This window comes from Perca fluviatilis, chromosome 1 (assembly GCF_010015445.1).
Source record: "Perca fluviatilis chromosome 1, GENO_Pfluv_1.0, whole genome shotgun sequence".
NCBI lineage: Eukaryota > Metazoa > Chordata > Actinopteri > Perciformes > Percidae > Perca > Perca fluviatilis.
The window spans coordinates 45,633,315-45,891,297 of record NC_053112.1 but is presented as its reverse complement, the minus strand read 5'-3'; the positions used below and the strand labels follow the sequence as shown (position 1 = coordinate 45,891,297).

Sequence of the window (257,983 nt, the reverse complement as noted above, 5' to 3'; positions counted from 1 at the left end):
TTTATTTCATAATGCCACATGTATTTATTCCCCTCTCTCCCTGCCTCCCTCTGACTCTCTGTCTCTACCCGCCGCAGACAACTTCGCCCCAATCGAACCAGCTGAGGAAACAGACTTTCAGTTCACGGCTGTAACGTTACCGTTACGCCACCGTTAACAATCCCAAATGTTCTGTTGCTGATCTGGCAGAGAGTCACCGGCGGTTCGGGATCAGATCATGGGGATCAGACCTCCGGTGCTGGGTCTATTCTAATATTAGCTGCTGCTGCAGCTAGCTAGCAGCTAGCCACCAGCCCTGTGACCTCGGTCCCCGCGGTTCGCCCCCCAGTGCTGACTGACTCTGGTCCGTCTGCAGAGCTGCGTTACCCGCTCTAGCTGAGCTGGGAATCTGCCGCGCTCGTGATTTATTCATATTTTATTTTATTTGCAGATAGTGATATGCTATGATGCACTGATGTCAGGCAGGCTTGCTGCTGCTTTTAGTCTGAGTCTGTGAGATAACCAAACTTCCTTTAAATATAACGTGCATATAAATAGATGGAATAAATAAAAGTCCCTCGAAATACATAGTAAAACATACATGTATTTAGGCTATTGAACTATTATGACTAAAGCCTGTATTTCATGATCTATTTCATAGCCATATGTATATTTATGTAAAGGGGGGCAAAAAACGGAAGTTAGGCTACAGATTCCCTCAGCAGCAGCAGGGACATTCTAAAACGCTTAACGTGAAAAAGCTTAACTTTAATGTACCTAAACAATGATCAATCAAATATCAGTCAGTTATCAGTCAGATAACGTCCATAACGACTTTGGTTAGATTTTTGATCACTGTTTATAAACAGTGATCAATTATTTTTCCTTACAATTTCCCTTAATGAAGCAGAAACCCTTAATGTCAGCTAACGTCCATAATAATTGTACTTTGGGTTAGATTTTTTAGTTTTTCAGTGGTTATGAGGAGCAATATGAGAGAGAAATTTGGTAATCCTTGATCATTGCTCATTGATCATAGAGCGGGTAACGCCAGCTCTGCAGTCAGTCCCGGGGAGCGAACCGCGGGGACCGAGGTCACAGGGCTGGTGGCTAGCTGCTAGCTAGCTGCAGCAGCAGCTAATATTAGAATATTAGACCCAGCACCGGAGGTCTGATCCCGAACCCCCGGTGACTCTCTGCCAGATCAGCAAGCTTAACGGCAACAACAGAAAGTTTGCTGGGATTGTTAACGGTGGCGTAACGGTTACGTTACAACCGTGAACCGAAAGTCTATTTGCTCCGCTGGTTCGACTCTCTTCGGGCGAAGTTGCCTGCGGCGGGTAGAGACAGGGAGGCAGGGAGAGAGGGTAATAAATACATGTGACTTTATGAAATAAAATTCCCCCCAAGGATTATCAAGAGTATAGCTAGCTAGGTTTCCAAAGTAATTTTGGCCTGGGCTGAACACTGGTAGGCTAGGCTGGCGCTGTTGCCTTGGAAATGACAACATCCGGTCTCTGAATATGAAAAAACAAGCCTTTTTTCGTTTCTGTTTTCGAGTGATTTTATTTTTGTTATATAAAATAGAAAATGAAAATCACAGCATATTTTAAATTTCTTCCATCCCATTTCGACAATGAAAAAGAAAAAACGCATTGTATTTCAATTTCAAATGTCGTGTTTTAAAACGAAAATCAAATAACCATTCGTTTTTTTGTTTTTTAATACCTGTTTATGAAATGAAAATCGAATGAACGAAAAAGTACACGGACCACATCTGTTATGTTACTTTCAGTTACGCATGTGATGCAGAATCTGATGTTCCGCTTAGTAAAAAAAAAAGAAATTGCAGTTCACTTTTATTTTTAAACGGGACACAAACCCTGGCCTCCTGGGTGAAATTAGTTTGAGGGTGTAATCTGTGCAATCAGTTTGATTTGATCAGCTACATGTGGTTGAATCTACCATTATTGGACCAGTGGTTCAATGTATTGTCTAGCCTATGGACAGGAATGCTAGATTTTAATTACGAAAAAAAAAAATGAAATGAAAATCAATGAAAATGCTGTCATTGTAATGATCAGCACTGAGAGACCAGAAAATCATCTGCCTTGACTCTGACTTAACTGTAAAAACATCTCTTGACTCTACCTTGTTTGCCAGCATAGTGAAGTTCTGCTGTGCGTAGCGGACCACGTCTCCCACTCTGAAGATAGGGCAGTAGGTGTTGTTGACCATGTCAAATTTACATTTTTTTAGGTACTCTTCAGGGATGGTAGTAGGAAAGTTCCCTCTGCACACATACAGACATATCATCATATGAACATGTCATACCTCAGTGTCATCATTGTCATTATCATCATCATATTTAAAATCATTATTGTCATACTTGATGTAGTTGAAGGTTGGAAAGCGGATGCTATTCTTAATGAAAATGGTGAAATTCTCCACTTCCATCATTGGTGTACTTAAAGAGACGTGAAGAGAGGAACATAGAAGAGGAGAAAATACAGATAGACATACAAACAACAGTTTTTAAACAGTAAACATTATTTTTAGGGATGCACCGAATCCAGGATTCAGCCGAATATTGACCCTAAACAATACACAGGCTGTTAAAACATTTGGTATAAAACATCTGAAAGAATATGAGTTGTGCATAAAGGAATCTACAGACAGCAGCCAAAATGCAGCAATTTCAGGTACGGCAAAGGAAGGACAGTCACTGCTAACAACTTGTGTGCATCGTCCAGGCTGTCAGCCGTTCTCTCAGCAAATGAGTCTCCCTAAAGTGGAAGTGAAGTGACCGAACGGTCGGCTGCTGCTCGTTAACTAACGTTAGCTTTCTACTTTCACCCACCCAACATGCCTTCATCATACACTGGTTAGCGAAAATTTGCCAAACAAAACTGTCACTCATCTGGTGATAGCAATGTGTTTTCCTACAATGTGAAAAGAGCGTGTGAATTCAACATTAAGTTGCTATTTTTGAACAGGCAGGTCATGGAGCTTGCTTACTCTTCAGGCAAAGGTATGCCAGAGTAACCCAGTGTGAAGGGAGAGCAACTTCAGATCAGGAAGGATGCAGAAGTTCCAAGGACCATGGTCAAAACCCAAAGAGAGACTCAATGACTGGACTTATGGCCTTAGGAAGCACAAAACACACACAAACACACACTGCCTAGACCACTGCTAAAATTCCTTGCAGGGTTGGAACCAACTTTCCCGCCTCCAGCTGGGTCAGCAGAAACGACAGGAGGCCACACTCCGTCAGCCTGATTTCTTAGAGACGAGGCTGGAGAGAGCGGAAGAAGGAGATGCGTAAAGCAGACCCTGATTCCATAGGTGGCAGCATAGGGCCGCAGGAATCGAACCTGGGCAAGGACTGAGCCTTTTTACATGGGGTGCATCCTCAACCAGGTGAGCCACCAGGGCACCTTCCTTTACTTTCATGCAGGAGTGTCCCAACCCAGGGGCAGACTGACATTCCTATGGAAAATAAGAGTAGACACCGTCTGTCCTATTGTCCCTAGCTGAAGAGACACCCAAGGGTGGAGCCTCCACTCATTACATTACATGTCATTTAGCTGACGCTTTTATCCAAAGCTACTTCTATCCGAAGTGCTTTCAACTGTGAAGGTTCAAACTCCAGACAACAAGTAGTAAGTGCAAGTACATTAGCTTTAAATAAGCAAAGCTACAAAGAGACATATGAAAGTGCAGGTTCAAGGTTTTACTTTTTTTTTTATATATATATTTTCTTTTTTTATCCGAGGTGTAGTCGGAAGAGATGTGTTTTTAGCCTTCGTCGGAAGATGGGTAGGATTTCGGCCATCCTGATGTCGATAGGGAGCTCGTTCCACGAATTAGGAGCCAGGACAGTGAACAGTCGGGATTTCGTTGAGTGATTAGTTCTCCTTTGCTGTGAGGGGGCAGCAAGCAGGTTGGCTGATGCAGAGCGAAGTGGGCGGGTTGGGATATAGGGTTTGACCCTGTCCTGGATGTAAGCTGGGGCTGATCTGTTCATGGCCCTGTATGTAAGTACAGTACTAGTGTCTTGAAGCGGATGCGGGCAGCAACTGGTAACCAGTGAAGAGAGCGGAGGAGTGGTTTAGTGTGAGAGAACTTGGGGAGGTTGAAGACAAGCCGAGCTGCTGCATTCTGAATGAGCTGCAAGGGTCGGATGGCACATGCAGGTAGGCCAATCAGGAGGGAGTTGCAGTAGTCTAGACGTGAGATGACTAGAGCCTGAACCAGAACCTGAGCCGCCTTCTGCGTTAGAAGGGGACGTATCCTTCTGATGATATGCAGCATGTATCTACATGATCGGGTAGTTGCAGCAATGTTGGCAGTGAAGGAGAGTTGGTCGTCAAGTGTCACACCCAGGTTTCTAGCAGTCTGGGTGGAGACTACCACAGAGTTGTCAATTGTTATAGTCAGGTCTTGGGTAGGAGAGCCCTTCCCTGGAAGGAAAAGGAGCTCAGTCTTGTCGAGGTTGAGTTTCAGATGGTGTGTGGACATCCAAGAAGAGATGTCAGTCAGACAGGCCGAGATACGTGCTGCTACTTGAGTTTCAGACTCAGGAAAGGAGAGAATTAGTTGGGTGTCATCTGCGTAGCTGTGATAAGAAAAGCCGTGTGACTGAATGACAGACCCGAGAGAGTTGGTGTACAGAGAAAAGAGGAGGGGACCCAGGACTGATCCCTGAGGAATCCCAGTTTTGAGTGGGCAAGGTTCTGAGCTAGATCCTCTCGAAGTTACCCGGTAGGTTCGGTCTGCCAGGTAAGATGTGAGCAATGAGAGCGTAGAGCCTGAGACACCCAGATTCTGGAGTGTCGAAATGAGGATCTGGGGGTTCACTGTGTCAAATGCAGCAGAAAGGTCCAGAAGGATGATGATGGAAGAGAGAGAGGTTGTTCTAGCGATGTGAAGCTGCTCAGTGACAGCAAGGAGGGCAGTTTCTGTTGAGTGACCAGCCTTGAAGCCAGACTGATGGGGATCAAGAAGGTTGTTCTGGTGGAGATAGGTAGACTCAAGAGTTTTAGATAGAAATGGAAGAAGGGAGACGGGTCTATAGTTATTTACATCAGAGGAGTCGAGTGTTGGTTTTTTGAGTAGTGGGGTCACTCTTGCCTCTTTGAGAGCGTCGGGGAAACAGCCAGTTGACAAGGAGATGTTAATGAGATGGGTGAGGAAAGGAAGGAGGTCAGGCGCAATGGACTGGAGAAGGTGAGAAGGGATAGGATCCAGGGGGCAGGTGGTTGGGCGGGCAGAGGTAATCAAAGTAAGAATTTGATTTTGAGATAGAGGGGTGAAAGAGGAAAGAGTACTGGATGTGATGGATGGTAAGGTGATTTCAGGAGGTGTGGTGGAGGATGAAGAACGTATGTCATCTATCTTTTTTACAAAGTAGTTGACAAAGTGGGTTGGTAGGAGGCAGGAGGTGGACTGGGGGAATCTAGGAGATCTCTGGGTGTTTAGATTTCCGCCATTTCCTTTCCGCTGCCTGTATAGTTGATCTTTCAGCACGTACTGAGTCAGATAACCACGGTGCTGGGGAGGACTTGCGAGCCTGTCGTGAAGTAAGAGGGCAGAGAGAGTCGAGAGAGGAGGATAGAGTAGAGAGTAGAGTGTCTGTGGCAGCGTTGGGAGGCATGAGTAAGAAAGAGTCAGATAGAGGGAGAGTTGATAAGGTACATGCCGCCAGAGAAGAAGGAGAGAGTGAACGAATATTACGGCGGACAGGTACGGTGTCTCTTGAGATATGGTTGTGAGCTTGGGAGAGTGGTAGAGAGTAAGAGATGAAGAAATGGTCTGAGGTATGGAGTGGAGTAACAGTGAGGTTGGATGTAGAGCAGTTCCTGGTGAATATGAGATCTGGGTGGTTGCCAGCTTTGTGAGTGGGTGGTGAAGGAGAGAGTGAGAGGGCAAAAGAAGAGAGAAGGTGTAGAAAGGCAGCTGACTTCTCTGTCTGGATATTGAAGTCACCCAGAAGTACCAGCGGAGGGCCAGTTTCAGGGATGTTTGAAAGAAGGACATCCAGCTCCTCCAAAAACTCCCCCAGAGGACCTGGTGGGCGGTAGATAACAATGATGACTAGTTTTACCGGATGCGTTATGGTGACAGCATGAAGTTCAAAACAGAGTGGAGTGAACTGTGGCAGTGGATAGAGAGAAAATCTCCACTTGGGGTTAATGAGTAGGCCTGTACCCCCACCTCTACCAGTAGGTCTGGGTGAGTGGGTGAAAGAGTAGGCAGAAGAGAGACCAGCAGGGGTGGATGTGTTGGTTGGTGTAATCCAGGTCTCAGTGAGAGCAAGGAAGTCAAGGGATTTCAGGCTGGCAAAGCCAGAGATGAACTCAGTTTTGCGAGTGGCAGACTGGCAGTTCCACAGGCCACCTGCAACAAGGTGTTGTGTGTGTGTGTGTGTGTGTGTGGAACGGGTGGGATAGGTAAGAGAGGTGGGGTTGCGGAAATGTTGCAAGTTAATCCGTGGTTTGTAGTATCTCCGAGAGGAAACACGGACAGGAATGGAGAAGCAGCACATTTCAGGATAAAGATACCGAGCAGTGTAAGTGAGATATGAGATATCGAGCCCACTTAACTTCCCACTGAGACTTCTGCGTAGACTCCTTTGTCTTTGTCCTCCGAGTCTTGAGAGTTGTTAACCTCCACTCCCAAATTCACACTTCACACTCACTTTAACAAAAACCACTAAATTTTGTCTAGCAACACAACCAATCCAGCAAAAAACACACAGCAGCAGTAGAAAGTAATACACAGCAGCAGGAGAAAGTAGAAGAGTAGAAGTAGAAGAAGCAGCAAAAAAACAAATAAAGTAAGTACTTAATTTAATATCTAGCTGTCCAGTAGTCAAATTCCTTCAGCAATCAAATGCACTCCCATGTGTGCGGTCCCCCTCACAACACGATGTCTGCTGCTGAGTTAGCAGCCCGGCATATGCACTGCTATGAGCGAGCAGAAGAGGGGATGTGCCCACAGCTATAGCCTGGTTGCCAGTTTGCACATTGGCTGCCACCACTGTGGCTGTCGATCGTCTTTGTCAATCTTGACAAAGACGATGACCTCTCAGTTCAGGGCAAGATCTGGCGGAGTGCTAGGTGAACAGATATAGCTCCAGGGCAGAGATATGCTGAGTCACCTAGAGGCTGTACCAACGGCCGCTGACCCTGCGGCCTTTGTGGACAGCACCTCTGTGGAGACCAGCTGGTGGTAAACTACTGGTCGCAGCGCACTTCTTTGCTATGCTTCACCAGCCAAAGGATCCATGCCTCTATGAGACCAACCATGCACAGGTCTCAAGAAGAGGAGAGTGAGGAGAACTATCTGGATGTCCTCAGTCCCATGAGGTGAAGGCAGAGCCACCAGTCAACCTAAGAATGCGGCTGGAACTGGCAAAGCGGCATCATCCTCAGGACGCATGAGGACGCAAGCAATATGCCGGTAAAGGGAGACACACGGGAGGACAAGCAGCCGCTGCAACCGGACTCCCGAAGACAGTCAAAACCGTTGTCATGTAGGCTATGTTGTTTGCAACATGGGAACAACAATCCATGGAGGCTGCTCACAGACAGGCTCCTAACTCAACAGGTAAGCAAATTCACCATTGCAACCCACAGTTTCTGTTGATGAGATTGTCTGCAAACACGTAACCATACTCCTCAGGTGGAGATCAAACAATCAGTGATTCCATGCCAGCACAGGTGCTTTATAGGAACTAGCATAGGGCGTGGCCGGGAAAGCTGGTGTGTCTTATTTTCATTTTCATTTCATTTTTTATTTATTAAACAGGAAAAGATTAAAGACAATCGGGCCTGACTCAGTGTAAAACTGATTTTCAGCAGGTTCCTGCTCTGCAGAACATAAACACCATATACACAACAAAAACTCCTAGACAAAAACAGTCACAAACACACAGACCAGGAGAATGAGCAACAGGGCAAAGCCATAAAGCTGACTTAATGGTCGCAGGTAAACCTCTCCATTAAATAGCGAGCAAATGTTAATTTAAATGATGTTGTTGACGTTAAGGTTCTGATGTGCTGTGGAATGTCATTCCAGACTTTTGTGAGCACATAGAAAAAAGATCTCTGTCCATAACAGTTTCTAAAAGCCGGTAAAGGCAGAAGTCCATTTGTTGCAGATCTCGTAATACGCTTGGACCTTGAACTAGGTTTTGGAACCAACGTAGACAGAGCAGCTACAGTGTGACCATTTAAAATTTGATAATACAGTTTTATCCCAAGGCTTAATTTATAATTCTCAAATGTCAAGGCATTACACAGAGATAGTGCAGTACAGTGGTGAGTCCATACAGGAAGCCTAACATGTAGCTTATAGGCTTTGTTATACAGTTTTATTACTGGTTCAAGAATCTCATTTGTTGTAAGTGACCAAACAGGTAAACAATACGACAAAGTGGACATAATGATGGCATCAGTGTTGGGAAGGATACTTTCAAAACGTATTTCGTTACAGAATACAGAATACATGCCCACAAATGTAATTTGTAACGTATTCCGTTACGTTACTCAATCTGAGTAACGTATTCTGAATACTTGGATTACTTCAGGATTACTTCCACATTGAATTGCGTTTTATAAGTGTAGGAATGCAGCTATCACATCCAGCTTACTAAACAGGCCTATAATGGTGTGTTCTTTTCATTCCAACTAGCTGAATGTGTACCTGAACAAGCAGATAGATTATTGTATTGGTAGTCCCGAACTGCATACTACAAAAATCTAACCGCAGTCTTGCTACCACGAGCTAATTTTAGCTAACGTTAGCTAGCATGTCAAACGGGGCTAGTCTTTAAACGGCTCTGGAGCTAGTAAATCAGCACGTAGGAGAATGTAAAGTCGCACGTCAATTTTAAAATAGCAAGGTGACCAGTAAAACTACAGCAGACGACTACCCTTGGCTAATTAAAAAAATAGCTTAGCCTACTTTAAGATGCTTCTTCAGGTTGGAGGTGGATTCTTTGGACGCTGAAAGGAGGTTGGTTGCTGGCAAGCACAGGTTGCACTGCACAGTTATATTTCATTCTCCCTTTTCGTTCTTTAATGTGAAATGCTGTTTGAATTTCCAAGATAGAAACTTATTCCTGCCCTGGCTCTGTCGTGCCGGTTCCGACTCCATTGTGACTGATCACGCAAATAGCTATTTTTTTCGATTTCATATCGGGGCTTCTGGAAAATGCATAGAGTTGCCTTAATTTATTCAGAGTGAATAAACTCGTGAAACAGAGAAGTATCGTCATGTAATCCATTGATTTCAACAATGTAACTGTATTCTAAATACCAACGATTTAAATTGTAACTGTAACGGAATACAGTTACTCATAATTTGTATTCTGAATACGTAACGCCGTTACATGTATTCCGTTACTCCCCAACACTGGATGGCATGAAGATAAGTCTTTGAAACAGAAAGCAGCAAATATGGTCTAATTTTACTATAAACAAATAACTTTTGGTTTAACTTACTGGTTAGGGTTCGGACATGCTCACAATAAGTAAGATGTGAGTCAAGAGAGACTCCAAGATACTTATAAGTGGATACAACTGAAAGTTTTTGATTAAAGAAGTATTCATGTACCTGACCTCAGGGGGATCGTCCCCGTACATATGGAATATGTAATGGTGGAGAGATAGTCTCGATACGATAGAGAACACTGACAGTGAAGCCTTGTAAAAAGTTCCGTGAAGCCTTGTACAAAGCTCTCTATCACATGCACAGTATCATCTTACGTTGGGATGGTGTCGATCTCGGCAGGACACCATCCTCTTATCTCACACCGCTTGAGAGTGGTGTTAACAGGAACACATTTCCCTGTCAGAATTCCTGAGGAGGAAAAGAAAAGCTTATATGCAAACTGCAAAACCCCCCAATAATGTAGGTTCTAACATGGTGATTCAACAAATATACAATACATATAATAATAGTAATAATCATGAAAACAAATTAATCAAATACTGATATAATAAGAGAAGAAAAAGAAACAGAGAGAAGATCTCACCATAACTTCCTGGCTTGTTAAGGTGCTTTGTGCAGTTACTGTCGTGGGTACAAGTAAACTTCTTCTCACTCTGAGTAACACACACACACACACACACACACACACACACACACACACACACACACACACACACACACACACACACACACACACACACACACACACACACACACACACACACACACACACACACATGTAATGTTAAACAGGGCGTTGTAGGGACAAACTCACTGAGAATCATCAAAGACCAAAAACAGAGCTAACAGAGAGTAAATCTGCATCCATTAGGCCAGCAGAAAATGACTCGCATTGAATACTAATGTTGCTCAGTGTCTAAATTTACAGCTCACAGAAATTTAATATGATATAGTCTCTGGCTATTGTTTGATATGCTAGTGTTTGCAAAATGTTGCACATTTCAGATTCATTGTTAGCATTCTTAGCACACATTACATTACACATAACTTGGCTTGTTTACTATATTATGTGAACGTTGTGGTCAACCTGTCATCCTGCCGAACCACGTTCAAAAATGTGGCAGTTAAATAAAGCATTGCTTGATAGTCTATATGAAAAAAAGGAACAAATAGTCAATTATTTTTATTAAACAGCCAATTCTATTTTTTCAGGCATTTTTAGGCCTTTATTTCCACAGGACAGCTGAAGAAATGAAAGGGGAGAGAGAGGGGAAATGACATGGAGCAAAGTGCCGCAGGTCAGAGTCAAACCTGCAGCCGCTGCGTCGAGGAGTAAACCTCTATATGTGCGCCTGCTCTATCAACTGAGCTAACCCAATAATATACTAACCCTGCCACCCAAGGCCATTTGTCGAGGCTGAATGTGCCCCAATTTTTTTTTACACATGCTTAGAGCAGACAATACCTTAGCAAAAGTTTATCCAGGTCCTTTTGATACTTTTTGGATCTCAATTTCAAATCAATTAAATTGTATTTATAGTATCAAAGCATAATAAAAGTTATCTCAAGACACTTTACAGATAGAGTAGGTCTAGACCACACTCAATAATTTACAACAATTTTGCGAAATGATCATTTCAAACCAGGGAGAGGTGATGCAGGTTTTAAACACTGGATGGATAAGGGATTGAGTAAAATCATAGACGTGTAGTGAAGGCACTCTGATGTCATTTCAGCAGTTAATAGATATGTATGACCTTCCAAGAAAGCACTTTCAACATCTATTCCCAAATTAAAACTACCTTGGTGCCTTCACTGTCCACCATTGAACATCTCACAGTAAACAATTTATATGGTAGAGGCCAGATGTCTATGTATTATATTATATTATTATCATCAGGTTCTACAGAAAATTCGCACTCATATTTATCAGCTTGGAAGAACGATCTACACCTAGATATCACTGTAGAGTTTTTTATACAATTTAAATGGTTACTTAGGACTTACATTACACCAGTTAAACTACACCATTTTAATCCCAATATTTCTGACGATGGTATTAAATGTAATGAAGAAAGTGGAACTCTTTTGCACTGCATGTGGAGCTGTCGACAACGTCAAACATTCTGGAAAGAGGTTCTCATGCTGATTTCTAAACTGACAGAGACTGCTATTCCTATTAAAGTAAAAATATGTCTATTACATATATACCCTGAATGTTTCCCAGTAAGCACAAAGAAACAGAGACTTATTCATTTTTACTTAATACAGGCAAAACATGTAATTGCACTGAAATGGAAAGATACCATGCAACCTAATATCAGCCATTGGATTGGGGAGATGTCTTGTAACCTGACTTTGGAAAAACGTACTTACTTAGTAAATGGTCAAATTGAGGATTTTACGAGACGTAGACCCCTTTACTGCAATTTATGAAAGACTACATAACTGTGTGTGTGAATCTGTACTCCAGCACAAAATATGGAAAAATTGTAAATGTAGGAGAGCATAGGATGACTGTATTATTTATTTTAGTTTTTATTTATCTATTTTTTTTAAATGTGACTTATACATACGTATACGAGTATACGTATGTATGTGTATACAGGTATATATGTATGTGTCTGTGTATATATTTATGTATTTATACCAGCGTTTTTGGGTTTTTTTTGTAATTCGATTTATTATTTAGGCCGAGAATGTTGTATTACGGGGTTTGAAGGGGGTTCAGTGATCTTTTGTTCTGCACTTTAAAGAGAAAAATGCAATGAATATATTTTGGAAAAAACAAAATCATCTGAAGTGGTTTTGCTCAGCTTTGTGAAGCTAGGTTTGAACCCGTGAATCGCCGCTTATGGCTATATTTTTTTGAACCAGTTGTAATGATGGTAGAAATATTAATAATGGTGAGGCACTAATAAAGGTAGTATTGCAGTAATGGTAGTGACAATAGCTGACCTCAGGACAGTATCCTTGGACTTGGTTCTCTGTAGTAATCATTTTGGTGATGATGCAGAAGACTGAAGCTCCCTGTGGAAAACACATAGCACATCACCATCACTGTATCCTACTATCAGTCATCCATCCATCTGTCCATTCATCCAACTATCCGTCCATACCTGTGTAGGAGTGACGTAGTCTGCAACATCCATCACCTTGTTATTGTAGATTCCAAAACCTTTGACCTTGGTCATCACTGAGGATTCAATAGCCGTGTCCCTCACCTGGTAGGCCTTCTCATTGACAAACACCCACCTGAAGCACACACACACACACACACACACACACACACCAAATAACAAATGTGACATTGAGCTAAAACTGAAACGTTAGGCCTGTGCCTAGGGCCAAGCTGATAGAAATATTAAAACATTGTCCTGATCAAGAACAGAAAATGTCTAGTGTATTGCTTCTCTCAGGGGGGGGCGACATGCAGCAAAGGGCCGCAGATCAGATTCAAACCGGGCCACTGCCCAGGACTCAGCCGGGGTGCACACTCTACTGGGTGAGCTAGAGGTCACCCCTCTCAGACCTCATTCTAAGACGCAGTGGAGCCAGTGGAGTTATTCACTGTGAAGTAGTTAATAGGCTATTAAGCTGTAGCTGCTGTCTGACTGCTCACTGTTGTCGCCTGCTCTTTACTTAACAAGCAGTGACCTGAAAGGAGCTTTGGTGGTTTAAAGATTTTTAAGTTAATTTTTGTATGGCATCTACCAGCTGGCTGGGAGGTAATCTTTTACTTGCTCTGGCAGATGCATCTGCTCCAGGCCCCCAGGAAATGCGCCGGGCTTTGGCTTTAACGGCCAAAAAGCGGAATTTCAACTCCCGGCCCAGCATGTGATGCCCTCTGGTCCAAAAATACTTTTTTTCCCTTAGACTTACATGGCAAAAGACACGTCTGTAAATCAGTGGATAATTTTTTTTGGAGTGTCACAACCCCCCGCAAAATTACTCGTTACCATCAGAATTTGATCCATTCGGTCCGATATCATTTTGTCTAGAAGAGTCCCACGATTAAATAATTTATTCCCCATTCAAGATAGCGCAGCGCTAAACTGGAAGAAGCCTGCTTGGCCAGCGGAGGTCTCCAGTGCATCTTCTCTATGGGCTGCACAGTGCGAAATCTTCAAGCAATAGGCTTAAAACACTCTGTGCTGTCTTCACAGGCAAACGAATAGCCCAGTGTCCCGCTGTGAAACACCAGACACAGGAGAACTGCAATAGGCCTGTTGGGAATTAGGACGGTACAGATTAAATTATTAGCAATTATCAAAGATATTTGATCAATATATGTTATGAATATGTGTATTAATAACTTTATCAAATTGACAAATAATCGAACAGGGCACCACCCTGGAATCAGGGGCCAATAACTGAATTGTGAATACATCATCACAAAATTGTGTTCTCTTAAAAATACAGATATTGATTAATTTAATAGTATATTGATGAATGTGTGTGTGTGTGTGTGTGTGTGTGTGTGTGTGTGTGTGTTTGTGTGTGTGTGTGTGTGTGTGTGTGGGTGTGTGTGTGAAGAAGAGAGAGAGAGATAGAGAGAGAGGGGAAGATGACGACAAGCTCACGTGGGTAGCTAAGCCATGTGAGATCCAAGATGGCGGATGAAAAACTGTAAGATTTGAGGCTCTTTAGCACAATGCACAAAATGGCTACTCGAGGAAAGGCACAAACTGCCTTCTTAACCCCAAGATGGCAGATAGTGAAACTTTGTTGCACTATCACGTCACTAGGGGTGTGTGTGTATATGTGTGTCTGCGGTGTGTGTGTGTTAGGTTAGTGGTCAAAAAAAAATTCTACCTCTGGTGACATCTGACTTCTGGCAAGCAGTATACGTTAAATAATCTCTCTTTCAGTCTACTTAAGAGCTCTGCTGCAGTGTTACGTTGCCGCAATGCAGTGTTTCAACAGGATCCAGAAAGTGTTACAGGAACACTAAAATAGTTCACTCCAGCAAATGAAACTTTTAAATTAAATACAATCAGAAACCAGTGTTTTGGTTCAAACTTAACTTCTCATGTACGTGTGACTTTTCTGTATGAGGGGCCATTTGGGACATTATTCACAATTACCTCACATATGGAGTTTTATTCCTATCTTTATTCAAGAGCGCGTTCTTTCAATTTGAGAGCATTTCTCATTGACTTCACGTTTAGATTTTGTAATAATTTTGCTCAAAATCTTGTTCTCACAGTCAAATAGCCACAGCTCACGCTTGGATTTGCTGTGCTTCTGCTCAAACTCATACTCAGGATGCCTCTGTACACTTGCAAATCTTCTCTCAGATTTCTCCTGCAATCTCGGATTTTTTGTGTTACAACCCTGTCAAAAAACTCCAACCATTGCTAGGTGTACTGTTGACCAATGAAATGATCCCTGCCCTGCTACTCTGTAACCAAGTTTATTTACCCCTGCCATTCAATGCTTTATGATAAGTACATATGTCACCAATGTGCCCAGAATGGTCGACGCACTTTCACCTGCACCAACCAACAAACGGGAGAAAGGTTTGAAGTGGGATATATCAAGTTACGTTCACAATTACGAGGGTGCGTAGCATAAATTAAGCATATAGCATATGGTGCATATAGCCTAGCTTGATGTCTGTAAACGAATAGTTTTTCTTTGTAGAATTTAGCTAGATTGAACGACAGATGACAGACAGTATGTGTATATTTAATGACCCCCATTTTGTATTTTTTCTTGTTTGGTTAACCCTGGGGATTTGGCTAATTTTAGACCTGTTGGAGCCTATAGTAAAACTTAAACCGTAATATAACTGAAAGAGCACAAGAAAGTGGATTGTTTGTGGTGGTTTTTGCATCACTGCTGTGTGTTTATCTGTAATTGTTCTTCATTCATATAAAATTAGTATGAAAATAAATGAATTCATATCAGTCTATATAAAAGGAAATACAATTTCACTACTATAACACTATTTAAAATATCACAGTTATTTTGTATTTTTTACCCTAATGAAATAAATACAAAGTAAACTGAACAGAAAAGAACAAGTATTTTGTTTCAGTTTCTCTTCTTCCAGGTGGAACTGAAGTACCCCTGTTGAGCTGCATCACAGACACTACAAACAAACACTGTGTTGTTCCAGTCAGCACATTCCTCCCAACTCAAACTCCCAGTGGTTCCCCCAGTAGTCACCTGTGCAGAGGGAAGGAAGCAGTGGCACGAACCAAGAACCAGGGCAAGTCTGAGAATAATGTCATTGTACTATAATTCAAATACTACAACTACACTCACATCATGTTACATACACGCATCATTTCTTCATCTTGCTTAAATTCACAGGATGTCAAACCACGCCCGGTAGAGAAAATGACTGTGATGTCCACAAAACCAAAGCAGAGAAGGTAAGGTAAATGATTAGTAATTATGTTAAAGTAAGATATGTACACATAATATCTTATGGGTTGATGTCTATGAATGTTGCCTCAAATAGGAGCACACTATACAAAGACAACAGTGGAGAGTTGCTGGATCTGTCTGTCCTCAAAGTGCCAGAGATCTACAAGGACTTCACCCCCGTTTCTGCACCAAGGGTATCCTTGCAAGTTGTTAAATGGCTTTAATTCCTATGAAGCAGTATACTTTGCCTGTAGGAATTACTGTAGCAGGAACATTGATATTAGCAAACAGATGAACAAGGTAGTACAGGTGAGTTGGTGAGCGTGGTTATGATATGATCTCAAATAAAGATAAGCCTATTGTTCACAAGAGGGGAAATTCAGGTATTGCAACACAAAATAAGAATTATTAAATTAAATAGGACGTATATACCACTAGTATAAGAGAAGAAAATAAACTATACAAGAACAATTAACTCAAATTTAAAGTTATGAGGTAGTGGCAAATTAAAGTGAGCAGCAGTGTGACTTTTAGCTTTAATGGTTGGTGATATGACTCTGAAGCCATGATGCAGCAGCTGAACAGTGGTCGAGTCCTTCAGCCCCATCTGGAATAAAAGAAATGAAACAAAATACTTGTTTTTTTCTGTTCAGTTTGCTCTGTATTAATAAAAAAAAAAAACCTTTTTAAAGGAGAAATCCAGCGCAAAATGAACCTAGGGGTACATAACACATGGGTACAGAGTTGACCATTCTCTGGGATATGTTTTCATGCTAATCGAATGTGACCAGTTTTAGTACAGTACAGTCTTTATAAACTATCTTTTTAATAAACTGTCTGTACACTTAGAAAGTGTAGGGACCCTCATTATGCTACCATGGAAGTGTGGTGATATTTTGAGCCTTGTTAGTGGTATAGAAATAGCGATTTCATTTTACTTTTGCGTGCCCCAATGACTGCTGGACTGAATGGTTGCTGGTTGGTGCTTATCACAAAGCGTTGAACGGCAGGGGTAAATGAACTTGGTTACAAAGTAGCCAACCGCAAGGGACATTCTAACTTAAGGCTAATGCACCCTTAATGGGGCAGGGATCATTTCATTGGTCAACACTACACCTGGCATACTATTGGTTGGGGGGATTTTGACAGGGTTGTAACACAAAAAATCTGAGAGCGGAGGAGAAATCCGAGAGAAGATTTGCAAGCGCACAGAAGCATCCTGAGTGCGAGGAGAAGGGCAACAACAACATATCTGAGTCCAAGCAGAAAGTTTGAACACAAGCACAGCAAATCCAAGCTCGAGCAGTGGCTATTTGAGTGTGAGAGCAAGGTTTTGAGCAAAATTATTACAAAATCTAAACGTGAAATCAATGAGAAATATTCTCAAATTGAAAGAATGCGCTCTCGAATAAAGCTAGGAATAAAACTCCATACTCACACACATACAAGTGAAATGCTCTCACACACTCTACTGAAATGCTTTCATACACAATACTGAAAGATGATACTCTCACATACTATACTTGAACCTCACACACACAGACACACAACTGAATCACTCTCATAAACACTTTTGAAACACTCACACGCAATACTGAAACGCTCTCATAAACACTACTAAGTACATTTAAGTAGAGCGTGTGAGAGCATTTCACTTGTATGTGTGTGAGATAATTGTGAATAATGTCCCAGATGGCACCTCGTATTTCAGGCTTGTCCTTTTCCAGGTAGGCCCAGTTCCTTTGTCCTCAGATGCTGGCCTGCTCTCCATTCCCCACACCAGACTCTGTACCTTCGGAGACAGAGCCTTTAATGTTGCAGCCCCATCCCTCTGGAACACCCTCCCTGCAGCTATCCACAATGCTTCATCCCTGGACAACTCCTCAAACACCACCTGTTAGGCCTACTAACTCCCTTAGCTTAGCTTAGCCCCAGTAATTCTGTATAGTGTCCTTGGGTTTCGTGAAAGGTGCTATATAAATCAAAGTTATTATTATTATTATTATTATTATTAAAAGGGTGCTTCAGGTCTCATGTTGGGCATGTGGCCTTTTGTCTAGGAGGTCACATATCTGAGGAGATTCTCGTTGTTTAAAAAAGGGATCACACGCTTGTAGCTGGGTTGGATCAGGTTTATGCCTCGACGCAGAGGTCCAGGGTTCAAATCCGACCTGTGACAATTTCCTGCATGTCTTCCCCCTCTCTCTCCCCTTTCTCACCTAGCTGTCCTGTAAAAAAAAAAAGAAATTAAAAGCGGAAAAGCCCCAAAAAATAATCTAAAAGGGATCACACTGCTTCAGTTCCAACCGGCCATACACAATCAATCAATAAATAAATAATTAAATACATTTGTGAAAATACCATGTGTGTTACCTGTGTACTAATATATGAAAATCTGTGCACCAATTAGCCATTTTTGCTTTAATGTGTCACTAATTACCTTTTAAAAAAGTCTAATAAGATCTAACAAGATCTGACAGAGGGAAACAAGGATGGACCCCACTTTGGATTACTGTACGTTTTTTTTGTAATTTGTTTAAAATTACCTTCTAATAAAGTCTAATAAGATCATACAGTGAAAAATAACGATGGATCTCACTTTAGATTACAGTGTTCTGGTCTAATATGTCGCTAATTACCCATTAATAAGGATGCAACTGGATAATAAAGCTACAATGTCCTGGAAGCTTTCATGTTACTGTGGTCCTGTAGTGACATGCATTAAATGTTATGATGTCTTAAGTGGTATGGGAGTAGAGCATCGATGAAGTATGCATTTAGTATATATATATATATATATATATATATATATATATATATATATATATATATGCTCAGTTACTGGGATTTTCATGCACAACCATTTCTAGGGTTTACAAAGAATGGTCTGAAAAAGGAAAAACATCCAGTATGCTGCAGTCCTGGGGGGACAAAATGCCTTGTTGATGCTAGAGGTCAGAGGAGAATGGGCTAACTGATTCCAGCTGATAGAAGATCAGCTTTGACTCAAATAACCACTCGTTACAACCGAGGTATGCAGCAAAGCATTTGTGAAGCCACAACACGAACAACCTTGAGGCGGATGGGCTAGACCAGCAGAAGACCCCACTGGGTACCACTCATCTCCACTAAAAATAGGAAAATGAGGCTACAATTTGCACAAGCTCACCAAAATTGGACAGTTGAAGACTGGAAAAATGTTGCCTGGTCTGTTGAGTCTCGATTTCTGTTGAGACATTCCGGTGGTAGAGTCAGAATTTGGCGTAAAGAGAATGAGAACATGGATCCGTCATGCCTTGTTACCACTGGGCAGGCTGGTGGTGGTGGTGTAATGGTATGGTGGATGTTTTTTTGGCACACTTTAAGCCCCTTAATACCAATTGGGCGTCTTTTAAATGCCACAGCCTACCTGAGCATTGTTTCTGACCATGTCCATCCCTTTATGACCACATCTTTCGGGGGCGGCCCAAAAAAAAAAAAACTAATGTAGTATAACATAAAGCTGTTCTTTCTGGATGAGTGCACCAGAGTCACAAAGTTCGAAACATGCAGAATAATATTTCTGGTAACATGCTACATGCATTTACTGTACTAAAATGGCTAAGTGCTTGGTGCATCTTAAAAAAGCTACAGGCTAGGCTTGTGTCGGCCTGAACAAAGAGTGGACACTCTTTGAAGCAACCCAGTCTGACCGCACACATTGCTTTGTCGCTAAATTGATTGGTTGAGTGATAGCAAAGTGGTAGGTTCAGGAAGAGTCTTGTCAGTCTTAGTGCATATATGTGCAGCAGATGGAAATTCAAAATGAACTGAGAGGTTCCAGACTAACTTGCATTTGTGAGTTGGTCTGGCAATGTCAGGCTATACGTTGATATCAGGAACTCATGGAAGCATGAACTACATGAGGAGGTGATTGGTGGGGTATGGTTGGAAGGGAGATAAATAACAATGCTCCTTGCTCCTCAGCTGAAATTTTAAATTCAGACAATGTTTAAAAAAATGTTTTCCTAATAGTACAACCCGGTCTCACGCCAAAAAATGTTTTCCTAATAGTACAACCCGGTCTCACGCCACAATAACGAGACGGTTGGGGTTAGGAAAAAAAAGAACGGGGTAAGGAACCGTCACACGCGGGACAAAGGTACTGCCACACGCGGGGCGCGATCCCCGGTCTCCGGCGTGAAAGTCCTGTGTTTTATGACCCATCCACCCACCCACCCACCCGACCAACCGCCCTACGCGGACTTTCGCCTTATCAACTACTCGCTACTCGCTTTCGTTATGGAATCACGAAATATGCTTCCCATTAAAATGCATTGCTTTCAATTTCGTAATCACCACACGAAAAAAACGGAATTTACGTAACCTGTCCACGACTTAATAGATTACAATAACGTGACTATATAACGACCTGGCATGAGACTGGGCTGAATAGTATAACTGCTGATCAGAGTAGTAACCCATTAACAACTAGATTAAGACAAAAGACAAGATCAGAGTAAGATGTAATGTCTATGTTTAGTTGTTTCACACACATAAATACAAATCACATTAAAATATAAGTACATGTAAGGGTGTGGTCGAAACCTCTAAGTGCTCATAAAAAATAAACACCAAAAGGACATACAAATGGTAAAATATAATAATAATATAGTATTAATAATAATAATAATAATAAAATATTAGTGTTCAAATGTTTCATATAAAATATGTGTAGAATTATATTTAAGAATAGAAAAGAAAATGTTTTTGACAGTAGGGCATTTCTAAGTCTCTTTGTGTAAATAGACAATGACACAGAGAAATCAATTAAATCTACATTCTTTTTTTCATTCCACAAGATAACTCCATGAAATCTGATAGAAAACTAACCATGGGATTTAATAAATCAGTACAACTATAGCTGCTGGCTTTTGAAATGTATTTGTAATTAAATGTACCAGGTTCATTAATATAAAACCATAAGTGGAAGGTAACCATCGTTTAATCTTTGTGTCCGTATGCGTGTGTAATGCCGGTACCAAACTACTCACCACTTATATCAGAAAAGTACAAATTGCCAAAAGAAAACAAAAGAAAACACACATGTTGTGGACAAAGATGCAACTTTTGTGAAAAATTACACTTTGTGCTTAAATGTAACACGTACAGTCAGAGACTCAAAAGCATGTTTGACAGATTGCAAGATTTATACCCGTTTGCGTATGTATAGAACAGGAGAAGTTGCATGTATATATGCCAACCTGAACTTCAATTTATTTAAATTAATCCTAATCTTGCTAATGATTTTAATGATTCACTAGACATTGTAATACAACCTAACCTAAAAATGACTGTCAACCAATTTTTCTTTTTTAATTCATAATTTTTTTTAACATTAGTTTCTTGTAAATAGTAAAAGTGTCAATTAATCAGGGCAGGTGCGATATATAAATCAATGCCTTATACATTACATGAAATATGAAAAATATAAAAATTAAATTTCTGTACCTGGCAGCTGCTGTTGTTTCATTAAACCAGACCAAGTAAATACTGCATAATTCTAAAATAAACCAGAATGAAGGGTAATACTCACCCAATGAAGTAAGTAATGATGAGGAGTTGGACGACACGGTTGATGATGCCGATGGTCCAGCTCTTCACTACCACTGACTTGGTGGTTTCATAGGTCAAGAAGTCTTTTATACAAGACCACATCCTAGCAGTATGTGTCTGAGTAAGTATAATAACAATATGTATTTGTGTATGTGGTAAGATTTAAAGGAATATAAAGAAAATGTATGGATTGTGAATATAAAGGCTGAAACTAAACCCAAAATGAAGCAGCTGTTAGTGTGTGTGCCTCAATTACAGATTTCAGTCCACAAATGCTGCGGACGTCTTCATTATTATTTAGTATTGGAAAAAGAAAGAAATCGATATTTCAAGTCCAACACTGAGAGCAGTATCCAGATAGCCAAGAGCTGTATCTCTTCTTCACGGAAAAGGTAGAGCTGTAAAGAAATCCATGTTGCTCAGTGACACCAGTCTTCAGTCCATGCTCACTTCCTATAACTTCATGTATTATGTTGACCAACTGGCCAACAAGTAAACAGCTTTCTCTTTCTCGTCTGTCTGTATCTCTCTCTTTATCCACTCTGCCTATCTCTTTCTTCTTTCCTCTTGTTTATCTCTGACTCTGTTTCACCCCCTCGATTATCTACACCCCTCCCTCTTTCTGTTCATTGCACCATGCACTAAGTGGTTAAGCATTCTGGGTTCACAGTCAAGGGGGGAAAAACAGCAACTGTTGAGTGTTGACTAAATGTAGGACAAAATCATCTAAAATCTGCTTTCAGAGGTATTAAAATGAGCTTTTTTTGTTGTGCAATTCATTGGTTCCCTGAAAATGAGCGACAATGAAGATACCATTGTGAAAAGTTTAAAGATTTTTAACTAGAAGCACTCAATTGTTACTTATTGGGAACAATTTAAAAAAAAAAGATGCTGGTGCTCAGAAATAGATATGGATACTCAGCCTTATAGACTCATAGTGCAGGTAGAGATTGAAAGTCCATTTGATTGTGGTCGGTATGCATCATTTTGTTTATTGGCTGTGTGATAGCCTACATTGGCATGCGTGTGTGTGTGTGTGTGTGTGTGTGTGTGTGTGTGTGTGTGTGTGTGTGTGTGTGTGTGTGTGTGTTATAATAGGATTATACAACAGCTTGGGTGAATAACCAATTCTGATTGGTCAAAGGGTAGGCATTATTTCTCAGTAACTGAACTTAACTGACTGCAAAGGAGACTGGTTGATGAAAAAATCCACCAAAATAATAAATTGCCTTTGTCACATATACATTTGTTCAGTAAACAATGTATGTCACTATATTGAATTTATATAAAAAAATTAGGCAGGAGTGTAAGCATGCTCAAAGTAAAATTAATGAATTAACCTAATGTTAAAAGTAGTGCCCACCCGTGAAACCCTGTGCCCCATGGCTGATAAATGTGCCCAACGGCTAAGGTCCAATTTTGGTAATCCCAGCTGAATCCAGCTGTTAGCTGGATGTATTGTTACATTGCTAACATACTGATGCATAACTTTAAATCAACATGAGCCATTATTCCATTGCTATCATTTCAGATGCAAATCAATTCTATGATAAGTATTTGATGATTGAAAGTGCATTATATCCATTATGTTAAAGCTAGAATCAGACCTCATATATCAGTGTCCACATCCGAATACACACCACAAACCACATCCAGGAGATCACATTTCACACTAATGCAATCACAGCTGTCTTCAGTCTAATGCCACCTAGACTCTCTGAATACCTCCATTAAACACAAGTCACTTATGATGAGTCGATAATGGACTGCAATTGGATGAGAACGAGGAAGTGGTAAAATATATATTTTTTTTATTTCTCTTTCTTTACCGGGGATGAGGTGATGGGAAATAGGAGGAAAAAATGGAGGACAAAGAAATGAGGGGGACTAACTGAGCAAAGAGATGGGTTTACTCACACATAAAAAGGAAGCCAGCACACACACACACACACACACACACACACACACACACACACACACACACACACACACACACACAGTACTACAAATGTATCAATAGCACAATTTATACACATGTATTACAGTACATAGCTTTGTTGAATACTAATTCTGATTGGTTAATCATGCCATTCTGTGGTCTGTTATTTCTGTATAACTATTTTTTCAATTTAATTTTATTTATAGTGTCAAATCATAACAGGAGTTATCTCAGGACACTTTACAAATAGAGTAGGTCTAGACCACACTACACAAAGACCCAACAATTCCCCCCCAAGAGTGAGCATTTGAGGCGACAGTGGCGAGGAAAAATGTCCTTTTTACAGGAAACCTCGGACAGTCCCTGACTCTTGGTGAGCGGCCATCTGCCGCTGCCGGGTTGGGACACAGAGACACTAAATAATTATAGCAGTTGGTATGATGAACAGTTGCTATTATAGTAGCAATAAAGATATCAGACTGTTGCTAAGTATAACAGGACGTTGCCATGGACAAAGTTCTGATCATAAACTCTGGCAGATTATCGGGTTGACCTTAACTGGTACCGATACCGGTACCTGAAATTCAGTTCCGTTACCCAACTGTACCTTTTTTCGGTACTTTCCCTCTGTTATAACAAAAAAATTATTTCATTTGTAAAAATAGTTCCAAACCTATTTATCCTATTTACTTTACATTTAGTTATTTCTTACACTGCACTGTAACTTTAATTCTTGTATTTGTATCTTATTCTATTTTAGCTTTAGTTTTATTTTCATGACCGTTTTTAACTGCTCCGTCCGCACATCTGCGTGTGTGTGTCGGAGCTACGCTCTCTGTCAACATGCAGAGAGGACGAATAAGCTTGCGCTTAAACGCTCTCAGGTACTGAATTTTGGCATCGTTTGATTTAACGTGAAAAGTAAAGTGTGTAAAGTGTACCCTCGGTAGTAGCGACGTAATTCGGTTGGTACCCAATAAATTACAGAGTTCGGTACCCAGCCCTAGTCCTGACCGGGCAGGTTAGGCTTATTTACCCAGTGTTGAATACTGGAGATAACAGTTGGTGGTCTTTAAAAGTCTTTTCTCATGATATCTCCTTGCTCGCTTCATTTTTTTGTTCAGAACAAAATATCATAAGTTAAGACCAACCTGACTGACTTTAATCAAGGGCAATTTGTTGTGTGCTGTGGCAAATGGGAAACATGAAATGTTCATGGCTGTGATTTACATATTCATAATACTGTATTCACGCTTTCAGTTAAACTAACCAGATTTTTAAGATCATATAATTGCTTAAAAAACTTTTAAACACTCACACACACACACACACACACACACACACACACACACACACACACACACACACACACACACACACACACACACACACACACACAAACTTTAGGCCCCTGGTTCGATTTGGTGTCACGGCTGGTGTGATCCATGGTTTTGGTGTTATCATGGTGTTGTAGAGTATTATGGACAGGTACAGTTGGTACTGTGATAGGAAAACAGGGCATTTTTAAAGGAGTGGAGAGATAGAATGGATTGAATGTTTACCGGTAGATTATTCCAATCTGAGGGGGCTTTAAAGCGCCCATATTATGCTCATTTTCAGGTTCATATTTGTATTTTAAGGCTGTACCAGAATAGGTTTACATGGTTTAATTTTCAAAAAACACCATATTTTGTTGTACTGCACAGCTCTCTCTCACTGCTGCAGATCCTCTTTTCACCAGGTTTCTGTTTTAGCTACAGAGTGAGAACTCTTTTCTTCTTCTTCTTCTGTACTATCTTTGATTACACTCACACATGCGCAGTAGCTCAGATGTAGATCATGTCAGCTAGCTAGCTCCATAGACAGTAAAAGAAAGGTTGTTTCTTCAACTTCGGTCAGTTCCAAGGCAGGATTAGCTGGGAGACTTCTTCTAAAAGAAGGCGCACATGTAAGTAGTTCTTTTGTAGATTATGGTGAATTTGTGTGTGTTGTAGCAGTGCTTTGCTATTGAGAACGAGGTAGTGGTTGTGGTTAGCCAGCTCGTTTCAGCTTGTGATGTCACAAGCCGTGCAGATTTTGACCAGCTCAACCGGAGACTGAAGGCAGGACACATTCAGAAACCGTATCTCACTCAAAAACAGCATGGATGGATTTCTTTGCGTGTGGAAGCACCAGAGACACAAAATAACACTTTAAACCTAAAGGCTTTCTTAGCTGTAGCGAAAGATACAGCATGGACAATTAAAAAAAAGTTGTGTAGAGTGTCTCAAGTGGTAGGTAGAGGAAAAGGGTACCATAAGCTGTTTTAAATAACTAGGGTAATTGAAATGTATACATTTATAAATAAGCTGCAACCAATGCTGATGTCTTCTTATTGAGGGTGATGGTAGAGCAAGTTTTCATACATAATACAACGATGAGTAGTGAAAAGGACAACGATGAGTAGTGAAAAGGACATCCCAGAACAAATCTACAGATTCAGATTCAGAAACAACATTGAGAGGGAGCAGATTAGTGCTGGTTGCAACCTGATATACAACATCAGCATAGTCCATAATTGGTAAGATAAGTTGTTGCACAAGTTTCTTTCTAACAGTAAGAGAGAAGCATTTTCTGGAGCGGTAGAGAACAACAATACCAAAGTTTATTCTTTTTAAAATATAATCAGTATGATACTTAAATGAGAGCTCAGAGTCTAACCAAAGTCCAAAGTATTTGGTGTGTTCAGCTTTTTGCAGTGAACTACCATCAGAACATGTAATTACACATGTGTGACCTTTTAATTTGGATTTGATGGTCTGTGGAGTTCCAAAAATCATAATATGAGATTTGGTTTTATTAAGTAGTAATTTATGAGCCAGTGTTGTAGGCTATCAAAGTCAGACTGCAGAGCTGATTCTATCTGTAATAAATTAGTTTTGGAAGTGTATAATACTGTATCATCTGCATAAAGCTGAACACAACATTCAGAGCAGATTGATGAAAGGTCATTAACAAAAATAGAAAAGAGAAGTGCACCAAGAGTTGAACCTTGAGGAACACCTTGTTGCTGAGTTAATATATCGGATTTGCATCCTTATATCATAACACATTATTTTCTGTTATGGAGATAAGAATTGAACCAGAGTAATGCATTGCATGACAGACCAGCAGAGAACAGTTTATCTAAGAGCAAGTAGTGATCAACTGAGTTGAATGCTTTTGTTAAATCAATAAAAATTGCACCAGTTAGTTGACTGTTATTAGATGCGGAGAAAATATAATTTGTAAGCTTTAATAGTGCGGTGGTTGTGGAGTGATTTGATCGAAAGCCAGATTGGAAAGGCGATAAGATATTGCACTTATTTAAATAATGGGACAGTTGATCGTAAATAATTTTTTCAAAAACGTTTGCAATAGAACAGATGATTGAAATTGGTCGCTAATTATTGGGATAAAGAACATCACCGCCTTTGTGAAGTGGAGTGATACAGGAGCATTTCCATATGGCAGGTATTTCACATGTAGACAGACATTAAAGAGATCACATAACGGATACATAATGATATGAGATGATCATTTTAGAAATCTGGCTTCAATGCCATCCAACCCAGGACCACTGCTCACTTTTAGAGCATTGATTGCATTTTCTACCTTCACAGGTGTTATATGCTTGAAAGAGAAACTATGACTGGGCAGGAAATTGTTTAAGTGGCAATCAATAGAGAGATTGGGAACTGTAACTGAAGATACCTGGGAAAAATGTTGATTGAACGCTTGTGCAATTAGTAGTGGGTCTTGTAAAATGATTTTATTGACTGTGAGATTAGTAGGTGAGGATTTGTTGGATGTATTAATTCTATCTTTAATTGTATTCCAGAACTGTTTAGTGTTTTTAAAGTCATGTACAAGGGATTTCTTATAATAGCTAGATTTAGCATTTCTGGAAATAGTTTTGCTATAATTTCTCAATTGCCTATACCTTTCCCAGTCAGTCGGAGCTTTGGTTTTATGAAAGTTATCCCAGGCATTATCTCTCTGTCTAAATATACTTTGGAAGATGCACACCCTTAAAACTAGCGGTTTTTATGGGAGTGTGTTTATCTATAACGTTACTAAATTAGTATAGAAGTAGTATAGAAAGTCCCATGCGTTATTTACATCTGGAATAAGATGAAACCTATCCCAATTAATTAAAATCAAGTCATCAATGAAATGGTTAATATTCACTTTCTTATATTGCCTAATTCTAATTAATATGGGTGGTAGTTTTGGCAATTTAATTTTCCAGATGCAATATACAATGGCATGGTCACTGAAACAGCCGGACATAATTCCTGCTTTAATGAACCTGTTTGGATGAGAAACCAGTATACAGTCAAGCAGAGATTGACCCCGGAGGGTAACACGGGTAGGTTTTCTGATAAGCTGGGTTAGGTTTAAGTTTCCAAAAATGTTTGTTTCTTTTGAGGATTTATCAGTCCTGTTCTTGTTAAAGTCTCCCAATAAGATAATTTCATTTCTGCACCTAAGTGAATTAATAGTAGAGATGATACTATGGGCTGATATATGTGCCACCAGAAACTGAATTTGAATCATTTATATTTGAATTTGAATTGCTAAACTTGAATAATTGCATTGAAAAACTGAATTTGAATCACATAATTTGAAATTGTATTGTTTAATTTGTATCATTGCATTTAAAAATTTAATCTGAATAGTATAATTTGAAATTGAATTTATTAGTTTGTAACTGAAGTCCAATAAAATTTGATCTTCACTGAAAATTCAACTCTCTATATATCCTCACATTCAGTTCTCACTATTCGGATTCAGATCAGCAAATTCAATTTCAAGTTACTGAGACAGACATCCGGGTACTTGGAGGATGAAGGAAGAGCAATCGAGTGCAGATCGATAGGTAGAGTTCAGTGGCGCAGGAATAGCACTAAAGATGCCAAACTGTTTTTGGATGTTGGAACGAAAGAAATGACAAAAACCAAACAGCAAGGGATAACAGTTCACAGGTGAGAATGTGTTTTATGATATATATGCAATCTGAGCTCCGGCGGCAGTGGGAGGTGGAGAGTTTGTTAGGTTGTAAAAAGTTAAAACCATGCTTATGTTTTATGTTTTAAATAATACATTGTATGCTGCAGTCAGGTTATGAAAATAGGAATGGAATCTAGAATAACTACTAAGGTAAAAGCAGCTGGTTATTTCTCTTCCCCTCTCTTCCTGTTTCTTGAAGATAGATTAGGTTAAAACCAACTATTAACATATGAAGAGAAACGTCTCTTTGAGTCTCCAACCTCCTGGTGCCAAGTCTGGGTTAGAACAAAGGAAATGCAAACTCTGTAAACTTGAATATAATCAGCACTACCAAGATAAATGACCTTTGTCTGTGACCTGTAGCAAACTGGAAATCAGAGGTGTGTCCTTAACCTGAGAGACATCTGACCAATAGTGGAAGATTTCATTTGAGGAAACACCCAGGTGTAGGGAATAAATGTGGGATCTGGAGAAAGATTCGGGGCTTCAATCTGTGACCCCGCAAGGGGAAGCATGTTGAAGTCCGCTGTTTACAGTGTAGCCTATTGTTTTGTCATGTCGCATGGCTGCAATCTGTGTCCCCACAAGGGGAAGCATGTCTGCAGTCTGCTGCTGGCAGTGTTTTATGTTTTAAGTTTGATTGTGTTTTGACTGTCGTTTTCATCATGTTGTTTTATTAAACCTTTTGCTTAACTTTCAATTCGACCCCAGCCTCTCCTTCCTCCAGAAATCAAACGAACACGTCTTTTAGAGATTTTCTAACAAGTACCATGGCCGGCGGCAGCGTCTCTTTCCCCGGGCAGGAACACCGCTTCGTCTCGCTGCTGCGGCGGTCCCCGCTGATCCATATGGGACCGGCCAAAGACAGAGTGGTGATCGGCAGGATCTTCCACGTAGTCCAGGACGACCTGTATGTAAATTTCGGCTGAAAGTTCCAATGCGTTTGCCGGCGGCCGGCGGACGGAGAGAAGCTAAAGCGGGGCAGCAGAGTCCGTTTGCGGCTGCAGGATCTGGAGCTCACTGCCCGCTTCCTGGAAGCCCAAACCGACACCACATTGCTGGAGGCCCGGGCCGTACTGCTGGGACGGCTGGAGGAAGGGAAGCCCGGGAGAACTAGAACCAGGACTCAGCGGAGCGGACTGTCACAGCCTGAAGTTTAAATCAGAGGTTTCCTAAAGGGAGTCTGGCGGGACTCTGACTGTGGACGACGAAACATGATTTTAAGTCTCGTTAAATAAATAACTACAGGCAGAAATAAATGAATGAATAGTGGAGGAGTGAGCCTGGAGTGGACATTTCAGTCTGTTAAACTTCACTTTGAAGCAGAACCTCTTAGTTCAGAAGGGTGAAGTTTCTGTTTGGACTCAGATCTGTGAACTGATTATAATAAATATTCTTTTTATAAACACATGAATTAGTCTGTTTGTTTTGTTTGTTACTGCACATGATGATAAAGTGACACTTTTAAATCACAAACAAAACTAACTTTAATATGTGTATAAACGCTCTAAGGAAGGAGACACACGATCAGATATTAGAGTTGATTAAAAATAGACTCAAATAATAATTTACTATTTTGCGTTTTAATGTGGAAACATCTTGTATAAACTCAGGAGACTTACATCACATTGTATTGCAGGCTTGCTGATGTACAAAGTAAACCAATGCAATTCAAATGTTTAAATTAATTAACATGTATTCTCAAATATGGATAGTCACACTATTGTAGCAAGCTACGTGGAAGAAGTTGAAGAGCCAGAGATATAGAACTCTGTGGAAGTTTATTCAACCGCTACACACACGCGATACACAGAGGTCATCAACCTAACCCAGTGTTTCAGTCATGGTAACAAATGTAACAAAGATAATGTAAACAAACATGAGCACATTATCAGGACTAAAACCTAGGTAATGTAAATGCATAACAAAAGAACTAACAGAACATCATTTACCCACTTAAACTAAACACTTAAACAACACTAATAACCTAGTCCCATGATGCTTTGCACTGCCGTGCAGAACAGTCAACACAATGGCATCCTTTAATGGCAGCCATTACGCTATTTTGCACGCAGTAGGCTAGGCTAAGGTAAGTAGCGATAGTTCATTTTAAGTTTACTTAAGTGGAAGAATGTGACTAATAAACCTAGGCCTACTAACACCAGGCATTACATTGTGAACATTGTGAACAGGTAGATTATATTATCTATGAGTCTCTGGGTCAAGGCGAGGCTGTGCTCCAAAACGTTTGTGCTGGCCGAAGAGGAGTCCTGTGTATCTGCGCCACTGAACTCTACCTATCGATCTGCGCTCGATTGCTCTTCCTTCATCCTCCAAGTACCCGGATGTCTGTCTCAGTAACTTGAAATTGAATTTGCTGATCTGAATCTGAATAGTGAGAACTGAATGTGAGGATATATAGAAAGTTGAATTTTCAGTGAAGATCAAATTTTATTGGACTTCAGTTACAAACGAATAAATTCAATTTCAAATTATACTATTCAGATTCAATTTTTCAATGCAATGATTCAAATTAAACAATACAATTTCAAATTATGTGATTCAAATTCAGTTTTTCAATGCAATTATTCAAGTTTAGCAATTCAAATTCAAATATAAATGATTCAAATTCAGTTTCTGGTGGCAAATATTTCAGCCCATATGATACAGTCAAATGATTCCGCTGGTGCAGAGGGAGGTCTATAGATGTTACCAATAGTTATGTATTTATTATCATGCAGGGATATCTTTAAAAAAATACACTCAAAGTGAGAGGGCTTAACATCAGGGACAATTAACAAGTGAGAGGACAATTAACAAGTGAGAGGACATATATGTGGCTACACCACCACCCCTGGAAGCTCTATCAGCATTGTAAATGCCGTAGTCTTTGAGATTTATTTCATTGCTACCTATTCTATCGGTGAGCCATGTTTCAGATAATGTAAATACATTTGGTTTGTATTGTTCAATCCATGCTTGAAATAGGTCCACTTTTGGTAGGAGGCTTCTTATATTGAGATTAATTATTTTTAGTCCTTTAACACTATCCAGTGTGAAGAATAGAGTTTAGAGACTGACCAATGACAAGATATGTCAGAGCTAGGAAAATCCAGATAATCAGATTGCAGATCATAAGATAATAATAATCAGAAATGTTTAAACACACGGACAGAACACACAGGCAAATCATAAAAGAACAAACACAAACGCACACAGAAAAAAAGAAACGAGAAAAAACAACAAAGAGCAACCCATGGCCCCCTGAGCAAAACACACAATTTGCGATGTTAGCACAGGTCTGAATGTAAGGATAAACTAAATATGTAGCAAGTGAAACAGAAAGAGAAAGAGTGACCATATCACTAAGATGCCTAATGGACAGAAAATATTAAATCAAACCGCCATGTAAATAACAAAAAATAATCAAACCATGGCATGTGACTGTTATTTCCAAAACTGTAAGTCTCATTATCATTCCCTTGATTTTAATGTAAAGCCAGCAGTTAAGACACACAAACGCGCGCGCACACACACACACACACACACACACACACTCAGATTAGATTATAGAGTAAGTGATCTATCTGGACAGAGGGATAAGGGAGAGATAGATAGGGAAATATACCAAGGAAGATGGCTGCAGAACAAGTCAAAAAGATTTGTATTGATTTTGATATTTACAAGAGAAAAGAGAGAGAGATAGAAAGAAAGAGAGAGAGTGTGAGAGAGAGAGAGGTAGGTTGCTATTGTCCTCTGCCTTCCTGTCACCCATTATCATCATAATCATCATCATCATTAGGTTAACTTCCATCACCATCATTTTCATTGTAAAGATCACATCTTACATGTCTATATTATTCAAGCATTAGCCACAAAGATCAAGCCAGTACACTTTGTCTGGACCCTGTGTCCACTTTGTGGAAGCTAATGGGAAACCACATAAAGAATACAGTAAGTAAATGTCTTCTTTTCACTGGCTGATGGGTTGAAGTGGTGAAGAGTTTAGCCATAGCTGCGAACTAAGTGCAGCTCTCCTGATAGAGCCTCGTAGAATAATTATCCACAACTGCAATTATTGTGCTTAATAAATTAAACTGCCATTGTTATAAAACAAAAGCAGCAACAACAGGCAGTGCTGCTGCTCTTGTCATAAGACATAGTTCTACAGTGATTTTGTGTATGTAACATGCTTGTCACCTTAGGTCCTGATATTTATCTTATATATTACTAAAAAAACACACAAAACTTGACTGGGTTGGGTCAGATATGGGTTGTGTCTAAAATCGGGAATAATGGGTTATGGATAAAATATTTTTTTCCAGACCCTGAAATTTGTTTTGGTTCCCATGAAGCTTTAGCACAGCGTAATAACTCATTCTTAACTGTTGATTTTGCTCTTGTCTATGATATCTAACAACACTTTCTTCTTATGGCATATTTCAAAAGATCTCTTTAGACATCCCTCTCTACATGTCTAAAGAGCTCTCTGCCATTCAGCAGAACCAGGAGACTTCTGACATACTGTTGAGCAGGTTAATATTCAAGGCTGGATTTTTTTGTAATTGGTGTTCTTACAGATGTCTGTGTGATTTGAATGTCAGTGAATTTGAATTTTCTTAGTTCTGGAACGGAAACATTTCTGGTTTCACTTCAGCTCTCTATAGCAAGAAAGTTATTTTCAACTTGTCTTCTATTGGGGGGGCCTTTAAAGCTGCCCATACACTATATGATAAACTGATACATAGCAGGCATACATTCTATAATGGCTGCAGTAAGCTATTGCCTTTGTTTACAGTGATAATGTCCTCTAAAGAGAGGCAACAGAAGCAAAGAAAAATAACTGAGAGAACAAAAGGGAAGTGAAGCTGTATACTTTGCCTTTAAGAGCTGTCACTATATATACACCCTTTTCACAACAGACATTTTAAAGTGTATCATGAAGATAAGCACAGCTTTAAGTATAACATTAGCAAAGGCTCTGCCAAACAAATATGTTTGCCTCACATTAGGCAATGTCTGTAATTCATTAATTAATTAGTCTGTTAATTAAATACAAATTCAGTCAATACAAAGTAGTTTTAAGTCTCACACGACCAACTCTGCAGTCATACAACCATATATATATATGGAGATATATATATCTCCATATATATATATATGAATATATATTATTGGTAGGCTCAATTGGTACTATATCTCCATATATATATATATGAATATATATTATTGGTAGGCTCAATTGGTACTAAGGAGCCCAAAGTGTGCCAAGAAAATATCCCCCACACCATTACACTGCCATCCTCAATTGTTGATATACAAGGCAGGATGGATGCTCATTTTGTGGCACAAACAACATGAAAGCAAGCATCCATCCTGCCTTGTATCAACAGTTGAGGCTGGTGGTATATACAGTATATATACAGTGTATATAGAATTATATAAAATTACTATTAGTCATATTGGGATCATCATTGCCTAATTAGGATCTTTTGATTTGAATGTCAATCAAGGACAACATTAAATGACCCATTTCCTTCTGTACCATGACCTATTAACTACTGAGACAGGATCTTCTGGTAGCTTGTCAGGTTTGCTTTGGGGATTTATAGCATTCCTGTTCCATTGATAACTCTATTTAATCTTTTATAATGTAGAGATATTTGGTGTTGTGTATTGTTGTGCAGGGGGGAGGGAGGGTTTAGTGGTCCTGTTGTTGTCTGTGGTCTGTCTTCTGTCTGTCTGTCTATCTGATGAGCTGTATGGTGCAAGAAAGGATCAATAAATGTCTATCTATCTATATAAAATGGTACTGTATAACTCTATAAGAGTATTATATGAATAAGCTACTAACAATATTAGATTAGTATTTAGTAGTCTGGATCAACAGCAGTACATTTCCAGGATAATTGCCTGACAGCCTGTGTGTCTCACGTGCCGGTTGTCCCTCGCCTTCCGCTCTGTGTGATGCCGTTTTCAAAATCCGTTTGCTTCGGGAAACAGCAACAAACTTCGAGCTAGCAAGCTACACGCTGAAAATGGCAAGTGAGTCAAGCAGGACCATGGCAGCAGCTAAACCAGATTTAGATGCCCCCCCCAAAAGTAACAAACCTTACTGGGAAATGAATGCACACAGATGGAAAGAGATAGGAGCTCAGTGTGTCAAAGGAAGTCTCCCGGCAGTCTAAAACTATAGCAGCATAACTAAGAGCTGGTCTAAGGCAAACCTGAGCCAGCTCTGTAAGGGTTGGTAGATGAATCCGAAAACTATGAAGAGAAGCAGAGTTAGGCTGCGTTCACAAAGCCTGCGTCGGCCGACCAACGATCCGGCAAAACCACTGGTCTTTCCATTCATTTTGAATAGGGGTAGTGCGCTTAAGCCGGTTACACACTGGATGCGTCGCGCAAGCGTGTCAGCTGCGTGGCGTGTCCGTTTATATTTCGGCTCCCATGGTAACAGGTTAGAGCTTACACACTGCCTGCGTCACACGTGCGTCTCAGGCGCGGCTTGAGCCACGCCGAAAACGCGTGCCTGCTAGAAATAGGACGACACCTATTTTTCAAGCGCCACGCAAGCGTGTTGGAAGCGTTTCCAGGCAAAATAGAATAGGAAAAAGATGTTTATATGTCATTTTGACACAAATACATATTAATAAATGACATGTTGATGTTTGAAAGCCTCTAGGTTTTGATATAAATTCAGATATAAGAACGAAATATTCTGTAGCCTATTTTGCCGACGTTGTCTTTGCTGTAATCAGATCAGTATATATTTATGTTTCAAACATGGTATTTCATTTTATCAATGGGAAACATACATGTGTCCAGACAAGGCTAGCAGCAGCAGCGCCGCGTCAGACACGTTTCTGGTGTGTAAAGACGTAGAAAAATCCACGCCGCTGACACGCAACAGAAACGCCACGCTCACGCCACGTAGCCAGTGTGTAACCGGCCTTACGGTAGGTTTCCACACAGCGAAATTTCGCTTCGCTCTCATCGAGGATGAATGGAGACAAAAATTGCCCTGATTGGGCGAAATGAGAGTGAATCGCAGAGGCAAGCGAAACAAAGTTGACGAAAGTTTAACTTTATTCAAATGAGAACCACTCAAGAACCAATCAGCTTTGGTTTATGTTTGGAGGCGGGAGTTACGAAAAAAGTCTGACCAAGATGGCGGAGGGTATCAGAGCTGTATCATGAAAATTTGTATGTGATTAAAATGTTTCTACATGAACATTGGTACTTGTATCAACACAAATTGTGATTTATTTGACACACAAACTTAGTCAGGGCACATACACCACTAAATAGACCACTGTATATGTTAGTTTAAACACTCAAACTTTTCAGGTAGCCGACAGGCCAATCGCTAGCATGTTCGGACATTGGATTTCATTGTAAGCATAGCAAGGCAGCTAGGCTACTTGTGCATTTGTTTGATTAAATGTTTTGTTGGTGAACATTGACGCTTGCATCAACACGGATTGTTGTTTATATGTCACACGAACTTAAACAGGCCAAATACACCACCAAATAGACCACTGTAGATGTTAGTTTATTTTACTCAAAATTATTCAGCTAGCCGACAGGTCAACCGCTAGCATGTTCGGACATTGCATGATGCAACGATGCATCACTGCCCGAAAGAAATTTGGAAGAAGGTTGCGACGATTGTTGGTGCTCCCGGTGGGTTTACGTTTTGTCGTTTTGAACCGTGAGAGGTTGCAATTGCTTTAACATAGGTTGTGTATGTATGTGTGTGTATAAATAATTTATATATGTATGTATCATGTTCATTGGAAATGCGAGGTACATGCTCAGGGGGATGTATGACCTGTAAGGACAGTGAGCATGTATTATATATAGATATTTTATGATCATGGGTTTCCTGGCACCCTTCGTGGAGAGCAGGGAGATGTCAGGACATTTCAGCCAGCTCCGCAGAGGTGGTACAAGCAAGTCGAGTGTGAGGAGAAGGCGGGTAATCACAGCTTAAGTTCACCTTTTACAAAATGGTGTATGATGCTGAACAGGAGAGTCTCCTTCAGTCCGCAGTTTAACATGTAATGTAATATCAATATGAAATAAATGTATACAATTATTTTAATATAATACTACTGTTTCCTCATTACTTGTACTACTTACCACTACTACAGTTTTGGAAATCACATTTTTTATGATAAACGTACTGTAGGTGTCTCTTAAAAGAGCCTTTTGTTTGTTTTCATGCACTATGGTTGTGGTTGTGGTTGTGGTTGCCAGTAAACAGAACCCTATGCATTGAAATATTCAGAGAATGTGTCCCTGACTCGGAAGGTACTGTAGCTCTGCAGGCGTTGTTACTGCCGACTCAAGGTGCCTCCCGGAGTGCTGCTGATCCTCCGTCCTGCTCAGTTGAACTGGCAGGCCTTCTCGTGTTTCTCCTCCCTGATCTTGTTAGCCGGATGAAGTTGTGGAGGATACAGGTGGCCTTCACGCATGCCTCTGCCTTTGCTGGGTTGACATCAATGACCTGCCTGTACATCCTCTACTGGCTGGAGGGGATACCAAAGGCGCACTCCACTGTGAGCCTGGCACGGCTGAGACGGTAGTTGAATGCCCTCTTTTCAATGGTGAGGTTTGAGCCGGGGAAGGGTTGCAGCAGGTTCATACGAAGAGGAAAGGCCTCATCCCCCACAAAAACATGTGGTAGGCGGGCCATGGTGCTCAGCTCCAGCGATAACGCGGTCCTCTGGCAGGTCCAAGGTGCCATCCTTCAGGGCCTCACCAAAGGGGGAGTTGTTCAGGGTCCCACCGTCATAGCTACCCACATCCACCACCCGGAACAAATAATCTGCAACCACAACAGCAAGCAACACGATAGAAAATGTGTGCTTGCAGTTGAAGTACAGAGAACCTGAGTTGGAGGGGGCCTGAATGACTACATGCTTCCCGTCAATGGAACCCAAGCATTTGGGGAAATTCCACTTGTGGAAGAAGTCATCAGCGATGGCACTCCTGTCCTCCTTGGTTGGTACGGGCATGAACTCATCCACCAGGCAGTCCCATATGGCCTGACATACCTCTCCAACTATGTCGGCCACAGTAATGCGGCCCACCCTGTAAGCGTAACTATATATTATGCTATAAACATGAGCATTGCACGCTATTCACATGAGTAAATACACCTTTGATGCAAAACTACATTACTAAATGCTAAATAACAAACACCACTGCACCAACAGTGAACATGGCAGCTTGGCATAGAAAATTGCAAAGGTAGAAACAGTGAGCAGTAGCCTCATAAACGTATTGCATACACTCTTAAAAATACTGGGTTATTTTATTAACCCAACCACTGGGTTGAGGCTGTTTAACCCTGTATTATGTATATTCAACCCATATTGGGTTACTTTCAGTAACCCAGTAGCTGGGTTAATGGTTTTGGACTGTGCCTTGATCTGAATAACCCAACCAATGGTCATTTTAACCCAGTGGTTGGGTTACATTCAAGTTTGGGATCCTCCTCCAACGGTCTTTTTCTTTTCTCCGAGGCGGGAGAACACTTTTGTAAACACTGAAGGTTTGTCATTTCTCATTTTTTTAGAAAACTACCTCTGTCTTCAACAGAAACGTGAGCTTGCTAGTTGTTAGTTATAATAATAATCATTATTTCCATAACGGGACAGCCTGTAGAACTTTACATTACTTTGCCGAAAGCAACCGTACTGCCCCTCTAACGGCTACCACTGATGCTAATTAAGCAAGCAGCTAGCAAGCTAGCAAGGAGTTGCTTACTACAACATTGCTTCATTGCAGTCAAACAGCAGACTTTAGCTCCGGTTACTGGTTACTTACTTGATCTTGATTCATTGCCGGATAGGAGGAGCGTTTTAGCTCTGATAATCCAGTTAGCAACAGTGATTTCTAGCTAACTACGATTCATGCATGCTATAAGGCTAGCGCAAGTTCAAGTATGATAGCGCTAATGCTAGCTAGTAGGTTAATATTGTAGCATGATACCTAAGATTTAAATGGAGACTATTTCTAATTCTCTGAGGGAGTGACACATAAACAGTGCTTTATAAACATTTGTGTGTGTGTCTGGGGCAAATCACGAGACAAATTCACTATGATATGAAGTATTAGCTAGCTACGTTTTAAAAAGATCGCTAATGCTAACCGCTAGCTAGCGCTAGCTAGCGCTAATTGCTGACTCATCCTGTAAGCTAGCTAGTAGCTAGTACAGAGCGAAGCATTGAAGGTGCATTGCACGCATTCTGTTGACAAAGTAATTTGTGTTTAGTGCAGTTAACACACTGTAGAAATACCACATTGTGTTTTTAAGTGATTATGAAAAGACCACTAGCTAGCTAGCTAGCTACATGGCACTAGATTACAGCAACTTCGTTATATTTTCACTAGACAGACTGACAGACTGCAAAATACACTTGCATACATTGATTGAACATTAACAGATCTTGTTCTTCTCTCCTATAGCGATTGAATATGGAGGACTTTGTTAAACTAAAGTTAACAGAACGGCAACTTCTTGAGCTGATTGACACTTTTGCAGGTAAATATGTTATATTGTTGTACTATATGCCTATTATTAATATTATTGAATATGTCAACATTAAAAAAAATGAGTTACCCTATCCTCATGCATCCCCAATGAAGTTGTAGGCTACACAATACTCCATTTTGTTTAGATGTACAACATCTTGACATGTAAGAGCATTATGTAAAAGAATCCAACACTCTATATGTGCCACTGAAGACCATGCCTCCCTAAACAGAATCCCATTTTGATTACCCATTGTCACCATTGTAGGTCCCTGAAATACCATTTCGATAGTGACAGAAATTCCACAACTATAGAAGGCAAACAATTGGCATGAGGTTTTATTAACCTTACCATGGCCACAGAATTTATAGTTTAGCTACCTCTTATTTTACCACTACACCTCTGTCTACCATTGTGCACAGCAATACTTTAAATGTAATTTTCTTATTACAAAATGTGCTCTCAATCTCACACACACACTTTTTCTCAATCTTTCTCTCTCTCACTTATCTTATTATTTTTGTTTTGATGATATATGATTTAATTAATTATTCTAAATCTCCCCCTCTCAGATTGTGCAGGACTTCGAGGTTCTTCATAAAGAGGCATCAGACTAAATCTTTGACCTGGAGGAGGTTCAGCGAGAAGCTTGTTCATGCGGCCCAGTGGGAGGGGTAGAAGCTCCACGTGCAGACAGAGACAGAGTCTTTGTCTCAAGGTAGAAATTATAACATCAACATAACCCTTAGATTTGTATATTTGGATTTGTGCATTATTCGAGCCATAAGCTACTCTATGATAATAGATAAATAAACTATGATAATACTTATGTCAAACTATTTCCTTTCTTTACAGGCTCCAAAGACTACATTGCCCTGATGGTTCTGCCAGGTCTGATTCCACCTGCAGTCTTCAGGATGGGCCGAAAGGCCGTGAGGACTACAGTGTCTGACGCCATGAAGGCCTTCATCGATCTTAAGCCTGTGAGTAGTCCTAGACTCACACAGCCCCTTGGATCTAGTGATGCAGGTCTTTTAATGTAAAATCTGTTAGAAAACATTAGCTGTCAGCTGGTCAGAGTCTTTGTCATTCAAGTACTTATGGAATATTATTATTTGCAGGTCGGAGCCAACATGGTGGAGTACCTTCAGGCAGCAGAGCAGACCAGGCCATACCCCTGCACCCTGGTGTTGGGAGGCGAGGACTGCTGCTCTCAGCCATTCACCGTTCCCAGTGGGCCGGCCCTGGAGCACGACAGCGTTGTCCAAGCTGTACGTTTGTGTCAAATGTTTTTATGTGTTTGATATCAATTTCCCAAAGCAGTGTTTCTCTGCTTAGCAGTTCCTCCAGAAAGAATGGGGGGGTGGTAGTAATGTGGCCCCATGCGTTTGTTTTTTGGAAATGCTCATGCGATAAGGAATTTCTCTCTCTCTCTCTGTCTCTCTTTCTCTCTCTCTCTGTCTCTCTCTAATATTTAGGAGGAATATTAGTAGGAAATGAATTATTGTTAATTGTTGCTTGGTATTAGTCCAGTTATTTGATACTCATTTTTAAATGAGGTAGGGATAATGTGGCGCCATGCATTTCTTCTTTGGAAACGCTCATGTGATAAGGGAATTGGACTTGTTATTGTTATTCCAGTTTTTCTCTTTAAATGAGTAAATTAAATATTGTTCAATAAAATCAGTGACATTAATGAAGTGTATGCATTGTCTGTTATTAATAAATAATATATAGGAATTTCATAGATGAAAGAATAACTAAATGAATGGGTCAAATATCAACCCAACAAGGGGGTCAATTTAACCCAATATTTGGGCTGGTGGGCCTGACCCAGTAATGAGTTGCATTAACCCAACATTGGTGTCAGAATGACCCAGGCTTTGGTTAGGTGAAGCAACCCCTTATACTGGGTTAAAATTTCAACCCAGTTCAAAAAGTCAAAACAACCCAGCATGTGTTCTGTCCTATATTGAACCAGGTACTGGGTTGGGAATAACCCAATTTGGGTTATTTTCAGCCCAGTATTTTTTAGTGTGTACCATGCTACACCAATGTCATAAATGTCGTGCAGTAAACAGAAAAATGTAAAGGGCACTCACCAAAGACAAATAGCGAGACGCTCAGCTGGCCCTATAGATACGCGCATCTGAGTGTCTGGCTTGGTGATCCGTGGCCCGTTCCGGGAGGGCAGATTATCAAATTGCTCATTGGTGAGCCTGAAACAACCCTGGAACAGAAGATCGTGCAGACGCAACTCCTGCACCAGTCGATGGTACTCGCCAGTGCTCCCACGATCCTGAAGGATCGGAAGAACCCAATGCATGTGCTGCCGCTGCTGCCGCTGTCGCTGTCTTCTCCGCCAATAAAGAAGGGTGAGACCCAAAATCTTGCACACCTCATATTGATCCATGTTGATAACGAAGATGGCAAAAGTTTTGTAGACCTATCTTTTATATGCATATACCTGTAGAAAAGTATCACTTTAGTTGTAGCACTTATACCTGTATGTATTCTGGTTATACTGTGTATAGTTGTTGCATTTATACCCTGGGGCGTATCACAACATTCTTTGCCTTGTAGAAAGGCATTTTCTATGGGCCCCTCCCCGCATACACAGCTATTCATTCTAGCATCTTTTTGGGCCCTCCTCACATGAGTGCCCTAGGTACTCAGTCCCCTTTTTAACCCCAGTCCGACGCCCCTGCTTATACCTGTATGTATTCAGGTTATACTGTGTATAGTTGTAGCACTTATACCTGTATGTATTCTGGTTATACTGTGTATAGTTGTAGCATTTATACCTGTATGTATTCAGGTTATACTGTGTATAGTTGTAGCATTTATACCTGTATGTATTCAGGTTATACTGTGTATAGTTGTAGCATTTATACCTGTATGTATTCAGGTTATACTGTGTATAGTTGTAGCACTTATACCTGTATGTATTCAGGTTATACTGTGTATAGTTGTAGCATTTATACCTGTATGTATTCAGGTTATACTGTGTATAGTTGTAGCACTTATACCTGTATGTATTCAGGTTATACTGTGTATAGTTGTAGCACTTATACCTGTATGTATTCAGGTTATACTGTGTATAGTTGTAGCACTTATACCTGTATGTATTCAGGTTATACTGTGTATAGTTGTAGCATTTATACCTGTATGTATTCTGGTTATACTGTGTATAGTTGTAGCATTTATACCTGTATGTATTCAGGTTATACTGTGTATAGTTGTAGCACTTATACCTGTATGTATTCTGGTTATACTGTGTATAGTTGTAGCACTTATACCTGTATGTATTCAGGTTATACTGTGTATAGTTGTAGCACTTATACCTGTATGTATTCAGGTTATACTGTGTATAGTTGTAGCACTTATACCTGTATGTATTCTGGTTATACTGTGTATAGTTGTAGCATTTATACCTGTATGTATTCAGGTTATACTGTGTATAGTTGTAGCACTTATACCTGTATGTATTCAGGTTATACTGTGTATAGTTGTAGCACTTATACCTGTATGTATTCAGGTTATACTGTGTATAGTTGTAGCACTTATACCTGTATGTATTCTGGTTATACTGTGTATAGTTGTAGCACTTATACCTGTATGTATTCAGGTTATACTGTGTATAGTTGTAGCACTTATACCTGTATGTATTCTGGTTATACTGTGTATAGTTGTAGCATTTATACCTGTATGTATTCAGGTTATACTGTGTATAGTTGTAGCACTTATACCTGTATGTATTCTGGTTATACTGTGTATAGTTGTAGCATTTATACCTGTATGTATTCAGGTTATACTGTGTATAGTTGTAGCATTTATACCTGTATGTATTCAGGTTATACTGTGTATAGTTGTAGCACTTATACCTGTATGTATTCAGGTTATACTGTGTATAGTTGTAGCACTTATACCTGTATGTATTCAGGTTATACTGTGTATAGTTGTAGCACTTATACCTGTATGTATTCTGGTTATACTGTGTATAGTTGTAGCACTTATACCTGTATGTATTCAGGTTATACTGTGTATAGTTGTAGCACTTATACCTGTATGTATTCAGGTTATACTGTGCATTTTTACCGTTGCTATTGTATATTTGATTAGTCTTATTGTACTTTTGACTAAACACAATATCCACAAATGAACTAAACACCTCCAAGGAAGGTCAAGATGCTACAAATACAAACCTCTGTATGAAATAGTGATTTTGTTTAAATGTAGGCTACTTTAGTAATCTACCAGGGATACCATGGAGTGTAATTAGGTAGACATACCGGCAGGCGGCAGCAGAGGGGCCCAATAGTCTCGAGTCGGCCGTAGAGACAGAAGAAGAAGAAGAAGACGTCATTGTTTTGGTCGACTGGTTTTGCTGCAGACTGAATGAAGAGAGAACATTTTGAACAGGGCGAGACATCTCATTTGATAGTTTAAATAACCAGGTAAGATCTATAGACTAAAAGAGGACCCTGCACAACCGCAGAAACCTTTAGCTGAACGTTAAATTGCCCACGCTGAAACACGTCTATATTATTAGCATAACGTTAGCGTATTTATTGAGACATCTGATTGTTTCCTGCAGCTGATTATCGATAAGTAACCTAATGTTTGACATACTGTGGCTCCTGTGTCTGTTTTAAAGGCGGCTGGTTACGTTACATGATTGTAAAGTTGTAATAACACTACACGTTCTTCCAACCGAAGAAGTGCATGACTTGTGGAAGAAGAAAGGCGTGGCCGTAGAGGCGATCCAAAGGTTCACACGGCAGTAAACATTCTAATAAATGGTCCGATCGGCAGGCCGAGGAGCATTTCATACATTATAAACATTCATAATACATGTATAATTAACCAGATTTCTGAGTTGAATTTGGTGTGACCTTATGAGAGTGCAAATTCGGGACCAGATGTGTGTGTGTCACTTAAAGGTCCCATATTATGCTAGTTTTCAGGTTCATACTTTATACTTACAAACTTCACTTACTGTATTTTGGGTTTCTAACATAAAGTGTTTACAATTCAATTCAATTTTATTTATAGTATCAAATAATAACAAGAGTTATCTCAGGACACTTTAAAGATATAGTAGGTCTAGACCACACTCTATAATTCACAGAGACCCAACAATTCCAGTAATTCCCCCAAAAACTCCCTCTCAGGAAGAAACCTGGGACAGACCCAGGCTCAAAATGTCAAATGTAACACTGTTTAATATGATTTGTTTTTAAGATTGAAACCAGAAGTAGTATAGCCTTTGCCCAGACAAAAGACTGTACATGGCCCAGACATGTTCAACATAAGAGGTTAATGTGAATGTTTTGAAGCAAATAACAGCTAATTAAGCAATGCATGATGGGCAAAATGTTCTCACTTAATTATTGCTTAATAGTTACTTATTATTAAAACGTAATAATTGACAAGTACCTACTGCTATGCAAATTAAAGCACTGCCCCTCCTGGTAGCTGAAACGGGTAATTGCATTGTTTCAAAAATGAGTGGAATAATTACTTCTGACATAACCAGATATTTTATAAATACTTTAAAAACACAAAACAACTAAATGGGGATAGATAATACATCTGATTTTATATACTGCTTTAGTAAAAATAATATTTTTATTAATAATATTATTAATAATAATATTATATAATAATAAATAAATAAATAATAATAATAAATAAATAATAATAATAAATAATATTATTAATATTGAGCTGCCTCTCACCTGAGACCATTGTCGACGCATATGCAGGACGCAAAAAACAATAATTTGTTGCACTAGTCGGGACATCTTACCGTGCCAACGTTACAATAAAGGTTGCCTAAATGCCATGTATATAAATTTGCTGTCAGCTTACTAATTGAATGCGCGTTTTGTGTAGATTTGGACTTTGATACGTTTTATTCCACTTTGTTTAAACGGCGAAGTTAACCTCGTTCACCTGTTTGGAGCTGACTGGTGAATATGACGCTTGTATAGGCCTTGCTGGATACACCGGGACTCTGTTTGTGGATCTACTGATCGCTGTGGATGACTTGTTTTCATGTCATTGGATTACGGCAAAATACGGATCTTTTTTCTTAACGTGTCTTAACGTTTTATGGTGCGATTGCGCTTGGTTTCTGCGTTTGGAGAGGCATCTCAACAGACTGGAGGTCCAACACTGATTGTTCACTGTTAGCCTACATGTTAGTTGAATTTAAGTGTCGGGGCATTCAGCCACCGTCTGTCTATTGTGCTCCAACACAGCCGTGCCCACGGGCGTCAGTTTGGTTTGAAATGTGCTGGGGACAGAGACGCATTCGGAGGTACATTTCCACAAGTGCTGGGTACAATGACGCATACGTTTTTTTCTCTTTCGCGCAGGTCAGGTTTAATGTACGTAAACAATGACCAATGATTACCAAATTTCTCTCTAATATTGCTCCTCGTAACCACGGAAAACTGTCAAAAAATAGAACCCAAAGTCCAATTATGATGGACGTTATCTGACATTTAGCGTTTCTGCTTCACATTTTCAGCAGGGCAGCGGAGCAGCTGTTGGTTGACTCCCAACGGTTCTCATGGGATTTATAAGTCCTAACATGAAAAAGCTGAACGTGGTTTAATGTACTTAAACAACGATCAATCATCACCACGTTTCTGGTTAGATTTTTTGACAGTTTTCAGTGGTTATGAGGAGCAATATGAGAGAAATTTGGTAATCATTGTTTAGGTACAAGCTTTTTCCTCGCCATAGCCTGTCAAGTTCTTTTGACAGGCATAAGTGTTCATTTCAAGATATGGCCATGATAAATTTGGTGATCGTTGTTGAGGTACATTAAACCACGTTAAGCTTTTTGACGTTATGCAGAACAGGCAGCGTTGTGAACAGAGAAGCGTGCAGCCTGCGCAGCAGCAGAGCGGCTGTCTGTACCTGCCCTGTGGGGACAGAGATTGTTGTGGATTTTTTGCATCTGTCACTCAAGAATTATATGTGTTATGGACTTCTTTTTTTAACTAAATTGAGCTCGAGGTTTTAAATTGTTACAATGTAAATTCAAATCTGCTTAAAAAAATAAACATATGTTTATTTAGCATGTTTGTTTTGTCCATATGTGATAGTGCTGTGTTCTCAGTTGCTACAATTTTTTTTTGCCCCCCCTGGCTCGAATGTCAAACTCCGCCTATGGTCACAAGTCAAGTCATACACAATTCTTAAATCTACCCCAGTATTTTTCATAATCAGTTTAAAACTTTTAAAACTTTTTCATAAAAGTCTTGTTTTATTTTAAATATTGCAACGAAACTGTTGCAGCAAACACGACTTTACAGAGACATGTCTTAAATGTTATACTGTTATGTAAATGCGTAATTTTATATTCTTTTAGGGTGACTTTTTTACCATCTGTCTAGAGACTGCAGATGAAAAATAGCCTTCTGGCTAACTCTGGCATATTGACAGAAATGTTTATTAATATGCACTGTCTCTGTAATAAACTAAATAAAAAACAAACAAAAACAAACATATATCCAGTTAAGGTGCTAGGTTTACATCAAGCTAGCTGAGCTCTACAGAGACTGGCCCACGATAGGCATAGATAGGATCTAACCACTGCTGCTCATCGCGGGCTTGCCTCTTAATTTCAATACCTTGAAAAAAGAATATGGCCTGGCTATTACATTAGTATCAAGTCAAGTCCTTTCAAGTCATCTGTCTCAAGTTAAAGTCAAGTCTCAAGTCTTGAATACAAAGTCAAGTCAAGTCATTTATCAAGTCTCAAGTCCTCAAATTGGCGACTTAAGTCGGACTTCAGTCAAGTTGTGCGACTCGAGTCCCTAACCTCTGCTAGTCATCGTTACAATCCCCCCCACTGTTGTACATCAAACATCTGAACGTTGCCAGTTATTACTAGAGAAAAGAAAGGTGGTAAGGCTGTCTTTGGGCTGGGCATATTTTCCCATTCCAAATTGTTAACATCCTCTCAGAATAAAATGATTATTATTTGATTTGAAAAAAATCCCCAAACTTTGAACAGTAATGTAGAGCATAGAGTAACATGTATGGCTGTGTGTATGTTTTAGATCAGTCACCATGACAACCAAGCGCGGACTGATAACTGATTCATTCAAGGTGGTGAAGAAAGCGCGGAGGGTGAAACGAGAGAAGAGGCCTTCTCCTCCTCCTCCGCCACAGCAAGGTGAAGAGCAGCACAGTGTTTGTGTCATTGTACCGTATTACACACCACTTTGAAAAACAGGCAGTGAAATCCAGATTTCTATCAGCATCTAGCATCAGTTTGTAAAAAAAGGCTTAAATAAATTTTTTCATTTTCACATTTTCCATTCTATATTTTAATTGTGTTACCTTCAGTTCCAGGTAGCTTTTAAAAAGGTATTTTTCAACTGATACATACACATACTATGTGCCCTGTAAAATTCACAACGTCACCAATTTCTGTTATAATTAAAGCAGTGTTTACTTATCTTGAAGGTGAAAATGATTGGTCATTAGATTTTTTTGTAGGTTTTTTGTTTCTGGATATTATTAATGTTAGAGCAGTGTTAGAGTTCTCTGATACTTTGTTGGGACATACAATAGAAGTGACCTGAATTCTCTGAATCAGAGGCTGAGACTGAAACGGTCCGAGAGGAGGAGCTGCAGAGGCTCAGACAGTTTGACCTGGACTGGAGATTCGGGCCCTGCACAGGTACCGTACCTACATATGTGTAGAATATCTGCTTTTGGAACAAGATAAAGGGGTTTCAATTTTGATATTATTCACTACTTTGAATTTGTATACATGATTAGAATCTTTGAGTAGGCAAAATGCGTTAACAAATGTATACAAAATATAGTGTGGTTGATACTATACACCATGTTTTCATATGAAAAAAAGGAATAACATTTTTTACTCAGGCTGAAACTAACAATAATTTTTTTCATCAGTTGATCTCTCAAGGATTAGTCAGATTCGTCGATAAATCTACCGATAATTTTTTCGATAAATCTATTGATTATTTTTGAAATCCTTTGGTTAACTAACCAATAAACATAACTTCTAATAATCTTTTAAAACATTTTATTCAAGTAATGTTATATAAAACAATATTGTTGTATATAATACAATACTACAATTCAATACTATAATAATAGTATTGATGATAATAATAATAATAATAATAATAATAATAATAATAATATTGTAAGTCAAGTTTATTTATATAGCACTTTTCAAAGATGAAAATCACAAAGTGCTTCACAATAAAATGAAATACAATAAATAGAAGACATAAGAATACAAAGGAAAACCTTGTTACATCAAATCATAAAAAAGTGTAGTATTGTATTATTATATTATATCACAGTAGTGTATTGTATGTATCAGTGTCTACAATGAATTAATGAAAATAATACAATAAAATATTTGAGAGTAACAATATTTGTGACTTTGTTTGTGTAATGACAACAGTCCAGCCCGCAGAAGTGGACTTATCAGATGTGTCGTCCGTCTGTCTGTCCGTCTGTCTGTCTGTCTGTCTGTCTGTCTGTCTGTCTGTCTGTCTGTCTGTCTGTCTGTCTGTCCGTCTGTCTGTCTGTCTGTCTGTCTGTCTGTCCGTCTGTCTGTCTGTCTGTCCGTCTGTCTGTCTGTCCGTCTGTCTGTCTGTCTGTCTGTCTGTCTGTCGGCAGAATTAGGTTTATCAGTGTTTTAAGCCCCCAACGTGTCTAGGGTTAGCTAACTAGGATTAGGCAATGGTTATGATTATGGTTATGGTAAGGGTTAAGGCCGTTTTATGCTTCTGCGTCGAATCGACGGTGTTCCCCCGCAGACCTCTCTGCGTCCTGACGTGCACCTTTTGAAAAATGTAACTATACGTGGCAGTGACGCACGTCTCTCGGCCGTGGCTTGGTAGCGTTGCATTTCCCCCCGGCTCATGTCCTGGTTCTCCTTCTCCATCAACAACATGAGATCCAGGAGAGGGTTCACTTCTCCTGCTGCAGTTGCCCCCGTGGGCCAAAAAAAAAAGACGCCCCCCTCCCCCTCTCTCTCACCCCCCCACCCCCCCCCCCCCCCCCCCCCCCCCCCCCCCCCCCCCCCCCCCCCCCCCCCCCCCCCCCCCCCCACAAAAAAAAAAAAAAAACAAAAACACACACACACACACACACACACACACACATGCCGGCTCGACGCACGCACCAGCGCACAAGTATAAACACCAGGCCACTTAACGCAGGCTACGGCGAGAGCTCTGCATGGAGCCTCCGCAGAACCATAAAACCAGCTTTAAGGTTAGGTGCCATGAAGTCAACGGTCGCAGCGCTGCCTGCAAGGAGACGTTGGGGGCTTAAAACACCAGCGAGCCAGAATTACAGAAAAGCTACTGGCCTGATTTTCATGAAACTTTGTTAAAGGTTGAAGCATAGGCCAAGGAAGAACCTATGGAATTTTGGAGCGGATCCGACTCATGGGGCGGATACACAAATTATTTTTCACTTTTGTTAACATTGCGAGATAGGGCGTTTTACTGCTGCATTCATGTGGTGTCAGATTAATCTGCAAAATGGGTTTCTGACTGGGACAACTCTCACTGCATTAACATCATCAGATAGGGCATGCCTTGGTGGAGGTCGGCGTGTCCTTCTAGTCTGCATTGTTTTGGGGTCTGCTTTATTTGGGAAAGGTATAGTTGAAGGTGTGCAGAAACAGCTTCAAACCACTGAAGAATGGCTCATATTATCTCTTTCTGTCCAGGCATCAGCAGGTTGCAGAGATGGGAGAGAGCAAAGCTTAATGGTCTGAGCCCACCCAAGGAGATCAGAGACCTGCTGCTGCAAACACACACTGACCCCGAGTACAACCGGAGGTAACACACACACACACACACACACACACACACACACACACACACACACACACACACACACACACACACACACACACACGTTCCCTTTGGTGGCATCCCCAGAGTATTTAAAGGGATATGCCATCGTTTGTTGAAATAGGGCTCATCACGGTCTTCCCTAGCTGTAGATAGATAGATAGGTAGATTTTTTTTTTGTTGGCCCACTTTTACTCACAACATGCTAACCGGCAACATAGGACTCCATTCACTACGCTAAGCTAACTAGCGGCGGTGCTGCCGGTGTTGCACCGGACTAAAACCCCACCTATCTACAGCTAGAGGAGACCCCACCTATCTACAGCTAGAGGAGACCCCACCTATCTACAGCTAGGGGAGACCCCACCTATCTACAGCTAGGGGAGACCCCACCTATCTACAGCTAGGGAGACCCCCACCTATCTACAGCTAGAGGAGACCCCACCTATCTACAGCTAGAGGAGACCTCACCTATCTACAGCTAGAGGAGACCCCACCTATCTACAGCTAGAGGAGACCCCACCTATCTACAGCTAGAGGAGACCCCACCTATCTACAGCTAGAGGAGACCCCACCTACTACAGCTAGAGGAGACCCCACCTATCTACAGCTAGAGGAGACCCCACCTATCTACAGCTAGAGGAGACCTCACCTATCTACAGCTAGAGGAGACCCCACCTATCTACAGCTAGAGGAGACCCCACCTATCTACAGCTAGGGGAGACCGGGATAAGCCCTATTTCAACAAATGGTGGCGTATCCCTTTAAGAAATTCCACACTATGCTTACTTTGTATTACCTCCTATACTCACTATATTAACATCCACACAAAAAGCAGGTTTCTGGGAGAACTCAGGTTATGACCGTTCAGTCTCTCCTTTCATCCTACTTGTATACAACATTACATTACATTACATGTCATTTAGCTGACGCTTTTATCCAAAGCGACTTACAATTGCTATATATGTCAGAGGTCGCACTCCTCTGGAGCAACTAGGGGTTAAGTGTCTTGCTCAGGGACACGTTGGTTGATGTATCGCAGTACAAGTCCAAGAAACCAGATTTCTTAACTTCCTACCATCTATTAAATCCCAATCCCTGTGTCCCAATACCCATACTATTTAGTATGCCAGAAAAGATTTAGTATATGTCTCAATACATAGTATGTCAAAAAATACCAGGCTGTCCTACAGCATCAGGTTGGATTTTGCAGCATGCAAGCAGGCATGCTTTTTCTGGCTATTCTGACCCACAATCCTTTGCGCAGCATATATGAGCAAGAGGGTCAGAGTCTGAGGCACAATGCTATGAAGAAGTAGTATGTCATGGTATGTACATGGAGACGAGACATTGCTCTAGGGGATATGAGACCGCCCCACCACCATAAGGTGGTGATCCCTTCTTTGAGATATTTTCAATATGATATAATATCAATGAACTCATTTATAAGCTAAGACCCATGGCAGACATGCATTAACACAGGTTGCCACGCATCACTTACTGTCAGTACTATCACTATGAAATGGAGAATGTATCATGCTATGAAAAAAAGATATCCAACTCTTACTAAGGCTGATTATTACCTCTATGCTTTCTTAGTACTGACCAAAATGTGTCAATAGCCCTAAGTATCAAACGTTAATAGTGTCCATAAAGAAAGCCTGCTTGGATTCATATTGTTCTTTCATTATTCTATGGTCTCAGAGAATTACAGCAAATCATAATCATGATTCATTTTAGTCTGCATTTAATTTAGGCAACGCAATTCATGTACTGCTGAAAAATGTGGAATGATATTCAGCCCTAACTCTTGGAGACACAGATTCATATTCATCAAGTCTGCATTCATTTGTTGGTAATGATTGTGTTCTTTGTCTTTCAGCCTATGGAGCGACTATCCTTTGTGAGGAAGACATTGTAAGAAAGAGAAAAGCATGCAGATTCCAACAAAAGTCAAATTTATATCACCTCAAATCACACATATGTCTCTGAGGGATTTACCTTCTATCCTTAAGCCCCGAAAAACTCTAAGGCCGGCTTCACACTGGCTGCGTGGCGTTTTCTATGTCTTTACACACCAGAAACGTGTCTGACACTTTATATCTGCATTTATATCAAAACCTAGAGACTTTCAAACATCAAAATGTCATTTATTAATATGCATTTGGTCAAAATTACATATAAACATCTTATCCTATTCTATTTTGAATGAAAGTGCTTCCAACATGCTTGCGTGTCGCGTGAAAAATAGCCGTTGGTCCTATTTCTAGGATGCATGTGTTTTCGGCGCGGCTCGAGCCTCCCCTGAGATGTGCCTGAGTCACGCAGGCAGTGTGTAAGCTCTAACCTGTTACCATGGGAGCCGAAATATAAACGGACACGCCACGCAGCTGACACGCTCACGCCACGCAGCCAGTGTGAAGCCGGCCTAAGTAAAAAGATTTCACAGGGGAAAGATATTTCAACCTGGATACCCTATGTCCCTGTGTTTTTGTGTCTAAGTGACTGATGGGAACAACCTCTGACATTGGTCCAGTATTAAGCGAGACCGCTGCAGTTGGCAGCAGCGCAACAAGCTGCAATGTAACACACCTTCAATTTACGTCCACTAAAAGTGCTCGTTTTGCCACTAAAGTGCTCAGATTATTGTTCTAAATGTCTGACAACATTATGGAAAGGATCCCCAAGGAGGTCAGCCTTTTTGTTAAAGGGTAAGATCCTTTTTGTTTAAAATGAAACAGCCCCTAAATTGCCAGACTTCATTCAAATAAACGGTCATTTTATCATCGTCGACAAAAACAAAATGAAACAATCAGAAGCTGTCGTAGTCTGTCTCTCTTGCTCTGGTTTGGTTGAAATAAACCTTTAATTCACCCATTTACATGTGAAAATATGCTGGCTCTCTACACGCTAAAAGTACTGATTATTTACATGGAGTCTGGTGGGTTTTGGGATGGTGCTTTAGGGGCTGTTTCTGGTTAAACAGAAAGGATTTCACTCTTCCAGGTTCGAGGGTCCAGGTTGAAAAATACTAAAATTACCCTTTAAATGGTAAGAAGAGCAACGGAGGAGGAATCCCTCTTTCAGGATGGAGAAAGAAGAATGACAGAACATCCAGTTGTGTTTTTTTCTTGCAGATGTACAACCTTGTCTTCTACACACAGTTTGTATTAAAACATATTTCATAAAAAAGAATTTGACCGAATTACTGGCTTCTTCTCTCTTGCTGTGTATAATGGAGGGGTTGTTACCTCACTGTTGACACTGTAGAAATGAAATTGTGAAGGAGACATAAATGACAAAGAGTTCTACATTCACACGATTTGCTACCCTCTGGTATCTCCCATGTGGTCTGCACGCTGACATACATTTGTCTCAGTCTTTTTATAACTGACCTAACTTAACGCAGTCTCTCTGTTTTACTCTTAACTATACACGAGGTAGTGAATGAGTGTGTTCCACAATGCTACCTAGAGATAGTCACATTGGAACGCATGTCTACGACTTCTCGTAATATGTTGGTCTCTCTTCATATACTGTATCTAATCTATTGAGAATGCAGTTGAAAAAAGAGAATGCACTTTTCACTTCTAAGTGAAAAAGTTAGACACTGTTTTTATAAATGTTATTCTTAAAAATACTGATTGTGGAGGTTACTGGCATCAACTTTGCAGCTTTCATTTAAAAAAAAATAAAAAATGCCTTTCAGAAATACAGTTCACAATGTTTTTTTTGACAGATGTACACCAGAAGGAAAATTAGGGCTGCCAGTTACACTTTTAATGTATTATCCCGCCTCCAACGCTGTTCGATTGGTGTGCAGTGTCGTCAACCACTCAAAGCTTAAAGCTGATTGGTTCGCATGTCGATTAGTTGAGCGACAGCAGACGCACCGCCCGCTGATTGATCGAGAGCTCGGTGACTGGGATCTGAGGCGGGGCGCTGCTGTAGTAAAGATTCTAGTGGGCGGGATTTGAGAGGATTCTACAGGTTGATGTGTTGCGTCAGTCTGATTCCTGGACCTCTCATTGGTTTATTCTTAGCTGTTGGATTTCTGCATTGTCAAATACCGTTAATGACGTTCATTACGGGGCAGCGGCGTCAAGGTAGACAGAATAAGCCTCGATAATACGAGAAGACAGACGACTTTTATTTATTTTTTTAAGTCCAAAATCTGTTGCTGTTGGAAAAAATACAGCTGGCATTTACCGTCGTGCAATAAATAAGGAACTTTCCAAAAAAACTGAAACAACCACTGTCATGAACTGTGCATTTAGATTATATCACGCCATGTAGTATTTCTTAAGAATATTGTTTTACTTTGAAGGTTAAGACAGGAAGTTGTATTTTGTGATTGTTGGGTAGCTTAGCTAATTTGATCGGCTGTTGCGTTGTTGCCTGTGAGCTGAGTAGTGACCTACAGACAGTACTGCAGCCAGGACAAGGATTAATAATACCACATTGTCTGTAAAGAAAAATAGTCTTGAACCATATTTAGACAATAATTTGCCTTAAATAAGCCTTAATTTCCTTAACAGACAGCATTTTTTTACCGCCGTTTCAATGGAAATATCGTTTTGATGAGTTTTCACTCATGAGCGGCTGTGACAGTAACGTTATAGCTAACTTAACTAACGTTAACTTAAGCTAGATAACGTTAGCCTGTTGTAAAATCAAATTGTCAAATTATTTGTTGCTGCTTTTTTCGTGGCCGTGGGGAGTTGAATCCAAAACGCATGGTGCTGTGATATATCCTGTTTTACTAAAAACTGTAGGGATAGTGGACAGACGTCACACTCTGGTAAGCAACCTGTTCATCTCCGGAGGATTAACGTTATAACATAGCTAGCTAGCTAGCTAGCTAGTCATCCACAGAGACGTAACTCATTAGCTATCTGCTAGCTTGTGGCTCGAAGGCTTTACGTTACCTTGTTGTACCGTTGTGATTTTTCACCTGTCATTTGACATATGGCGTATGGCGTATATTGCAGCCATGTAAAATTGCTGGCAAACCTAGCTAATTCGTAAGCAACATGTCTCTGAGTATCTTCTTTCATCCATATTACCAGAATTATCAGAATTTAGGAGAGGCTTCTGGTAATAACGGCGACAAAGTTTGTAACCTTAACCCAATATTTTATGTCTAACGTTAAGCAAATGACCGGAAGTGTCATCATGATTACTGTTGGTAACCAATGTATTACCATAACATTAGTGTGGCTTCTGTGCAGAATGCAGCAGGGGCGGCCGCTCGCTTCTATTTCGCAGATGCAGAAATTGGCATAACGTTAAGTGATTTTAGGGCGAGCCTCTGGAGTAAATTATCTTCAACACAGGCCCACTTCTTACAACCTAACTTCAGGCCTTTACGAATCATTGAGAATAGATTCTTCAGCATAGCATCCGCAATAAAGCACGTTAACCTGTCATTTATGTTAAAAGTTTTAGAATTATTCCAAGCTGCTTGCTTACACACGGCCACATTGGTGGGAGGGGATAACGGGGATCATATGGGGATAACAGGCAAAGGCTTTCCTACCGTTACAATGTCATTTAAATGGGCAAAACTAGCATACTAGATGCATTAGATGTAAACTACACCGAATTTACGTGTTGTTCAATTTTATGCAACACAGGGGGATGTGTTTTCAGAGCCAGCTCACACCCTATGGATAGGGATTTATGTCTCTTGGGCCTGTTTGTCTCTGCAGGTTCCAGTTTGTGTGGTTGCTTGGCTATACAGTACATGTCACTCCCCAGCCAACTAGTGCTGTAACTGTGTGTCATTTTTACATTGCATTACAACATATTTTCATGTGTGAAAATCACTGAAATACTGCCTTTTTATTAGATTTTGTAGATTAAGTTGTGCTTTATCTCTGATATGATAAATAGGACTTATAAGAACATTAGTCTGAGGAAAACACTAAATCTTTCAGAAATATGTTTATAATAATAATGTATCATGACAATTGTAAAATGTAATGTAAAATCTACAAAAAATGATGGACATTAAAGTGAAACATATTTGCTGTTTGCACGTTCAATCTAAAATATTGTCAGCTAAATTAAAGCCATATTATCTCATTTTTGGTGTATAGAATGATGATAATATACACTACAAACTTGTTTAATCCAACCGCTTTTCTTACTTTCCTCAGTACTGTCTCTGTAAGTTTGTAAAATAGGGCTTTGAAGACTGATCGTGATATTTTTGTAGTGTAGAATCTTATCGCTGATATTGCTGTTGCCTTGTGTTCTCTCTCCTCCCTCCCTCCATAGTGATGGATAATGCCCATACTAAGACGGTGGAGGAGGTTTTGGGCTTCTTCAGTGTAAATGAGTCTACAGGTCTGAGCTGTGAGCAGCTGAAGAAGAACAGGGAGAGATGGGGACCCAACGGTACAAATGGAAATCATTTTTCTCTTTACACTCATTTAATGTCTTTAAAACAAATCAACTTTAAATTTGTAGTCTCATAAGAGTAAGTGTGCCATAGATTTCATCCATCTTTTGTTTATTAAATTAGAGATGGCCCGATACTGTGTTTTGCTTCCGGATACCGATTCTGATTCCTGAACTTGCGTATCGGCCGATACCGAGTACCAATCCGATACCAGTGTGTCATATATTTTATTATGTTTTAACACAAAACTGTATACTACTATCCCTGTATGGATGTGATATTATTTCTATCTTTGTTGTCGGTCTGTCTCAGGTTAAACTCTTTGTGAAACATGAACAAATACAAACAATGAATGCCACAGAACCTTCTGTTATTATGCAGTTTGACAGTCAGTTATAACGGAAAAAGAAAATAAATAAACTACTTTAACATAGATTTTCTTTAGGGCTTTATTACGTGGTATCGGATCGGTGCATAAACTCCAGTACTTCCCGATACCGATACCAGCGTTTTATACTGGTATCGGTATCGGTACATCTCTATATTAAAAGACACACTCTGTGGACTTACTACACTTATTACTGCTACTGCCAATACTAAAAATGACAACCATCATTATAATAAACAACATATTTATAAAAGATCATATTAGACTATATTCCGGTTAAAGGCTTAACATATGCTACAATTGTATTGATGAAATGTTCAGTAAATGTGTACATGGATACACATTTACTGGACAGTGCTGTCAGTCTGCATCATATCCATTATATATACAGTACAGGCCAAAGGTTTGGACACACCTTCTCATTCAATGTGTTTCTTTATTTGCATGACTATTTACATTGTAGATTCTCACTGAAGGCATCAAAACTATGAATGAACACATATGGAATTATGTACTTAACAAATAAGTGTGAAATAACTGAAAACATGTCTTATATTTTAGATTCTTCAAAGTAGCCACCCTTTGCTTTTTTTGATAACTCTGCAAACCCTTGGTGTTCTCTCAATGAGCTTCATGAGGTAGTCACCTGAAATGGTTTTACCTTCACAGGTGTGCCTTGTCAGGGTTCATTAGTGGAAGTTTTTCCCTTATTAATAAAAAAGCAAAGGGTGGCTGGTTAAATTTGATTATTTTCACATTTTTGTTAAGTACATAATTCCATATGTGTTCATTCATAGTTTTGATGTTTAAAAATCTAATAAAGGAAACGCATGAATAAGAGAAGGTGTATCCAAACTTTTAGCCTGTTTTTATTTACTTGTATATATATATATATATATATATATATATATTATATATATATATATATATTCTATAAAGCGGTACTGTATATCTGCATCATGTTCAAGTATTAGCAAGCACTATATTAATCTAGTCCTGCTGCAAAAAAATCATATGCACATTGTAATATATTAACAGTGGTGATGATAATGTAATTCTTTTTCACTTTCTTTCTAACTACCTTTAACTCTGCCTTTACTCGCAGAATTGCCAGCTGAAGAAGGTAAGCTATCTATCTATCTATCTATCTATCTATCTATCTATCTATCTATCTATCTATCTATCTATCTGTCTGTCTGTCTCTCTTTCTCTATCTATATATCTATCTGTCTGTCTCTCTTTCTCTATCTATATATCTATCTGTCTGTCTATCTGTCTATCTGTCTGTCTCTCTTTATCTATATATCTATCTGTCTGTCTATCTATCTATCTATCGATCTATCTATCGGTCTTGTCTGTCTGTCTGTTTTCTTGTATCCTTTTCTGTTCCTCTTCTTACGTTGTCTTTCTTTCATCGTCATTATCTCATGTAAATCAAAGTGTCTTTGTTTCTTTCTTTTGCTCTGCTCATTGTGGTCCTTGGTGTCTCTTTATACAGGGAAGTCACTTTGGGAGCTGGTCCTGGAACAGTTTGAGGATCTGTTGGTTCGAATCTTGCTGCTGGCTGCGTGCATCTCCTTTGTAAGGAAACACAACCGTGCACAACCACAAGCAAACACATACACACTCACATATACCAGTAACGGTAATCTTTTCAAATATATAGAATTTGTATGGACTGTGTATTTGTGTGAACTAATACATTAGTTTAACCCTGCTCTACACGCACACAAATGAAATGAGTGTTAATAACACAAAGCCACATTCAACACAAATCTTCACCTCTCTCTCTGTCTTGTCTCGTAGACCCTGGCTTGGTTCGAAGAAGGAGAGGGAACAATCACAGCCTTTGTTGAACCCTTCGTCATCCTCCTCATTCTCATCGCCAATGCTATTGTGGGAGTATGGCAGGTAAACAGTTGTGTGTGAGCAGGTTTTGTGGATTGACAATCATATCATCAGATCAAGGCAATTTCTTAGACCATTTCATACTATTAAAGAATATTTAAAATGGTTTTATGAATTGTTTAAAACTTCTGCTGCAATAATCCTCTAATTTCCCAAGTATGTGTTTTACGTTTGACAACTATGATGTAATACAAAATATCCTAAAACTGGATTTATACTGCACTTAGTCTCGCATTGCCAGATCTATATGATCCGTGCTGCGGAGTAAGGTCTGGCTCCTCCGCACATGCTTTCCAGGAAAGGAGAAAAAAACACTCTGGGTTGTTTGCATTACTTTAAACCAATCACAGTCTGGTTGCAGAGACGGTAACGCCGGCTACACACTGGATGCGTGGCGTGAGCGTGGCGTTTCTGTTGCGTGTCAGTTGCGTGGTGTTTTCTATGCCTTTTCACACCAGAAACGTGTCTGACGCGGCGCTGCTGCTGCTAGCCTTGTCTGTACACATGTATGTTTCCCATTGATTACTGCATCAAGCAGTATACTTCCTGTTAAACATAAATATATACTGATCTGATTACAGCAAAGACAGCGTCGGCAGTATTGACGGCAAAATAGGCTACAGAATATTTTGTTTTGTATTGGCAGGTGCAATATTTGAAAATCGATAATTATTTATTATTTTTTTAAATTACATTTATATCTGGATTTATGTCAAAACCTAGAGACTTTCAAACATCAAAATGTCATTTATTAATATGTATACGTGTCAAAATGACATATAAACATCTTCTCCTATTTTGCCTGGAAACGCTTCCAACACGCTTTTGTGTCGCGTGAAAAATACACAACAAAAACGGACACGCCACGCAGCTGACACGCTCACGCCACACAGCCAGTGTGTAGCAGGGCTTTGACTCCGAACTTTGTCATTCGAATATCATTCGAATATTTAAAAAAATAATGATATTCGAACGAATATTAGCCAGCCCTTAATATTCAAACCTGTTATGGGCATTATTTTTTGTAAATGTGTTTGCTTGTAAACGTTGTTTTCAGTTCAGATTCCGAGGCTTTTTCAAGCATTTCAAAATGTAACTACATGTCGCGGCGACGCACGTTTCTCGGCCGTGGCTCGGTAGCGGTGCATTCCCCCCGAATTCTCAAAGAAGGCAGGCTGGACCAGGGCCAGGCCAGACCAGGGCCAGACCAGGGCCAGACCAGGGCCAGGCCAGCTCAGCGGCGTCTTTCTCCCGTCGCGTTCCGCTGTCTCTCCTACCTACACCGGCGCCGCACCCTGTCCCTTCTCCCCTTCCTACCTGCCTGCTCAGTGCTGCTGCACATGAGGAGAGAACACAGAGGGGGGGGGCAGGGCTGCTCCTCAGTCACACAACAGAAGAGAGAGGTGACTGTTTCGGCTGCCACAGGAGAGAAATACATGGCGTGCTCGCTGGACAATACTGGCGACTCTTTTTTATTTTACAGAAAGTCGCTGTCTTTTCTACAGAAAGTCACCAGATTTGTCGCTAGTCGCTTTTGTGAAAAAAGTCGCTAAATTGGCAACACCGCCCACACACACACACACTGGCTCGACGCACACACCAGCACACAAGTATAAACATCTGACCACTTACGTAGGCTACGGTGAAAGCTCCGAATTTCCTGTCGAAAGCACACTGTTTGTGTTTAATCCAGGGTCTGACTTAATTTTTTTTTAAACTGAAGGCATTTAATGGTCAAAATATTATTAATAAATATTCGAATATATTCGAATATTAATATACAAACGAACTTTGAATATGATTTTTGGGCAAAAGTCAAAGCCCTAGTGTGTAGCCGGCCTTACTCTGCAAAATAGTCTCTGGAAGGAACTTGTTTTGGTGGAACATTTGCACACCGCAAAAGAAAACGCCACATACAATATTAAATGAAATTAACTGTTCACACAATACAATAACGTGAGCTATATAAATCAGCTGGATACATGGTTTATTTAATTATTATGCAATGACATCATTAGACTTCGAGGACGATGTGTGCGTTCTTCATTCTTTCTAAACTTCGCTCAGTATTTTGATGTCAGGAATGTGATTTATTTTATTGACAATAGCTCAGGGAAATCTCCAGCTCCCGGGCACTGAGCTTTCAGAAAAAAGTGTCATCCTGAACAATATAGCCCTGCTAAGCTTTCTGCAGTCCCATTTTCCTGGGACAAGCTGTGAACATAGCATATTCAAAGAGTCATTACCTCTCCCACTGCCAACTCTTAGTTACAAAACAACTGGCAAACTGTTTGGAGATTGCAAAAAGGTTGTACAATACAATGGAGTAGGTGAAAGTGTTTGTGCCCGTTACCTACGACTTACACACAAATACCTCAAAAGCCCAAAAAAGTTTGTCACAATGAGTAAGGTAATGTTTTTCCACTTTTCTAAAACTACTTTTTACAACTTGTTTATTTACTAGTTATTTATAAAAATAACTTAATACTGCAATTTGTTAAAATTGACAACACTATCAGAGCATGCCAAAATTATCTGTGTGTCTGAAAATACCCCAGAGGGTTAAGGATGGCTACAGGGCTATTTCCCATTCCCCATTCCCCATTTGGGAAATCAGATCACGCTGCCATTTTCCTCATTTCAAAATACAAACAAAGAGTCAGACAGGAAGCCTGGTTGACATGAGAGGTCAAATGCTGGTCTGACCAATCAGAAACTACGCTGCAGGATGTGCTGATTGAAGTGGACTGGGACTTGTACAGCTCTTTGTACGGCAAACTGGTGGACGATTCTGTGCCTACAGTAATTCTCAAGACCTTCCCAAGTTATAAACTGTGGGTGGATAAAACCATCCGTGACACACTGAAGAGGCACGCCGCTGCATACAACTCAGGGCTGGCTTCTGGGAACATGGAGAGAGTGTCCGATGTCCTGCGGGGACTGGTGAAGGAGGCTAAGAGGGGATACCCGGACTTTCAAGCAGTCGGACGCCAGAGGCTTATGGACAAGGAATAAGGACAATAACGGACTACAAAGGAGAAAAAAGGGCAATTATAAGTCTTAGAGCATGACGGCAATGCCGGCCCTAGCCATTTTGGTGCCCTAGGTGCCCTCTGCTGACTAACTCCATCCTCACTGTATCAGAGGGGGCTGGCCAGTCAGCAGGATCTGTAGGTGCTGCAATGACGGATCCAGGATGAGTTGCACATGTTCATAACTGATGTAAATTTGATAGAATGATATCAAAAATCTGGCTGCAGCTGTAACATACAATTACAGAACTCCTGCTTCAGACAACATAGCAATGTATCAGAGACCACAAACAATTGCTGAAACTTACATGCTTCAGAGAGCGATGTAGATGTGAGATCTGAAGGCCCCTCTCCACAGGCTTCTAGGGGCTTCTGCAAGTGTTTCCTGAGTGCATCAGGACAGATATGGAGTAGATTTACATTTTACTTTACAAGCAAAATAATGTAGCTGCAGCAGACAGCAGAGGACACTGGGCAAACAACTGCTGCAGCCTGCACACTACTACTCACACCAGTGCCATGTTCAACATAAATAACTTGCAAAGACAAGTAACATTAGGATAAGCATAGTCTATATCGAGGATGTTTCATTTCCGGGATTGTTCAGGTGCCGCCGGAAATTCCGCCGGATGTCTGTCACCATACCCTTTCTTTGTGTTGGCGTTCTGACCTCCGGTGGATTTGTGAGGACTATGGTTAACTGCTCCTCAGATCTCTGCAGGGTAAATCCAGACAGCTAGCTAGACTAACTGTCCAATCAGAGTTTTCTGTTGCACGACTAAAACAACCTTTGAACGTACACATGTTCCACCAAAACAAGTTCCTTTCCGAGGCTATTTTGCAGAGGCACCGTGGCTCTGTCCGGTGCTTAGCACCGCCCAAGACGATTGTGATTGGTTTAAAGAAATGTCAATAAACCAGAGCACGTTTTTCTCCCATCCCAGAATGCCGTGTGATTCCAGGAAATTGAGGCTGTGTCTCATAGTCAACTTAGGGCCCTATTTTAACGATCTCAAACGCAAGTATCAAACGCAAAACACAAGTAGCTTTGTGGGCGTATCTCGGGCGCTGTTGCTATTATACCGGCGGGATAAATGAGTCTTGCGCCCAACGCAATGGCGATGTTGCTGCGGCCTCTCGGGCGCATCTCCTCAAGTCTGGAGAGGATTGCTGCAGCCATGGAGCGTGGGCCTCCAAACGCACCACCTGCTCCTGTTGTGCCCCTTCCTCCTCCCCCCACTCCATCTCCATCCACCCGCTCCACCAGGAGCACATTGCGCATTTCCACTCCCGGACCCTTAAGTGTCAGATCCCGCCATTGCGTGCGTCGCATGCCTATCGGAGGAGGGAAAAATAATTAGTTCTTCTGTTTAAATCTTTTCAACTTTTCATTTTCCGTTTGTATTTTTTTTCTTCAATTACAGTTTGCTATTGATTTTTCTTTTTGTCAAAATGTAAATAAAGAAATGTCACAAAGACATACTTTCCGATGTTTTGGGCTCACTCTCACTGAATCACGAGGTTATGAATGCATTGTGATATTTTTGCAATGTAGTCTAACATTAGACCGAGATACTTTGCTTACCTCACTATGGACGATGAAGCTCTTCTGTCAGAAAAGCTCTCCTCTCCCGTGCTGCTGCTGGGACATTTGGGTTAAGTGGCATCGGCACATGCAATTCAACATCACGTCTCCTTAAGTCTTCTAATATTTCCTCATTTATGTCATCAACACATCCATGATTCATGGAAATGTTGTGTAAAACACAACAAGCCACAAAGAATGCTGCGACTTTTTGAGGACTGTATTGTAAAATGCCTCCTGACCTATCCAAACACCTGAAGCGCATTTTCAGTAATATTTTTCCTTGTAATTATGTATGGTTTGCAAAAATGGGAACTGCTGCGTCCGTGTAGATAAGAGAAGCAAAGAAGCACACACTACATTATGGCCAAGCATGCGCCCCTAAAATAGCACCTGAATAACACGCCACTGATTTTAGACCAGGTTTTTTCTGGTCTGTGGCGGAATTGTTTTCTGAAACAGCAAAATAGCACCAGGGAATGTTTGCGTCGGTACTCGCCTCCTCTTTTTGCTGAACCGCCCCCGGGAGCGCAAATACATTCCCTAATTTACCGACTTGAGTCTGTGGAGGGAAAAGTCCGCTGTGTGTTGGTTGCAAAATAGGAATGATACATGCCTCGGTGTACAAAGTCAATTGAGCTGGGTACAAGATAGGGCCCATGGTCTGACATTGCCAGACCCTCCTCTGTAGCGCTGTGGAGGAAGGTCTGTCAATGCGAGAATAAGTTGACTATGATAAAGTCATATTTTGGGTAGGAAGGTGGAGTCCAAAAGGTTTATCTAAATCAGCACATACCATTATCTTCCTTTATCCTGTCATCTTGTTGTGTCTAGTTTCGCATACACCGCTTATCTATTCTGGGATACGTGTCTTATGGGATTTCAAAACTGTACAGTAAAAAAACAACTGTTGAACTATTTTGGGTTTTAACAAAGACCAAGTCAAGGCAAGTACAGGTTTTTAAAGTCCGTTGGATGTTCTTCTGTTTCTTGGGTTTAACTTCTGTGTTTGTCATCTTCTCTGCTCGGTGGTGTGATGTTTGGATTCTAACATTTAAATGTTCACAGAGAATCAAACAGAAGTAACTGGTCTGTGTATGTGGGTTTTCTGTTCTGTTCATGAACTCTACCATTCTCCGCTTTTAAATCACTGCTGAAAGTGTCCATATCTCAAACAGAGAACTGACCTCACGTTCTATAATACGTCCTGTCTCTCCTTCCCTGCTGTCTTTGTCTTCACATGAGGGCAACCATGCTAGAAGTAAATTTTCCATCAACAATTGTAGCTTCCACATCAACAGTTGAAAGAAACTCATACAACATCTCTATGTTGCTGTGTCCTCCAGGAGCGTAACGCAGAGAATGCAATTGAGGCTCTGAAGGAGTACGAGCCAGAGATGGGCAAGGTGTACCGACAGGACAAGAAGAGCGTTCAGAGAGTCCGAGCCCGAGACATCGTTCCTGGAGACATTGTGGAAGTTGCTGGTAAGTAGACAAATTGCACAACAAGAAGTGACAAATGCTCTTCACCCAGTTCATTCAACAACTCTTGAGTGTGAAAAACTCACCCATTGAAGGCTGTTATGTATCTAGCAAAAGTTGGTTTCCTCCTTCAAGGAGTAAAGGAGATAGGTCTGGTGCTATCGATTATTTTAGTAATCGAATATTCTACCGATTATTCCATCGATTAATCGGATAAGAAATACTTTGTAAGAAATACTTAGTAAACAGCAATAGTAAATATTTATTATTGCTGTTTACTAAAAAAAGGGAAACCTGTCGCTTGTATATATACAAAAGACAGGTTTCCTTTTTTAGAAAAAGCAACATTTTTTATTGCCAAATTCCAAGACCCTTAAAACAAAAAATACATTACAGTAGTACATTTTTGGAGGCCCAAATGTTAATATTTTTCACCCCATTCCCCTTCTCTTTACACTGGATATGCAAAAGAGCTGTTCACTGACCAGAGGGTAAATGTGACTGTACGAAGCTTACAGCAGGGCTATTCAACTACACTGTTCTGGGGGACACATTTTCAGAAGCCTAATACACAGTGAGGAGCATAGATATATCCATGGTGAGGAGAAAGAATAAAGAATGCATGATGATGTCATTCACGTGCATATTAAGTAGCCATGCTGAGGGGAGGAGCCGGTTTGGTTTTAGCTTGGTAAAATCGCTATTAGCAGAGTAGCATGCTGTAGGCTAGTTGTGTACTACATGGCTATTAGCAGAGTAGCATGCTGTAGGCTAGTTGTGTACTACATGGCTATTAGCAGAGTAGCATGCTGTAGGCTAGTTGTGTAAAACATGGCTATTAGCAGAGTAGCATGCTGTAGGCTAGTTGTGTAAAACATGGCTATTAGCAGAGTAGCATGCTGTAGGCTAGTTGTGTAAAACATGGCTATTAGCAGAGTAGCATGCTGTAGGCTAGTTGTGTACTACATGGCTATTAGCAGAGTAGCATGCTGTAGGCTAGTTGTGTAAAACATGGCTATTAGCAGAGTAGCATGTTGTAGGCTAGTTGTGTAAACAGCGCGGAGGACGAGAGCAGCAGCCGTTAGCTACCTTGTGTCGGGTTGGCTCCGTGGAATGGATGAGTACACTGGAGGTTTGTTACAGAGATGATGGAGCAGCATGTTTGGAGCTTAAAATGATCCCAAACTTTTTGTCGTTTTCTCTCGCCTGTCTCTTCTCTTAGACCCTCGCTATTTTCGTCTTCCTTCATTTGTAATCTGGGCCGTCAGTCTTGTGTTTATATACTGTCTGTGCTTGTGTTGTGTCCGCAGAAGCACAAACCTCTTGTGCGCTAGTAATAATCCTCCGTGCGGAAACACAGTGAGCCGTACAACCTTAATTACATTGATTTAATGAAGCTTCGAGGCAAAGAATTTTGCTACGAGGATTTTTTGTAATCGAATTATTCGAGTTATTCGAGGAATCGTTTCAGCCCTAAAAGCAGATTTACGTCTCGGGGATTCCAATGGTGACATTTCAAAGTGGAAAAACAAAGAGTCGTAGAAACTTCTACAACCAGCCCTGCAGCATAATCCATCAGCCATATATCGGTCAAACTGTATTCATTTACATTTTGAATGTGAAATTATCAGCATACAGAATTCCACACAGAAGCCATTGCATGGCAACAGGATGATCAAAGATAATGTGAAAAAAGAAATAGAGGAATGTACAAAAAAGTTCAGGATATACAGTTTGTACAATGTACTTTGTTAGTGAAAACAGCTGCCTGCTGTGGCTGGAATTAAGGTTGATGAGATCTGCAGCTTTAAATCTATTTGATATTACAGTAAACATGGTTCAATATGTCGCTGTTGAGCTACCACTTCTGCCTTATTTATAGCCCGGACATTTCCCAATAGCCCGGTCTGCTCTCAACATCCATTAGACTAGCATTTGTGATTGTTTTTTAAAATAATCTCTGTCAGATCTTCATTCAGGATCTGCAGGTCTTGAGAAGACTTAAAAAGCATTGAATTCAGTTTCCTTCAGAAAAAAGTCTTAGAAGGTTTAGAAAATGCTTATTTATTTCAATTACAAAAACAATCTTTTTCCTGCTGTAGGGAGTAATGTTAGTCATAAAATGTTTTTGGATCCACTAGCGGGCCGGGAGATGTTACACACAAGGTTATACTTAAATTAATTCATCATTTGTTATTGGTTAATCCATTTCATGCTGCTTCTGCGGATCTAGGTTGCGTTAATTAAATTAATTATATGATAATAAATGATTCTTATATACTGCTGGGAAGTACTGAATAAAAAGTGATTGAAGTATGAATCATTCTTGGCCATAAACCTCTGGTTTTCTATCATTCTTACGCAGAATTAATAAATTGCATTAAAATGTCTTTAAAAGTCTTAAATGTAACATGAATCCTGCAGATTCATGTGTGGTAGAGTCATTTTTATTTAAGAAAGGTAAGGCGCTCAGTATGCAAAATTGGGAGCCATCAATAATGGAAAATTGAAGCCCAAACATGTTTTTACACACATGCTTGATATGCTAACAGTTTGTCTGTAGTGCTGCATTGATCTTGGAAATAATAATAATAATAATAAACTTTATTTATATAGCACGTTTCTTTAACCGGTTTACAAAGTGCTTCTCCAACATAAAAGATCTTCGGATTCAAATACAATGCATTTCCACTGCAGTGTTGTTTAGACATGGTTGAAATAGCACCGTGGCATCTTTTGTTTAGTCATTCCTGGCATCTTAATCTCTGCCCTCTCCTCTGGCTGTTATCGTCATGGAAACCCAGTGAGGCACACAAGGCCTATTTTTAATAGTATGGTAATGACAAATAAGACATTCAAGTCAAAGGTCTTTTGTGTAAAGCTTTTTCATCCACTTAAAGTGCTTTTTGACTGTTGCCATTTTCGTGTTTGAGTGCGTGTAGAGTTTCAAGGTGCTTGTGACTGCCACTGTTAATATTCAGTGCTCTGGCTTCTTTTTTTGGGCCGGTTGTGTAGCCACTGATTTGTCACCAATGTGACCGGTGATATTAGAGGAGGTGGAAAATCTAACCTGGTTAGCAGCATTGCTCACAACATCTCTAAGGGCTTCTGAGCATTTCTCTGGTGTTTTCCTGAACATCTGTCAGTGCCCTTCCCCCGGTCAAAGACGGCCTTCGGGCCGATCGTAAAGGTCCACTGGCTTTTTGAACATTTAACAGCTGAAACGATTAATGTGAAAAATTATTTGTATTTAAATAAACACGTTTAATCACAGATAAAATCATTATGAACATTGTCAGCTGTAGTAACACACCAGCACAAACACACCAACACACACACACACACACACACAAACACACACACACACACACACCACACAATTTTATCTTGACCTAGTAAGAAAACTGTTGAATCCTCCAGATACCCACTGCTATTTCAGGCTGCTCAGAGAGAGGAAACAGGGTTAGAAATATGTGTTTGTGTGTGTGTGTGTGTGTGTGTGTGTGTGTGTGTGTGTGTGTGTGTGTGTGTGTGTGTGTGTGTGTGTGTGTGTGTGTGTGTGTGTGTGTGTCCTTTTGTCTGTGGTAAAAGTATTCAACTTCCAGAGCATGGGAACTCAGTGACACTAATCAGAGCTGGAGGCTGTGTTTACTGTAATGTAAATCACGGTTATATTATGTTTCTGACGTTTGTGGCCAAACATAATATAGTGACCAATATGACTTTTTGGGTACAGCCTTACATTTTTTTAAATGAAGCTGCCAGTAGTTTGTGTAAGCAATTTGGGATGATTTTATGTACCTGTATCCATCATTATTACAAAAAGGCAAATTGATGTGGCTACTGTTTGGTCCAACAATGTATCCTTGTCCCCCTAAAGGTTCCTCTGCAGACCAGGCGATTCAAACAGTATAGCCTTTCGGTCAGGGGTGGGAATCACCAGAGGCCCCACGATAGATACTATTACGAGACTTATGTCACAATACAATATTATTGCGATTTATTACCTTTTATCCAATTTTAAATTATGTCCCCAAAGGAAAAAAAGTGTCATGCCAAAAAGTGATCAACCGACAAAAATTGATTGCTGATCTACCCTACATGCAAATGACGACACAAACACATGATAGATAAACGCCCAGGATCTTGGGCTCTTCAGCACGTGGTTTTGTTGCCGGTTGTGCACATTTCTCTGGCTGTTCTGCATGATGTAGCGGCTTCCCCAGCGGGCTGAGCCTGGCTCCCTGCTCCCCTCGCCCAGGCCACATCGCTATCTGGATGCGTGACGGCTAGACGGGAAAAAAAAGAGACATGCCGAATCCGTAGATGAGCCGCAGCCAAGCCGAGCTGCGCTTGATAGAACCGCGCTTATAGAATTTTAAGATTGCTCCACTCTGTAGGCCGTTAAAGGGCAAGTCCATTATTTCTTTGGTTCTTTAAGGTTTTTGTATCATTCTGTAGCTTCCCAGTAGTGTTCCTTATGTATTTTAATTCAAACTAGGGATACACCGATCCGACTTTTTCAGTCCTGATGCCGATGCCAGGGCTTTGTGTATCTGTCGATACCTGATACCGATCCGATACTGTTTTTGAATTAATAATAAACTGTATACCTTTTCCACCTTATACCTTATAAGGTGGAAAAGGTATATGCGGCTCCTCTCTTGAGCACACGTTGTTCTGGTGTATCTCCGGTCTTTATTCATCCTCTAGCTAACTTTCTTCTCTATAAATTGAATGTGCAGTAGTGACCGGAGCCTCTCCCCATGCTACCTGGCTAGCTAGCAGCTATAATGTTACCCAACATTCGGTGGTGTAGCTACATTTGTAAATGTAAAATTATTAGTGTTAAAAACTGTTTAAGTCACAAATTGTTATGTGTTTTATCCTTTTAAAGAAAGTTAGATGTGGGCTATTAATTGTTGTGTTATAAAGTTACTACCATGAGTGAGAAGGGTACGCAGTTAACAGGGGTCCCAGTGCTGCGACGGAGGGGAAAATGAAACAAACTGGATCGGCCTGTGGATCTGTTAATTTTTCCGATCCCCGATCCAGCTATTTTGTCAATTTCGGGGCCGATATCCGATCTTAATATCGGATCGGTGCACCCCTAATTCAAACATTTATATTTTGCTCAGTAAGTATGTCTTGGCGTCAAAATAATGTTTTTGCAATCCCTTCTAGAAACCTTTTCCCACATGACCTGACATAGGTTTCTGTATGATGACATTGCTTCAGTACAGTAACAGTACTGTACAGTACAGTACAATAACGGTGGTCGGCACAGCCCCAGTTTAGAGAAGCAGACAGGAAGCTAGGTAATACTACCGTGCACTGCTGTGGACGCCACTTTAGAGTGGATCCAAAAGTCACAGAATAACACAATGAATCTATCTAACTGATCGAGGCAGCAAGTTAATGGAGTGGTGGCTTTGAATAGAACAATTTGTACTGCAGTGGACAGAGGAAAACATATTTTAGCTACCTAAAAAATGCCGCCAGACAGCCCTTTCTGACGGGGAACTGAAACCGTTATATCACTTTCTTTAAAGCCACCAGACTCCTTTTACAAAAACTGTAATTTCACCTTGCAGAACACGGGAGTTGCTGGTCTAATGTTACCACTGCCTAATGTGGCATCCATGTAATGTTCGATTGCTTAGCTTCTGTGACGTTATTTCCAAACTAACACAGCTAGCGTTGATTCAGCCAGAGCTAGCGTTCATATTATTCATAGCCTTATTGATAAGCGTACTGTGGTAACCTACATCGGAAAAGATCGCAGATGTATTCGGCATCTAACAAAAAGCCCTGTTTTTTTGGTAAGAAAAACATGGCTAAGTGTGATGGAAGGTTGTGATGCCTTTGAAGATGTTTTCATTTTAACCAGCTTGGTGTGGAACTAAGAATTCATCCTCCTCTCCTGCCTGGGAAATGGACTCGAAAAAGGGTGCCAAGCTGGACAACACTGATGCAGCTGGACAAATGACCCCTTCTATCCTTAATATTACAGCTGTTTCCAGAACACCAACTTCCACCTAAATATCTGTAATTAAATGTTAAAGGTGCCCTGCCACACATATTTCATTACTTTGTGGTAATGTCTGTCTAAGTCTAAAAATGCCTTGGTTTCCTTGTTTCAAACCATTCTAGCGTGGTATAAAAAGCCTGCAGGAAGACTTGGCTCGATTTGTGCCAGTTCTCATTAATATTCAATGAGCTAAGCTGCTTGACTCTGATTGGCTAATAGCTAGCCAATGAGAGCCTGGCTATCAGCATCCTTTACCCAGCGCAACTGGGCGAGCTCATGAATAGTAATGAGGTCAGTTAACACCCCGTCAGACTGACCAGCTTTTGTAATTGGCCTGATTTCTCTGCTTATTTCTTTTCAGTGGCTAGAGCTGACAGAGGAGGTAGCAGTTAATTTTCATATTCACGACATAATACAAGCACATACGGACCTAACATATTTCAAAAAATACAAGTAAAAACGGTGTTGTGTGGCAGGGCACCTTTAAGACATCAATAGGCTTAGTTTATGCTTTTCAACCAATGCTTTTACATGAAGTAAAATACAATTGATGTTGAAAGAAAGCAAAAGGCTAATATGTCAGTGCAGCCTTTCTTTCTTCATTTCGCTCCCTGTCCTGTCTGGGTTTCTCTGACTCACTCACATATGTAAACACTTGTAAACAATTTATGAAAGGCTGTGCTCCTCCAAGACAAAGAATGCTAACCTTTCATGTGTGGCAATATATCCTTATTTGCATAAAGCAGGCATGATTATTTCACTTCTGTTATATACTGAATGGGACTAGGTTTTGGCTCGTATCCTGGTTAAGATTGTATTCAGGAAAGACTGTTTACCTTTAATAAGGTGCTCTCTCATGTCCACGTACTCACGAATTAACAGAACAGAACCAAATCAAAAGTGAAAAGGTAAATTAAAAAATTACTATAGCAATGTTCACAACCTGCAGCTTGGACAGGTGGGAGAAAAGAGAAGTGCTTTGCTTGTAGTGTCTGACGTCCAGGACATTTGAAGTAGTTTTGATTTAAATGGAGTGCAACTTGTTTGCTTTGTTTTGTCATGCAGAGAGAGTGCTTTTAACCCTAGCTGATGTGTCAAATCATCATCTTCAGATTGTTACCTTTGCATGTTCTTTAATAATGTGAAGGTAGGAGAGGGGGAAGGGAAGCCAGGCAGCATTATGATACATAATCTGTGTTTAAGTGATATAGAAGTATTAGATTATGTGTAACTGTACTGTTTTAGAGGCACACTTCTTGGCAGCTACTCGTGGCTAAGTGTTACAAAGTTTTTACAGAGTTGAAAACACCACATTTGTCCTCATCTAAACTAAATATTTTACTATATTAGGTGGTGATGGTGCAGTGGATATGACACAGGTGGGAGATCTGGGTTCGATTCCCACTGCGATACATCAACCAATGTGTCCCTGGGAAAGACACTTAACCCATAGTTGCTCCAGTGGCGTCTGACATACCGTATATATAGCAATTGTAAGTCACTTTGAATAAAAGCATCAGCTAAATGACATGTAATGTATGATTGGTCAGTCAGAGCAATTTTATAGGTGGTGATGGTGCAGTGGATATGACCCATGCCTTTGGCGTGGGAGATCTGGGTTTGATTCCCACTGCGATACATCAACCAATGTGTCCCTGAGCATGACACGTAACCCATAGTTGCTCCAGAGGCGTGCTACCTCTGACATATATAGCAACTGTAAGTCACTTTGGATAAAAGTGTTAGCTAAATGACATTTAATGTAATGTAAATACAAATGTAAAATTAAGATATGTTTTTCTGTCTCTGTCTCCAACACCCTACAGTTGGTGATAAGGTCCCAGCTGACATCAGGCTTACGTCCATCCGTTCCACCACTCTGAGAGTGGACCAGTCCATTCTGACGGGGGAGTCCGTGTCGGTGCTCAAACACACAGACCCTGTACCAGATCCCCGAGCTGTCAACCAGGACAAGAAGAACATGCTCTTCTCTGTGAGTCTCAACAGCCATATCTGTCTTTTCCTAATTCACATACACTTTATTTTATTTATTTATTACATTTATACATGTAATAGAAGTCGACCGATATGGGTTTTCTCAGGCCGATGCCGATCTTTTGTAATCAGGGTCGGCCGATGGCCGATATATGCTGCCGACTATTTTTGGCCGATATTTGGCTGATATTTGCTTGTTTTTAACCTCTATTTGAAAGATAAAATTTAACACTAATAAGTACTTAAGATACACAAAATTTCTCAACAAAAACATTTATTGAACACTTGAACACCAATCTGCACTTGTATTCTTACATTAAACATGTAGCCTATAATGTAAAAACATATATTGTATAAATAAACAAAACGGGTGAGAATAAAGAAAGAAAATTTACTTAACTTTGTCAAATAAACTTTTCAATGAAAAAAATAAAGTTTAGTGCACTTAGCAGCATTTATCAAACATCTGAGAACAATAAAATAAATTGATCATTTTAACAATAGTAGTGCTGACACACAGTAGCAACCAGCAGCATTTCTTTGTTTTAGGTCTGAAAAAAAATTTGCATTTGCCCTTCCCTGGTGTTGGCTGGGTGAAGCGCTGCCATAAGGGGTTAGTTTTCTTTTCAGCCTTCAGACTTAATGACTAAAAAAGGGGGGAAATACAAGGTTAAGTTAGTATTTTTGTATAGTATCTTCTTCAAGTCATTTTATAGATACGTATAGATATAAAATCAAAATTTTTTGTTATAAATCAGCTAATAATTCAGTGCATTGTAAGTGATACAAGGCTAAAAACATTTCTATCATCTTCCCAAAAACTGTCCCGAAACATGTATTTTTGGTTTGTTTTGTTTGTTGACAGACAAAGCCAAATGGACAAAACCTAATAAAGGGGGGAAAACAACTTTAGGCCATATGGTCAAAATTAAATGATTTAATAATAATGTAATAAATATAACTTATAACAATAACATATTTCACTAGTAAATTGCTGTTGAACGACAAAAACAACCACCATGGCAAAAGGGTATTTTACAACAACTTTGAATGCACCGTGACGCACCGTCTGTGTTGTTCTTCAGACAAGTAGCTAAACAACGGCAGCAGCACACTGCTTAACATCCTGCTGTTGGATCCTATACAGTGAAATAAATCACACTTTACACCGTTTAGCTGTCAGCATTTTAATCGTGTTTAATCCATCAGCTAGCTAACGGTAGGCTAACGTTAGCTGCTGACGAGTGTAATGTTAACTAGCGTCACATGCTGCGATGTTTTTGTTATTCTAACATTCGTTTTCGGAGCATCAGAGAGCAACGCAGGGATATCAGTAGCGCCGAAATGAGGTACAGAAATCTGCGTTGCTATTCGGTCCGGTAGATACGGGTCGTTAAGGCACAGGTGCCATATTAGCAGCGGGTCTACTCTGTACCAACCCTAGCAACGACGCTAGCAAAGCAAAGCCAGTCCTTCACTAGCCTATGGTGCGGTGGTCTCTTTTAACTACAACTTCTTTCTCTGCATTGAGTCGACAACCCTCTCAAATATAGACACACAAACAGAACAAATAATAAAACTCTCAGATCCACTGTATGTGATTGCAAAATTCTAGCTTAATTATTGTGACATGACAGCTATCAATATCCAAAGTCGCCTCTTCATGTTTTTTCTCGAAGTTAGCAGTAACATGTCATACGTTTTTCATTAAATATATAGGACTTATAAGAATGTAATCCTTACCGTTTTCTCCGAGTAACAGCTCCTTCCTTAGGCGCTGGATGAGGTCTGCTCACTCTGCTGGTAATTGACTCTAGGGGCAGCGTGCGTCGAACACGTGTTCCACAACAACAACAACAACACCAGGCTGCCCACAGATGCGCCTGCCTATTAATCGGCTTGATATTGGTCGATTATGTAAAAAATGCAGATTAATTGGCCTACCGATTAACATGTAATAATAAAATAAACATGTAACAAACTCTTAATATACAAATTCTTAACAACAACATAAATAAATGTTACATGTCCGAAAAGGAGTAGGATGAAGTTTTTATTATCTGGTCTTTATTATCCTACCCCTACCCCCTCCATAACTCAAACAATGAAATCATAATTAAGATGTATACAACTCAAAAAACCTATCCCGATGCAATTATGTAAACCAAACCTGAACCCACTTAAAACTGCTGTTTGGCTTTCTACTAGAAGTAACAAGAGATCAAATCCTCCAACCTTAAAGTGTTCATATTATGCTTTTTGGCTTTTCCCCTTTCCTTTATTGTGTTATGTATCTTTTTGTGCACGTTATAGGTTTACAAAGTGAAAAAGCCCAAAGTCCACCCCAAAGGGACTTACCATCTCCAACAGAAAACACTGTTCACAAACTGCTCCAAACAGCTCTACTGTAGTCCAGCCTTTACTTCAGAGACCAACGTGGGTCACTTTGTAACACATGTTATAATGCTCACCTAGCTGCTAGCATGGCACGATCTCATACTCTGCAGCTGACTAGCTAGCAGTACTTACTGCGCATGTGCGACTCCAAACAAAGATGGAATAGAAGTGGGATGCCTCACTCTGTAGCTAAAACAGAGAGCTCAACACACAGGGTGAAAAGAGGAGCTGCAGCAATGTACAGTACAACAAAAATATGGTGTTTTCTGAAAATTAAACCATGTAAACCTATTCTAGTACAACCTCTAAATACAATTATGAACCTGAAAATTAGCATAATATGAGCTCTTTAAATACCAAATCAGGCTCTTAGATCATCTCAGCTAAATTTGCTGGATGTCCCTCGAACCCTCTATAAATCTTAACCCCAAATCTTTGGAACACTCTCCTCTTATCATTGCGATCCCTAAACTCCTGTGAAGTTTTTATGAAACAGCCGACCACATTTCAGACAGGCTTTTGGTTAGCGCCAGTCATATATAACAAAAACAATTACCACATGTTCATCCCACCAACCATTCCTCATCCCTGTACCTCTTACAAATAATTGTTTTTGTAAATCTTAAATTTATATTTGTATATAATTATATATAATTTATATTATACTCTGAATAGTGGTTCAAACACAAGGTTTGCTGTTTTTATTGTTATTTTTTTTAAGATCATGTTTGGCATTTTTAGGCCTTTATTAGATAGGACAGCTTTAGACATGAAAGAGAGAGGGGGGGAACGACATGCAGCGTGGGCCGCAGGTCGGAATTGAACCTGCGGCCGCTGTGTCAAGGACTAAGCCTCTGTATATGGTCACACACTCTACCAGGTGAGCAACCCAGGCGCCCAAACACAAGGTTTTCTTAAATGGAACTTTCCTCTTAAATTATGACCCCCTCACCTTTTTTAGGTTTTTATATGTAGCTTCCCAGTGCTGTTCCTTGCGTAATCAAATCCAAACGTGTGTGTGTGTGTGTTGTATTATATCTCTGTCAGACCTCAAAGACTGCTGAGTCACTCGGTGGTCTGCGATCAAAGAACTGCCAGTGATGTTTTATTAATGAACATCACTCTGACAGGCTACACATCTGCATGTTGTCTTTGTTGGCATGGTTATCTGAGTGCTGCTGGACTGAGTGTGACTTCACACTCTGATGTGGAGGAAAGACTTTAGAACCTCCAATTACAGGAGAGAAATAAATCTGTACACATAGATGTATATAAAATAAATAGATATATATATTTCACTTGGACAGCTTTATGTGGTGCTCTGGCCTCAAAACATCTGACCAAAGGACTACAGTTGGAAATAAGCCAGCTAGTTAACACTGGCACATTTACAGAATAGTTGATTACTGTAATGTGTGTTGTCCTTATGAACAACATTTAAAAAAAAAAAAGAAGAAATGTGAGAGCATAAGAAAACACATACAGATTATACTGAGCATCTCTTCCACTGTGTATTGCTGGAGAACTACAGAACTATGTCTCAATATTTGTTATGATGAAAATAAGTCTGACAGTAAAGTTCATTACCTTTGCCCAGGGTACCAACATAGCAGCGGGCCGTGCCATTGGGATTGTCGTGGCAACAGGAGTGCAGACAGAGATTGGGAAAATCCGAGATGAGATGGCCTCCACTGACCCCGAGAGGACCCCACTACAACAGAAACTAGACCAGTTTGGAGAACAGCTTTCTAAGGCAAGGACGTGTGTGTGTGTGTGTGTGTGTGTGTGTGTGTGTGTGTGTGTGTGTGTGTGTGTGTGTGTGTGTGTGTGTGTGTGTGTGTGTGTGTGTGTGTGTGTGTGTGTGTGTGTGTGTGTGTGTGTGTGTGTGTGTGTGTGTGTGTGTGTGTCATATCATTGCTTTTGATACTTTATAATCTATCTAACATGAATATACTGTATCTGTGGTACTACCTCCCACTTGTTTTAACCTGCAGGTCATCAGTGTGATCTGTGTGGCAGTGTGGGCCATCAATGTGGGACACTTTAATGACCCGGTCCATGGAGGCAGCTGGCTGCGAGGAGCTGTTTACTATTTCAAGATTGCTGTTGCACTGGCTGTAGCTGCCATACCAGAAGGTCAAACATCTTCTCTATCTATCGATGCAGAAAAATCACTTCTTACAGATGTTTATTTCCTATGTTTTTTTTTTATAATTGGAGGGAAATGTTTTGTCAGTGAAGGGACCAAAATATAAGTGTGTCATTTTTAAAGACACTAAGCTGGCAAAATTTCTAAGCTGGCTTTCTTTTCACTCACTGTAAATGTCAAAAGCTGGATGTCAACATTTTCTTTAGCTGAACTCTAACAAAACAGAGATCCTTGTCATAGGGTCCAAGCACATAGCAATACAAACTCTGGCCTCGGCTGGTCCCCTATTGGTCAACATCAAGCCTGTTGCAAGAAATCTTAAGTTTTGAGTGGCACACCACAAAACTGGTGTAATCATGCTTTTATCATCTTAGAAATATATTTCAAAGAACCCGATCCATCTTAACCTTTAAAGAGATGTAGACCATTTTACATGCCTTCATCTCATTACGCCTGGATTATTGCAACAGCCGTGAACCAAAAAATCTGTGAATCAAGTCCAGACTGTGCAGAACTCAGCTGCTAGGCTTTTAACTGGAACCAAGAGACGTGATCACATTATTCCTGTTTTAGCCTCTTTACACTGGCTCCCAGTATGTTTTAGAATAGATTTTAAGATTTTACTGATCACTTTTAAGGCCCTTTATGGCCTCGCACCTGACCTCCTGGTATCATACTATGTACTTTTGTCTGTTCCACTGAAAACTAAAAAAGGATGGCTCTGGAATGAAGATATCAGGTCAGCTGGGTTGTGTTCTCCTTTAGGTCCCTTCTTAAAACATATTTTTATTAGAGAGCTTTTCCTGATTTTGTTTGAGCTTGAATCTCCTTTTATTTCTTTTAAAAATATTTTTTACTATTCTTACCTACAGTAAGTAGTACTGTACAGGTATTTTTTTTTTAAACTGATGTTTAATTACTGGTCAGTTTTATTTAGCTTTTTTTGTGAAGCACTTTATTTATTTATTTATTTTATTTTATTAGTTTATTTGTTAGGGACCATGTACATTTCAAGCTCTGTACCAAAGTTAGCTATACAGCTAATTTACATCTGTGGTCCCTGGACTTTGTAACATGGTTTTTGAAAAGTTCTCAAAAAATAAAGAATGTTATTATTATTATAAATAACCATTGAGCCCTTGAGCAAAGCACTTGAAATCAAACAGCTTGCTGGCAGAAAAAAAGGAAAAGCTGTTAAAACTCCTTCCTTCTCCTAAAAAGCGTTCTCATCACCATTGTCTGCCTGTTGTGCTTTCAACCAGGCCTACCAGCAGTCATCACCACCTGCCTGGCACTGGGCACCAGGAGGATGGCCAGGAAGAACGCCATTGTCCGCAGCCTGCCATCAGTGGAGACGCTGGGTTGCACCTCTGTTATCTGCTCTGACAAGACAGGAACTCTGACCACCAACCAGATGTCAGTCTGCAGGGTAAGATGTAACATCAGACTGATACATCCACCACTGCTATGTGGGCCAGTCAGCCATATTTAGCTCTTATACTGTATGATTCATATGATATAGTGTTATTGATTATGTCTCAGTCATCATGGCATTGAAGAGTAATACAGTACATGAGGTTAGCATCCACAAGCAGGCCACATAGTTTCAGTAACTGGAAAATCTATAGTTTGCTAATTGAAATCAACAACTAATGGCTTGTCATACTAAAATTAAATTAACAAAGGGTTAAGTTTACTAACATTCTATCAAGACATAGATGTACTGTAAATGACCATGTTAAAGCCAGTATTTTAGTTATGGCAGAGTGCCAGCAGTTGCAAAAAAAACTCCTGCACACTGTTCCACACATTTGCAAAGATTTAATAGCTGGCAACGTTTCAGTACTAGACCTTCATCAGGCAAATGGTATTACAATAGATACTGAGAAGCCATCTTTTGTAGGAGGTGAATGTGGGTCTGCACCAGTCACTTAGGCTATTACATTTATCTTTGCAAGTTAAGGCTCTGACACACCAACCCGACGGCCGACCTTTGGCAGAAAAGGCATTCGGACTGACTGCCTCCCCGACGTGGTCAAAAAGTGCCTCTGAACACACCGAAGCGACGCCGACTTGATCGTGCGTTCTGCATGTGCACGAGACGTAATACGTCTCTATAACAGCAGGCGGCGCTAATCTGTATTGTCGCCAGAGATGGGGACTCGAGTCTGAGACTCGGACTCGAGTCGCACTTAAGTCGCACGAACAGCTGACTTCAGACTTGACTTGCGACTCGACCCAAAAGACTTCAGACTTGACTCGGACTCGAGCTTCGAGACTTGTCAAAAACCTGTTTACATGCAATTATTGCTTTTTAAATCTAAATGGATTCATGTATTTCTATTTTCTTTTATTGGCGCATATACGTTGGGGAAATGTATGACGAGCTGTATGTCCCCTGCCCTTTGCCATAATGTGCAACGTAACACGTGCGCTATGCCTTATGTGCACGCACTCACATATCAAAAAATGCATTGACGATGGCGACACCAAGTCCTCCTGGAGTTGTGCCTTTGGTCATTAGTTTTGCTTTCAATAACTTTGTAAACAGTGGCAGTAAGCCAACAGCTAACTGCAAGGTGTGTGGCACCGAGATAAATGATGGCGGATCAACAATGGCGAACTTCATCAGGCATCTCAAAACGCACCCAGATAGGTCAGTCACTTGCTAATGTGAAAGAAACGTTACATTTAACATATATCGTCGCAGGTAACAAGCTATCCATTGCAAAGTGTTGTGCTAATGCTGGGAACAGACAAATTATATCTTTATAGTTGTATCCATATGATGTGACAAACTTTGATTAATATTTCACCAGGTCCGAGAGCTAGAGGGATGTGTTAAAGGTCCCATGACATGGTGCTCTTTGGTTGCTTTTATATAGACCTTAGTGGTCCCCTAATACTGTATCTGAAGTCTCTTTTATATAGACCTTAGTGGTCCCCTAATACTGTATCTGAAGTCTCTTTTATATAGACCTTAGTGGTCCCCTAATACTGTATCTGAAGTCTCTTTTATATAGACCTTAGTGGTCCCCTAATACTGTATCTGAAGTCTCTTTTATATAGACCTTAGTGGTCCCCTAATACTGTATCTGAAGTCTCTTTTATATAGACCTTAGTGGTCCCCTAATACTGTATCTGAAGTCTCTTTTATATAGGCCTTAGTGGTCCCCTAATACTGTATCTGAAGTCTCTTTATATAGACCTTAGTGGTCCCCTAATACTGTATCTGAAGTCTCTTTTATATAGACCTTAGTGGTCCCCTAATACTGTATCTGAAGTCTCTTTTATATAGACCTTAGTGGTCCCCTAATACTGTATCTGAAGTCTCTTTTATATAGACCTTGGGGGTCCCCTAATACTGTATCTGAAGTCTCTTTATATAGACCTTAGTGGTCCCCTAATACTGTATCTGAAGTCTCTTTATATAGACCTTAGTGGTCCCCTAATACTGTATCTGAAGTCTCTTTTATATAGACCTTAGTGGTCCCCTAATACTGTATCTGAAGTCTCTTTTATATAGACCTTAGTGGTCCCCTAATACTGTATCTGAAGTCTCTTTCCCGAAATTCAGCCTTGGTGGCAGAATTCCAGCCACTAGAATTAGAACTAGAACTAGAACTAGCCAGTCCCACAATGAGCTTTCCTTAGGATGTGCCATTTCTGTGTCTGTAGCTATTGAGGAGGAGAGAGGGGGGGGCAAGGTGGAGGGTGGGTATTTTAAGCGAGAAATAGGCCATGCAGTTGCTGAATCTGTCTTCGTTTCAGATTGACAAAGGTCAGTTTAAAAGATTTTCGTCAGATTTTGAGAAGCGTTAGTCACGCTCATCCCGCTCGTTATTTCCGGGTTAGCACTCCACCATTCAGATTGGTCATTGAGTCCAACTGCCCGCCGTCCTATTCAACATGTCAAATCGGCCCAAATGACGGCCGACGGCCCCTCTGACTGACGACGGCACGGAACACACCGAACAGACTCGAGTCACCGACCTCACCAGACTGTCCGACGGCCGATTATCAGGTCGGTGTGTCAGGGCCTTTAGACAGTGTGCGGCAGTTTCATCTTTCTAGCATTGGTGCGGCACAATCAGGTACAGGACTTTGCCACATACATTTTAGAATGTCCATGTTAATCACCAGGAAGGTGCCCTAAATTTAGTGATGGCTGGTATAAAAACCTGAGACTCATGAGGTGGAATGGCCTGTTGGAATGTGGAACTAACTTCAAATGTGATCTTCTAATTTTATTGTAACTAATAACTAATCAACTACTGCAATGTCTGTCCATGTGTGTGCACGGGTGTGTGTGTTTAGATGTTTGTAGCAGACAGTGTGTCAGGGGAGAGCTGCAGCCTGAGTGACTTCACAGTGACTGGATCTACTTACGCCCCTGAAGGGGAAGTGTGAGTGTCTTTAACCCTTAACCCCTGACAGTCTTTGGATAGTGGATGGATATGGATTATGAGAGTCCACAATGTATATCTTCTTCCTTCATTTTCCTCCCTTTTCCCTCTTTATTTCTTTATTATGTATTATTATTGTTTCCTGTGTCATGGCCTGTCCTTCTGTCTTTATAGTTATAAGGATGGCTCAGTGGTGAAGTCCAGTCAGTACGAAGGCCTGGTGGAGATGGCCTCCATCTGTGCCCTGTGCAATGACTCATCACTGGACTACAACGAGGTACAGTAAGACACGGCTGCAGCGACCGCTCCGACCATCACAGATTACCATATATGGTGCTGGAACATTTACCACTGGAATCTGATACCACTAATACCGTCAACAGCATACATACTTTAACCTGTGTTCTTTTGGGCGTGCGTGCGTGCGTGCGTGCGTGTGTGTGTGTGTGTGTGTGTGTGTGTGTTTGTGTGTTTGTTTTTTCCAGGCAAAAGGTGTGTATGAGAAGGTTGGGGAAGCAACAGAGACTGCCCTTTGCTGTCTGGTGGAGAAAATGAACGTGTTCGACACTGACCTGAGAGGATTGAGCCCTGTTGAGAGAGCTACAGCGTGCTGCTCCGTAAGTGTGTGTGTGTGTGTGTGTGTGTGTGTGTGTGTGTGTGTGTGTGTGTGTGTGTGTGTGTGTGTGTGTGTGTGTGTGTGTGTGTGTGTGTGTGTGTGTGTGTGTGTGTGGGATCCATTATGTTGAAACCTTTTCCATGCTTTCATTTCTCTATTATGTCTCGCTACCTAAGAGACCATTAGAGAAAGCGACCCGACCATTTGCCGCAAGGTTGTGTGGCGGTGGAGTGTGACTTTAATGGCCCATTTGTGTCACATCCTGGTGTGTTCTTCAATCCCCCGATGTAGCACAAATAGACTTTATGTGTTACAAATAAATAAGTAATAGTAAAATATATGTATAGAGCGCTTATCACGGGTAAAAATCACTAAGTGTTTTACATAAAACATACAAGATGATACATTAAAAACACAATACACAATTGAAATTTCAAAATAATAAATGAAAAACAAAGTGCCAACCGGTCAACCAAAAGCCTGTTTTAAAAGGTAGGTCTTAAACTTTTATTTTTAGTAAGTCATTTAGTAAGTCCACAAACACAGCAGACCGTAACGGAGGAGGCTAGGAGTTAGGGACTCAGAAAATTGATCACCACGGGTCTGTTGTGTTTTCAGATTTTGAGAAAGGAGCGGCTTGGTCCAATGAAGATTTAAAGGTCCCATGGCATGGAAATTTCACTTTATGAGGTTTTTTAACATTAATGTGCGTTCCCCCAGCCTGCCTATGGTCCCCCAGTGGCTTGAAATGGCGATGGTATAAACCGAGCCCTGGGTATCCTGCTCTGCCTTTGAAAAAATGAAAGCTCAGATGGGCCGATCTGGAATCTTCTCCTTATGAGGTCATAAGGAGCAAGGTTACCTCCCCTTTCTCTGCTTTGCCCTCACAGAGAATTTGGCCCACCCATGAGAGAGAGACATCATGGCTTTCAAACGAGCAAAGTGGCAGTTGGTCAAGGCCACACCCCCACTCTCCACCTTGCGCCCTCCTCTCTCTTTCTCAATAGCTACAGACACAGAAAAGGCACATCCTAAGGAAAGCTCATTGTGGGACTGGCTGTAGTGGCTGTAATTCTGCACCAAGGCTTAATTTTGGGAAAGAGACTTCAGATACAGTATTAGGGGACCACTAAGGTCTATATAAAAGAGACTTCAGATACAGTATTAGGGGACCACTAAGGTCTATATAAAAGAGACTTCAGATACAGTATTAGGGGACCACTAAGGTCTATATAAAAGAGACTTCAGATACAGTATTAGGGGACCACTAAGGTCTATATAAAAGAGACTTCAGATACAGTATTAGGGGACCACTAAGGTCTATATAAAAGAGACTTCAGATACAGTATTAGGGGACCACTAAGGTCTATATAAAAGAGACTTCAGATACAGTATTAGGGGACCACTAAGGTCTATATAAAAGAGACTTCAGATACAGTATTAGGGGACCACTAAGGTCTATATAAAAGAGACTTCAGATACAGTATTAGGGGACCACTAAGGCCTATATAAAAGAGACTTCAGATACAGTATTAGGGGACCACTAAGGCCTATAAAAAAGAGACTTCAGATACAGTATTAGGGGACCACTAAGGTCTATATAAAAGAGACTTCAGATACAGTATTAGGGGACCATTAAGGTCTATATAAAAGAGACTTCAGATACAGTATTAGGGGACCACTAAGGTAGAGCTGAAGATCTTTGCCCGAACCCGACGGGACCCGACGGGTTCGGTCGGTTTGGTCTTAATTTCTATTATTTTACACGGCTCGGGCCGGGCTCGGGCTTGCGCTTCGGGTTGCATGGTAAATGAGCGGTCAGCTGATGCGTTTCAATTAGCGTGAAAATGGATCCTGAGGAGATGAAACGGAGGCTGGTCTCTGGAGGACTTAGCCGGTTTCTTTGTTCCAACTTCCAAGTGGCCGATAGCCTCCGATAGTCATGAATAAATGATGTTAAAACATGTATAAATGACTCATTTTTTACGAAAGACAAAGAAGCTGTGTGCGTGCGGCGCAGTCTCTTTTTTTCTTTCTCTCCCTTTTCCGCGGAGTGGTGTGTGTGCCCGCTCGCGGTGTGAAGCGCGTGTCCGCGCTATTCTCCGACACTCTAATGACTGCTGATAGACGGCCTTTTGTACAGTCGGACTGTAAACTGGTTCGGGCTTTTAAAAAGCTGTCAATCAAAATGTACTTGTCGGGCTCGGGCCTTTTCAGGCCGTACTTTTAAGGCCCGATTATAGCTCTACACTAAAGCCTATATAAAAGAGACTTCAGATACAGTATTAGGGGACCACTAAGGTCTATATAAAAGAGACTTCAGATACAGTATTAGGGGACCACTAAGGCCTATATAAAAGAGACTTCAGATACAGTATTAGGGGACCACTAAGGCCTATATAAAAGAGACTTCAGATACAGTATTAGGGGACCACTAAGGCCTATATAAAAGAGACTTCAGATACAGTATTAGGGGACCACTAAGGTCTATATAAAAGAGACTTCAGATACAGTATTAGGGGACCACTAAGGCCTATATAAAAGAGACTTCAGATACAGTATTAGGGGACCACTAAGGCCTATATAAAAGAGACTTCAGATACAGTATTAGGGGACCACTAAGGCCTATATAAAAGAGACTTCAGATACAGTATTAGGGGACCACTAAGGTCTATATAAAAGAGACTTCAGATACAGTATTAGGGGACCAATAAGGCCTATATAAAAGAGACTTCAGATACAGTATTAGGGGACCACTAAGGTCTATATAAAAGAGACTTCAGATACAGTATTAGGGGACCAATAAGGCCTATATAAAAGAGACTTCAGATACAGTATTAGGGGACCACTAAGGCCTATATAAAAGAGACTTCAGATACAGTATTAGGGGACCACTAAGGCCTATATAAAAGAGACTTCAGATACAGTATTAGGGGACCACTAAGGTCTATATAAAAGAGACTTCAGATACACTATTAGGGGACCACTAAGGTCTATATAAAAGCATCCAAAGAGCACCATGTCATGGGACCTTTAACAAAAAGATTTAATAACAAAATAGCATGACAAGGCGGTTCCTTTTCCCCACGTGGCTTAGGACAACTTTCCATTGGTCCTTCGTTGGCGCAGTCAGTCATGTCCATGCCCCTGAGCGCATCCCATTGGTTTTTTTCGTCGCCCAAATGAGGAGGGCGCACTTCTAAATCCTTGTGTGTTTGAGGTTACTCTCGGCCATAGATGAAAGTCTTATCATGGGCATGTAAATAATTTTCAAGCGACAGTAACTAACATTCTTTATGCTAATCTAGTCGGCACACCAGCAGGGGTCGGCTCCAAGACAGATACACAAAAGGTTTCTTCCTGCCGTGTGACAAAAGAACCTACCTACCTTTTGGAGAGCAGACAGACATGATTTCATTAACTTGTAGAAGCTTAGGAATCAGTATGAAAGAGAAGGATATTGATTGGGTCTAACAGTATTGATACAATTCTTCTGCCTAACCCAGCTGCCGCATAAATTGTGAATACATTAAAACACAAAAGTACATTGACATCAAAGATCAGCATTGTTTTAACATTTTTAAACTCTACAGGTCTACGGCGTCACCGAAACTATGTGTTTTATGTCATATTTAATATCTAAACATCAGTACAGTGTAGAGACTTACTTTTTTTTGTTTAGAAGCAGAAATATGCTCAGTTTCAACAAGGTCCTCTAACAATTGTAGGCCATCCAGAAGCTTTTTTAATCCGTCATTGAATTACAGTGTCTTTGCTAAATAAATAAATAATTAGGAATCCAAAAATCAACTCATGTAATCTTCGATTTGCTCCACGACCTTTGAACCCAGCGCTTGCCGTGTTTTTAGATTTGTAGCTAACAGCTGCAGCTTTACATCAAGCCCTACGCTGTCTTTGTAGTCCTTCCAGAAGCCTCCACAATCCGGCCAAAATGTCAGTGACTTTTCAGAGACTTTACAGGACTTATTTCAGAGCGATAAATCCACAACTGAATGGCTATTTAACGGCTATTTAGTCATATTTTTGTCTTGAAATAAAACAATTCTCCGCTAGCTGCAGACAGAAGGCAAGATGGATGCTGACTGATGGCTGTATCGACCAATAACATGCCGTTTTGTCAGCTGAGAGGGCGTTTGATCAGCCAATAGACAAGCCTAGCGGGAGGGACTTCTATTCAGTGTGTGTCTATTGGAAGACGAAAACAGAGGACAGGAGGACCCCTGGAGGTTGAAATGAGTGTGATTTTTGCCTCAGATGTCCGATAGCAGACAGACTTTTCTGGGAAAAATCCTAAATAGTTTTATATTTGTGTTAGTTACAGAGTTTATTTGTTGTGAGATTCTATTTCCATTTAGTCTTTTATTTTGTCTTTATAGTCATATAATAATGTATACATTAATGTGACATCCTTGCAGCATACATATCCTGATAGAAAAATTATGTCTTTAACTTGATTTTGCATAACAGGGTTGAGGTTATAAAAGCAACGTGTTAGTGCAAACCCTATGGCGCGTACCACGTGTGTGCATATTTCGACAGAGTGACAGTGTGAGTGAAGAAGTAGATAGAGACAACTAAACGGAACGACTCAGAGAAGCGAAAGAAAAGTTGTGTCCTGTTCTCTTTATTTATATATTTTATACTGTCCAACCAGTAAAACATGTCCTTTTCTGTAGACATTTTATTTATTTATTTATTCATGTTGTAGCAGTCCATTATGACAGTCAGTTGAAATAAACCTTGTGTTGTATTTGTTATGAATCTATTTTGATGCGTTTTCCCGTAACTTTGGTAATTTTGCATATGTTTATAAATATCGAAATTAAAATCGATATCGCAATATTCATAATCGATATCGCAATATCACATTTTGTCAATATCGTGCAACCCTAGTTGGCACATCTGCATGATACAAATCTCCCGTGATCGCGCACCACCCACCACCCTTCCTCCACCGCCCCTCCTCCACGCAGTAGCTTGTAGCCAAGGAGGACACGGAGGATAAACAAAAAACATGACAGACTCTTCAGAAGAGGTCATTATCTGCACTCGAGTTTCTGCGTGGAAAGTTGCCTGACTCCACCAGTTTCTGAACATCGCCATACTGAGAAATCCAGAGAGAGTTGTGTGGAGCTGATAGTCTTAATTAGCTGAGTTACAGAATGTAACGGACATTCATCTATCTAATAAATCGGGAAGCCTCTGAATGTGTGGGTGTATGTATGTGCGTCTGTCTTTGAAATATCTCATGAACCGTTCATCTATCTACTTCCTACTTAGTTTCCTGGGTACCCAATGAACTTGGGGTTTGGATTTTGGAGCATTTGGAGCAATTTGGACAGCATTGGATATTGGATATAACTGTGAATAAAACTAAAAGGCCGAACATAAAGGTTGAGGAAAAACTGAAAAGGAAACTGCAGGCGCAGCAGGCTGTTGACACGCTCTGCAGCAGCGTGGGGGGGTTTTACTGGCTTTGGCACGGTTACATGATTGCTGGATATACCAAGCAAACTTTTCTTCACTTTTCTGGAGCACAAGCGCATAGCTGACAGGAACATTGTGTTGAAAAAGGTGCTACCATAACGCTGGCTCTTCCATGTCTACCCTTCACAATAAAAGCCCAGCTTAAATTCACTTAGAGCATTTCGCTAAGAGGAAACTCAATAAAAAGCCATTTTGCCGACACTAAATATCAAACGAAAACCAGCACTATATCGTGTTAAGTTGCTGTGAGCTGTAAATGCAAGACCATGTCGGAGATGACCGGGCAAAGACGGCAGTTTTCATCAGACTCACCCACCCACTTAATTAAGTGTGCTGCTTTGAACATTACCGTCGGCAAAATACACCCGCAATTAAATCTATTCTTCAACGTTAACCATCAAGCCACTAAGCCTGCTTGGAAATTAACACCTCTGCTGAAGTGTGGTGCCATACCGTTGACGAAAAAGACCACTAAAATGTGATTGAACAAAAACACTCTTTATTTGCATTGCCTTTCACCTTTTCTTCCACCCTCTCTGTCTGTCTGTCTGTCTGTCTGTCTCTCTCTCTCTCCCTGCGCACACACACACTCTCAAATTCTGCAGCCGGTTGAATGTGAGTCTGTCTCTGTACTTGTTCTGGTGGTTGATGAGCGTAGATATGTGCTGATTATCTCATAACGGGCCAGGTGGGTAGCGCACTTCCATGAGTCATGAGGCTAAAGTCTAATTACTCCACATTTTCATTTTGATATTTTGTGATTACATTCTGAATCTGCAACGTTCTCTGTCAGGTAAATGTAGTAGTACAATGTCTGCCTCTGATGTAGAAGTACAGTGTAAGTCAGTAGTAGGCTATACAGTGGAGTTGCATATTAAGTGGTTTGGGTTTCTTCTGTAAGTAATTTTGGGGTACAATTTGGTTCTGGAGAAAGCTTCAAGCAGCAATACCAAAGGCCAAGCAATCGACCCGTTCCAAACATTTTCAACAGGCACCGTACTAGTTAATATAAAAAAGTTATGCACTAAAGCTTTAATGATACAATAATGTATTAGTTGATAACTAATCAATTAATCTTTGCAGCTGTATTCTGTACTAAAAATGAACTGTACATACTGACGTTTTGACTGTGTATTTTCAGGTGATTAAGCAGCTGATGAGGAAGGAGCTGACCCTGGAGTTTTCCAGAGACAGGAAGTCCATGTCTGTCTTCTGTTCATCCAGTAAACTCACCAGGTCTGCCTCTGGAGCCAAGATGTTTGTCAAGGTGTGTTCCACACTACTCACTATAATACAATTGGTCATTCCTCTTCCCTCCGGCGTCTAATCGTTTCCCCCTTCTCTCCTCAGGGAGCTCCAGAGAGCGTGTTGGAGCGTTGTAATTATATCCGGGTCAGCGGTTCTACTCGTGTGCCTTTGAGCCCAGCGGTCCGAGAGCAGCTCCTGTCCACTGTGCGGGAATGGGGATCGGGCCGAGACATGCTGCGTTGCCTCGCCATGGCAACCAGGGACACGCCCCCTGACATCCATGGCCTCAACCTAGAGAACTGCGCTAAGTTCGCTGACTATGAGGTGATGATGATAACAGTGATAAAATATTCTTAAAAAAAACTGTATCCATATCATTTTTCACAAGTATGAAATTAAGATATAGAATATTTGCATTGTCAAATCTTGCTCTGTCTGTTAAATGGGAATTGGAAGCTCTCCTCTTTCTCCCTCCCCAGTCGGACCTGACCTTTGTGGGCTGTGTGGGCATGTTGGACCCCCCCAGGAAAGAAGTGCTAAGCGCAGTCCGAATGTGTCGGCAGGCTGGCATAAGAGTCATCATGATCACAGGTAACGTGTACAACCACGCACATGTCTAAATGTATACGATATGAGTGCACACCTTTAATACACATATGCTTAACCACACAGATACTGTACAGTTTAATCTCAGAAATATACCAGATAATTACAACGATAGAGACGTTGAGATTTGCATAATGATGTTGATTTAAATTGCAATTATTTTGTATTATTTACACTTGCAGGCTTGTGTTATGTGACATCATGGTGTGATGTGTAGGAGTTTAATCTTTAGATTCCAACTACTGTTCATAATCTACCGAGCTAACTGCTACTGTAGCAGTGGATATGACACATGCCTTTGGTGTGGGGGATCTGGGTTTGATTCCCACTGCGATACATCAACCAATGTGTCCCTGAGCAAGACACTTAACCCCTAGTTGCTCCAGAGGTGGCAACCTCTGATATATAGCAATTGTAAGTCGCTTTGGATAAAAGCATCAGCTAAATGACATGTTTAGTATAGTATATCTGCACCCCGCAAAAGAAAAAACCACATACAATATTATCTGAAGTTAGCTGTTCACACAATACAGTAACGTGAGCTATCTAAATTAGCTGATACATGGTTTAAACGTTAAGTGTATCGCAATCTTTACAATCATTCCCCGAAAGAACCAAACAGGCCTGCCTTGTTGCACAATCCAAATTATCTTCAAAACTCGAAGGTTGTTGGTGTTGTTTCCCGCAGCGAATGGATTTTGAGATTTTTTTTGTCATGTGTGTGTTATTGAAGCATCAGCTCAGGAGCTGAACTGCAGTTCCTCGAGTAAACACTTGAGGCGAGTCATTCCCCATAGACCCCCATGTTAAAAAATCCAAACTTTACAGAAAAAATAAACCTGTATAGCATGGTACAAAAAAATGTTTTTGGTCTCTATATCTAATTTCCCCCTACATGATAACTGTACGGGGAGTGAATTTCTCTAACCAGTTTAATTATATTAAGGCTTAAAGCCAGGTACTGTTACTATCTCATTAGAATAGAATAGTCTTTATTGTCATTGTACGTGTACAACGAAATTGCAGTCCTCTCAGTGCAAAACATCAGTAAAGGGCAAAGCAGCAAAATCTACACGTCTACACAAGATAAGGTATTTTGGTATGAAAAAACCTGCATTTTTAATTTAACCAAGCATCCTCTATCATAAAAACATGTCCAGCATCTTTAGCAAAGCAAACCACTTAAAGATGGGATGGAAATTCAGCGAGAAATGATTATTTTAATTGTGGATAAACCTCCTGCCTCGATAGACATACATGAATAAGGTGGCGCGACATGTCCGTCCCAAAATGGCGACCGCGTCGACTTATCGCTCCAATGAACAGCAGCGGCCAATGCAGTATCTACGTTTTATATATCTATGTGGCTAACCAATACAAGCATTAACTGCACGATGAATCACTCTTTCTTTTTTCTCTCCAGGTGACAACAAAGGGACAGCCCTGTCTATCTGTCGGAGGGTGGGCATCATCACGGAGCAGGAAGAGGAGCATGAGAGCACAGGGGCCATCGGGGGCCTGACAGGGCGGGAGTTTGATGAGCTGCCCCCTCACCTGCAGCGCGAGGCCTGCAGGACGTGCCGGTGCTTTGCCCGGGTGGAACCGACACACAAGAGTCGTATAGTGGAGTACCTGCAGAGCCTGGATGACATCACTGCCATGGTGAGAGAACAGTCTCGTACTTGAAGTAGTGTCAATAACCATTATACGCAGCACCACTGCTCCTGTGATATCACTGAATATCCCTCCCTCTCTCGCTCATGGTTTCAGACAGGTGACGGGGTAAACGACGCGCCTGCATTGAAGAAGGCGGAGATCGGCATTGCTATGGGCAGCGGCACAGCGGTGGCCAAGTCAGCCTCTGAGATGATCCTGGCTGATGACAACTTCTCCACCATTGTGGCTGCAGTGGAGGAGGGCAGAGCCATTTACAACAACATGAAACAGTTCATCAGATACCTGATATCATCCAACATAGGAGAGGTGGTCTGGTTAGTAAAAGAGCTGATATTAGTGAATGCAGAGAACAACGTGATATCATGACGAAATGAAGAAAGCAACAGTTGGGTTTAGGAAACGTGACACAAGGGGTCTCCTGGGTGAAAGTCCTGTGTTTGACCCATCCACCACCGCGACCAACCTCCCTACGCAGATTTTTGGCCTTTCATACTACTCGCTACGGCGTAAATTGACACGCAATCGCAAGGTAATGTAAGTCGCTACAAAGCGATTATGCGTCTTGATAACACGCCAATAATGGCATACGATTATATACGAATTGGCTTGTCATACATATGCCCCTTTATGAGATCAGTCTGCAGAGAAAGTGGTTCACTAACTTTAATTGACAGAGACATTCAGGGCCTGTTTCCACCTGGTATACTGGTATATTACTCCTGTATATTGTAAAAAGAAGGGACGTAGCATCAGTGACGTCACCTATTGGCATGTGGCCTGCTTCTTTGAAGCCCTGAGTCTTGTTTTTTTGCAACTGGATGTGATTTTTGATGAGAGAGGGGAGCATAGGCTAAACGCTAAAGAGGGAAAGTTGCAACCCTTCTGAAGCGCGTCATTCAGTGGAGATTTTACCAGTGGGGGCCTCCATGTCCTGGCGCCGTTCATCTGCATGTACGGCAGAACATCTGCAGACTTTCGCTTAAGATACCAGCTAAAGCTAGCAGTAGCTAGCTAGCTTGGTTTGAAAAATGCTGAACAAGACATTTTTAGGCGACCAAATGATCCAATCAACTTTAATGAAGTGAAAACACACAGTGAGCGTGCCAAACGTTGACAAGATGAAAACATGGACAACACCCAAAAACAAGTTCACTGCTATTTGAATGTACACAGTGCCATGGTTAGCATTGCTAAGCCTCTATCATGATTGACAGGTTGGCACCTTAAAGCCTTCCCTGCTTTAAAAATATAAATTTAAAATAAATGGGCCATCATTTACAAATTGAACATTATGCTGTATTGAAGAAGACCTGAAACTAGTGATTGAGGCCATAAACTCATTATTAAAATGTTAAGGTTGTTTTTTTTTTTTCTATTTTTTTCATAGACTATATAGAAACCTTTTTTCCAACCAGTGGAGTCTCCCCCTGCTGGAAATGAGATAGAATGCACTTAAGGCACTTTCGCATTGGCTTCACTTTTCGGCCCGGAAGTTTCATCCATCATTTTTACATTCTGTGGTTTACACCTGGCAGGAGAATGTGTCTCCACATGCGCCTTGAGTGACCACTTGTGATCGGATCTCACTTCCCTGCTCTATATGTAAATAAACACGTATATCTTTTTTTTTTGGAATATAGGTGTGTGTATGAAATATTTTCAATAAATACGTATGCCGCTCACAGTCTTTAATAAGGCTCAGGACACTTTCACACTGCTGGGATTGTGGCCCAGACCAAGTTCGAATTTGGTCTGAGTGCACGGATCTCAATGCGTTCTGGGTGCATTCCCACCTGTGCTCAGAGGTGTCCACTTGAGATTTTAATACCAGGTGGAAACAAGGCTTTAGTTTATGGATAATATGGTCCTCTCACTGTTACCTTCTCTTCTATATTTCCTTCCTTCCTCCTCAGTATTTTCCTGACAGCTGCACTGGGCATGCCTGAAGCGCTGATCCCAGTCCAGCTGCTATGGGTCAACCTTGTCACCGATGGTTTCCCAGCAACAGCTCTGGGCTTCAACCCTCCAGACCTGGACATCATGTCCCGCCCTCCCCGCTCCTCCAAAGAGCCTCTGATCTCCAGCTGGCTGTTCTGTCGCTACCTCATCATCGGATGTGAGTCATAAGCCTGGGACGGAATGACATCATCAAATCATGATCACTAATACTACCACATACTATACACACAAAAATCTCTAGATTATGTATTCATCATCAGAGCATCTTACCTGTTAGACAAGATGTCCTGCTGCTACACAGAATACTTACCAGCCTTCTCTGCAGGTTATGTGGGAGCTGCTACTGTCGGAGCTGCTGCCTGGTGGTTCATGGCAGCCCACGACGGACCCAAACTTACCTTTTATCAACTGGTAAACACACACAGTATCTCCCCATCACTACACCTCTATCATGCTTCTCATGCTCTGGTCTACATTAAATACTGTAGTAGAATGGACACACTGGCAGTCACACAACATGGGTTAGCAGTTAAAACCTTCATGTGACCATAAACATGATATTACATGTTGCTAAAAATAGTATTAGAAATTAGGCAAAAAAGAGATTAGCTTCATGTTCATTTCAAACTATCAAGCAACTTATTGACACACTCACAGCTTATGTTTGTTATTGATCATTTTAAGTTTTTAAGTAGAATTAGGTTAATAGAAAAAGAAAAAAATGATTTATAAAATCATGGCAACAATTTTTTAAAAGCTTAGTATTCTATGCAAAAAAAGTCATGTATAAAGGCTTTAGGCTGCCCTACACATTATTGTAGGTCCAGTTTAATATGCAACTTAATTTTATACAATATATGTAGTAGGGGGTCCCTGCTCCACCTCTCTTTCAGTTAAGGGGTCCTTGGCTTAAAAAACATTGAAGACCCCCTGCTTTAAACCGATCACAATTGTCTTTGGCTGCGCTAAGCTCCGGACACAGTGACGGTGGCTCTGCAAAATAGTCTCGTAAAGGAACTTGTTTTGGTGGAACATTTGTACCCCGCAAAATAAAATAATTAAATGTAGTTAACTGTTAATGTGAGCTATTTAAATTAGCTGGATACATGGTTAAACGTAATTTCCCCTCTTTACAATTTGGATCTTTACAATCATTCACTGAAAGAACCAAGCAGGCCTGCCTTTTTGTATGACCCAAATCTTCTTCAAAGCTTGCTATTTTCAGCTTTTAACTTGCTAGCTCGAAGTTTGTTGTTGTGTCCCGTAGCGAAGGGATTTTGAGATCGGCAGCACACAGAGAGTGGAAGGCGAGGGACGTAAGGCTTTATCCTGGACATGTACTTTCCTTGACCCAGACTTGGTCAAACTTAAAGGAGCTGTATAACCCGAGCTTTGCTTCCTAGTTTTAAGCTGCTCTGTCCCAAACATTTTTAATTCCACTGTCGCTACAATACCTGAGTAATTAGCCAGAAAAAGAATATTTATGAAGTAAACATTGAACAACTGAATAAACAAATCTATGCTGATAGTGATAAATCTGTGATTAGCTAATACTGACTGATAATATTGGCCATGTATGGGTCAGACTCAGTTTAAGAGATGTGCACCTGCAGGATAATCACTGAACAACAAGGTGTCAATAATGTTATTTCCCCGTTTGTTTCCTCCACAGTCCCACTACCTGCAGTGCAGTGAAGGCCACGCTGAGTTTGCTGGTGTCCAGTGTTCAGTCTTTGAGTCTCCTTACCCCATGACTATGGCTCTGTCTGTCCTGGTTACCATAGAAATGTGCAACGCCTTGAACAGGTAAGAATTAAACAAACACATTTACACACTATACCACAGGAAGCAAAAGATGTCCTCTTAAAATGCACTTAAACACAAGAACACACAAAATCAGTACAAAGAGAGGGAGGCCTAACGTCAGACACAGCACTGCCGCTGTTCAGCTTATTTCTATCACCAGTGTAGCATAAAAGCAAGGTGGAGTTAGCTGTTAAATCAGTAAAATTGAACAACTCAATAATCATAACACTCTTGTCACAGCATATGAATGCGCATTCCCATTGACAGTGACAACTTTGTTCAGCTCATTTTATATAATATAATATCGTCCAGAGCTGTCCTGTTTGAAACAGCTGTGTGTCGCCATGTCAGTAGCCGCATTTTGACCAAAGGTTCTGGGGTCTTACGGGTCTTACGGGTCTCCAGGATGATTTTGAAGTAACTTGAAGGTTCCAGCCCATTGTTGTCTGTGTTTTCACTTTGGTCTAAAAAACCTGTGAAGATAAGGCAAATTACCGGTAGTCCGCTGACGTATAAGCAACATGACTGGATGAGAGGCTTCTGGTGGTCACAGGGGTAAACACTATGTGATGTGATGTCCAAATGAAGCTTTGTGAAGCATATTCTTTGTCTAAAGTGTTGAAAAGACAAGGAATTGCCATTCCTTTACCCTTTTTCTTTAAACAAAGAGGCCATCTAGTGGGGTCAACAAATACTACTAATAGTTCATGAAGCTTTATTTGGACATCATTAGTAAACACACTGCCGCCCTGCACTTCAATGTGCCCAACAACATAGATTTTGTCTCACTGTGCTTAAGATCGTAACAGCTGAGAAACCATTAGGAAATAAGGGTTTATTTCTCTCATTCAAACATTCAAAGCACCGCTGTGCTCTCTTTCTCGCCCGCCCGGGACACATCTCTGCAACCTGCAGTTCAGTGCGGCGCTGGCTCGCAGCTCGATCTCTCTCTCTCTTTCTTTTATCCTGTCTTTCAAAATGAGTCGGGAAGCCAACTGCAAAAGCATAATCTACATAACATACTTTTAATGCTCTTTTAATGTGTAATCGATATGAGAGTACTTCCTTGTTGGATTAAATGAAGCTGTCGGTGAGTTGAAGCAGCCGCGCTATGTGTGTTTGTCCGATCAGTGATGGTCATTTCTGACAACCCCACCCCGAAGGCTTCTGTACTTAGTACTACCCTCCAAACAGTGGCAAATAATGCCTCCAGAACAAAATGTAGACCCTGGTCGAAACACAACCAGTTCCTCAGAAGGGGAAAGTTTCTGTGGTCGAAAACGCGGCTATTGTCTGTAATGGTTTGGTTTTTGAAGGCTCTAGATCCAGAATAAAGATGAAGCTGTGGCAGAGAGAAAGTGTGAACAGTAAAACTGTGCTGTCCAGTCTTTCAGAGAACCAGTCCCTGCTGAAAATGCCTCCCTGGTCAAACCCCTGGCTGGTCGGGGCCATCTGTCTGTCCATGGCTCTACACTTCCTCATTCTATATGTCGACCCACTGCCGGTAAGCATGCACGTGTCATATATCTGTTCGCAGACACTCCTTATCTATCCAGGGCTTAACAATTCTCCATGCCCTCTTTCTTTGTCTTCAGGTGATTTTCCAGATACGCCCTCTGTCGTGGCCTCAGTGGGTGGTGGTGCTGAAGATGTCACTTCCTGTCATCTTTATGGACGAGGCTCTCAAGTTCCTGGCCCGCAACTACATTGAGCCAGGAAGCCAGATGCAGGTCAGGAGACATGCCCGACAGTGTTTCTGTTAAAGTGGACATATTATACTTTTCTGTATTTTCTATCATATCTACAAAGTTATAAGGTCGGATTTTCATGTTAAATGTGACCAAAACTTCAAATAATGAAGTAAAAGATGTCCTCTTAAAATGCACTTAAACACAAGAACACACAAAATCAGTACAAAGAGAGGGAGGCCTAACCCTCTGCCGCTGTTCGGCTTATTTCTATCACCAGTGTAGCATAAAAGCAAGGTGGAGTTAGCATGCTTGCTAAATAGCCGGACGCTGATGTTAAATCAGTAAAATTGAACAACTCAATAATCATAACACTCTTGTCACAGCATAGGAATGCACATTCCTATTGACAGATAAGTGACAACTTCGTTCAGCTCATTTTATATAACCAGTGTTTTAATGAAAGCCTGGTGGAATTAGCAGCAGGCTAACTTAGTGGAATTATCAGGCTGTAATAGTTAGCTAATTTAGCTGAAATTATCATAGACCGTAAAAGAATGGACACAGCGACGCCATAGACTTCGAAGGAGACCAGTGAAGTCTCTTTCCCGGTGCTGGCTGAGCGTTACTGAGCAGCCTCCAACTGAGCTTGAAGACGTAGATGTGACGTGAGCAACCTGTCTGAAAGTGTGAAGTCTTCTGGTAGCTGTGCCGAGAGAAATCTCAATCATTCCCAATCTTACAGAGACGGATAGCGTAGGTATATGTAAGGAGATAACATAGACATAGGCTAATTATTGCTAACTAAAATGCTAGTTATTAGTAATTAAACTTAAACAGCTAATGGAAGTCCAAACTGCCTGCGAGCTTCTCCTGACTGTACAGTAATTTCTCTACTGTGTGACAGTAAGTCGCGTGGTTATTACACAATCGTTAGCCTATTTTTATAAAAGCGTCTGCTACGGAGCAATAATGTGAGGTACAAGGTAATGGAGCCTTTTATACATTGTTGTGTTTCTTTAGAAATAAACAACGGACAAATAGAGTCTTTAAACACTTAAACATGTAAAGTTTTTCGCTGTCAAAGTGACGCCAAAATGAATGGGAGTCAATGGAATGCTAACGGAAGGTGATGACTTGTTAGCCTCAGAATCTCACCATAGGAGGTACGCTTTCCGGATGCTCGCTTACCCCCTTGGAAATTATGTATCATGGCAACGCATAGGATCTATTCATTGCCACGAGTAGCCAATCACAGCTAGAAAGGGGCGTAACTTGAAGCAGGGGCGTAATCTGAAAGGGCGGATCTTGAAGCAGGGGTCAAAACTTGAAGGGTCTTGTGGCCTGCAAGCCGCCCTTGGAGCTTAGATTCCAGGAAACCCTCAGGCCAATCAGAGCAGACTGGGCTTTGTCGGAGGGCTTAAAGAGACAGGTGCTCCTACAGAGCATCTCATAAAGAAGGTGAATACAGGTGCAGCAGCCATGGGCAGTATGAGAAAAATAAAGTGTTTTTTTTTTTTAACATTAAAACATGTAAACATGTACTAGTACAAACACAAAATAAAAGTATTATCCTGAAAATGCTATATATAGTAGTATAGTTGTCCTTTAAAGGGAGAAAATACAGGCACAGATGTAAAACGTTGTTGGGCTATTTGTCCCATAACATGTCTTCTTTCAAACTAGTGGAAAGAAAACATTTATTTTACTACACTTTGTCTATTTGTGTCTGTAGATTTCTCCTAAATTCACAAAAAGTTAGCATTAGATAATGTCTCATTTGCATATACAAACAGTAGAATGTCAGAAAACATGTGATACAACATATCTGATACATATCTGTTAATTAAAATGTTCAAAAGTTTTTCTCAAACTGTAATCCAAAAATCTCCCCTTCAGTAGCACTTACATACTTCAAACTTTCCACTTTGATTTCCAAAATTCCATCTGTAAAAACCTTTGACTATAGTGTAATATGTCAACAAAATGAAACAAGAATTTCGAACCTGGCTTTATCCAGTGTTCACACTTCTGTGCTGGAAATGTATGCAAATTAGTCCATATCTGACAGATGAATGCCTAATTTTTATATTTAAACATAACATTTTCCTGAAAACTTGTACTACTAATACAAAAAACACAGGGCCAGATGTACTAACGCTTTTGCGCCCACTTCAGGCGTATTTGTTTTGCAACGTGCGCGTAAAAGCATGGCGAGGTATGTACAAACAGTCCGCGCTGAGGTAAAATCGCAGACTGCCTGTCGCCGGAACTGAAAATGGCAAATTGCGCTTTTCCGTGTCATGCATGTGCATTCACGGGAGGGTCAAGGGGACAGTGGGAATTTCCCATAAAGAGATGGGAGGGGACGCGTAAAGTGTTAGGCTGGGCTGTTCGGATCCAAGAGCAGACACAGAAAAAGGTCGGAACAGGTATTTGAGGTTTATTGAACAAAAAAAGAGTAATGCAGGTGCTGGATATGCTCTGGGGCTGAGAGCGGGCAGACAGGTGAGAAGCAGGTTCCAATAAAAAAACAAGTTGGCTCAGGCAGGCAGACTGGGCTTCCAGGGCTGTAGCAGGAATCTGGACACAAAAAGAAAACACAAAAAGTCAAAACCAGGCTTGCAACAGGGATACAAAAAAAAAGGCAGTCTTTCGAAAACACTGAGGCTGGCCGTAGTGAGTGTTACCACTTGGGTGAACGGACGATCTGGCAGAGACTGGTTGGAAGGCCTGGGTTTAAGACAGGAGTGGTGATTGCTGGATGTGATTCAGGTGAGCAGGAAGCCACAGGTGTCCTGACGAGGAGGGAGAGAGAGCCAGGAGCGCCACACCCACTCAGCACAGGACAGACAAGACCAATGTCAGTACCCGATCCGTTCCACCGGCACGATCCGTTCTGCGTATGTGCAAGATGACACGTATGCCATGACGTACGCGCAGATAATAATACTGTTTTAGGACCTGCCTAATCTGTTCCACGCTAGCCTCCACCGGGATAGCTAACAGCTAATTTGGCTAACCGCTAGCCAACAGCTTTCAGTCTAAAATAACGCATGCGCATCGTGCAGGCAGAACAGACAGCTAGATTCTGTCTAAAATAACGTTAAGTCAAACATAATGGGAAAAGCAGGCTACAGCTAAATTAAGACTTTACAAGACAAGTATTGAGTGATTGTATTTTAAATGAGCACAAGTAGAACTGACGTAACAGCTGTTATATATGTTAAAGGGGTGATAGAATGCAAAACCGATTTTACCCTGTCATAGTTGAATAACGACAGTTCGGTGGGTAAATAGGACATACATAGAAGCTCAAAGTCCCACTGACACCCCTTTACTATGAAAATCTCATATTTTGAAACTGCCGCTGAAAACGGGCGAATCCCAACAAAGCTGAGTTGCTTGCGTAAGCGTCTCAAAATCCGGAACCTTAAGAGAACAGTCACGCCCCAACATTTACATAGGCTACACAACTGACCTGAGATCAGGTAGTCTTCTGAATCTAGCTAGGTCACGCAGATCTCTGCTATTCCATTACAAAATTCACTTCTGAAACTTTTTTATGCGAGAAATCAACCATATAAAGCTCAAATATGGGCCGCTTTACGAAAATGGATGGCTAATTGCAAATTTTCTCCGACTGTGTGTCGGAGTTTAGTGCCGGTGTTGGTGCTGCCTGGGTTGCGCATCGCGCCCCTGACCGCAGTGTCAGCGAAGCTTGTTCCCCACGCAGTCTTTTACCGCAGCCCGCAGGTTCCAGTAAATCTTATAATGGGTATGTGTGTTGAGTTATTTAAACAAACAATCGGAAATAAAGCCTCTTGTCCGCGAAGTCTCATTGATAGAGCCGCGTGAGATGGAGTCCATCAATGAGAGCTAGCTAGCCTCCTCCTAACTCTGACATTCACAAAAATACATTCAATTGAACCGAAATCGGACAAGTGTTAGCTAAGCTTTGTAAGACCTTGAGGAACCTGTAATATTCATGCCGTGACGAAATTCAAACTGTAAATATACTTTAGTTATGCGAAAGTGAGCAAGCTGCGGTATTTCCCCATTGTAATGAATGGCACATATAGAAAGCAGCTGCTTTCCTACAAAGACGCCTTGCGTTCATAAAAATGCCTTAAAATCAAATCGGACACAACGGTTAGCTTTATAAGACATTGGGGAATGATGTAATATAAGTGGCGTGACGAAATTCAAACTGTAAATATAATTTAGTTATGGCGACAGTGTAGCTAGCTAGCTGCGGTATTTCCCCATTGTAATGAATGGGACATATAGCAAGCAGCTGCTCGTCCTACAAAGACAACTCGCGTTCATAAAAATGCCTTAAAATGAAAGTGGCGTGACGAAATTCAAACCGTAAATATATTAGTTATGCCGGCAGCTGGCCGCGGAGCCCCGTAGTGCAGTATCCACAAAGGGTGACTTTGTCCTGGGTATGGAGCCCAGCAGGCTGCCGCTTTCTCGTCCGACTGTGTGGAGCTCCTAAAGTCCGACACGTCTTACCAAATTTGCAATTAGCCATCAAATTTTGTAAAACGGCCCATATTTGAGCTTTATATAGTTGATTTCTCGCTTAAAAAAGTCTCAGAAGTGAATTTGGTAATGAAACATTGCAGTGTCTGGAATATGAGATTCTGTCGCTTCTCTAATGTATGTGTATTGGGGATTCGCTCAACCAATCAGCGCGCGTCTCTAATATGTGCGTATGGCAAGTCACTCAACCAATCAGCGCGCAGCTCATCTAAATATTCATGACCATACCATATTTGGAAGAAAAGCTCTTGTTACAAATAGGGCCAAAACACAGGGATGCATAAGGGCCAATAAAATATCAACCAGGCCATTTTCAGCCCAACCAATGTTACATAGCCCATTAGGAGATCATAAGGAACAGTGTGAAATACCCTATATAATCATTCTATCACCCCTTTAACGTTTATTTTCAAGTTTTATTTTGAGGGTCTTTTAAAGTTTACATGCTGTCTCAGCTAGCGGTTAGCCGAATTAGCTGTTAGCTAAACTAACGTTAGCTGGAGGCTAGCGTGGGAACAGATTGGATAGTGTCGTAAATCCTGGTACCACAGCGCATGCGCGAACATCTTGCGCATGCGCAGAACGGATTGTGGAACGGATCGGGTACTGACACCCAACAACAAGGGAGAGGGGAGAGGGAAAACAGACCGCACCATGACAATAAAGTGCACCTAATTATGTATTCCACGGTATGTACAAAAACCGCCCGTGAAAGCGCGTCTCTATTTTGCGGTGAAAATTCACCGCCTCTTAAAAGCAGGTGTAAACCAGCCACAAGCAGGTTTCCTGGCATATGCCTCCTGGTGAAATGGCAGCAGTAATCCGAACAAGACGAAGACATAGGCCAAGGAGACGAGCTGAAAAGATTTTTGCCACAAGGATCACACTTTTTCAGTTGAGTGAACACAAAATCATTAAGCGTTACAGATTAAGCAGCCAAGCAATATTACAGTTAGGCTTCTGGAAGAAATCAAAGATGACATTGAATCTCCAACTCAGCTCAGTTCACATTCCATTCCAGCAGTTGTTAAACTCCTCGTTACATTACAAATATTGGCATCAGGATCATTTCAAACAGTCATAGCATCAGCAGTGGGAATATGGCAGTCTGCACTCAGCCGTATCATAGGACCAGTACTTAACGCTTTGCTACAGCGCAATCTACGGTATAGTGGGCGGAGAAAGGCGCTGATTACCCGATGAACTGCAGGTTTGGTAAATACGACGTAAGCTGAAGCATCACAGCGTGCGCTTTCTGCGTGTTGGCCATGGCGCTGATCACGCTCCATTCGCAAATGTACGTACATCTGGCCCTCAATGTCTTGATGTAAGTAATCAACTTGGGAAGTTTCATGGTTGTTATCTGTTAGTTCAAATATTTTCCCTATTCACTTGCAGTGTCTCACCTTAATGTGCAGCATTGTAGTGGTCTGTGTCTAACCCTCTCCTTTGTTACAATCAATCTCTCAAAAAGACACTGGAAGAGGAAGAGGAGCAGCAGAGGACGGGGGCTAGCAGGGGATTGGTCAGTCAATCACTGAAGGGCGTGTCCTGGTCCTTTGTCCTGATCTCTGCACCACTGGTGATCTGGATCTTCAGCCTGGACTCTGACATCACCAACATCTTCTGGGAGTGATGGGAAACAGAGGGGGGGCACTGTGGGGGAAAGAAAAAAAGAGAGAATCTAAAGAAGGACTGTTGGAACAAAATGAAGATTGGGTGTGTACGGGTGAGGCGAGGTGAGATACGAGAATGTAAGGGAAAAAGAGTGAAATATTGAACCAACAGACAATCAGAAAACAACAACAAAGAAAGAGCATCTCGTCCTTAATACTAAAAGGTGCTATGTGCAGCATTTCATTTAAATCCCATAGCTTACTTAGCCTGTACTTGTATGAGTTGCTCAGTTTGTCTGTCCAGCACTTAGAGTGAAATATGTCTCTGACATGATATCTCTAAAGCTGTACTTTAATGCCAACATAGCATGCTCACCTCATTCTAAAATACTAAAGGTTACATGATAAATACTAGCACGTGAGCATGCTGTAATCTGGTTTTTTCAGATGGGGGACATGATGTAGATCATCAATGGTTCCCAGGTGAGTTTCCCTCTCAGATTGTTTCACTCGGGTTGCAGCTATTCAGAAAACCTTCACACACTTTGTGTACAGTTCTCAGTAAATACTAGCTTATAGTCATTCAAATTAAAATATTAAGTGTTAGTATATTCACTGCTATAACGAACAGGCATAAGTTTACCGTGTTGAAAGCTTCGACATGTTTCATAGTACCGTAGACGCATAGTGAAGCGAACCGAAAGATTAGGCACTTTGAAAGTAACAGTCAATATATTTATACCATTATCAAGCGTTGTAAATAGCAGCATCTCTTCAAGCTGTATATATCGAAGAGTTGAGAACATTGGGACAGTTTATTGAAAAGATAGATAAGAAAGAAGCCCGCTCGCTGATACATAGCTGGCCGCCTTGGCAGCTACTGTCTTCATAATCTATCTTTTCAATAAACTGTCTGTACACTTACAATGTCTCAATGCTTCGGTTAACATGTAGGGACCCTCATTATGCTACCGTTGAAGGGTGCTGCTATTTTGAGCCTTGTTAGTGGTATAAATAGTGACTTGTTTTTACTTTCCAAGTGCCCCGAATACAAGCGTTGCAATCTAATCACCGGTTCGCGCTAAAGCTAGCTGAAGCTAGATAGACTTCTGATTACTATGAAAACATGTCCCAGGGAACGCTCAACACGGTAAACATGTTATTAACCCCTAGGTTCATTCTGCGCCGGAGATAGTACTTTAACTAAATCAGAATGCACCAACAAAACTTTAGAAATGTCTTGTGTAGTAAAGACTTTAATAATATGTAAACCTGTTGCTCGGAAACATCTGTAGCGCTGTCCAATCAAATACAATCAACAGGAAGTTGCAGCACAAGCGGTCACATGACTACTCAACCAATTACGTTCTATATGAACAGAGTGAGAAATGGGCGTGTTCAGGGTTAGCAGGATTCGTGTACTTTAGAGTGGGAGGGTAATATCTGCTTAAGCTAACCTAACCAACCATATTCTGTGTGTGATTATTGGCATGACGTTTTGTAATGTGACATATATTGTGTGCTTTTGTGAGTCTTTTTTTCAGTTTTCAATAATTAAACATTGTTTTGTCTATATCCCATTACCTCTATTACTTTTCAGTCTAAACGGGTCCAATATTAGCTCAGTCAGTTAGTGGCTGGAAATATTTAGTAACAACTCATCTCTACATAAGAACTACTTTGTTCGGTGCAACCTGTTTTAATTTAGCGATGCCTAGATCTCCGCTTGGTGAAAACATCTGTTCTAACAAGGCTAACACTGAACTCGGGGAGAGCTGAACGTAAACACTCCTTCGAAATAAAAAGACGAAGATCAGAAGGTCAGAAAGATAATTTGTTTAGCAGAAATATGTTAGTTCCTTTTTTATGTTTCTTGTTAAGAATCCCTCTGTGGTCCCGACCTCCAGGTTGGTAACCACTGCTGCAGAGGTGTCATCTCTTTAGTCATTCTAACAGCATGTTGATGATTTATTGGTGATAAAATGCTACATATAGCACCTTTTTAGAAGAAAATGTCCAGTGAAAAATGTGTGGATTTGATAAAAAAACAAAAAGAAGTGCTGAGTGGTCTTGAATTAAACAAACAAACACACACACACACGTTTGTTTCACTACCTTTATGGGGACCTGTCTTTGACATAATGCATTCCCTAGCCCCTTACCCTAACCTAAACCATCACAACTAAATGCCTAACCTTAACCCTTACCCTAACCCTAACCATAACCATCCTAATTCTATCCCTAACCCTACAACCAAGTCTTAACCCTCAAACAGCCCTTTAACCTTGTGGGGTCCAGCATTTTGGGCCCCACAAGGCTGTGCAGACCCCACAAGTATACTGTATTCCCCGGTTTTTGGACCCCATGAATATAGTAAAACAAGCAAATACACACACACACACACTGTAATTCAGCAGTAATAATCTGTGATGAGGCCAGATGACTAGATGTACAACCGTCTTCATGCTGCAGTGCTAAAATATTCCGTTGCGTTATTGTTAGAACTTGCGTGTAGATACTGTACATGAGACTAATACAAGCATTTATCCTGTGAAGGAAGACTGTTAGCAGACCATTAACAGGGTGCATGTCAGCGCACGTCACATAATTTGTAACACATTTCAGCCCAAATCCATCCTGGGACTATTGGATTGTGCAGAAAGGCATCATTTCCTGCAGAGTCTGGGCTTGAAGTGGGACAGGTGTACAGTAAAGCTGGGTGTCTACAGCTTGTAAAAGGGATCACATGGAGTACAGTTCATCATAGCATCTTAAGTCCAGTCATTCTGCTAGATCTACATTTCAGTATCCTTTGTCGTTTCTGTTGATTGTTACCGACACTGAAAAGCTGAGAAAGTCTTAAAGCTAACTTGACTTGATGCCCTGAGGCTTCACAGACCCACTGAAGCTGACTTTAAGCCTTCACAACCGGAGAAATAAAAGGTTCTATTCATGTTTAAACACAGTAGAGGTTGTTGTGAACTCCCAGGTACAGTACTGCTACATGTATGTCAGCTAAATGGAGTAATATGGTTCTTTATGTTAGGGCTGAATACAGACTTTGTTTAGTTGCTTACACCTGTGAGTCTGCCTCTGTGATGAAATGATTTCAGATGATTTCAATTTGTGATAGATAGATTCCTGATGTCAGCCTGACAGTGAGTCAGTATTTCATTTAAACGTGTTCTTTGTCAAATCAGTGACCTGTCTGCCATTTCTCCACTGATGCCATTGTGACATCTCACTCTGTTTGCCATTGAGGGGATTTTTATTTTTTAATGATGTAGTTACAATAACTTTTGTCGTGTATCAAATTTGGGCTCCTGTTTGGAAACAAAATCTGAGATTCAGAGAATAAAGCCATCATGTTCCAAAAGTAAAGTCATAATTTTACAAGAAAAAAGTCACAATTATTTTATATGAAGTCACACTTTTATGAGAAAAATTGCCATGTCTTTATCAGGTAAAGTCACAAAACGTACAACTACTATTTATACTTTCCTCTACGCGCTATACAGCTGTTTCCCCTGGACAGGCGACAGATGTTTATTAGACTGAGCTCACTTAGCCAGATACTAGCAGAGCGTTTACATATGGAAAAGTGTGACTTTATTCTTGTAATATTGCCAATTTTTTTTTTCAAAATTATGACTACTCATAATAGAATGTCTAGTTCTCATAATTCCATATTTCTCATCTGACTTTATTCTTGTAATATTATGACCTCATCTCATAAAAGTGCTACTTTATTCAGAATTTAGATTTTATTCTCACAAAAGTGTGACAGTTTTTTTTTTTTCTCTAAATATTGCACCTTTATTCTCGAAGTGTCTGATTTATTTATTTTACTAGAAGTGGCCCAAAAATAGCCTTTAGGATCTTTATGATATCATTAAAAAACATAAAGCATTAAAGTGTTTTGGAGGTGTTAAAACAACTAACCTTTTGTGAAAACAGGCAGTTTTTTTTTGTTTTTCTTTTATTTGAAATTGTCTTTTAGTCACTACTACTACCTGTTACAGTAATTATCCAAACCATTAGAAATATGTTGCTTCTTTGCCAGGCCTGCCTCTTTTTGGTGTTTGATTGATTTCTCACATGATAGCTTGAAATTGCAAGAATGACCTTTGTTGCAATATAATATTTTGGTTTTGATAACATTAAGGCAGAAGAAACCTGTAGATGAAAATGCACTTAGTATTGAGTATTTGCTTTCTATTTTCATTATTTATTCATATTTTATTTTTCTGCAAGGGTTTATTATGCCATGACATTATTATTATTATTATTATTTTATGTTAGCTCACAGCCATGTCTATGAGAGAAAAATGAGTGGAGGGTGTGTATGTTCCAGACTGTCACAATGAATCAAAAGTTGTTCATGACTCACCTGTTTAAAATAAAGGTTGAATTGAAGAACTTATACAAGACTGTTTTCTCTTTTCTTTAACTATACCTCCTTCCCCTCTCATCCTCTCTGTTCCCTCACCATTTTGTAGATTTTCTTTGTATCTTTTTTTTCTTGTTCTACTTCCATCATGTCTGCTGCTCCTGTTACAGCCGTACTCTGTGGTCAGGACTTTGACTATTTTGACGTTACAGGAATTGAAAATATCAGTGGTGGTCAGACGATTCCCAGCATATATCTCAGTAATCATGTTCAATAACTAATTGCTGCTGTATGTGATGACTCAGCACAGCTGTTTGGTTCATGCGTCATGCGGGAGCATGTTCACGCACTGCAGGCCAGATCAGTGGAGTTCTCAGAGGGTGGGACGACGTTACTGCTTGGTGATAGGACCCGCTTAGTGTAAAACTGTTTGGAGGCATACTGTAGCTGACCACATGATGGGGCCAGTGAGCAAGTTACCAGTATGTCAGTGGAACTGGTGCCAGGTGAAAAACCTTCAGCTCTTCAGGAACAGAAACACTATAAGCAAAGAGTTGGGGGCTGAGAAATATATTTCTATCAAACCATCAGACCGTATGAGTCCAGAATGTTAGACACAAGTTTTGCATGGCTTCTGGTCCCTTAAAGGGGTTTGTGTGTGTGTGTGTGTATGTGTGTATGTATGTATGTATGTATGTATGTATGTATGTATGTGTGGGCTTGTTTAACTATATTCGTGGGGTCCAAAAACCGGGTAAGGGTTAAGGTTAGGCATTTAGTTGTGATGGTTAAGGTGAGGGTAAGGGGCTAGGGAATGCATTATGTCAATGAAGGGTCCCCACAAAGATAGTGCCACAAACCTGTGTGTGTGTGTGTGTGTGTGTGTGTGTGTGTGTGTGTGTGTGTGTGTGTGTGTGTGTGTGTGTGTGTGTGTGTGTGTGTGTGTGTGTGTGTGTGTGTGTGTGTGTGTGTGTGTGTTAAGGTCAGTGGGGTGGGCGGGCGAAACTTAAGCTCCATTTATAGACATAGTGTACTTGGAGAGAGAGAGAGAGAGAGAGAGTCAATGTGAGGGCACATGTGCCAGTGAATACAGCTGCCACACGGATAAGACACTTTAAATCTACAAGGAAAAGAAAGAGAGAAAGATTAAACTCTAAAACAGAATCTAGAACTTTCCCCTGTTGGGAAACAGAAACAGCAGTGAAGAGAGCGTGTTGAATCATCACTATATCGACACACATTATCTCCTGGAGGAACTCAACTTATAAAGTAAGTGACTTTAAACATGATGCATGGTTGTTCCTCCATATTTTGCCACATGTAGACAAATGTGACGGGGTCTGCTCATAAACCCTGCGGGGGAGGATTCATTGACTCGACTGCTGTTGCTGAATGGGATTGGGAGGTACTGCTGAGGTGGGGTTATGTTGTCAGAACTGCACTGAGATAATATTGTTCCCTCTCCTGTCAACCACGACCATCTTGTCATTGTTTGTTAACTGGGTTGAGTCATATTGTCCAATATATCATTTGCAACATTTGAAAGCTCTATGTGAGCTATACAAATTATTGTGATGGTGAGATGCAATGATATGAATGAAACATGAAGCTATGAAATATTTCTTTTGTATAATTCAACTTCTGGCAACTCATATTTGTTAATGGGTGAGTGTCACTTTGACATGGAAATGTGCATTTACTAACACAACTGAGAAAAGGTATTAGCATAGAAGCATATGCTTTTGACATTTGCTATTTTGACATTAGAATAGTCCATTCCAACTGAAGTGGTATTCATTTTATGATATTTCTGAGTTCACAAGGTGTGACCTATGTTGTTGTCTATCTATTTGTTGATCTTAAACATACAATTTAAAGGTCCCATATTGTAAAAAGGGAGATTTCCATGTCTTTTTTAATTTTAAGGCGAGACACTACAGGTGAATAGGGTAAAATTTTAAAATAATAGATATCACCATGAAACTTCCTCAGTTGATTACTTACATAAGTATATAAAAAAAATGTATTACAAGTTTTTGAAATGTGTATGTTTAATTATGCAAATTAGGCATTATCTCATTAAATATGCGTGATTTTGCATATATTTTCGGTAGATAGATCTGAACATATGATAAAGCCAGGTGCAAAATTATTTTTTCATTTTGTTTACACACAAGATGAAAACAAAATTACAGAGGGATTTCAGGATATCTGCTTTCATTACCTAGAAAATCCAAATATACTGTCCATAGCCTTAAAAAATCGATTTTCGCTATATTTTTTTGCTTAAAATGTCACATAAATCAGGCCAGGAATGATTTATTAACAAATCCCTCTGTAAATATCTTCAGAATACTGCTAAGTGTATAACTGGAAAGTTTGGTGTCCATAGGTGCTACATAGGCTGAGATGTTTATACTGGAGAATGACAAAAACCTCATTTTGAGAAAACGGCATTTAAAGATTTAAATAGGGGAATTTAATACATTTCTATTGGAAAAATTGCTCAAAAACAGAATAAATGCCCAGGCCCTTAGTAATAATAATACAGAATATTTCAAGCTCATGAAAATTGATTATTTAATAAAATGGCAGGCATATAAGGCCTACAAGTGCAGTAACTCATTGAATTAACATTTGCGTATCATGCACAAAGTTGCCAACAAAACCCACGCTAGACAGTTGTATGGACAGAACAAGACCAACAGTAGATGTCACAGCTTTCTAAAGTCTAATTGTCCACTCCAGCACCATATGTAGGCTAGTTTAGCTATGCTTAGACTCTTGAGCCTATGTTTTACACTGGCAGTTGTGACAGTCTCAGCTTTCGAGATCCTGAGCATTTCAGTTTCTCTCGTTGAATTGACCATCACAACTGTGCTCTGAAGCCACAACTTCTCCATAACAGACAGCATGGCAGAGGCACCTTCATCAAGGTGGAGATGGCCATACTTAACAGAAAGCATGGCAGAGGCACCTTCACTGAAGGTGGAGATGGCCATACTTTCTGCTGCCTCAAGCTTACTTTCCCCACAAAACAGTCCCCTCAGTCAGCCGATGGTGAAGCTAACTAACCAGGCTCCCATCAGCACCGGTTCATAACAACACAACAGAACTAAACTAATTATGAATCATTCAAAAGACCAATATTTAGAACATTGGAGAAAGCAAAGAAAGTAGACTCAATTGTTATTTGACCACCAACTAGGTCAGACAGACAGGTCAGTGAGAGAGAGAGAGACAGGCTCAGTGACCACCAGCTGGGTCAGACAGAGATACTCTTCCTCCTCCACTGGGAAAAACTATCTTCACTAAGAGAATTACACCTTGGAAAAATAGCCAAAAAAATGAAACTTCGCAAAGTTAACACCAGAAAAGAAGCCGGAAATTCTCCTAGGAGAGAAAAACATGGATCTGTCTGCCACAGCCTGAGGGACTCACAACCACTTAGGATCCCAAAATTATAGATTTGTTTAGTAGCCTATTATATAGTAATTATATTATACAACCATTTGAACTGTTGTTTAATGTAATTGTTTTGTAATATAGTGTGTTGTATCGCGATCAGTACAGTGTAGTATATATGTGACACATAGGACATGTAGGCTATATGACTTTCTGTAAACTGCTTTGAGAGAGAGAGGGTCTGATTACCTCCGCTGTCTGAAAACTCCTGTTTTCTGAACGACAGTTTAAACATGGACGTACTATGTGAAGGCATTTCATCATATGCGGTCTTAGTGTGTAATCCCCTGGGTCTTCTTGCTAATAACAACTGTTGTATCTTCTCTGAGGTGATTTTCGACCGTTTTCGACGCATTTATTTTGACATTCTGAACTACCGCGGAAATGTCAGAGCGCGTCACGTGACCATTCTAAGCGAATCACGTTGTCAGGGATTGTCATCAGCCAATGAGATTGCGCATTTAGCGCCAAATCCCCCCTTTTACTTTCACGATTGGTTGCTGATGAAAAGGAAATGACCATATTTGGATCCGACAGCATTGTAGAGGAGAGAGAGAGCTTTCCAACGGTGTATGTGATGACAGGGTGCAGACAGCGATCGCGGAGCAGCGGGATGATTTAGAACGCCAACTTTTGTTGAATTTAGGAGAAATCTACCGACGCAAACTGACAAAGTTTATTAAAATAAAGACCTAAATGTGTATTTTTGACTTTTTATCACCTAAAGTCTGAAAGAAGATATGTAATTGAACATAAATAGCCAAAAATCTCAAAATTGACCAGTGAAAAAAAAACGATGTTTTTGCCTGCCGTGTCTCGCCTTAAAGCAGGTCGAATGAAATACTGTGAAAGTATCAAAATGCTCAAGGACTTCCTTATGGTTGTGATGTCACAACTATACTACATATAGGTAGAAAGTGCCCGATCCAGTGCCGTTACAGTCATTCCCAAGGACACTGATCAATCAGAGCAAAATGGGCTTTTTCGGGAGGGGGCTTAAAGAGACAGGCGCTAAAACGGAGTGTTTCAGACAGAGGGTGAAGGAAGGTGGGTTTATCTGTGGACTGCAAGAGAGGGGCAGAACTTGAAGTTGTCCAAATCACACAGAACCACACGAGATGTCAAAATGAGATGTTATGCTGATGAAGTGCTTTGAGAAAGTGATTTTCCTGCACATCAAAGACAACTTCCCAGTCTGCCTGGACCCATTCAGAGCCAATAGACCCACAGAGGATGCCAACTCCACTGCCCTCCACTCAGCCCTCACACATGTTGAAAATAACAACACCTTAAGTATTGCAAGTAGTTTATTTTAAAATGTACTACTCTAGTACTGAAAGTAAAAGTACAAGTATTGTGTTATGTTTAGTTTAGTTTAGTTTATTAGTTTATTTGTCACGGACCATGCACAGTTCAGGCCCTGTACCAGAGTTAGCTATACAGCTAATTTACATCTGTAGTCCCTGGGCAAGGGAGATAAAAAGACAATATAGACAATACAGACAATACTATCAAAACAGATAGAAACTTAACAACAAACAACATATAACAAGCATTACATCACATATAAACCAGTATACAAAATATACCTTCCAGCCAAGTCTTTAAGGACATTTTAAAACTGCTGAGACTTGCACAATCTCTAATGTAAAGTGGGATTAAGTTCCACTTTTTTACTACAGTAAATGAAAAAGCTCATTGACCAAATTTAGTCTTCCTAAATTGAGTGTAACAGTCACCTCTTACAGAAGCCCTGGAGACCCTTACATTGTTTGTGCAAAATGACACACATTGCTTGAGTGGGGGTGGTGCAAGATCATGGGTCAATTTATACATCAGGCACATGTCTGCAAAACAGAGAAAACTGTCAAAGGTTAATAGGTTGTGTAACATTCCTCTTGATAGAGAAATGCATGCCCACTGTTTTGCTTATATAAGACAACTGAGAGTTAACCAGCCTGATACTTTGTTTAGTACTGCAGTAAGATTTGCTGCAGCTTGTTCTCTAGTTTTTGCATGGGTATAGATAACTATCGTCTGCGTACATTTGGATGTGGACTTCTGGGAAAATCAAAGGCAGGTCATTAATATATAAATAAAATTGGTCCTAAAATAGATCCCTGAGGAACTCTAGTAGTGCAGTTAGCAAAGGAGGAGCATCTATCATTAATCCTGGTGCACTGCTTTCTAGAATCAAAATAAGACTCCATTCATGTGGGAGAGAAATTAATCTTTGACAGTTTGGATAACAAAACATTATGATTTACTGTATCAAATGCCTTCCTAAAATCGAGGAAAACAGCCCCAACAACCCCTCCATTGTCAAGTCTGGATTTTATTTGCTCAATAAAGTAACAAGTAGTTGTTTCTGTGGCATGATGTTTCCTGAATCCAAACTGCATCGGGTGCAGTCATGGCCTTGATTTAAATAGGCTAGCAACTGGTCAGAGACTATCTTTTCTGTTACTTTGGAGACAACAGGGAGGATACTAATAGGTATATAGTTGGTTGTATTAGTTGCATCTCCAGCTTTAAAGACAGGGGTTATTACTGGTGATTTCCAGGCATTGGGAAAAAAACTTTGTTTAATGGATAGATTTACCAGCTGACCAATTGGAGTACAGAGGGTGCTTCTATACTTCTTCAGGAATGCACAATCACAATTAAAAACATCTTTAGCCTTAGAGTTCTTAAACTTGCCTAAGATTTTAGTTATGGAAGATTCTGGCACTTCGGAGATGCTAAACAGTGGAAGATTATCATTTGATGGTGTAATGACCTTCCCTCTTGGACCAAAGCCTTGTGCCAAATCTTGAACCAAATCTATAAAATAACTATTAAACACAGAAGAAATTTGGTCTTTGTCTTTAGTTAAGGTTCCCTGTACTTGTAATTCAACCTCTTTATCTCTTTTTTTGGTGTTCTTCTTTAAAGCTCTATTGATGTTTTCCCAAGTTTGCCTACTGTTCCCTTTAGAATCATTGATAATATCAATAAAAAGCTTTGCTTTTGCCTTTCTCAATTCATTTACATTTATTTCTTTATTATGTAACTGTTGAAAAGTTCTCCTATGATGGGCTAACCCTGACTTAATTTCAGTTTTCAGTGCATGATCCCTCTGCTTCATTAGATTCCATACTTGTTCATTAAGCCAAGGCAGATTTAGCTTTTTCCTAGAATGTGTAACACTTTTACTAAACTCGCTTTTAACGCTATTAACCTTGGTCATTAAGCTCCTAGAAGCAATCTCCAAGTCCTCTGTGGACAGGATCTCAATCCACGTTAGTTCATTGATAAACCTCTTTGGTATAATGTTTAAGACCTTTTTACTTTCTTGCTGGTATATGAACCTTTGTTTTGTTAGTTTCCGTGATACCAGTGTCAGATTATGATCCGATAGCCCTATCAGAAAATCAAATGTTTTAGTTATTCTTTCTGGTTTATTACTAAATATGAGATCAATGTAGTTATTAAAGAAAGCAGTCAAAAGTTTGAATATCATTTTGCTTCATTGAATATCATATACGCTTCAGTACACTTGGTCGGTGACACGTCATAGCTGGGGGCGTGGCTTGGGGCGGAGTTGCCGTGGGGGAAAACAATCCCTTACCCCTAGTCTCGCATTGCCAGACCTTCCTCCACAGCACTGCGGAGGAGGGTCTGGCTAGTCCACAGAGCATTCTGGGATGGGAGCAAAACGTGCTCTCACAATTGTTTTCGGGCGGCGCTAAGTGCCGGAGAGAGCCCCGGTGTCACTTCAGAAAAGCTTTGGGAAGGAACTTGTCTTGGCTGTTTAAGTCTTCCAACAGAAAACTTAGATTCGACAGATAGTCTAACTAGCTGTCTGGATTTACCCCTGAGATCTGACAAAATGTCAGGGAGCAACATTTGTTTATTTTGTTGTGATGTGAAGCAACGCATTCTCATGAACAGGTTCGTATGATATTGTACGAAAAGTTACGCACACTAAAACGTATGATATCATACGAAAACTAGGTGACCGTGCTACAGATCGCAGTTGCTAGCTGTTTTTAGCCGCTACAGAGCTTCATGATGCCGGCTACAGACCTCTGTCACAACTCGTCAAATTAGCGGCATTTAGTAGATGTGTTTAACCGCTACAGAGCCCCGCATACCGGCTACGATGCTCCGCATGGTGTGCTCCGCATGGTGCTCCATCAGGTTAGCGGCAGTTGGTGGTTCAGTTACCCGAGAATAGGCAACTTTGCGCCGGGTACAGAGCACAGCGAGCTGCCGGTCGTTGTTTGCTGGTTCAGTTACCTCAGAATAGGTGACTGTAAGCTGGGTCCAGAGCACCGTGAGCTGCCGGTCATTTCGGCGGAGATCACAGTTAAGTTTAGGCAAGAAAAAGTGAGCGTTATGCGGCGACGGAAGTTAAGTTAATGCACCAAAACAATTTGTTAAGTTTAGAAAACACTACCAAGGAACACGCATTTCCTGGGTGATAGTCTTTTCTTTTCCCCAGGAAGTTAACTCCACTCCCTGGCTTGAAAGTCCTGTATGTTAACACCCATCCATCACTCTGACCACCTCCCTACGCGGCTAGTCGCGTTCTTATATAGCAGCAGTCAATGTGGTGCGCACAAAAAAAAAAATCATACGAATTACAGTGCTTATCTTTTCGTACCTTTTGAACGTATGGTTCATGACAACTGCCTGTGTGAAGCCATCTCGGAGGGTTACTGAAAAGCCCCAATCAGACCTGAGTTTAATTTTTTAAACCTGCACCAAGACAACACCGGCTTCGTCTGTCTATTCGGCAGTATATGAAACTTAAGATCAGGATTTGTTTAAACTTATAAGAGGTGCAATCGATGGGAGCGGGATATGGGTGCGTCTATTTCCGAGGAAGATTGGGATCAGGCAATCCGAAGGATACACTCCTCTTCTGTATGCATGAGACATTGTGTTATCCAGTTCAAAGTGGTCCATCGCCTGCATTATTCCAAAGAGAGATTGTCGAGAATTTATCCAGAGCTTAATCCAAAATGTGACCGATGTACACGGGAAACTGCTGACCTATTCCATATGTTCTGGTCCTGCCCGAAATTGACTCCATTTTGGAAATCCATCTTCGACGCTTTGACTACTGTGTTACACTGCTCGCTTATTCCTTCGCCTCTGATTGCCATTTTCGGGGTTGTTCCAGCTGGTGTGCACTTGAGCGCCACCCAGGCAAACCTTGTGGCCTACTCTACTCTGCTAGCCAGAAGACTTATATTGTTCAAGTGGAAGGAGGCTTCTCCTCCTGCCTTTGCACACTGGGTTCGGGAGGTTTTGCAATCACTGAGAGTAGAAAAGATCCGTTACACCATGAGAGGATCCACTTCAAAATTTTACTTGACTTGGAGGCCCTTTTTAGACTTTATAGATGGGTTGGATGCTCGGTTACTAACCATTAGGGATGAACATACAATCTGATTTCAGCTGAATATCCTTCAACCTCTTTTGCTTGCATTAGCGCTCTTGCTGCACTTAACTTGATTTTTATTTAATTTAAATTATTTTATTTTTTTTTTCATTTCTATTCTTTCTCTTTTTATTGTTGATGTGTGTAACCCTTGGTAATTCATATTACTCTTGACTGCCTGCGACCTGGGGGTGGGACGGGTGGGATGGTGGGAGGGATTTTGTTCAAATCTATACGACCTGTGATTGCTACATAAACTGTGCTGTTTATAACTGGAAAATGAATAAATAAACCTTGTTTAAAAAAACTTATAAGAGGTGCAGAATGCCACACACCAACTTTTTGGCATTGTACCAAGCAAAAAAACAATCGTAAATGTGACAAAGAGTAAAGATCAACCGCTAACAAGGTCTACACTCATTCATTCGAAGGGTTTGTTTTTCCCCACGGCATAAAAGGAAATGACGTTTTGGTGAGCGTTCCTAGTCATGCCGGCCAAGTCTATGCGCTGTCACTGTCAGTTTTAGTTCCACTAAAATGTACATTGCAATGCAATGTTTAAACAGTAAAAATCGGTATGAAGCTTTAGACACGTAGTATCAATGAATCTTTTTTTTTAATCATTTATGATGTGATTGGTCGCACTAATGGAACATATTATTGGAGATTATATGTTAATATTATGAGTGAGCAGCTTATGGTGCAACTGTAGAATGTAGTTTGAAACTGAGTTTGTTAAAGTGGCTATATGTAACTTTCAGTTTGTGTTGATTTTAGCGGCCGCTTTGGACTAAAGCGGTAGTGTTTTTACCACACCCGCTGTCGTAAAGGTCTTTTCTTTTCGTGCTGTATTGCTCACTGTATTAGCGAGTTAGCATTACGGGGAGGTCATACAGTTGCGATGAACAGACAGAAAATCATGCATCATTGCATTTCAAGTGTTGCGTACGGTAACTTAGCCTACTTTGGATGTCTCGTGAGATAAACCTGGTATCACTGTCACTGGGTCACGAGCCAATTAAAGCATTAATAGATTGTTGCAGCAACCAACGTAATAATAACTTTTTTAATATAGCGCATTTCATGATACCCAAGAATGCTTTGCACAAGTATAACGTTACAGGGGGACAGGAGAAAAGAAAATAGTAGGCCATAACTACAGCAGATAACTTCTAAAATAACATTAAAATACAATTAGGCCTATATAATATATAAAGACATCTCCTGCTTCCTTTTACCTGGCAGAAATCTGTGACCCATCAGAATGTGTCAGAAGAGAAGGATGAAAGTTTGATTTGGGGGCTCTTAAATGACATTGTTATGAAGTCTCAGTGATTTGGTCAAAATGGGTGTAACTGTTGACTTACGACATTTTGTATTATGTAGCCTATTTGTCTTAAACACACACACACACACACACACACACACACACACACACACACACACACACACACACACACACACACACACACACACACATGTTGTTGTCAACTGTCCACTTGATATTAAAACGTCTTTTTTTACTTGTCTTTGAATCGACCTCATCTTTTTTCTGGTTGCTTGTTTCAGCCAGCCTCTTCACCCCAGGAATGTGCCGCCGCATTTTTTTTGCATGTAAGTTAGATGGCACCAACATTTGGTCTAATCATAACTGGTCTGGCAACCCAAAGGCCAGTGTTTTGTTTCCAGATTTGTGTGCATGGTGCAAAATTTTGAGCATTAAACACTTCATTTCCTGCATTCAGGTGAATTTGTATGCACCTATGAATTTCTACCTTTTTCTGAAACAATTTATGCTGGAAATATCTTTATCTAAACGGAAACATAGATTACAATCCAAATATAAAAACATAATGGAAGATTTAGCAGTAAGGTTCTCAGACATTCTGTATTGCTTTCAACTATTTATTCTCCTGTAGATCAACTTTTCTAATTATATCTGAGTCAGCACACATGTAGCCTATAATTTACTCCTCCCTCCTCTTTTGCGTCTTTTGTTGGGGAAGTAACCTCCTTAAATGGGCATATGACAATTATTCACCTCAATGATAAATTAATTAATTTTAATGAATTAATAAACCCCTGGACTGTAATATTTCAGATGTGTTTGAGCAAGATTTCTGCTGCATGTCCAAAACTTTGTGCACATTCCAAATATATCTCATCTGTGCTCTCTGAGATTTGGAGGAGTCGTGATATTTTGAGAAAAATAAAGTGATAATAGGCTATTACAAGAATGGATTTGGATTTTGGATTTGTTGAAAGGCTGCGGCCATGACTGACAGCTGTAGTCAGGAGGACCCACGAGATCTCGCGAATTCACGTAGAATAGAACCACAAAACCACCACCAGTTAGTTTCCATCCAGAGGAGTCGAGGGGAAACAGCTATGAGCTGTGTTTTCAAGGTGTAGTGCAGGAAATATGATCCGCTGTGAGCACGGGGGTATTTTATTTTAAAAATTAACCGGATGTTTTATTTTGTTTCTGTGCTTGATTTCCTGTCCCGCACTATCTGAATAGTGCTGGTTTGCTGTGGAGCTCTCCGGCATCCGGCAAAAATAGAAGCTCTGCGTGTCTGATCTGCTCCGGAGGGCTGAGGATCGCCGGAGCTGGGACGGAGTCGGAACGCAGCCGCTATGCAGCCAGTGGAAATACACCCGCTGACTTTAATGGAAACCTGATGACTCTGCCGCCGTTCCGGAGCCGTTCAGCAACCGGTAGAGCGCACAGGTCTGCTTCAGAGCTCCGTGTGTTTGAGTCCGACCCATAGACTGGAAACGTCGCGTCACGGGAACTTCAAACTAAATCATTAGTTTGAAATTTTCCCCCAATTAGGAAATGATCGACAATAATCATCAATTCAATCTAATAATCAGGTTGACAGGTAAACGTGTGGCTAAGGGGGGCGCCCTATGATCATGTTTAATAAACATGTTTCATTTTGCTTGTCATTCTAATTCTATTATTAATGAGAAGTAGACCTAAGGGCGACACGGCTTTTATTGTGAAGCAACTAGCCTACAGAAAGTATTTCTTTTTCATTCACGGTACTTTGACACACACACACACACACACACACACACACACACACACACACACACACACACACACACACACACACACACACACACACACACACACACACACACACACACACACACACACACACACACACACACACAGCTCTTTGGATGACATATCTACCCCAGGAACCCAGAATTATTACAATTCACTGAATAGTGTACAAAGTGTTTGTGTGTGTGTGTGTGTGTGTGTGCGCGTGCACGTGTGTGTGTGTGTGTGTGTGTGAGAGAGAGAGAAAGGGGGGGTGGGGACTACTATTTCTGTGGTGTGCGAACACATGTCTGATACAGGTTGAGTCACTGCTTTCCAATGCCTCTCTCTCTCTCTCTCACACACACACACACACGCACATACACACACACACACACGCATGCACACACGCACACACACACACACACACGCACACATACACACACACACCACAGAAGTTCTGAATTGAGTTTATCAAATATTTACACACTCACAGCTGGGAAGAACACAGTGTCCATTGATTTGGAGTTCAACATGAATGTTTCTGTGTGCGTACGTAGGTGTGTGCACATGAGTTAGACCAGTGCATGACATCTGATAGCTCCAGCTCCAGCAGATGGTCAAGTGGGGTCAGCCTCCTCCCAGTTGGGAGACATTCTAATGTAACAGTGATGGTGTTTAATGAAGAAACGGTACTCTCTCACACACACACACACACACACACACACACACACACACACACACACACACACACACACACACACACACACACACACACACACACACACACACACACACACACACACAGAGTTTACATTCAGTGTTTTCACTAAAACTAATTGTGTGTCCCTGATGACCTAACACTCAACATTTACATTTTACAGTTAAACTTACTTTTTACATTCTTTAGTGTTCAATCATATTCAGGTGATAATGGCACATTTTTAAGATGTCCTATAAATATTAGATAACTTTGATATACCAAGTGGAAGGAAAACTGTGGGTTTTCATTTTGTAGTCAGACTAACCCCAGGCAAACATATTTGGAAAAGAACAAGAAGACAAAATAAACAGTGAAATGATTACCCAAACAGCCATTACAGTTCACAGACTTCCTGGATCAATTTTGACCCAATTTTGATGTCCAAACTGAACCATGGTCTTTATTTTGTGAGCCCACTAGGAAGGAACAAATTGCAATGCCTCAAGCCCTTTTCTTTAAACTAATTATTATTATTTTTTTGTGATTAACAATTAACAACATATAAAACAATACAATTTGCAACAATTCTAAACAATCTGGAGGGGAGTCCAATAGAAGCTATGCATAATCTTGAACTGCAACGCTCGATAATTTGAAGCATTCTGGTCAGCCCTACTTAAAATGTAAATATAGTACAAGATATGTGCAAGGGAGTTAAATGTTATGTAAAAGGAAACTGTAATGTGACACTCAGATAGTAAAACAGTGTGGTGCAAGTAAGGATTTGTTGAACTTGCTGGTTCCTCGCAGAACTTTGTTTCTAGCCGTTTGGTGGACTAATGTTTCCCTGTTGTTGTGTGTCTGCAGCTGTCATGGCTCCCAGCTTGGCCCAGGCGTACAGGAGGAGGTGGTGGATGGCTGTCACAGCCATTATAGAGAACCTGCTCTTCTCTGCTGTTTTGCTGGGCTGGGGCTCACTGCTCATCATGCTGAAGAACGAAGGCTTCTATTCCCACATCTGTATCGGTAAGACCACCATCCAAGCAGCTTGTGGTCATTCACAGTCAGATATGTCAGACATTCTATCCTCTCTGGGATAGTTTGAAAGCTGCAGTTTCAAAAAAAATACATTTACATTGACATTTTGACTGCACTTCTGGTGCTACAGTACATGTTTTGGTGTCTGTGACTGCTGGTGAAGACATGCTCTGACTATTGGTGAAGGCGATGTCTCTGGTTCTTTCTTAAAGCAACACCAAAGCACTTTTCCTCTTCGGTCCCCCTACAGGTTGGAAGGGGAATTGTCCATTACCGCTGTCGTATGTCTCATTCGAACTACAGATCCGCTACCCGATCTGGCAAACTTGCATAGTGCGCTTATAGCCAATAGAGGGCCGCAAAGCGAATGAAGAAGTGCCGTTCACCCTGTTACGAGTTGATGAACCACTGAAACGATTTTGGAAACATTATTTTAAGGTACAAAATAATCTTTGGTGTTGCTTTAATATTTCTCTTTTAGATACAGATAAAAAATTATTTTGATTTGTCTGCCAACAAGACTGCCAAGAGTTTTTGTTCCAGTCTTTGTATCTTGCATTGTCCCTGACCTTTTTTTCTATTAACTATTTCTATTAAGTATTAGAGATCAGACAGGATGCTTCTTTTAATATACTTTAAATGGACAGTTCACTCAAAAAAAACAAACGATAATGATATCTGTATTGCAGATAGTTTTGAATTAATGTACCAAGGTTTTAACACCCAAAAAGCACAGCTTTAGCTCAACAGTCCGACCAATAATAACTTATATAATTACAATGTAGGCATATCCAAACAAAATCAACAGCCACACCCCTTAGGGCCTCAGTTAATGTAAGAAATGAATTGCAGTTAAACAAATAAACCACAATTACATAAAAATATTGTGATTATGTAATAATTGTTACAAGTCAAACTTTTTAGTTCCGGTTAGAACCCGTGCAGCCGCATTTTGAATTAACTTTAGTCGCTGCACAGCTGATTTTGGGAGGCTGATTACAGTAGTCTATTCTGCTTGTCATAAATGCATCTCTCAAAGCCATATTTTGATAGAAAGCCCCTTAGTTTTGAAATGTTTTTAGATGGGAGAAGGCTGATCTTGTGAGGTGATTGATATGGCTTTTGAAATGTAGATGTTATGGCTGTGGCTAAGACCCAGAACACGGAGTATCACACACAGACACGGAGGAAAACGTTTAGAATGTCTTTAATGAACGTCACAAACAAACACTCAGCAGCCTGAGACAGTCAGCTGCGCTGGTGGAGGAGACAGGACTGGAGCGGCGTGGGCAGAGCGTGGCGTGTCCAAAAACAACTCTCACAGGGTTCCAAACGAGGAGATGGAAAATTTGAGGAGCGAAAGGCCGGCGGCACAGCAGTCGTAGGCACAGGTCGAGTGGTGTAGGTCTGGATGAGAAGACAAAAACAAACATAGGTAAGCGGAGCACGAGGGACAAAACATGAGGCAAAAAACTTGAGAGCACAATTCACTGGGAGCCAAGTTACCACTTTGGTAGCTGTAACGATCTGGCGCTGAAGACAGGTTCCAACCAGGTCTAAATACTGCAGCCGTGATGAGAGAATCAGCAACAGCTGAGCAGAAAGAGATTGCAGGATAGCCATCAGCTGTGCAGGTAGGTGGATCGCCCGGCCACGCCCCTTGACCTACTTTCAGCTGCTCCAGAAACAAGGACAGACACAGAGGACAAGGAAGACAACACACACACCCAACCGCTCCCATAACAGTAGATCACTGTCTATGATTACACCCAGATTTCCAGCTTTACTTTTGTTCTGCTGAAACAGATCTAAGATGATCTGCCATTTTCTGTCTGTGAGCCTATCCTGTCAGGGTCCTATCCTATCGTCTTAGTAGTATACTGTGTTTACTTTGGTTCATACAGTATATTGTCTTGTCTATTCTTCTCAGTGCACCAGAGATCGTTTGGTTCTCTACTTTCAACAGTTTAATAACAGTTCTGACTTGTTTTTTTCCATGACCTTATCCAGAAAATGAGACTGTCGACACCAACGTGACTTCAATCAAGAGTGTGGAGTGGCAAAGTTGTGTGGAGCAGGAAGAGATATTGAACCTCGGCTTTACCATTGGCTCGTTCCTCTTGAGTGCAGCCACTTTACCCCTGGGGATCCTGATGGACAGATTTGGGCCACGCCCAATAAGGCTCATTGGCAGGTGTGACAGACAGTCTTTCTATGATTTGCTTTTTATCTGAAGACGAGAGTTTTCGACATATTAAATGAAAATTACATTAAAACCACACTATTATGTGCTCTGACACCCTGTGTATATTCCAGTTCATGTTTCGCAGCCTCCTGTGCAATGATAGCTGCCGCTGCATATGACCCTGAAGGTAAGACAACGCATCAATACGCCATCAATGCACACTCACTTCCTGTTGGGAATGATAGACAAAGGTACAAAAAATAAGTTAATGTGCCATTAAAGGGGCTGTACTTGAAATACTAAACAAAAACAGTGGGCTGGGATTGCCTCCACACGGCTTTCACAGACACTTACCCAATACGTAGTCTCGCATTGTCGCATTGCCAGCTCTATCTCCACAGCGCTGTGGAGTACAGTCTGGCATCACCCCCGATATATTCCGGGATAGCAGAAAAAACACTCTGGGTTGTTTCTATTTCTTTAAACCAATCACGAGTGTCTTGGGTGGCACTAAGCTGTGAAAAAAATTATAATTTCCCCACTGGGGATCAATAAAAGTATAAATTAAAAATGTAATTAAAGCTCCGGACGCAGCGCTACTGGCTTGGCAAAATGGTCATGAGAAGGAACTAGTTTTGGTGGTAAACCTGATTGAGTTGTGACTCACTCGGCTCTTTAACCGGACTCGTTAAATTAACTCACGAGTCGCGAGTCTCTAGTATCATTAACTCGGATCAGTTGAGTCCTACTACAATTCAACCTAAAATGATAACAGTGCCACACACAAACCTCTTGCAACATTAGCTACTACTAGTCCTAGCCATCTTAGCTGCAAAAAGCTTCATTATTTACAATTTCGTAGTCAACCACAACTCCACAAGTCAACTCAAGCGACTGAGTCGGCAGAGACAGTCCGAGACAGGTTATAGGAACTTCCTGACCCGCAGACATTGCAAGCTCGCCTCGGCTCGCCTTGCAGACAGCTCATGAGTTGTTGATGACTCGTGAGTTCTCTCTGGAGTCAGTCAATCCCACGCATCAGTCGGCTACGTTGTCATGAGTGGATCTGACTCAGACGAGGGAGTGAAGTCTCTCCTTCGAGCTCAGGGTAAAGCAAATCCACAACAAAAGGCATTCTTTCACTTCTGAAATAACATACAATGTTCTGCACGTAGCCTAGCTAGGCCTACTGTAGGTATGGTGTATAAATGTAGTGTATTAAAAGCAGACAGTCCAAAACATTGCAAGCTCGCCTCGGCTCAATACTGCCCCCTCAATACTGACTCAAGTGATCCAAGTGACTCGCAAATCCCGGATCAGTTTAGTGAGTGAATCAGAATAACAATCAGCTGTTTGCTAGGCCTATTTGGTGGAACATTTGCAACCTGCAAAAGAAAACGGCACATACAATATTAAATGAAGTTAACTCTTCACACAATACAGTAACGTGAGCTATTTAAATTAGCTGATACATGGTTAAACCTAATTTTCTCTTACCAGTGTATCGCCGTGTGTACTTTGTCCACAGTAGTGTGGCTACATTTCCAGGATAATAGCCTGACATACGTCGGTCCGCTCTGTGTTGCGGTTCTCAAATTCCCTTCGCTTTCAGAAACAACTAAAAAAGTTCGAGCTAACAAGGTACACACTGAAAATTTACAAAGAATATGTTTACAGCATTTCCTCTCTAACTGTGACGTTTTGGGACTGATTGGTGGGATTGCTGTGGACGAAGTACACACAGAGATACACTGGTAAGAGATAATGAGGTTTAACCATGAATCAGCTAATTTAAATAGCTCACGTTACTGTATTGTGTGAACAGTTAGCTTCATTTCATATTGTATGTGGCGTTTTATTTTTGCGAGGTGCAAATGTTCCACAAAAACAAGTCACCATCGCTGCTTAACGCCACCCAAGACGATTGTGATTGGTTTAAGAAATGCAAACAACCCGTAGCATTTTTTTCCTCCTATCCCAGAATGTATCTGTGATGTAGCCAGACATTACTTCACAGCACCGTGGATATAGGTCTGGCAATGCGAGACTATGGACACATGCACTTACATGCACGTGCGACTTGACCGGATAGCTAATCAAAGAACAGAGAAACTCAGATACTGTAAGAACACACACAGAGTGAGTGTGACTCAATTCTCTGGTCAGGACGCCATTACTCCACTATATCTTTACATAGCAAATATTTGTTAGCTGTTATATTAATATTCTGAATGCAGAGTACAGCTCCTTTAAAGTTTCATTATAGTTTATGGTAATCTTCATTTCCATGTGTTCCTTCAGTGCTGTCTGGCCTCATCTTCCTCGCTGTCTCCTTTAATGGCTTTGGAGGAATCTGCCTGACTTTCACCTCACTTACAGTATGATTGGCACTCACACATACACACACTATATTTTTCAAGCTTTTTAAAAATGATTATTATTACACATAAACAATAATATTATCATATTTTTTCAAACTTGCTGAGAAGTGTCCAAATGTATTCATAAGTGAACCAGTGCTGATGAAGGTTAGTTTTAAAAAATAGGTCCTCACACTGGAAAATAACAACTTACTCTCTTTAGTGACAAAAACGCAATATTCACCCCAATCTGCCATTCAGCTCTATAAAGCATTTTTCAACATATTGTTTTGTTTTTACACCCTGAAACTGATCCATCTCATTTCCAGCAGAAGCTGTAGTCAGCAAAAAAGGTTCTCATTAACCCACTGTACACTGCCCAGCACCAAATAGCAGACTAAAGAAACGAGAGACCAGATGGTGAACATAGCGGAGAATTTAGCAGCTTTCTTAGGTGGAGAACAAGCTAGAGTTAAAAGCTGGTCTGTGTCTGCCGGATGTGTAAATAGTTTGCAAAACTTTTCACTATAACATGTTTTGCGTTAACAAAGGTCCATAAAATGTATGTCAGTGAATGCAGCATTAACAATGTAAACTGCTTCTTTAATTTTTTTCTTATTTGTAATTGATGACAGCCTAGAAACAGAGCCGGCCCTAGACCTTTGGGGGCCCTATGCAAAATTTGGTTGGAGGCCCCTTTGACCATTTTAAGTAAGGCCTAAAGAAAAGCAATGACTACCTAATAACTATACGGTACATATTATTATTATTATTATTATTATTATTATTATTATTATTATATCTACTATGTTTGATGTCTAACAGAAATAATTATGATACCACTGAGCTGAGTGGCAGTGAAAGACTGAACACACACTGATGAACTTGCTGAATAAAAATACTAATAAAGTGATTTTCACTGACCAAATATACATTTTTAATTGACAACAGTTTAAGAGGCACAAGCATATATATAATTTAAATTAAATAGAGCAAATAGAATAACATTTAAATAAAATATTATATAAAATAATAAACAGAACATTCAAATGTTAGAATTTTTCAAATAAACAAAACAATAACATCTAAAACACCACAAACAACATCAATAGTAACAATAATAATATATAACTGGCAGTTGTGACAGCCTCAGCTTTCGAGATCCTGTGTATTACAGTTTCTCTTATTGAATTGACCATCACAACTGTGCTCTGAAGCCACAACTCCATAACAGAAAGCATGGCAGAGGCCCCTTCACTGAAGGTGGAGATGGCCATACTTTCTGCTGCCTCAAGCTTACTGTCCCCACAAAACAGTCCCCTCAGTCAGCCGATGGTGAAGCTAACTAACCAGGCTCCCATCAGCACCGGTTCATAACAACACAACAGAACTAAACTAATTATGAATCATTCAAAAGACCAATATTTAGAACATTGGAGAAAGCAAACAAAGTAGACTCAATTGTTATTTGACCACCAACTGGGTCAGACAGAGATGCATTTCGTCCTCCACTGGGAAAAACTATCTTCACTAAGAGAATTACACCTTGGAAAAATAGCCCAAAAAATAAAACTTCCCAAAGTTAACACCAGAAAAGAAGCCGGAAATTCTCCTAGGAGAGAAAAACATGGATCTGTCTGCCACAGCCTGAGGGACTCACAACCACTTAGGATCCCAAAATTATAGATTTGTTTAGTAGCCTATTATATAGTAATTATATTATACAACAATTGTAACTGTTGTTTAATGTAATTGTTTTGTAATATAGTGTGTTGTATCGCGATCAGTACAGTGTAGTATATATGTGACACATATGACATGTAGGCTATATGACTTTCTGTAAACTGCTTTGAGAGAGAGAGGGTCTGATTACCTCCGCTGTCTGAAAACTCCTGTTTTCTGAACGACAGTTTAAACATGGACGTACTACGTGAAGGCATTTCATCATCTGCTGTCTCAGTGTGTAATCCCCTGGGTCTTCTTGCTGATAACAACTGTTTTCGAGGTGATTTTCGACCTACTTCTTTCGACATTCTGAACTACCGCGGAAATGTCAGAGCACGTCACGTGACGATTCTGAACGAATCACGTTGTCAGAAATTGGCATCAGCCAATGAGATTGCACATTTTTAGTTAAATCCCCCCTTTTCCTTTCACGATTGGTTGCTGATAAAAGGAAATGACCATATTTGGATCCAACAGCATTGTAGAGGAGAGAGAAAGCTTTCCAACAGTATATGTCATGACGGGGCAGGCGGCGATCGCGGAGCAGCGGGATGATTTAGAACGCCAACTAGCTAGCAGTGCCTCTGCTGGCCACGGGGCCCTTTGCAATTGAAAAGGTCGCTTAGTGGCTGGGCCGGCTCTGCCTAGAAACCTACATTCAGTCCTCTTTGACATTTTATAATTGATGCAGATGAAACACAAGATATTTAGTGTCCCTATGTCGAACTAAATGAGGCAATCTCAACTCTGACAGACTGATCTGTGTACAACATCAGTGCAGGGGAAGCTAACCAGTCTGAAGTCATGAGGCGTGGCCAGAGGTGTAAACGCTTGAAGGTTTCAACCTACAGAGCACAGCAGCAGCGTTCTCTGACCCCGGGGATTCACTGTGGACTCTGTTAGGTCCCGTACACCTATCTATAAGCAAAAAGTTTACTATTCTTGTTCCAAACGTGTGTGTGTGTGTGTGTATGTGTGCGTGCGAGTGTGTGTGCTTTTGACTGCTTTGAGTGTACCTGGGATTATAAACACATGTTCATTTGTGTGTGTGTGTGTGTGTGTGTGTGTGTGTGTGTGTGTGTGTGTGTGTGTGTGTGTGTGTGTGTGTGTGTGTGTGTGTGTGTGTGTGTGTGTGTGTGTGTGTGTGTGTGTGTGTGTGTGTGTGTGTGTGTGTGCGTGTGTGTTTTGCAAAGCAGCACATGCTGTTCCATTTGTTCTAAATTCTGCTGCGGCCTCTCAGCCAATCCAAAGCATGGGAAGCCAACACACCCTCCCACCCCTTGTCAACACCACTCTCTCTTTCTCTCTCTTCCCACTGCCTGACATGGACCATGTCCCGGACTTGACAGGGTCATTCCATTCTTACTGCTTTCATTGCTGGTCTGGTGTGTGTGTTTGTGTCTGGTGTTTGTTTGTGTCTGCAAACACATGCTCTGTGAACTTTGATTAAGCAGGTTGTACTATAATAAACTGACCAGAGCCAGCACTTTTTTTATAATCTTCTGAAATCTTATCAGAATCAGAAATACTTTAATAATCCCAGGGGGAAATTATTATTGTTATAAACTCCAGATATAAAAACAACATATATTATCCAGACAACATATATATTAAAAACAAATGTACAGTAGTAATATATAAAAGATCAAATGTACAGTATTATGTGCAAAGAGTGCAAAAAAAAAAGAAATGATTGTCTATGCTTGAGATGATTACAGAGAGGGGGTGTGTGACTCTCCGAGGGAGGCGTTGTAAAGTTTAATGACCACAGGCAGGAATGATTTCCTGTGGCGCTCTGTGGTGCATCTGGGTGAGAGGAGTCTTCTGCTGAAGGTGCTCCTCTGCTGGGCCAGTGTGTCGTAGAGAGGGTGGGAGACATTATCCAAGATGGACTGAAGCCTGGACAGCATCCTCCTCTCAGCCACGGTCGTCAGTGTGTCCAGCTCCTCCCCCACGACATCACCAGTTTGTTCAGTCTGTTGGTGTCTGCGACCTTCATCCCACTGCCCCAGCATGTGACAGCGAGGAAGATAGCACTGGCCACAACAGACTGATAGAACATCCTCAGCATCTTCCGGCGGATGTTAAAGGACCTCAGCCTCCTGAGGAAAAAGAGTCGACTTTGGCCCTTTTTGTATACAGCCTCTGCATTTCTAGTCCAGTCCAGCTTATTATTTAAGTACACCCCCAGACACTTATACTCATCAACAGTGTCCACAGGAGCCCCCTGGATGGAAACAGGGGTCCCAGATGATTTCGCCTCCCTCAGATCCACTACGAGCTCCTTCATTTTTGTCACGTTGAGCTGCAGATGGTTCAGCTCACTCCAAGTGACAAAGTTGCCCACAACAGTCCTGTATTCATTCTCATCACCCTTTTCAATGCAGCCAACTATTGCTGAGTCATCAGAAAACTTCTGAATGTGGCAGGACTCAATAGTGCAATAGTTGAAGTCTGAGGTGAAGAGGAAGGAAGAGAGGACAGTCCCCTGTGGGGCCCCAGTGTTGCTGACCACCCTGTCAGACACACAGGGCCTAATTTACTAACACTAGCGCAGTTTGCGCTGCGTCTGTTTATGCGAGTTCGGTAATAGCGCACGCTATGCTTCCACATTTTGCGTAGTATTTATCAACCCTGACACCCATCAGGCAATCAGCGTCTTTCTCCGCCCACTAGACCGTAAATTGCGCTGTAGCAAAGCGGTACTTGTGCTACGATACGGCTGAGTGCAGACTGCGATATTCCCACTGCTGATGCTATGACTGTTTGAAATGATCCTGATGCCGATATTTGTAATGTAGCGAGGAGTTTACAACTGCTGGAATGTAATGTGAACGCTGAGTGGGAGATTCAATTTCATCTTTGATTTCTTTTTGGGTGGAACTCCCACTTTCCCCACGACCCTCCCACGAACGCATATTGAAAGCGCAACTTGTCTCTTCTCGTTCATGTGGCAGACAATCTGCCATTTTACCCAAGTGCGCCCTGTTTGTAAATAACCCGCATCGGTTACGTCCGTCTTTGCGACCAATTAGCGCCTGGAAACAGGCGTAAACGGCTTGATAAATCTAGCCCACAGTTCTTTAGGTGTACGTACTGTGGTCTGCCCGTCAGGTAATCAACAATCCAGGACACAATGGGGGCCTCCACCTGCATCGCAGTCATCTTCTCACCCAGTAGAGCCGGACAGATGGTGTTAAAAGTACTGGAGAAGTCAAAGAACGTGACTTTTACGGTGCTCGCAGGCTTGTCCAGATGAGTGTAGACTCTGTTCAGCAGATAGATGATGCTGTCCTCAACTCCCAGGCTGGGCTCGTAGGCGAACTGTAGTGGATCAGTGAAGGGCCTGACCATAGGCCTTAGCTGCTCCAGGACGAGCCTCTCGAAAGTCTTCATGATGTGGGACGTCAGAGCCACCGGTCTGTAGTCCTGAGGGCCGCAGTCTGTGTGGACATTGCAGTCCACACAGAAATTTATGTAGTCAGTGATGCACTCTGTGAGCCCATCAATGTCCTCCCCGTGGGGAACACAGAGTGCAGGCCAGTCCGTCACTTCGAAGCAGCCCTGCAGTGCCTCATAAGCCTCCTCCGACCACTTCCTCACTGTTCTTGTGGTTGTAGGCTTCCTCTTCACCAGAGGCACATAGCAGGGTTTGAGGTGAACCAGGTTGTGATCTGACCTGGGGGGGAGAGAAGAGGAGATGTATGCATCCTTAATGTTAGCATACATCAGGTCCAGGGTCCGCTCTTCTCTGGTAGGACAGCTCACATATTGTTTCAAGTCGGCAGAACTCTATCCATGGTGATGTGGTTAAAGTCTCCTGACATGATGATGAGGGCACTGGGGTGTTGGGTCTGTAGTTTGGAGATGGTGGTGTGAATGATGCTGCAGGCAGACGTTGGGTTTGCAGAGGGAGGGATGTACACAACAACGATGATGACATGTGGGATCTCTCTAGGCAGATGGTATGGACGGAGTCCAATGGCCAGCAGTTCAACATCCGGTCTACAGAGCTGTTCTTTAATCGTGATATGATCGGAATAACACCATCTGCTGTTTACTAGAACAGCAAGCGCTCCGCCTTTCCACTTACCGCTCTCGGTGCAATCCCGGTCCGCCTGGACAGTGTGGAAGCCATCCACGGAGATGTTCTGGTCCGTAATGTCCCTGTGCAGCCATGTCTCTGTGAAACACATCAGACTGCACTCACGGTACTCCAGGTGGCTCCGCGTTAGCGCCATTAGCTCGTCCATTTTGTTGCTAAGGGACCGTACATTTTCAACAGAGGGGAGACAGGGCTTAAATTTTCTCCTCTCCATATGCCCGTCCCATCTCGAACCTCTTTTATTCCCCCAACGTTGCTTCCCTCCTCTGCATCCCCGGTTCTCAAGAGTTCAGGTGGTATATTAGCTGGTCTGGCCACAATGGCGGCCGGCATTATCGCGACTGGGGCATAACACCCCTGTTTGAGCCCTGTTACTACTGTAAAAGGCCCAGACTCAAAGCCGCTGTTGCTGAGAACTGTGGCTGACATGCCATCATGTAGTGACCTCAATATTCTGATGTATTTATCATGGCAGCCATGCCTTGATAGTATGCTCCAGAGAGCCTGGCAATCCACAGAGTCAAAGGCCTTTGTAAGGTCTATGAAGGCCATGTACAAAGGCTGCTTTTGTTCACTGCATTTTTCCTGCAGATGGCGTGCTGTGAATATTCGGTCTGCTGTACCTCTGGATGGGCGGAAGCCACATTGAGATTCAGGAAGTACTTCCTCAGACAGTGGTACCAGTTGATTGACATGGACACAAGCAAGCACTTTGGCTGTTGTTGATAGAGTGAGGTTGCTCTGTAGTTTCCACATTCAGCCTTGTCCCCCTTCTTAAATATAGTCACTATTAGAGCATCCCTGAGCTCTGACGGAAGTTCTTTTTCCCAGACCTTGACGAGTAGGGCATGGATGTGAGTTCTCGTCCACCCTTCAAGATCTCAGCTGGGATACCATCTGGACCAGTGGCCTTGTTGTTGTTTAGGCTCCTAATGGCATTTTGGACCTCAGTTATGGTGGGTGGTTCCCCCATGTCTTCTCTGATGGGATTGTGAGGGGCTGATGCTACCTGGTTCAGCTATGCTGTCGCAGTTGAGGAGTTCCTGGAAATGCTCTTTCCATCGGACGTTAATGGTCTCATTGTCCTTCAGCAGCTCCTGCCCGTCCTTTAAGGGCAGAGGGTTTAGGCCTTGGTGGCTTGGGCCATAGACAGCCTTAGTAGCGTTAAAAAAGCCTCTGGTGTCACTTGAGTCTGCCAGTCTCTGAATTTCCAGCAGCTTTGCTACATCTTACCGTACTCGCAGGGTCTTAAAAGTCTTAAAATTTATATTCTCAAAATAAGGCCTTAAAAGTCTTTAATTTTCCTCACAAAGTATCAGATTTCGTTTACAAAGGTCTCAAATTATTTCTTGTCCTTTCATAGGATTAAATAAATACCGTAAAGTCATAATAAATGCTTTGTGTGTGTGTGATTTTACATTTTACTTCGTTTGGTGTGACCATGGATGTATTAAGGGGTGTACCTTGGATGTTATACGACAGTACAGGTACTGTTTACGTTTTTCTTTACGCTCTTGACCGTGGAGTGTGCGCGGTGTGTGCATGATGTATTAAGAGACACATGGATGTATAATAATAATGGTGCAACATGGGCAAGCTCAGGCCAGAAATCCAAGCTCGTGCGCAAATCAATCAGTTGTCAGGAAAGGAAATAAAATGTCTCACACTGTGCTACCAACAAGCTAACATTAGCATGTCTGAAGAATGGGCAAGTATCTGAAGGCTGGCCACAGAAGTGGACAAATTGGCGGACGAGGCGAAGGGCAATGGGGCTGAGGTTTCCACCACAAGCGGATCGGTGTGCGAGTCAGTCTAGCGCTAATGAAATGGGGGAGCTGGAAGACCAGCCTGCTGGTTCCTGATCAGCTAGCAACGGAGAGATATAAGACGACGACAGTGTTGGTGGCCTTTTGTAGGGTATCTTTGAAATGCATCCAACATGCTAACGCACATTTCACAGCATCACCCAGATGTGCCAATCACCAGGGTAAGGAAAAAACTAACTGGAGCCCAACTCTTTATCCCCGCTGCTTTCAAACAGCCTTTAGCACAACGGGACCAACTCAGTCTCCAACTCAGATTGAACACTGATGAGAGAATTCAATTCGATTCAATTCAATTTTATTTATAGTATCAAATCATAACAAGAGTTATCTCAAGACACTTTACAGATAGAGTAGGTCTAGACCACACTCTATAATTTACAAAGCCCCAACAATTCTAATGATTCCCCCAAGAGCAAGCAGTCAGTGCGACAGTGTCGAGGAAAAACTCCCTATTAGGAAGAAACCTTGGACAGACCCAGGCTCTTGGTAAGAGGTGTCTGACGGTGCCGGTTGGGGATGTGATGAACAGTGGCGATAATAGTTACAGTAAAGATAATGGAACACTGACTTCAAATGGTAGTCGTTGTAGTTCATGTCATATCAGGGCGCTGCGGGGCGTTACAGGATGTAGCGTGGCACAGCAGAGCATGGATGGACGTAGCAGGAAGTAGCAGGGTTCAGCAGAGCTTAGCAGGGAGTGCAGCAGGACCACGGCGACAGCTGCAACCAAGATCTTGGTGCCAACGTACTCCAAGGAAATATGCTGGGTGAAAAAAAACATAAGGACTCCGGGGAGTAAACTCCTCAGAGCTAGGTTAGTGACAAGCATTTCTGGGACGGGATGCACACAAATGGAAAGGGAGAGGAGAGAGCAGCTCAGTGTGTCAAAGGAAGGAAGGAAGTCCCCTGGCAGTCTAGAACTATAACAGCGTAACTAAGAGAGACAGGTTAAGGAGAGGAGCCTGGTCGGGCTTAGAACTCTTCCCTGCCGGATCGGACTGTACTTGCCTGCTTCCCTGTACTTTTGTTATATTATTAATCTGACGACTATAAAGAGAAGCAGGTGGCCGGGCTAGGCGGACGCTGCAAATCCTCACTCCCTTACTATATGCTTTATCAAAGAGGAGAGATTTAAGTTCATTCTTAAATGCGGTGACGGTTACTGCCCCCCGAACCCAGACTGGGAGCTGGTTCCACAGGAGAGGAGCCTGGTAGCTGAAGGCTCTGGCTCCCATTCTACTTTTAGAGACTCTAGGTACCACAAGTAACTCTGCATTCTGGGAGCGCAGTGCTCTAGTGGGACAACAAGGTACTAGGAGCTCTTCTAGATATGATGGTGCTTGACTATTTAGAGCTTTGTAGGTCAGGAGAAGGATTTAAAATTCAATCCTGAATACAAAGAATACAGGAAGCCAATGCAGAGAAGCTAATACAGGTGAAATATGATCTCTTTGGTTCTTGTCAGAACACTCGCTGCAGCATTCTGGATCAGCTGGAGAGTCTTAGGGGACTTATTTGAGCAACCAGACATTAGGGAATTACAATAGTCCAGCCTGGAAGTAACGAATGCATGGACTAGTTTTTCAGCATCGTTTTGAGAATATATTCCTAATTTTGGCAATGTTACGAAGATGAAAAAAGGCTGTTCTTGAAGTTTGTTTTAGATGGGCGTTAAAGGATATATCCTGATCAAAAATAACTCCTAGATTTCTGACAGTAGTGCTGGAGGCCAGGGCAATACCATCCAGAGAAGCTATATCTTTAGATAATGAGGTTAGGAGGTGTTTAGGGCCCAGCACAATAACCAGTTTTGTTAGAGTTTAACATCAGAAAATTGTAGGTCATCCAGGATTTTATATCTTTAATGCATGCTTGAAGTTTAGCTAACTGACTGGTTTCGTCTGGTTTGATTGACAAGTATAATTGGGTGTCATCTGTTTCCTAATAATATTACCAAGAGGAAGCATATATAAGGAGAATAGAATTGGTCCAAGCACTGAGCCTTGTGGAACGCCATGGCTAACGTTAGCGTACTTGGAGGATTTATCATTAACATTAACAAATTGAGATCGATCGGAGAAATAGGACTTAAACCAGCTTAGTGTGATTCCTTTAATGCCAACTAAGTGTTCCAATCTAGTAAGATCTAGTAAAACAAGTATGGAGACAAGTCCTTTGTCTGCAGCAGTTAGAAGGCCGTAATTTTCACCAGTGCCGTCTCTGTGCTATGATGCTTTCTAAATCCTGATTGAAAGTCCTCAAATAAACTATTTATCTATAGTTTGCTAAGACCTCAGGATCGAGGGTGGTTTTTTCAGAAGAGTTTTTATCACAGCTACTTTAAATGACTGCGGTACATAACCTGTTAATAAAGACATATTGATCATATCTAGTAATGAAGTGTTAACCACGGGTAACGCTTCTTTGAGTAACCTCTTTGGGATGGGGTCTAAGAGACAGGTAAATGGTTTAGCTGAAGATACCTTTAACATTAATTGTTGAAGGTCTATAGGATAAAAGCAGTCCAAGTATATGTCAGGTCTAGTCGCTCCTTCTAGCAGTCCTGCGTTTAAAGGTGAACCGTTAGAAGTTGATGGATTTTATCTCTAATTGTTGTTATAATTTTATCATGAGAAGAAACCCTTCACAGTAATGTCAGAGGTTTTCTCTGGCCCTGTCAGGTCAGCTCCTCGGGAATGAAAAGATTGCAGCATCTTAATATGACACAAACGGGTTTTCCGTATATGTTCAGGCGTATGGATAACATAATCGCTGTCTGAAACTTTACCTTCCACCATGTAAGGACCTGAGAACCGGGCGGTGAAAGCAGAGCCAAGTGTGGGCAGCAAGACCAGCACTTTATCACCTGCTTGAAACTGCCGCTCCACAGCCTTCTTGTTACACAGTTTCTTCATGCTCCACAGACAAAGACAAGCATGCCTCTTGAGCCTTACCGACTAACTTGCACTGCAACAAGATAGCCCACACGTCTTTAGGCCACTGTAAAGCAGCAGCAATATGCTCAAATGCACCAAAAAAACTTCTACCTCTGACTCACGGAAAACAGGAACCAGTGAAATGTGCTCACCCACGACAGCAGAACTGGGAGAATGCGTGCCAGCATTGGTAACATTACGAGCAACTCCTAAACCCGCCTGTATTTCTAACTGACGCATCTTTAATGCAGTCTCCGCATCCAACTTCTTCAACTCTTACTCTCTGCGGAGCTGAAATCACGTTCCTTCTCATCCCTCTCTATCTGAAGGCGAATTAAGCACACCTTTAACCTGGCATCCAACTTAGACCCAGGAGTTGACTCTACAGACATCAGTTAATACTGTGGTAATGTGACTGGCTTTCGTTCGGTACCTACATGTCGGACAACAGGAGTAACATTAACGGGCTGATCTGTCACATCATGTGCACTCACCTCTGGATCAGGGCCACTCACAGGTGCAGACAGAGAGAAAAATCCCTGGCTAACGAAACCATCAAACAGAAAAGCCTTTAGCTCAGCTTTTCGGAGGGAAACGGACACAGAAATACCGTAATATTCCGCAATCTCATGAAGATCATTTTTTGGACATTTATCAAATTGACCTAAAGTCGGGTCAGACACAGACGCATTTAGAAATCAAAAGCTGGCATCCTCTTCACAGCATAAGCACAATCACGCTGAACGCTAAGTTTAATGTTCGATATTAACCAAGGGAACCAAGGAAAGGCGGAAACGCTTCAAAGTTAACTTAAAGGATGTTTATGTGTGTAACAAAAAAGAACACCACTGGCCCATTAGCTCTGGTACACTACTGGCTCCTCTCGCTGGCTTCCACTGAAGCTCCCCTTTTCAGACTGGCTCAGCACAGACTGGCTCAGCACAGCCATTTAATCAATGGAGCCCCCTACTGGTCTTAGTGACTGGTCCAACAGTCACTACATAACACCCTCAAATACTGAAGAATTTCTACTCCTGCATCACTGAGAGCGTCCTGACAAGGAACATCACTGCTTGTCACAGAAACGTCACAGGACCGCAAGGCCCTGCAAAGAGTGGTGTGTTTGGCTAAACATACAATAGCCTGTGCCCTACTCTGCCTAAAGGATATTTACACTAGGCGCTGCAAGAAAATGGCTAGTAGAATCATTAAAGATCCAAACCACCCAGGAAACAGCCTTTTCTCCCTGTTGAGGTTTGGAAGAAGGTACCAAATAGAGCTGCATGATATGAGGAAAATATGCGATATGCGATAACATTGTTGAATATCCCGATAACAATATCACTTGCGATAAATAAACAGATATTAAAATGTACTCCGTACTGCATTTCTGCTGCTTTCTACGGTGGCCGGGAAGTGCAATGCAACATTACAAAGAATGAAACACTTTTACATTTTGGAAAACAAAATAACATTTTAGAAAACAAATTTACATTTTGGAAAACAAAATAACATTTTAGAAAACAAATTTACATTTTAGAAAACAAATTTACATTTTGGAAAACAAAATAACATTTTAGAAAACAAATTTACATTTTGGAAAACAAAATAACATTTTAGAAAACAAATTTACATTTTCGAAAACAAAATAACATTTTAGAAAACAAATTTACATTTTAGAAAACAAATTTACATTTTCGAAAACAAAATAACATTTTAGAAAACAAATTTACATTTTCGAAAACAAATTAACAAGATGCAAAACACTTTTACCAGTCCCGAAACAAATTTACAAATGACAGATTCTTCACGGAAAGGGAATGTACCACATACCGGAGTGATGAGGTTTTGTATACATATGTCGCCTTGACTACGGCAGTTATGGATCGAATGCGTCAATAGAGCCGCCATCTTGGAACAGGGGAGGCACTGCCTTATATACTGTCTATGGGCCGTCCTTAATGCATCAGCGTCAATGTAGGCAAAGGTCTAACGGAAATAAAATCACTATAAATCGTCAAAATCTCGCGTGCGATGTTCTAGTTTTTTTAAACAAAAGACAAAGAGACTAATTAATGTGTTAATACAAAGAATATTTATTATAATCAGTTCACAGATATGAGTACAAACGGAAACTTCACCCTTCTGAACTAAGAGGTTCTGCTTCAAAGTGAAGTTTAAACAGACTGAAATGTCCAGGCTCACTCCCCACTAATGATTCATTTATTTCTGCATGTATTTATTTATTGCCGAGACTTTAAGTCGTGTTTCCTCGTCCACAGTCCGAGTCCCGCCAGACTCCCTTTAGGAAACCTGTGATTTAAACTTCAGCAGGCTGTGACAGTCCTCTCCGTTCAGTCCTGGATCTGATTCTCCCGGGCTTCCCTTCCCTCCAGCGGGCCCAGCAATACGGCCTGGGTCTCTAGCTGCGTGGTGTCGGTTTTGGCTCCCAGGAATGGGCAGTGAGCTCCAGGTCCTGCAGCTGCAGACGGACTCAGCTGCCCCCTGCTGCTAGCCGATCCGGCCGCGGCTGTCGATACGTTCCCTGTGTTTCCGTCAGGTCCGCGTCATATAAAAACTCCAAACACCGACCACACGTAAAGTCACCATAAACTTCATTTCCGCCATATACTCACTCACAACAACACAAATTGACTGCGCTCACCAACAACACCTCATCACTTCCGGTATGTGGTACATTCCCTTTCCGTGAAGAATCTGTCATTTGTAAATTTGTTTCGGGACTGGTAAAAGTGTTTTGCATCTTGTTAATTTGTTTTCTAAAATGTAAATTTGTTTTCGAAAATGTAAATTTGTTTTCTAAAATGTTATTTTGTTTTCTAAAATGTAAATTTGTTTTCTAAAATGTAAATTTGTTTTCCAAAATGTAAATTTGTTTTCTAAAATGTTATTTTGTTTTCTAAAATGTAAATTTGTTTTCTAAAATGTAAATTTGTTTTCTGAAATGTAAATTTGTTTTCCAAAATGTAAATTTGTTTTCTAAAATGTAAATTTGTTTTCCAAAATGTAAATTTGTTTTCTAAAATGTTATTGTTTTTTCAAAATTATTATTGTTTTCCAAAATGTAAATTTGTTTTCCAAAATGTAAATTTGTTTTCCAAAATGTAAAAGTGTTTCATTCTTTGTAATGTTGCATTGCACTTCCCGGCCACCGTAGCTTTCAGTATTATGCTAAACTACAACAAATTGCTTGTTGAATTAAAAAAAAAGTAAGACATTTTTTTCTAACATTCTTTTATTGAACAAATTGAATTGAACGTAAAAGGCGCCACTGAAAAAAAGTTCAGTCAAATGTAACCTCAGGCCTTCTAGTATTCTAAATGAAGAAACTGCCTTAGACATATATGTATTAATTCACTCGAATTATACCTTACATGTGACAAATAAAATGTATTGATTGATTGATCGACTGGGATATACTATTGGTGACATTCTAGAACAGAAATGACCAGCCATCTATAAAATCTAATATGAGCAGTAAGTTTAAACTGAACATGAAGGCCTGTAGTGTGAACAAAGCTGGGTGGCGTGTGCTTTGTGATTGACAGCACTTTAGCTGCGTCTATAGTTAGAGTGAAAGTCTGTAGAAACACACACACACACACACACACACACACACACACACACACACACACACACACACACACACTCCAATCTACATGGCCAGAGAATGTTCACAAGCACATACCCACACGCCAAGTTGGTATAACACAAGGATGGGTGACATTCACACAGATGGGCTGTGTGTGTGTGTGTGTGTGTGTGTGTGTGTGTGTGAGATGTGTGTGCACTTATGGCGATGTGTGTGTATGTGTGTCGATATGTGTGTGTGTGTGTGTGTGTGTGTGTGTGTGTGTGTGTGTGTGTATAAGAATACAATAGCACCGCCTTCTGGTTAATTTCATCTAAATTTCAATTTTATTTATAGTGTCAAATCACAACAGGAGCTATCTGAGGACACTTTACAGATAGAGTAGGTCTATGTTGTTTCATAGAAATGCCTGAAAGAGGGCAAATTTCATAGCTGATTAATAGATTTCAGCTGCAGCTTATTTGATCACATTTACTGCTGACTGATGGTTCACATATTCGTTTGATATTATAGAAGGTTCATTTCTCTTAAATGTTTCTCTCTGTCATGTAGCTGCCTAACATGTTTGGGAATGTACGATCAACCATCCTCTCCCTGATGATTGGCTCTTATGCTTCTTCAGCTGTCACCTTCCTTGGTGTCAAGGTACACATACGCACGCATGCACACACACACACACACACGCGCATGCATGCACAAATCTACTTGAACATCAAATTTTAATCAGCACAGAATAACTTTTCAAAATAATCATCACAAAAAATAATTATTTAGGATTGTTTTCGTCAACTTGCTTGATTTCAGTGATGGCCTAAGCAATTGTTGCATATACAACGATGAAATATGTCAGGTTTACAACATGCCGATGTGCACTTATTTTTTGACAAATTTTCCTTCTTGCCCTCTCTTCTACTCATTCATATTATCTTTCCTTTCTATGTGTCTCTCTCCTACTGCTCTTACCCCTCCAGTTGATTTATGACCTTGGCGTGTCGTTCCGCGTCATCATGTGGGTTTGGTCTGGTATGGCCTGCATGGTCTTCATTAACTGCTTCCTAAACTGGCCTGCTGAATCCTTCCCTGCACCTGAAGACATCAGATACACGTCAGTGTACTCTACATCCTGTAATCGCATGAAAACACACCCAAACACAATCATCCCTAAAAATCCCTTTAATCACCCCTTTCTTTTAGGTTCTATATGGGTATGCACATTCAATTATGATTAAAACTATTTAACACTCAAACAATATTTAAAAAGCTGTTATTTACACAAAATGTGTAGGAAATGTTCATGAAATTTACTGAGCACCTTAATGCTGACCCCTTTCCATGTTGGACACTCCATGAATTGAACGCAAATGTTCAGTAAAGTAACCATGTGTAGAAAATGACTTGTCTTGCCATTGGCTTCTAAGGGCTGAAGTTATTTTAGATGTATTATACATTCAACCTCTTTGACTTTTCTTGGCAGTAAAAAGGTGAAGCTTAGTGGAGTTGTGACAGAGGACAAGGTGACTGGGGACAGGTACATCACCCATGTGACTGTCATGGAAGACATGATGGGACCTAAGCAGCCAGAACCCCAGCAGACAGACTCCCCAACCACAACCCAGGGTAAGGAACATTGTGGTCGACATTAAACGCTTGTTGTATTTACATTTATATATTTGTGTTAAACAACAAATCTGGAGGTTTCTCCCAGAATTTCTACTTCTCATCAGAATGGAAATGTGTAAAACACATTTAGATGAGTATATGACACAAATCCTCTGTTTTCTGGTGCAAAGTAGCCAGTTCCAATTTGTGTCGGGCTGGCTGCTGTTAGTTTCTTGGTTTGGTAAAATGAGTGAAAAGACCTGTGTATGTGTACCATTGAGTGTGGTTGCATTGATCATGCAAATGTAAAGAAGACTCGAGCAATTTAGTATTGCACTTCTATAAAGTTAGGGATTCACAGAGACAGATTCTCTAAAATAATGTTAAAGTTAGTGCGGCAAAGTTACAGCTCAGCTAAGGAGGACAAGCCTCTCAACAACCAATACCTTTTGAAATGATTCTTCTACTATTTTACTATACTACTGTTTTTTGTGAAACAAGTTCTTTCAGTGTGGTGTGAAACTCCCTCAGGCTTTAATTAAAATCACTAATCATTGTGTCATGCTTTCATTAGTCTCAGCCACTTAATGAGAGTGTTTCAAGTAGGTTCATTGTTGGTAGTGAATAACTGTACGGTGAATTTGGATACTGATTCAATGAACATTAGGACACTGATGTACAGTATGAGTTCCCTCCATTAACCTCTGAAGTTCTGTATGGTAATAATGTGACTCCAACTCCAGGGTTAGGTACAAAAGTTCCATAAAAAAATAAAAGAGAAACATTCTGCATTCTGGAAACTGAACTCCAAGTGAACTGTAGCAATTGAGCTGAATTGTTTGAGTCCCTGGAAACACATTATCTCTCTCTCTCTCTCTCTCTCTCTCTCTCTCTCTTTCTCTCTCTCTCTCTCTCTTTCATCAGGCTCAGTGCCACTCTGTCATTCTGTGTGCACTCCCATCTTCCTGTGGAGTATCATCACCATGGCAATGACCCAGCTGAGGCTGATCTTCTTTATGGGTGCAATGAACAAGATGCTGGAGTTCCTGGTCACCTACGGCGACCCCAACCGTAAGAATAATAACCTACATGACTATTTGTTTTAAAAAATTGAAATACCCCTTGGTTGAACCAAACAATGACAAGAGCATCAACATTGTATGGTTTCTTTTGTCATTATAGGTGAAGCAATTAGAATAATTTCATATTGACAAAAGCTGACTGAAGAGTGATGTTGCCATGCACTAACATTGTGTTAAAGCATACGTGGTGATCCCTGACCTGAAGCTGTTGTCTGTTTCAGCTTCTGAAGAGCTGCAGGAGGAGGTGGAGGAACAAGGTATGAGGCAAGATGCTCAGTGTTAAGAGTGGACAGGCTGTCACTGGGCTAAGTGCAGTTACTACAATGTTTTGACTGATGTTTCCAGTTGTATTTTGTGTGTTTTGTGTGACATCTTTAAATCTTTACACCTTTGAGAGAGCATTTGGAACCATTGGAAACTAGAAATTATTATTAAAGCGGACATATTATGCTATTTTCTGTCACATCTACAATGTTATAATGTCAGATTTTCATGTTAAACGTGGCCATAACATTTCAAATTCAAATACTGAGGTAAACGTATTTTAGAGAAACCCCCGTGAGCTAAAACATCCAGATTTCCAACTGTTTTAAGTGTTACGCAACTCTAAATCGGCCTGCTATGATTGGTTATCTGCTCCAGGTAGGCAGGACTGGAGTGTTTTTTTTTTTTAACCACGCTACTGTGGTGGTGTTAACATTGTCGCATGTAACTACATGGCAGTAAAATGTCATTTTGGCTGCCAGTGTTGTTAAATTCTCCCCAATTCCGGATCACATTACTCCTGAACATTCCCGGTTATATAGTTTTTGGTTAAAAAGCCTTTATCTGTGATTATTGAATGTAGAAAGTGCTGCTATATTCTATTAGTGTCTAATAATGCACCTGTCAATACAGAACAAAATATTCTGTAGCCTATTTTGCCGTCAATACTGCTGACGTTGTCTTTGCTGTAATCAAATCCGTACAGTGCCTTGCGAAAGTATTCGGCCCCCTTGAACGTTTCGACCTTTTGCCACATTTCAGGCCTCAAACATAAAGATATAAAACTGTAATTTTTTGTGAAGAATCAACAACAAGTGGGTCCCAATTATGAAGTGGAACGAAATTCATTGGCTATTTCAAACTTTTTTAACAAATAAAAAACTGAAAAAGTGGGCGTGCAAAATTATTCAGCCCCTTTACTTTCAGTGCAGCAAACTCTCTCCAGAAGTTCAGTGAGGATCTCTGAATGATCCAATGTTGACCTAAATGACTAATGATGATAAATAGAATCCAGCTGTGTGTAATCAAGTCTCCGTATAAATGCACCTGCTCTGTGATAGTCTCAGAGGTCCGTGTAAAGCGCAGAGAGAATCATGAAGAACAAGGAACACACCAGGCAGGTCCGAGATACTGTTGTGGAGAAGTTTAAAGCCGGATTTGGATACAAAAAGATTTCCCAAGCTTTAAACATCCCAAGGAGCACTGTGCAAGCGATAATATTGAAATGGAAGGAGTATCAGACCACTACAAATCTACGGCGACCCGGCCGTCCCTCTAAACTTTCAGCTCATACAATGAGAAGACTGATCAGAGATGCAGCCAAGAGGCCCATGATCACTCTGGATGAACTGCAGAGATCTACAGCTGAGGTGGGAGACTCTGTCCATAGGACAACAATCAGTCGTATACTGCACAAATCTGGCCTTTATGGAAGAGTGGCAAGAAGAAAGCCATTTCTTAAAGATATCCATAAAAGTGTCGTTTAAAGTTTGCCAAAAGCCACCTGGGAGACACACCAAACATGTGGAAGAAGGTGCTGTGGTCAGATGAAACCAAAATCGAACTTTTTGGCAACAATGCAAAACGTTATGTTTGGCGTAAAAGCAACACAGCTCATCACCCTGAACACACCATCCCCACTGTCAAACATGGTGGTGGCAGCATCATGGTTTGGGCCTGCTTTTCTTCAGCAGGGACAGGGAAGATGGTTAAAATTGATGGGAAGATGGATGGAGCCAAATACAGGACCATTCTGGAAGAAAACCTGATTGAGTCTGCAAAAGACCTGAGACTGGGACGGAGATTTGTCTTCCAACAAGACAATGATCCAAAACCTAAAGCAAAATCTACAATGGAATGGTTCACAAATAAACATATCCAGGTGTTAGAATGGCCAAGTCAAAGTCCAGACCTGAATCCAATCGAGAATCTGTGGAAAGAACTGAAAACTGCTGTTCACAAACATCCAACCTCACTGAGCTCGAGCTGTTTTGCAAGGAGGAATGGGCAAAAATGTCAGTCTCTCGATGTGCAAAACTGATAGAGACATACCCCAAGCGACTTACAGCTGTAATCGCAGCAAAAGGTGGCGCTACAAAGTATTAACTTAAGGGGGCTGAATAATTTTGCACGCCCAATATTTCAGTTTTTTATTTGTTTAAAAGGTTTGAAATATCCAATAAATTTCGTTCCACTTCATGATTGTGTCCCACTTGTTGTTGATTCTTCACAAAAAATTACAGTTTTATATCTTTATGTTTGAGGCCTGAAATGTGGCAAAAGGTTGAAAAGTTCAAGGGGGCCGAATACTTTCGCAAGGCACTGTATATATTTATGTTTAACATGGTATTTCATTTTATCAATGGGAAACATACATGTGTCCAGACAAGGCTAGCAGCAGCACCAGCGCCGCGTCAGACACGTTTCTGGTGTGTAAAGACGCTCACGCCACGCAGGCAGTGTGTAACCGGCCTTATCCTGAAAATGCTATATAATAGTTGCTCTTTAAAACACATGGCAATTTTTGTTTTGAGAATTACAATAAAGCATTTTGAGCTGACCTGTTCAAAAATATTGCAACGACAACCACTTATTGTTATGATATATTCATCAGTTTGACAATAAGCAACATGTGGCTGAGGTCATGTCCTTGGTGTCATTGTCCTTGCCATGGATTGTAAAAATAATGGACGAAGCTTCTGGGTCTGAAAAGTGAATCCAATGCGAAAGTGCCTTGACCTGCATTCGATTTCATTTCCAGCAAGGGAGGCGACTCCATTAGTTGCCTCAATAAACATTTCCCTAACGAGTTTATGGTCTCAATCGTTAGTTTCAAGTCTTCTTCAATACAGCATGAGTTTTATTTAGTAAATGATGGTCCCATTTATTTTAAAATAGACTATAAAGCAGGGGACGATCATTGTGTAATTTCACTTGATTGGAACATTTTGGTTGCCTAAAAATGTCTTGTTCAGCATTCATATTGGGAAATAAAATCTCAAAAATACTTGACATCAGTATTTCTAAGATAAGATAATAAGTACTGTTTGTAGTGGTTTCAGTCTGTTTTCCATTTGCTTTTCTCCACATGTTTCTATGGACTTCACTCTCTCTGTGTCCTCCCCAGTTGGTTTCTACTCATCTATCTTCGGTACAATGCAGCTGCTGTGTCTAGTGACCTGTCCTATGATTGGCTACATAATGGACTGGAGGTTGAAGGAGTGTGAAGAAGAAAATGCAAAGACATTAACAGAGAATAGGTATGAAGAAGGTCCAGTGGCGTGTCTTTGGGTTTAGGCATTGTGTTGCTATGTTTACATTGTTGTAAAGCAGCCAGCAACATGTATTGTATTTATTAGGTTTAGAAGGTGTATCTTGAAATTCAATACTCATATGCCATTTTTACATTGAAAGAGTTTTTGGTGGCTGTTCATACTGGCCCTGAAGTGAGCCCTACCTTGCCTACACTGTAAAAGATGAAGGAAACAGCACATCATACTTCTGCATCTTGGACTCTGTAACATCCACATATCCTCCTTAGCTGTCAGCCTTTTTTGACGTTTGTCCCCTTCAGCCAATCAGAATCCCCAAAGAGAGACAGAAAGATCCAGAAACTGACCAATGCCATGAGAGCTTTTACCTTCACCAACCTCCTATTGGTCACCTTCGGAATAATTTCTATGATTGACAACCTGCCCATACAGGTTAGAAAAATACTGTACAGGAATACAACGTATTTTACATGTGTGCAGACACAGATACAAAAAAAAAGACAGTCACCCTTTTGACGATCATTTATTAATCTGTTCTTTCCTTCTCTATTAGGTGGTGTCATTTGTTCTGCATACCATAGTGAGAGGATTTATTCACTCCTGCTGTGGAGGTCTCTATGCTGCTGTGTACGTATCACCACTGGCATCCTTAAAGCTGCACTAATAGATATTTTTAATTAAACCAGAAAATTACACAATTTTACATAATGCGCTATTTCACATTTCCTACACTGTTTAACACAGATGATGACTTGGCACATACATGTTCTGTTATACTGCTCAATTCCCCGTCTGTACGGTATGCGCTGTCAATTTGGGCAGCTATGTTTGCTCTGCTGCGTTTATGTTTGGTAATCCTCCCAGAAAGATACTTGAGATCCTGCAGGAAACCCTAAAAACCCTGAAAACCCTGAAAGCCTGTTCTTGACCAGTACCATCCCCTCTGAATAGAACTGGGAAGCGTCTTCTCTGATAAGCTAGCACTTAGCCAATTCTTCCTGGAAAACTACTCCATGTTAAATTGTTTTACCAGATGTTTGGTTTATAACAATATCCCATGGCAAATGTTGTAGATGTTGTATGTTTCGTAGAAGATGATCCACAACATTCATGCTGACGACAGTTATTTTCTTTAAAATAAATACTTGGCAAATAGACAATCAAATTGCAGCAAGGCAACAGGTAATCAGCCTCACTTGGCATTACATGTGTGCCTTGTTCTTCCATTGCTAATGTCTGCTTTCCAGCATTCACACCAACTGTACTACTACCAACTATAGTGGAGTAGAAATATAAAGTAGCATAAAATGGAAATACTCAAGTAAAGTACAAGTACCTCAAATGCTTAAGTACAGTACTTAAGTACTGTAAATGTACTTCCATGGTTCTGATTCGGTGCAGGGTGTCCATTAAAAAGTGATTGAGGACAGCTAACAAGGAGTTCCTGTAAAACGTTACCGTTCTAAAATAATGCGCTACATCAAATGAAAACAAGACAATCTGGATATGTTATTAGTCCTTCAGTGCGTTGTCATATGAACACCACAGGATGGCGTTAACACAAAAGCTGTAAGTAAGTTAAACTGCCCCTCTGAACTTACTTTGCTTCCCAGCGATCATCTCTCATCCCGTTCGCTGTTCAACTCGCTACTTCCTATTTACTGGAGCAGTGAACGTTTGCATTGCACAAGTAACTTATGGGATGGGAATGATTGTTCCAGGTGTTAGTCAAATCCTTAGGTGTTACCAGCGAAAAAGAGCAATTTTTTGAAATAACTTTAGATTTTGATTGTAAAATGCATTAATATATAAATGGTCTTCAAAAGTGACCATGGTATAAGTGGGTGGACACCTCGTCGGCCATTAACCCGCTAATACCATGGTCACTTGCCACATTTTTTTTTGTCCTATTGTGCTAGGTTTACAGTTTTTTCATTGTGAATAAAGACAATGATTGGGGAATAGACATTCTTTCTCTTTTGTTATTATTCTGATGCGTTAATCATTTCAATCTCCCTAGGTACCCAGCCAACCACTTTGGAACACTGACAGGCATGCAGTCAATGATCAGTGCTGCTTTCGCTTTGCTTCAACAGCCACTGTTCATACTGATGGTGGGACACCTCAGTGGAGATCCTTACTGGGTAGGGAGCACACACACACACACACACACACACACACACACACACACACACACACACACACACACACACACACACACACACACACACACACACACACACACACACACACACACACAATCAAAGAGAAGACAGGAGGATAACATGTTTGTTCCATGCACTGACATGTCTCTCCTTACAACAGATCAATTTGGGCCTTCTCATCTGCTCCCTGGCTGGCTTCCTGTTGCCAGCCTATCTGTTCTATCACCGTAGAAACCTGATCAGGGTAAAAGCAGAGCGTGATAGGTTGGCTGCCAGCCAATCTGACAAAGAGAATGCTCCTCTAACCCAGTCAGATAGTGGAACTGCTAAGAGCCAAGCCAATGGGCTTGCAGCTAATGATTACACACACAATGGGCATACTGTTCAAGATGATTGATCAAACAGGTTTTTTTATGATTACTGTTTACTCTATATTGAAAACTATGACATCTAGCAAAAACAAAACAATACCAAATTCAAACATATTGAGCAAAGTTTCTTTTATCTTTATTTAAAACAAACACAAGTAAGTACAGGTTTTAGCCAGCAATAGTACCACACCACAGCAAAGTTTAATACTCTTTGACTTTTTTCTGATTCCATTTACAAATGATATGTTAAGGTGGCTTAGTCGTTCACAACATGGATTTTAGTTAGTAGAGTTTACATGCTGTTTATTGGGGTTTACTTTCCCCACAAACACCATCAATTGCCCTTAAATGAGCCTATGTGTACATGTGATGGAACAGGGAACTGCATGCTGGGAAAGTTTCCAGTCCCCAAACCCTTGACCCAAGCATTAAAAGAACACGGCGACTTATTGGGACTTTAGCTTAATCACGGTATCCCCCAGAGTTAGACAAGTCCATACATACCCTTCTCATCTCCGTGCGTGTTGTAACTCTGTCTGACGCCCCCACTGCTAGCCTAGCTTAGCACAGATCCTGGAGGTAACCGGCTCCATCTAGCCTACTGCTCCCAATAAGTGACAAAATAACGCCAACATTTTCCTATTTACATGTTGTGATTTGTATAGTCACACATGTACAAATAACAAGGTCACATGAGACACAGCCATCTTCTAACCGTATACATACTGGGAACTATATTCTCAGAAAGGCGAAGCACTGCTACTTGGGCGGAGTGATTTGCTCGCAGCACCTGAGAAGCCCCGTGGTGAGGAGCAGAGAGTAACAACGGTGCTTTTCAGGTGTTGAGCTAATCACTCTGCCCAAGTAGCAGTGCTTCACCTTTCTGAGAATATAGTTCCCAGTATGTATACGGTTAGAAGATGGCTGTGTCTCATGTGACCTTGTTATTTGTACACACTGTGACTATACAAATCACAACATGTAAATAGGAACATGTTGGTGTTATTTAGTCACTTATTGGGAGCAGTAGGCTAGTTGGGGCCGGTTACAGAGTTACGGCACGCACGGAGATGAGAAGGGTATGTATGGACTTATCTAACAAGGGGGATACGGTGAGTAAGCTAAAGTCCCAATAAGTCGCCGTGTTCCTTTAAGTGATGAAAGAACATACAAATTCAAGGACCATATTGTGTTTATAAGTGCATTAGGAAGAAATCTCTTTATAGACAGTAGGTATGATTACAGAAATCAATGTTGATATGGGCACCTCACTATTACTTTAAAGCAGACTTAAACAATTGGGAACCTGCCCTTAAAGGTTAATAACTGCAAATGACAAAACCTATTATGATCATGACAAAAACTTTTATCTCAAGATAATGTGATGTTTAAAGTGAGACTATGTAAGAAATACACATTCTCCCTCTACAAATGGAAAGTTTAATTCATAAATGTTGAAACACACTTTTGCTCCATTTAATACATTCAGGTGTTTTGCTTCTCTCGCCTTACTTGGTCCGGTAAGACTAGTAGCTTTGGCTTGCTAAATGTTAGCTAATGTTCCAGAATTTTGCTGGATATTGCTTTATAATCAGTAAGCCACTTAATTGACTTTACTCTTCTTCAAGTGCAATTATTTTGCAATTGCCACTTGTGGTAACAGTGGCTACCATTTCCCAACTATTACAGTCTAGCTTTAAGTTGTGGTGTTAAGATAATGGACCTAAACATAAGCAGCAACCACAGCCTTTGTGCTTCCATATTTAACATAGCAAACATACATACGGTATATGTGACAATTTGACTTGGTAGTTTTTGAACTTTGAAGTAGCTACTTACTGAATGCAGCACACTTGCGTGATCAATAACATGCAAGTAGTATTGCAAATAATCCCTCAGTGGCTATTAAAGGAATAACTGAATAGGAGATTGATGTCACTCTCATGTCTGTGTGTTAAAGTGCTCATATTATGTTTTTTGGCTTTTTCCCTTTCCTTTCTGGTGTTATATATCTTTGTTGTGCATGTTATAGGTTTACAAAGTGAAAAAGCCCAAAGTCCCCCCCAAAGGGACTTACCATGTTCAACAGAAAACACTGTTCACTAACTGCTCCAAACAGCTCTGTTGTAGTCCAGCCTTTACTTCAGAGACAAACGCACGTCACTTTGTAACACACGTTATAATGCTCGCCTAGCTGCTAGCGTGGCACGCCCTCATACTCTGCTTCTGACTGGCTAGTAGTCCTTACCTAGCTACTGCGCATGTGTGACTCCCAACAAAGATGGAATAGAAGTGAGATGTCTCACTCTGTAGCTAAAACAGAGAGCTCAACACACAGGGTGAAAAGAGGAGCTGCAGCAATGTGCAGTACAACACAAATATGGTGTTTTTTGAAAGTTAAACCACGTAAACCTATTCTGGTACAACCTCTAAATACAATTATGAACCTGAAAAAGACCATAATATGAGCACTTTAATATGTAGTTTAGTTGATTAGTTAGTTTGTAGTTAGCTGATTAGCTTGAAATGATATGACCAGTATCCAGGATGCTACTTTGTTGTGATTCCTTCTTTAACTGTAAAAAGGATGTAACATTACTATGATTGTAACATCAATTTAACAGGGTTATGTTTAAGCAACAGCTCACGACAGGTCTTTGCACTTGGACTGAATTCTTAGCATCAGCACCAAACAGCCTTTCTGTGTGACACCTGTCAAATTGTCAGTTATAATAATATATGGTGCTCTTTGGCAGTTTGTTACAGTGACAGTCATGAGGCAACCAACTCTCTTAGTATCTCTGAGATATTTGGTTTTGATTATACAAATGTCACTTAATAAGTTGAATATTTAAATGAATAATTTAAAGGTTTTTAACCTCCAACCCCACCTGTGCAGGCACAGTTTAGGAGTTCATATAAGAAAAATAAAGTGTTATATAGACACAAAAATAAATATTGTAGGAGCAATTTAATAAGCACTTGAATGTTGCAAAGCCAGCACACCATGATGAATCAAGATTTGAAACACAACATGGCGTGTATAGTGTTAATACAAACATGTCACAATAGTTAAATGTTAAGCTTTATTTAGAGATGACATAATGATATGTAAAATAGTTAAAATGTGTGTTTGGAATTGCTTTGGAAGTGCCTTGGGTTGTCCCCTGCAAAGTGCAATCTGCTGATGTTTAAGTGTCTTGATTTAAAGGCAGCATACGCACAAATGAAGAAAACAATGTTTGTGACATGCTGCTCATCTGATAGCTGTCTATAGACAGACTAGGCAGAAAATACGACAGGTGCACCTTAAAATATACTGCAATCCAATACAGAAACACTGTATCGCACATTATAGGCTTCAGACAGGTAGTATTTATTCTATATCCATTGTACTGGATTGCATAAATTGCAATGCGAAGGTGTGGCTTGTATTGTGTCCACCTACTGTTTGTTTGTATTTTGATGTTTATCAGTGGTGCTGAAGTTGATTCTGGTCTCAACAGAATCACAGCGTTCATCATCATCACCACTTATTTTGGTGATGAAGAGGGAGCTAAAGTTTTATCACAAAATCATATGTTTTGGTAGTAACATATGATTACTATGTTACAATGGTTTCTAATGTTTATCATCTTTAAAAACTGAATGACCACAGAGAATATAATTAAAAATAAATGTTCAGTGTAAATAACTTTACTCAAAAGAGGAAGATATATTTTGTGTTACATGTATTTGGCTTCTACTACTACTAGATTTGTAATGTTGCTTTGATTTGTTGTGGAGAAATGTAAAAAATTCTAAATCATTAAAAATGTTAAGTGAAATTGGGTTTCTGTTCTTTTTTCCCACATTTTACATAAATAGGAATTTGCTGAGAAAGCCCAAACAGATTTCTTATGTTCCCTGAATCATGATGATGAATGTAGTCTTGTATTGCCAGACCTATCTCCACAGCACTGTGGAGTAAGGTCTGGCTGCACCACACATACATTCTGGGATAGTTCTTTAAACCAATCACAATCGTCTTGGGCAGCGATAAACTCCAGACGCAGCGACGGTGGCTCTGCCTAATGGTCTTGGGAAGGAACGACCTGTGGCCATTTCCTACATGTCATTCCCCTTTCCTTCTCTAATCCCCATCACGCGTTTGGGTGAAATAATACACAATCAACGAGGAAAATATTATTAACGTTCTCTAAAAGGTGAACGTAGCAGAGCTGCTGTCGGACAGCATTAGTAAGTGTGTCTGAGAAACGTTCGAGAAACAGCAGCAACTTCATTAGGATTATTTCAGAATGTAAAGGTCTAGTTCTGTTTCCTCTGTCCAGTTTATCACTACAGTTAGTTTTGCTGCTTAAATATCGGATGATATCAGCTGCAGCTGTGCGCATAGTAACGTTTACAAGCAGCATCTCTAATCATTAAAGTAAGCTAAATCATTATAGAAAACACTCATCATACAATACAATACAATAGCCTGCATCATTTTAAAAGCAACGGAGCCTGCAAGGACTGCCGAAGGGCCAGTGAAACATCCATGTGGGTTATTAAATCGGAGAAAATAATTCATTCAGGTGGGTGGAAGGTGGAAGGTGTTAAGCTTACAGGCGGATTTGGATAAAGAGCCGATCCACGCATTAATAATAGAGTGCGTTTGTGTGTATATAATATAGGCCTAGCCTTTATATTCTTTTCATACAAACATTTGTAGTTTTTTACACTAAAATAGCCTTTAAAGGCTATAGCCATTGCATATGTAGGCTATAGGCTATTATAAATATATAGGCCTGTGTGTGTGTGTGTGTGTGTGTGTGTGTGTGTGTGTGTGTGTGTGTGTGTGTGTGTGTGTGTGTGTGTGTGTTACAACAAATGTACGACCCCCGTACATTCTTATCACATTTTGCCACGTTGTGAATTGAATTCAAAGTACATATATAGAAGTTGTCATGAGCATGGTTCTGCTCCTCTGACAGAGATCATAAAATGCAGCGTATGACAAAACGATAGACAGCTGATGCAGTGGTGCTGCACGTCATATTTAATTGATGTGGTTTTTAATGACGGCTCCAAGGCAGAGATGTCTCATGTTTGTTAAATGCCTCGATTCCTCGACTCCTCTCTCCTCGAGGCTCTTTCTCGACTCCTCGGCGCAGATCTCCTGTGGGCTAAGTAGTTTTGTTCCTAGTGTTTTTGGATATTCCTGCTTGCTTCAGGACACTTTTAGTTGAAGCCATTTTAATTTAATAAACCTTGAAAGCCTTACGCTGCCTCCTCGTCTTGACTCTGCATTTTTGAGTCCAAGCCTGCACAAATCCTGACACCAGATAACAGTAAAACCTCACACTATAATGATGTTGTGGAGGTGACAAGGATGGATGAGAAAAATGTAAGAATTATTTAATAAATAAAAAAAATAGTCTCATAAAAACCTATAAAGTTTTAGAATTATAAGTCAGCTTTTATTTTTTTGCTGACTGACTGATATTGTTAAGTCACAGCCTGGTGGGAAATGATTTAAGGCCCAGTACTGGTCCATGGCTGGAACCTCTGCCTTAATGGGAGTGCTCACAACACTAGCACTCTCCTGTGAGAGTAAACGCTGAACAACAACTTGGTGTGAAATGGCTAAATAAAACATGAGCATCTCATAAAATTGTGAAAATCTCTAACCCTGTTATTATTTCAGGTTTAAAATACATTTCCCACAAAGCTACAGTTTGCTACCCTGGAAATCTAGAGTTCTCGCGAGAGCACAATTTGAATTTGCTCAGCGACTCATTGAGTAATGACGCTCATTAACTATGCCCTTGGAGCCGAGCTGCACCAATCACATGGGTGTATCTGATATAGGCGGGCCAGAGGCGAGCTAAACAGATCACGACAGTTTAATCTCCCAGTTAGCTCCACTGGTAGTTTAGAGTTTAATCTACCAGTTAGCTCCACTGGTAGCTAAGAGTTTAATCTACCAGTTAGCTCTGCTGGTAGCTAAGAGTTTAATCTACCAGTTAGCTCCGCTGGTAGCTAAGAGTTTAATCTCCCAGTTAGCTCCGCTGGTAGCTAAGAGTTTAATCTACCAGTTAGCTCTGCTGGTAGCTAAGAGTTTAATCTACCAGTTAGCTCCGCTGGTAGCTAAGAGTTTAATCTCCCAGTTAGCTCCACTGGTAGATAAGAGTTTAATTTACCAGTTAGCTCCGCTGGTAGCTAAGAGTTTAATCTCCCAGTTAGCTCCGCTGGTAGCTAAGAGTTTAATCTACCAGTTAGTTCCGCTGGTAGCTAAGAGTTTAATCTACCAGTTAGCTCCGCTGGTAGCTAAGAGTGTAATCTACCAGTTAGCTCCAGTGGTAGCTAAGCGTATGGGGCTCTGGAAACGTCACCCCGTGTATTGTTGTGATTGGTCGTAGTGTTATATAAGCTAGTGGTCGACTTCCGCAGAAGTGGGAAGCCGTCCCAGCCCTTGTACATCAATGGAGAAGTGGTGGAGCGGGTGGACAGTTTTAGGTTTCTAGGCACAACAATATCATCATCTTTAAAATGGGTTGATAACATTACCAACATTACCAAAAAAGCCCATCAGAGGCTTTTTTTTCTTCGCCAGTTGAGGAAATTTGGGGTAGCCTGTGAGGGGATGTTACAGTTCTACCAAGCCACCATCGAGAGTGTCCTTACTTTTTCTGTTACTGTCTGGTATGGCAACTCTGTCCAGCAGAGGTTGCAGCTGGATAGGATAGTCAACACAGCCTCAAAAATCATTGGCTGCAAACTCTCCCCCATTTGTGAGCTCTACGAGGCCTGTGTCCTAAAGATCCTACAAAATGAGACTCACCCTGTAAACTCCCTTTTCACCCATCCTCCCATCAGGGAGAAGGTTGAGAACTATTAAGACAAGAACCTCCCGCTTTCTCAACAGCACATACTGCAGAGCCATTAAATCTCTGTACCAGCATCTCATGAAAAAAGGTTCCCCTAAGGTGCCTGTATAAATTGTACATCTCTTCACACCGGTTTTCTAATATTACTTTTTATGCCACCCACTAGCGGTATTTTATCTATTTATTGCAAAGTTGTGGATTTGCCCTATGCATGTGTCACTTTAAACTTGACATCTGTTATTTTAGCCTCCTGGACTGTCATCCAGGTATGTAGCGATCGGTGTCCCCTTTTTTATCTGCCTTTTTTTAATCTGTCTGTCTTAAGTGTGATCCCATGTGGGATACCATATGTTTTAGCTCTCTATATTTTTTTTTTGTATTGTGTTGATGTCCTGTCATGAGCACACTGAAGGAAATTCCTAGCAACTTGCACCGAGTTGTATGGCAATAAAGTATTGAATCTTGTAATCTTGAACTGCGTGCAGTGAGATTTTCAAATGCATGCTTGGTGCCGCCCCTCGAGTTGGGCCATTTTCATTACTCAATACCAGACCCTTAATCTTTCGGATTTAGGTCTGGACATCCAGGCTAACGGTTTGCGTGATTCCTCACTGTAATGTCATTCAAATATTTCTTCTTCACACATTAGCATATTGGCAAACACAGACTGACTGACCAAACCATCACTGACACAGAGGGTAAAGTCTGATTTAGTTTAAAGCTTTAGTGCGTAACATTTTGATATTAATAAACGTCCGTTACATTCAAGCCATTGCCAAATGAGTTGATACAAAGCTAATTAAGACTATCAGCTCCACACAACTCTCTCTGGATTTCTCAGTATGACCATGTTCTGAAGATTGTGGCGTCCGGTGACATTTCCGTGCAGAAATTCGAGTGAAGATAACGACCTCTTCTGAAGACTCCATCATGTTTTTTAATCCTCCGTGTCCTCCTTGCATACTAGCAACTGCGTGGAGGAGGGGTGGGGGCGAGTGCGCGATCGCGGAAGGCTTGTATCATGTGGACGCGCTAACAGATTTGTTGTCATTACTTACCTAACCCATACTATTCCTCATGGGAGATACAGAAACTACGCACTGTAGCTTTAAGTTGTGTGTCACTGTGTCTCTGACTCAGGTCCTTCTCCTTGAGAAAAATAACCATCTCAGTGACTGAGAGAGAGAATGTAGCCATGTTAATGGGCTGCAGATGATGAAGGAAAGGGTTGAGGAAGCAGCCAGCAGCCTTGCATCACTTGTACCTGGAGGCTGCTGCTGGGCTTCTTAGCTAGTCTAATAATCCAGGACCATATTCAGGAAACATTTTAAGGCGGAGAATAGATCTGAAATGGTGAGAGTAGGCTTGCTTATTTTAATATGTCCAGATTTCAGATTGAACCATCAATTTGAAAGGCCCTTTAAAAGATGAGTGTGAGTCTCCTTCCACGTGGACTGAGATTCAGTTGCATTTCTTTTGTATCTATGATATGTGAAGACTATTTGCAGTCATTGTTGATAAGGACAATCAGCTGTTTCCTAAATGGACAGGTGTATTGTATTAAAGTAGACTAGACTCAGGCCTTTGTGCATCTTCACATGGAGGCACACATATTGAAAAACATTTTTGTTTGTTCGACCCCCTATGGAAAATGGGTCATCACGAAATCAGCCAGTTTTTTTTTAATACCATGATTGCCCCTTTAGCGTAAGAGCTTTATGGACTTGCATGCCAACTGCCAAGGGGCTTCAACGGGCATGCACGCACGCATGCACACACACACTAGTGTGTGTGTGTGTGTGTGTTGATGAGGGGCTGTGTGGGTTTATCCTCATAGCCCCTGCTGTCATTTTAATCTCCCCTTTGTGTTGCTTGCCTGCCACACACACACACACACACACACACACACACACACACACACACACACACACACACACACACACACACACACACACACACACACACATTACTGTGTCAGTGTGCCACATGAGATGATTAAAACCTCATGTCAGAGACAGCTTATGTGCCAACCATGCGACAATAACATGTATTATTAAGGCGTTATTATCTATTGCAACTCCGTCAACAAGCCCCGGACTGTGTTTTGCTATGCAGGCGAATACATTTAATCACGATTTAGTGCAATCATGACGTTCAGGGCTGGAGAAGCCATAGAATAACGTTACGCCTGCAACTTGATTGACACCCCTGTCGTCCAATCAGTGCTATTTTTATTGCGACAATTCTGTTGTTGGACCCTGGCATTAGTTTTGTTGTAGTACTGACAAATATGTCGGCCTCTGGGAATCTCCTGACCACCAATATTATGGATATATGAGAAGAAGCACATCATTGTTTTGGGATTATATTCACCTGGTTTTCTTCTCTTTAACTTCCGCATTGATGGAGCGGCCTGCAGACAGATAGCTATTTTACAGAAGTTAAAGAACCAAGCAGCTTCCACCCATAGCTAACATTTAGTTAAGCTAGCTAAGCTGCGTGTAGTGAAATAACCTCAGACATATCGGTGTCTGGCTAGCTAGCCAAATATTTAACGTTATCTGTATTAGCTTGACGCTGGGATAGCTAGCCACCACAGCAAGACTCGTAACGTTACATCCTGCTGGCACCGCTGAATGAGTCCTATGAATAAGACTGAATGTTGCGTTAAGGAGTTGTCTCTGCTGATCATAACCCCATGAGGAAATAACACGACCAAGACTGGCATATCCCATTCACCGTTTTTTGGACCCAGAACAATTGTAAACCCCCTCACAGGTGAGGTGAATTGTTAGCATGCTGCTAGCCAGGGCTAACCAGTGGAGACCCGAGTAACGTTAGCTTAAGGCTAGCTAACGTTAACGTTATATGGAAAAGAAGCTCATACATTAACGTTATACTGAGCATTAACGTTACCAATCACACTAACGTTAACTTTACTTATCGCCTAAACCACGAGTCGTCTTTGCTTTGGTGTAGCTAGCTAGCTATCGTGAATGCTTGTGTGTAATAACGTTACATTTCCCCTGTATCCTGTTAACGTTAGATAATTTCCATTATCGTGCAGCTACTGTGACTCATTACCGCTAACGTTAGTTCCTTTCATCATTATTGACTTGCTAACGTTACAGTCAGCATGTTAATAATAGCTATCGTAACGTATTTTTTAAATTGTAGCCTAATTCTGCTCCTTATGTCAGATGTTTAACGTTATTATCGTCCTCCCTAACAGTTATGCGTCCCCACCCCGGCTTCAATATTACACACTAGCTAATGTGGGCTGGATGCCACTGCACGATATGTAATGCACGCCAATTTACAGAGTGCATCCCATAATGATCAAGAGAAGGCTTTAAATAATGTGTTTAAAAAAAACAAAAAAAAACATGTAACGTTACACTTGTTAATCACAACCGCCTCTCTAAATAGTGAGATATTCAATGTAGTTTGGCGTGACGTTCCGTGTTAATATCATCGTGTCCACTGAGCTGTCAAACCCAACGCTGCTGGGACGTATGACTGAATCAATTAGGGGCTGCTTGTCACCTGGCTCAACGCTGCACAATGTCACTAAAATGGCAATCCATAATTGGAGACTCGTGGTCAGGTAATTAGGTTGTTGGCATCATTTTACCTGTTTGGTGAATATACTGTACCGATGCTGTAACTGCTGTTACAGCGCTGCCGTGACTGCAGCAGGCCATACACACCCAGGATGTATGGGTGCAAGTGCTGGCAGTGCTGTATGCCCCTTTTTAGATGTAAGAAGGTGCCATTGTGTCTGGGGAGTTTCGAGCATTTACAGCATTGTAGGGTAGATATTCTGCCCAATAGATTAAGAATGCACAGTTTTGATCAGATCACATGGAAGGAACTCATGGTTAAATGAGGAAATAACCAATGTCTCATATCTTCATGGAGCTTGAGTAAATGCAAATGACGGTGCATGTTCAGAATTACTTTGCAATACAGATTTGAGTGAATTAAGAGCACTTAAGGCAAACCATATTTTTCTGTGTAGTCCCTGAATGTGATGGGCTGGGATTTATTAAATGGTTGGCTTTCATAAATACAATCCTAGATTTGTACAGCATGTCAAAGCAGATGTATCCCTTGTTGTACAGGAGTGTATGTTCAGTATTGAGCATCATGCCACTTGGAGATACCAGGTCCATTTGACAGTTACTAACCTTAATTTTGGCCTTCAGGGAAATATTGGGTAGTAAACAAGAAGCAATATCTTGTATTCCTCCTAGTTTGCATGGCAGGGTGCATGTGTATCTAAGCATTGAGCTTGTGTTCATTAAGCCAATTCAAAGTGTAGATTTTCTTTGAAATCCCTATTTGAAATTTTGTTGGCTTGAAAAACCTACTTATTTAAGGTGACGATAAAAAGTGGGTAGAACATGACCTCAGCCACTGCCTTTTCAGGATGGTATGACCAAGATTTTTTGCTCAAATCTCAGTGTATCTGCAATTGTGTGGTACATACAGTTGGAAATATAGACAAAATAGGCCAACATTAAAAGGAGATGTCTGGCAGTAGTACTGGGTAGTCTAAATCCATTACGTTCCACTTCCGGGATTGCTTTGGTGCCACCGGAAATTCCGCCGAATGTCCCTCTTTTTGGCCGGATGTCTTACCTTCCGCTTTCTTTGTGATGGAAACTCCGAATAATCATACAGTTGCACAACAATCGTGCCATGTAGTTAAGGGATTTATTTATTTGTCTTTCTCACTGTGAGCTAGGGTGATTTTAAGAATACACATACTTTATGATTCTCACTACCCCACGTTAATTATGTCAGGGATGTTAATAATTAACCATTAACCCACAGTAGGATTTTTGACTGATTTAATACTATCAGTAAAACAATATTATAAACAAGTAATTTAAATAAAATTTGTTGAACGGTAAAGAAAAATATTCTATTTCTTAACTGTTAGTTAACCTGTGAGTGCAAAGTTTGCAGTAGCAAGTTGCATTTTAAGCTACGTGATACATGCCACAATATATCGATGAGGACTGGCGGGTTAAATCAGCCGTCCTACACGCAGAGCACTATTCCAGGCAGACGCACACAGCTGACAACCTCGCAGCTAAACTAGTTGATGCTCCAACATACATTCCGCCTCATCAGCAGACAGCTGCAGACTTGTACCGGTCTCGTAGACAGGAAAGGGGCTGCATGTACTGTTGTAATGTGGACAGCAGGTACGATTTATTTCATGTTGTAGACTTTCTTTGATGTGTAGGCTGACAGGCTGGGGTATGTGTTGCCTATTATTACCCACGTCTTGTAATTTGGACTGTATAGAATGTCCAGAATGATGAGAGTAGATAACGGGGAGCATCACTCTTGTTAAAGGTACAATATGTAACATTTCTGCATTAAAATGCCTAAAAACGACTATGTTATTATAGTAAGTTGTAAGTAAGTTGTGTACTTACACTATCCTGGGAATTGGGGAAAGGGCTATGGTCTCTGTAAACAGCTTTCTCTGGTTAAGCAGCTGAGTTGTGAGTGCTATGTGATGAATCAAAGAGGAGGGACAGAGGCTAGTCGTAGCTCTGCTGAGACTTCGGTCCTGCACAGCAAAAGTGTTTTTGTTGGTGACGTGTACAACACGTCCTTTTTTAAATAGTTTCCTGCGGAGTAGTAGTAGTAGTAGTAAAAGCTTTGTACACTAAATACTACTAAAGGCTCTGACATACTTTCTGTGGATGGTGGTTCTATTCATACCTTTTTATGGATCTGTGTTGGTCTGGCCTTCCACACGTGCATTTCCTTAACCACAATCCACACTCTATTCCATAGGGCTGCAACTAACGGTTATTTTCATAGTCGATTAAACTGTTGATTATTTTCTCGGTTATTTGATTAGTTGTTTGGTCTATAAAATGTCAGAAAATGGTTAAAAATGTGGATCAGTGTTTCCCAAAATCCCAAGATGACGTCCTCTAATGTCTTGTTTTGTCCACAACTCAAAGATACTCAGTTTACTGTCACAGAGGAGAGAAGAAACTAGAACATATTCACATTTAAGAAGCTGGAATCAAAGAATTTTTACTTTTGTCTTAAAAAAATTACTCAAACCGACTAATCGATTATCAAAAATAGTTGGCGATTAATTTAAGAGTTGACAACTAATCGATTAATCTTTGCAGCTCTAATATTCCACTTGGTGGCAGTTGGGGGTCTTTGTATTCCTTTAAAGACGAATTATATATATGTGAGTAACCTCTCTTCCAAACAAGAATCAATTTTGATATCTTATTTGTCTTTTTTTTTTTTCTTCCAAACAACTGGAGCATGCGCAGTAGGCCTGCTTTCTATGTGGACATTCGGCGATGGCATGGGCAGATGACGACATTTATGTCACGTTACACGTGCTGTGTTTCGTTTAACTACTGAGGTAATGGACAGATGAGTGTAGTTTGTTGGAATCCTGTCAGAATGACCTGATGTATATTGCACACTACTGGGGCTGAACAATGAATTATTTTCAAATTGAAATCATGATTTGAATGCGATCAGCTAATCGCCAAGACCGCAATTAATCAAATGTGTAATATTTAGTTGAATGTTTGGTTTAACATTTTGTATTCCTCTTTTTTTATTATATTTACTGTTATTTCATAAGATAAATGCTGGAATAATGTTACATATGACAGATTCAATGTTCCATGCTTATTAAAAGAAAAACCCTTATTGTTGATTCATATCTATGTTCTCACAGGGCTCCAGACTGCGACCAAATGGTTGCATTTTGCGACCAAAATTTGAGAGTGTGCGACTGAATTTTACATCCAGTCGCACATGTGCGACCAGTAAATTTGCCCCCTTTTTTTACACGTTAATGTCGAAATGTCGGTACCTGAGCACGTAAGCGCAAGCTTATCTGTCCTCTCTGAAAGTTGACCGAGAGCAGAGCTCTGACACAAACACACACACTCGCACACACGCAGAGCTCCAGACGATGCAAATTAAGCCTACGTCGGCTCTGCAGTTTTGTTGAAGTCACGGCGATGCCGAGAAAGCGGTTGCAAGTATGGTTACAGTTTTTAAAAACTTCATGCAGACAGGACAGCGTTTGCTGCGATATGATATTAATGGTGAGCCGAAAGCGGTCGCGGTGCTATTGACGTTACACTTCCTCTGAGACAAACAGGCACAGTGGTTTCTATGCCCTGATGACTGACTGACAGGTTGAGGTATGAAGGCAAGGCAACTTTATTTCTACAGCACCTTTCAGCAACAAGGCAATTCAAAGTGCTTTACATGAAACATTAAAGAGCAATTCAAAACGGTCATGATGAAAATAAAACAGACTAAAATATAATAATATACAAATACAAGAATACAAGTTACAGTGAGTAAGAAATTTAATAGGTTGTAGGATTTTTATTTTTGATTAATTTACTAGTGTAATATATACTAATAACATAACAATGTTCTAGTACATAGGATAAATAGGTTTGTTTATTATTTTTACAACTGAAATAATTGTTTTTTAATTACAGAGGGAAAGTACCGAAAAAAGTACCGTTGGGTACTGGAACAGAATTTCAGGTATCTGTACCGATATTGGTTCAGATGCGAAAGGTACCCAATCCTAAGGGTAGTAGCCTAAACAATGCATGTTTAATTTTAAGTTGAATTCATTGTAATTAAATATTTTGTTTACTGTCATGACTGCAATGGTGCCTTCTATGTTGAATCTTCAAAAGTGACACTGAATTTGAAACAGCACATTGTAATTTCTGCATCTATTATCAAAGTATTTATTAGTAATACAGTGGAAATTAGTAGAAATGTGAATATTTGGTTAGCATTTGACAGTTGACTTACCGTGTGTGCCCCTAAATTTTCTGGTTGCGCCCCTAAAATTTTCCGTTGGGGGCCACTTTGCTCCTAGTGAAAAAAGTTAGTCTTGAGCCCTGTCTCATCCTTGCATAAGAATATAGAGCAGTTTGATGGTGTCATGTTATAATGCTCCATGACGTGTTTTATCTTACACAGTGAATATTGAACTTTAGCTAAACTTAATAATAATCACAAATCAAATTGTAATCTCAATATCTGGCAGAAAAATCGCAATCAGATTTTTTTTCCCCCAAATCGTTCAGCCCTACACACTACTGACTTGAACAACTTATTTGGTAGGGCTGCCCCCGGAAAGTCTAATATTCGAGTTGTATCAGTTGGTGATCAGTGAACTGACATTTGAGTAGTCTTTTTTTTTTTTTTATAGTGCGTTCCGTTTGTACTCAGAACTGGGAATTTCCGAAGTCAAAGTCGGAAACACACCCCCTGACCTCAGATTTCCGAGCTCGGAACTCGGACAACCACCCCGAGCTAAAAATCCAACATGGCTGCTCCGTGCATCAGCAGTAGTGAAAGCTGTAGTAACGTTCAGTTATAAGCACTTCTGGGTTATTTGTAACTCACTAAATCAGCCGTACACACAGCGCTGTCCATATTCTATCTGTGGACATGTTGTTAGGCTGTTTGTATGCAGCGTAATGCGTTGTTATAAACTGGCATTGCTAACAATGGCTAACCTGGCTAGAGCTAGTGAAAACAATGAAAGTCTGACTTGTAAATGGAACGCATTCAACTCGGGTGTGACGTCATTCCCAGCTTCGGCTTCAGAGTTCCGAGGTCAATGGAACGCACTATAACCTTTGTTTTGTCCTTCGGGTCACCGAGACCCAAAGGACAAAACAAAATGCTCACTGACCAAAATGTCCCCAGAAGTAACGGAACACTGACTGACAAAATCTTCTTTTCTTAAACGACATTGCTGATGTGTCAGCGATTGATGATTCGACTTTCAGGGGGCAGCACTAATTATTTTAAATGTTTTTTATTAATAGATATTCACTGTCAGTAGGGCTGCAGCTATCGATTATTTTGAGTATTAAAATCGAGTAATCGGATAAGAAATACTTTTGTTTTATTGAAGGGCAATAATATACAAGAGTGGTTTGATTTTCGGAAAAAAGCAACATTGTTATTGCCTACATTGCTTACAATATTATCTCTTAAAAAACTAAACATATTTAGTACATTTAACTGCCATAATACATTGTTTTTAAAGAAAACATTTTCTGAAATGCAATAACAACCTCAAACTAAAGCAAACATTAAACATACATAAACATTACCTTAACTTTCTGAACTACAAGTTTCAACCTGAGACTGATCTGTAGATAGACCTTTAAGTAAATATTAGTTATACTCAACCTAGTGACCCAAAGGACAAAACAAGGGTTATGTACTTTTGTTTACTTTGTTGAGAATTGCTCTCTAAACCCTGTCTCTTGTAAAGTAAGTAAGTAAAGTTTATTTCTAGAGCACATTTAAACACAGTTTAAGCTGACCAAAATTCTGTACTAACAAGCACTAAGGGGCTGTATTAACCCTTGTTTTGTCCTTCGGGTCACTGGGACCCGAAGGACAACACAAGGGTTAAAATGCCACACAGCTCTGTTACACTTATGCTAGTAGATCACTGATCAGCTGTTTCTCTGTGAATGGGAGAGAGAGTTGGAGAAAGAGGTGCCAAAATATCAGCTGTTTTTCCGAAGGGATAGTCAACGCGTCAGCTCTTTAGATCAAGTCGTGGTCACCACTACGTATTTTCTTGTCTTTGATTTTGGTAGTTGTTGTGTTTGGTGTAGTTCCATCGTCCATCATCCATGGAGGATTAAGTTAGACTCCATGTTTTCTGTTGAGATGCTGTAGCACTGACGTTGTGCTATTATTGTGGTAAGCTCGTTTGATTTTGCAATAGACACACCGTACACAGTTTTAGTTTTAATTACGTTTGAACTGATTCCAAACTTTGGACACTTTCTGTCGTTTTCTCTTGCCTGTCTCTTCTCTTAGCCCCTCACTATTTACGCTCTCTTTCTTCATTTTGTAATCTGCGCCGTCAGTCTTCATGGCATGTGTCGCCAGCAGCATCAGACCAGTTTGCGACAGTAATAATCATCCGTGCGGAAACACTGTGAGTGATACGTTAGTCTCGTTTTGCAAGACTGTCCAGACGCTGCGGAGCGGAGAAGGGTCTGGCTACTCCACATAGCATTCTGGGATGGGAGGAAAACGTGCTCTGGTTTATTGGCATTTATTGGTAACTGGTTCCAACTAGCCTACTGCTCCGAATAAGTGACAAAATTGAGAATATAGTTCCCAGTTTATATACGGTTAGAAGATGGCTGTGTCTCATGTGACCTTGTTATTTGTACACGCTGTGACTATACAAATCACAACATGTAAATAGGAACATGTTGGCGTTATTTTGTCACTTATTCGTAGCAGTTGGCGAGTTGGAACCAGTTACCTGCAGGATCTGTGCTAGGCTAAGCTAATGCTGGGGGCGTCAGACAGCGTTACAGCACGCACGGAGATGAGAAGGGTATGTATGGACTTGTCTAACTCTGGGGGATACAGTGAATAAGCTAAAGTCCCAATAAGTCGGCGTGTTCCTTTTAAGCCAGTCACAATTGTCGTGGGCGGTGCTATGGTCTGCACAGAGCTGCTGTAGAATAGTTGTGAGAGAGAACTCAGATTGGACAGATAGTCTAGCTAGCTGGATTTACCCTGCAAAGATCTGAGGAGCAGTTAACCATAGTCCTCAGAAATCCACCAGAGGTTACAAAAAATTACAACACAAAGAAAGCGAAAGAAAACGGACATAAATGCATCCGGCGGTATTTCCTGCGACACCGGAGCAATCCCGGAAGTGGAACGTGAAGGATATAGACTATAACGTGGTAACGTTGATTAACACTAGAAGTGCCGGAATACCATAACTACTAGAACTGCCGTGAGCGGTCATTTTGACCGCCAGATTCCAAACTCTATAATCTGTCATGATAAATACCTAATTGCGATATTGTATTGTGTATTGTGTTAGGATATCTTTATAAAAACATAACACCGAAATGTACATTTTAAGTTTAATTATACATTTGAGTAGTAATAAGTGTTTCAATAATTCGTATCATGGCATAGTAAACCGTAATTATTTCATACATTCATATCCCAAAAAATATGGTGTGAAAATTCATTCAACTGAACTCATAACAGCCAAATAACAATTAAAAGTATCTTATTTGAACATTTAGCTATAACCTAACCTAACCTGGCACTGCCTCTGTTTTGGCTTCTGCTGCGGTTCGTTTTTTGTTTTGATATTAAAAAACGAAAAACTATCTCGTTATCCGATTTTCTTTGATGTGTTTGTAGATGGAACTCGGAAATTTAATTGTGTGTATAAATCTTATTCCTCATTCATTTTTTTCGTGACCCGGAAGCGATTGTAGGTAGTAAGCGGCTGCATACCCGGAAATCATTTGGACATCAATGAGACCATGGACAGTTAGAATGATACGGACCTAAAAATGTTTTTAGACGAATATGCTAGTTTTATTTTAGAAAACCGAAAGAATGGGATGTCTTGTGGGGATATAGCAGCTGCGTTGGGTTCACAGTTTGGAACGATACGGGGGTTTTCTGAGAGGGGGGGGGCGGAGGTGGTGTGCTCAGCAGGGACTTGTGGCGAAACACAAGTTGACTTTTATTATGAAGTGGGCACAGGAGATTAGCGCTGACCGCTCTCATTCATCAAAAATGAGTCTACACAACAAGACAACCATCATAGTCTAATAATAATAATGAAGTGAAAACATTTTCAAAATTTCTAATTTTCACATAAAAGGTCTCTAACATTGTTTTGCGCCATTGCTTTGGCAAATATCTGTCAAACAAACTAAAATCGAAACCATGATATGGCTTTCCCTTATCAAATCGCAAAAGACTCCGATTTAATACAACAATATCTGTCAAACAAACAGGGCTATAATTAGTATAAATAAGATATATAAAATCAAATGTGATTTTTGGAGGTTAAAAAAGTAACTAAGTAACTCTACATTTTAAATTAGCTACTTTTACTATTTTACTTGTACTTGAGTAAACAACAACTTTACTTTTACTTAAGTAGAATTTTTTTTTTACTCTTTTCACTTCTGCTGATTTATTTAAATCTAAAAATTGCATAGACCTAGCCCTAGTCTGCATTTCGGCGTAGCTGTGGTCAGCTTTTTATTTACTTTAAGAGTAGCATTCATTTGTATGTTTAACAAAAGCGGTAAACGGCGATTGATAAAAAAAACAAAAAAACTTCCGCACATTATTATTATTAGACTATGATGGTTGTCTTGTTGTGTAGACTCATTTTTGATGAATGAGAGCAGTCGGCACTAATCTCCTGTGCCCACTTCATAATAAAAGTCAACTTGTGTTTCCCCGTGCCCTGTCCGCCCACGCACCCTCACCCCCTCTCAGAAAACCCCCGTATCGTTCCAAACTGTGAACCCAGCGCGGCTGCTATATCACCACAAGACATCCCATTCTTTATGTTTTCTAATATAAAACTAGCATATTCGTCTAAAAACATTTTTACGTCCGTATCATTCTAACTGTCCATGGTCTCATTGATGTCCAAATGATTTCCGGGTTAGGCAGCGCTTACTACCTACGATTCGCTTCGGTCCACGAAAAAATGAATGAGGAATAAGATTTATACACACAATTAAATTTCCGAGTTCCATCTACAAACACATCAAAGAAAATCGGACCGAAAGCGTTATGTTTTCTTTTTCGTTTTTAATATCAAAACAAAAAACGAATAATGGGTTGTTTTCCGTTTTTTGTTTTCCTATTTACTAATGGTAATTGGGAAACTGGCCGTTTCTCGTTTTTGTTTTTTTCCTTTCAAAACGAAAATCCGTTGGCCGCCAAGTACACGGACCGCTGCCCCTCCACTCCTTGGAGAGGATGTGTGCAATGATTCCAGCCAGTTCGAGGATGTATCAAATTACCGTATTTTCCGCACTATAAGGCGCACTTAAAAGCCTTTAATTTTCTCAAAAAACGACATATATATATATATAAATAATCCGGAGCGCCTTATATATGGATCAACCTCTCGGATCACTGCCCCTTTGACGGGACACTGCGTCGCTGTAACCTCGATAAAACTTCCACTAATTCGCGTTTTTATAACTTTAAAGCATTAAATATTCAAAATATACAGCCATGCGACACACCAATTGAAAGCTTAGCCTCTAATGATTAATTTAAGCCCACATACAAAGCATACGATGATTTATAACAGTTACACAACTGTTACAAAGTAAACAATTTACAATAAAACAATTCAGCCATAATCTGCGCAGGTGTCGAGAGTGCATCCATACCTGATTTCGTTGTCCTTTCAGCAACAAAGTGGTATTTTGGCCAAAACTTGATTTTCATAAATCCACAAGAGTCCAAGGAAATGTAATATCCAAGCTTTATATTCCAAAACGATCTGTTCGCCTCACAATGTTGAAGTTTCTGGCCGAATCACAACGGAAAAACGCGTTTTCCATTTCCGCACTTGTCATCGCCGTTAGCTTCTCTGCCCAGCTTGCTACATGATCGTGGGCGTCATCGTATTCCCTAGCTTCTAAGCTTTCGATTGGTAGCTCATATTAGCCAATCCGTTCAGGTTTGCCTCTGATATGGCCAATGGAAGCGGACAAGCCGATGACAACATGTCAGGGACCACGTTGAGACGATCGCCAAATTTCTCGGACCACTTAGATTTAAATGCTATAAGGAGGGAGTGAACGGAGTTGTCAGAACGCTTCATAAAGTTTGACTTTATCTGACGGTTTTGTTGACTTTCCCTTTAGCACAGCTCCATCTAGTGGATGCATAACGCAACCCCAGTCAAACGTTTGACTGCAGTATCTTCTATTCTATGCGCCTTATAATCCGGTGCGCCCTATATATGAAAAAAGTTCTAAAATTGGCCATTCATTGAAGGTGCGCCTTATAATCCGGTGCGCCTTATAGTGCGGAAAATACGGTATATGAACAGCCACCAGCCAATCTACGTGTACCGCGCCTTTCGTTAGAGCGAGCGCCCGGTGTTTGCCTTCTGATTCAGAACTGATTCCATTAGAGGTGTTGAAATTAATCAAATAATCGATGCATCGAATCGTGGACATGGACGATGCTGCATCGATAATCGGCAGGCTCATAATCGATTATTTCTGTTTACATATTATGTTATGTTTTGCACATTCAGCCCACACTTGTTACTTGAGACTGCTAGTTACGTTTCTCTGACCAAGACTGTGGTAGTTACTAAGCAACCAAGATGCATCTTCAACCGCGCAAAAGATTAAAAACAATACCGCGAAAATCCGAGCGGTCAATATGACCGTTTATGGCCGAAATAGGTAAAAGTGATTGTATTTTCTTTGCCTTTTGTGTAATGTATATAAAAGCAATTTTGAATCAAAATACAGACTCTTTTAGGAAAAGTCAGGCAGCAGCAGGATTGTATTTTTTTTATTCAGCAAAGTTGTTACACATAAATTTCAAAAAGGTCAAATTGTGGAACCCTATTGGTTTTCTAAGGATTCTTCTCCATATTATTTTTCTTCTCCACCCAAAACTCCTACTACAACCTAAACCGTACATGGTGGAGGGTTGCCATTTTCAGGACTGGTCCAAAGCTCTGCATGACCTCAGGTGCAATAATTGACCCACTTCCACCACTAGGTGACGCTATAGCAGAAAAAACGCGTTTGGCCCTATAACTCCCACACCGTACACTGGACATTCATAAACCATACATCGACGCGTTCCCTGGATCCAACTGAATCACGTGATATAGGCCACGCCCATTTCTGCCTAGACTTTTATGCATGAAAAATCGCGATTTATCAAAAACCTACTTTTTTTATCTCTTCCTAGACCGTGTGACCGATTGGCACGAAACTTGGCATGTAGAATCTCCAGATTGACCTGACATAGTTATTAAATTCATTTTTAAAGGATAAAAATTGCGCAGATTACGCATTAACAAATTTGTGTAGCTAACTATGAAAACACCAACTTTGACATTTCTCGGCCAAAATAAATGCTTTTAACGCCAACTTTAGATATGACCCTCTGGACGTCCCCCAGGCGTTTTACGAAAATTGGTCACTAGGGGGCGCCACAAGTACAAAAAGTTTATATCATGAACAGCTCAGGGTACCATCTAGAGCCACTCCTGAGGCCAACCCTAGAGTGGGGTACTGAGGGGTCAAAGTGGGCGTGGCCTATGGGACCCAAGTCTAATTATTACTAGACTAGTTAGTAACTCTAAAAAGTACACATGTGGACCACCAGGTGGCGCTATGTTTTTTTTTTTTTTGCCTTTAACCCACATTACACATCGCACATTAGAAAACCTTATATCCACGTGTTCCTTGAATCAAGCTGAATCACATGATATAGGCCATGCCCATTTCTGCTTAAAATCTTTTTTGCAATATCGTGCAATGCGCAAAACCAACCTTTTCGAACTCATCCTAGGTCGTGCGACGGATCAGCATGAAACCTGGTAGATAGCATCTCCAGATGGACCCGACCAAAAGTTACTCAAAGAATTCTGCTACGTTAAAGTATGCCCATTTGACGACCAAACAAATTTTCCTAGCTAGCTACCAGACACATATCATCATATTTTGGCCAAATTAAATTTTTTTTTTGAAATTCGGGAGCAGCGAGACCCACGTGACGCGTTCGTCCAATCAGCTGCCATGTGTTGCGTTCGTCACGCTCATCCCCCTCGTCATTTCCACTTAGTGTGCACACACAGCCCAAACCGAGACAAGCAAACCGAGCGGTTTGGATGTTTTTTCATGAACCGTACCACCCCTGCAGACTACTGGTCGGTCGGAGAATCGTCACTAATCAGCCCGTCATCATTGCTAGCGACAGACGGGGGTGTCCTGAACAAACCCGCCATTTTTAAATAGTTTAGTCAGCAGTGTTCTTTTGAAACTAAATTTGTCTTGCCGAGAGTAAAAAACAACACACCTTCGACGTTCTGTGTGTGTGTCGCGTTATGTCGCGGCAGTTTTCTGCGGCATCGCTATGACGACCAGCCACACTCGCCTCACGCATGAGGCGTTACTAAATCTGCAATGGAAAAAGGAGGACGGGGCACCGCAGTCGAGTAGAGTAGAGCTGGTACTAGCAGTGGGTAAGCGCCATAAGAGCTTTTGGGGAAAAACGGTAAAACTGCCAAGTATTTATGTAACATTAAAAGTGACAGGACTCTTCCTTAGGTCTCCAGCAAAGTGTGAAGTGAATTGGTTCAACGGTTCACATGATACGCATGTTCACACAATCAAACCCACCACTCTCCAATTATAGTAGTGGGGTTACACTGCCCTGTATTTCTGGTTTAACCCTAACCCTAACCCTCACTCCATCTCTCCATTAGTGCATGTAGAGGTACTGAGCATGTGTGTGTGTGTAGTTCAGGCCTGTGTGTAATGTGTATAATAACAGAGTGAAAACATTGTAATTCCCCTTGCAGGATTAATAAAGTATTTATTTAGTATAATTTATTTATTATTATTATTATTATTAATATTATTATTATTATTATTATTATTTTATTAATATGCTGCCTGGAGAATGCCACTTTTCAAGCACGGGGAGGGTTTTTAGGCTTTTCCCCATTCTCTTGCAAATGATATACGGTCTTTAAAAAAGAAAAGTGCAAATAAAACACTTAACACTGAACAGACACTTTCCCAGAAGACAACAGGTCACAACTCAACAGGCTATGAAAATAAAAAATGTGTCTTTAAAAGTATAAAATCGCACAGACAAAGAAAAGTACCTGTTTAAAAAAAAAAAAAAGTTTACACACAACAGTATTTGATCTTAACCCAGCCCTTGTTCCTCTCATTGCTACTGTAGGTGCAGCATCCTGACCAACCATCAGACTGGATTCACTTCTTTTGTGACCCAGGACCTTTTGTAGGAAGTTTATATCCAGTACTGCCTCCTCATCCATATACACAAAGCCATCCAAATCAACAATCGAGGAGGCCACAGCACTGGGTCCTGTTTTACAGGTTGAAGAAGATACTTTAAACCTGGAAAAAAATACAAATGGCCTTAGGAATTTCTATCTTCCACAGATAAAAGCCACAGTTTTTCATATTTTTGTTGAGGTTTATTTGTAGGAAGTTGCTCTGGAGAAGCTGTATCCTCTAAGGGATTGTTGTGGAAGCATGTTATCCAAGCCTCAGTGCTCTCTGCTGGGGAAGGAAGCCGAGGGAAGGCCCTAGAAGTCCCTGGAGAAGACGGCAAAATAGAAAACGGCCTGTAGCTGGAAGGCTTACAGTTACATAACTTACAGGCACAGCCATCCACTAACACAGTTGAACAAGGAAACCAGTGGGGAAACTGGGTTGTTCTATATGTTGCTATTGCTGGCTGATATATGAGATAATGCCATTATCTATTCACATATAACCCCCAGCGCTCCATATCAACACTGTAATTTGAGCTCTTTCTCAAAAATTTCATTTACATGGATACTAATGGATGTTCGACTGGATTTTCCCACAAATGTTTTGGAAAGAATCACACCACCACTTCTTGCATTTTGTCTTCCAATCACATCCCTGGTGCAGCTGGCAGGTGAGGTGGTTTGAATCAGCCACCGGCGGGGTTTAGGGATGCCCCGACACAGGAAAACCAGGATCCTCCACTGGCCCGTTTACAGACTGCTGTTTCTAATACGAGTTCTGGACTGAAGGCAAATTGTCTCCTTCTCTAGGAGTATAAGGGGTTGTCACTTTTTATTTACAAGACTTTTTCTTACACTGCTACAACTGCCCAGACTGCTGATCTCTGGGTGCTAAAAGACTTTACATTTTAGTGGTAATCTCATACATTCTGCTAGCACATTTAGCTACAAACCAAGCTGAGGAAAGTCATCGTTCTTTGAAGCTTTCCTCTCCATTTATTGCTGTTTCTTTTGGTCCATCTTGTATGTCCATCTCCTACCAAAACAGGCCTTCCTCTGCCAACTTTTATACCTCACTAAACTCCCATTCTTTGACCAATCAAATCAAACTGGATGAGGTCACATCAGGCGCAAGGCTCATCAGTTTAGCTGAGGTTCTCTGTCTGTCTGATTCCGAATCGATTGGACTTTCACAGCACCAAATCACAAAAAAAAATTTTGTGTTTAAATTCAAAGGTCCAATTAGTTATGTAAATCTCAATAACAGCCATGTTTTTTGTATTGAACTATTATGTTTTTCTCCAAGCCCTTATTCACTTTGCAATCCAACAAGCAAACGTCCTCTTTTTAGACTGATTTTACTCAGTCAGTTTCCATTGGCTTGTATACGTAATTGACTGGCATGTTGGGTAGAACCGAGACAAGCTAGTGTGTATTTGCCTGCAGCTCTGTAAGAGATAGCTGTTCCGGACACCTCCTCTGCTGTCGTTCATTCCGCCTTGCCACCTGTTTTCTGGCTGACAGGAAAGCAAGGCTTTCACAGCTGAGGTTCTTTTAATCTCGCACACAAACACACAGCCGATCAGATCGACCTTTGACCTAAGAAAGCGATCGCTCCTCCTTCCATCTTAGTGTGATGAAGCAGAGGAGTGTTTTCCTCTTTTCCACGTGAAAGAGGAAAACACTCCTCAATTATCCCTCCATCTCTTGTATCTGTTCTTTCCATTTTTGCTTTTTGCCAGTCATTTCTAACCACAAATTACAAATCCACCCAGTACACCACGCCTAAAGAAACGTTTAACTCTGAACGACAAATTCCTCGGCGTAGCAGTTGCTGGACACACACACACACACCCCACTACACACATTGAAAGCGATGCCAGGTAGCAGCAGTAAGAGTGGAGGGCGGGGTCCATCCTCGTCGCCCCTCCCCCACGCCGTGATCCCGCCCAGCAGACCCCTGAGACCCTCCCGCTACGTCCCGGTGTCGGCAGCCACTTTCTTTCTCGTTGGCTCCACCACGCTCTTCTTCTGCTTTACGTAAGTGACAACAGTGCATTTGTCTTACACACCTACAGGCCTGATTATAAGCTGCAATGAACTATTTCATAAAATACTTCATAACAAACCTAAAATGACTGATAATAGAGAGGGCCTTGTTCTTTGTACGTGGACAACGGAGTTTGCTTGATCAGATTGGTGATGATTTGACACCGGAGCTGTTTTCAGTGTTACGCGTCCTTAACCCCCTGAGGCCGACGATCTCGTATAGGACTGCAAACTGCATGTTTTGTCATATATAATATATACAGATCAATGCAGTGTGGAAGACTAACTTTTTGTTTTGTTTAGAAGCAGAAAGAAGCAATTTCTTTTAGGTCTTCCGTGTGTTTGTAGGCCTTCCTGAAGCTTTTTAATCCAGCCTGGAACTACAGTGTCCAGTATCATAAATCCATAATCTTAAATTCATAAATCACATTATGTAATGTTCGATATCTTCCGCTTCAAGCTAGTTTTGTTCTGTTTGTTTAGCAGGGAAGATAACAGTTGGGCCTTTTCAACCTTTTTTGTGTGTGTGTGTGTGTGTGTGTGTGTGTGTTTGTGTGTGTGTGTTTGTGTGCGGTCAATTCTGCTTTAGATTAGTGAGGCGAAAATAGGCCAACATCTGTCACTCTGACAAAAGCCTTTGATTTAGTCTCACACTGTCTGTTGGTGTTTGAATCCTTGCAGTCACTCTCACACTTCTCTTATTTTCACACTAGGGAATTAATACAACACACTAGGGAATTAATACAACACTACATGAAACAGTTGTCTGAATAATGAGGGAATAACGCAAAAGTATAAAAAAAACCCTGCTTAATAGACCATGTGTAGACCATAAAGCATTAGTATGGTTGTAATTCATTTTGACATGTTGGTTTGTTAATTTATATTTGGAATTTAAGAAAAAAGCATAATTATGGGCTTGTTTTATTTTGGTATGCATATAGTCAAATACAAAAAAATACCAGCACATTGTCAGCTATTTCCAGCTTTATTTATTCCAAACAAATTGTATCATCCGTAAATAACCCTATTTTGGTCAAACACACCTGTGTGCTCTCTTAGATTAGTTTAGGTGTGTGTGTGTGTGTGTGTGTGTGTGTGTGTGTGTGTGTGTGTGTGTGTGTGTGTGTGTGTGTGTGTGTGTGTGTGTGTGTGTGTGTGTGTGTGTGTGTGTGTGTGTGTGTGTGTGTGTGTGTGTGTGTGTGTGTGTGTGTGTAAGATCACAAACTGTTTTTGGGTTGCATGGGTCCAGTAGCAGTCAAAATCTTGAGTCTTTTTTTGGGTTAAGGGGTATGAGGTAGGTAATGTTAATGAAATGAATTATGGTTGGTTATATTATTTAACTATTTGATTGATTTTTTATAAATATATATATATATATATATATATATATATATATATATAATATAGCTGTAAACTATAAAAGAGTCACAAAATCTGAAGATGTGTCTTTGGATGGGGAAGAAACATAGGATAGTTAGGTTATATTATTTGTCTTACTGTCAACAAATTCTGTAAAAGCACCAAAATCAATGAATGCATTCTACTACAAATGTTGTGCCTGTATCTGTGACAGAGAGCTCCATTATTGTTTAAAACACATCAATAAGCCACTTTGTTGCACTGGGTGACATATTCCTTTCAATTTATCAATTTATTCGAGTTAACTTTGACTCAGTCCCACATACACCACCCTGCTGCCACAACTACTCATTAGAGCACCACATGTGGATTAATCTGCCGCTGAAAGTAGTCCCTGAGAAATGCACTGTTTCCTCCTGTTTGTTTGCTAAAAACTACAGTGACCAGCTGTTTTAGGAAATTCCAGGTATGTTTTAGGTGTGAGCCAGTTTCATAGGTGTGTCTTGGGTAGGTAACAATGGGCGTGGGGCCGAATGCCACAGACAGCAGGGCAGTCGTAATATTGAGAGACGGACTATGCATCGCTTGGTTTGGTCTTTTAATGGGATTTGTTGACAAAAGGGGAAACAGGAAACCACCAGCCTTATCCTTTTTAAAGTGCTTGATCAATGATTCAGCTCACTTTGAATCATCCTACACTTTTGCAGGTTTGATCTTACAGAAATGTTGTAGTGATAACACGTCAGTCCAGGCTTAGGTGAAATCAAACCAACTCCCAGTAATCCACATATGGAGAACAATGCCCAAGACCTCTCTGTTCTGGATCCAACGGATGAAATAAATATCGGTCTAAAAAGTCACCAAACGAATAATGATAATATTCTGAGTCGGTAAAAGTACCAACAAGTTGCCCTGCAGCTTGTCTTCCAAGGACACAGCCTCAATTATATTACAACTGAACCATATAGTGTGACAGAATCTTTCTCTTGTTTTTACTCTGAGTGACGGGCACTGTCCTCCATGTTCCAGGTGTCCATGGCTTTCAGAGCGTTTCTCAGTGGCTGTACCCATCTACAATGGAGTCATCTTCCTGTTTGTTTTGGCTAACTTCTGTATGGCCACATTCATGGACCCCGGCATCTTCCCTAGAGGTGGGCGCGTAGATGTTTTTGAATGTACTGTATGTGTGTGATGTTGTACATGTGTCACCAAATAGGCCATTAAATACGGTCTGCAGTATGTTCATTGTTGTTGAAAAATGGCAAGTTTGCCTTTTGGCTTCATTTTCAAAGTGTAAACATTTCTGACTTATCCACACTCAAAGACAATTTCCTGTTATAGCCTCAGAACTCCTTTTTTTATTATTTTTTTTATTTAGTTGAGGAAGAAGTTAACAATTCTCAATTTAATTAGTTTGATTTTAAATATGATCAGAGCTTAGAGCAGTCATATTAACTGATACAACAATGGCTAATTAACTGACTGATTATAAAATGACTTGACCTGTAGTTGATCTAGGATAGGATAAAGTAGGGTGAAGAATCTCCAAGTGTACAAGTAGAATCTGTGTCATCAGATTTTGTGCTAATCAGTGCTTTTCTGTAGGAATATTGAGCATGTAAACCGTTTCTCTGTGTTTACTCTGGTATTTATATTTGAAAACTTGACCGGCGAGCTGGCTATCTAGCCCAGGCTAGCAGAGTCGACAGGAAGCTGGCAAGTTGATTTCCCGAACCTGATGAGCGAGAGCTGACTCATAGCCAGATGCCATTACCGTCTAACGTCAACCACATAAATCACAACCAATATTTGTAAAATAGACAATTATGCATACATTTTGCAAAGCTGACAAAGAGGCGAGTGGAGAGGTCTGCGCCTTCTAGAAATATGTGTGTCTTCTGTTTCTGTCCCTGCAGCTGAGGAGGACGAGGACAAGGAGGACGATTTTCGAGCTCCCCTCTACAAGACTGTGGAGATCAGAGGGATCCAGGTCAGGATGAAGTGGTGTTCAACCTGCCGCTTCTACAGGCCGCCGCGGTGCTCCCACTGCTCCGTCTGTGATAACTGTGTCGAGGTGTGCTCACACTCACCCATTGACTTTTTACATATAATAATGTACACCGTCTCTAAATAAATTGTTTAAAAAGTACCTAATACTGGGCGCCCGGTTAGCCCAGTTGGTAGAACAGGCGCCCATATATAGAGGTGTACTCCTCGGCGCAGCAACCGCGGGTTCGACTCCGACCTGCGGCCCTTTGCTGCATGTTGTTCCCCCCTCTCTCTCCCCTTTCATTTCTTCAGCTGTCCTGTCAATAAAGGCCTAAAAATGCCCAAAAAAGAATAAAAAAAGAAAAGAAAACTGCATCGACAGTATGTCTCCTGAAACACAGCTTTCCTTTAACGGTTTCTGGTCGAGAGAAGAGTGTCAGTGTTAATGGGCCAAATGCGACCGGTAGCAGCTAAGGGCCTTTTCTCACCTTAAAGTCTGAACCAAGGTCCAGACCAAGGTTCATGTTTTTGTTACATTGTATACATTGGATCCGGTAAGTCTTGGTTTCACACTGCAGTAATGTAAGCCCACTAAAGAACTATACATGACATAACTATGTCCTGTCGTCATCACATATGTGAGCTGCGTCTCCCGATACTAGTAACTGATTGGTTTGTAGACGGCCTTCCCCGTCCTCTTGTATCCTCTCTCTGGTGTCGGAGTTTATTCAACTCACTGCTGCTCTCCCCGTGCTGCCGCGGCTCTTTTTGTTTAGTTGCATTGTTTGTTGAGAAGCAAGACACGGGAACTTTACTTAGGGTTTGAGGAGCTGCCGCATTTATTCAGAGACCAACTGAAAGTTTACTACCACTTAACCAGTAAACTGCTGATGTGTTCTCTGATCCGATAGCCGACAGCTCTCTGCTCTGAGCGCATCCACCGTCAGGCGCTCTCTATGTCGACACTAAGCTCTGAGCTGTTCCTTAAAGGAGCTTCCCCGGTCTTGTAACACAACGATAGCCTGCCCGAACTTCCTATATTTGGTCCGAAAGTCCGAACCATCCAAAAAAATGCTTTGACACTAGAAACCAACCGGACCATGGTTCAGTTTGAGCCGGACCGAGACTTCCTTTTTTTGATCGGACCAAATTTCAGGTTTCAAACCTGTAATTTTGGTTTGGATCAAACTAAAAAGTCCAAAAGTCTGGACCAAACGAGGCAGGTGTGAAAGGTCCCTAAGACCCAGACACACCAAACCGACATCAAAGAATTATTGGGAACGAAGACTGACTGTTGTTCACCTCACGTCGCCTGTGTAACAGCAAAAAAAAGTAGCACTTGGAACACACCACGATGACTACAGCAGACGGCCGACTAGCATGTAGGTAACTCTCTAAGCCATAGCATGACGTGTTGAGTTTTTATTTGTCTGACTTGACATCGCTTCCTCCTGCAGTGTGACCATTGCGCATGCACATGTCGCAATGTTGATGCTGAAGCAGTAAATCATGCAGCCCTATACCAGTCGTTTTAAAAACTCTTACAGTCTGTCAGACCTGCTTGGGACATCAATCACTAGACCTTTTTCTTTGTGGTAAATGAGTCATTGGATGTCAGACAATGGTACAGTAGTTAGCACTGTCGCCTCACACCAGCTACGGCCCTTCTGTGTGGAGTTTGCATGTTCTTACTGTGTCAAACATGGGCGTTGGACCCGGCTTCCTCCCTCGGTTCAAAGACATGCGGGTTAGGTTAATTGTTGACTCAATTATTTCCCAAAAATCAAATCAAAACAAGTTTTCTTCCCTATCAGTTGTATTTATCATGCCAATTCACATGGTGTGTCTGTAAATGTAAATTGCAGCTGCTGTACCAGGAATTATGGAATGTTCTTTTTGATGTATGCATGTTGAACAGGGCAGACAAATACCATTACTTTTATTTTTCTTATGACCCTCATAATGTAGGACTTCGACCACCACTGTCCTTGGGTGAACAACTGCATCGGCAGGAGGAACTACCGCTACTTCTTCCTCTTCCTTCTGTCTCTGACCGCTCACATCATGGCCGTGTTTGGCTTTGGCCTACTCTTTATCCTCTACCATCGCCAAAACATCGACCGCTTGCACGCCATCGTCACGTATCCTTTAAGGATGTTTCCTATGTGTTTTTGTCCTATCCATTTTAGGATTGCAGTTCTGTTCAGTTACAGTAGGTGTCCACTAGTGCTGTCCAAATGAAGCTTCATGAACCATTAGTTGTATTTGTTGAGCCCACTAGGTGACACTCTTGGTTTAAAGAAAAAACAATTTTTATTTTTTTTTTAACCCTTTTTTGACTCATATAATAAAAAGAATGCTTCACAAATAAAAAAAAAATTTTGTTTGGTAGTGTTCCAATTTTTTGGATGTGTCTTATAACTAAGGTAAAGGACACACACAATATTTATATTTGTGGCAGCATATCTGACCTGTGACAGTGTTAGGGAAAGGAACCTTTGCCTATATAGGGGCAGTTCAGTGGAACAAGTTAGATCGTACTATTAAAGTCATTTCCAGCCTGAACTCTTTCAAAAAGAGCATCAAGGTCTGGTTACTAGAGAGGGTTGCGGAATAGATCAAAGGGCAAGTTACTATTTTTATTTATTTAAGAAAAAAAATATTTATGTTATGTCATTGTCTGTTCTTATCCTGATGTTGTGTTTTGAGGACCACAATGGAAATAAGTCCTGGACTTTATTGTGTTTTTATCCTTGATTGTATTTTCTTTTTATCATGTGTAAGGCATTGTTGTTACAATTAAATAAATCCAATCAAATCACAAAGCTTTATTTGGACCTCAATAGTGTCCTCCTCAGCAGTGACTAAAGTTCCTTCCTTCATTTCCATGATCAATTCTAATTCTTTTGATGACTCATGTTTCTTAACACCGCCACCACCAGGCCAAGCAGTCCGTGTATGCACAAGATATACTGTATAATACTGCCATGAAATGTATTCTCTGTGGGCCTTCTTCAATCAGTTTTAATCTGGTCTTTTAAGATATTCCTTGACCCTCTGTGCTCTCAGGCTAGGTGTAATGTGTGTTGCAGGCCTGTTCTTTATCCCTGTTGCTGGCCTCACTGGTTTCCACATAGTGCTTGTGGCCAGAGGCAGGACTACCAATGAACAGGTGGGAAACTCTGTTTTTAGTGCGTATGCGCCAGTGTCGAGTCAAATAAATGAGTCGCAGAAATCCTGTAGTTGATATTGGGGGAAAAAGTGCAGTAGGTCATCTTACAAACCGTAGGGTATTTAGGTGGAAAACACTGTGGACTACTTTAGAAAGATGCAAAACCAGAGAATACACTATTTTTCAATCTGGCAAAATAAACTATTTCACAGCAGCCTCTCGAACCAAGTGCTATTAAATACCATTTTAAAACTATTGATTCGTTAATTTATAGGTTACTAAGTGCCAGGAAAACCACACTTTTTTTTCTGCTGCCAGCAGGTGGGGTTTGGCCCTTCCTCTCTACTTACAAATATTAGAAAGTTGTTATCAGTGACATTATTTACAGTAAGAGCCCATGCCTTAAATCAAACTGTATTCATTTTAAATTGGTGACATGTTTAAAAAAAAATGTTTTATCAGTAGTCTTTCATCTTTTGAATGCTTTTGTTGGTCTTTCTTTTTTATTCATTTCTCCAGGTAACAGGGAAGTTCCGAGGAGGTGTTAACCCTTTCACCAATGGCTGTTGGAAGAATGTCTCTCATGTCCTCTGCAGCTCACAGGCACCCAGGTGCATTTTTTTTTTAATTTATTTTGTACCTACTACTCTCTCTGGTCGACTATTTATAAGCATTACATAGCATTGCAAAGGCATGTCTCCACCCAGTGTATACTGATCAACATGGCTCAGTATACAGTATATTGCTAAACATAATAACAGACATAAAACATCCAAATGTTAATTCCAGGTCTGGACACGGCCTAAGATGTGGACACTCACTGTCTCTGTGCTCTTTGCAGGTATTTGGGCAGAAAGAAGTGTGTGCAGAGTGTGTGTGTGCAGCCTCCCTTTCTGCGGCCACAGCTGACAGAGGCCCAGCTGGCAGCAAAGATCCTGGACAACGGTATACAGGGAGACCTGCACCGGGTAAGAACAGCAGGATGGGTGCTCATAGTGCCATAAACACTGGGGAGTAAGCTCTGCTTTGGCTGAATGACTTACCACAGGCAGTATATACAGTATATGCTAGAAAATAGGACTGTTGAGGTTGACAATGTATTTTGTTTGAAAAGTTTACTGGTATTCTTCTAATTTGTTATTTTTATCTATCTATGTATCGGTCTATAAGTATTATAGATAGATAGATAGATAGATCTATCTATCTATCTATCTATCTATCTATCTATCTATCTGTATAGTATAATTATATTTGTACTAAAGGCACAGATAGCTGGTGTTTTGATAATGGTGGTGGAGAGCACTTCACACATAATTTCCATGTAAGGAAGTGTTTCCATGTTTCTCCACTCATTTAGTCAGGTTTTTCTGTCACTGGTCTGTAGAAGTGATAACAACACGTCTATTTCAGGCATCAGAATGTGATTCTTTGACTTATCTCCCTTCTCTCCAGTCCAAGTCCAGTCTAGAGATGATGGAGAGTCAGTCATGTGACGCTGAGCCTCCTCCTCCTCCTAAACCAGAGCTCCGCTACCCTGGAATCACCAGAGGAAACACAGAGGGTAATGCTGTCTAACTTCCTGCTACAGCTCTGACTTTCACCAGGCATCTGCAAATGGACTTTTTCGCAACTTCATTACTATGATTCTGTGTTGCTTTCACTTTTTTATTTTTTTATTTTAATATTCTTTGTCTTCCCACCCTCCTGCAGAGTGCAGTCTACTGAACAAAGCCCCTCCCACCCCCACAATGTACAAATACAGGCCCACCTACAGCCCCGGCAAGAACCACACAGCGCTCACACACGCCTACGCCAACCAGGTAAATGCACACATAAACACACAGACAAGAGACAGCCAGATGATCTACAAGGACAGTCAGAGAGGTCAACTTTTTAGCCAAATATCACAAATTACAAATTTGCCTTAAGTCACTTTACAGGGTTTAGAGTTAACCCTCAAAGTGGGAGTAGCAAGATGATTAATGACCAATTTATTTTTGTCCTAACACAACCCCTGAGGTGAAATCAGGAGGCAGTTGCAGGTAGTTTAAAAACAAAAATTATCTTAACAATACATTAAAATAAATAATTCCCAGTGGCTTAGGCCTGGTGGGGTGCAACTTAGGCCCGGTGGGCCACCAGGCTTGCAAAACACTGGGGGAAACCCTGAGTGGAAATTATTTCATAACTGCATATAATTTGGCCAAGAGGTGGAATCTACTGAGAGAAAAGCAGAGGGCTGACAAGAGAGCTATGAGGTACTCCATATTTCACATCAGAAAATATTGATGTAGTATTATTAAAGAAAACACACTGTGTTCTTTCATATAGGTAAGCTTGTAACCATGTGAGAGCAAGGCCAGAGACGCCAAATTGATTTTGAAAAGCTTAATTTCATTTTAACATTTTCACATAAACCAATCCTATCCAGGCCATGCTGAACAATGTAATCTTTTATGATTACGGCTTCAGTAGACAGTGATATGATATTAAGAAAACCAGATTTGGGGGCCATGTTGGGGTTGCAGTTTGAATTAGTAGGCCTATCTGCAGAGCTGCCAGTAAAAGAGGTATTCTACGGTATATTTTTAGTAGAAAATATTGGTGGACTAAGCTTGTGTGGTGATGCAACTTTGATTTCCTTAGATGTTTATGCTGCCGCGCTGTTGCTATGATGTCTGTCCATGTCTGTACGTTGTCCGTCCCTTTCTTGTGAACGTGATATCACCCCTGAAAAGAAATGTCTTCAAATTTGCACAAATGTCCACTGGGACTCAAGGATGAACTGATTAGCTAAAATCAGCTTTACACTCCTATTTAAGAAGTGCATGCTGTGTATGTATGTGTTTTTTTTCCATTTGTCCCACCCTCTGCTTCTTTTATCTCTTTGATTTCACTCTAATGCATCTCCATTTTTGTTTCTGTTTTTCCTTTTTGATTTCCTGTCGATCATCTGGGTTTGGTTTCTCAGTGGCTTTCTGTTGATCAGTATCAGTAAGTGATTGTTCTGAAAGCATTTTTTCTCTTTACCTATACTGTTTGCTCTGGACATGGGTAAAATGCTGTTTAAATACATGTAAAATGGTTAAGGACTAAATTCATCTGTCTCGGCATTACTGTTTGGACAGAGTGAGTAAAAGAGGAGTATAAGGCTGATAAAGAGAGAGTCAGGTTTTGTGTTTAAATCAAAGGATTGTACCTGAGTACATCTAGATTGATAAGTTGGTTCCACTCAGTATTTGTACCCATGTCCACATCCTCCCCACTGTCAATCCACCACTCTGTAAAAATATTGTTTTGATTCATTCATTTCTCCCTGATTAGAAATATGTCTCCTGTAGATTCTCTTCAGAGTTTGTCAAAAGAAATAGTTCCACTTTAGCTCGGATAAAAAGTCATTTTGATGTTTCATGCTCTTGTCACCTGAGTCAGTTTTGTATGGAGACTCTCCCTGTTTTCCTGTATTGTGTGCTTTTGGAGCTTTAAGGACATATTGTATGTGGAGTTTTAATCCCAATGCATTACTGCCTATAGAAGTAACAACAAAATTAATTCTGTTCATTATTTCCGGTAAATTCAATTCATTAAAGTGCTCATATTATGCTTTTTGGCTTTTTCCCTTTTCTTTATTGTGTTATATATCTTTTTGTGCACGTTATAGGTTTACAAAGTGAAAAAGCCCAAAGTCCACCCCAAAGGGACTTACCATCTCCAACAGAAAACACTGTTCACCAACTGCTCCAAACAGCTCTATTGTAGTCCAGCCTTTACTTCAGAGACCAACGTGGGTCACTTTGTAACACACGTTATAATGCTCACCTAGCTGCTAGCATGTCTCTGCTTCTGACTGGCTAGTAGTCCTTACCTAGGTACTGAGCATGATGCCTAACTCTGTAGCTAAAACAGAGAGCTCAACACACAGGTTGAAAAGAGGAGCTGCAGCAATGTACAGTACAACAAGAATATGGTGTTTTTTGAAAATTAAACCATTTAAACCTATTCTGATATAACCTCTAAATACACTCTTCAATAAAATCTTAAGACCGGGGGAAACATTGCAAGTTTTTCACATTTCGCGCTAGTGGATCATAACCAGGTTGTAAGTACTGCTTCAAAATGCCAAAAGAAGAAACAGGAGCAAGAGACAAAAAATAAAGAGTAGGCAATTTATTGAAAACTGCATTTAAACTTAAACAGGCTGTTCATCTGCTGATCAAAAGTTTAAGACCATAGGCATAAAAAGGTAAAATCTGCACAAAAATATGGCTTTCGTGTCATTGTTCTTCAGGCAGTCACACTGTCATAATCTCCTGATGGCAAAGGCAAAAAGGCTTTCTCTCTTTGAACTTGGCCGGATTGTTGAGCTGCACAAGCAAGGCCTCTCGCAACGCGCCATCGCTGCCAAGGTTGGACACAGTAAGACGGTCATTTTACATTTCTTAAAAGATCCTGAGAGTCATGGGACAAAAAAGTCAAGTGGTAGACCCAAACAAATTTCACCTGCACTGAGCCGCAGGATACAACGGGTTGTCCGTGAAGACACAGGTCGATCCTTGACCCAAATTAAGGCCCTTACTGGTGCTGTCTGTAGCCCAATAACCATAAGACGTCATCTGCGAGAGAAGGGCTTCAAGAACAAAAAACGTCTTCAAAGGCCACGTCTCCTCCCACGCCACAAACTTGCCCGTTTGGAATTTGCAAGGGAGCACCAAACATGGGACATTGAAAGGTGGAAAAAATGTAACCTGGACGGTCCTGATGGCTTTCAACGTTACTGGCATGAGAAAGAGATCCCACCGGAGATGTTTTCTACGTGGCACTGTGGAGGAGGCTCCATGATTTGGGGTGCTTTTTCATTCAATGGGAAAATGGAGCTTCAGGTTGTCCAGGGGCGTCAAACGGCGACTGGCTATGTGGACATGTTGCAGCGGGCATCCCTCTTGACTGAGGGCCCCCGTCTGTGCGGTAATGACTGGGTCTTTCAACAGGACAACGCTGCAATTCACACCGCCCGCCTGACGAAGGACTTCTTCCAGGAGAATAGCGTTGCTCTTTTTCGACCATCCTGCGTGTTCCCCTGATCTTAATTCCATTGAGAACACCACATGGAGCAACGTTCCCAGCAGCCTCCTGGGAACAGTTGCATCAAGCATGCCGAAACGAGTGTTTGAAGTGATCAACAAGAACGGTGGGGCTACTCACTACTGAGTCCTTTTTTGACACTTTTAGTTCTGTTGTGGGTTTATTTTTGGGCTATGGTCTTTTAAACTTTTGATCAGCAGATGATCAGCCTGTTTAAGTTTAAATACAGTTTTCAATAAATTGCCTGTTTCTTCTTTTGGCATTTTGAAGCAGTACTTACAACCCGGTTATGATGCACTAGCGCGAAATGTGGAAAACTTGCAATGTTTCCCCCAGTCTTAAGATTTTGTTCAAGAGTGTACAATTATGAACCTGAAAATGAGCATAATATGAGCACTTTAAGAAATATTACTGTATGTCTTAATTGTAATTATTTGTGTGACCTCTGTACTCCCCTGCAAGTAGTCAAGGGAGAGAAACACTTTTTTATATGATGTATTTGTTGTACAGATGGTTAGTGCTAATATGATTGACAATGCATACATACATTGTCTTTTTTCAATTCATACACTGCTGCCATTTACAGTGTCGTTCTGTTGTATTTTTAGTGACTTTTAAAACCCTCACACCATTGTACTGAAACGTGATATGGCAATCTGAACATATTATCTAACATGGAGAAAACAAATATGATTTTATCATTTATGAAGAGAAGCTTTCGGGTCACTTGACCTTCATCAAGGCAAATGTTTGACCAAAGGGAATCTTTAAAATGACCAATTTACTAATTTACAATGACAACAAATAGAGAACACTTTACAACAGCTGTGCTCCCATGACGGCGTGACGTTTCATACGTAGTGGCAAGGCCGAGGACAGTAAATGGAGTGCAAGCGGCATGTACTTGAATTCACTACTGTATTTTAATTCAGCCACTACATGCCATGAGAAATATGTTTTTATCAGTTGTTTTTTTTACAATGCTTTTGGTATTTGTGGTATTTGCTAAGTTCCACACAGAGCCACTGCTTCAAGTTAACATGCGTGCTGAATTGAAATGGAGTGGAAACCACGCCCAACTGGCACAAACTCACACTGTGCCGGTCAGGCTTTGGAGCACACCGAGCATAAAGAGCCTTTAGTGTGCAGAGCTTTCATTTCTCAATGGCCTTCCTTCATCTTAGTATTGTGTGGTGATATTCTCAAAGTAAAAAGAAAAGAAAAGGGCTGTATTAAGCTTTAGATCAACTATATCAGCATTGACCTGTAAAAAGACAAGTTTCTGTCTGGAAAGAAATGTGGGCAATAGCAGAAGTGGAGGTGTTGTCAGGATGTCAACACTAGAGGGAGTTTGAGTGCAGCAGGAATTTTTGGTTAAACTCCCGTGTAGCTCGCTGCTCTCATTTGCTCAGCTTCTTGTTTCTTTCTTTTCCCTCCTGCTGCCCCTCTCTATTTCACCTTCCCTCCTCTCTCCTCCTGCCTCCTCCAGTTAAGTCGAGGGGAGAGTGTTGGCAGTGCCAGGGACTCCTCCTCCTCCACCTCCTCCCTCCTTCAGGCCAGCCAGCAGCCTGGTTTCCGCTCCCAGCCCAGCCTGGACCGGAGGGACGCTTCATCTGACCGAGTCGGAGGGGGAGGAGGTGGGGAGAGAATGGAGGCCAGAAGAGAGGTGGGGGGAGGGGGCATCCCTGGATACTCCCTCGGCGGGCGCTCGTACCCCTCCTTCTCCGACCACACGGTCCTATCGGGAGTGGCGTCCCGATCTTCCAGCTCCACGCACACCTCGGCAGGCGGCGTCCACGTTTCCGAGGCGACCACCAACTCGGCCAGCTTCAAGAGCTTAGCCAATCAGACGCCCCTGCATCACCACCCGTCCCGCAACGGGAGCCTATCGTACGACAGTTTACTGGCAGGTGGGGACGATTTCGACAAAGCGGTGGCGGTGGGTCCGGCAGCCCCTGAGGTCTCCCCTGGGAGACCCTGCACGCCAGCAGCAGGCGGCTACAGCTCCCCTTTCCTGTCGTCGCAACCGAGAGACGCGGAGATGCACTCCCAGTCCTCCCAGTCGCCCCATCACTACCACCGCTCCTCCTCCTCCCACCACCACCACCACTCCTTCCTCCATCGCTCCTCCTCCTCCACGTCTTCCTCCCCGCCGCCTCCTCCGGAGAGGGAGTGCCTGCTAGGCGAGCCCCACCCCGGCGCTCACCCCCCGCCCGCCAGTCAGGCCTCGGCTCCCCCGTCCTCCTCTGCCCCGCCTCCCCCACACCATCACCACCACCACGCCCATCACCACCACCACCACGCCCACCATCACCACCACCACTCCTCCTCCTCCTCTTCCTCTACCTCGCGCCCTCCCCGCTTCGCTGCCCCTCATGCCCCGCCCCACCACGCTTATCCCTACCGCACCCGCTCCACCGACACCCCTCTGGGATCCTCCTCTACCTCCACGACCCACCCTCCGCGCTCCCCGCACCCCCCGCCTCTGGGCAAGTCCCTGTCTTACTCGAGCGCCGCCGCCGCCGAAATGCAGTACCGGCTGGTCCGAAAGGCTTCTGCGTCAGCCGGAGCCAATGCGGCAGGGGTAGGAGGAGGAGTAGGAGGAGGAGGAGGAGGAGGAGGAGGGATACAAGCGCCGAAGTGAGTATGAATTACACCTTTTGTCAGGACGATTGGTTTGCTGTTAACGCTGAAAAAAAACCACCTGCCCGCCTGAAAACCTTACTACCTGATTGACTGCTCCTCCTGCTCCTCCTATTCCCTTCCCTCCTCCTCCTGCTGCCAGATTTCCTGTGAGTTCTTCCTTCTTTTCCCTTTGCTTGTCTTTCATTTGTCTGGTGAGCTTTCTCACTGTTACATGTGTAATGCTGTTGTGGTCTGCCTGCTTGTTCTTGTCTCCTACATTATTCTATTTATTATTAGCCTATAGCAGACACATCTCTATCCATACCCACTGTATATACCACACTATCAAAAGGTACACTGTTCAACGTGATGCAGGGGTGTTAGAACATAAGTAACAATTTGTGAATTAAAGGAGACCTATTACATAGCATTTTTCAGGTTCATACTTGTATTTTGTGTTTCTACTAGTACATGTTTACATGCTTTAATGTTCAAAAAACACTTTATTTTTCTAATACTGCCCATGGCTACTGCACCTGTATTCACCCTCTGTCTGAGACGCTCCGTTGGAGCGCTGTCTCTTTAAGCCCCCTCCCCGAAGAAGCCCAGTCTGTTCTGATTGGTCAGCGTTTGCGTATATCTGGAGTTCTAGCAGGAATGTGATCCAAACATCAGCAGCTAAGGTTACAGCTTTCCCAGACTTAGCATGTAGCTAGCTACATGTGGCAGGGTGTGTTACGTAAACAATGCAGCGTGCCTGCTTGGAGCAGCTGGCGATATATAGAATACCGGCTCGGTAGGACATCATACTAAGCCAACAGTAGAAAAAAACGTTCAGACCCAAGTTTAACGTAAACCTCCAACTTTGTAACATTATAGATATGACATAAAATACAGGAAAGCATAATAGGTCTCCTTAAGATGTACAAAAACATAATTCAGGGTGTGCAAAAGTAGCAGTAACGCAGTAGAACTAACAGTTAAAGTGCAAAGTGAAATGACAACATCCACATTTTTCACCATCTTATTAAACCTATGTAACACATAAAAACTAGGGAAACTTTTCCACTGTGACAATGCTCTTTGTTACGATTGTGCACAAATGCATGGACCGTTGGGCGTTTCTTCTCAGTAATGACCAACCGTAGCAGATCCGACACGCTTGCGGTGTACTTTAGAATCGGGTTAGTTCTTTGCGTTGTAGTTTATCGCGGCACAGTCAAACTTTTGCATGGCGACAATTAGACCGTTCCATCTTCTGCCACGTTTGCTTGTGTTTCGTTGCTTTTCCATCCTGCTCACTGTACTCGCACGACTGCATGGGTTTACTCTCACTGCTGTGGTTCTCATAGTGTATCTTCATTGTGACCTTGATGACTAAATAAAATGTGTAGAGTTTGAATGTTGCATGTATCGCCAACTATTGAAGGAAAACGTGTTTCTGATCATTTCTCCAGCATAGCCAACATTCCTAATCAACTGTTGTGACAATAAACTGTGTCTAATATGAATGTTCCAACTTTCATGCTAAGACACAAGTTTTTTCAGCAACAGGCTTTATCATTACATGAGCAACATCTGCAGTAATAGCAGGCGTGGCCCTTTGAAGTAAGATTGTACGTACATACCGACCCATGTAGACTGAGGTTTGGGCTGAAGACCAGCTAAGTATTTTTAAGCTAAAACAAAAGATGCTTTTGCAAGTATCTTGTTTGGTTCGGTTAGAACAAACCCTGGTGGGCGCCCGGCTAGCTCAGTTGGTGGAGCGGGCGCCCATGTATAGAGGTTTACTTCTCGACGCAGCGGGCCCAGGTTTGACTCCGACCTGCAGCCCTTTGCTCTCCCCTTTCATTTCTTCAGCTGTCATGTCAATAAAGGCCTAAAATGCCCCCAAAAAACAATCCCTGGTGCGTTTGCCCGTTTAGTTTGATTTGTTTGGCCGAGTGTGAAAGCTTCAGTGGAGCTGTGGAAGGTAGATAATCACAGTAGATGGTAGATTTGCGGTTTCAGCATGCTTTCAAAAGCTGAACTTCTGAATCCATCTGCTAGCACCCTGATCAATCAGTCGGGAGCAGTTGATTAAAGAGTGTGGCATATACACATCCCACAGTAATGCACACTCATGATTCTTTCATTTTGTCATCAGGAATCATAGTTATATTCTCCTGGGGGAAAAAGTGAAATATTATGATTCGTTAATATCTATAATAAAACATAAAACCTTGTCATACTGTCATACTTTGGATGGTATTAAATTACATTCTCTGTGGTATTAAAAAAGCTTTTAAATCGTCATTAATCATGTCACGCTATCTAATGTTCATAACCAGTTTATTTCTGTGTCAGTTCTTTGTGGAACCAGAGAATACTTAGGCTATATAAGCATTTAAGTTTGATCTCCCCCCTCCCCCGCGGGTTACACTTAAGGCGATTTCAGACCTGTAATAATGTCTCATGTGTTGCCAGCTGTTTGGAAATGAAGGGGTTCAGTTCTAATTGTTAGTGTCCTAGATCTCTGTGGACTTCCTGTCCTAAACCGTCCCACTGATCGTCTTTGGGTTTCTTTTTCTAAAACAGGGATGAGCTGATCCAGGTGAAACCTCTGAGTCGGACCAACGGCGGCCAGCTCTTCTCCTCCTCGTCCTGCTCCGCCCCTTCCTCCCCCTCTCACCCAATCGGTGTGTCCGCCCGGCCTGGAGCTGCTTTCCCCAGCGCAGCGTTGATGCCGAGCCCCCCCCACAAGCCTACGGGTGGCGGGGTGAAGAAGGTGACAGGCGTCGGGGGAACCACCTACGAGATTTCTGTCTGAGCGCCGGCCAGCCTTCCGCTCGAGGACCGATGATGACGAAAAGGAGATGCTGCTGCCTCCGCCTGCCTTTTTGAGGGACAGATTTTGGGATTTTCATAAGCGACCGTTAGACCAGGACATCTGAGGATGGGTTGAACTCCTCTCTGGCCGATTGACGGTGGAGCTGAACTGTGCTGGACTGCCCTGTCTCCGGGCATCCACCTCCAATAACTCTGCTGGTAAACTGAGAGTAAGACCTGGACTGATGTAAGCCAGGACTGGGCTGTAAAAGACTATTTTGGGGGTGGGGGGGATCTCACTGGACCAAACGGGAATTATGTTTTGGCACCTTTTTTTGTGTGTGTTTAGCATCAGCAGGTAGCACGAGGCATTAGCGTGGTCAGGTCTGGGTGTTACATTATACAAGTATAGCAGCGCAGGGCATTACACTGCCAGGGCTGCGGCCGCCAACCGGCTCTGGGGCTCTGGAGCTCTGGAGCTCTGGAGCTCTGGGGCTCTGGGGCTCTGGGGTTTGAGGACTGTAAGTTTACCAAGTTTCCAATCAGCACTTTTGAACTGAAGCTGCATTAAGGTCAAAAGTAGTGCTGTTTAATATTTTAACATTTATCCACTTACATTTCAAATCATCATAAAACACAAAACCCCATGATGATGATGATGATGATGATGATGATGATGATGATGGTGGTAATAACATGCATTCATGCACAGTATTTGGAACCCGATCAAAATCAAAGTAGAATCCATCCAAAGTGAAGGGCTTCCCATAGACGACCAGTTTAGTGTAAACTGACCAGTCATATCAGACTGTCTTACAGCTGTCGGATACACCCTACTTTAAATAACAGCATCCACCAAACGGAGCGATCTCATTGGACCACGAACCCAAGCGGTGTTGTGTGCATGCGTGGAGTCGGCGATGCAGCCCGGACCCAATCCACCGCCGACTCTCCTCGAGGCCGCCGTCTCGTTCCCAGCCTTCCGATCAGTCACGGAAATGCACAACCTGGACCCGGCAAGGAGGTCAATAATCTAGCGAGTGAGATCTGTTACGGACTTGTGACAATCTGCCGCGTCACAGATCCACTTTCCTTTTCTCTCAGTGTCGCTGGCGTGAATTGGCTTGCCTTTTTGACGAAGGGATGAAAAAATGTGTCAAAAACAAAAATCCTGATTCCCCGTTTCTCTGATTCCATTTGATTTATTTCTAGATGTGAATATGGTTCCATGTTTGTACAGGGTGATGTGATTTTAAATGTGGGTTTCTTTTTTTTTAAGTGGCGTTCATACCAGACTGCAGCATGCACTACTATTACTACTAGCCACCATAGGCCATCTTGTTTGGCTGTGGACCAAAGTGGTCCGTTCGAACAAACAAGTGAGGAACTAAAGTGAACAAAGGAAATCCTGTTTTGGCCTTTTTGTTTTCAACGGGCTCCTTAAGACAAGGCCGTCATTCCTCGAGCAATTGCCTTGAAAATTAAACTGTTTTTTTTTATGTCACCTATTTAATTTGAAATTGTTTTATATGAATTTATATGGAAATATAGCTATTGATAAACCAAGAGTTTTTAATATTGTCTCAAAAGAGGGGTTGAGTTTTAGTCCTATTAAAAAGAAGAAAGCAGCCAGCTGATTGGTTTTTGGTTCAGAAGCTCCGACCAGACGCCTTATTTATAAGATGGCCAGTAAGGATTTCACTTAGTAGTTCTCTATAAAAAAACTTCACATGGAAATAACCTGTTCTGTTAAAAATAAAAAAAATAAAAAATTGATACAACAATGAAGCAAGTGGCCCCAATCTCTTACTACTCAAACTGGACAGTCCTTCTGATCTCCAAATGAATTTGAATTTAGCTTTATGGGAAGTGATTTTAAGATTAAAAGGCGCTCTAAGCCATGTTGGGTGACGTCACTTCTTGTTGACGTTCGAAGTATTGTCAAACAAAACTGAGGCTAGCTCACCCCTCCCTCATCCCGTCCCCACCCCCCACCCCAAAGTCCTTCTTGTCAGTTATTGGCTGGAACACTGTTTGTTATGTTTGGTGGTGCAGGTTGGCGCAGATTGTTTTCGTTGCCGTTTGTGGAGCCTGGGCTGTCTACAGAGACCGCAGTGTGTTCAGGGGACAGGCAGCTAGCAGATAGAGAGGAGATGTTTGCTGTATGTGACGACAAATGCCGTGGCCTAAAAAAACGCGCGACATCGCTAGAGCACCTTTAAGTTAAAACATCAATGAGGCTCCCAGTCTGAGAAAATGTTATATTGTTTAAAATAAAAGTTGTGATGATGTAGTGAACATAGCTAACTGGTGCAACAGATTGAAGAACAACAGTTTAAAGGACATGCTGCTTTTTGGATGCTTTCATATAGGCCTCAGTGGTCCCCTAATACTGTATCTGAAGTCTCTTTTATATAGGCCTCAGTGGTCCCCTAATACTGTATCTGAAGTCTCTTTTATATAGACCTTAGTGGTCCCCTAATACTGTATCTGAAGTCTCTTTTATATAGACCTTAGTGGTCCCCTAATACTGTATCTGAAGTCTCTTTTATATAGGCCTTAGTGGTCCCCTAATACTGTATCTGAAGTCTCTTTTATATAGGCCTTAGTGGTCCCCTAATACTGTATCTGAAGTCTCTTTTATATAGACCTCAGTGGTCCCCTAATACTGTATCTGAAGTCTCTTTTATATAGACCTTAGTGGTCCCCTAATACTGTATCTGATGTCTCTTTTATATAGACCTTAGTGGTCCCCTAATACTGTATCTGAAGTCTCTTTTATATAGACCTTAGTGGTCCCCTAATACTGTATCTGGAGTCTCTTTTATATAGGCCTTAGTGGTCCCCTAATACTGTATCTGAAGTCTCTTTTATATAGACCTTAGTGGTCCCCTAATACTGTATCTGAAGTCTCTTTTATATAGACCTTAGTGGTCCCCTAATACTGTATCTGAAGTCTCTTTTATATAGACCTTAGTGGTCCCCTAATACTGTATCTGAAGTCTCTTTTATATAGACCTTAGTGGTCCCCTAATACTGTATCTGAAGTCGCTTTCCCGAAATTCAGCCTTGGTCCCACAATGAGCTTACCTTAGGATGTGCCATTTCTGTGTCTGTAGCTATTGAGGAGGAGAGGGGGGGGGCAAGGTGGAGGGTGGGGGTGTGGCCTTGACCAACTGCCACTTTGCTCGTTTGAAAGCCATGATGTCTCTCTCTCATGGGTGGGCCAAATTCTCTGGGCGGGCAAAGCAGAGTAAGGGGAGGTAACCTTGCTCCTTATGACCTCATAAGGAGAAGATTCCTGATTGGCCCATCTGAGCTTTCATTTTCTCAAAGGCAGAGCAGGATACCCAGGGCTCAGTTTACACCTATCACCATTTCTAGCCACTGGGGGACCATAGGCAGGCTGGGGGAACTCATATTAATGTTAAAAAACCTCATAAAGTGAGATTTCCATGCCATGGGACCTTTAACAGTTGTTGGTGAGTGACATAGTGCTTTGGAAGGTCTAAGTATGACTTTTAGAATCTGTTTGGAGCGTCACCTATAGGTTTTCATCTGTGGCCATGTTGTCTAAATCCAATCTTTGACACAAATGGGAACAACACAGGACCACATTCTAACCACTTATGGTAAAATACATGAAGCACACTTGAAGTACCATCAGAGAGTTAAACAAAGAGTATCCTGTGTCTGATCTATGACATCACAAAAAGGGAGAAGTGCTGTGATTTGGGGACACTTGCTTGTTTTAGCAGAACAGATGGTGAAGGTAAAGGACAGGGCTGGGAAACATGACATGACAAATATGTGTACTGTGCAGCCGTGTGTGTGGATGGATATGGCGCGGGGCTGGAGGGTTGATAATAAACTTAAAACAAAGAGGTGGAATATAGTCGCACTTTTCACTTTAAAGGGATTTAAAGAAATTTGACTCGGCAGACTTGTATCTCTGTAGGTACTCTAGCAGATGAAAGGGATTTGGCACCCTTCTTTTTAGTGCTGTTAAAGGGCCTTTCTTCACCCAGATCACACAATAAATTAGCCCTGGTGGAATGCAGCTAACCAGTTTCAGTTGTATGTGAACACATTTTGGCCTCTGAAACTTGCCAAAAACACTTAGTTTGTACAACACTCCCAGTGAGAGTGCGTGCAGTTTCAGCCCGTTCACTTTGCTGTCTTTGGCTCACGGACTGTAAATATTAATGGACGGCGCATCCGGTTCAGCAAAGTGCTGAAAATGAGGAAGTGCCGTAAAGCTGCATTCTATCTGAATTCCAGCAGGGGGCGACACATGCGATTGCAAAAGGAGGTCTGTTTCTGTAGAAGTGACTAGGGGTGGGCGATACTGGGAATTTTGGTATCGATCCGATACCAAGTAAATACAGGGCTAGTATCGCCGATACCAATACAGATTCCGATACTTTTTACTTGTAACTCACGATCATTGAATCATTTTGTGATTTTGCCTTTAGTTAGTTGATTATGATTATGATAAAACACAGGCAAATCTAAATGTTTTTATTTACTAACTAGAACAATATAAAACAATGTAATGGTATAGAAATAATAAAATAATATACAGTAACAAAATATAAATATAACAAAGCCAACAACACAACCAAAAATACCTTCCATTACACACAGATATTTGTGAAAAATAAAGTCAGTAGTAAAGTAACAAAGTCAGTTGTGCAAAATAAGTAAACAAAAGCCACAATGTATAAATATGAATATAACTGTTCTGACTCTCCGCTCTCCGCCTCCGGCAGAGCAGGGAGGGGGAGGGGCAGAGAGAGAGAGAGAGAGAGAGAGGTGCGCTGTTTGCACACTGTGCACAGAATTGGAGAGACGCTGTGCTCGCATGAACTCGTGAAACTGCAACAAAAGTATCGATCTCATCACGACAGTATCGATCCGATACCAATACTCATCTTGGTATCGATACTATCGATATTTAGATCGATACGCCCAGCCCTAAAAGTGACCCACTTCTCACTGGATTCATCACCTCAGTAAACATCTTCATAATGAGTTGATTCTGCAACACAGCATGATGTTCATTTTAAAACTGACGATAAAGCGGGGGGTGTTTTAGGGTGTGGCTATGATGTGATTGACGGTTCTCGGCCGGTCTTATATGTAATGTAACTATGGGACAAAGATATATTTAAAACCTAGCGAAGCTCAGTCTTACCTCAAATTACGTAGACTAGCTTTCAGCAGCAGTTGCATCCAGATTGCCGGTGAAAGGGTGGAGCCAGAGCCACAGAGATAGAAGAGTTGCGACACTCAATCTCGCTAGCGGGGGGGGTCGTGGGGGGGTCACGAGCCTGTATAGTTCCAAACACACGCAGCGCTGTCATGTTCTCCTATGGGACTGACAGCAGCGATTGCGATATTGAATGGTAAATATGAATTAAAAACACATACACATGTACTTGTTTGATTGTTATTACATATTTGTAAATGTCAGTTTTACATTTGGAGTGGTAGGGTGACAACTGAAAGCTACGTATAGATAGGTTTTTAAGTTTTGGAGGGAAAGCTTCACGTCCGTGTTAGCATGATAGCACTAGGCTGCTGTCTGGTATTGTCCTTCATGTCACGGGGACTTTAGTTTATTTACATTTTGTATTAGCCTGTCCAAACGCGTTTGTTCTGACCCCCCACCCCCGTGCCAGTTCACGTTAAATGACATCACATACTAGGCTACGCGAGGGTCACCGGGGACCTGAAGCTCAACGCCAGGCCAATGCTAAAAAACGTCAAAAATAAACTGGACCCGAAGGACAACACAAGGGTTAACCTTAACCTTACTACATCTTTTTTTAAATCAAAGATGATTCGAGATGTTCTTTTTTGCACATCTGGACTATTGTATTTTCCTTGATTTCACTTCCCCGTGGTCCGAGAGCGATTGAGAAAGCAGAGCAGCAACGGTCCATTCAGCATTTAGTGTCCAGCCCTCTTCTTCTGATGAGGCACGAGTTGACCACACAACCATGATCATTTTAAGACTAAGCCATACACCAAGTATCACATATATTAAAGAATAACAACTCATTACACTTGGATGAATACATTTCTTTTATTAAAGAATGAGTGACACAACAAGAACAAGTACAGAAAAAAGGAATACAGTGGGGAAAGGAGACAATTAAAAAAAAAGCAATACAAATAAGATTTACCGCTGGCACCACTGGTTATAAAGCCCTTCAGCAAATGCAGATTCTACTGCCTAACATCTGCACGCTGCAAAGGAGGATACAGCATGTAAAGCTGGAGCCAGGAGTTTTGGGGGTTAGTGTTTGAGATGCTGAGTGTTTAATAAAACAAATCCTCTCCACATATATCAGGCTGAGGTTTGTGGAACAAAAAACAAGTGGGAACAAGTAAGAATAAGAGCAACAAAGTAGAGCCAGGAATAGGGGGAATAGTATAAGTGATTAATTAACAAAAAAATATCCTCCACATATATCAGGCTGAGGTTAAGGATTCAATCATCAGGGCTGAGAGGAAGGTAAACAGCCGTGATAAGGGCAGCAAGAGTCAGACTAAGAAGGCAATTTCAACACAGCAGACTTCCTCACCTAAGGTCCTAACATCTAGTCCACTGCCAAACACCTTGCTGGTTGCCATGGATGTATTTGGCCTCTCCATCCCTGGCACACCGTCTGCAGACTACAGCCGCCTCTTATTTGAAATTTGCCTTAATATTTTTCATATTTAAACTTTGTAATTGTCATATGTCACTTACTGATATTTTTTGTGTGGAATAATTTGTATTCATACATGTAATCCAACAGCCCTTTCAAGGGAATAATTAAACAAACGCAACCTTATTTCTAGACCCAGTACTCTGATAAAATATAGACAGTTGACAATTCAAAAGAGGTAGCTATTTAATCAACTTACCTCAGAAGTTACTCGACGGCCAGCAATGAAAATGAATGATATCCGACGCCGTGAATGGATTGTTTGGAACTACGCGAGGCTGCATATTCCGGAAGTAGGCGGCAAAAAGCGTCCGACGGAGTCCAATGGGAGTGTCGCCACGCTGTCTTTCTCTAGCCCTCTCAGATATATACACGTATCACTCTGGGTGTAGCGTAACGTGGAGTGTAAGCAGCGTTGCCAACTCTCAGCTAACGTCACAGTCAGATAGCGCCCAACAGTCTATGGCTCCTCCCTCTCGTCTAAAATCGTCACATCCGCAACCAGGATGGCTGCGGCCGTAACGGCAAACTCGACAACTCATAGCAGATCTCCATGGTTTCCGGAGGGTGTGTGCCTCAAGCCGGCATGTGTGTGTGTGTGTGTGTGTGTGTGTGTGTGTGTGTGTGTGTGTGTTGTGGGTGATAGAGCGAGGGAGAAGTGAGAGCATCACGGCGATTGTCTTCGGAGCGAGTAGCGACTCTAGAGTCCTAGTGAGAGAACCAAAGAGTCCCCCTGTTCTTTCTGACCACGGTGGGACATCTGCAGCAGGAGAAGTTAACCCTAGGGCTGGGCGATAGGGAGAAAATCAGATATCACGATATTCGTGACCAAATACCTCGATATCGATATTGCAGCGATATTCTGGCGTTGACAATTGGTGCTTTAACAAAATATCTTCACACTTAGATTTTAGATAAATAATCATCAGTAATGTGGACATCATGTCTAAGCGGGGAAAAGGCAAATAATAGAAGAGCTAGAACAGTCTGGTAAGTTCAGAAAAGAGACAACACTGATGTCATACCACGATATGACGATATCCAAAATCTAAGACGATATCTAGTCTCATATTACGATGCAAGCCACGGCCGAGCGACGTGCGTGGCCGCGACCTTTAGTTACATTTTTCAAGAGGTGCGCGTCGGGCTACGGCGTCGGGCTACGGCGTCGGGCTACGGCGTCGGGCTACGGCGTAGACACAGAGGCATAAAACGGCCTTAAAGGTTTCAGAGGAACGATGAAGAGTCATTTATCTGAAGAATGAAGGCTGCATTGAAATGCTTCACGTGCACATTGTTTTATTGCATGAATAACAAAACAGGCCTGACTTCTGAGGTCTTTCAGCAGACGTCTCCATCCATGTACAGGAGCCAATATACATAAGCCTTGGAATGCAGCTCATAAGAAATGCAACATAACTAAAAGGTCAAATCAATTTCACAAGAAGCGTACAATACAAAACAGTTTTAGTAATAAAATAATTAAGAATAAACTCAAAAAGCTAATTTTTTTTTACAGTGTACGTGTGGGGAAAAAAAAGCTCAAAATCATTAGGAAAGTTAGCAAGAAAGCAGGAAAATGAAATGCCTCAAAAAGTGGATGTTTGAATGTGATGCTGACCACAGGTTTGTAGAATAGAAGATGTGTCCAGTATTCAGCCAAACAATGAGCAGTGCATGAGCGTATGGTTCGACATCATCTGATAGCATGACTTCAGAATGTGAATAAATAATAATAATAAAAAAAAAGTCTAATCAGTTCTGGATCCACACATACACCATCACACGTACCAGTATCATGCTACCGTCTTAATGATGGAACTGTGCTGCTGCCAGCATTCACACATCCAATATACCTGTGGTGCATTCAGGTGACCCAGCTTCTCAACCCCAGCCTCGGGACCCACTTTGGGATCACCTGTTATGAATACGAGGGGTCGGATCATTTCTGACCGATACATCGATATTTGTTACAATTTCATTTGCAAGACAAAAAAATAAAGACAAGAGACCACAGACGAGCTCTGGCTAACGTCAGCATGCATCATGCAACGTGCTAATGTTTAGCAGGTATAATGTCTACCATGGTTACCATCATAGTTTAGCGTGTTAGCGTGCTAACATTAGCTGATTAGCAGTAAACACAGAGTACAGCGGAGGCTGAACTGCATGTCATCAGTTCTGCAGGTATTTGACCTAAGGATGGCCCTCGATGAAAAGTCAGTAGGATTCATCCTCTGAAGACAATGCATGTCTGTGCAACATCATACAGCAATCCATCTAACAGGTCATGTCAACTGTTTTAGGATCGCTTCGTAGGAAACCCTCCTGGGTCTAAAGTTACAGTAGACGTTGCCATTAGTGAATGCAGCAACGGGAGATCAAATCATTTATAATATTTCTATCTAAAACTGTGTTAAATAAGGAGCAAGACACATTTTAACTTGGTCACCCCTGACTAACTTTACTATCGTGCCAAATATTTGGCAGATCGGTTGTCGTTGAACATGCAGTCTGAGGTCACGACGTCCGATTAGTAACGGTCAACAATCTGTAGCGAGCACATTTAATATTATTGGAGTAGTATTTGAAGTAATACTGTAGTCTTGACCAAGACGGTAGACAGTCCAACTTCTTGCTTGCAATACTTAATGGAATTGCTGTCTTTTCTGTTTATGTCAATGTTGAGGACGTGGTATTTTTTTTCTCTCAAATAAGCTGTACTGAAACTGTCAATGTTACAGAAGCAACAGGGGGGGGTGGGGGGGGGTTGAGAAGCTATAAAACAGTGAGTGCCAGTGGACGCTAAGCCTTGAGCACTGCTTGCTTCTAAAAACATAATACTGGTTACCTTGTGGGCAACGTAGAAATAGTGAAAAATAAAAGTGCAACCCATTTGGTAGAAAAGTTAGCCACGGCATTAATGACTGTTGGTCTCTCGGAGAGGCACATCCACTGCATACCACACAAACAAACGAAAAGGGAGTTGGAATGCATAACAACACATTAACATGAAATGGATGGAATGACGGAGTGTAGTTTGGTCTGTGAGGGATGAAATCGGGAAGCTGTAGTATGAACTATTAGTCATGATGTTATGATGTAGATCTCATTACAAACCAAAAACACCAGCTTAACGACTGTGTGTACCACTGAGTTATAACTTAGTTTACATAAATATACACTTATTCTGATTTAAAAAAAATCTATGTTAATCTAATTCAATTAGTTGCATAAAAAAAAAAAAAAAAATCTAGAACAAAGTAGCATCACATTCACTGATCCCTTACTGTTAATTATTAAGAACTCCTAAATTAGCAGCCACTCAGACTTCACAGCTTTAACCATCAGAAATGTGTGGTGTAGACTTCGTAACCCAGTGCACGTGGCAGGTCTGCACAGCACATTTCCAGGCCTTGCAGCATTATACTGGGCCAGGTTTGAGCATTACACCCCCCCCACCCCCCCAAAAAAAAGCTGCATTACTGTGTCCCGGTTTGCTCCTCTGCTAAAGCATACACTTGTTCTCTTTGCTCTTTCATAGAGGGAAAACAGACTGAGGTCACTGTAGATGCACCGGTGTTGAATTCTTGGGTTTAACTGGGGTTAGGGTTAAATGGTGCTGAAGGGAGGCAGAAGTACTGCGGCGATTTTAAAATCTCATGATGATCCGCAGCGACGCCAGCCCTGTTCTGATTCACTTTGAAGATGAGAGAGCAGGCGGAGGAGGAAGAGGAGGAGGACGAGGACGAGGAGGAGCTGACCTGGACCTACACATTTCATCCAGGGTTGGAAGCTGAGTGATACGAGCCGTCTTATTTGTCCTTCTTGGATTCAGAGTCCACCACCTCTGCGTGGGCTCCGTGCTGCTCAGGCTCATCCTCCTCGGGGACCGGCGGGAACTGGGATTCGCTGACCTTGTCTTCTTTGGTCTTGTTGAGCTTCTTGGATTTCTGGTAGAGTTCGTTCAGGTTGAACTCTCGGATGATGTTCTCCTAGGAGGGGAAGAGACAGCGGCCGTTACTGATACCAGTTTACAGTTTAAATGCTAAAACGTTTAAAACTGTTTAGTTTAGTTTTGGGGGCAGCTTTCTTAAGTTAACTATGTCCACAGCACAACAGCATACCAGTAGTTGGAATGAGTAAATGGAGGTTTGCCGTTTTTGAAAATACTGTGTTGTACATGTTAAAGACTAGACACGTCAGGGTTGGGCACCGAACCAACAGGATCTACTAGACTGAAACGCCCACGCATTTAAGTAGTCTCTGGTGCTCCGAAACGGACGTTAGGTGTCAGTCTAACACGTGGCTGTATTTCACTAGAAAGGGTTCCAACACCGAGATGTACAACAATCTGCAGCTAAAGACACACAGTAGTCTAGCTGCACTTTGCTAGACACTATGGCCACTGCCGCAGTCAGAGTGGTCTCGCATTGCCAGACCTTCCTCCACAGTGCTGCGCAGGCTTGTGCACAATTCAGAATTGAAATGAGAATGACTCCTAAAATCCAATTCAATTCTTGAATTTGAAAGTGCCCTACAACCTTGAATTGAATAATTATTAATTTGTTACTCACTGTAACTTTTATTCTTGTATTTATATTATTCTTTTTTAGCCCGTTTTATTTTCATCATGACCGTTTTTAATTGCTCTTTAATGTTTCATGTAAAGCACTTTGAATTGCCTTGTTGCTGAAAGGACAGATAAACCAACGTTGTGCCTGCTTGACTCACAGGAAGTGTAACGTCAACAGCCACGCGACCGCTTTCGCCTCGATATTAATATAATATCGCAGCAAACGTCTGTGTGAAGTTTTGAAAAACTTTAACCACACTTGTAACCACTTTATCGGCATTTCCGTGACTAACTGTAACTTCAACAAAACTGCAGAGCCGACGAGTCTGCTCCGTCCGCACCTCTGTGCGTGCGTGCGTGCGTGTGTGTGTGTGTGCGTGCACGCGCGCACACACACACCACAGCTCCGCTCTCTGTCACTATGCAGATATTACAGATAAGCTTTGTGCTTACACGCTCTCATCTATCCATCTATCCATCCATCCATCCATCCATCTTCTTCCGCTTATGCGGTGTCGGGTCTCAGGTACCGAAATTTCCACGTTTAAGTGTAAAAAAGGGGGCAAATTTACTTGACTTTTTAAGTTTCAGAAGTTCCTTACAACTTCAGATTATAAATGTTTATAGATTTGACACATGTAATAACAGTGACATGGAAAATAATAGCAGGCCTAAAAGGTCATCTGTACTTGTTCATTTTGAAGAACCAATTCCAACAAGAACACCTGGAAACCACAGAGCCATATATATGCAAGCACTGCCGTGCTCCAGTCTGTGGCTCCATCAAGGCTACTTCAACTTTCAAAAGGCACCTACAAGTAAGTTAACAGACAGTCTTTTATTTTGAAACCATCTCTTGATGGTATTATGCTACTGATATTTGATATCATCAGTGTTGGGGTCACTACTCAAGAATGTGTAATACACATTATTCACTTTTACCCTAACCCCATAATGCATTACCTTACTTCAAGTATGTTATTCTCTATGGATAGTAACTCATTACTGTAGCGCAACACAGCAAGAGCCTGGCATATAGCTTATAAAGGGCTTAAACACACCTTCAACTCACAACACAACAGTAACAGTAACATTAATGTGTTACATTACTAATTTACAGCCAAATGTGATTATATTATGGCATTACTTTGTAATAACACTGGATATGATATGTGTTTAAAAGCATGCAAGCACACTTTACTTATTACTTATTGTAAATCAAGAAAACAATTCTTTTCAATTGTTGAATAATAGAAATATTTGTTCTTTTGATCTAGTGATCTATATTTTGGAACAAAATGTATGCAGGGTTGAGGAGTGACTAGTTACGTGTAATGAAATTATGTTATTAAATTACAAAATGAATGTAATTGTATTTAGTTGTATTACTGAGGTAAAATGTGTAATTAAACTAGTTACAAATCAAATTAAAAGTAAATTGCTTTGCATTGATAAAGTAATCCAAACCACATTTATAATGGGTAACGTATAACAGTAAGCAATTTCTAAAGTAACCTTCTTAGCACTGAATGGATGTGAGATTCAACACATTCTTTCTGATGTGTGACTGTGTGGAATTTCTTCGAATTGCAATTCATTTAATTCAACTTCCTGTCATTCAAATTCAACTTCCTGTGGGGCGGAGTCAATTTTATATATATATATATATATATATATATATATATATAAATATATATATATAAATATATATATATATATATATATATATATATATATATATATATATATATATATATATATACACACACACACACAAACACACACCCAACCCTACACACAACCTGTATTTTCTGTTTAACAGTCACAAATGTGAAGTGCAGTCTGACCTCAGTGAAGCTCCAGGATACGGCTCTACCCTTCTTGTCCACCTGGGGGCGCCGCATCACCTCCTTCCCTCCCTGAAACAACACCAAGGACGGAAGCTGCTTGGACAGCGGAGATGTAGACACCTTGTACCTACAGGATTAAATCCATATGAAATGTTCACGTCTGGTCTGTCCTCTCTGACAACATACGGGCCCATCAATCTATGACCCAAACTTCTTAAAGACAAAAGAGAATAAAAAAAACAAAGACAAATCCTTCTTACTTTTTGGAAACTTCTCCATAACGTCCGATGTCCACTTTGCCAAACTTGAGACCAGAACAGTTATACCTGAAAACACAAGACGCAAAAAGTGACCCAAGTTACTCATTAATGTCACTGACTGTACTTATACTTTTACTGTATGGGTGGATGAAGTCTTACTTGAGAGAAAGATCAGCATAGACGGAAGCAAAGGACTGGCACTCTGGAGACCAGTTGGCGAAAAATTCAACAATCCATGTCACACGACTGTCTTTGTCCAGCTCATCCTGGACACACACAATTTTGATTTATGATTAAAAAGAAATTGTACAGATCCTTGCTCTTGGTAATGAACAAACTTGCTACTACAAATTCCATTTGTACTCACATCAATGGTTTTGTCGCTGAAGTATTTGATGTACTCTGGTCCCATGTAAAGAGGAGGCTTGCAGATCATCAGAAACACTGAAAGAACCAACACAAGATGGCATTATATTGCATAAATTCACTAATAAATTAATTGACGGAATATCAACTCCCCAAACACCATACACAGCCACGACCTTATCTAACAGCTTGAATCCACACAAAACTTGGGGAACTCTGGTAAATGTGCTATTTTGCTATTAATTTGTAGAAAAAAAATATTTTCACGCTGGCCCCTGATTATAATATTTAAAATAGCACATGCTCCTCACTGTTAGTCTTTGGAATTGCTGGCAGACAGTTTGAGAAACCCTGTTTTGAATTTTAAATTAAAAACATATTTTACTAGCCTGGTTGACACCAGACCCTTCTCAGTTGTAACCGAGAGTGGGTCTGGGGAAGGTTCATTCGCAGCCCATTTCCAAAGGGGCGTCACCAACGGACGCCGCTCAAATGCCTCTGGGCGCAAATGGATAGTCCTTCAACCAATCAGACCAACGATCCGGGTGACGTAGCAGCGACAGCGGCATGAACGGGTCGCCGCGCTTCGGTGGCAGTCATGTTAAATGTAAACAAAAAGCTTCTCGCCGCTGTGTAAAGCCCGCCTCAACGGTTGAGATTGGTGCCTCGATTTGGAAAAATTGGAAATGGGCTTGAATGGCCAGACGGAAGGTCTGGCTAGTCTGGCCAGACGGACTTGCAGTGCAAATCTCAAATTTGCCGTTAGCTCGTCAGGGTTTTCCCAGGCTAATAGTTTACCAAATCTACTCCCAGACCACCAGGGGTCGCTTGGTCCGCCATTCTTTGAGGAATACTGCTCTAGGGAGTATTTGTGGCAGCAGGATGGTGTATGTGGGACTGGGTCAAAATAAACTCTAGTGTGTGTTCATGGTGATGAAGGAGCATATCACCCAGTGCAACAGAGTGGCTCATTGACGTGTTTTAACAACAATGGAACTCTTTGGCACAGAGGAAGAAGATATATCAGGCTTTGATCCACACACTACTTGTCTGTAGATACATTCACAGCTGGTATGGGACTGCACATGGGATTTGTTGACAATAACAAAAACATACAATGTCACCAGACATGCCACATCAAAACCTGCTTATTGACATTTGATTCATAAGACAGGAACCAGCTGGTGTGTTTGCATGTGCGTGTGTGTTCTTGTTTAACTATATTCGTGGGGTCCAAAAACCAGGAATATACTTGTGGGGTCCGAACAGCTTTGTGGGGCCAAAATGCTGGACCCCACAAGTTTAAAGGGCTGTTTGAGGGTTAAGACTTGGTTTTAGGATTAGGGATAGAATTAGGTTATGGTTAGGGTGAGGGTAAGGGTTAAGGTTAGGCATTTTGTTGTGATGGTTAAGGTTAGGGTAAGGGTTAAGGTTAGGCATTTAGTTGTGATGGCTAAGGTTAGGGTAAGGGGCTAGGGAATGCATTATGTCAATGACGGGTCCCCAGAAAGATAGTGCCACAAACCTGTGTGTGTGTGTGTGTGTGTGTGTGTGTGTGTGTGTGTGTGTGTGTGTGTAAAGGTTTGACTGACCTATGCATAGTGTCAGGTAGAGCAGTCCCATCCTGATGTCCAGTCTGAAGAACAGGATGACATTGGCCACTTTGCTGAACAGGATGATGTTGCCCAAATGCTGCTCCACCGTTACTGATATGAACAGATACAGAGACATATTCCATGCTTGTGTCCAAAATCCATAAAAGTTTTGCATTTAAAAACATGAGCAGTGCCGTTTCTAAAGCTGCTTTCACACATTCGCTGCAAACCTGAACTTATCTCGACATTACCCGGCAGAGCTGTATGCGAGAATGCAAATGTCTTGCTGCTTGCGCAAAACTGGAAGAAAACAAATATCCGAGGGTAAAGGAGGAGGTTGATTTACATGAACAATTCATATTTAGATTATAAATATAATTGCATTTCATATTCTAGAGGGTGTCAGCTCTGCAAAATTTGTGCTGAATTGTCTATTTTACAAATATAAGTAATTAGTCCTTTATATGGTTGACGTTGGACAGTGATTGCACGTGGCTACGAGTCCCTCATCAGGATCAGGAAACAACTTGCCAGTCTCCTGCCGACTCTGCTAGCATGGCCAGTCAAAGTTTTCAAGGTTTTTAACTGTGTTCATCAGAGTGGGCACAGAGAGGACGATTGCTGGACAATAGCTATCGGCTACGACCTATGGCTTCGGCCCTGTATGCGTGGATGGGTTGGACCATCTGCGTGTCCATTCCCATCTCTACATCAGAGCGGGCACAGGCATCGGACAGTGAGCTGGGTGGCCTCTGTGCCTGCGTCGGTTTCCAGCGGGATGTCTGGAGCTGTGGTGTCCTTTCACCGATACTGCCATTCAACCAGCGGTGACTCTTTTTCCTGTGTGCCAATCTGACAGACACATTCTGCTTTATGACAAATCATACACAATTTGAAGAAGCTGATGGGATCACATTTCACTGGAACTGTACTTTGTACAATTTGATTATGACAAATAAAATTGATTGATAGATGAAGACCGCAACGAAAATGTCTAACTGGAGAGACGATGAGATTTGGGAACTTCCAAAATCGCCAGACAAATTTAAGGAATCGAGACTCGTTTGTTTATGACCAAATTATGAGCTACTCCATGACGCAGGGTAATGCACGCCATGTCCTGTCTGCTGTACCCTGCGCCAGCCCTCGTCTACATCAAACGGAGCGATTCCAGTGAGTGAGAACACATCTGATACAAACAATCTTCTGTTGTGTGCTACATGTGAGAAAGGGAAACTCCGGACTATGTTAGGAACTAATTCCTCAGACATAGTCCGGAGGTCATATGTGAAAACGGCTTAAGATTCAACCAGTGTCGGTTTTGGGGGATGAGGTCGGTCACAGTGGAGGATGTCATGAAAGACCGATATCTGACAGTAAAAGAATCATGTTGAGAATCAGTTGATATGACAGATGCCTTTGGTGTGGGAGATCTGGGTTCAAATCCCACTGCTATACATCAACCAATGTGTCCCTGAGAAAGACACTTAACCCCTAGTTGCTCCAGAGGCGTGTGACCTCTGACCTCTGACATATATAGCAATTGTAAGTCACTTTGGATAAAAGCATCAGCTAAATGACATGTCAATGTAATGTTTGGCCCAGTGTATTAGTTTACTCTTAACTTGTAAAAAAGTAAAAAGTGTTGCATTCTGGCGCCATTTTTGATTTGAAGAAGGCCTGAGGGCCGAAGCGCCGTCGGAATAAATACAGATATGCATACTTATGGATTTATTTTATTTTCAAGTCTACCTCCAGTAATCAGCACCTCAAAACAACCCTTGGTGGGTGTTAACTTTCTATATTACTCCCACTTGTATCATACACTTCCTGTAACTGGTTCTTCATCATCCCTGCATCGGATTATAACATGACGTATCGTATTGCTGCTCAGGAAAAAATGAATTCTGAACAAAATAGAAAAGAAGATTACTCACTTGCTCGTCTGTTCTTCATCATGACGATGGCGCTGAGGAACATGAGGATCTCTACCTCCCTCTGTGAACACAAACATGGTCAGCTCATTGACTTGTTGTCACTCAGTCTTGTTTTAAGACATTTTGCTTTTAATAGTTCAGTAAGGATCCACTGTGAAATTCGGCAACATTTGATACACGTTTGAATTATGTTTTAATAAGAAAAAACTTGGTTCTACTCTCCTGCATTGATTCTCCTTGTCCTGTAGCTTACTGACGTTAGCGAAGAAGGTCAATAATTTAGCTATCTTAACCGTTCTTATTATACATCCATGAGCTAAACCAATACCGAATGGAGTAACAAGTAACCTAACTAGTTATTCCTGTATTTTTCTATATACATTACCGCTAAAAAGTTTGGGGTCACTTAGAAATTTCCATTCCGCTCCATTCCAGACAGAATACCAGCTGAGATCAGTTGCATTGTTTTTTTTAAATCAGGGCAGCAGTTTTCAGATTACGTTACGTGCTTACATAATTGCAAAAGGGTTCTCGACTGTTGTAGAAAGAAGTGGCTGATCTTTAATGCAATATCTACATTGCCCATTATCAGCAACCATTCATCCAATGTCCAAAGGCACATTCTGTTTACTAATCTGATATCATTTTAAAAGGCTAACTGAGAAAACATTGGAGAACCCTTTTTGAAATTATGTAAGCACATAATGTAATCTGAAAACTGCTGCCCTGGTTAAAAAACAAAAAAACAATGCAACTGATCTCAGCTGGTATTCTGTCTGTAATGGAGTGGAATGGAAATTTCTAAGTGACCCCAAACTTTCGACCGGTAGTGTAACCTTCACTAATTATAGTGAGTTATGAATTACCGTTACGTTTTGTGACTTGAGGAACGTTAGCCATGTTTGCCAATAAGCAAAACAGTATGAATTTCCATCGAAACGTTAGTTTGGCCTGTCATTATCTCCCTATAGCCAAGAACAGCTAACGTTAATGTCAGCTACCAGCTAGCTAGAGCTAGCTATAACGCTAGCCCTTGTTGTCAGCCTGTCCAACGATCCACTAACTGTGTCCACTGACCAGCTAGCTAGTCGATACCGATTATTAAAAAGGGAATTTGTGACTCTAGCATTTTCTACGGACCCAGTCGAAGTCGCAGGAGTTGCCGTCCTCTCGCTGTGTAGCCAGATGGTCGCAGATGCCAGGGGTCTTGCGGATAGCCAGAAAGGCAATAGACATGAAGAGAGAGGCTACATAGTAGGGCTTCAGCAGCCACTTGTACACCTGCGGCAGGTGGTACAGGAAAGCGAATAATGGCGTTAGCAGAGCCATTTTTCTATTTAACTGTCGCACTACAACTAAAACTGGTAATGGACCCCGAAAAGACAGAGGCAGCCAGTGATGAAGCAGTTAGCTGAATGGCTCGACACTAGCTGTCTTGGCGTAACGTTACCAGTAACAGTAGCCGGAAATACAACTTCCGGCTTAGCTAGATATTAAAAAATAAAACGATTTATTATTACATGCTATGCACCGTGTGACATTTAAAAGCATTTTATTTTATGATAAAGTTTATTTTAGGTAAATATAACATTGCGGTTTATATTTAATAAATTATTTAGTTATTTTCTTAACACCCACATGCGCGTTTTCTCACCCAGCTTAACATCAATTCGCTTTTAATATGTAGGTGGAAGACGTAACTTCCTGTATAACTGTGGTTAACTTTTGGTAACTTGTTTTGGCTTTGCAGTTTGAAGTCGGCGAAATTCTACAAAAATCCTGATTTAAAGGGGCGGAAAGGTGAGGACTGTGGAGGTCAATCAGGACGAATGTGTTATAGCATGCGCTGATTGGTCAGGACAGAGAACAAGTCACTGATGATTGGTTCAATGTGATTTAATGTAACAGACAGTCCTGCAATGAATTGATAGATTCAAATATGATAATTTTGGAGGAGGTAGTTGACAGTGCTGTTGAACTGCAATGCATTATACTGACAGGTGTTTCAAATTTTCTGTACACCCCATTTATATCAAAAACCTCTCTGTATATGGCACCTCTCTGTAGTGTTATACTGACATACAGTTTCATATAAAGGAAAATTGAGCAATAAGTCAGTATTCTTTGAAGGATTTATCAAAATGTTTTTAATTTATTATTCTTTATGTTATTTTTTTTAGCTTCTTCAATTTGGAGAAATGTCTTTTGGGCAATACATACGTATGTTTGTAAGCAGCTGTGTAAAATGTGTAATTTAAAACTATATGAACAGAAATAAACCAGGTTGAATGGGATGGATTGAATGAATGGAAGATAGGCTGCACAGACCCTCCATCCTCCAACCAGGCAGTGCAGGACACCAAACTACGGAGGACTTGCATTGGCTCGTGCTTTTAGCCATTACACGGAGTGAACTTTCTAAGCTGTTAGTTCAGCTGTCAGTCTGCACCCATAAGGAAAGCCCATTTCTGAGACTTTATCCTCCTGAGAAAAACAACAGCACAAACAGCTTTTGTGTACAGACATGATATCCTGCTGATAGAGGCGTCAGATCAGCCTGGAAAACAAAAATGAAACTGTAAGAAGAAAGACGACAGAAAATAGAAGTAGGCCTACTTGTGGAAAGGCAGAAATTTTGACATTTTAAATGTATACTAAAAAAATGATGTATAATGTCATAATTAACCTCACAATTTTAACTTAAAATGACTCCTACTGTAAGTCAAAACAAATTGAATTGTCATGATAAGTCAAGATGCTGATGTACAAAGTGAAATGTGGTATGTCACAGGGTTGACTTTGTTTTTCATAAATTTGACTTTAAAGCTGTGATGCGCGACTATTTTATATCAATGAACGTCCAATACATTCAAGCCATTGCCAAATAAGTTGATACAAAGCTAAGTAAATGTATTTCTCAGTATGACTGTGTTTACAAAATGGTGTGTTCTGGCGACATTCGCGCGCAGAAGCTTGAGTGATGCTTTTTACGTCACCGCTGAGGAAGAACAACAGCATTGTTCATCTTCGGAGACGAAGAGGACATCAAAATTCCAAAAATAATGACGTTTTCCGAAGAGTCTATGTTTTTTTTAATCCTCTGTGTCCTCCTTGATTTGATAAACGCTGCGTGGAGGATGGGTGGGGGTGGTGCGCTATCATCAAAGGCTTGTGTCATGTGGGTGCAGTGTCGTTGTCAGTACTGTGAATTCCATGGGGGCGTCAGAAACTACACACTATAGCTTTAAAAAAAAAGTTTAAAAAAGAAAATATACTGTATTATATATATATATATAAGCCTCTTTTTTTGGAAAAGGAGGCACAGATGGTGTCTTTACAGACAAGGGCTACAATATGAGGTGTGAGTAAGAAAATACCATTCACTTCAACTGTAGTGAATGTATTTAGCCATTTCTGATGAGATGATCTGACTCCCAAGTTGAAATGGAGTGTTTTTCTATGATAATGTGTAAACCAAGTGAAAACCTCTATGTGTAGATGACTCCAAATGGGAATGTGAGAATTCCTTTCATTTCTTATCCCTATTTCCCACCTTACTGGAATGCAACACAAGCAGGTAGTAGGAATCCAGTGTGATTCCTCAGGATATTGGGTTCATTTTGGATTTATATCACCTATATTTGTGGATTTCCCAAAAAGGTTTTTGTTGATAAATTTGCTCATAAAGACTTTTTTTTCCAATTGTATTATAATGTAATGAATTGACACAGACCCACAGATAAGGACTAAATCATTTTTGATTTAAACAGCATTTGTGAATACTTTGTACATTAACTGATTTTATTTAATTTTTTTATCTAAGATTAGGTTGATAGATAGATAAATAAATAGATAGATAGATAGATAGATAGATAGATAGATAGATAGATAGATAGATAGATAGATAGATACATAAATAGATAGATGGATAGATAGGCATGAACTTCCACGATGACCTTCGAACTCACTGTTCCATTATCTTTAATGTGACTATTATCGCCACTGTTCATCACACCCCCAACCGGCCCCGTCAGACACCGCCTACCAAGAGTCTGGGTCTGCTGAGGTCAGCCACTGCTAATGCTTGCTCTTGAGGGAATTACTGTAATTGTTGGGGTTTTGGAATTTATAGAGTGTGGTCTAGACCTACTCTATCTGTAAAGTGTCTCGAGATAACTCTGTTATGATTTGATACTATAAATAAAATTGAATTGAATTGAATAGATAGATAGATAGATACTTTATTCATCCAGCAGGAAATTTCATTGTTACAAATGTTTAGCAAGAGACAAAGGTAATGTATAAATTCTATCTATCTATCTATCTATCTATCTATCTATATCTATCTATCTATCTATCTATCTATCTATCTATCTATCTATCTATCTATCTATCTATCTATCTATCTATCTATCTATCTATCTATCTATGTATGTATACATTCTATATATATATGTTTGTGTTCATATATCTTCAAACCATGTAGCTTTAGCAAGATGAGCTTTATGCAGCTTTTTGTTTTTATTTTCTTTATAGAGGATGTATGATGTTTCTTTCATCCATCACTTCGGAGGTATTATGTTCACAAGGTGTATCTACACAGCATGATCAACATTATTAAAAATAAAAATGGGGATTTATTGCTCTTCGAGGTGAAACAAACCATGATGTCATCCTCGCAGCCTTTAGACAGCAATGACAACTTTAAATTTTTTTCTCTCTGTTGTTATTATTTTACACATTACACACAGGCCTGAATTACACACACACACACACACACACACACCTCAGTACTTATACATGCACTAATGGAGCGAGGGGGCTGCCTTTCCACAGGCAGCTGGGGGTTCGGTGCTTCACCCAGGAGGTAAACTGGCACCTCCAGCTACCAGTCCACCACCATAATTTGGTCCGTATTGGGTTCCCAACCCAACTCCCTACTGACTGATACTGCCACACCAAGTATATAGTTATAAAATGACAAGAGAACACGCATTATTTGATGGTGCAGTAGCATGTTCCATTGGTTAAAGGAAAGCTTAGCTCCAGATGTTGTGGTACTGCCTGCATGCAGTGCTGTCCTGTGGCCTGTGCAGACTTCCCTCATCACTTCCTCCAGTGTGAACAGGAAAACCATGTCAGCATATGGAGCAGGAGGAGGAAGAGGAGTGCGAGGGGATCAGATGAAGAGGATCTCTTTCTTTTTACTTAATTTTTTTTTTAAAGATTTTTTTTGGGGCTTTTCCACCTTTAATGGATAGGACAGCTAGGTGAGGAAGGGGGAAGACATGCAGGATATTGTCACAGGTCAGATCTGAACCCTGGACCTCTGCATCGAGGCATAAACCTCTATGTTTATGTGCACCTGCTCTACACTGAGCCAACCCGGCCACTACTTTATTCTATTTTTAATGTATATGAATGTCATATTGTTGTTATTATTACCAGTAGATTGTATCTGATTATATCTCTTCATTATTATTCTTTAAATATAATTAGCCTACTAACTTATTTATTTATTTCAATTAAAATGTGCACATTGCCAGTGTGCCACTCGGTAGCTGCTCTGGGATCAGCTGTTAGGGTTTGACTTTGCCTTCCCATCTGCTTCAATCAGAGCTGCCCTAGTCTATACCAAAGATCCTCTAAACGCGACGTTCCACTTCCGGGATTACTCCGGTGCTGCAGGAAATGTCTTTTCGCCGATGTCGATTTCCTTCCGCTGTCTTCATGTTGGAATTTTAAACTCCGGTGGATTTATGAGGACTATGGTTAACTGCACCTCAGATCTCTGCTGGGGAAATTGATACCCCGTTTACATGTACATGGTTATTTTGACATTTTTTTAAATGTCTGTTGATGAAAATAGCCGGCCACGTGTAAACGTAGCATGAGACAGCTACAGTAGCTATCTGTTAAATCTGAGATTTCTCTCGCACGACTAACAACTTTTGAACGTACACATGTTCCATCAAAACAAGTTCCTTCCTGAGGCTATTTTGCAGCGGCTCCGTGCGGAGGTTAGCACCGCCCATGACGACTGTGATTGGTTTAAAGTAGGGCTGTGAAAATAACACGTTAATTTCGATTAATTAATCTGACAAAAAATAACGCGTTAAAAAAAATAACGCAGATTAATCCATTCCATATTGACGTTTGACCCGGAGCCATTCTAGCCACTATTCGACTGTAAAATGAAGGAGGGAGACGAGAATGTGCTGCCTGGATCATTGATTGGAACATTTAGCTACTTGTTACTTCTTCCTGCCAACCCTGGCTACCGAAATCTGGTGCCACTGATATGTCTGCTCTTCTCTCTGATGCTCTGAAACGGATACAGGCAACACAAACACCGATGCACGTGATGCTAGTTAACACTATACCAGCCAGCACGCTAAGCGTGCGCCCGCTAGCTAGTAGCTGGATTAAACACTGTTAAAATGCTGACAGCTAACGCTAAACGTGTAAAGTTTGACTGTGTTTTACTGTAGAGGATTCAACACCGGTATGTAACAATCTGCTAGCCTGACCAGCCAGCGCCCTGCCACAGGGTGCGCGTCTAGATTTCTAGGCTAACGATATGCAGCTGCCGTCGGAAAAACAACACAGACGGTGCGTTCTCGAAACTGGTAAACTACAGCCTCGTGGTGCATTTGAAGTTATTGTAAATGTCCTTTTCCCATCTGGTGGTTGTTTTTGTCGTTCAACAGCAATTTACTAGTGAAATAAGTTATTGTTATTGTTATAGATTATTATCAAATCATTTAATTTTGACCATATGGCCTTAGCAATAAACAAGCCCTTCTTTAATGTCACCGTTGTTTAGTACCCTTCTTTTTTCTTTTCTTTTTTTACTTTCTTAAAAAGTATCGGTTCAGGCACAGTTAATTATGTATGCGATTAATTTCGATTAATTAATCACAGAGTATGTAATTAATTCGATTACATTTTTTTATCGATTCACAGCCCTAGTTTACAGAAATGCCAATTAACCAGAGCACGTTTTTCTCCCATCCCAGAATGCTGTGTGGACTAGCCAGACCCTCTTACGCAGCGTGTGGAGGAGGGTCTGGCAAAGTGAGACTGAAGCCGCCCTGTCAGCAGTTGTATGTGTCAAACTGTGTTGAACGACATGTTTCCTTGTAACAGTTTGCAGATGTTCTTAAAGCATACAGTAAACAGACAGCAGCCTACATAGTTTTGCTTAGTTTTCAGGGCTCGACGCTCACTTTTTAAAGTGGTTGCCAGGCTTGGCAACCAGGCATCATTGATCATCAGCTTTTGGTTGCCGCAATTGACAATACGGTTGCCATGTTTTAAACTGCCTATATTTCGAGCAATTCATTTCTTATGTATCTATACCACACATTTTAATAATATTGCAATATCATTTCCCATCCCTCTGAAATAGGGGTGCAACGGATCACAAAACTCACGGTTCGGATCACGGATTGGATCAACTTTTGGATCAGCACAAAAAAGGGGGGAATTTAAATGACTATTAAAAATGTAATAACAATAACTTTTAATAATAATTACTTCTTTCACCAGTAAATTGCTGTTAAATGACAAAAACAGATGAGAAAAGGTTATTTTACAATAACTTTGAATGCACCACGAGGTTGCCAACAGCAGTGAGTGACCAAGTGCTAGTTTAGTAGTTAGTGTCTTTTAGCTCTTAGCTTTAGCTGCAGACTGTTGTACGTCCTACTGTTAGAATCCTCTACAGTGAAATACAGACACACTTTACATCGTTTAACTGTCAACATTTTAACCCTGTTTAATCCAGTGACTACTGTAGCTAACGGTAGGCTAACGTTACCTGCTGCCAAGTGTAACGTGTTAATAGTGTTTACTAGCTAACGGTAGGCTAACGTTACCTGCTGCCAAGTGTAACGTGTTAATAGTGTTTACTAGCCAATGGTAGGCTAACGTTACCTGCTGCCAAGTGTAACGTGTTATTGGTGTTTACTAGCTAACGGTAGGCTAACGTTACCTGCTGCCAAGTGTAACGTGTTAATAGTGTTTACTAGCGGGACATGCAGCAATGCTTCTGTTGCCTTTAAAGTCTGTTTCGGAGCATCAGAGAGCAGCGCAGACATTAAGGTGGCACCGTAATGAGGCACCGAAATTGACGTTCCGTCCAGTAGATCCTGGGCACTGGTGCCATATTAGCACTGGATTTTAACATGCACCGTTGAGAACAGAAAATTGCGCGTTGCTTGTATCTTTTCACGGCAAACGGCCGTGTAGAAAGCGGTCGCACAACAGAAATGTTGCGTTGCAGGCTTCTTATGTAGGCTTTTCCGCTGTTATGAACGCAAGAAACCTGACTTTTAAACATACATTATGTTAAGCCTATTTTATTATAATTTTATATCTCATGTCATCTTATTTCAAACTTGCATTCCCCTCAGACTGAAAAATGCTCTGATGTTGTGAGAAAAACATAAAATTGTTCTCCAGATTAAAGTGAAAAAAGGAAAAACAAAAACAAGAAAAAGAAAAAAACAACACAGAAAAGAAGAAGACATCATAAGAACAACAAGAACAATAAAAAGCTACTAAAACTTTCTGATTTGGAATAATAATTTGTTAAATAAATTAGGATAATTACGATGTAAAAGAAAATACAGTTAGGCTATGTAAAGCAGTTAGTTAGAAGTTTGGAGGTTTACATTAAGATTCCTAAAATTGCTAAGTTCAGACCGAGCTTGTGGAACATGAAAAGCCAGTCAGCACAGCGTGTCTTTCTAATTGAACTTTGTACTAAACTCCTTATATGTTTTACAATATGTGTCCATAGTGTTTTATATTACATGTGTCACAAGTTGAAAATTCAAATACCCATCATGAGATATGGCAAAAGTTTTGTATGTTTATGGATTGGTCATCAAAATATAGGCATGTTTTCATGCTGTGTTTATATTATAAGAGAAACCTTTAACAGCATCAGAAGGTCTTGCAATAAGGTCATGCTTCTATATTTTTTGTAATGTAGATAATCTTTTAATGTAAGTCAAAGTTAAATGAATGAACTACACCTATACTGAACTTCATATAGTATGCATACTGCATACATCGACGGTTTTTCTTGAAAAGCTTTTATTGTGAAATTACAGGAAGTCCTCTGTATCACTCTCGCTAGCTTGACTCCGCGCTGTTTCCACTAAGGTAGCGGCTCGTGAAGCAGGACTCCAGACCAGACAGGATTATCACCGGCAGACACCGCCGAGCGATATTTCTGCCTTCAATTCGCCTCACGCACCGGACCGCATCGACCTCTCCTTTCAACCGACGTGAGTAGAGACGTTAAGCCATCTAACTTACTGTGCCTCTGCAGCCCGCTTGTCATTGACAGCTCCCGTTATTAACAGTAGCTAGGTTTTTTTATTTTTTTATTTATTGGAACGGGAGAAACATGGGATTTCGAAACGCGAACGTTAACGTTACATTCTCCAGTTTATGTAGCCTCGGTCAAATTATTATTTACTATACGCAGTTAGAAGAAGAAAAAGAAGAATATCCAAAACAAGGTTGAATGAGGCCTGTAATTATTTGTAAGCCTACAGTCCCGGTTGAGCTGTGCGAGTCGATGTTATCCAGTGGAGGTTATATGGCTTATCGCCCTGCTAGCGGTGATTGTCGCTCCTAGCCTCATGGCTACCGTTTACACCGCACACAGCCAGCGGACAGGCCGCCTCCAGAGTAGGCGTTCAAAGTAGTAGCCTAAATGCGACATTTGTGCTTTATTATAACAGAATGGTGTTAACATCGACCATTCTGTCATTCCTGTAATATAACGTAAAATATTGCTGCTGTAAACCTGTCAGTGGTGCTTTATTGTTTCCTATAATATTCTTGCAACACTTCACTCCACAGAGACCTTTACATGGCAGCCGGCTGCAGCATCCGTCATCTCTCAGCCTCCAAACCTAACGGGATGACGGAGGGAATCGAGCCTCCTCACGTCGGCGAGGCGACGTTCACGGGCTGCAGGAATTCCTAAATTCGCTGTGGCGGCGGCTTGGTGATGTAAAGTGACTTTTCCATCTTTCCTGGTGTACGTCGAAGGGCAGGGTGAGCCACAAAGAAGCCCCGGAGCTGGTGGCAACTTGGAGTCTTGCTCGGGGGTACTTTGGCAGAGTGGATGGGAGGAACGCTAGACTTTATCTTCTTTACTTCAAATGAGTTGAATGAGAAGACGCTGAACTAATTAGAAAGATGGCTCACTAAAGTAGAAGTATAGCTAATACTTTGTTTTATATTTGTGTAATAATACTGCAGCCTTCATCAGGGTGGAACCTTGAAAAGAGTTGCAGCGTTGTGTAAAACAGATATATTATCAGGTCATTAGGGCATCCATATAACCCACAGGAGACACTTTGGTCATTCTGCCATCGTGATGGTGGGAGCCACCATTACCTGGGGTCTCAGGACTACTGCGGTCTAACAGACAGTTTGGTTCCCCTGTGGGAAAGAACTGGAGCGTGGTGGTCTGCCAGCACCATGGACTACCACGCTGAGTGCTGCTTCTGCGATCCGGAGGAGGGTCACAGCGGCTCGGACGAGCCGCCGCTCCACAGTATCCACGCGCCAAACCGGATCCGCCCGTCCTCGTACCGAGCCCTGAGGAGCGCTGTGTCCAGTCTGGCCCGCATCGACGACTTCTTCTGTGAGAAGATCGGTTCAGGCTTCTTCTCTGAAGTCTTCAAGGTATGTGACCCGTCTACTGATTTAACTACAACAAACCTCTGTGAGTTTATCGTTACTGGTCAAAATGTCAAACAATTAATATTATAATGGGTATATTATTATTATTGGACCTTATTATGTGGATCAGGTATCGGCCATGAAATAACAGCTCCACATTAAATACAGTGTCTCTCTCAGTGGTATATTAGTCTGGCATTGTCAGCTCTATCTCCACAGCTCTGTGTGATCTACACAACAGATGCATTCTGGGATAGGAGAAAAAACGCTCTGGGTTGTTTGCATTTGTTTAAACCAATCACAATCGTCTTGTGCGGTGCTAAGTTCCGGACACAGCGACGGTGGCTCTGCAAAATAGGCTCGGGAAGGAACTTGTTTCGGTGGAACATTTGCGCCCTGCAAAAGAAAACGCCACATACAATATTGAATGAAATTAACTGTTCACACAATACAGTATCGTGAGCTATTTAAATTAGCTGATTCATGGTTAAACTTTAATGCTTAAGTGCTTAAAAGTGACAGTAGATACTCTGCACATTGTGCACACATTTACAAAGAAACAAAGTAACCCAACTGCTTCAAGAACACTAACAATATAGTCTTCATTCTGTTTATTCTGTTTCTGACAGATAAGAGAGCTCCAGTATGAACCACATCTTTATTGTTACCATTCTAACATTTAGCTCAAAGCATCGCTGTGCCACTCAAAGTGAAACTGACATTGATTTTCTCAGATGGAGGAGTGTGGGTAAGATCCAAAACAAGGGTATTTCCCAAAATGGCTGACTTTTTCTTTTATTTCCTTAAAAAAATCTGAATATCCAAACATGATATGCAGTATTGCAAAATTCAATAACCCCACAGATACAGACCTACATTAGTGTAATACATTCATTCACAACAGATGACGTGGGGCGTCTGTGACTCAGGTGATATAAAGTGGTTGCCTACCAATCGGAAGGTCGGTGGTTCGATTCCCTGGCCCTGCAGTACCATATCGAAGTGTCCTTGGGCAAGACACTGAACAATCCTGTACAGTGTAAAAGCGCTTTGAGTGGTTGTTATGACTAGAAAAGTGCTATATAAATACGGTCCATTTACATGACACCTTAAAGTTTATGTTTACATAAATGAATATCAATGCGTCTATCTGGTACATGCAACATACTGGGTTCTGCTGCACTGCTAGCAAAGAATGGACGGAAGTTCGGGAAAGGACTGGTGGGAAAACGTAAAGCAGACGATAAAGCCACGCCAAACAACACAACTACCAAAACAAAGACAAGACAATATGTAGGGGTGACCACAGTTCGATCTAAGGAACTGGATTCAACTGCCAATTGTTGTCTTGCTGACTATCTCTTCGCGGAGAAACAGCTGATTGTTGCGCACCTCTCTCTCTCTCTCTCTCTCTCTCTACATCTCCGTCTTTCACGTAAAAACAGCTGATTGAGGCGCACCTTACTATCAAGGCGTGAAATATTTTCATCTACAAACGGGGGACCCTACAGAAAAAGTTTGGGAACCACTGATTTAGGGGAAGGCGATAGCGGGAATCGGTTTAGATCATGATGATAAGAGTATGAAGCATGTGCTACCCCATTAACAGAGTTTTCTCTGCTGCACAGAGTTCACCCTGCTGATCTTCTAGTGGTAGGACCGTATCAGCAGCAGCCGCTTTTTAAAACGTTGAATGACAGCATTTAGACTTCTAAAAAATGGGGAATTTTAGGGGAACTTCCAAGTGTGTAAAAAGGCCCAGTAGGCTAAGTATCCATAGTGCTGAGTGTCTGTGTATGATGTAACAAAAGAAAGAAGCAGGTAATTTGGTCATACCACTTCACATTGCATTTATTGCTGTTTAACCCATCCCCAAAACCACCATAGACGCTACTGTACCCAAAACTCCCAGTAAATCATTCCACAACTGAAAACCATGGATTACCAGAACCAATCATGTGCCAACACACGCACTGCCGCCTACAAATTAGGACTGCAGTCTGGAAACGTGGAGAATTACAAAGCAGCAGTCTACAATGTGAGAAGAGCAGTAAAGGAGGCAAAATGGGACTACGGGAAGAAAGTGGAACTACAATTTCAGGAGAGCAAACCCAGCGTGCGCACATGCGTGCGTGCATGTGCATGCGTGCAAGTGCCTGCGTGCATGCCTCCTGTCTGCTGCTGGGCCTCAGTAATGGCCCAGTGGATTTGTGCAGATCAGGAGGAGTGGCGGGAAATCCAGAAAGCCTATTAGTGCTATGCTATTAAATATACACACACACACACACACACACACACACACACACACACACACACACACACACACACACACACACACACACACACAGGGGTATTATGTTGATATTGAAGCTAATATTCATTACATTAAATCCCAAAGCAATATCAGTTAGCATGTCTCTTTTTAATAATATGCTCGATCTTCCCCTAAATGCATATGCAAAAAGGAGAGAGGTACGATCAGCAAACTAGTGATTCTGAATTCCTTTTATTCTACTGTTATTTCACTTGGTATATGTTTATGTTTATTGCATCTTATCTTTCTAACCAATGCTTAGACTGATGGAATAAATGGCTTGGGACCACTTAAGTAGGGTTAGGGTAGTTAGGGTTTTCTTTTTTGTAGGTTGTAAATGTTATTGTATAAAACCTGTTCCTTTTTTATTCAAACAATATAATAGTATTTATAATGCGTGTTATTTGCTAGTGTCTGGGCCCCTATACACAAGCTTTAAAGCGCCCATATTATGCTCATTTTCAGGTTCATAACTGTATTTTAAGGTTGTACCAGAATAGGTTTACATGGTTTAATTTTCAAAAAACACCATATTTTTGTTGTACTGCACAGCTCTCTCTCACTGCTGCAGATCCTCTTTTCACCTGGTTTCTGTTTTAGCTACAGAGTGAGACCTCTTTTCATCTTCTTCTTCTGTACTATCTTTGATTGCACTCGCACATGCTCAGTAGCTCAGATGTAAATCATGTCAGCTAGCTAACTCTAGAGACAGTAAAAGAAAGGCTGTTTCTCCAACTTTGGTCAGTTCCAAGGCAGGATTAGCTGGGAGACTTCTAAATGAGGGAGCACATGTAAGTAGTTCTTTTGTAGATTATGGTGAACTTGTGTGTGTTGTAGCAGTGCTTTGCTATTGAGAACGACGTAGCATGCTAGCGTTAGCATTAGCGTTAGCATTAGCCTTAGCATGCTAATGCTAACGGTTAGCATGCTAACGAGCTAACGGTTGCGGTTAGCCAGCTCATTTCGGACTGTGACATCACAGTCTGAGCCGATTTTGAACAGCTCACCAGGAGACTGAAGGCAGGACACATTCAGAAACCGTATCTCACTCAAAACAGCATGGATGGATTTTTTTCAAAGTTTGTATGTGTGTGGAAGCACCAGAGACACAAAAGAACACCCCAAATCCCAGAAAAAGTGATTTTTTCATAATATGGGCACTTTAAATAGCTTACCAGGTTGTCCCATTTCACATATCTGCATTACGCCTTCTGATTGTACTTGTTTTTTTACTTTTGTGAATAAAACTGAACTAAACTCACTTAACTAAAACGCAGTCTGGATCTTCAGCAACTCACACCTTCTCTGGTTGTTTTCCAGGTGCAGCATCGGATCACAGGGCAGGTGATGGCCCTGAAAATGAACACGCTGGCTAGCAACAAAGCTAACATGCTACGAGAAGTACAGCTCATGAACAGGCTTTGCCACCCAAACATACTCAGGTAGGTTTTCATTTATATTATATGTAGCCAGGTGAGTTTAGATCAATACAATGAGTGTGAATTGTCTCTGATCAGGTTAAGTCAGTGTTGCCTCTTTTATTGTAATCCACTTTTTATCATTCAGTGTTACAATGCAGACAGTGAAACCAGTCTCCCCCAGCCTTAGCAAATACTGCTAATACACCTATTAGTCTGGTTTCAGGGGACACATGTACTGTTGTACTGGTCCACTTAAGGCAGGGACACACATTATGCCTGTCAGGCCGATGATAATTAAGATGTGGGCGTTACAATAGATCACAGTGTTGACTCGGCTGTTAAAGGAGAATTCCGGTCGATTTCAACACGTAGCTCTGTCGTTTGTAAATTTGGAGTGCTGTCAGTAGCGAGAACAACGAAAACAATCGGTGCTGCCTACACCGTGTTATCCTCCTGCTAGCGTTAGCACCCAGGAGGCTGAAACAGGGCAGGTTTTAAACATGCTTTAGCCTCTCAACATGTTCAAAATGTCACTACAATTGCCTACCCATGTGAAGTGATTCCTTCTGAGTGAACACAGTGAATCTGACTGCAGTAGATGTGAAAGAAATGCATAAAAGTTGTGTTAATTCAGCTCTGTTTAGTTCTGGTGGTGAGACGGCAAGACCAGTGCTTAGGGACCGTCTACAAACAAAATATTTATTAATTTAATGATTAAATAAGGTATTATCTCCAAACTTACCTCAATTATAACTTGTCTCCTGCTAGTTGTACTACAGCACTTTAAAAAATAAGCATATGCCTATTTTTGAAAATATTTTTGGAGGAGAGTGATAGTTAGGAATAAAGTGTATCAAGCTTGGCCCAGTGCTCCAGATGTATAAACATGACATTATGCTGCATTTCCACTGCATGGTACGGCACGGCTCTACTCGCTCTTTTTTGGTTTTCCATCGGCAAAAGTTGTGGATAGTACCTGTTAGGTTGTACTTTTTTGGTATCCAAATAAGCTAGGTAAATTTTAGGATGACGGATCACACGGCTCAAAGTCAGAGATTCCAGTTGGCTAAATCCAAGCACTTTTAAGCTTCTCTTAATTACTCAGTAAAACCAAGCAATTTCAAGACCTTGATTATTATTATTTTGAATCCACGCACTTTCCAAACCCTGGGCAACCCTGATTCCAGAATACGGCCTACAGAATTAAAAATAAATCATTTTTCTTCCCCTCTCCCTCTCAGGTTTCTTGGGGTTTGTGTGCACGAAGGTCAACTCCACGCTCTGACTGAGGTAAAACCATCACTCATATCTCTATTCTTTTTATATTGTCAGCTCTCTTTAGTTCTTCAAAATCTGGAGAGTTTTATCTCTTTTTTTCTCACTTTGAGTCTGTCTCTTCCATGAATTGATTTGCTCTGCAGAAGACAATCATATATTAATTGGCTTCTGGTCTATGTTTCCTTCTATCTGCACCTATGCTCCTCAGCAATACAAGACGGTTTTGTCTGAATGATCTAATTTTCTACGATACATACATAAAACTGACGTTACAGTGTAGTGTCTTACTCAACTCTTAATGTGCACATTACCAGCCAAGAGCATTTAAAATAGACAGGGAAAACCTAACCTGAACTATAATAATAAATGTGACAAACATGAGAAACACATTGTTTTATACTTTCTAACAGTTTCAGTGGGCAAAGTGAAACAGTACGTGGGTTTGGGTGACTGCACAGATAACAAAAATGATATAACGTCTAACAAAGAGATACACATACCTGCAGAAGACAATATCTGCCTCCGTTATTTACATTACACAGTAAAAGTGTGAAAAGAAAAAGAGTTAAACAAAGCATCGTTAAAACGTATATTTAACCGTAAAAACGGCAAGTTAATATCACTGTATTAACATTGAGACAATACATATTAAAGAGTCACAACACAATATTCAAAGAAAGCAGCAGCACTTTCCACACAACCTACCTCAGCAATACAAGATGTTATTGTGAGGAGGAAACGGAAGCTACGGCCACTCAGGAAGCTCAGTGCAGCAACAACATTTCTGCAGAAAACAATAGCAATATGATAAATAAAATAAACTCAATAACATAAAATTCCCAAATACTCAACAAATCATTAAATAATGATTAAAATTAAATCAAATATAAATTCTAAATGAGAATGAATAAAGTGCATTTTTAACTCTGTTATGGCTGGATCAGACTACACAAATTCAGCCCGATTTTGTCCTGACAGACACGTCGCAGACAAACGTGTGTAGTCATACATCATCAAAGATCAGCGATCTAATGTCTGGGACGCTTCACGGCCACGACGCAGAAAGTCTAGCATGACCGAATTGTTTGTCTTTTTCCGCCTGGTGTGAGATGTTCCTTGACATTGACCAATAGGAAGAGAGAGTGCTCTCTGCCTCTCTGGCGCACATATGTAAACATGGCGAAAAAAGGAGAGACGCTGAGGAAAGATCGTTCTCTTAATACATCCGTGGGAAAGATACACACAAGTATAGGCTTTTTTCACGGCAGGGATCGCCCCGCTTCCCAGCATGGTACGCTAGTGGGCTAGCCACTAGCAGTTATCTGTTTCTCTTCACTGACCACTGACAAGCAAAGAAAACAGCCTACACCCTCCTATGGCTGCACCTGATTGGACAAACGCCACACGTGGGGCTCCCGGATTTCAAAACAGACCATAATGGCGGCTTGTTCGGAATAGGATCTCTTATTTTACGAAAACAGTTCACCGAAGCGTGTTTCTGAATACACTTTAAGCGAGAAATATGCCATGCAGTTGCTGAATCTGTATTTATTTCAGATTGACAATGTTCAGTTTAAAATAGTTTTTCAGAGGCTGCTGCTCCACCAAAGCGTCGACCTATGACCTATCATGCGTGTGATCTTAACGACAGCATGCGATAATTGGTCGGGGGGGGCTGGTCGGTGTCATACTTGTAGTGTTGCCACTCTTCTGTCCAAGACACAGCAAGATTTTCTGGCAACATGTCTGTCCAGTCTGACATAGTGACTGTTGTGTAAGACTAACAAATTGTGTAGTCTGATCCTGGCATTACACAAACATGTGTAATGTCCATATGTTAACTGCTGATGATTACATGTGTAGTGGTTACCATAGTTACCACTGAGGTGTAGCTGAACTTCCCCTCCACCAGAGGACTCTGTTTACTGTGAACTGTGCTGAACACTTTCATCCAACTCAGTCTAATGTGATCTGCTTAGAGTATTCATTGGTGAACAATTGTGAGCCTCACTACAATAAGCCTATACAACTTACAAAAGTAGCCTCTCATCATAAACCATGTAGTGCTTGAGAAATCCTGCTGATATTACAGTAAAATATATCATGTTAATAGAAAATGAAGACTGTAAAACACATCACAGGGTCAAAGCAGAGTAGAGACTAACAGGACAATGATCTGCACCTCCACAAAATACACCATGGGGCAGATTAATAAACACAGCCAGACTGACTGAAAATAATCATTAGTTGCAGCCTTATTCGTGTGTTTGGTGTCTATGTGTGTCAGCATATGTAAAGGCAGATTAACTGAAGACATGTTACTGTTTCTCTCCGTAGTACATAAACGGAGGCAACCTGGAGCAGCTGTTGGACAGCGATCTGTACCTGTCGTGGTGCGTCAGGATCGGTCTGTCTCTGGATATCGCCCGAGGGCTGCAGTACCTGCACAACAAGGGCATATTCCACAGAGACCTCACCTCCAAGGTACAGCATTTATCACGAGGGCTATGTCAGCTACATTGATCTGTTTACAGAGACTAACTTTACCTGGAGACAATACACCGAATCACTGTGACGATGCGCTAACACAAAAATCACTTCCAGGTAGACAATGGCAGTTGACTTTAATATTAGACATATGTAAAATCTTGTAGATTTCTGTTGTCATTTTCAGCCAAAACTGTACAGTTTAAGGATATATACATTTAAACACAGGGGTCTGACCTGTCTGACGTTTCTACTATCCTTATTCTCTGTCCTGTGTTGCTTTGCTAGCGTCTTTGATAAACCAAATCTAGCGTTAGGAACAGCAACATCTCACCCCCGGTCGGACTGACTGCTAGTTTGGGTGGTGTCATCTTCTTTAGTCTGTGGCCCAACAGGTAAATAAGGGCTCCAAGCTAATGTTAGTGAAAACATGCATTTTAGATGACTGAGGTGAAAGTATATCCTGTTGTTCCTCAGCGCTGATAAATTGCATGTATGAGATGCAGGAGTTTTCTACCCGGAAGTTATTGTAAATAAACATTGTGATTGGGTCTATAAACGTAATGTATTTCTGCCATTATAATGAAAGTCTGTGTAAAGTACAAAGGGAACAGTTTCTTGCATCCCTTACTGTTGCTAGGAGATGTGGGTCAATGCCTTTCATCCTGTCGCCAACACAAATTAACAACAGGAAACAAGTGTTTCCAATCTGAGTGCATCGGTAGCCACGGCAGTGAGGAGGGAGCATGGCCGTGTCCATGTCGATCTGACATCAGCACTGTGTCAAAAATCATAGCCCCCTCATTCCTTTGAATGAAACCAGTAAGGTGTAGTGGCGTATTTCTCAGCTTCCCAGGAAGTCCGCAAAACTATCTGCATGGCTGGACTAGAGATCAGTGAGAAAATGTATTTTGTACTTGTACATGTACATGTGTATTTAAATTCATCAATAGGCCCATTGTTTTTTACCAATAGTTGTTTGTTTTTCTGTGCAGAACTGTCTGGTTCGCTGTGATAATGGCATGTTCACAGCTGTGGTGGGAGACTTTGGCCTGGCAGAGAAGATCCCTGACTACAGGTCAGTGGGGGAGGGGGGGATCCAGAATCTTGATGTCCTTGCCTCTGGTTAATAACAAACCCTTCATGAAAGAATTGTAGTCAGCAATTTCATTCTGATGTCATTCTTAGCTTGGCATCACCATCTGAGCCATACCTAATCCTTACAGTATCAGTGTTTCCCACACACAGACTAATTTGTGGCGGTGCGCCACACAATCAACACCGGCCGCCACATAATGCTTTTCCTTATTATTTATTTTTTTTTGACGCTATTTAAAACACGCAGCGTGTTCGTTCAGCTGCATTTCCTTTCCCTGCTCTCCTCCGTCTCTCTCTGTCACTCACATCTCTCTCACATAGGCTACACACACACACACACACACACACACAGCCCATGCACACAGCGTCTGTCTCCATGAAAACGAGAGAAGACGTCTGGCGAAATTCACAAGTTCACAAAAGGTTGGCATCTCGTGAACACCTTTACACAATCACACATTAAAAAGTCCTAAAAAAATATTTTATATTCTGAATACAATGTTGTCAGTGTGTTAATGTTGGAGTCCCAACCCGACCCTGCTTCAGAAAGTTAACTAGTCGCAAGTTTACGGTAAAATGCAGTTGGGTTGTCGAGGTCAAAACACTATCAGCTGTGAATCAAATAAACGTATTATAAATAATATTATGTCATTTTTTTTACTTTTACACTGAATGTTTGCTGCTTCAATCCAGATGAATATTGAAAGTAAATTATTTTGCGCGACTGAAAAAGGTCCGTGTTGAGGATGAGGACCAGTCTGAACCGGAGGTATCAGTCTGAAACAGAGCTGAACAGTCCGACCAGTGGAATTAGTTATGTTATTATTTTGTTTACAATATTTTCAGGCTTCAACCAGTGCTGCTCAATCATAAAGACAGGGTCAGGGAGAGAAAGAGATAGATTTTTTTAGGCATTGAAGAAAGAGTAGGAGCAACAGCGTGTCCTCCTTAGTTTTTAATACTTGATTGTTACGAAAATAAGTATTTTAACCACCCCCACCCCCCGGTCTGACATGGGGCGACCCGGCTGTTGCTTTATTGTTTGCATTATGTGTAGAGTGGGGTCTAGTTTTACGTCATAGTGTATCTATAATATACAAAATATTATGAATAAAATCATAGTGCTGGCCCACAGCAAATTTGGACCAGTGCAGTGTATCTGAATGAGAATGTGTCTGACGGGACAGCTTGCTTTCTTTGCAGTGATGGTGCGGGGAAGCAGCCTCTGGCCATCGTGGGCTCCCCCTATTGGATGGCCCCTGAAGTTTTGAGAGGAGAGCTCTATGATGAGAAGGTAAACCTGCTTCATCTTTGGTGTCTGCACAACTCACACAAACACCTACTGGAGTGAAGTGTATTATTAAATGACCACCTAAGTCTTCCTCTTACTGAATTATAGGCAGCAAAACACACTGTTGGTCATTTCAATACACTCAGGGGTTTTACTTTTTCTAGTATGATCTGTGGTGAAAGTTAGTTAGTGTTAGCAAACTTTAGGCCAAATCCACACTACTACGTTTTGGTTTAAAAACTTTAGCCACATTTACGCGCTACGCTGGTCTATGTAATGACGGCGCCGTTGATTACGGGAAGGTGTTTACGTAGGTGGAGCGTTCAACACAGTAGGCTGTGAGAAAGTGAAAATGGAACTCGTGAGCAGAAAAAGTGTTGTTTGGCAGTACTTTCAGTCAAAAGAAGGCCATTCAAGTCCAGCTACATGTTCAATTTGCAATGCAGATTTGTCTCGTGGTGGTGAGGACCCTAAACAATACACATCATCGCTGCTGTTAAAACATTTGCGTATGAAACATCTGAAAGAATACGAGTTGCACATGAAGGAATCTCCAGACAGCAGCCAGAATGCAGCAACTTCAGGTACGGCAAAGGAAGGACAGTCCCAGCTAACAACTGGTGTTAACCAGACGACCATTACCAGCTTTGCTAGCCCTACACTGAATGAAAAATACACTACTGTGGACGTTGTTTACTTCATTAATGCGTTTACTGTGTTAATGGACTGAGAATGGGAGTAGGATTTGGTATTCGGTTTCGGATTCAGAATCTTAACCAGTGGATTCGGTATTTGGCCAAATCCCAAAAATCTGGATTCGATGCATCCCTATTTTCTATCCATGATGATTTCCAACCGCAGAGTAATGTCAGACAGTCTGCTTCCTGTTTACAGTGGCACCTGCATGCCCAGTGTATGTGAATGGTCATGTGATATGTGTTGTCATGTTGATATGGACCGAGATTAGTTCTGTTACTGAAACTAAAGCTCTTGTGTGGACAGAAATTGTTTTTGTCTTAAAACGACGCTTAAAAATGAAAATGTAGTAGTGTAGACGTAGCCTTAGATAGATATTACTGACTAACACGTATGGCTCTTCTCTTGTGCTACTTTTATACTATGTTATAGCAAAGTTCCGCTCATACGCCCACTCAACCAATCGCGAGTCAATCCCAGCTGTCAGTGATTATGTTTCACCCCGTTTTATAGAATCAAATAGCTAATAAAACCAAATTTTGTATCAGAAAATGAACACTTGAACAAACATCAGAACTACCTGAAATAACAGAAACCATCTGTTAAAAAATGTATTTGACATGTACTTTGACTTTTTTAGTTTGGCCCATGTCCCGTCCACTAACATGGAGGGGGCCTGGTTTATGACCTATACTGCAGCCAGCCACCAGGGGGCGATCCAGATGTTTTGACTTCACTTATACAGTCTATGCATCCACCCCTGGTTTTACAGTTTTTTCCGATTGCTAAACGACAGTGGGCACAACTGAAGCCACATGTGCAAACCTCAAACTCCAGTCTGCACTACCACCAGTCACCTGAACTAAACAGTTCACATCACCTGCAGAACTCATTCACAGCAACACAACTCTTCACACACGTCTCAGAACAGGCTCAGTGCAGCCAAACACTCAGAACAATCCTTATCTAGATAACACACACACTCTCACTCAGAACACACTGAGACACACACACTGTCACTCAGAACACACTGAGGGTAAAAACACTAGCGTCAAACACCAATACACAAATTACAAACTTTCTCATCTTTACAGTTTGAACAATTTGAGTGACTTGACACTACTCAATAGTTTATTTAAGGAAAAAATATAGATTGTAGAGCATACCAGTTTTTACATAAGGTAAACAAGAAGGAATAAAAATCAGCTGTTTTCTTCAATAAAGTATTTTGTCTCTAGTAATTTCTGGAATTACTGGGGCAAAAAAACTAAAGGTACATACGTAACAGTACCAACGAATAGTGTGACTAATCCTGCCTCTCTCCAGCATCATGTGGCGAGTTTTCTTCATCACATTATATGTCTGCATCATCTCTAGATACTAATGAATGTGGTGTTTCCATTGCTTTCACCTCCATTACTTTCTGAAAAACAGTAAGAATGCAGTTTTACTATTGTAAAGATATAGTGTTTTTCACTTTTTTTTATAGCTGTGTACATAACCTCAGACATCTTCCCTGGACATATTGGTATCTTTGCTCTTTTACCTGTTTCTCTCAAACGGTACAGTGTATAATTGTTTCATTCTCATTTGGTGTTTGTATACAAAGAAAGTCTTTCTGAGCTTTCTCTACTGTATATAAATACCGTATATGTTCACTAACTAGTCTAAAACCAGACACCTGCTTAGGCTTTCAGCTAAAATTGCAATCAGCAGTGTTTGATAGGCGCCAGACTGAAATCTATTCTGTTTTGAATGTGTGGTTAACAGTGTTGACAGCAGTGTGTTAGCATCTGAACAAAGTGCTGTAAATCTACAGTGTTGTGCACGTTATGGTTAAAGTCATGGGATAAGTGTGTAGAGTTTTGAAAACTGTGTTCAAGCGATGAAAAATGATCTAGAGTTTGGTCCACATGAACTGCTGCTGTGCAGACTGGAGTTAGAGTTTTGCACGTGACTCCAGTTGTGCCCAGAGTCGTTTAGCAATCGAAAAAAACTGTAACACATTGTATGAGATGGATTTGGAGTGCTGAACCTGATCAACTTCTCACAGTTTTCACGTTTTATGACACAAATACCAGAAGCTGTAAACCCCAAACTATTTGTGTTGGTATCAACCCTCTACTACCCATAAGGCTGCAGTTTACCGCTGTGTGGAATCTAGTTTGAGGCCTAACCTAACCTATGTGTGCACTTCCTCTCCTCTGCTCAGGTGGATGTGTTTGCGTACGGCATCATCCTGTGTGAGATCATTGCCCGGATTGAAGCTGATCCTGACTTCTTACCCAGGACAGAGGTAGCCTTCTTGTGATTTATTCTGCTTGTGTAGTGGTGTGTCGCTCCCTCACAGACCGAAACATGTTGCTGCTTTAATAATTATGGCGGGAAGAATAATAAGAAATAATATTTTCTATGTCAATGTTCTAAACCGCTCTCTAGGAGAAAAGTGTATCTGTGTGTCTGTATATGTCCGTGTAAGTCGTAATTGTATAACCTGTATTTGTAGCCTCTATAGCAGAGATCTTCAACAGGCTATAGCTAAAGTATACATACACATACACAAGGAATTTGACTTTGGTAGGTGTTAACTCTCTATACATTCATCAAATAGACATGTAGTAGTAAACATAAACAAATAGTAATATAGACACATACTGTACAATAGAGACAACAATATAGTTGTAGATTGGAATGATAAGTATTTCTATTATTGTAGGTCCAGTTTAATATGCAACTTGTACAATATATGTAGAAGGGGGTCCTTGATCCATCTCTCTTTTAGTTAAGGAGTCCTTGGCTTATAAATCGTTGAAGACCCCTGGTCTATAGTTATTGATATTTGATAAGCAGTGATTTAATATTTGCAACGTAGCAACAAGACATGGAGGATTGCATTGAAACCTGTGTGTGTGTGTGTGTGTGTGTGTGTGTGTGTGTGTGTGTGTGTGTGTGTGTGTGTGTGTGTGTGTGTGTGTGTGTGTGTGTGTGTGTGTGTGTGTGTGTGTAGGACTTTGGTCTGGACGTGGATGCATTTGAGAACATGGTTGGGGATTGTCCAGCTGCGTTCTTTAGCCTTGCTGTCGCCTGCTGTAATGTAAGTGTACGCACACACACACACACACACACACAGTCTCATTAGCATACCCAAACGGAATCTGCAGACTTTTTTTTACCGTTTTCAGCGATGATCCAGAATGGAAATCTGTGGAATTTAGCGGTCTGTTTTTCTGGTTGAAACAGACGTGTTAACATTTTGAGTTTTATATCAGTTTTTTTTTTTTTTTTTGTTGAAAATCTGCGGAATTCTGTGAGGCCCTGCTCATAAGGTTGCAGAGTGTATACTTGTTTTGACTTCCAATGTACTTGTCTGACACCCCCATGGACAGTTGGACCTCTCTCTCTCACTCTGCGTGTCTTTGTTGACAGCATGTTACTAACTTCTCTAAATTAATGTTTTCTTGATGTTAACATACATTCTTCATATGTGGCTCTTTGTCGTTGTGTTTTCAGATGAGTGCAGTGAGCCGTCCCTCGTTCTCTGACATCGTCTTCACATTTGAGGGCATGGAGAGAGAAGACGAGAGAGAGAAGCCCATTGCACTCGGTAAAAGGATCAAATATAATTTAAATTTTGATGTCTTCATAAGGGTAAAGGCACTGTTGATATGGGTGCTCCAACAACTTACAGGGCTTTTCTCTGAAGACTCTGATCTGTCCCCTATCTTTGAGCATAGTAAGTGTAGTGCTAGGGTAGGGAGGGGAGGGAAAAGCATCATACATATAATATAGCGTAGATGGCCAACATTGTGATTATCCAGAGGGTGTGCATTACCTTTGATTAACTGTGCAGCTGGGCTGTAGCCAGTGATAACTACTCATATTTATATTTTATAGTCATTCATACAGCCATCAAAACCTGGTGGGGGCTACTTCCCTTTTCCTCTTTGCATATTAGACATTCATTTATCATATTTGATGTGGGGAGCCCCTTCAAGACAGAACCTTGAGATGCGATTATAAAGCAGGACATATTTAAGGCCCTTATCATGTCAGGTAATATTAGTGGTGAATATTTCCAAGCAAACTTTGAATAAAAGTAGCACAAGCCATTTGACACAGGACCCTGGAGTAGTTGCTACAGCTTCTCACACGTCAGATGGTTTCCCCCTCTCAGGGTTTCCCCTAGAGAGTTAGCTTACGTCATGGCTGACTGAGACAGAGTAGCGTTGAATTCTGGGAAATAAGATTCTGGTATTTTCTGATAATTCTCCAAAAAAATCTGCTTTTGTTTACCTGCTGGAACTGGGACTCTTTAACATGTGATTAAGCATGAACACTTCTCCAAAAACTGTTTCTGATTCACTCTGGTACAAGAATATGATGAAAAAGAGGATGAAACAGTTCTGGAGAGTTTGGTTGGTATTGTGTTTTTTCCACCTCAAAGATAAAGACTACGTTTAAGTGTACACAATATTCCGTTTTTTGCCCTTATTCCAAAAAAGGCAAAATTACGACTAAGCTTTTTTCATGGCTAATGAAAATTTATATTCCACTAATATTCCAGTTTAAATGTAGCCATGCAAACTCTGCCACACTGCTCACCCTAACATAAGTCTTTCAGAATGTTCAAAAGTAGGTGTTTCTTCTTCTGACCAGAGATTCGGAAAAAGGCTTTATTCGGAATGTCCAAATATATGCTGTTAATATGCTGTTTACATGGCCTGTGTCAAGTTCGGAATTTTGTCATATTCGGATTAATAGTGGAATGTTAGTATGCATTTAACATACTAAAAGCATAACCAAATGTTACGACCCAGCTCGCTCAGAGTCACAGGTGCACAAACTACGAAGGAAAGAAAGGGCGCGTGGGTGCTGTTTAAAACAAAGAAACAAATAGAACCAAAAAAGGACTTTAAAAATAAGAGATAAACAACTAAAATATACAAACAAACCTAGAAACAAAACCTCACTATGTAGTAGGGGTGTGCAAAAAAATCGATTCATATTCAAATCGCGATTCAAGCTCTGCCGATTCAAAATCGATTTATAGAATTCCAAAAATCAATTCATATTTAAAAAAATTAAATAAATGTAATTATTATTATTACTTTTTTATTGTATATCTACTGCAATCGCATGGGAAAAGTAACATACTACTACTGCTACTACTACTACACACTGTGAATCGTTTTTTTTTATCGAGAATCGATATTGAATCAAATCATGACATTTTCTGAATCGTGTACCCCTACTATTTAGTTCAACTTTAAAACAAAACACAAGAAAACAGCACCACTAAAACTTAGTGAAACCAACATAAAATATCTACGATCGTGATGTATATCAGTATTTTAAAACTGAACCCTGGCCCAGTCTCCCAGGTAGTCTTACCTTAGTGAGCACCTCAAATCAAACGCATGCAATTACTTGATATTCGACAAATATTCAACAAGCATTTAGCAAAACATTCAACAAAGCACAACCAGTCATGTCGGCAGGCTGATCAAGGAAAATTACAGCTGCAGCCAGTGACGATCGGACCCCATATACGTATATACACAGGGGAGCCTGAGGATTGAAAAGGGGAAACAGGGTGCCGCTCCTATCAGTGTCCTCTAGCATCACGTAGGAAGAGGGAGGGCTCAAACTAACTGGGCCAATCCCTGACTGGAGAACGCACATCCTTCTTGGCATGTTACAAATAATGACAAACAGAGTTAAACACAGGGAAAGGTGCCAGCGGCAGCCGTAACACCATATTATACACCAGATAATAACTCCCAGTGTCATTTGTCTTTGTGTTCATGTTCCATTTCACTTACATGTCTGTCTCCCTCCTTCCCTTGCTCAGAGCCAGTGGCAGCAGACGTCAGCCCGTACCGGCGCCGCAGCTCTCCTTGTCACCCGGGTGACCGCAGCCAGCAACGGCAAGGCTTAGCGAGGAGCCAATCAGACACGCTATCCCCGGGCACCGAGACGCCTCTTCTCCTCGGGACCCCTATGCGGGTCAACCCCTTCTCTCTCAGACAGGACCTGAATGGGGGGCGGTGTAAACTCTTAGACACACCTAGCAAGTCCGTCATCTCCCTGACATTTACCCTCCCGGCGCTTCGCGACCCTTGCTCCTCCCCCCACCTTCTCCGAGGGATGCCAGGGATGCGAGCGCTGCCGAGGAGGTGCCAGTCGCTCCCCTGTACTCCAGAGCTCAGCTGGACTGTAGCCTTGCCAAGAGACACGGAGGGGAAGGAGGAGGAAAAGGATGAAGAAGACAACAGAGTGGCGATTACAAGAGGAACAGAGGAGGATGTGTGGGACCACATGAGGAAGAAGACAGGGGCGTCAGAGGAGGCAGATGAGAGGTTGCAGGTAGAGCAAATGGAGATAACTGACAAGAGAGAGTTGTTAACGGAGGAGGATGGGATGGAAGAGGATTCATGTCTTTCTGTGGAGCTGGAGATGGTGTGTCTGGAGCGGTTAGAGGAAGAGGAGGAGGAGGAGAATGTACATCTAACAGAACCCATGGACTGTACCAAGTCTCCTGAGCCAGCAGAGGGAGTCATTGACTCCTCACCTGGAAGACCCCTGCTCACCTCCACTTGCTCCTCCTCCTTACAGACCAATGGCTGGCGACTCCCCATCTCCAACGGACCGCGCTGCCTGCTCTGCCACGACTGGACAACAACAACGGCGCAGCCCTTGTGATTGGTCAGCAGGTGCGGTGGGGTGGAGGAGAGCGTGCAAATGGTTACAGCGGCTCCCAGCTCCAGTCCTCTGACCCTAGCGGCACCTCTGAGCAGGATGAGGTATTTTCCTGTCCAGGCTGCTGTCTGGTGGGTCTGAGTTTTCCCTTTGTGTGCCTCCGGGGTTCAGCTGCTGTGCCCGCCCCCCGCCGAAATGCTTCGTTACCACGGCGACTCTACCAGAACCTCAACGGTACCATAACCGGTGGCAGCGCTTCCTCGTCAACCCCAGCCGCCCCAGCAACCAAAGCTCTACTGTGTCGAAGCACAAATGGACTCGTAGTGGGTGGGCCCTCGGTGCCATGTGAGCCTGGCCGGTCCCTGCCGGAGGTCCAGACATGAGTCTGCTGACAGGGGGATGCACCAGCACTACATTTTAGCGGACAAACTTAGTAACACTAAGGGCACTTTCACACCTGTAGTTCGGGGGTGAAGTTGCAACGTTGTTGCATTTTTCATTTGGTTCAGGTTGCGTTCAGACTGCACTTTGTCAGGCGCACCAAACGTTGTTAACAAAAGTCACACGGTTGAAACGGTCGCTGGTCTATTGGACAGAATATCCGAATGACGGTGTTTTTTTAAATGGGGGTACTACTTTAGTACCCATAGAGGTACTTTGGAGTACTGCAGAGGGTACGTGAGATTTTTTTTAAATGTTAATAAAATATCAGTCATGCATAATTCCTAAAATAATTAAACTATAATAATGAATTCTTTAAGTGAAACATTCAACATTTGAAATGTAGCATTTAAGTGTTTTTCAGTTACAAGATTGTTGTTTGATAAACAAAACACTGATGGTTCAGCACTATAATGTACCTCTTTATTTAGGCATTTTTCTACCAAAATAGTTTGTACTGGTCAGGGGGTACTTGGCTAAAAAAAGATATTTCCAAGGGGTGGTTTATTGACAAAAGTTGGAGAACCACTGTTTTAGAAGAAGATGAACAATATGAGCAGCTGCCAGACAGCGAGGGAAGGAGATGGGGCCGGGCCTGATGAGAGAGAGAGATGATGATGTGTTGTCACCCAGACGATGAGCAATATGTAGTCACAATAAGTTATGGATTAAACCATCTATTTTATTCTATATATTTCAACTTTGCACACAATTTACGGAGTTCATAAATTGTGTGCAAAGTTGAAATTGCAGGCTAGTTTGTGCACTATTTTTTGTTTACATCCTATATTTGGGTTGGATATCATTCTCAGCTAAAGTGAACTGAAGTCCTTCAAGCGGACCACAGTTTTGGTCAGCACCAAAGTTCCAACGACCTTTCACACCAACCCAAACGAACCGGATTATCCAACGAAACGCTCCTGGACCAAACAGCTGAGGTGTGAAGTCACCCTAAATGTTGCTTCGCAAATACTGAGAACCCAATACTGAGCCCAGCATTTGTGTGTGTTAATAATTCTGTGCAGTCCCAGCAAACAGTAATAGTTTGGTGGTTAAAGTGCCATCGCACTCATGCGTAGATGGTCAAATACAGAACATTCCTGGAATTTGCACCAATGTTGGGTAGAAAGATGGTTGTGCATATTGCTGGTGTTTCCACTCTTACTTGGAATTATCATTTTACAGACATTACATGCTTTGGACCATTTCTTCCTTTCCACCATGACTCCTTCAGTGTAGTGGCATAGATGCATGAGTTTGGCGTCATTGATTTGCAACGCGCAACTGACAAAAAACATGGCAGCATTGATAAAAGGAATTGGAACCAGTTCTAGATTCCCATCCCTAGGCCCACTACTGATGGACACACTGCACTGTTAAGCCCAGGTTTCTATATGGAGTTAACACAAACATGTGAAGCACAGTGGGCAGGTCCAAAACCATATTTAAAAAACAACACTGTTTTTGATTCTATTTAATTAATTTAACAATAACTACAGGGGAATATTTATATAATGAATCAAGATGATTTACTTCCTAAATGTGTGTGTGTGTGTGTGTGTGTGTGTGTGTGTGTGTGTGTGTGTGTGTGTGTGTGTGTGTGTGTGTGTGTGTGTGTGTGTGTGTGTGTGTGTGTGTGTGTGTGTGTGTGTGTGTGTAAGCTGATATCTGTTGCTTGGGGGACTTAAAGGAAGAAACTCTTGGGCTTGTCACGTAAAATCTTTTGCACTTGCAGGAACACACCAGGCTTTTATTTAATGGTGCTTTATTTATATCTGTGCTACTGGTTTATATGTGTGTGTGCTTCTGGCCCAACAAATTAAACACCATTCATCCTTTGACATCTCCTCCCCCTCATCTTGTGTGTGGACATGTGCATTTTGATCACACTGTTGTAACTTAAAAATGGTATGCGGAGCAGGTATGCATATTTATTGTACAGAATACAGATCATTCCACACACTGTGTGTGTGTATGTGCTTTTGAGCGAAGGGTAGAGTGATGGATAATTGCAGGATAGCCTTCATCCCTTCATTTCTGATGTTAAACCATGATTTTTTGCTTCATTTCTATGTTCTGTTCTATACAACTGCGTGCAATAATCTGGTAATAAACACAAGTGGTTGTGCATAACCCTCTGTGCGGTTTTTAATTCTTTTTTTAACATTTACTGAATAGTTGAAAGTGAAAGAGTGCTGCCCTCGGGAGATGATGAAGTTGAGAGATAGGAACATTAGGAATTTCAAGTTAAAAAGACTAGGTAAAAACTTATGGCTGGACTGTGTACAGTTATTGTGCTTAACTGTGGCCATACTAAATAGTCAACAGTGGTGTCTATACCACTACTATATATATATATATATATATATATATATATATATATATATATATATATATATATATATATATATATATATATATGAAATGTTCTTTTGTAGTGGAACATGTACTATATTTGTTAAGTAGCAAATCACTGCCATGCTAGAGATACATTTGAGACAAATAATTGAGGACTGTAGCCAGCTCTGTAAGGGTTGGTAGATGAATCGGACGACTATGAAGAGAACCTGAGAAGAGAAGGGGTGCTGTGTCTGAAGCTATACACCCTCCCCCGCCGGACTAGGCGGACGCTGAAACTCCTCACTCCCTAACTATAAGCTTTATCAAAGAGGAGAGTTTTAAGTTTACTCTTAAATGTGGTGACGGTGTCTGCCCCCCAAACCCAGACTGGAAGCTGGTTCCACAGGAGAGGAGCCTGATAGCTGAAGGCTCTGGCTCCCATTCTACTTTTAGAGACCATAGGAACCACAAGTAACTCTGCATTCTGGGAGCGCAGTTCTCTAGTGGGACAATACGTTATTTCTTAAACAGATCAGACCTAGGTTGCCACTCTGGTCAGGAGCCCAGTCATGATACCTCATCATCACAAAAGAACGAAGCTTGATCACAAACTGGCTGGTCAGACTCAACAGCACAACTCTGAGTCAGGGCACAAACCTGTTACTGAACAGAATGTCCTATTTATAGTTCCACAGAACATTTCAAGCAATTGTAGTTCCATTTTTATTCCATAGGGGGTCAGATGTGTGCACTATTTCCTGCAGATGACTGCCAGTTCTTGTAAATGGTGGAGGGAGGGGTGAGCAGCAGATAGAGTGAGGAATTATAACTGTAGTTATAGTTGTTATGCAGGTTGCGTGGATATAGCAGGACTGACTCTTTTGCTGGCATATCGAAACTGCAGTTTCACTATAATGTCCACTGTGTAACTGCTACATTTTTATTGCTGTAACTAATTTTGTCAAAAATTGTCTTCCTTATTTACTGTAGTTAAACCATGAATTAGAAAATCTCCATTTTTAATTCCAGGAAAAAGTCCAGGTAAGCCCAGTACATTTGCTGCTATTTAGTTTTTTTTCTATAGCTACACCATAATGTAACAGAAAAGGTTTTTTTTGTTTTACCATGGACACGGTTATCTTACTGAAACATTAAATTTTTTAATTATGGGACAAAGTCCAGGTAATGAGCTGCCAGTACTTTTTCTGTTAGTTTACAGATTTATTTCTTAGGGCGTTTTCACACATAGGCCTACCTCGTTTGGTCCGGACTTTCGGACTTTTTAGTTTGATCCGAACCAAAAATTAAAGGTGTGAAACCTCCCCCGGACCACGGTCCGGATCAAAAGACCAAATTTTGGTCCGACAAAAAGAGGTGGTCTCGGTCCGGACCAAACTGAACCATGGTCCGGTTCGTTGATAGTGTGAAAGCATTTTTTGGATGGTTCGGACTTTCGGACCAAATACAGGAAGCTCTGGCAGGCTCTCCTCGTGTTACAAGACCGGGGAAGCTCCTTTAAGGAACAGCTCGGTGCTTTAGAGAGAGAGAGAGAGAGAGAGAGAGAGAGAGAGAGAGAGAGAGAGAGAGAGAGAAAGAGAGAGAGAGAGAGAGAGAGAGAGAGAGAGAGAGAGAGAGACGGTAAATGCGCTCAGAGCAGACAGCTGTCAGCTATCAGAGCAGAGAATACATCAGCAGTTTATTTGTTAAGTGGTAGTAAATGTACAGTGTAGGTTTCAGTTTGTCTCTGAATAAATGCTCCAGAAAGAAAGTTCCCGTGTCTTGCTTCTCTACATCACAACAAAACAAAAAGAGCCGCGGCAGTAGGGGAGAGCAGCGGTCAGTTGAATAGCCTAAACTCGGACCCAGAGAGAGGATACGAGAGGACGGGGAAGCCCGTCAACAAACCAATCAATTATAATTATCTGGAGACGCAGCTCACGTATGTGATGACGGCAGGACGTAGTTTTGTCACGTAGAGATCTTTAGTGCGCTTGCAAAACTGCAGTGTGAAACCAAAACTTACCGGATCAAATGTATACAATGTAACAAAAACATGAACCTTGGTACGGACCTTGGTTCGGACTTTCATGTGTGAAAACGCCCTTAGAGTGATGTTCCCATTTGGACTGTAAAAACCATGCTTTAACTGTCAGTTTGCTGCAAGCAGCCAGCTGACAAAGATGAGAAGCAGCAGAAAGTCAGCCAAAAATGGCCAGCAAATACTACCATGGTAAGTTATGATACTATTACTTGTGTTGTTAAAGGGTGACTAATTTACATACTTTAATGTTAAAAAAACAACATTATTTTTATCATACTGTCTGTCAAAGAGTCCGGTGCTACCACCTCCCTTCACCCTCTGTCGTTTAAATGTAAATGGACTTTTTTTTTATATAGCGCTTTCTTAACGACTACTCAAAGCCCTTTTACATAGTACAGAAACCATTCACCATTCACACACACACACACATTCATACACTGTGGTCGAGGGTGCCGTACAGATAAACACTCAGACACGTTTACACGCTGATGGCGCAGCATCGGGGGCAACTCGGGGTTCGGTGTTTTGCCCAGGGACACTTCGACATGGCACTGCAGGGCCAGGGATTGAACCGCCAACCTTCCGATTGGCAGCCAACCACTCTACCACTGAGCCACAGCCGCCCCCACTTTAAAGTGATGGTTCGAAGTAATTTCACCTTAGGGTCCTGTGCACCATGACCTCGAGCCAAACACCCCCCAGAAGCTTTTTTCACCTGGGTCGAACATTGGGAGAGTTAGTGTACTTACAAACTTTCCAATCCATCGTTTTATGAGTACATAACCTATTTGTACTACTGTAGAAGTTTGGTATCATTTCAGGCATTATTAGTGGGGTAACTTACGAGATACAAACGTGGGTCCATTAGCCCCTGCGCTAATGACAATGTGGGACAACCATCGCATTCGAGCAGGTGGAAACGGATACCCTAATTATCATGGAAAACCATGTCTGATGTATAATGTACCTGAGCTCTATCACGCACAAGATTATTTGCAGTATGAAAGAGTGGGGATTGTTCTCCAAGAGGACATTTGTCTGTGGAAAACAGACATTTCCTGCGACCATGACCTGCATGAGCTGTTTGATGGTGATGGAAGAGAACAGCATAGCACAGTGTCATAAAGCTACAGAGGCAATACGACTTTACAAAGACCTGAGGCCTTTAATAACGGCACTCCTGCCAGAGTTGATGTTGTTGTCCATGGACAGTGCATCTGTCTAATTCTAATAATGATGATGATGATGATGATGGCATTTCCAGCAATGAGGCCTCTCCAAAAGTTTACATTTCTCAAGTATCATTGGCCTTTGCATCAGTTGATGCTGTGTTGAAATGTTTTACTAAGATGATGTGATTTCTGTGTAGTAGGCCAGGTTGATAATGTTGGGTCTTGGGACCAGCAAGGGCACTTTATGGTTTTCCAGTCATGGAATTCTAGAAAAAATCATATATAGGTTTAATAAAAATATTCTCAGATTTGGGTCCAAGAGACAAATTTACATAAAATGAGGGTCTGTGCCCCTTAAGTGTAACAAATGTAGGGTCCATGCTATGAAAATGTTCAAAATCATTGTAACGTAGGGCTGTCCTCGACTAAAGACATTCTTAGTCCTGTTAACTTACATTATAGCTTGTTTCACCGCTGCCGACTGCAGCGATCTCGCTTAATACTGGACCACAGACACAAACAATGTAACACAAACAATCTGAGAGCGCAGGAGAAATCCGAGAGGAGAAGATTTGCAAGCGCACAGAATCTGAGTGCGAGGAGAAGGGCTAAAGCTGAGAGCAGGAAATCTGTCTAAGCAACAACATGTCTGAGTTTGAGCAGAAGCACAGCAAATCCAAGAGCAAGCAGTGGCTATTTGAGTATGAGAGCAAGGTTTTGAGGGAAATGATTACAAAATCTGAACGCAATATCGGCGCGAAATGCGCTCAAATTGAAAGAATGCGCTCTTGAATAAAGATAGGAATATTCAATTCAATTCAATTTTATTTATAGTATCAAATCATAACATAAGTTATCTCGAGACACTTTACAGATAGAGTAGGTCTAGACCACACTCTATAATTTACAAAGCCCCAACAATTCCAACAATTCCAGTAATTCCCTCAAGAGCAAGCAGTGCGACAGTGGTGAGGAAAAAATCCCTCTTAGGAAGAAACCTCGGACAGACCCAGGCTCTTGGTAGGCGGTGTCTGACGAGCCGGTTGGGGGTGTGATGAACAGTGGCGATAGTAGTCACATTAATAATGGAACAGTGACTGAATGTAGCGGGAAGCTGCAGGGTTCAGCAGGACGCAGCATAACATTGCAGGGCATCGCTGAGCTCAGCAGGGAGTGCAGCAGGACCACGGCGACAGCTGCAACCAGGATCTTGGTGCCAACGTTCTCCAAGGAAATACGCTGGGGAAAAAAGCATAAGGACTCCGGGGAGTAAACTCCCCAGAAGCTAGGATTAGTAACAAGCATTTCTGGGACGGGCTGCACACAAATAGTAATAGTAAATAATATAACTCCATAATCCTGAAGTTGGAAGTGGCAGAATCATGAGGACCTTAAGAGAACTGCTGCCATTTCTTGTAAATACTGAAGGGGGGCGGGCTTTGTGCTTTGTGCAGCAGCGTCTGTAGTTTTGAATAAGTGCTTCTTGTTAATGGACGGGGAGGGTCAGGTACCATATAAAGCTTCAGTTTCACTTTCATTATGTGGGCAGCTATTCCTGGGTTTGGTTTGGCTCATATATAGAGCCGTTCCAAAGGAGCTGCAGGAGACACACTCTGAACTCTGTCTTTACTTCAGCTGCAGTATCTACTCCGTACTCTTTAACCTAAACAGGGACAGGAACTATTACAACCTAAACATGGACAGCAATTTTGGTAAGTCATGATGCTGTATCCATTTTAATAATTTGTTAATTAATAATTTTTTTATGTTTTGATCACTATAATAAATAATTGTATAATAGTGAACACTGTTGAATCTAATTCATGTAATGTCTTTGTGTAGCTCCTATAGATTAATGCTTCCATAGACATAGCCTACTGGGTAGTTCAACTTAAAATGATTTTACTCTTTAACAAAAAGGTCTATCTTTGTATGGATCCTTACCATAATGTTATCAGACAGAATAATAATCGGAGCCTGTCAGTGGCAAGAACAAAACTTATGGTTCATAGAAATAGACGATGTCTATTTGCCGTGTATGATTACATTAGAGCCTGGTTTGCGGCTGCTGGTTACAGCGTTCTTGCTCAATACTGGACCAATTTCAAAGATTCTTGTACACATTAGTCACTTAGACACTAATGCATGGGGTACTTTAAAATACCTGGTGCTTTTCCCTAAATAAATAAATAAAAATAAAATAAATAAATAGTGAACTAAACCATATATGGAAGCCATATTAGATCATGGAAAGAAAGCCAAATAAGCCAACATTATAAGCCCCAATATAAATATTCACAACTGGATTTCCTGTAGTATTAACTACAATGCATGTACAACCTGAGTCTTATTCAGTGTCACACATTCTTCTACACAGGTTGGAGCAGAAATAATGAGGATATGAGGATAGTGATGGTGGGGAAGACAGGGATTGGGAAGAGTGCCACTGGAAACACCATTCTGGGACGACAGTGCTTTGAATCAAAGTTCAGTGCAAAGTCTATGACTGTAGACTGTTCCAAGGGCAAAGCTGAGGTGGATGGGCAACAGGTGGCTGTTATCGACACCCCAGGCCTGTTTGACACTAGGTTTGGCATGGATAGAACAACTAAAGATATATGCCAGTGCATCTCTTATGCTGCTCCTGGACCCCATATGTTCCTGGTGGTCATCCGGCTGGGCAGATACAACCGAAGAGGAAAAGCAGACAGTGGCAAGAATTCAAGAAATCTTTGGACAGGCTGCAGACAGATACAGCATGGTTCTCTTTACTCATGGGGACCTTCTTGAAGACACAACTATTGAAGACTTCTTGATGGAATCCTCAGACCTGCAAGAACTCGTGACCAGATGTAATGGCCAGTACCATGTCTTCAATAATAAGCTGAAGGATCGCTCTCAGGTCACTGAGCTGCTCCAGAAGATCAGAAATCTAAACCAGAAGAACGGAGGAAGCCACTACACAAACGAGATGTTCCAAGAGGCCGAGAGGGCAGTCGAAGAGGAGAAACAACGCATCCTGAAAGAGAAAGAAGAGCAAATACGCAAAGAAAAAGAGGAATTAGAGAGAAAACTTCAGGAAAAATATGAAAAACAGATGAAGAAAATGAATGAACAACTTCAGGCTGAGAGAGAGAGGGAGAGGAAAGAGAGAGAGAAGGAGAGGGAGAGGGAGAGGCAGGAAATGAATGAGAAGAGAAAGAGGGAGAAGGAGGAGAGAGAAGCAGAGAGAAAGAGAGACAGAGAGGAGAAAGAAAGGGAGTATGCAAACCTGATGAATAAAATGAAGGAACAGCATGAGAAAGAACTGAGAGAGGAAAAAGAAAAGTTGCAGAACAGACATGAACGTGTGGCCAGAGAGGAAGCTGAGGGGTTTAATCCATTGTATCATTTGGTAGCAGTTGGTGAAGCAATAGTTGATGCTGGCAAGAAGGTAGTTGAAGGAATTAGAAGTTTGGGAAAAACAATTGGGGGATGGCAGTGATTCAGGCAGCACAACTACAGAGGAACCCTCTAGAAGCTCCTACACAGTAATTTCATTCACAGAACTAAAATCACAATTTGCTTTTTATTATCTGAGTGAATGATAATAAAGCTAATTGTATTTGTTAAAGTAGAGCTGTATACCGTAGGTTAGTACGGCCAGTTCACTCCATGGTTCACTCATCATATCATACTCTCACACTGCCATCTAGTGTTCCTTTTGCATTATTTTAATAAAGCCCGAGGAGATACTCCATAATGTAAGTTAACATTTGACTATATATATAAACTATTTTCTTTTTTTTTCTTTTTTTGTGAGATTTACATGAATGTATTGTAGTAAATCCTTATTTTGTTCCTGTTGGTCACAGTTTGTCACAAAGGCTTTATTTCCTGGGTTATGTTGATAATTGATGCCACTCAAGAACAAGTTATCTATGTGATCATGTTCTACACTGAACAAGAAATAAAGATGTGCTATCAAAACAAAGCCTTTGTTGAAGTAATAATAATAAATAATAAAATAATGTCCTATACTATATTTTTCCAACTGCTTACACACATTTTCAAAACTATGTCTCCTTTTTTTCAGAACTCTACACACAATTCCCAAAAACTGCACACACAAAATGCAAAATGCCTCACATCTTCAAAATGAAGCACTGCATTAAAAATGCCATACACACATCTCAAAATGAAGCATTTGCATCAAATGGCAAACACTTTTTTCATAATAGTAAATTTTTGATATACAATGTACATACTGTTGTTCTAAATCTAAAGTTCTTTTGCTCTTGCAGGTAGGCTTATATCTACATTTACAATGTTCTAGAGGTAAAGTAATCTGCTGAGAGGGGTTGAAAAGTGCACCTTAAACTACAATGTAATGTTACAGTAAAACAGAAAATATGTATTGAGCAAAACATTACGTTTGTAAGAGTAGCACAGTGTTGTATACAGTAGCATGAAACAAGAAAACAAAACTATCCATCCATCCATCTTCGTTCCACTTATCTGGGGTCAGGTCACGGGGCAGCAGCTCCAGCAGGGGAACCCCAAACTTCCCTTTCCTTCCAAATTAACCAGCTCTGACTGGGGGATCCCGAGGTGTTCCAGGCCAGGTTGGAGATATAATCCCTCCACCTAGTCCTGGGTCTTCCCAGAGGCCTCCTCCCAGCTGGACGTGCCTGGAACACCTCCCTAGGGCATCCCTTTGGGCATCCTTACCAGATGCCCAAACCAACTCAACTGGCTCCTTTCAACTCAAAGGAGCAGCGGCTCTACTCCGAGTTCCTCACTGATGACTGAGCTTCTCACCCTATCTCTAAGGGAGACGCCATTGTATGCACTTTGTGCAAAACAAAGTCTGATTGATTTATAATGCTGAAATAGTCATTAGATAGTTGCATGTCTGTTCTCATTTCTGAAGGTTTGAAGTATGGATGCCACTGTAAAGCTACTCAAGATGGGCTTCTCTCATTGGTCAATCTGTGGTTGATCACATGATGAATAAGTGTGGCCCTGATCTCATCAGAGATGGCTCTCCTTCTTCCTCTTCTTCCCTCCTCCTCCTCCTTGTTGTCGTCCCCTGTCTCTCCCTCCTCCTCCCCTTGCTCTCTGTGTATTGCTGGCACCCATTGTTCAAAACAGATAATCTGACCTTTGACCTATGTATAGGCCTATACTAAAGCAGGGATTGGTTAGTGTCCAGTTATGAAATAATGTGTTTGCAAATGTGAAGAGTGTGTGTGTGCCCTGGTAAATAAGTATAGCATTTTGATTGGTTGTGTTTAGAAAAGGAAAGCAAGTGACTTCCTGTTAGATTTTTGTGTCTTAGGTAGAGAATTGTGTGTAGTTTTGAAAAAGTGTTTTATTCAATTGAAAACTGAGTGAAAGGCTGAGAAATAGCTTATAGTTTTGGAGATTTGGTGTGTAGTTTTGCACTTTAAGTAAGAGGTTTCAAAAATATGTGACATGAAAAGATTTTATGTGTAAGCAGTTGGAAAAAACTGTAAATAAATAATTCAAATTACTATATTATTAATTTACTATATTAATAAACAGTAAAATATTAGTGAACCAATACATTGTGAAAAAGTTAAAAAGTTGTGAAATCATAATTAATAATTTGGGGTACTTCTATCCGGCTACATTTCAGGAGCCAAAATATTGTACCTTTTTATTCCCAATTACGCATCTGACAGCTTTAGCTACACATTAAGATGTTTCCACAAAAACACTGGTTGTTTATAAAATCTGATGTTTTGAGAGCTGACTGTGTGACTGTTGACTCTGTGTGTGTGTGCCCTGTGTTTTGTTCTTTTGTTCCAATTTTGTATGCATATAGGGGGTGTGCCACCTGGCCAGGAGTTTATTGGTGGGAAGCTCTGCGTCCGGAACCTGTGATTGGCTGCAGCTGAGGATACTACCCTCATATAAGGAGCCAAGATGGCGGCCGTTGGTGGGCAGCAGGCATTCTTCGCTCCTCCTAATCTCCCAACTGGCCACACTTTTTGTACCTTTGGTTTGGTTTAGATTAGATTTTGTTTGGTAAGGGTGGGAGCCCCAGGCGTGTTAATTTTGTTTTCTCCTATTTTTTGGTTAGTTAGGGAGGTAAGTCTTTTGTCATTTGTTTTTGCTCTTTTGTTTGTTAGGTTAGTTTCTTATCTCCCAGTTAGAATTGTTTTGTTTGTTATTTTGGTAGCTCACCCTGAGGTCTAATCATATTTCTATTTTGTGTAAATATCATTTCTCTTTGTAAAATAAATAAGTTTGTTGTCATTTAAACGAATACTTGTTTGTGGCTACTTGGGAGACAGGGAAGATGGGGCCTTTCCATGTTGCGTCCTAGGCACCCTTAAGGCGCGGGCGTAACAAGTGCTTATATAAATAAGTGCTTCCATTCCTTGTTAGGTCGGGGGAGAGCAAGGTTAGAAGTGGAGAGGAAACGCTGGGTCTTCCCGGATATTAAAAAAACTCCCCTAACAACCACATAAAGCTCTAGTTTCACTTTCACTGTGTGCAGCTATTTAAGGGTGTGACTCATATCTCCAAAGGAGCTGCAGGAGATACACTCTGAACTTTTATTTTTGATATTTTGACAGGACAACATATGTTCCAGAACTTTATGACATTCCATTCATAATTAACAACTAATAACTAAACTAACAATTAACACAATTAATTAACTCAGGCTGCACCTGTCAGCCATTGAATACAATTTCAAAATGGGACACAGCTGTAGACAACACAAACCAAACCTAACAATACCAGGAATACAAACCAATACAAACAAAATAAATCAAAAACAACACAAAATGTATTAAAAGTAAAGCGTTAAACATGCGTTGATAGAACCAGTTACCAAGCCTACCAATCCATTATACCAGTTGCCAGTAATAAAAATCAGACAGACATTTCTTCTATTACATCTAAAAATGAGCCCCACATTCTTCTGAAAATATTTTCCCTCCCCCTGACTCTGTAAGTAACCCATTCAATAGTAGCCATTTTTGTCATCAACTCAATCCACTCCTTAAAACAGCATGGGCTAGTTGATTTCCAGTGTCTTAATATTATTCTACACCCTGTTATTGTGGCCAGATGAACCCATAATTTCTTTCATTCATTCAACACTATGTCGCCCAGTAGAAGACCCAGAACACATAAAGCTGGAGATTTGTGAGAGGTAACAACACCTTCCCAAAGGTGCTCATTTTTCTCACAGAAATACAACGGGTACAAGAGTACCAACTTCTTCCTCCCATTTCCAGCAGGTGTTACTGTTCCTCAGCTTAAGTCTGGCTAATGTACTTGGGGTCCAGTAACTTCAGTTTAACAGTTCATACAGAGTGAATTCAATTCAATTCAATAAAATTTTATCTATAGTATCAAATCATAACACAAGTTATCTCGAGACACTTTACAGATAGAGTAGGTCTGCACCACACTCTATAATTTACAAAGCCCCAACAATTACAGTAATTCTCTCAAGAGCAAGCAGTGCCACAGTGGCGAGGAAAAACTCCCTCTTGGGAAGAAACCTCGGATGGACCCAGGCTCTTGGTAGGCGGTGTCTGACGGTGCCGGTTGGGGATGGCGTGGCAACAGTGGCAGTAATAGTCACATTAATAATGGAACAGTGACTTCAAATGGTAGTCGTAGTAGTTCATGTTATATCAGTCGCGCGGCAGGCGTGTTACAGGATGTAGCGTGGCCCAGCAGAGCATGGATGGACGTAGCAGGAAGTAGCAGGGTTCAGCAGGACTCAGCATGACATTGCAGGGCACCGCTGAGCTCAGCAGGGAGTGCGCACCGACCGGTGACAGCTGCAACCAAGATCTTGGTGCCAACGTTCTCCAAGGAAATACGCTGGGTGAAAAACATAAGGATCTCGGGGAGTAAACTCCCCAGAAGCTATGATTAATAACAAGCATTTCTGCGACAGGATGCACACAAAATGGTAATAGAAAGGGAGAGGAGAGAGCAGCTCAGTGTGTCAAAGGAAGGAAGTCCCCCGGCAGTCTAGCACTATAACAGCATAACTAAGAGAGACAGGTCATAAGGAGAGGTAGCCTATTCGGGCTTGAAACTCTCCCCTGCCGGATTGGGCTGTGCAGGCCTGCCTCCCTCTACTTTTGTTATATTATTAATCTGACGACTATGAAGAGAAGCATGTGGGCCTGGTTAGGCGGACGCTGCAACTCCTCACTCCCTAACTATAAGCTTTATCAAATAGGAGAGTTTTAAGTTCATTCTTAAATGCGGTGACAGTTTCTGCCCCCTGAACCCGGATTGGGAGCTGGTTCCATAGGGGAGGAGCCTGATAACTGAATTGAGTTTGAGCTTCACGTGAGCAGATATGTCAAGAGGCAACCAGCTTTTCCCATCTGTCATCTGTAATCTGTAACACCTCTAAACAGGGACAGGAACTATTACAACCTAAACATGGACAGCAATTTTGGTAAGTCATGATGCTGTATCCATTTTAATAATTTGTTAATTAATAATTTTTTTATGTTTTGATCACTATAATAAATAATTGTATAATAGTGAACACTGTTGAATCTAATTCATGTAATGTCTTTGTGTAGCTCCTATAGATTAATGCTTCCATAGACATAGCCTACTGGGTAGTTCAACTTAAAATGATTTTACTCTTTAACAAAAAGGTCTATCTTTGTATGGATCCTTACCATAATGTTATCAGACAGAATAATAATCGGAGCCTGTCAGTGGCAAGAACAAAACTTATGGTTCATAGAAATAGACGATGTCTATTTGCCGTGTATGATTACATTAGAGCCTGGTTTGCGGCTGCTGGTTACAGCGTTCTTGCTCAATACTGGACCAATTTCAAAGATTCTTGTACACATTAGTCACTTAGACACTAATGCATGGGGTACTTTAAAATACCTGGTGCTTTTCCCTAAATAAATAAATAAAAATAAAATAAATAAATAGTGAACTAAACCATATATGGAAGCCATATTAGATCATGGAAAGAAAGCCAAATAAGCCAACATTATAAGCCCCAATATAAATATTCACAACTGGATTTCCTGTAGTATTAACTACAATGCATGTACAACCTGAGTCTTATTCAGTGTCACACATTCTTCTACACAGGTTGGAGCAGAAATAATGAGGATATGAGGATAGTGATGGTGGGGAAGACAGGGATTGGGAAGAGTGCCACTGGAAACACCATTCTGGGACGACAGTGCTTTGAATCAAAGTTCAGTGCAAAGTCTATGACTGTAGACTGTTCCAAGGGCAAAGCTGAGGTGGATGGGCAACAGGTGGCTGTTATCGACACCCCAGGCCTGTTTGACACTAGGTTTGGCATGGATAGAACAACTAAAGATATATGCCAGTGCATCTCTTATGCTGCTCCTGGACCCCATGTGTTCCTGGTGGTCATCCGGCTGGGCAGATACACCGAAGAGGAAAAGCAGACAGTGCAAAGAATTCAAGAAATCTTTGGACAGGCTGCAGACAGATACAGCATGGTTCTCTTTACTCATGGGGACCTTCTTGAAGACACAACTATTGAAGACTTCTTGATGGAATCCTCAGACCTGCAAGAACTCGTGACCAGATGTAATGGCCAGTACCATGTCTTCAATAATAAGCTGAAGGATCGCTCTCAGGTCACTGAGCTGCTCCAGAAGATCAGAAATCTAAACCAGAAGAACGGAGGAAGCCACTACACAAACGAGATGTTCCAAGAGGCCGAGAGGGCAGTCGAAGAGGAGAAACAACGCATCCTGAAAGAGAAAGAAGAGCAAATACGCAAAGAAAAAGAGGAATTAGAGAGAAAACTTCAGGAAAAATATGAAAAACAGATGAAGAAAATGAATGAACAACTTCAGGCTGAGAGAGAGAGGGAGAGGAAAGAGAGAGAGAGGAAGGGAGAGGGGGAGGCAGGAAATGAATGAGAAAGAGAAGGAGAAGGAGGAGAGAGAAGCAGAGAGAAAGAGAGACAGAGAGGAGAAAGAAAGGGAGTATGCAAACCTGATGAATAAAATGAAGGAACAGCATGAGAAAGAACTGAGAGAGGAAAAAGAAAAGTTGCAGAACAGACATGAACGTGTGGCCAGAGAGGAAGCTGAGGGGTTTAATCCATTGTATCATTTGGTAGCAGTTGGTGAAGCAATAGTTGATGCTGGCAAGAAGGTAGTTGAAGGAATTAGAAGTTTGGGAAAAACAATTGGGGGATGGCAGTGATTCAGGCAGCACAACTACAGAGGAACCCTCTAGAAGCTCCTACACAGTAATTTCATTCACAGAACTAAAATCACAATTTGCTTTTTATTATCTGAGTGAATGATAATAAAGCTAATTGTATTTGTTAAAGTAGAGCTGTATACCGTAGGTTAGTACGGCCAGTTCACTCCATGGTTCACTCATCATATCATACTCTCACACTGCCATCTAGTGTTCCTTTTGCATTATTTTAATAAAGCCCGAGGAGATACTCCATAATGTAAGTTAACATTTGACTATATATATAAACTATTTTCTTTTTTTTTCTTTTTTTGTGAGATTTACATGAATGTATTGTAGTAAATCCTTATTTTGTTCCTGTTGGTCACAGTTTGTCACAAAGGCTTTATTTCCTGGGTTATGTTGATAATTGATGCCACTCAAGAACAAGTTATCTATGTGATCATGTTCTACACTGAACAAGAAATAAAGATGTGCTATCAAAACAAAGCCTTTGTTGAAGTAATAATAATAAATAATAAAATAATGTCCTATACTATATTTTTCCAACTGCTTACACACATTTTCAAAACTATGTCTCCTTTTTTTCAGAACTCTACACACAATTCCCAAAAACTGCACACACAAAATGCAAAATGCCTCACATCTTCAAAATGAAGCACTGCATTAAAAATGCCATACACACATCTCAAAATGAAGCATTTGCATCAAATGGCAAACACTTTTTTCATAATAGTAAATTTTTGGATATACAATGTACATACTGTTGTTCTAAATCTAAAGTTCTTTTGTCTTTCATAGGCTTATATCTACATTTACAATGTTCTAGAGGTAAAGTAATCTGCTGAGAGGGGTTGAAAAGTGCACCTTAAACTACAATGTAATGTTACAGTAAAACAGAAAATATGTATTGAGCAAAACATTACGTTTGTAAGAGTAGCACAGTGTTGTATACAGTAGCATGAAACAAGAAAACAAAACTATCCATCCATCCATCTTCGTCCACTTATCTGGGGTCAGGTCACGGGGGCAGCAGCTCCAGCAGGGAACCCCAAACTTCCCTTTCCCTACCAAATTAACCAGCTCTGACTGGGGGATCCCGAGGTGTTCCAGGCCAGGTTGGAGATATAATCCCTCCACCTAGTCCTGGGTCTTCCCAGAGGCCTCCTCCCAGCTGGACGTGCCTGGAACACCTCCCTAGGGCATCCCTTTGGGCATCCTTACCAGATGCCCAAACCAACTCAACTGGCTCCTTTCAACTCAAAGGAGCAGCGGCTCTACTCCGAGTTCCTCACTGATGACTGAGCTTCTCACCCTATCTCTAAGGGAGACGCCATTGTATGCACTTTGTGCAAAACAAAGTCTGATTGATTTATAATGCTGAAATAGTCATTAGATAGTTGCATGTCTGTTCTCATTTCTGAAGGTTTGAAGTATGGATGCCACTGTAAAGCTACTCAAGATGGGCTTCTCTCATTGGTCAATCTGTGGTTGATCACATGATGAATAAGTGTGGCCCTGATCTCATCAGAGATGGCTCTCCTTCTTCCTCTTCTTCCCTCCTCCTCCTCCTTGTTGTCGTCCCCTGTCTCTCCCTCCTCCTCCCCTTGCTCTCTGTGTATTGCTGGCACCCATTGTTCAAAACAGATAATCTGACCTTTGACCTATGTATAGGCCTATACTAAAGCAGGGATTGGTTAGTGTCCAGTTATGAAATAATGTGTTTGCAAATGTGAAGAGTGTGTGTGTGCCCTGGTAAATAAGTATAGCATTTTGATTGGTTGTGTTTAGAAAAGGAAAGCAAGTGACTTCCTGTTAGATTTTTGTGTCTTAGGTAGAGAATTGTGTGTAGTTTTGAAAAAAGTGTTTTATTCAATTGAAAACTGAGTGAAAGGCTGAGAAATAGCTTATAGTTTTGGAGATTTGGTGTGTAGTTTTGCACTTTAAGTAAGAGGTTTCAAAAATTATGTGACATGAAAAGATTTTATGTGTAAGCAGTTGGAAAAAACTGTAAATAAATAATTCAAATTACTATATTATTAATTTACTATATTAATAAACAGTAAAATATTAGTGAACCAATACATTGTGAAAAAGTTAAAAAGTTGTGAAATCATAATTAATAATTTGAGGTACTTCTACTCCGCTACATTTCAGGAGCGAAATATTGTACTTTTTACTCCACTACGTTAATCTGACAGCTTTAGCTACACATTAAGATGTTTCCACAAAAAACACTGGTTGTTTATAAAATCTGATGTTTTGAGAGCTGACTGTGTGACTGTTGACTGTGTGTGTGTGTGCCCTGTGTTTTGTTCTTTTGTTCCAATTTTGTATGCATATAGGGGTGTGCCATGGCCAGGAGTTTATTGGTGGGAAGCTCTCGTGCCCGAACCTGTGATTGGCTGCAGCTGAGGATACTACCCTCATATAAGGAGCCAAGATGGCGGCCGTTGGTGGGCAGCAGGCATTCTTCGTCCTCCTAATCTCCCAACTGGCCACACTTTTTGTACCTTTGGTTTGGTTTAGATTAGATTTTGTTTGGTAAGGGTGGAGCCCCAGGCGTGTTAATTTTGTTTTCTCCTATTTTTTGGTTAGTTAGGGAGGTAAGTCTTTTGTCATTTGTTTTTGCTCTTTTGTTTGTTAGGTTAGTTTCTTATCTCCCAGTTAGAATTGTTTTGTTTGTTATTTTGGTAGCTCACCCTGAGGTCTAATCATATTTCTATTTTGTGTAAATATCATTTCTCTTTGTAAAATAAATAAGTTTGTTGTCATTTAAACGAATACTTGTTTGTGGCTACTTGGGAGACAGGGAAGATGGGGCCTTTCCATGTTGCGTCCTAGGCACCCCTAGACTGGGGCGTAACAAGTGCTTATATAAATAAGTGCTTCCATTCCTTGTTAGGTCGGGGAGAGCAAGGTTAGAAGTGGAGAGGAAACGCTGGGTCTTCCCGGATATTAAAAAAACTCCCCTAACAACCACATAAAGCTCTAGTTTCACTTTCACTGTGTGCAGCTATTTAAGGGTGTGACTCATATCTCCAAAGGAGCTGCAGGAGATACACTCTGAACTTTTATTTTTGATATTTTGACAGGACAACATATGTTCCAGAACTTTATGACATTCCATTCATAATTAACAACTAATAACTAAACTAACAATTAACACAATTAATTAACTCAGGCTGCACCTGTCAGCCATTGAATACAATTTCAAAATGGGACACAGCTGTAGACAACACAAACCAAACCTAACAATACCAGGAATACAAACCAATACAAATAAAATAAATAAAAAACAAAAACAACACAAAATGTATTAAAAAGTAAACGTTAAACATGCGTTGATAGAACCAGTTACCAAGCCTACCAATCCATTATACCAGTTGCCAGTAATAAAAATCAGACAGACATTTCTTCTATTACATCTAAAAATGAGCCCCACATTCTTCTGAAAATATTTTCCCTCCCCCTGACTCTGTAAGTAACCCATTCAATAGTAGCCATTTTTGTCATCAACTCAATCCACTCCTTAAAACAGCATGGGCTAGTTGATTTCCAGTGTCTTAATATTATTCTACACCCTGTTATTGTGGCCAGATGAACCCATAATTTCTTTCATTCATTCAACACTATGTCGCCCAGTAGAAGACCCAGAACACATAAAGCTGGAGATTTAGAGAAAGTAACAACACCTTCCCAAAGGTGCTCATTTTTCTCACAGAAATACAACGTGTACAAGAGTACCAACTTCTTCCTCCCATTTCCAGCAGGTGTTACTGTTCCTCAGCTTAAGTCTGGCTAATGTACTTGGGGTCCAGTAACTTCAGTTTAACAGTTCATACAGAGTGAATTCAATTCAATTCAATAAAATTTTATCTATAGTATCAAATCATAACACAAGTTATCTCGAGACACTTTACAGATAGAGTAGGTCTAGACCACACTCTATAATTTACAAAGCCCCAACAATTACAGTAATTCTCTCAAGAGCAAGCAGTGCCACAGTGGCGAGGAAAAACTCCCTCTTGGGAAGAAACCTCGGACGGACCCAGGCTCTTGGTAGGCTGTGTCTGACGGTGCCGGTTGGGGATGCGATGAACAGTGGCAGTAATAGTCACATTAATAATGGAACAGTGACTTCAAATGGTAGTCGTAGTAGTTCATGTTATATCAGTGCGCTGCAGGGCGTTACAGGATGTAGCGTGGCCCAGCAGAGCATGGATGGACGTAGCAGGAAGTAGCAGGGTTCAGCAGGACTCAGCATGACATTGCAGGGCACCGCTGAGCTCAGCAGGGAGTGCAGCAGGACCACGGTGACAGCTGCAACCAAGATCTTGGTGCCAACGTTCTCCAAGGAAATACGCTGGGTGAAAAAACATAAGGACTCCGGGGAGTAAACTCCCCAGAAGCTATGATTAATAACAAGCATTTCTGGGACAGGATGCACACAAATGGTAATAGAAAGGGAGAGGAGAGAGCAGCTCAGTGTGTCAAAGGAAGGAAGTCCCCCGGCAGTCTAGCACTATAACAGCATAACTAAGAGAGACAGGTCATAAGGAGAGGTAGCCTATTCGGGCTTGAAACTCTCCCCTGCCGGATTGGGCTGTGCAGGCCTGCCTCCCTCTACTTTTGTTATATTATTAATCTGACGACTATGAAGAGAAGCATGTGGGCCTGGTTAGGCGGACGCTGCAACTCCTCACTCCCTAACTATAAGCTTTATCAAATAGGAGAGTTTTAAGTTCATTCTTAAATGCGGTGACAGTTTCTGCCCCCTGAACCCGGATTGGGAGCTGGTTCCATAGGGGAGGAGCCTGATAACTGAATTGAGTTTGAGCTTCACGTGAGCAGATATGTCAAGAGGCAACCAGCTTTTCCCATCTGTCATCTGTAATTTTTTCACCCACATGTATTTTCCAAGATATTCTCAATCCTTCCAATCTGGGTACATGTACGTCTTGAAAAAGACCGTAGAACCTGGAAGCTCCACCTTTGTTCTGCCAAGCTACACAAAACAGCTCCTGGATCTTAGTTGGTGGGTCAAGATTGTTTTTTCTATTGGTTAGAATACAATGTCTGCTCTGTAGAAATTTCCAAAAATCATTTTGACTAAGATCATAGTCACTCTTAATTTCATCCAATGATCTAATTTTGTTTTCCCTAACCAAGTCACCAAGAAGA

General features: G+C 41.1%; 7 protein-coding genes, 1 long non-coding RNA gene and 2 pseudogenes across 12 annotated transcripts in view; 8 read left to right on the top strand and 2 right to left on the bottom strand.

The window, feature by feature from the left end:
• The window catches only part of p2rx3b (purinergic receptor P2X, ligand-gated ion channel, 3b), a 40,388-nt gene extending 18,493 nt beyond the window's left edge, over window positions 1–21,895 (bottom strand). Inside the window, exons 1-7 of the mRNA XM_039809255.1 lie at window positions 21,392–21,895; window positions 12,558–12,693; window positions 12,397–12,468; window positions 10,022–10,091; window positions 9,753–9,846; window positions 2,369–2,446; window positions 2,131–2,272 (exon numbers count right to left, since the gene is read on the bottom strand). Coding sequence (XP_039665189.1) covers window positions 2,131–2,272; window positions 2,369–2,446; window positions 9,753–9,846; window positions 10,022–10,091; window positions 12,397–12,468; window positions 12,558–12,693; window positions 21,392–21,513 — 714 coding nt within the window. The 5' untranslated portion in view covers window positions 21,514–21,895. The remainder of the gene's footprint in view (window positions 1–2,130; window positions 2,273–2,368; window positions 2,447–9,752; window positions 9,847–10,021; window positions 10,092–12,396; window positions 12,469–12,557; window positions 12,694–21,391) is intronic.
• Window positions 21,896–38,857: 16,962 nt separating this feature from the next.
• On the top strand, window positions 38,858–40,623 carry LOC120564357. The gene is made up of 4 exons (XR_005640088.1): window positions 38,858–38,936; window positions 39,500–39,645; window positions 39,783–39,910; window positions 40,049–40,623. It is a non-coding gene; the product is annotated as an uncharacterized LOC120564357 (long non-coding RNA).
• Window positions 40,624–43,271: 2,648 nt separating this feature from the next.
• Window positions 43,272–51,725, top strand: pold4 (DNA polymerase delta 4, accessory subunit). The gene is made up of 5 exons (XM_039809233.1): window positions 43,272–43,384; window positions 47,009–47,124; window positions 47,551–47,634; window positions 49,678–49,789; window positions 51,687–51,725. The coding sequence occupies exons 2-5, from the start codon at window positions 47,019–47,021 to the stop codon at window positions 51,709–51,711; spliced, it is 327 nt and encodes a 108-aa protein (XP_039665167.1). The 5' UTR covers window positions 43,272–43,384; window positions 47,009–47,018; the 3' UTR covers window positions 51,712–51,725.
• A 2,463-nt stretch (window positions 51,726–54,188) lies between these two features.
• si:dkey-28b4.8 (sarcoplasmic/endoplasmic reticulum calcium ATPase 2) lies at window positions 54,189–102,882 on the top strand. Its single transcript, XM_039809221.1, has 24 exons — window positions 54,189–54,605; window positions 56,087–56,206; window positions 57,704–57,721; window positions 58,097–58,179; window positions 58,405–58,509; window positions 64,470–64,608; window positions 72,463–72,629; window positions 76,626–76,781; window positions 77,023–77,164; window positions 78,440–78,606; window positions 81,495–81,583; window positions 81,758–81,860; window positions 82,069–82,200; window positions 88,849–88,974; window positions 89,058–89,279; window positions 89,435–89,546; window positions 90,985–91,223; window positions 91,332–91,552; window positions 93,152–93,354; window positions 93,523–93,608; window positions 94,870–95,003; window positions 96,390–96,507; window positions 96,599–96,733; window positions 102,714–102,882. The coding sequence occupies exons 2-24, from the start codon at window positions 56,089–56,091 to the stop codon at window positions 102,873–102,875; spliced, it is 3,177 nt and encodes a 1,058-aa protein (XP_039665155.1). The 5' UTR covers window positions 54,189–54,605; window positions 56,087–56,088; the 3' UTR covers window positions 102,876–102,882.
• Window positions 102,883–108,294: 5,412 nt separating this feature from the next.
• On the top strand, window positions 108,295–148,956 carry slc43a1b (solute carrier family 43 member 1b). 2 transcript variants are annotated; one of them, XM_039809194.1, is made up of 16 exons: window positions 108,295–108,514; window positions 118,663–118,872; window positions 120,767–120,925; window positions 122,948–123,131; window positions 123,254–123,309; window positions 125,424–125,500; window positions 140,240–140,332; window positions 140,659–140,792; window positions 141,162–141,304; window positions 142,211–142,357; window positions 142,590–142,625; window positions 145,760–145,892; window positions 146,207–146,336; window positions 146,458–146,531; window positions 147,925–148,048; window positions 148,230–148,956. In XM_039809194.1, the coding sequence occupies exons 3-16, from the start codon at window positions 120,772–120,774 to the stop codon at window positions 148,464–148,466; spliced, it is 1,722 nt and encodes a 573-aa protein (XP_039665128.1). In that variant the 5' UTR covers window positions 108,295–108,514; window positions 118,663–118,872; window positions 120,767–120,771; the 3' UTR covers window positions 148,467–148,956. The 2 variants fall into 2 exon arrangements, with proteins under 2 accessions (XP_039665128.1, XP_039665119.1); XM_039809185.1 differs by lacking the exon at window positions 118,663–118,872 and having other exon boundaries at window positions 148,230–148,955.
• Window positions 148,957–157,455: 8,499 nt separating this feature from the next.
• Window positions 157,456–193,081, top strand: zdhhc5a (zinc finger DHHC-type palmitoyltransferase 5a). Of its 4 annotated transcripts, none has more exons than XM_039809157.1 (12): window positions 157,456–158,090; window positions 172,149–174,246; window positions 176,647–176,768; window positions 177,534–177,691; window positions 179,575–179,747; window positions 180,676–180,778; window positions 181,298–181,389; window positions 181,620–181,746; window positions 182,231–182,339; window positions 182,489–182,598; window positions 187,350–188,500; window positions 191,063–191,294. In XM_039809157.1, exons 2-12 carry the CDS (start codon window positions 174,083–174,085, stop codon window positions 191,292–191,294), a joined length of 2,541 nt encoding a protein of 846 aa, XP_039665091.1. In that variant the 5' UTR covers window positions 157,456–158,090; window positions 172,149–174,082. The 4 variants fall into 4 exon arrangements, with proteins under 4 accessions (XP_039665091.1, XP_039665100.1, XP_039665094.1 ...); XM_039809166.1 differs by lacking the exon at window positions 157,456–158,090 and adding an exon at window positions 158,739–158,919; XM_039809160.1 differs by lacking the exon at window positions 157,456–158,090 and adding an exon at window positions 161,630–161,730.
• Window positions 193,082–199,946: 6,865 nt separating this feature from the next.
• tmx2b (thioredoxin-related transmembrane protein 2b) lies at window positions 199,947–210,050 on the bottom strand. Its single transcript, XM_039809149.1, has 8 exons — window positions 209,737–210,050; window positions 208,597–208,657; window positions 206,657–206,770; window positions 205,066–205,142; window positions 204,858–204,964; window positions 204,699–204,764; window positions 204,436–204,565; window positions 199,947–202,007 (listed from the first exon to the last, which is right to left on the bottom strand). Exons 1-8 carry the CDS (start codon window positions 209,923–209,925, stop codon window positions 201,828–201,830), a joined length of 924 nt encoding a protein of 307 aa, XP_039665083.1. The 5' UTR covers window positions 209,926–210,050; the 3' UTR covers window positions 199,947–201,827.
• A 7,681-nt stretch (window positions 210,051–217,731) lies between these two features.
• On the top strand, window positions 217,732–237,858 carry LOC120561988 (annotated as a pseudogene).
• A 3,620-nt stretch (window positions 237,859–241,478) lies between these two features.
• LOC120561995 lies at window positions 241,479–246,606 on the top strand (annotated as a pseudogene).
• A 4,386-nt stretch (window positions 246,607–250,992) lies between these two features.
• Window positions 250,993–252,456, top strand: LOC120562001 (GTPase IMAP family member 9-like; the record flags this gene model as incomplete). Its single annotated transcript, XM_039805394.1, has 2 exons — window positions 250,993–251,033; window positions 251,699–252,456. Coding segments are annotated over exons 1-2 (774 nt in total), but the record flags the coding sequence as incomplete, so codon positions are not given.
• Window positions 252,457–257,983: the final 5,527 nt, after the last annotated feature.

What these genes read in the sequence shown, in the direction of transcription:
- pold4 (XM_039809233.1), top strand. Translation starts at nt 47,019, where the DNA reads ATGACAACCAAGCGCGGACTGATAACTGATTCATTCAAGGTGGTGAAG. An exon ending in TCCTCCTCCGCCACAGCAAG is followed by an intron (nt 47,125 to 47,550) that starts GTGAAGAGCAGC and finishes TCTCTGAATCAG; the next exon opens with AGGCTGAGACTGAAACGGTC. An exon ending in GACCCCGAGTACAACCGGAG is followed by an intron (nt 49,790 to 51,686) that starts GTAACACACACA and finishes TTTGTCTTTCAG; the next exon opens with CCTATGGAGCGACTATCCTT.
- si:dkey-28b4.8 (XM_039809221.1), top strand. Translation starts at nt 56,089, where the DNA reads ATGGATAATGCCCATACTAAGACGGTGGAGGAGGTTTTGGGCTTCTTC. An exon ending in AGAAGAACATGCTCTTCTCT is followed by an intron (nt 72,630 to 76,625) that starts GTGAGTCTCAAC and finishes ACCTTTGCCCAG; the next exon opens with GGTACCAACATAGCAGCGGG. An exon ending in CATCACTGGACTACAACGAG is followed by an intron (nt 81,861 to 82,068) that starts GTACAGTAAGAC and finishes TGTTTTTTCCAG; the next exon opens with GCAAAAGGTGTGTATGAGAA.
- slc43a1b (XM_039809194.1), top strand. Translation starts at nt 120,772, where the DNA reads ATGGCTCCCAGCTTGGCCCAGGCGTACAGGAGGAGGTGGTGGATGGCT. An exon ending in CTCCCCAACCACAACCCAGG is followed by an intron (nt 141,305 to 142,210) that starts GTAAGGAACATT and finishes CTCTTTCATCAG; the next exon opens with GCTCAGTGCCACTCTGTCAT. An exon ending in GGAGGAGGTGGAGGAACAAG is followed by an intron (nt 142,626 to 145,759) that starts GTATGAGGCAAG and finishes TGTCCTCCCCAG; the next exon opens with TTGGTTTCTACTCATCTATC.
- zdhhc5a (XM_039809173.1), top strand. Translation starts at nt 174,083, where the DNA reads ATGCCAGGTAGCAGCAGTAAGAGTGGAGGGCGGGGTCCATCCTCGTCG. An exon ending in TCTGTGATAACTGTGTCGAG is followed by an intron (nt 177,692 to 179,574) that starts GTGTGCTCACAC and finishes CTCATAATGTAG; the next exon opens with GACTTCGACCACCACTGTCC. An exon ending in TACAGGGAGACCTGCACCGG is followed by an intron (nt 181,747 to 182,230) that starts GTAAGAACAGCA and finishes CCTTCTCTCCAG; the next exon opens with TCCAAGTCCAGTCTAGAGAT.
- tmx2b (XM_039809149.1), bottom strand. Translation starts at nt 209,925, where the DNA reads ATGGCTCTGCTAACGCCATTATTCGCTTTCCTGTACCACCTGCCGCAG. An exon ending in ACTCCTGCGACTTCGACTGG is followed by an intron (nt 208,658 to 209,736) that starts GTCCGTAGAAAA and finishes TTGTGTTCACAG; the next exon opens with AGGGAGGTAGAGATCCTCAT. An exon ending in GATGAAGAACAGACGAGCAA is followed by an intron (nt 206,771 to 208,596) that starts GTGAGTAATCTT and finishes TGTTCATATCAG; the next exon opens with TAACGGTGGAGCAGCATTTG.